Genomic DNA, 227,799 nt, shown 5'->3' with positions numbered 1-227,799 from the left:
CCTCACTCATTGGGAGGGCTTGACAGTCATCCAGATCAAGATGACCATCGACACCCTTAACAGGAGGTTAAGCCAAAGAAGGTCACTGCGGAAAAGGCCGCCTGTTTTCAGAGTGCTATGTGGAAGCATACAAATTTTGTGTTGACTCACTGGGAAAAGTGTGGTAGGAAAAATTGCACAAACAAAATGCATCCTCACCCAAGACTTGAGAGGGTTATCAGGTGATATCAAGGCAGAAAATTAGATAGCTTAACAAGGAGTACCTACTGAAGCTGATGTGGGCTCATCGTCCATGGACACTCATTCCTTTCCTTTAATCAAGTGTGTTTTTAAACAAAGGCAATGTCTCGTCTGGTCATAGAACAGGATAGTTGCTTTGCAGACTTAAGACTTCTTTTTAAACTAGACTGAATTTTGCATTTTATTTTCAAATCAAGGTCCCAGAGTCTGGAGAACAGGTGGAGAGCCACAAAATCCAAGATTTTCTATATCCAGTGTGAAGTATCCACAATCTGTGATGGTTTCTGGTGCGATGCCATTTGCTGATGTTGGTTCACTGTGTTTTGTCATGTGCAAATTCAAAACAGCAGTCTACCAGGAGACATCATGCTTCCTTTAACTGACAAGTTTTAAAAAGATGCTCATTTTCTTTCTCACTTGGACCTCACAGTAGCCTAGAGTGGCAAAACACCTACTAAATGGTTTACTGTGCTTTACATGGCTAATCTGACTTGAGACCTGCAGGGAATCTAGGGGATATTTGTCAAGAAAGAGATAGGAAACACCTAACTCAAAGATACAGACTAACTGAAATACTGGGAAAACTGGGGAATAAAATACTTTTTACCAGTTGGACTTTTTCTCTTTTTTAAATATTTTAACTGATTAATCTTAGAAAATATACAAACAATTTGAAATGCTGAAATTCTGACTGAGGAGTTTCTAAGTGATCTTGAAAAAGTCTCAGTAGAATGATCTTAATCCACACTTTGAAATAATTTTACCCAAAAATACATCACATCTGCCGACAAAGTTGGTGGTGGGCACAGGAGCTGGAACTGGAAAAAAGAACAAGGACGAGCAGAGGAAAGCTAAACATCAGAATAACAGCGCACAGGCTAAAAGCTAAAACACGGGTTAAGCTGTTTGTGTTAATATTCGTTCCAACCTACAGTCAGCAGTTATTCTTCAGTGGTCTGTTCAAACTTGAGAGTCTATCCATAAAATGAAGAGTGAGGTTACGTTAGCTCTGATTGATGAGGGTGGAGTTGGTAGATGAGCACTGATGGGACACATAGGCTGTAAAAAAAATGGTCGTCCGCTTGCTCGGCTCCAGGTCGCCACAAAAACTGCTCCCCCTGGTGGCTGGCTGCAGTACAGGTTGGAAAATCCGGCTTTCCAGCCATTCCAGATGGGCTGTGGTCAAACTTAAAGAAATTAATATACCTCTCAGAAATGTTCCTCACATCTGACTGTTGTGATGATTTAAAGATATCATTTAGTTGCCTTGTATTTTAGTCCTCTTTTTTTCTGAAAAGTTTAGTTTTCATTAGTTATAAGGGGTTAAAAACGAGGTGTTACATTACGTTTAGTGATGATTGACAGCTGCCGTTTTTGTGCATTTTTTGGGGGGATTGTAAATTATGTCAGGTGGTAGAGTCAAGAAGTGATTAGACTCGTGAAAGAAAAAAAATAAATGTTTGTCACCTGACTCCACTCAGCTTCTCCCAGAATCCCTAACAGTCTCTACTGCGCGGGCTCCAGCTGCACAATGGCTGCGCCTGTGACGTGGGTATTTTGGCTTCAAAACTGTACAATAATAAATGGCGGAGCCACGCTGCCCTTTCTATATACAGTCAAAGGTGGGACATGATAAGGATTCATTCACATTACAGGTTACATACATGTATCAGAGCACCTGGCTATGAGTACACTACGCTACAAACTAAGTTCACAAAGTTTGCTCGTTGTCACATTTCAAGCATCATCACTAACTAACTATTAATAGATATGGTAGCTTGTCACATCGTATACAGTAAAAAGTTGTCTTGAACAAAGAAAATTATTGTTAAAAAGATTCGGTCTCCACTCATTTGCTTTAAAACAAACATGTCTAAGTAGGTTACGTCCTCACAACAGTAAGTACAATTGCTCATAGGTTATGGAGTCTTTTTCCTAGAAAACCAAGCTTTTCTAGATGGTACTCATAGGCCATTTTAAAAAGTGATATATTTAATCAAAAAAGGCTCAAAATGTTTCATGTCATACATGAATACAAAAGTTTATCTTTTTTACATTATTTCTTTGAAAAAAAGTAGGTTCCATGTCTTATCTTTTGAGCTACATTTTGCCTTTATATTGCTTGTCTGATACCATTGTAGGGGTTTGATACAGTTTTAAGATAAATCATGTACGCAAGCACAATTTTTATTATTCATAGCATAGTTTGCGCAGGGTTTACTCAGAAAGCAAAAAAAAGAAGTACAAAAGCAAAATGAAAATCTTTTTGGCCAACAACTGAAAAAAACAAAAAAAAAATTAGTTCGGTCACTGTAACACAACATCTGTTACAACGGCAGGCATTTTCACACTGTATAACTAATGTAGAGAGAGCGAATTAGGTTATAAATCTGTGAAATTCCTTTTCAACCATTTATCCCCACAGATATTTCCGGCATATTCGCAGGCCTTGACCTCTGTCACAGGCTGATAAGTGCGAGCCAGCACAATCCCACGCCTTTGTATTAAATGTGAAGCCTTTCTCTGTTGTAACAGGGTCATGTAATTTCATTTCATGCTGAGAAGAAACCGCAATGAGGACGCCTGATGAAATGACGACAGCCATGTCATCCTCTGAGTAATCCAGTTTAAAGGGTTTAATCACTTTTCTGCAGGGCCTCTGTCTTTGAACTCTCCTGCACCTGTCAGTCTCTTCTCTTTATCTTTACATCAAATGTTTCTTATGCCAATGAATACAGGAGATGTATAAGAAGCTTTAATCAAGACCAGAACCTCTCTAATAGTCAATGTTCTGAGGATTGTCTGCTGTCTAGCCTGTTGAGCTTACTATCTGTAGAACGTTGAAGCATAATGCAAAAAAATCTGTTTTAGGGGCTACGTATGACAGCCTTGCTCTTATGTAAGACAAAGTTTGCTTTTAAATGGCATGCAAAAAGTTTCTGAATCACCATAAAAATCCTGAGCACATTGAAAAATCTTAATAGCCTCAGTCTCGAAATGTGGAATCCATAATCCTCCATAAATTATAAATGTCATAGTGCATCTAGCAGGACTTTGCTCATTAATTCATTGGCTGTAGCGCTACGTTTACACAGCAGCACAGAGTAATGGGGCTGGTGAAAGTACTCAGTGAATCATTAAAATGATCAACCATGATCATTGAGGTCATTTGAAAGTCTCTTTTACTCTTTGTAAAATCACACAACTGACTATTGGCAGCAAACATTTTATTTTATTTATTTTTTTTACGCTAAAGTTTGGCATTCTCAGCAATTATTTCATGACGCTGGCCTTGCTGTGAACTTGACTCTAATAACATGCTGCTAGTTGCTATGATGATGACATGGTTTGTCCTCCTGTGCTGGCACAACATCAACATACTCCCACTCAGTGCCAGGTTCATCACTTAGCGGTATCTCTCTTTCTGGCAGTCAGACACACCAGACTGAGCAAAGCACTGTATAATATGAAAACAGAAATGTTTATCACATATCCACACCAACTGCTACTCACTACCACTTGACTTATTAATATTAACTAAATACTGATAAAAAAATAAATTAAAAAAACCTTAGATGTATAATGGGGCTGATTTGGCTGTTAAAGTCTAAGATAGTACAAAAGATAGTATTTTAGACTAATGCCCAAGTTGCACATTAAACTTCTGTCAGAAAGATAAACATAAACTTTAAACATTACATTTAGAACTTCACGTCACAATTTTCAACAATAATTTGAGCAATAAAACAAAATCTGACCTTTTAGGGCCTATGAACCAGCTGTACGTTTGTTTAAGGAAGAATAGAGCAGTGGCGATTGCTCTAAGACTGCAAGGGAAGCTCAGCTTCCCCTAAAATGTCTCCAAAAAAGTGGTGATATGTACTGCTGTGTGTACATTTTATTGACAAAATATGCACAAGAATTCCTTCATCTTTTGTTCAGAATCAGCTACCTATCACTGGTAACTGGCTTGACCTCCTTCTCATTCATTTCCGCAGCGTCTCAGCGATTTAACACAGACGCTGAGCATCTTCTGACTTCAGCAGAGAGGCGTAGAGTGGGTTGTTCCACTGTGAAAACTGGACGGTCATTGGATAAACGCTGGGCTTTGTCCCGCCCATCGGACGCTCAGCGTCTCTGGGGGTCTATGAGGCAGTGGGCTGGCCTGGACGCTGGGCTTCTGCATGATGATTAGATGATCTGTCTGAGGCAAAATCCCTTTTTGATTGACAGTGGAATGAGCCAGTCAGCGATCTTGAAGTATAACCCTCCACCGCAGCATCTTCTCAGTTTTACAGTCAGTTGTCATGGGCTGATATGGAGGCTTTATCGATCCCCAGCGAGTTTACCTTTCTTGAAAACGAGCGTTGTGTTTAAAGATTCTCTCTCTTTTTACCAATAAGCAGCTACAGCTACAGCTGTGGAGCTTCTCCCCCTGTCACTCACACTTACAGCCTGTCGTAGTCTCACGTAGCAGATCCAGCTGCTAGCAAGCTGGTACAGAGGGTAGAATTTATGTTTTAATAAATAAACAAATTAATGATGTAGGCCGGAAAAAAATGAGCTTCCCCTCCTTGACTGACCAGCAGCTGCCACAGGAATGGAGCATGTGTTGGAACCAACAGACTGCCTACAGTGAAGCATGGCGGTGATTCAGGAGAGCTTTGGGGCTGCTTTGCTGTAACATGTGGAGAGAAAGACGGATTGAATCAAGTATCAGGAAATCCTTGAAAAAATGCCATGCCATCTGTAAAGATGAAGTTTTGTAGGACCTTCCCATTGGGACAATAATCAAAAGCAGTGATTTTTAAAGTTTGAGGCATGCCTCCCCTGTGGGACGCAAAAGAGTTCCAGGGGAAGCACGCTAAAAGGCACAAAAACAGCACAACAACAACAAAAAAAAAAAAAAGGAAAATGTTTGATCTCAGCTGTAAGTGCATAAAGTATAGAGTGTGCTTGTCTCTCTGTGTGCAGACATGTGCCTCATTCATCTGCGTATTTCAAGACTTTCTCTTATGTATCTGGCATCTGTAGACCCACTTAAAAGGATTTTTTAAATACCACACTCAAACTCAACAAGGATTTGAAGAGTTTTATTCGTTCATCTTTTATCCACTTTTTATGGCAAACATTCTCCGTATTAAAGGTTGCTGCTTATAACATTCACCATATAGTGCAAGTGATGACCTGGGTAGCTTGAAGGTGCAGTAAGTTGGGTAAATAGCATTTATTGTTGCGCTATCTCCTTTTTCAGCCTTAGCATCTACTCTTAGCCAAGCAGTACATGCTTGTCTTGTACTAAGCTAAGATGGAGCTAGGATGCTACTGATGAATTTAAAGTGCAAATATTTAAGAGCCAGTGCAATATTAACTACTCGGCCTGCTAAGCTCTGATGACGAGGTTGCAAGGTCTGGGTAATGACTAAAATGACTCACGTTGTGCCAAAGGATCGCTAACCACAAACGAGACCCGGTCCGGATACAGGCTACTAAACTCAGTACAATCAAAGCTTACAAGGCTTCTTGGAGTTTCTGCACACAGTCAGGCTTTTCCTCCTGTCTAACCCAGTAATGACTGTTTTCACCCAGGAACTGGGAATCTGGCTCAGTCTCGAGCCAAATAATGATCTACAAACATGTAAACAAGAAGACTCATGGCAGACTCTCTGATTCAATGTGTGCATGAGCGAAGATGGAGCTTCTGTTTAACTTTGCTGTTTTTCAGTGGCAGATGTGCTAACATACTTACTTTGTAAGATGATTGACTGAGTGGAGACGATTGGAAAATCACCCTAATAAAGATGTCACCCTTAATTTTACACAGCCCTTCTCTCTGGCAAATGAGAACATCTTGTCTGTGAGCGTTTCTCTTTTGAAGTGATGAATGGAGACTTGCTGCTAGGCGACAGCTGTTGCAGTCAAATCTAAAATTGCTCTCAGTCTTTCCATTTTAAATCACCCTTGTAGCATTAATTGGGATTCTGTTACTGCTCTTTGTGCTTTTTAAACTACCAGTAGGGTTTTTTGTCTTTCCAGCATCGTCTGCTGAATCATCTTTGCTCTTGCGGAAACAGTAGACCCCATACAGGCGAAATTTTTTATCAGGGAAGCCCAGGTGTCGGACACCTGGCTGGGCCCCTCCGCAGCGAGAGCGAGGGTTGACAATGGGATAACGGATACTGCCATCCTCAAGCCAGCCGGCTTCACAGCGGTCCAGAAGCTGGAACTTCCATGCAGCATACAGCTGCCCCACTTTTGCCACCGTCGAGCCATCGCGGACACAGGCTTTCACCGACTCTGCATAGTTCACCTTCTTAAAGCGTTTGAGGAAGTAGACTTTACCTGGGGGAATGCAAGGTAGAGAAGAGAATATTTGTTGAGAGAACATGTGAAAGGATGAAGGAGAGCAGCATGAGTTCAGGCAGACTAAAGGAGAAATGGAAGAGGGAGGGAGCCCCAAAGAGATAGAGTCCCGAGGGTAGATATTCATAGTTTTCCTGGCATCTCTGTTTGGTTGTTTTCAGAAAATACAGCACTCAAACAACAATCTTGGCAACTGACAGAAATCCAAAGGCTATATTCAGTCACTGGATGGCACTTGAAATGGGTTTCAAACAGTTTGGCTTTCATCATCTCAACTCTTGGGAGTTATTTCCCTCAGCATTATTAAAGTAATTCCTCTCACATTGTGGCAGCAAAGTTTCAACTGTACTGAATCATGAAGCAGCTTCTCAGAAGAAAGAAGCAGAAGTTAAAAAAAATCTAACCAAGAATAATGAGGTTGGTGGGTTTTTGTCTCATGAAATTCATGTGGGTAGCCTCAGCTTTGCTCTTGGCATAGCTATTGATTTTATTCTTGTTTATGCGACTGCTGGCTATTAGAGGGGCAGAATATTGTTTCATATTTCCCCAGAGGACACTCAGTAAATCCCTTCCAGCTGGACTGAGAAACTGTAACGGTCAGGACCACAGCTGAAACCTCCTGCCCACAACAGACTGTCCACAATAATTAACACACAGGGGAAGCCATGGGCAATCGCCTCTAACATGCAACTTTTTACTCACTGGGGTAGAGCACTCTTTAAGACCAAGTATTCTTTGTTTGTTTGTTAGAAATTATTGAAATTGGAATATAAAGCGGTGAATGTTTTTTCACACTTCAGAGAGTAACACTAAGTTGTGTTTTCAGACCTTATCTATCAAAATTCCACAATGACCAACCATGTTTTTATAAAGGAGAGCTTCAAAGCATTAGCTATTGTAAGTAAAAATTTGTCACATCAGTGCCTTTGGACTTTTGGTAGTCAAACTATATCTGCATATTTCTTCATGTTGGAAATATGGGAAAAACTGATTATATTGTGTGGGCTTCCCCAAAATGTGACACTAACCTCTAATTTGATGGAATCAAGAGTAAACAAGAAGACTGTTTGAGAGGAAAATGAGTGAGGAGGTCAAATTGTCTGATAAAATGCGAAAACTTTTGTCTTTCACTTGGTATGAGTTATCTACGGTGGCCAGTAGGTGTCAGACGATTTCCAAACATGACTGCATAAATGCAAACAAAACAAATGCAAGAGCCATAACACAACATAGGTAAAGAGCAGGGGGCGGGCTAGCAATCGGGAAATTCGGGACTCTTCCCGAATGGCTGGTCTTTTCCAGACCCTAACCGGCTGGTGGTTGGAGCGTATTTCTTAAATCGGTGACGATAGGGGCAAACTGGTCATCTTGAATACCAGAACAGCCGATGCTGTGGGGGGTGGGCTGTTTTTCAGTCCCAGTCCGCCACTGGTAAGGAGGACAGTTATCCAAAAGGACAAAGAAAAGTTGAGAAAGTAAATTATTTTTTTCTTTTTCAACTTCATTAAAATCTTGTAGTGTACAGAGCATGGAGGTGCAACCACAACACAAAACTTTGTGCCACAGTCAAAAAATCCTCTAAACTAACCCCTCACAGCCAAGAGCATAAGGCGTGTAACAGAAAATAACACTCAATGGATAAATTAGTGTTTTTTTTAAATGCAGTGGGTATCTTATAAACAAAAACAAGTGAGACAGAAAGACTTTGATCACTTATTTTTCCCTCCAACAGCTGTTTCTTTTCCCTTAAGACCAAATATGATGCACAAACTTATCTTGCTCTTAACTTTTCCATGTTTATGTCAGCTTGTGAACCTGTGGGTGTCGGGCAGTGGCTCTATGGGAATGTGATGTAAATCAAAGACTTTGGATATGAAAGGCTGTGCTTGGCACCCGCTTGGACTGTGTGGCTCTAACAGGGCAGCATTGCACAGCCTGATCTAAATCCAACGGCCTTAGGCCTGTGAGATCACAGCCAGAGATCAGAGACATGGTCCAAAAATCCCTTGGCACAGCTATTGTTATATCTGCTCTTTCTCTACAGCGATACAACATTCCCCTCCACCTATGTCTTTTATTCCTCCAATCATTAACAACAGATGCTGGATAGCTGCTTAGATGTTGGTGTATAGGGCCTTCAAAGTTTTTGCAAACATGCATATAAGTACATACAACAACAACTGCCAGCCTACATCCCTGTGTCTCTCTGTCTGGGTCTATGTTTCTGTCACTTTCTCACCATTGAGCTTAGAAGTAAAGCAGAAAGCATCGTAATGCTCATCCTCCAAGTGCCTATAGCCATAGTTGCGAACACCAGCAGGGGTGTCTTTGCGACCGCACTGTTCTCTGGGGTGAGCGATGGGGTACTGGACTGAGCCGTCCTCGAGCCATCCAGCATTACACCAGTCTAGTCCTTCCAGCCAGGCCTGTGGAAGAGTAGATAATGCAGACCAGAGTCAGACTCAGGGATTTAACATATTATGAGGAGCAGAAAGACTTTGGTTTATCTTCTTTGACATAACTCCATTAACTCTAGGCTTTAATGTATGAGGCTTTTTAAAAAAAGAAGGGTGGATCTGCAGCAAAGTTTCTGCTCTGGTAATATGCACATTTTAATTCCAGTCTTACTGCTGCTCTAAAACAGTTTATGACTATAGGCAGTTTATTGTTACAGCTCAAAGAGTGGCTATAAATTGAAAAGCTGCAGAAGGAAGTCATAATTCTACTTTTAATATTAGCTCTGCGGCACCAAGGCTGTGTTATCAAATAATATTTTAGTCACAGTTCATCCGTCAGACTGTCGATTTCTCGGTACAACTGTTTGTTTCTTTGTCTCACTCTTTCTGTGTGGACATCACACTTGTGTAGACATAATGTAAATGGACTTACTGTTGTATTTTTCTGATCCTTTGTCCGTTTAACCCTTTACTGTCTGAATTAGTTCACAATTAAAGAAATAATATGTTTTTGCATTCTTACAGATGCTAAAATGAGTGGAAATTACACATTTGAATGTAGAACGTACAATAGGTGTAAACGAGTTATATGATACATATAGATATAATCATTTTGCCCACCAACCAATATTTATTTATTTATTTATTTATTTATTTATTTATTTATTGATTTATTTATTGATTTATTGATTTATATATTTATGTTATAGATAAAAATCAACACAAAGGAAAAAAAAAGATCCCCAAAACTGAATGAAAAGCAGCAGAAAGAAGGAAAACTCTTATTGAGAAAAAAAACTCTTATTGTAATTATTTACATAATGCAAAAAAATGCATTTCATGTGATCCTTGGTATGTGTAGAAAATCACTAGATGCAAGTGGGATACAAAGGTCATCTTACACCTGACAGGGTATGTCACAACAGCAGGCATCAAGGGGTTAATGCTCTAAAAGTAAAAGTCATTTTTCACAGAGGCATCAACAGAGCTGTTGTGTGACATGTTTGGTCTTATTAAAAGAAGTAGATGCAGATTTTTAAAAACCCACCTTGTCACTTTCATAAATATGGTGGGTGGTAAAAGTGTCAGACGATTTGCAAAAGCAACAACACAACAAAAGTACAGCCACAATGGAAGTTATGAGAACAGTTATCCTAATGGACACAGAAAAGTTGTGGAGGTAAGTAAACTTTTTTTTTTTATTACCTTCAGCTATGATTAATATAGCTATAATGTTAACGTTATGGCATGATTGATTTATAAAGCTTTATATATGATGACACTACTTGTAAATAAAAAAATAAGTACTGTGAAGGATATCACAAGGTGACACCTTGAAGCTATATTCATCATGGCCAAAGTTAAACAAGAAAACAATCATTTACTTACTTTTATAACTTTTCTGTGCCCGTTGGGAAGACTAACCTCTATAAATGTAACTATGTGGCTGTTCTTCCATTGTGTTGTGGCATTTGTAAATCGTCCGACACCCATCAGCCCCCGTGTGTGAAGTTGTGGTCAACAGAAAAACTGCTGCTGCAACTCAACAAATGGAAATCCCAATCAACTAAACTTCCATCCATCTCTTTTTCTGTCTTTTCCTCTGTGTTACTTGTAAACAAGGAGGTTGGGTGTCCACCAAGTTTTGTAATGCCACTGCAACCACATGCTTGTTTATGGTAGAGATCTCTGTAAATAATGTCTCGCAGAATATGGTCTAGATCTATTCAGAGAGTGAGTGTGTGCTACATTAATACAGTATGTTAAATAATGTTTTGAAGAGGTGGTTTATGTATTTCCCTTGATGTGTCACTGAGTTGTGCTCTCATCTCTCTTGATATGCCTCACACACACCTGTTGTTCAAGCCACAGTAGAGCCATTTACTTACTTTGTGCAGCTGAGAGTGAGAAGCCAGAATGGCATCCTGCTTCTTGCAGGCGTCCTCTGCCTGATGGTAGTTGAGCTTATAGCGCCCCTCTCGGGGGTAGTAGGGAAACACCACTCCTACACATAACAGATACAGAGTGAATTTTGAGTGTGGGTGTTTCTAATAGATATCACAACACCCAATGAGCATACAAATGTCACAGCTTCCAACAAAATCTCTTTTGGCATTTCTAATTCCTGACCTTCTAAATCCAGATTGACGAACCCTGTGTCGTCTTCCATGTCATTAGTGACTTCACATTCGTAGCGTCCATAGTCCTCCAGCGTGACATTTTGGATGATCACTGAAGCGTCACCTGGTCCAGCCTGCTCCAAAAACACACGGCCTTTGTACGATCCAAACACACGCTGCTGCCTGGAAAGATTTGACAGAAGATTTTTTTTTTTTTTGCCCTTTTAAACCTTTTTTTTATGAGCCGGATGAAGAAATGCTCTGAATGTGGTGTGCTTTATTTTACAACCTTCTCAAAAGAGGAATGTATTTTTTTATAAAAGGAGAAATCATTTGAGAGATTTCTGACAACTATACTACACTGTAAATGTGTGCAGAGGCAAACTTGTCATATACAGCAAGAAAAAAAAGTGGAATCAATCAATCATGTGGACATTTGTTGGATTGGATCCTATTACAGAGATTAATGGTGTGATAAAAAATGTAGACAGTAATGTATTGATTTAAAAATGCGGACTGAGAGTTTACCTCCCAAGAGCCACAAAGACATCCTCAAACTGCAGAGCATCTGTCACTTTGGTCCACTTAATGCGGATGCGAGCAGGATCTGTGTTCTCAGGCTCATGGTGGAATCTGCAGGGCAGAGTGATGGAGCCTCCACGATGTGTCACCACTTTGCCAGGAGCTGTCTGCACAATGACCGCGCCACTGTCATCCTCTGTGAAGAAGGGAGAAAAAGAAGACAAAAGGCTGGGTTTCCATAATACTTCATCTGAGAGTGAAAATGATCTGTTTTCTCTGATGTTGCTTTATTTTCGCCTTCCATTAAAAAAATCATTTTGCCTTTCAGTGAAATCATACTTTTGTTTTGTCCACAAGTCTAATAAATGCAAAGTTAGCTCAATTCAGCTTCACAATATTTTCAAGAATGATTCATTACAACTACTAAATGGGCAGTTAAGTCCATGCAATGCTTTTTGCAAAAGCCCCATAGCGTCAAAACAGTATAATAAATTATTTGCTGGTGCAGTCACATCAGGGTCCCAACAACCAACAAATCACTATAAAAGACCTCTTTCTGGTTTGTCAAGGTTGAGAAAATTGGCAGTTTACTGTCTCTGTCACCACGCCCTGTTGTCACCCATCCTGAATCCAGCCTCGCTCCTTCTCCAGAGACCAATTCACTGAAACCTTCCAGGGCTAATGCTAACCACAGGCTTCTTCCTCCAAACAGGCAACGACAACAATGTCATTCCTGGCAGATGTGTCTGTGTGTGTGTGTGTGTATGTGTGTGTGTGTGTGTGTGTGTGTGTGTGTGTGTGTAATGCAACCAAATCTACATGCACAAATCATGTGTTCAATTTTAAAAACATGTAATGAGCATCTGCACAACATCCTGCAATGCTGTGACCAGATAAATGCACCCACAATTATCCATGCCAGCAAGCTATTAGTCCTGTCACTATTTCTGTGCTCTGCCAAGTTGTTCACCACCAGAGGAAAAATTACAGGCAACAAGAGGTGTTTTATAACAACTCACTCCCACATGCTCCTTTTCTTAAATTGAAATTCTCAAAAAGTATTAATAAAGTTTGTGGTCTGCTCTATTCCATCTCAATAGTTAGTTACAGTGGGGAAAATAAGTATTGAACGCGCCAACTTTATTCTCATTACGTTTATTTCCAAAGATGCAACTCAAACCAAATTTCTACCAGACATTGGTTTTAACTCAAATACTCCACACATAAAAAGAAATCACAACGTTCAGGTCCATAAATAATGATTATGTAGAATTAAGTGCCATAACACAGGAAAAAAGTATTGAACAAACTAACTGAGACTCATCTAATACTTAGTGGAGAAGCCTTTGTTTGTAATGACAGCTTCCAGACGCTTCTTGTATGCTTCTAATCGCCCACACTGCTCAGGTGTGATTTTGGCCCATTCCTCTGCACAGATTGTCTTTAATTTAATATTCTTTGGCAACCTCTGGTAAACCCTTTTCTTTAGTTCTTTCCACAAATGTTCAATTGGATTTAAGTCAGGTGATTGACTTGGCCATTCTAACAGATTAATTTTGTTTTTTTCAAACCAATTGAGAGTCAACTTTGCTGTGTGCTTTGGATCGTTGTCCTGCTGGAAAGTCCAGCCACGTCTCATCTTCATCATCCTGGTGGATGGCAGCAGATACATATCAAGAATTTCCCCATACATGGCTCCATTCATTGCTCCGTCAATTATATGAAGGTTTGCCGATACCATGAGATGAGAAACAACCCCATGCCATGATGCTTCTAACTCCAAACTTCACTGTTGATATAGTGTTTTTTGGGTGATGTGTAGTGCCATTTCTCCTCCAAATATGGTATGTAGTCTGACAGCCGAAAAAGTTCAATTTTGGTCTCATCTGACCAGACAACATTCTCCCAGTATTCTACAGGCTTGTCAAGATGCTGTTTAACAAACGTTAAACCAGCTTCAACATGATTTTTTTTGAGGAATGGAGTCTTGCGGGCTGAGCGTCCATAGAGGCCATGGCGGTGGAGTGCATTGCCTATTGTTTTCTCTGTAACAATTGTACCTGCTGCCTTCAAGTCTTTTTGGAGCACTTTCAGGGTGGTCCTTGGCTCGTTGAGTACTCTTCTGACTATCTCTCTGACTCCCTGGTCAGAAATCTTGCAAGGAGCTCCTGTGCGTGGCCTGTTGATGGTAAGGCGGTGCTTCTTCCACTTGTGCTGACTGGAATATTCAGGTGCTTTGATATAAGTCTGTAACCAGTTCCATTCTGATGCTGAGCGACAATCAGGTTGTGAATGTCTTCAGAGAGCTCTTTGCCTTTACCCATCATGAGGTGTGTCGTATTGTAAATACATAAAAGCTTGGTGAAAAAACGACCTTAAATTCCACATAATCATTATTTATGGACATGAATTTCATGATTTATTTTTATGTGTGGATTATTGAGTTAATACCAATGTCTGGTAGAAATTTTGTTTGAATGAGATTTGAATTGAAATAAAATAAACATAATTAGAAAAAAGTTGACGCGTTCAATACTTATTTTGTAGATTTCTGTAGATGCAGGTCATCTGTGTAAATATGTCAGTTTAAAAGCAGCAAACTGCTCCTAATTTATGGGAACAAGTTTTTAAATGACAGGGGACAGTCAAGTAACTTAAGCAAATATTTAGAAATCTTTGCATCAGATTAAGAAATCTTGACTTAATATTTAGAAACTTTAGCAAATTTTCAGAAATCTTTGCAAAAGATTTATAAATCCTTGATAAATATTTAGTCTTGGCTAAATATTTAGAATGAAACTAAATGTTTAGAAATGTAGCTAAATATTTTGAATGAGGACATTCATCTATAACATTTATAAATAACATTCAACATTTAGATGTAACATTCAACATTTAGATATAATATTTGACAAATATATTTCACAAATATTTTTCTAAATCTGCTAAAAAAAAAAGGGGTGTTTTAGAGTTAAATGTGGAGAAATGCTGTTGTTATTTGCAGTGTTTGCAACTTTACAATCAGCACCCCATAGTGACCAAGCAAATTTAAGATGGACTGAGTGTGATCAACTGTCTGGTGCTCTGAGAAATTAAGAGTCAGCATTCTTTTTGGAAATCATGGAGCCACCATCCTCTGCTCTTACTCTTCTTGTTATCCATGCACAGTTCAAAAGCCAGAACCCCTGATTGTAAGGGGATGCATATATGCCGATTTGGGAGAGCATTGTTCTTTTCATACGACACATACAGGTTTTGGAGCAACATATGCTGCCATCCATAGAATGCTTTTTCCAGGAAAGACCCAACGTATTACAGCAGGAAGATGTCAAATTGACCTGCTGACTTGTCACCCACTGAAACATTTTGCACATCGTGGCATAAAACAATAGGACAAAGGAGCCCCCAAACTATTGAGCAGCTGAAATCCAATATGAGGGAAAACATTTCACTTTCAACCTTAACATCTGATAAGCTGTCTTTGGTTATCAAACTATCAAAATGTGTTTTTATCTTCATACTCATTTCAAACAGCACTTAAAAACATGCAAATTCTTAAGACCGTTTTCAAAAAACTTGGTGAGAGTTTTCATGTGACTTTTAAAAAAAAAAAAAAAAAAAGTTAAAAACTTGAGCACTTCCTTTCCTACTTGGTGATTGCCTTGGCTCAGTAAGCCCTGGATGAGATTTAATGCAATCTCCTTGGTTTCAAATGTGTCATCTCCTTAACCCTCCTTAAAAAATCTCCAAGCACACGCTGTCACAGCTATGCAGATCATTTCAGAATGAAGGGCTCCAGTCTGTGCTGCTTTGAGCTGTCAGAAACAGGAAAGTAGAAAATGTTCTCACCGAGCACATGCACCACCTTCCTCCTTCCCTTCTCAACGTCTGCAGGCAGGGAAGTCACGGAAAGGGCAAAAATCAGGGTGGATACCACAAAGAATGGCTTCCTAAAGGCCGAGGGCTGCAGGAAGGGATACAACAGAGGATCGAGGTTATTACAGGTTTACTGCAAATTGGATGACCAGACTGTAACCTCAGGAGGAGCACAATTAAGAGCAAAAAATACAACAGTGTGACCTCTTCATTGTCTTGGTATTAACACAAGGAGAAACAAACAAAAACTTTATTTCAGTTACACTTCAGAATTAAAAAATACACATCAATTATAATGCAACTCATGCTATTCCTACAAAATCTTACCCCTGTAATTTGCAACAGGTCATGCTAAAACCCCACCAAAGAGTCCATACCCAGGGTGTTAGTTAATTTAACAGGACGTAATGCAGCAGATAACTAATTGCTCCAACTTGGGAAAAAAAAGCAACAAGAAAATAAGGTTAGCTGCCTTGGCTGTGCTTGTGCTTGGTTTAAGAATTTTTGCACAGTCACAACTTTCCATACTAAGTGCCAGCTCTGGAGCTCAGAGTCACAGTGTGAAAAGAAGAGATAGTCCTCACAGGATACTCAAGACTTAAGCTTATTTTGCACTTTTTTATCTCCACTGCCAAATGTGTGCCGAAGGAAAAGAAAAATTTGGAAAGTTTGGGGGGTGAAATGATGGCTCGATGGACAAAAATAAACTGAGATAGAAGATTAAATTTCTGAAGAATAGCACAAATTATGTCCACTGTGTTTCCTTTACCAAATTTATTAACATGTAAGGCAGAAGGGATCGGGATTCACTTTGTTTTTTTTTATCTTAGTATGTTAACATTTTCATTTAAAGGATCACCATGCTATAAAACAAAGCCCTCAAGTCACTGTGGTTACTCCGGTTACAGACTTTCTTATCTCTATGTGTAATCTGGTTTATTCTAAATGATGAATGAGGGGCTGATCAGAACACTGCATTTGCACTTTTGTGTGTATTTCCAGCCAGCATGTGACATCACCCGTGGTGCTGACGTAATCCAAGATGGATTACAGAGAGGCTAGCCCTCTTAGAAATGCAATTACGTGCTCAGATACATAGGTTAGCTTCTCTATGGGTGCATTAAATATCAGCATTACAACAAAGAAGGGAGTGTCAAGTATGTTTCAGCTGTATGTGATGCTAGAGGTCTGCAACCAGACATGAGCCCCTCCTCTCACACACAGTAACATGACTGCTGCAGTACATGTCTTCTAAACAGGCCTCGGTGAAGCAGTCACATAAGCAGCCACTTTTCATGCACATTATGAACTAAAAACAGCCCTGCTGCATCATTTCTCTCAAGGTGAGTCCAATGAGCATCCCCTGCAGTTGCCATGCAGCACAGGGAGCTGCAGAGCACAGTCGTAATAATGGAGCACAGAAGTGAACTTACCATGGCTTTAACAACCAGGATTAAAGCCTGGATGAATCAGATGTGTCGCTGTGTGCCGTTTAACTTCTCAGCCAGGCTAAATGTCTCTCTGCAGCAGCAGCAGCAGCAGCACTCGCCTCTCTCCCTCCCTCCCTGCCTTCAGTCCCATCGCTGATCTCTCGCACTGCAGGGGAACCACCGGTGTTTGTGGGACCTGCAGTCCTCAGATGACGCAGCACACATAAGATTGTGCAGATGGTGTGGAGACGTCAGTCACTGCAATGGTTTTAATGGATGAAATGTTTGAATATGTGTCTCTGTGCATCACTTGGGGGTTTCCATGAAATGATAAACAATACAAGCAGGAAGCAAATGAATCAGGTAAGTGAGTATTTGAGATTTCAGGTATCACAAAGAAACTTCCAATTTCATCATCCCACCACTTTGCTTACTTCTATGAATACATGTTCAATCTTAAACTAAACTCCATTATCCAGCAGTTTCAGTTATGAGGTCATGGATGATGTTGATATGTTGCTGTACGCTCCCTTACATGAGTCATTTCTTTCCATTTCTGATCTTTGATGCACATTTTTCTCTGCTCACTGAAAACATAAACAAACACGGGTTAATATCTTATCATAAATTAATTCAAGTCACATACAACAATACTGCAGCTATACCACCAGACAGCTATCCAGATATGATTACACTGCAAATGAGCGGAATATTCACTGGTTTCATTATCCCAATTGGATTTGAGACTTGAGACTAAGCAGTTGTGATTTTGTGTCCGACATGGATCACAGATTTATGATTAAGAAAGGGCTTTGCTTGTGCATCCCATATATTGAATTTTGTGGCTGTTGAGTCTCTCCAAAGACAGTCTGTGTATTATTTCCTCTTTTACATGAACTGACAGAGCTCAGAGGCAGCACAGGTCTTGAGATGATGGCAGGGATCAATGAAAGGAGGAAGGAGGGATGGTGACATTATTCTACACACCGTGCTGCTGAGGCTCAAGTTGGCCAGCAGTGTCTTGTTGAACAAGGAGAGGGACTTGTCAACTGCAGTGCAGCTGCCGGAGTTACTGCAGTCCAGTGAAGCATCACTGAGCGAGCAGGAATCAGAGTTTTAAAGAATCTGCTCAGGTTGTCCCTGGAGCACTACAGACCTATCAGCATGACAGACAGCACCAAGAAAAATAAAGTCCACAGTAAGGAAATGTGGTGATGGAGTGAGAAACGCAAGCTTAACAACATTAACACTGACAGCTTCCAGGCTTTAGCCAGCAGCTGCTTGCTGTTATGGGATATTGGGTGTATTTGTTGAGGGAACATCAGCCCAGTACTGGCTTCACTCCACTGGCTGCCTGTGACTTTTAGAGTTGATTCTAAAAATCTTATATATTTTTTTAAATGTTTAAATGTCTTGCCCGTCTCACCTCTCTGAGCTTCTTTACCCCTACTCGCCCTCTCTGTCCCTAAGGTCGGCTGACCAGCAGCTCCTGCAGGTGCCGGGGTCCAGGAAGAAGCACGGAGAGGACAGGGCCTTCTCTAATGTTGCATCTTTATTGTGGAACCGTCTTCCCCTGCACATCAGAGAGGCCCCCTCACTGTCCACTTTTAAAAAGCATCTTAAAACCCATTTTTATTCTTTGGCTTTTAACCTCAGCAAGACTTAGTTTCTTTGACCAACCTTATTCCCTTTTATTTTCTTTTATTTGCTTTTAATTGTTTATAGTATGTTTTCTTTTATGTGTCTGTTCTTTCTAATCTGTTCTTTTCATTTTATTTCTAACTATCTGTACAGCACTTTGTTTACAGCTGTGGTTGTTTTTAAAAGTGCTTTACAAATAAAGTTTCTATGGTAGTTGGTATGGTATCTAAAATGATCAAAAAATATTAGAATATGGAATTCAATGAAAAGGAATCGCTCCAGTTCAGGTGGAGGTGATCCTATAATGGCTTGAGAAATACACTTCAGGCAACATTCTTTGGGCACTGGTTTACAGATGGTTTTTCAAAGATTACCTGCTACCTTTGGACAGAGTTTATCTTTTCAAATGAAATGCATACCAAGGAGCCAGGGATGTCAGTAGGGATTCATTGGAGCTGGAATTGAAAAATTTTAAGCCCATTTTGCCAGATTAGGAATAAAAACTATTCATTGTTGTGCACTGGTGCATGACAGAGTCCACTGCAGAGGCGTTTTGGTCCTCAGTTTCTCCCTTGAGATGCATGGATGAGCAGAAGCAGCTTTGCTGGCTAAAGGTTAATAAAGCAGGTGGTTCTCTGCTGATGTTTGCACCTGTGTAGCCAAAAAAAAGCTCAAAACACTGTTAACACTATTACACTGATCATTGAAAGCAACACCTTCATCACAACAGACAATCAAGTCATGTGACTAACCAGCAAAAATTCATGCACACACTTCATCTGGCACTCATTGCTGGACTCACAATCAAGGGGATTTAACAAGGTGAGAAGAAAAATAAATTTATTATGAGCTATGCATCTTCTAACCAATTTTAAACTCATAGAATTACAAAGACAGGCCTTCAAATTGTGATCACAAGCTACAACCTCGAGTAAGGAGGATCAAGAAATCCAGCTCCTATGGTCAAAAGGGGCCCCAAAAGCAGAGTGGTCCCTTTAGAAATGAAATAAGCAAACAACAATAATAAAGGGGTAATCTGTTATAAAAGCAAAGTAGAGAAAAAAAATGATTCACATAAGTTTCTGGATTTTCTGTTTTAAGATTCTTAAATTGTAAATTTTTCATTCGAAAATATATTTTATTTATTTATTTATTTTTATTAATTTTATTTATTTATTTATTTTTATTTGATTGTTTATTTTCAAAATTCCTACCCTAAAATTCCTATTCTTTTAGGTAAATGTTTTTCTGTCTGGAAATGTGATGTCAGATCCCCTAAATGAATCCTAAAATCTGACTCACGTGATGACCATGTATGGCTCCTGATATAGTCTGTAGACATCATCATCATTCAACTTTTTCACATGGTCTGGTGTCTAAGGAAGCAAATTAAGAGTCGCAAAAAATGAGAAATGTCAAAGAACTGCAACTTGAATTGAATCAGTACCTCAAAAAACTGTGAAGGAAAGGAATCGGGGGCAAAAGCCTATCATCACAGCCCTCCTACATACTTCCAGATCCTTAAATTGTCCCACAAAAGTTTATCATGTATGATAGTTTATGCTCTTAAAACATTACTTCAGAAGACTTTTCATCATCAATCAGAACCTCTTCCATCTCTACAGTTTGAGTGTTGAGCTGTATTCTTCAAAGTCTCCTTGGCTTTTTTAGCTTCAAATGCACAGCCAAGCACACGTCTGCAGCAAAGCTCCCCAGTGACTGCCACCATGGGATTATGGAGCTGTTTGCTGCAACCACATTTGGTTTAAAGCCCCTGTCACACACACACACACACACACACACACACACACACACACACACACACACACACACACACACACACACACACGCACACACACACACAGACGCACAGAATGCACCGTTAGCATGTGGAATCAGGGCTGATAACACACTTCAGCTTTAAAAAAGCTACTGAGGGAAAGTGATTCAAGGAGTTTGCCCCCTGTTTTATGCCTGGTGACCTATTGCAGAGTACATGTGATAAAGATTTATGGGCGGTCTGTTTTTTTCTCTGATTTAGAGACGGAGGGGAAAGTAATGCTATTGATACTACTGTCCGATTCAATTCTTTTAAGATAACCCCTTTATCTCTGAACAGAAAACAGCGTGCTTATTCACAGGACTGAATTGAATCCAAGAAAGGTTTGGCAGATGATTTAAGTTCTTGCTGTATCATTTGACAGTCGTTCTGAAAGCCCTCGCAATGCTGACAACGCTCTTCACTCTAATTAAATGAAAGGCAACCTCTTGCCCACTGCCTGCTGGTCATTTAGTTGTGTTTGTTTGTGCAAAAAAAAACTTCATTTGATGTCTCTGTGAGAGAAAAAATGCTGGGAGTAGAAACAGACTATTCAGTTGGCCGCCCCCACAGAGCAAGCATACAGCAGCTTCGCCTAGCAGTTAAAGCACAAAGAGAGGAGTGATGAAATGCTCACAATTTGGGCACTGAGGATCAGACAGAATGCAGGATGGCATGTTTTGTTTTTTAACTTTAAGCCCACAAAGGAAAGATGTCTTTGTACGACTGAGATAGGAGGCTGGCAGCAGACAGCGGCTGTGTGCGTGTTCATCAGAGTTAGAGAATGACAAGGGCTGCTGTTTAAGTATATATTACCCTCTGCATAACATGTCCCTTGCCACATCCTTGCCACTCAGCTCTGAGTTGAGATCAACTGCAGCCTTGGATGGTGTCAAAGCAGAATACTTTGGGCTTATCAAGTTCACTCCATGCCTTCAATTATTTTGCTCAAAACCTTGAGTTTAGGAAACTGCCAGACACTTTTCTGTTAAGTACAATGCACAGACGATACTCTGGCTCTGTCATAACAGACAGAAAAAGATAATGAATGACTACCTGTCTGTATACTTTGTGAGGTTTGTTCTGTAATATTCAGCTCTGTCTACCAAAATGTAAAACCAAAGAATCTGAACATGGTGCTTTTTCTTTTTACACGGAGCACAAGTATGAGAATGTGTTTTTTTAGAAAGATGTGCACACACTGTCTCCAAGTGTAAAACAATCATGAGTCAAAAGCAACTTTGAGGTTTTGAATATTTATTATGAAACAACTGTTGTACCTGCAAAGACTGAGTACCCTCTGATTTGTACAGGGACTGGTTGTGATGTGATCTTCAAACAGAATAAAGAGCTCTAATCCTGAAAACAAAAAGCCTTTTTTTTGCTTTTAGTGAAGCCTGCTCATATTACCAGTTCTGCTTCCTATGTAATTATGTTGACTGACACTGTGAGTGCTGCTAATATCTGGATATTCACCACAGAGACATTTTACTTAAGGCAGTATACTAAAATTTCTAAGCTTTAACTGTTTGATATTCCGAGTACATTTATGCGCGGTCTGATGATCAACTCCTGACTTCTTTGCACAGTAATGCTTCATCTTCATCCACGGGGTTGTTGACAAAAGGATGTCAGTGAAAAAGGTCTGTAGCACGCACTGTGCCTGATGAACTACTGACCCTGTTTTTTTTTTAATGATTTTTTTAAAGGGGCCATATCATGCTTGTTTCTCCTTTTCACTATGCCAGATTAGGATGCCTGTAAAGCATTTCTGCCCTCAGTACAAGTCATTTAGTTCCTTCATCGCCCCCACAATAGCGTTCTCAATATCCTCATTTTGGGCCATTCTGAAGATCTCGTTTCGAGAATGACCTCCAGTTACCTCGCAACGTCACAGCCCTTTGTGCTCTGATTGGTCAGTTCTATCAGAGGGGCGGAGGGGGTAGAGCCGGGGGGCGGTTTTTGCAGCATGGCAGTATTTACAAGATCGCCACATTGAATGGAGCAGACCGAGCGAGTTTGCTGTTTGCCAAAACTTCATTGTAAGGCATTGATAGCAGTAATAAAATGGCAGAATGTAGGATACGTCCTTTTGTGTCGGACCCCGAGTCAGACCCGGATGGTTCTGCAGCTCAGGGGGAAGAAAATCCACCTCGACACAGATCATCTCAGGACGCTTTAGTGTGGTGAGTCAACCCGGTACTGTAACATGTATAGTTAATACGTGGAAATAGTGGCAGACTTCACCAGTAAACTATTTCTATAACGGGGCTCCATCCTGCTCCTTCACTTTTCTCTGTCTGTTTTATCCATCATGCTGAAAGTGTAGTCTAAAGATCGCCTCCACTGTCAGTTCGTCACTTTGTTATTACCGCAGCATTATTGTGGTCCAGGTTCACAATGCATGTCAGAACAAGCATGCAAATATCATAGTCTCACAAGTATTACGACGTCTGCTAAAACTACAGTGTTTTAACTGCTAATTCACCATGTAAAGCTGAGCTGCTCAGCAGACTAGAGTCCCTGCATCCAGCACTCAGTCAGTCGGCTCTTGGTGGGTGTATCTCTCGGTGGCGGTTGTGTGACTAACTGACTTCACAGAGGAGGAGCTGCTTTATCAGATTACTCCAATAAAAAGAGAGGATCATCGTGTCGTCACGAAGGTCGAAATCTCGCGGCCAAATGGCAATGACCTATTTTCAGAGGCATAAAATCTCGTTCTAGGATATCAGAAAAAATACAATATCTCATTTTTTGAAAATTCAGGGGGTGAAAGGTCTTGTTTTCAAATTTATTATATTATATGTAAGTATTAAATCAGGGATCAGCATGATATGTCCCCTTTAATGACAGAGGGCTAAACAAATCTACGTCAAAGCTCGCTGCTAACTGAGCGAATGAGGAAATGAAATGGCGTGTGGCTCTGAAAGTGGGCGGAGACAGAGAAAAAGTCCAAGTTCATTGAGAAAAACCTGGTGTCGACCAGCTTAGATCCAGAGACTCAGTTGCCAGAGTAACAGAAACAGAGTTTTAGTTACACCTCTTTGTGAAACAGGTTTGAGTTTTCCCTCCTTCCCAGGTTTAATTTACCTCCCTTTCTGAAACTGAAAACCGAGAGTTTCCTTCATATCAGAGTTAATAGACTCAGAGTTTTCACCAAACCTACTTTGTGAAACGGACCCCTGATGATGGTGTTTTGGATAATTTCTGACTGTGATATTCTGAAGAATATGTTGAAATATTTTGTTACTTTTGGAAATATAAATGTCTTTTCCTACATTGATGAAAGGTCAAACATGTCTAAATTGCAGTGGGGCCTGAAGAATCCTGATATTTGTCTTCTTTATATTTTTAACTCTGGAAAAAAAAAACTTTGAATCAACAGACCAGCTCATTTGCCAATTCTGCCTTTTTTATTTGCCAGGCCATGATCATGGCTATGATCCAGTACAAACAGGTGTCAGCTTGTGTCATACTATACATGACATGAGGACTGAAATTTTAGAAACAAACTTTTTGATAACTGTTCAAACCAAAGACCTTGGAAGAGAAAAAATTTTGTTTGTGTATTATGAACTGAAATGAAGCAGTTTTTCATAACTCATCAGTCTCACTCTTGAAGTCACAGAGAAGATCATGAAAGACTACTTTTCTTTGAACTTGGTGTCTTTCTCCTCACTGTTTGGTAAACCTGTCTGCCCTGGGAAAGGGGCGATCTTCAGGAAGAAGTAGGGATTACTGTGAACACGCAAGGCCACGAGGATGGGAGTGGCTGCATAGAGCAGGTTGAACACGAGGACAGCCCAGAAAGCATCATTCGGGATGCGAAATGGAGCTGTGGTACGAGAGTGGAGGGTCCCGCCGATGTGGGCCCACTGACACTGAAAGATGAAACAGATAAAAAGAGGGAACTTCAACGTCATAGAGGCGTACTTGATTTCATATCAGCACTATTACTTCGAATGCTGTCAGTTTTGTCCTTGACTCACATATATAGCATATTATTTGACACTTTCAAGTTTGTTTTCACAGACACAAAGGGAATAAGATATCTTTAGTCTGTTTTCTCAGTCATTTATCTATATTCAGAGGAACATTTTAAAAGAAAAGATAAAACTCTGCAGGAGATACACATAGACTCCAGAAGCTGGCTGTTTTGAAAACTGGGAGTATTTGATCTTCAACATCTTCTAAACATTAAACATCAAATCAGCTTCTAAACAGCTTAAATAAAAATGTTTCCTCTGGGTTCTCTGCATCTATCTTTTCTTAAAATAAGTAAGGGAGAAATTCAGTACAAGGAGTTTAGTACAAGAACCTGATGAGAGACAGACCCTGTCCTGACAACATGTAATGAAAACTTGAATCAAACAGGTAAAAGATTATAAACCATGAATTAATTCAATGCAACAAACTGTGAGTCCTTCATGCAGAACCAGATTTTCTTTGATTGACTTGTTTGTCTGCATGGTGTTACCTGGACCATGGCTCCAGCGCAGAATACAGTCCAGTCTAACATCCATGTGCACCCGGGTTTAAGGAGACCATAAGCAAAGGCCCCCAACAGTGGCAGTCCATAGAAAAACAAGTGCAGCATCTATGGGAACAAATGCAACAGTGTTTTTGGTCCAAAACACTCTTTAATGGGTGGAATATTGATTGTAGAAGAGGTTGTGTTTTTCCCTATCGTTTAGAAGGAATCTATCTATATTCAACACACATACATCTGTTTTAATATACAGGTGGGGCATGGTGTTTATTGTAGTGTAGAGACAATTATAAAGGCATTCTGAATCTACTACAAGAAAGCTTCCTCTTTATCACTGTCAGTCCATGTTTTTGTTGGCTCCTGACCAACACTCCAGCAGATCATCAATACTCTACATCCATTTTCTACTCTGGCTTACACTGCAGGACAGGAGGCGCCTGCCTCAAATATGTAAATATAAACACCCTCAGTGCCTTTGCTGCCCCACATCTCATTATCAGTTCAGCTACATTGATGAAAAAAGCATCATATCAAATCTGTAACTTGGTAGGAAAGAAGAACAAAATAAAGGAGAGCATTGAAAAAAAATCCATTCAAGCTTTAACCTCCAAGAGTTCTGAATTGATTATAATGCAAGTATTGTTTTTATTTTTGTTGTTGTTGTTGTTGTTTTTTGTTTTTTGAGTGTTGGTTAAGTTTTATGTTTTTCCAAGTCACACTATGCCCTATGCTAAAAGTGCACCATTATATCTTTCTGAATTATCCAGTGTTGATATGTAAAGTTCTGCCTGAAACATATATTTTACACTGGATTATTTGGCTAGCTCTTGGTTTACACAACAAATTTAGGGCTGCACAATATTGGATTTTTGCTGATATCCGATATGCCGATATATCGAAACAACTTTTGGCCGATACGGATACCGATACCGATACCGATACCGATAATCACAAGTTTGTTTGTTTTTTTCACTGTAAAGAAGGCTAAGTCTATCCTGTACTGGAATTTATATGTTACTCTTATTGTGACGGTCTTATTTGTTTAAGAAACACACATAAAACAAGACAAAAAACATTTGATTTTACCATAAATAAGAAATGTATTATTTTTTCAAACTCAAGACATTCAGTATTGAAATACAGAAAAATAATTTCTTTAGATCACATGAACTTTAAATGTACAATGCATTTTTAAACATAACCAAGTTGCATTTGATTATTTTAGAGCTACTGTAACAACCTGGTGACAGACACAGAGCTCTGCAGTGCAAATAATTGAAGTGCTACATTTTATTTAAGGAGCTTATTTTTCAGATGGAAAATAATAATAATCCTAACTGAATAGCACCTTATCGGCTGTGCCTATCGGCAGAAATTTTCATATCTGCCGATACCGGTAAATGTGTATTTAAGCTTTTATCAGCCGATACCGATAATATTGTGCATTCCTAAACAAATTCATCGCATCAGCTATCCAGTAATGTGAAAATGAAAGTGAAGTTAATATCCTGTGATTGGCTTAAATGGCCTTCAGTGGATTTTATCGCTGGATATTCAAGTTATTCAAGAGGAAATCAATGTATGCTGTATTCTATCAGGGATTCTTAAACAAATTAGCCGTTTGTCGAATCTTATTGATTGATAAGCCATGCATTGAAATTTGTCAGATTCTTAATATTTTACGACTTTTAACTTGGGACACAGCTATTTGCTGGACGCATGGTGTAACAGGAAGATAGCTGCCCTTGAAATTTGGTCCATTGTCGCTGCAGCGCAGCTCTTGAATTTCTGCTTCAATTTGCACTCTCAGCCCAAATCACTGCTTCCATACCACAGTCATTACAGAGGCTGTCTTGACCTTCAACTTGAAAAATTTGGGGAATGAAAGCCCACTCTCCCACTTTATAAAACCCTCAAATTATAACACTGAACAGTTTCTTTTCATTCCTGCTTTGAGTTCTGGATGAATTCTAATGAGTTCAGCCCTGGGCCCAAGAGCCAATCATATATGCCCTTCAGTCTTTTGTTGAAATGTCTTTTAAGTACTGCTGCAGTAATCTGTCACATATCGTTCTTCAGCATCAATGAATAAAGAGGTCAGTCTCTGCAGAAACAGTGTGACCCTGTGCAGCAAACTAAACCTCAGTTCATTTCTTTACACACACACACACACACACACACACACACACACACACACACACACACACACACACACACACACACACACACACACACACACACACACACACACACAAACACACACACACACACACAAGAACCCATGACTCATTGCTATGCACACACATAGCAATGAGAGTGTCTTGGTATGTCTGCTTCACATGCTGCACACACACCTTCCACCCACCCAGTGAGTTGCTGATGGGGGTCTTTGAGAGAGGGATTAGCTTATCAAGTTCTCAGCATGCGGTGCGTCCGTCTGATCAATGACTTGCAATTGTGCCTGGACTGCAGCCCTGACAAGGTCTTTGGATAACCTATTGACAAAGCTGTGTTCTCTGGACAAAACCCTCAAACAGGTGGGGTCGGCAGAAGAAAACAAAATGATATCAGACTCACTGCCAGCCGCAGTAATAATCTCTTATCTATCTTGCATAAATGAAAAGGGGACACAAAGATGCTCTGGCTTCTCGTCTTTGCTCATTGTTGCTGTAATGATGAAAGATGCCTGTAATCAGCTGTGGGCTGAAAGAGTCAGAGCGAAGAGGGAAGCTTCGGGCTCACTCAGAGTGATTACCAGGAGAGCAGGGGTCCTTTCTATGCCCCATTGTTTAAAACAAGAAGGAAATGAGCTCCTCGATTGCTGCTGCTGCTTCTGCAGATACAGTGGCAAAGTTCAGAGACAAAGACCAGAAAAGCACTCACCATAACTCGAGGGTATCCCACGGGATCCTTCAGGTAGGGTTCATAGTTCTTCAAGTAGACAGAGCAGGCTTCCAATGGAGAGTCCAGAGCAATCTGAGCAAAGTAAGAGGATGGCCTCACAATATGATCACCACACACATCAACATTAACACTTCCTTTGACACTTTCTGAGTGCCACAAACACTTGTATAGCTACTCTGTTAAAGACAGATTCTGCTTTACTGTGTAATTTAGCTGATTTTTACAAACTCCAACCAAACATGTGCAAATAAACCTCCATTAGAAAACTTTTCAGAGAATAACATTTCCACCACGGAGCACATTCATTTTCAGCTATTATTTAGAGAGGGCACATAGCCTACATGTTACATATTATCAGTGATGTCAGTAACGCGCTACTAAGTAACGCGTTACTCTGATTTTACTGCTTTTTCCAGTAACGAGTAATCTAACGCGTTACAATTCCCAAACCAGTAATCAGATTAAAGTTACTTATCAGAAATCACTGTGCGTTTTTTTTTCTTGTAAAAAAAAGCTATAAGCTTATTTCTTGTGTCTCAAGGAGTGACACAATTCGCGTGTTCATCACGTTTTCAGCATGTGAACAACTCACGAGTGTTGGCACACAAAGGTAAACAGAAGGGGAGAGGGGAAATGCGCGTTTTCTAGCTGGAAACACAGTCACTGTTTTGAGTTTTTCAGCCAAAGATGACGGTTCAGTGTTCACTCTGTGCTGGCAGTTTGCTAAAGATCTTTGACTGAAACGTTTAGGAATCAATTAGAGAGGGATTAGCGCACTGCGGACATAAACGCCTGAGAAGTTGTTTGACTCTTACCTGAGGGAAAGGTGAGTCCCTTCTTTCACTACACCTCTCTCTTTAACCCCCTCTATTCCAAGAGCTGAACCCTCTGTCTAGCACAAATCCATCCGCTGAGGAGCAGAGCAACTTCACGTAGGCTACAACGATACACCTGGTGACAAGCAGGGGCGTGCCCAGACTTTTTAGACTGGGGTGCCCCAAGCAGGGTACTGAGGATTATGTGAGCCCACACTCCAGCAACATCTATTTTTGCTTATTGTACAGGATCAGCTTAAACAATAAATGAAACTAATGGAAACCAAACTAGACTGAAATAAAGGATTTGAAAAGAAAATAATTTAAATCTAAAATTTAACCGAAACAGTGCTGTAGTGTACCAAAAATAGTACTGTAAAAGCTTTCAGTTGTATTTGAAATTCAAAATGTATAAAATGAATATTTTTGTTTTAATTGCTAAGTACATGTTTTACAACTACCAATGTCTGCATGTTACTTTAAAACAAAACATATTGACTCATATTAATATTCATTTAATTGCTTGTGCAATTTTTGCCAAATTAAGCAGCTGGAAGTATTGTCAGCAGCTGCTGAAAGTAACTAATAAAGTAACTTGTAATCTAACTTAGTTACCTTTAAAATTAAGTAGTCAGTAAAGTAACTGAGTTATTGGGTTACTTTTTCATAGTTACTGTGACAACACTGCATATTATTCTGTCTACAGCGCTGACAAAACTACAACACTAGAAAGAAACCAAAGATTAGTGATTCTGGAGCACAGGTTTGGCCTAGTGGTGAAGTTGAAGGCCCTTTGCAACATGTTGCCCCTTGCTCTCCCTGTTTCTTAACAAGTGGATACCAGCAGCTCACCTACAGCTACAGTCTGCGTCACTTACCAATTAGAGTTCCCTGCTAAAAGCTACTGAAAGTCAGTGCTCAGCTTTGAAAACAAAAACGAGTTTCACAATGACAACCTATGGCTGGAAAAATTTTACTTCATCATAATACAGTTAAAATAGTTCATTTAAACACAGTGATAGCTGTTCTGGTGGAAGACTGGCCTGAAATAACAAATACAAGTTATCTTTAGCCCTTTCTTGTTAATATATTCCATTCCATCAAATTGGAATATGAAAATATTAAGAGTCACAGTATATCAGTGACTTGTGTATTTAAGGCTGTACACTGCAGGTGGAGGAATAAGTATGTTTCACATCCAAGGTATTGGAAATAATAAAAAAAAAACACTGGGCTGTCTGGCAGCTCAGTAAAGGGCAACCTTTTTTTCACGGCATACACAAACTCAGAGAATAGTGGTTTAACTGGACTTTGGCTGTAAATTTGTTAAATAAGGAAGTAGAGCCAGCCCAACCTCTGACTACCAATAGCGGTTACTGGTTGTTCTCCAGAGGCTGTCCCAGTTTAAGGGACTTGCTAACAGGCATACCCTGGTGCCATCACTCTAACTTCTGACATCACTTCAGAAAAAAACTGACCCAACCAAAAGCGCTTCTAAAACTTTGAAGCTAAATTAAAATCTGTCTTTTCTTGAACTTGAGCTTTTGTACCAATGTAACGTTTTGTGGACACATTGCTTTAGTGTTAGAATGTGACATGCAGAATAGTAGTTCTGTCAAATCCTGCTAACATGCTGTTTTGATGCTGATAACATAAAACATTCATTTGTGCTCAGCTAATTCTTTCTTCAGAGAAAACAACTTTTTTCAGTCTTGAGACACAACTCTTTCCACAGACAGGAACTGTGGGCTACACGTTTTAACAATTTTTCAGTCCATCTAGACTTTCTCTGTGGTCTGCTCCGTGCTTACGATGCTTTCTTACCAGGCCTCTGAGAATGGTGAAAGCCATGGCAGCTAAGAGGAGCACCAGCAGGATTATATCCTTTGGACGCCAGATCAGCTTCATGGTCTGAACTTGCATGGCCTGTGGAGAGATGTGGACAGAATACCAAGAATAAAGCTGGTTAGTGGTTATGGTTTCATAGCTCTAACTCTCAGAGTGATTGAACATGTAGTCACAAATGGCTGAAAGGAATTAGGTCTATGTCTTCAGGTTTTCTGATTCATTGATCCTTGGTTGGTCATTTAAAGGAAAAGGAGACATTACTAAAGGTTTAAAATGATTATCTTAAAGTAAAGTTTCTTTCAACACCAAGATTGAGACTGATTTGAGATTGCTAACTAAACAATATAGCTGTTGCTCATTTAACATAATTTTGTTGCTGACCATGTTTTATGCTTAGTAATAAAAAAAATCATGGAAAATATGATGAGGAATATCAATCACCATACTGATATTTTAGGATGTACTCCAGCTCTGCTTACTTTCAGGGTCTGTTTATCTTTCAGATTCAGTAAAGCATGCTACAAATTCCCTCCATCACTCTAACAACTGAAACAAGAGCAACCCATAAATATGAACAACCACACTGGCTGCCCTGTGTCTGCTTTCATGTCCTGGATCATATTCAGCTGGAACGCATCTGATTAAATTTATTCAGTAAACACTACGTCTCTAACCTCTCCACATTCATACCAAGGTCTAACCATTCATGCATCAGACTCACGTTGTATCCACCGATTCGCGGTCTGTCCTTGGGCCGAGTGAATATTGTAACTGCTCCATAGATTGGCATCAAAAGGAAGAGAAAGTTGAGCCAGAAGGCCGGACGGATCTCTGACCCATATTTACCTTAAAGAGGGAGACTGTTATTTGTTTGTGCACACTCTTTAAACTTTCTAATGTAAATCAATAATTAAACTTTGAAATAAAGCTCCCACAGGGAACTCCAGGCAGCACAGCGAGTCTGTGATAACACAACAGAGAAAACAACACATTGCCTACAGAGAAGTCTGATCTCTTGACACTAATGTATTCAGTTTGAAACGGCAACAACAGATGCTTTAAGTCTGTTTCCTTCTTTGTTCTCTGAGCTGTGACGACAGGCATGGCATGGGGTGTGTGTTTATTTTGTTGGCAGAATGAACCACAACACTGATGTTACACGGCTGTGCAGATGTTCACTTGATTAAAGCTTGTCATCACAAGCCGGTAGAGGAGGATTAAAAGATGAGACTTACCTGCCACTATCCCAGAAATGAACACGCTCATGTTGGCAGTCAATGAACCAGCCCAGAACAAGCCCACGGTGCGGTAAGCTTTCCTGGGAGAGTTCAAAGGAACCAAATGAATATTGTTATACAGTGAGCTGTGAGATGGCTGGTTTAGGTTACACATGACTCCAGTGGGACAACTTCCAACACATCCAACAGACATGTTATGTGTACTTTAAACACAGCACAGTTTCTCCCAGTGGTAGGCAGTTGTAGTTGAAAAAAGGATGCTATTTCCATTTTTTTACACCTGCCCCAGGGCAGAGCTTAGTTTGAACTCCTGAACTCACTAGCTGCACTTTATGACTCACTTACTCCAAAGGGACGTTCGCTTCTCTAAAAATACTGTTTTATTCAGGCTTTTGTATGGATTTTATGTGATAAATACAGCCCCTGAACCTGAGAGTTAAACCATGTGGTTTTCTCAACTGTATTCACTATCCTCTCTGAAATGAAATATATGGAAATAGCAGACTTGAAGCAGAGATGAAAACATTGATTTAGTACATCAGTAACATCAGTGTTACAACCTCCCACGTCACTGAACATTTAGTTTGAAAAGTGACTGTTGCTCTAGCTTTAGCCACAAATATAGAAATGAAAGAAATTAGTTTACATATTACTTGCAAGCTTTGTTTTTTTTTATGTTTGCAGCCTAACCTATCCTTTTCTGTGACTGGCTAGCATCTTTTTATACAAAAGAATAAGAAGTTATCTGTCCTGTTTGTTCCACAAGAAATGGGGCGAGCCTGCGAGGTAGTTCAGGCAGACAACTTAAGCTGCACTGCTATGCACATATCACATGTCCCACTCGTCATAACCATCATCCAATCACATCCTATGCCTCTTAATTGGGCGGTCTACTCAAACTGGGATTCTCCCGTCTCTCTCTGCCTGTCAATCCCTCTGCTGCCCTGCATTCCAGTAAGTTTCCCAAGGCTCCATGGGGAGTAAGTTTTGCTCATCATTCCTCAGTGTTGCCATGTAAACTTATCTGCAATGGTTGACGAGCCCGGAGCCTGGACCCCCATCATAAAAATATATTTGCAGAACTTCTGGTCTTTAACCAGCCCAAAACAGCACGTCATCCCGCTGTTCATCTCTCCTCACTGGCTTCCAGTGGCAGCTCCAATCAAATTCAGAGCTCTTCTTCTGGTTTACATAACATTGTCAAGCATGGCTCCTGCCTACCTGAGGTCCCTTATTCGGGTCTACACTCCCTCTCGTCCACTACGCTCTGCTTGTGAAAGACGCCTGGTGCTCCCAGCCTAGTGTAGCTCCAAATCTCGAGCCAGACTTTTCTCCTCTGTTGTGCCTGATTGGTGGAGTGAATTACCTGACTCTATACTACTTTTATGAGATGTCTGCAAACTCATTTGTTCAGGGAACACTTAAGCACTTAAGCTGACCCTTCTTCTCATCCTCAGGGGTAGAATGAATCAGAAGGTCTAAGAACTAGTTCTTACTGATTTTCAGCACTAATTAATGAATTTTGTTGAAGGTTGAAGTATACTGTTGCAGCAATTAATTGTGGTTAGTTGGCTAGACTATTCTAAATTATTAAAAAAATAAATAAATAAATAAACCTTGCTCTTAATAGCAGCACCTGCCGCCAAATAGCTTGTAGTACTGTTGTCGCACTAACTAGGTTTTCCCACTATCTAAATTCTTGCTTGTGTACGTCGCTTTGGACAAAAGCATCTGCTAAATGAAACTGTAAAACTGTAAACATATCCAACCCTAATATTGCCTTTTTCATGCAGTGTTGCGTTTGTGTTTTTCAATACAAAATAAATGGACTAACGTGACCATCCCTAACCTGTCAGTTATCCTGCTGATCATCACCAGGTACATTATAAAGTGTGCAATCCCGTCCCAGTAGCACATCATGATGGCATAGGGTGTTCCCAGGTAGGGCTCTCCCTATAAAAAGAAATGTAACAAACGCAGTGGGTTCAGATTAAACTTCCTGTGGTTGGATTTTGTATCTGTTCATTGCTACATTTTACTGGTGATGATGCGAAACCCACCGTCTTTTGGTAGAACTCCATAAAGCCAGAGATAAGGCCGTCATATTCCAGAGCGCTCACCAGGTCAATGATGCAAGTGAAGGAAAATTCAGCAAATACTGCAAGAAAGAGCAGAGAGAAAGGAAAAAATGAGGGCTTTACCAGGCATTACTTCCAAATCTAGACATAATTTTATTTTGGACATGTCTGTGTATGATCATGTGTAGGCAAGGAAAGCTGCTACTGCACAATATCAGCTTCACACTTAAAAAAATCTTGCAGGATCCAGAGACCCTGACACGCTAAGTAGCTTTTTCAGCCTCATACAGAAACACTTTAATTTTAAAAGTTTCACGTCATGACTCAATCTGCTTTTTCTTTTAACTCTGAAAACCACAAACATGCAGTGACTGAACAAAACAACAAGGACTATACTTGCCGATAAACGTCCACACTGTCTAAATGTCTGTTATATCTTTTACACCTTAAAGTCTTTATTTTTTCTTTCTGTCTTTCTTTGAATTTAAATCATTTTCCTCAGCTAGCTGTGCATTGATTTATAAGACAGTGTCAGGAGAAAATCAGGTCTGGTGCAGGTAGGCTGGAGGCATGTTTTTAGTGAGTCCATGGTGAACAGCTTTCCTCTATCCTCAGGTCAAAAGCTCTGCATCTGCACATGAAAGGCACATGGGTCTCACTAAAAACATTAATTATACATCACTGACCCTGCTAGCTATATAGCTCTTATTGACTCTTTTTTAACAGGGTTCCACTCCCTATGGGCTCATAAAAGAGAATCTGAGGGTTGAATTATTACTGTACGTTCATTCTTTGGTACAAAAACACTTGACAAGTGACTACATTATACAACAAAAAGGCTTTAAACATAATTCATTTTGGTGTTTCAATGTTTTGGACCTTTTGAATCCTTTGGTAAACTTTCTGAGACCCCACTGATGGACAAATAAAAGTATGATCATACCATTTGTCAGCCTATTAAAGCATCGGTGGCTGCACACTGGAGATTCAGTGTGTAATCATGGAAGATGTTGGTTGGCACGAGCTTTAACAAGCCATCATTAGTGTGCTGTTCAGTATGAATTTTTACATAACAGTATAATTGTGGAGTATCAATACCAGCTCAGACGCACACTGGGCACCTCGGCTGTCTGGGATTAGCAGTGAAAAGGTTTTATAATAAATAAGGTGCCAATTAATGACCAGAGAAATATCCAGCTGACTGAGCATGTGAGGTAAGCAATGCGAGGCATTGTACCCCTCATTTAATTTTGCAGCTGTGAGCACTAATTGGGGAGGTCTGACTGTTTCAGGACACTCAAAATGCATACATCGACTGGGTTGGCAACTTTTGATTGACATAGTAAGACACACAGAGCTGGAATGAGGAAAAAACATTAAAGAGCACCCATAGTATAAATGCTGGACAGAATCAGCTTAGAGGAAAAAGTTGCCAAAGCTGTTGCAATGATTTGCCGTCTGGACTTTGCAGAATGTCATTATAAAGTGAATCACAGTGTTGTGACACAGGCATCTCTCTGCAGATACCATGGATTAGAGCGCTGTATAACATCCTACCTATCTGTCCTTCACACACTCTTTGGACACACATACGCACACATACACAAACAAGTTTTGTCTCTCCTGTGTTTCTTTAATCCTCAGGGCATCCGGGTTTATCTCTCTGGTATCTAACAGGTGAGATAGCGAAGGGATTATGGGTGTCTATCATTGAGAGGAGCCTGCCACAACCTTGTCCTTATTGTTATAGTTCTCTTACAGCGCAGATTTATTTCTGTTTCGGTCCTACTAAAGCCCCCAGAATCAGCAGCAAGATGGACATTTTTTACCGACAGATAAAAGGAAGAATGTGACACAAGTGACTTTAAAACGTTAATTCAGTTTTCATACTGAAAAAAGTCCTTGTGCCTTAACAGCAATATAGTCATTGTAGAGTCTATTTGCCATTCCTTCAAAGCTGTAAATCTACCAGCAGAGTAATCAAGGTCCCAGATGAATACTTTGAGTACATGTGCTGTGAAGGTCCTTAGCATGCAGAGGTTTTGGGTCATGCTTCAGGGAAAGTCTGGTTAAGCCTCGTCCTGAGCCTGATCAGTCTAAGCCGCTTCTGACGTATCAGGTGAAATCACATAAAATACAATTCCTGATCTCTCTCCAACAGCGTGTCGCAAGTGAAACTTCTGGAAGCCTAATGCGGACGTTTTGAAAAAGGCTCCAGCACAATGCATAGTGGTTGTTATCCTCTGTATGTTAGTCTGTGCATATAGAAATGTGTGCCGCATGTTGAGAAATACACATGACTGTGCTAATTACCAAAGAATAAGACGTCTTTAGGTGGATTGCCACGAGTGATGAGGAAGTAAAACAGGAACACAACCACCAGCACAGCAACACCAACCTCCAAGATCACAAGTGGCCTGTGAAAGAAGGGACACCGAGCTGTTAAAAAGAAATAATGACACATTTTTCATGTTTTTACAGTCTCACTGCTGACAGCGCAGTTTCAAACATCTTGCTCTGATTTTCTGCCTCATTCCCTTCACTAATTAGTCTCTCCCATGGAGGTTGTGCCAGTCTTTTCCGCAGTGCTAAATTAGTTAATGATGATGAATGGGAAGTCAGCGAGAATGATAATTACCACCAGCCAAAGTTAGAACTCAGAGAAATAATGCAGAGGTGTGAGGGGAAATCTGTCTGATGGATGCACTGCACCCACACAGAGCTGCCGGTGTGGGAGAATGTGTGCTTGAAGATTCCTGGTTAGCTGGCAATGTCTCATTGAATTTATTCTTTTGATCTCCTGCCATCTTAGTTTGACTTAAAAAAAAATGTATATAAGCATATGCCTCAAATGGAATTTCAGAGCTTGGAAAATGTGTTTTGATTTTATCATATAAGTCTGTTTGATGTGAAAACTCTGATTCTGTGCAGCTGGTGTTTATCAGATGAAACTAAAGGACAGAAATATTTCTTTCAATATAGGGTCTTATTTTACGTTATTTAATGTCCATTGAAAAAGTTGCTTTTATGGGAAATACTTTACAGCTTTCTGCTTTGTTAGGAAGTCTAATCAAGTTGTCCAATTTTCCATTTTTTTCAAAGCAACAGAGTAATACTTTTATTCTTCGTTGTCCACTTTTAGTATAAATTGCTACAACTTTTCTCATTAAACTTTAAACTTGTGATGTTCTCCCTACGTGCTGCTCTGGTGGTATGAAAACCAGAGATTTTATAGCCTAACTTTACCAAGTGTAATCAATCATGGACAAAGATGTAGGAAGCAGCAAGCTAAAGCTGTGTTAGTTCAGCTCTGCCCTGCATGTTTACCGGTCAAAGGTACTGCAGCCTTGCACTGAAAAAGATTAATGTGCAGTAGGTATCTTGCAGTAAACAACATTACATCCTTGGAAAACTTACTGTGTGAGCCCAAGGAAAGAAAAACAAATGCTGTGAGAGCAAAGGGAAGCTCCCCAGCTACCTCTCCAATTCAACAGTGCAGGAAGATTTATGCACACAATTCCGTTTGTTTGCAGAGTGGAAAAGCACGAGACATATTGAATGTCGAGAGCAATTTATCAAACTCCTCTGTACAGTCTGTATTGATTGTTCATGTCCACACACTCAAAAAAGAGCTGCCAGAGTTATTCACACAGGGGGAGAATAAAGGTGTGTGGGAAATGAGAAATATATTGTGCTTGAACCAACATGTGGTTTACCATCAGCTCTGTTTATTCAGCCAGTAGTGGTGCAGTATACAGGCATTAGCTATTGACAAAACTATAAAGAAAGTATTATATGAAAGTATTATAAAACAACACATGATCTTGAGATAAGAAAGTATTCATGACAGCTAAAAATAAAAAAAAGATATTCCCAACATAACATCAGATTATCTCCACAAATAATCATTCACGTTGCTTTTAGCTTCCTATTTTGTGTTAGGAAAAAAAGGATCAAATTTTATAATTCTATTGTTTATACAACTGATGCCAAGATTGTTGGATAGAAGATGGAATCAGAGGGGCTCAACATGCTGAAGGATCAGTGAGATGCTCACAGTGGGTGCAGATAGAAACATATGTTGAGCTTTAAGCTTACAGTGTTCTCTAGTGGTGGTTTAGTATACCATTTTTATTATTGTATCCGGGAAGGATTACTCACTTTTTAATCATTCTATAGCCTTTTATAAATGTAACACTTTTGACTATAAATCAACATATGGACAAGTTTTATTTACAGAATTCCTCCCACAGCATGCAACTGGGGAACTCTACATTATCCAGACTGCCAGTAGGCTCTGAGAGATACACAATGTAAAGAAAAGTTCTGACTTACTCTTGTAGCGCTGGGTTGGTGTTCATGGCATAAAGGATGCCAAGGGCAGAAAACGAAAATATAAAGACTAAGGTCTCCATCTCTCCCAAAGCTGTTCAGCCTTCCTCCTAGTACAATCCACAGTAAAGCTGGAAATAGAATACAGACAGTAAAATCCACTCCAACAATAGACTCTATGGCTGATCCAATCAACTCCCAAGTTTTAGAAAGGCAAAAATGTATTAAAGAGAATAAGGAAAAATGAAATACATCATTTAAACAAAATTAAATGATAGGATTGTCATTAAAATAAAATCCCAAAAGAGATCTGCAATGTTGAATAGAATGAGAGAGAAATGGAGAAAGCTCTTACCGTCTGGCTACCCTTTCCGTGGATTAATCAAATTACAACTGGCCTGAAGCACACATGGCCTTTACAGGGGAAATAATGAAGTGGAGACAAAGAGCCTTTTGGGGGAACAAGTTATGCAATTTGGTTTTATCAGAGATTTACATAAGTCGTATTAGAGAATGGGCCCACATTCCACTTAAGCAACACACTCACAGGTTATTCTGATTCCTCCTCTATGGAGCACTTGATATTGTGTCATAAGAAATGTGTGTAGTGTGTGCTGTCTTTGATGTACTTACAAATACTTACTATGTGATGTGAGTAGTATTAAAGGGGCAACATTATATTTTCTATAGGAGACCATTACCATTAGTGAACAAGAAAGATGTTGTTCAATTCATGTTACTATGCCACAGGTCCCCTACCCTACCCTGCCCTGCCCCTTCCCTGTACATGAAAATGTTAAATAACAAAATACATGAACTTTAATTTAAGTGAGTTAAGATATCCCATCAAACACAAATGGGTTAACAAATTTACCACTGTTCACAAATTTAAACTTACCTTTGGTTTGAGTTTGACCATTTCTGTTTTTTTTTTCTATAATGTTAAGTGGGTCATCTGACAAAGTGTTCTTAATTGGCCATTTGGCTGGTCCCCCAGAATCAATTGCTTTGATTGTCCTCTAAGTTTTGACAGTTGAGGATGCACAATTGGAGAGAGAATAGCTGTAACTTTTCCTGTTGGACAGAAACACACTCATACTCACCCAGTTAAGCTGTGACATTTGTTTAAAAGTTATTAGAAAGAATTATTTTTTAGCTACTTTTTGAACGTGATCAAAACTATTCAGTGCAGACTGATCCCCGAAATAATTCTCCCTTATAAGGGTTTGCTTAGCCCCAGAAAAAAATGCTACTTAAAATTTTTGTTGTTTTTGTTTTTTCTCCCAGAGCCATGACTTCAAAATCTTTCACTTCAAACCAAGCAATTTCAGTTTGATTCCAGAAGGGTGCGCCATATCCAAGCAAAGAAGCACACCTCACATCAGCTGGAGCAGAAAATGATCATCAAATTTATACAGGTGTTGCTGCTTTTGTATGAACAAGTTTTGGTGCTTTGAAACAGCTTAAGGTCAGGACCAGTGTTCCTGTGAGGGGAAAACAATCCTTGGTGACAACCTTACATGCATTAGAAAAAAAAAAGTTTAAAAAAATGAAATGTGCCATGATGAATTTCTGCTGCTTTTACATTCAGCATCATCAACCAACACCTTGCTCTCAACAAACAATAGCGTAATATCAGACAGGGAAGACAAAGCACGACCCAGCCCGTATCTCACCGACAGCACCTTGAATTTGAACACACACACACCAGTACACATACACACACACCGCCCTCCTGTTTCCCACCACCCTCCTTTGTTGGGAAAAGGGGGACTGATATACCAGGAAGGCGGTGGCACTGTGTTTGCTGGAAACAACTGGAGCTATTCCAGCTCTGTCCGTCAGCAATGTAAAATGGACAGATGAATGCCAAAACGAAACCGAGACCTGCAGGAAGATGATGAACAGGTTCTCGATTTGCTGTCTCAAAGGGAAATCACTTTTGTACAATTGCTGCCTCTAGGGAAGAGGGCTAAGAGATTTGATGAAATGAAAATGCATTATTGAAAAAAATTAATGAAACCTTATATATATATATATATATATATATATATATATATATATATATATATATATATATATATATATATATAACAGAGGAGTGTGGGTATTTTATATCATACATATACACGTAACATGTCACCGTCTGTGATTGAAAAATTGCCTTCTTTTATTTTTGCTGGACTTTTTTGGCTTTAAAAACACAACACACTGGTTTTATGGGCAAGCTATTTGCTCTTGTGATGGGATATTGTTGGTAGGCATTTCAAATCAACTGCGTTCTTGAAATTTAGTCAAAGGGGCCTCTTCAATACAAATGCAAAATTAAGTCTGAATATGACTACACAAAAATACAGGTCTTGGCAGATTATTTCATGAAAAGTACTGTTTCAAATATGTGGTATTAAACAGTTCCCCTAATTTTGGATGATGGAACCAAGATAAATTGGTTTTGGTATATTTGTCTGACAGATGACAAAAGATTTCAACACAAAACATGACATAGGCTACATGATCATCTTTTAAATAGGCCAATAACAATGCTTTGGAATAATCTTGTTTTTTACTGTAAACTGCCCAACGTTGTTAATGTTACTTTACAGTTTATAACCACGCTGTAACGGTTCTCACCTGCCATAGGATGTTTGTCTCTATCATACCATGTGAAATGTTCCAACTGTAACTTTGTACATTATTACAGAAGCCAACTGAACTACCACGGCCTCACACACACTGGGCACCCAGCTTGCGATCACCAAGCAGAGCTGCGCGTGACGACAGCGGCGGAAATATTTTTTCGTTTTCAAAATGGCACCGTCTCAATCAGGAAGTCGAGAAAACAACTACGAAGAATAAGTTGGATAAAATTCCTTATTTCTGCGACTTTAAAGGGGGTCTGCGTCAGAAAACAGCCCGTGTCCCTGGGTTTTAATCTGAGAACAAGTTACACATTGACGGTAAGTGATATCTGACGTTATTGTGAAAAGGCAAGCGACACATCGGCAGTTGCCGTAGAACAAGATGCGTTTTGGGCTGACTCTCCTAGGCGCGCTTGTTTTGTGTGACCGGCTACCCCGGCGGTTAAGCTACAGTATTGGGTGAAACCTTTATTAGTACATGAAGATTTTCCTGCAGCCGTTTGAGAATTTAATTGCAAGTGATGTTGGTGTTATCATATCAAACGAAATGATACTATTAACTAAAGTAGTCGATTATGCCTATGTACTACGCAACCGTAATGCAAGGTCAGCTGCTATTCGAGCTAGCTAGCGCTGACGGTAGCCGTTGCTTTGATTGTCGCTGATTTATATGTGGCATTGTATATCTTGTAAGAATACCAACTTCTACATATTGATACACTGTGGTGAAATGTTTTACACATTTCTTTTCTTTAGTCAGCACATCAAATAATGACATTATTCCATCAAAATTTATCTTGGGTGTGTAAAACGAACATACCCTAAGCAAGAAAACGGCTATCATCCGAGCTAACATTACTAGCACAATTAGCTACCCGAAGTATGCTTGGTTAGATCCACTAAGCGTTCAATATCGCTCTCTTTTGTCGACTCTCGTCATTTAAAGATACATCTGATATTATCAACCTGTATAACATAATAGTAATAGTTAATTTGCCATGTCCCCAGACGTTTTGTGTATTGTATGTCGTCCGACTAGCTAGCAACAGTAGCAGTATGCATCGCTTCAGCCTCGACTGGTTTTCTTTGTGCTCTAAGGAGACCTATATGTTATCTGTATCTTACCACAGAAGAAGCATTTTAGTTTATCTCAACATTGAATGAACACTTGAAACAATTATTAAATGAAAATACACTACAATATAAAAGGACGTTCATCGATACATGTCTTTGTTAAACTTTAAACATTTCTGAGTACCCCGAGTTCTTCTTGGAAAACTCCAGTTTAACAAAGCATTTAGAGGTAATGCCGCTGTTTTCCGTCCATCATATAGTATTGTAACTCGACGTATATGGATTTGTTAAGTCAAAGTGGTTGTGAAAGTCGTGTTCAACTAAACTTTTGGTCTACTTCGTAGATGTTAGTGTAATGATCGCTTGATCTCTATAAGTATGAATTAGATGTGCCGTATGCTTTCCATATACTTCTCATAGAAGCTGAAAGAAACTGAATCCGTAAACATCGGCTCTAGAATGAAATAACTCGGACATACGGCAGTTATGCTGTTACCAGGTGTTACTACTTCATAACCAGAGGGATTGTTAGATGAATATTTGATTTTCATATTAACCCTTTAATAAGACATGTCATGGGGGCTATGTGACAGAAACTGAACACGCTGAAATAATGACTGAGTGACTCAGGGGTGACCAGGTGGAAATGAAAATAGCTTTCAGAAAGCTGATTTTTTTTCCCCCCCACTGTAAAGTTCACTCTGTTTTCCCTGAACTCGAGGCCAGTTAGGCTTTGTGGATGTCTTGCCATATCAAATGGCTATGCTAGTTGGCTATTTTCCAGTTCTGTGATGTCATTCTCTCCTTGTTGATGGAGACTATTTTTTGACTGTGGAGTGAATGACATGCTTGTGTCTTGGCAAGTCACTGGCCTCAATGCATTTTGCTGTTAAATCCCCCTTGCGGTCTTTTCTCCTCATTAGAGGATCATAGACACAGGCACACAGTGTTAAACCTATAGGTTGATGCACAACACAGGTAAAAATACAAAGACTACTGTCTTCTTAAAAAGTAAATAAAAACTGTAGCTTGTCAGATATTGTTTTCAAAGACAACCAACAGGAATGAATTGGTGCTTTTATTATCACACGTTTTGTTTGGAAAAAAAATAGTTGTTGAGAGAACAGATATCACATATTTCACCAGTTTTTTATGTTTTAGTTTTCATATGCAACTTTCTCCATCCAGAACACAGTAAAGGTAACTCCTGCACACTGCTTGTGTGTTCATGGTAGTGCTACACCCCCAACCCCCTTCCACCTAATTTGAGAGTGACAGACCATTGATAGCTTGTGCCCTGCAGGGACTCGGAGGGTCACAACACACAGGATCTGTTGATATTGTGTTTACAGCCTGCAGGAACTGAAGGATGAGCAGCTACAGCATGGAGGTACTTTACAAAGCAGGACATGAGCAATTGAAAAAGGGCTAAAACAACATCTGAATGTAAGAGTTTTATAAATGTAATGCCTGGTAAAATGCATTTAACAACAAAGAGATTCCCAGGAAATGGCATTTACCAGTTCTTTGGGATATTATCTGTGATACAGCAGTGGCCCAAGCCCCCCTGCTCCCTGTGACTCGGCCTTCAGTCTTCTTTTCCCTTCATCTTTCCTGGCTTCTTTTCCACCCCTCCCCAATTTGTGCCAGTGATAAATCTCATTTATGGCCCGTGGGCTGATTTGAGCGAGAGTGAAAAATGTGGAGTGGAGGAGGGGAATCGGGGCTAGGTAATACATTTGATTCAGTTCCTGCTTTCCCGGAATCTGGCCCTCATTAGATAATAGTTCATGTATTAAACATAACATGGATGTTTGCTTTGTCAGAAGAGAGTGAAAGAACAAGGGACAGTTGTTAGGAAAACATGGCCGTAGTGTTCGTCTTCTGTGTGACAAAAAAACAAACAGGTCTCCAACAAAGGGCTGTTGAGTATCCCTTGTCCCAACGAGGATTCAGATCTGGAGGGTGTGTGGATCTCTGAGGCTGCAGGGAGCTGTGTGAAAGATGACTGAAATGCAGGAGAGTATGCCACATGCTGGCATTCCTGACTCCACAGCCTTATGGGTTTCTGTGGAAAAAGTGTGTCAACATCCTTTTTTTTGTGGAGCAAACACGGATTTCAAAATGGGGCTCATCCAGGGAGGAAACATGAGAAAAATGGCAGGGACCCCATAGATGACTGACCTTTTCTTTTTTTTTTTAAGCTCTAGTTGTGGCTCATGACCGGCCCTTTGTGAAGAATGAGGATGAAGAGAGAGATTTGAGGCCTAACATACACACCTGGACTTTAAAATGATATTTGTTGCCACTGTGGCCCTGTAGCTGTATCCACATCAAAATTGTGTTTCACAAACAAAACAGCATGACTAAATATTTACCATTCCTGTTTTTTGAAAAACTGACAACTATTTGCTCCCCAGGATATTTGTGTCAAAGTGCCTGCTGGGCAAAGAGAACATTGTGTTTGTCTCAAAACAGACAGAAATCATTAAGCGAGTACATGTTTGACTATTCTGATAACAGGCTTTTCTTAGACACTTCAACTCCAACAAAACTTAAGGGAAAAATCTGTACCCCAGCTTTGTCCTGGCCCCAGTTATTTGTGAATTTGCAGGTGTCTATTTTTAGATCTATGTTTTAGATGAATAAATGTTTTTATTCATTTTAACTTTTTAGGAAAGTTTTAACTAGACTGCAATTATATGTTTGTATGGATTAATGTGTGTTTGTGTTTTGTTGTGCTTTTTAACTGAAGCAACAGTGGTAGCGATAGGATTTGTGAAAAGATTAAATGTGTTTTAGTCAAGGCAGAATTGGCGCTGGCAAGCAGTGCTACAATTATTTTCCATGTGTGGCATAATTTGGTGTTTAGATTTCTTAGGAAAGGTTCTGTTACTTGTTTAAGCAGGTCTAAAGGGATTTTAATGTGATACAGAAACTAATCTCTGTAAGTCTGAAAACAAGAAGTATTACACTCATGGGCATGCAGCATAGGTGTGCTCCAGTACTTAAGAATATAGTCCTGAACCCATGATTGAGTGTTATTTTTGGAGGGGAAAGAACTTTTACTTTTCTACGTTTGAAAGAAAAATTGCTAAATCACAATAAATGTTCTCATTCTTGTTGTCTTAGTTTGGCCCAGGCTGGGGGAGTGTTTTCTTGGAGCTCTGTTCCTAGGTATTCTCTTCCACTCAGATTAAAAGATAAAGATAACATCCAGCGCTGGACTCAAACACACTAAAACCCTTGATTCAACACAAGCTGCTTCTGTCGTTCTTAGCAAATGTAAGTCATGGAGCTCACACAAGTTAAAAAGTGTGATATATTCATGTAGCTCTTCCCTTATTATTCGCCTCCTCCCCAAATGTGGGTTAGGGAGAAGGAGAGATAGTGAGCTGCTGCTCAAGTGGTCCACAGTGATGCTGCTTCTGAGGCCAAAAAGGCAAATGTTTTCTATGTGACACATCAGAGACGCAGGACGCCTACCAAGCAACATGCCTGCTATTTACCACACCACGACTTGGAAAAGCTGTGGTGCTTCCTCATACTGCCGCCTCTCCTCACCACTCAATGTTTAACGGAAACTAATTCTAAACAGACTTACAAGGGAAAGTATCTTTTAAGGGTGAGAGAAAAAAATTGTTGTATCATAGTACTGGATTTTTTTGTTAATGATATTAACTCATGGTTTCTGTTCAAAGATCTTTTTTATTATTATTCTAAATCAAATTCTTCATTTTAGTCCTTGTTTATAAGCTGGATTGGGAAAAAGTTGAGGTGTCAGATCCCCTAAATAATCTCAAAAACTGACTCACATGTGATGTGCATTTTTTGGGGGAAAATATGGCTCCTGTTTGTAGACAAACTCATCATAACTCATCTTTTTCACATGATCTGGTGTCAAAAAAGCAAATTATAAATAAAAACTGTCACAATTTAAATAGAATTGGCACCCCAAAAAATTATAAAAGAATAAAATTGTGAGAAAATCATATTGTCCCAACCCTAGTATATTTATTCCAGACCATTAACTTACAGGCATCAACAAACGGAACCATTTAGGCAAAAAATAATGCATGGATGCTAATAACATGCAAAACCAAAAATACCACAAGTCACGAGTTTGTACTGGACTGTGGATGTTGTAACTTTTCAACATGATAAAGACCACTGCGGTGTTCATAATGGAAGCAAGTTCTCCATTACTGAAACTTAAAATAGTTTGACTAAGCAGCTTTACCCCATACTAGAGTAATATTTGACAGTCTATAGCTTTTGTTTTGCCTTTTTTTGTAAACATCTTTCACAGAATTGGTTCGTAAAACTAAGTTAATGCTAAACCTCTGCGATCTTATCCCCTCCTCACTGTTTTCACATCATTTTTTTAAAGAGACTGTGTGTGACAGATTTTCAGTTCATTGCAGACTCGCAGTGATGTTGTTATTCAAGCAGAGCACTTTTACCAGGCAGATAAAATGCATGTAGCATAGCAAAGTGGCACAGAAAGAAAGATAGACACAGACAGGCACCCCGACGCTCTGCATGTGGTGCAATGTTCTCACGCCTGCCAGAGCAGCGAGGTCAGTCTGAGTGGAGTGAAGTACTGTCTGGATTTGAGCAGAGGTAGGGCAGAGTTCAGCAAACTGAAGCTGAATTCACTCTCCTGTCAATTTCTACAGCACAGACAGAATTACATTAAAATTCCTAAACATAAAGACTAGAAGCTTTTGAAATTCTAAATTGCAGATGCCCCGGTTCCTATTTCAAGAGAAGCACGGTGATTAAAAATCCCTCCTTTTAGGCTGGGAAAAGAGAGTTCAAAGTACAGGGTTTTTTGTTGTTGTTTATTTATCACAGCAGCTATGATTGCTCTGGCAGCGTTTGCTAAAATCTGTCCTCTGTCATATGTTCCAGTTTAGCAGCCTAGATTTTGCTCCCCTGCTCTTGTGTTTGCCTGCGAAATGTGCATCTGATAGCTCATGTGTGGTGTTATGACTGACTCTCTGAATAACCAGGGCTGAGACGGGTGGGTAGGGGGAGGAGATTTAGAGTTGGGGAGCCAGCTGCCTCCAATCAGCAGCAGAATCCAACAGGGGGTTAGGCAGGGTGAGAGGCAACGGCCAACACCAGTGGCCTGCTCTGCCAGAGGAGATGGAGAAACAAAGAACACGAGGAAATTGGGGCCATGGAGAAACAGTGGGGAAGCATATAGAAGAATTGTAAACAAAACAGCTAAATGAGCTGTTATATAAAAGAAAGGATTGTTAATGGAACTAGGAAGTAGGCAATGTCTGAGGGAGAATATCGGGACTGTGAAGAAGTCTATATGTTGTATGAGGTTGACAGGAAAAGAGAAGGGAACAATCCTCATTGAAAGTAAAAACAGCAGCATGTTTATGAAATATATACACATCAAGTTGCTGCAAAGAGCAGTGCTTTTTTGAGTTGATATTTTTATGTTATCATTCTGCTGTCGACTATTCAAAGGTTCCAGGCTTTTAATTTTCAGTCTTTCTAAATGATCAAGGTTCCAAGTAATGTTATATACTTCAGCAACGATTTTAGACTTTTATCATATATAGAAAATATATGTTTTATACCAAACACTTTTATTTCCAAAACAGGACATACATCAATCTTAAATGCCTTTTTGACAGCTGTAGAAAAAAATGTTTCTGTTTTATTTTCTCGTTACTGTCGTGTGCAATGTGAAAAAGTATGGGAGATGAGTTTTGAAGTCAAAGTTTCAAATTGTGAAAATGATGTCATAAATTTCTTAGATTGTAGATTTGCAAATTTGTGGAAGTAAAAATGGCAATTTAGGCAATTAAAAAAATACATGTTTGCTTGAAAAAGTAATAAACTTAGAAACCACATTGCTTGACTTTAAAACATCCTGGATTTGTTTACAGACTGTATGTTTGAATGGAATGAATTTAACCAGAAAAATTACTGATTTTTGCTTTGATGCAAAAAAATGTAGAGCTCCCTCTGCTGACTGGCTGTTGTAAAGATCATAAATCTTGCCTCTGTGATGTTTAAAGAGGAGAGGATGCCAAACAGTACATTTTTAACTCTTCTTAAATATTTTTTTGTCAAACGTGGTTTTTGTAAGTTTAAGTTATTTTGCCGATTATTGTTCGTGTATTTAAATTTCTTCAGTTTATTTTGATTTTATTACCCTGGCCCGGATTACTAAAGTAGAGTAAGGCTAGCCAGACGAAACCTGAGCCCAGTATTCACCAAGTGGTTAATTTTGGTTTATCTTTTGGCGTTTCCATGGACTAATCCCAAGACAAATCCCCAAATAACTGAGATGAACTGTCCCACTTTTTGGGACCCTTAGGTTGGGGTGCCAGACAAACCAGTCCAACCCCAGAAGGTAGCGCTACAACACTGTAGTCCATTGATTGGTTGTAAGTGGCTGTATTTGTCCTTGCGGCAAACAGCCTTCTCTGAAACAAAGATCCAAATGGAAATCACAAAGAAGACACATTGCTGGATCTTGTCCATCATTGCTTTTTGTCTACTGTGTCCTATTTTTCTTCTTCTTTGGATTTATTAGTAATGTACACTGATGCCGTGACGCTATTATGTAACTAACAAAACTATCAGCTTCTGGCTTACATATCACTTACCAAGAGGGGGCACGGTTGTCTGTAAAAACACAAACAAGACCAGGCTTACCTGATCCAGCCGTACCAAACGGTACTGATCTAAACTGGACTGCTTGGTGGAAACGGGGCTTTAGTGAACTCTACCATGAGAGTCTACTCACTCTCCACAGCCATGACTGTCAGCTTCAAACCCACGCTTACTCTGCTTTAGACCTCACTGAAGGATCTCTGATGTTTTCTCAGTAAGGTTAATGTGTTTTGGGGAGAAACACAGGTGTGACGTCAGTCTATGACCCTGAAAGCCAGGTCCCCTCTGTGCATTCCGCTGTTTCACCATCTCGGTTTGTCACTGCCAGTGGAGCCAGTCTTTTGGCTTCAAAATTCCCAATGGGTGAGATGTGACCTGACCATTACGAATACAGTCCGTAGATTTGTCACAGACACAGCCGAGTGAAAAAGATGCTACACACAGTGAGGAGGTGTAACAATGAGAAAGATGGCTTTTTCAGGTATGTTTGCTTAAAATCAAATCAATGAAGATGTGAGATAATCATTAATTAACAATCAAAAGCTGAATCTGATCCAGAAAGAAAGAATAATGAGGTCGAGCACAGCAAGCAAAACGCAGGGCAGTAGGATCTGATGTGGGAAAGTGAGAGCAACAACTCAATTATCTCACAAACCTGTGATAATCTCAGAATGTTACACCCCCTTACACACACACACACGCACACAGAGGTAGTGCTGGTAGCAAGATGCTCAATGTAGAATCAATGCTCTGCACATTTTTAACAAACAAAACATCCCTGTTGTTGTCGTCTAGCTTTTTCCACTTGTTCAGCTCTAAGTTGGCCGCATACCTGACCAGTTAAACCAGAGCAGTCATCCTTTCTGAGGAACTAACAGCTAAGTGGATCCTTCTTCTCTCGAAGATCATCACTTTTTGATCTTTTTCTGGATTTCCTTCGATAATCAGAATCATCAAACCTCTGCAACGTTATTTTGATCTGTCTCTGCTTCACTCAGCATCACTGTGGTAAAGTCTGTAATCATTAAACTCTTCTGTGTCTATACCATCTTTCTTTTTTTACCCTGACCTTTGCTACCAACTTGTTCCTCTCTTTTCCACCACAACAAAGGCATCCTCTCTGCCATACAAGCTTGATTAAGTTCACATTTTACTGATATTTCCCCTTGATGTCTCATTCAGTGGGTTATTGTGGGCACAGAGATATTTATCAGTGCAGTAAGTTGGTGCTGAAGAGCCACTCGTAGGTTGATGATCATCTAATTAAGACAAACTGTTTTTTCTTTGTGGGTTGCTCAATCTTCTAAACACTGTTTTTCAGTCAGACCAAATTATTAAAATGACTACATGCTTGTTGGATGTGTTCTTGTGTCATGTCCCAGGACAGAGAAACTCTTTGATAAATATTTGAACAGGCGAAATGCAATAACAACAGGCTCTTAAAACCCAATTTGTTTCCATTTCCCGGCTTTTGATAAGACAGCAGATACGGTTACACAGTCATTCGATCATTACTCTCTATCCAGTGTCCTCCTCAGTCACTGAGCCGTTCACAGCCCCTCCATGTGTCTGTGATGCGGAGTGGAAATTCTGTTTGTGGGAAGAGGAGCAGGACCAGATTGGTAGCTGGTGTCGGTGCTCTGCGATGTATGTGCTTGATGGTGTGCGTCCTCTGTGTGTGTCGCTCACACAGGCAAGGAGAGGCCTTTTGTGCCAAAAAAGGTGCTCATTAATAATGTAGGCTGTTTTCAATGACGAAGCCACGTGCTTCCCTGGGAAGTAAGTTGTTCCTTTTATGAATATTTTATCACAGTCGCTAATGAATCCAGACATTCGAAGCAATCATAACCAGCTAACAGCCCCCCTGCTGCTCCGCGTGGGGCAGCAGAACCCTGATCACTTTTAACCTGATTACTGGTGATGCTGATGGATTCAGATTGGTAGTGGATTGTATGATCTCCATCAGATGGCACAGGGAACAGACACACAACAGTAAAGGGACTGATGCCAAAAAAAGGTAGTTACATGATGCTAAAGAGGACTTCTGTGCACTACACACAGACTGAGTATGTTGGTTCAAACTTAAAGAAGCTTTTGGGGGGGGGGGTTGTTTTAATTGGACTGCCTCGCCACCTTCTGGCCTGGAGTCTCACTGACACTGTTGTAATGACTGTGTTAATTAAAAGGAGATCGGGTGGGCACAAATTTTGTCTGTTCATGACAATTTTTTACCTGATACAACTTGGCCTGTCACAATAATCAATAAATCGATTAACCGAACGATAAATAAAAACGTCCTCGGTAAGTTTGCCAGCCTCGATAAACTGACATGTGCATGCATGTTTGTTTTCTCCTCTCTTTCAACCAAAGAGGCTGAATGAGAAGATGGCTCACTACGTCTATCTTTCCTAACATCGGGGTGCATAGGTTCTATAGCGGATTTTGCGAATTTATAGCGGAGTGAGCATCTGTCAAAAATGCGATCTTTGGGGTGAAGAGAGAGCTGAAGCGAGCGTCCTGAGGGGTAAGGAGGAAACACACGCTGATATGAGTGATGGCACGAAAGATACGGTTCTTAAGCAGCCTGCCACAGTCCTAGTGTGGGATATTTTGTTTTTTTATCAGAATGAACAAAGTGTGAGCTCATGAACACCAACGAGCTGATATGTTGCATTTGTTTGAAAATAGTGGCGACGAAGAAGAAGAAGGGGCTGTGTATCATACCCCACAGGTGCAGCGGAGCCTTGTTCTTTGACAATCTGCTCTTACTGAGGCTTTTGGTCGGCAAAGTAAAATGTTTAATTTATTTTATTTAAAAGATCCTGACCTTTTAATTACAGTCAAATACTCTTAAGAAATTAAAGTTTCTTGCTTTTGATATGGTGTACTCACTTTATTATCCCATTTATCATAATTACATCAATGAAAAAAATTGAAAAAAAAAAATCAAATAATATTGACAATAATATCGTTTATCGGCAATAATATTTTGGAAAATTATTGTCTAGCAAAATTTGTTATCGTGACAGGTCTAGATACAACGCACCACGGTAAGGTACTTATCAGTACAGTTTCATAGTGATACAGTTTGAAACGTGTCAACAAGCAATCGTAGTAGTAGCGGGCTTTATGTAGGGCTATCGGCAGTCCGGTGCTCCAACGTATTTGTAGGCTAATGTGACAAAAAGAAAACACTGTCAGTTTGTTAGTAGTTTATTAGCTGTCTATATTTAGCCCAGCTGGCAGCTCAGTGCTCTGAGACATGACGGTTAGGTGTAATGTTAGTAAATCCTGGTTAGCTGTGTCTTGCCAGTCATATATCAAGCAGAGCTAATGCAACTGCACTCCCCATTTTATTGATAGACTCTCAAGTTTGAACAGACCACTGCTGAATAACTGCTAACTGTGGGTTAGGGCATTATCACAAACAGTTTAGCCTTTAGCTTGTGTCTTAAGCTTTAGCTTAAACTTCATCAGCCAGCGTGGTGTTGTTACAGAGACTTGGACGTGCTGTAAATCAGTCCGATCCTGCTCAACCCAATCAGGAAGCTAAGAGGTAGCATTTCAGAATAACCTGTAATATTGGTGCTGATAATCTCATTTTAAAGTTTGGCTTACCATCAGGCATATAACTCAAAGGGAGACTTTTGTAAGATCACTTAGAAACTTCTAGCGGCTCCTTTAAATAATTTACTGTCACCTCTTTTCATGGTTCGTCTGACTTTTTTCTGACCTTTCCAATGAAGACCTCATTCGCAACAGCAGTAGCTGCCCTGAGGTCACGTTTGAGCATTTTCCCAGACACAAAGATGAAGAAAAATCAAGTTTCAGTCAGCGTCATGCACATTAGAGCAAAATGACACATGTCACGTTTTGATGGCTTCTTCACTTGAAATGGAATTGGAAAATATTCTTAGCTGTTTCTACTGAATGCCATGTGTGCCACCACTGATTTAAGATTGTGCCTGATGAAGATGAAGCAGAGCTTTGTGTTGGAGGATTTTCTCCGTACTCTAAGAAGGATTTAGTATACAGGCTCGATGAAAAGCAGTAAGACATGAATGGCTTGACGCAGAGACATTCCTGTGGAACGGTTGTGAAGCCACAGTTTTCAACGGGTCAGACGGACAAGTTTAAAGGAATGAATATGGATTTTTTTTTTCCCTTTCAAACCTACACCATTAAAGTAAATTCAGAAAGAACTGTGAAGAAGACTCTAAAATTAGTGTGAACTTTTCTGAGATGTTTCCATGCAACACTTGTATGAAACTGCTTGAAATTACACAAACACTAACTTTATTTTATATAACTGAAGCGTTGACAATGAAAGCAAACCCAGAAATAACTTGCAGAAGTTTGATCCACACTCCACATGTGCGCGTGAGTTTGTGAGTAAGGTGGCACATGCGCCAGGCGAGGATGGTGATTCTCCTCGTGAGCGCTTATCGTGACTTAGCAGCTTAAGGAAGTCACACATCCCTGGATGATCTCCATGTGCTCTGACCACCGCTGATATCCACCGAAGGCCACCAACATGTTCTCTTTCCTGCTGCTGGCTGTGCTCTGCTTCCTTCCTCCTGGAAACAAAATGTTGGGTGTTCAAACCAAAATCAGACACAGTGAATCCACAGCTTGTGTTTTTAAAGTAACAGGTGTGGGACTAGTAAACTTCTGTCTGACTGACAGGCAGGAAAAGTGTTTTACACAAACCTGAAGCTGAAAATAATTGTTCTATAATCACTAAATCTCCATATTTGCAGTGCTCCTGCTGGAACTGGTCTCCCTGTGTACTTTGGCTTGTTTCAGTTCTTAAAGGCTGAACCAGTACTACCCATGAAATGGTTTAATCCCTCCTACAGCAAGCGTAGAGTTGGGCTTGGCCACCCACTGAGAGAGATGGAAGGAGACACACATGGGAGGGGGTTGTACAAAAAGCAGCAGTAACCTTTGAAGTAATTAACAGATTTAACAGATTACACAGCAAGAGTCTCTCCCTCTCTACCTCCACCTCTATCTTTCTTTACCTCTTTTGATTTCTTCTCTTCTTATTTTTATTTTCTTGGCTTTATTTTACCTTATTTTCTTGTTTTCCTTTTTCCTCTCTCTTGGTCATTCTATCACCACTCCTTTAAATTCCTGGTTTGATGTTTCATTCTGCCCTCACCCTCCTGTCCTCAGTAAGACAGACTCATCACATTAAATAGTTTTTATAAAGACCTCAGATCCAGATTTTTTTCTGCTCAGTTGTACTTTTTTGACTCTCCAGTCACAGTTATACTCACGCTTTATGTGTGTGCTGCCTTTTGATGAATGAACCCATTGTGCCACTGTTTTGCAATGAGCACATTTTGTTCTTTATCTTTTTTCTTTCTTCCACCCTCCTCTCCTTACTCAAAGCTGTCTTCATCACCTTCCTCACTTGTCTCCCTCATGCAGTGGTGGGGGAGTATGTTGTTGTTCTCTGTAATGACAGGCCTTACAGGAAGGGGATCTCTTGGCCCACTCTTACAATGATCAGTATCGATTATCCTCAGGAGCTTGCTGTGAGGGTTGGGGGTTTGGGAACAGGGGACAGAGATAGACATTCTTCTGTTGCTAGGAGACAGTAACTGGCATGGCACAGGAGGGACAGGGGGACCTGGCTCTGGGTGATTAAGGCATTGGTGGAAAGGCATTCTGTCTGTGGTGGTAGGCTGAGGTTGAAGAAGGTGATGGATTAGCAGCACAGGGCTGTGAGGGCTTAACAGGAGAGCTCCAAGTATTTTCAGCTGTCACACTTATTGAGCCGTTTCTTCTGTTTTGGAATGTGCACTGGGTGATCACATTATCTGCTTATTCACACCAGTTTATTGTTGAACAAAGCTGTGTATCATACCCCTACACTACAGAATAATGACACATTAACACTTCACTGACCTTTGTCACACCCTGGATGTAATCTGAGGCCCCGTTTACACGACAACATTTCATCTGAAAAATGCTAAAACGTAGTGAAAAAAATCTGCGTTTACACTGAACCGCTGAGGGATTGTAAATGCTGTAGTAAGCATCCCAGGCCTGTAGTTGGCGCTATAACTGTCTTGTCCAAAAGCCGCTTTTTGGAGATCTCCACCAATGTAGAGCTGGGCCGATCATCTGGCGTATTGGCAAATACTAAGTGCAGAAGTGGTGCAACAAATGCACAAGACAGTTGGCAGATTGAGCAGCACATGCACAACATGGAAGGCCATGATGGTGGTATATACAGTACTGTTGTATGCACTTGTGCGAAGTGGAGCATGACGGCAGCGTTTCCACCAAAAACAATGGCTTACTGTTTAGAGAGCGTACTTTTGCGTTTCACCCTAAAACCATTGTGAAAACGGTCCCTGATAGATCTGTCACTATAACAAATTTTGCTAGGCGATAATTTTCCAAAATATTATTGCAGATAAACGATATTATTGTCAATATTATTATTATTTTTTTTTTTTTTTTACTTCATTGATGTAATTATGATAAATGGGATAATAACGTGAGTACGCCATATCAAAAGCAAGAAACTTTAATTTCTTAAGAGTATTTAACTGTAATCAAAAGGTCAGGATCTTTTAAATAAAATAAATTAAACAAAAAATATAATAAATTTAAGAAAGAGAAAAAAATACAATGAAAATGAAATGGACTCTTTAAGTAAAAAAATACATGTCGATGAAAATAATTAATACTAATCAAAAACAATAAAACATAGACCCTGTCTCTGAAGAAAAAACAGAACTCCAAAAAAGAAAAAAACAACACTTAATAAATAAAAGGGAGTTTATACAGTTCCTGAATTGTTTGTAACATGTACTTCTTCCCAGTCAAACATTTTTAACACTTCTGGCTTTCAACCATATTGAAGGGCTGCATTTCTTTGGCAATGTAGCTGTCTTTGAGCGCCCACCATTTGGCGCTTTTATTTCTATTTACTTTGCAGACCAAAAGCCTCAGTAGAATAGAATAGAATAGAATAGAAAATAAAATAAAATACTTTATTTATAATAAGTATATAAATATAGTAAGAGCGGATTGTCAAAGAACAAGGCTCCGCTGCACCTCCCCTTCTTCTTCTTCGTCGCCACTATTTTCAAACAAATGCGTCATATCAGCTCGTTGGTGTTCATGAGCTCACGCTTCGCAAAAGATGCCAAAAATTGCATTTTTGACGGATGCTCACTCCGCTTTAAATCCACTACATCCGCTATAAAACCTATCAACCCCGATGTTAGGGAAGATAGACGTAGTGAGCCATCTTCTCATTCAGCCTCTTTGGTTGAAAGAGAGGAGGAAAACAAATATGCATGCAGGTGTCAGTTTATCGAGGCTGGCAAACTTACCAAGGACGTTTTTATTTATCGTTGGGTTAATTGATTTATTGATTATCCTGACAGGCCTACACCCAACCCAATTTTAAACCAAGATCGCAATGTAACAGAATGCAATTTTCAAATCGCAAAGGCTGCAATTGGAAAAAAAAAGTTTCATGTACACAGACCTGGAGGGAATATAGTAACTTGTACTTGGTCTTCCTTTAAAACCAGCAAAAGTCAAAATGCTGTTTTTTTTCCTGGCAAAAAAACCCCTGTGAACTACAAAGATCCATCCAGTGGATTGTAGAGCCATACCCCTTTATCACCTTTTTCTGTATGGTTTGTCACCGTTACTGACAACTGGAGGTCAGTAAAATTTCACAGTTTTCCTTTTTCTTTTTCAATTAAGAAATGTAAAAAAGACTTGTTTAAATGCTAACAGTATCTTTTGTTGGTTAGTCGTACTATAAAATGACTTAAAACTTGTGTTAAGTGAACAATCGTATGCTAAATCGCAATATTGGTCTAAAAAAATTGCCGTTAAATTATTTTCCAAAATCGTTCAGCCCTACACCCAAGTAACTCCAGATTGAAGGCTGGTGTTGACCTGTGACAGATGCAGCACAAGCGCCCATTTTGTTGCCAAACTTGTAGTCTGCATGTTCAGCTAAAAAAAGATTGAATATGTTAATATTTTACCCAGCTAAGCTGAAAGTTCCTTTAGCTCTGCTATATTTACTGCTTTCTGCACTGAGTACGTATCTCCTGCGTCAAGGGGCCATCTCAAGGCTCTCAATACACACTCTCTCATTACCACCCCCCAGGCTACTTTGCTTCTCTCTGCCCTCGCATTCATCTGGATAACGGAAGCTCAGGCTAAAATATCTCATTTCCTTTTGCTGAAGTCTTACTACCTGCAAAGTTTGCCAGCTGGTTCTTTGCATCAAGCTTTCTCATATTTGCTTAACCCTTATCCGTCCGGTATCAGGCTGGCAGCTCGAGGGTAAGATAGCCTCCTGTTCTGTGTTAGCTTTGTGAGTATTGACTATGTTAAGTCACACACACATGCAGGTTCACATGCACACAGACCATGGCACACAAAGCCCTCTTTTTTGGGCCCTCATAAACTCTATTAGGATTTATTACCTCAGCTTTGTCCCAAGTGAACGAGTCTGGCCTGTTCCTGATTGAGAGCAACCCGAGGGGAGGGCCCGAGAGGGAAGGGAGGTAACAGTATGATTAGTTTGGGGCAAGGGAGTGTTACTGATGTTACACAGACATGCATTGTGAGGTCAAACTGATGGAGTTCACACTCTATTTGTTGAACACAAAATTCAGTTTTTTTTTCATTAAGAAGTTATATTTTGGTTCTCATGACCCTTAAAGAGGTGGATCAATGAATTGTTCAACTTAATGTAAACCAGTCTAGTCTAGCCAGCTGTCTCCAACCATATTATAATGAAATAAGCTTGAGTTGTCAAAAAAGAAACTAGCACTTCATTGTTATTACGTTGTTATCAAGACTTTAAGGAAATATAACACCAAAAACAAGACCATTTTAAAAAATGATACAGTTTTTAATATGTAGAGGTAACTGTGTCAAATAGCTTTCTAACTTGACAACCATTGGCTTATAAAACAGAAGCTGGCTCTGATTGGACCTCCTGCCGTGCATTTAATTGGTCCTTAGTGAACATTCAGTCACGTCAGATGACATCCAGCTAATGAGGGCTGTCAATCAATCAATACATATAAGCTTACACTGCATTATGAATAAGACTCAGTTTAGTTTGTGAGTGAGCAGGGCCTCCAAGTGTGATAACAGAAGATTAACAGAACACTTTAAAGCATTAAGTTTCATTTTATTCTTGTTTCCCAGTTCCTGTTTTTGGACGCTATGTCAAAATAAAATGTACAAGTATAGCCTTCTACACTCTCTCTATTTCTTTTTTTATATACTGTGAATTATTTGATATAACTGAGCTGTTTATTTTGTGTAGAAATAGTGGATCAACTTTTCTCAAAGTTAATGTCATTGTCAACAAGTGAAGGGTCAGTGGAGCTAAATTTTTTATGCCTAATCAATGGAAATTATGCTATCCCCCATAATTTAGCAGATGTGAAGAGGATTTCTGTGAATCCATGCTCGATTCCCCTCCTCGGTAACATAATGGTCGTACCACGCTGAACTGAAAGTGAAATTCAAAACTGAATCTAGATTTTGTGAATTGATACCCGATTTTGTATTTTTGTATTTAAAGAATGTCAAGCAAATAAATTGAATTTTAAAACATTGAATCTAATTTCATGTCATGCTTTTAAACTTTAATTAATAATTCAAATTCAGTTTCTAGTGGCACAAATCTTAGTCCATAGAATTGGTACCGTTGCCATATTGACTGTGTTTGTATTCACATCTATGTAACTTATCAAGCACCTTTTTTGTGAAAATGATCCAAAAATCAGCAAATTTTCTCACGACTCATTTTCTCTCTCTTTTCCGCTTTTGTATTTGTTATCCTCAGGTCATGGAGAGCATTTTCCTGTGATAGAAAAATAAGGAATTTCTCGCACACAGCCAGCACGTGGGCGACAGGTGGATGGTGTATCCTTTGTCAGCTGGTGGTCATGTGTGAAGCTGTGGTCTGATGCCCACCCTCCCCTCAGCGCTGGCCATGGACGGGGAGAATTACCTGCATCCAGAAGGCCCTCAGCTAGACAGCACCTTGTTCTCAATGGCCTCCTCTAACATGGAGGTATGAAAAAAATCGTCTAACCTGTTTTTATTTTACTGAAATATTCAAGAAGCTTGTGTCGTAACCATGTCTGTATTTGTCCCGTGTTAGAGTGAGATGAAATATATTCACACACACATACGGATCTTTTCTTTGTTTACTCATCTTTACAGAGCTCTGATACATTTTTAAAATAAATGTAAGATTTTTTTTAATAAACATGCAAGTATTTTGAAATTTATTAAAGATCATCATACTCCCTCTACAGGAAATATGTAACATTTTATTGAAATTATGTTTGTGTACAATTATTTCTTTATTTATCATCTTAGCTGTCTCATACGGTGGTACACAAACATGTGAGGTATATTAAAATCACTTCAGCTGTTACTTAACATGCAATTATCAGTGTCTACTGCGATGCATTTGAGAATTGGTGTGTGGGTGTGTGTGTCTGTGTGTCTGTGTGTGTGAGACTTCTCGCTTGCATTACAGTAATCTGAACAGGCAAGGAAGTGATACTACTTGTGGTATGGATTTCAATGCAGAGTTTCTTAGGAACGGAACAAACTCTGTGAAGATTAGGGCTTAATAATGGAGAAATTGTGAACTCACAATATCATCCTCATATCAATACCATTTTCATTAGCTTTATTTTTTAGCTGAGTCTAAAGTTTTTCGAAGTTGAAAGATCAAACATGTCTACCCCTTTATTCTCCTACTGCTGGGAGTCTACATTTTATTCCCTGCATTTTCAATTATGGTATTTGAATTGTCACTGTGATACAATTGATTGAGAAAATAAAATCTGTCTATCCAGGTTCCTCAAAGAATAAAAACTAGAGATGATAATTGTGATAGTACAATGAAATAAGGGTGTATTAAATCACAGTGAACACTTGGAATACTCTAAATGGGAAAAGGTAATGTGTGATATTGTATAAACATCCTATTCTATCTCTTAAACTACAGTAAATTGCAGAATGTGCTGGTATGATATTGATCATACTCTTTTCATCCTTTGTTACAATTTTTAAATAATCCACATGTTGTTGAAACATGTCAAATTTTGTTTTGTGTTTCATTTCAGAGTTCAATATTTGCCTCCTCTGACTCCTGGGGATCCTTCACCCAGCAGCCTGGATACAGCATACACTGCCCTATGCAATCTGGAAACCAGTAAGTAAACACAGCCCTCCCAAACACCTTTGAGAATGCTTATCAGGAGTTTAAAATCAGGTGCATCAGCTGTCAGTCCAAGACACCAAGCGCTTGTTTATATTCAGTGGCCGAGGAGTTGTGTACCAACACCCTGCTCAGGAGTCACAGATGGTACTGACCTTCAGAATGAAGGCTGTAAAATTAGAAATGGTTGAGAACAGCCCACATGGGTTCACACATGAATTCACAAAATGTCCCAACAGTCCCAGGACTGTCATGAGTTGTTCTGTGATAATTTTAGTTATTTTAAGTGGGTTGTAAGTGTTGTCTGTGATATATTTGAAATATTTGTTCATAGCTTTGTGTAATGGATTAATGCATTTCCCCCAGTCATCTACATTCACAAAGGAAACACACACTCAACAGCTTTATTTGTTGACCCCCTTAACAGAACACATAGTTTTGCTTGAAAACATATTCAAATCATGAGAAAAAAGTATTTAAAAAAAGCACAAAGCATAAACAGCTCATCATTAGACTATTTGATTATTAGGACTTTTCTCAGAGCTCAGTCCATCCTCAGAGTCATAAACAGCATGTCAACGTGTTATTTTACAGAGGCTTTTCTGCAAAGTGTCTTTACATTAAATAAGGACAGAGAACACTTATTATCATTTATTAGTGGACTTATTTTGTTGCTTTTATCCCACACAGCTCTGAATAGTGCGTCACAGTTATGTAACAAGTCTGTATGTCAGGGAGTGTCATCAGGGTCAGTGGTTATCAACATACATGAGTTGTTCAGCTTCCAATCCTGATACAGACAATTAGAGAGCAGGTGGGCTGTTTATAAAGCTACAATTGAATAATATGAGGTTTAGATACAATTCAAAATAAAAAATGCTTACCTTGAACATTTAATAAACCCGGGTAGAAAAATATTTGACTTTGTTAAATATGCTCACAAGGGACTGCAAATACAGTATAGCTTTGAGAGCATATCCAGGCTCTTTCTGGACCGTAGAAAAAAAATGAATAAAATGAACCCCTTCACTAGCAGTCCTATCACTAAGTATTAATGAATTGTTTGAGGTGCAGTCTAGTAAACAGTGGCACATGGCGTCCTTGTGTCTCATTGCGACCTCACTGAGCTCCTGCAGCATGCATGTGGTTATCCTGATACAAATATTAATCCAGTATATGACTGATATTTCACTGTGATCTACTTCCTAAGGAGAACAATGCTTACATGAAGTGCTTGAAGACAATTAATCTCAGACTCAGGATTTTGTTCAATCTATTTAATATTATTTACTGCACTGTTTCATTTAAAATGTTAAAGAAAGGCAATCTGTGTAGGCTTCTAAGCCCGACATGTTAATGCTGCACCTCAGACATTAAGTAAGTTCTTTGAGCTTGAGATAAAAGATAATTTGTTTTGTCTGTTGCCCTTCCACCTTGCCATACTGAAAACGTACAGAACTGAAACTTTAAATTTGTGTACCAAACCTTGGTGAGAACTTACCGAAATCGTTTTCATTCAGTCGTCATTTGACATGTTTCACTCAACACTGGCAAGGAGTTGTTTCTTAAGTCGATCTGTTCGCACGGCTGTTGCTGACTGAGCAGAGTTTCCTTTTCAGTTGGAGCAGATGACGTGAGAGCACACTGTGTGGCTTTCATGCTCACTCAAAGTAAAATTTTGTGACATCAAGCTGGTTTGTAAGACCCTTTTCTCACTTTCTGTCTTACTCTTTACACACATCACTATCTGAATCATGATGTGTCTGTGGTTGAGAAGAAAAGAGATCAATTGAATGTCATCCAAGAACATCATGGCTGAGTTGTCAAGGTCTTGTCCACTTTAAGACCTATGTTCTGTGGTTTAAGAAGTTGTTGGTTCAGCTTTATTTCTGATTTTTTTAACAAAAAACCAAGACTCAACCATGAGGTCACTGCATTTTGTTGCAACACCTCACAGGAAGTGAAACAGAGCAGCATCAGTTTTTTACATGTTGTCTTGATCCTTTTTTATGGTTGAAAGGAGTTTTTCTTGATAATGTCAGGCTCTTCTTCACATGATCTGTTATTCACCCCTCTTCTCCATCAGGCTGTGGGAAATGCAGTGTATAGTCAGATTGTAATTAAGTGAAACTAAAAGCCCTTATTAATCTGTTCACATGACCACTGACAACAGATTGAAGAGTAAATGGATAACACGATTGAGGAATGAATGGAACAGTTCTCTGTTTGCACCAAATAATTAACTGAATGATAAGTTCCCCCACAGAAACTTTTCTTACCACTATTACCATGCAGAGTTAGCAGTAATCAGTTAGCTAGCCCTGTTGAAAACTGTCTTCGGTTGTAAATTTAGCATTTAATTAGAAAAGAGATGTCCAATTTTGGTTGAGAGTGTCTCTGAGCAGTTTTGGCTCTGTATGGATCAGATGAGCTTTTTAGCTTGATGCAAAGCAGCTTGATGTGGTAAAACCTGATATTCACGTTAGACTGATGGCAACTTTCATGGCTATATTTAGACATCACAGCAATAAGGAGTGACAAGCTACAAAATGCCTTGAAATATTGAAGTGTTTGATTGCTAGAGAAAGACCAATTAATCATATTTTGGACTCATCAGCTCTGACCAGAACTCAAAGGGCAGATTGATCCCTGCAGACCATGGACTGTATAATAAATGGACACAGTCTATGTGACACCACCCATGTGTTTCTGACACAGAACTTTGGAGCTAACTGTTGGCAGGAGCCATATTGGAAAAGGGGCAGGTTTCCGGTACTTCTGGAGCCAGCCTCAAGTGGACACTTTGACAAATTGCAGTTTTAAGCACTTCTGTATTCCCTCATAAGCCCAGTTTCCACCAAGCAGTTCAGTTCAGTTCATCTCAGCTCTGCATTTTACAGCGTTTCCACTGACTAATCCCAGGACAGACCCCCAAATAACCGAAACGAGCCGTCCCACTTCTTGGGACCCTTCCGTAGGGGTGCCAAACTAAACTGATCCTCAATGAACCTTGGAAGATGGAGCTACAATGCTGCAGACCGTTGACTGGCTGAAATAACCGTCACTTACCACGCGATAGCGGCTGCATTTCTCCTGGCGGCACACAGTCTTCTCTGAAACAAAGCTTGATTCTCCGTATCAAAGAGTCACATGCAAATCACAAAGAGGACAAAATGCTGGAAGTCTTCCATCGTTGCTCTTTGTTTACTGTGTTGCGTTTTTTTTTTCATCTTTGGATTTATTAGCGGGGTACACTGTGTCATGCTGCCATAGCGTTGTACTATCATGTTAGTGATGCAGCTGTTGGCATCCAGCTCACAAGCCACCTACCATCAGGGGGCACGGTTGGCTGTGGAAACGCAAACAGTGCCAAGCCTAACTGAGCCACCCCTTACCAAACCGTGCTGATCTAAACCAAGCTGCTTGGCAGGAACTGGGCTATATCTCTAGACTGAACATTGCTGCTTGCTGTAGACACTGCAAGCGGCCTAGTCAGTGTGCTGACTGTGAGCACCGTTAGCCCTTCAATGTTTGTCCATTTCTCCATTCTGTAGTCCACATTGTAGGTTCTGCAGCAGATTTCTTTAATCATCATCATCATCATCTTTCTATCCAATATTTTGTCATTGTAAAAAAAAGCAGAAATATAACTGTTACTGGATACTGTTTTAAATTTTATAATGTATTGACTGTTGCAGTTTAATACTGCTTCTAGAGCCACACTCAGTAATGACTTTGAGACTTAAGGTCTTTGCACACCAGACGCGTAATTTTCGCAAAAATATTTCGCACGGTTTTAATTTTTTTTGAAGACAATGTTTTTCAATGCAAGCTTCCACACCGGAACGTTAATTAGCAAAGCGAAATTGCAGCTTTTATTTTTTCGGACCGTGGTCGATTTTTCCAAACTTCCGCTAAGTAAAGACACAAAAGCTACAAAGATAACGATTTTAAAGACAATGTTTGGAGGAGAATAGCTGCGCAGATGGAGTATGATGATGGTGTGTGTACAATCGAGCTCCTACCGAATTCAATTGTGTCTGTTTTAGCAATAGCCGACACAAGCTAAATTGTACTCGTAAAGCATTAATGCCGTTATTGCGTTTAATCGCATCGCCACTGGTGTGCAAAGGGCTTAAAACATATCAAGACATATCAAGACATAACATTCATTATTTCATCACTTCTCAGTTATTTGACAGAAGTTGTTTTTTGCTCAATCAGCTATAAGTTGACTTCTCTATCATTCTTCTGATTACATCAGAGTCTTGAGCCTGTGCTTGCCCTGATTGTGTGCTGTATGAAAGGCGTAGCTCTATTAAATAGGACCGCAGTATATAATTGATAACAGATAATACCCTTTGCCTAGCCCTAGGTTGTCAAATGATTTGCCAAAAAACGCCTTCTTTGTTTTGCTTCTTCCTTTGGGTAAGCTATAACAGGAAATCAAATGGATTTTCCTTTTCATCATTCCTTAGAAAAAGTTGGTTAGACATACAGCGTTACAGCGTGTGTTCTCACTGTCACTGTTTGCACTGCCTGCAGCTTTGCTGGAGTTTTTCCCAGTGCTGTGACGCAGAGTTCATTTATTAGACTCTGTTGATAGCATGAGAGTTACATTTCATGAGTATGCGGGCTAGAAGGAAAGCTGCTCCCAAGGAATTACAGTTTGTACTGTTTGGTGTCACTTTATGTTCTTAGAGCATCATGGTCAACTGTTAATTTCACTGTTATTTATCAGTCTGATGTGGTTTTATGTTCTCTTTGGAAAATTTTACTCAACCTTTGTTTCTCCAAGTAACAGAAAGACAAATGTGCACGGAAATGTTAATGACCTCAAAATCTGCCTCGACAGTTTCCTCTCCTCTTAAAAAGTGATCAGTTCTGCAGACTTTGTAATCAGGTAATAGAAAAAAAATATTAAAAATGGTTTTCAGCTAGACAACTATCTTATCTGTTTGTTCTTCTTGTGCCCTAAAAAGAGATTTGGAAGCCGTAATGTACTTGAAATGATGATCTAAACAAAGCTTCTCCGTAGCATGAGAAGGCTACTAGAGCTGCAACTATCGAGTATTTTTGGAATCGAGTACTCTGTAGATTATTTCTTCGAGTACTCGAGTACTCTAACGAGTTATACTATTTTGTTTTTTAAACAAATTAATCAATTATATAGAATAAAACATGTTAAGGCTTTTAAAATGAGCAACCAAATACTGTTTTTTCCTCAGAAAAGGTTTTTTTAATGAACAACTTTAAAAGTTTTAACCAGTTCTGGCCTAAAATCAAAGCCAATTCAATACTGCTTTACAAAACAGTAATATAATTCTGCAATCCAAAGCAGCCTAAAACACAAGGCATAAGAATGTAGTGTATTAGTATGAATTTTTCCAACATGTTTAAGGAAGGCTAGGAAGAGAGAGAGATTAACTCTCAAGTCCCTGTAGAAAAAGAAAAAATCACAACACTACATCAAAACATAGTTAAGATATGTGATATGAGAGAGGGGGGCTGCAAAGTGCTGCTCCTCCCCTACAAAAGCGCACCCTGTAAGGCAGGGGTGTCAAACTCAATTGCACATGGGTCCAAAACTCAAAACACACACTTTAGGTCAAGGGCAGAAAAAGAAAAGTAGATTGAACACATTAAATCTAAAATGTTTTGTTAATAAATATGAATAAATGGACACAAATACTATCATTATAGAAAAAAAGAAAAATATGAATAACTATGGATAACTTAAAAAGCTTTTGCTCTCCCTAAAAATGTCTCCTGTCAAAATAAAAAGTTGAAAATATGAACATGAAAAAAAAAACAAAAAAAAAAACTGAAAATATTATATAAAATTGTGCTTTTGTTTTCCATTTGTCTCTTGTTCAGAAAGGCAGCTGTTCCACTGCATTATGGGATCTGTATTTTGTGTGTTATCAGCACTTTATAGGGCTAGACTATTGGTAAAAACAAACAACAAAACCAAAACAAAAAACCAATATAAAACTATCGCGTGGGCCAGATATAATTGTCCCTCGTGCCCCCTGGTCTTGAGTTTAACACATAAACTGTGAGAAGTGGTTACATCTGTATTTACGTGAGTGAGTAAAACTTGTCATGCTTCGTACTATACAACAGAGTCCTGCGCGGGTCCAATTTTCAAGATCCGACCCGCCCCCCCCCCCCCCCCCCCCCCCCCCCCGACCTAGGGACGTACAAACCCGCACCGCAAACTCGCGCATCAGCCTGATTAGTACCGCAACCCGACCCGATCCGTGGAAACACGACCCGCAGCCCGACCCTTAACATTACTTAAAGTATTCATTTTGGGTCATATTGTCTGAAAATTGAACGGTATATCGCCATAGTTCAGATGTCAGTGAGTAAACAACGCACCTGAATGAAGCAACTCTTCCAATAAAAGCTTGACTTCAGCTCCATCATCAACCCTCTGTGATCTTCTCACATATAACTGTAAAATCACTCGTTTTTTAACGTTTAATGCTTTTAAGCTTTTAATCTCTTTAAAGGACCTTTACATGTGTAATAGTAGACTTACTTTCTGTCCAGACTTAAGCGACGCTCAGCAGGTACGAGCCGTGATCATGTCTCAACCATGGATGTAGTATAAGAACTGGATCGCGTGGCTATATGGTCACAGCCCTACAACCAGCTTACACCTTACGTTTTTATTTTATTGTATTTATTATTATTTTATATTAATTTTGATGTGTCAACGAAAATAAAACCCGCGACCCGACCCGCATGTTATTTTTTCCACCCAGATCCGAACCCCGAAAAATAAAAGTTTTTAAAAACCACCCGCAAATCAGCTGTTTCTGCGGGTACCCGACCCAGCGCAGGACTCTGCTATATATTGTGCAGGCGCTAGGGTTAGCAATTTTAGGTAAGTTACCCGGTAGAACCTCCTCCACTTGGAGTGGTGTAGTGAGGGTGTTTGCGTTTAAGGTGCTGCAGTATCGCCGACGTGGTGTGATGGTATGCAAGTTCGGCTTTGCAGTATACACACTGAACGATATTTTCGGCACTTCGAAGTGTGAAGTGGTCCCACACACCAGACGTTTTCGGTCTTTTTCGTCCACCTTCCGCCATTGTTTAAGTCCGGCATCGCTGTGATATGTCCGTCAATTAAGACAGTCCGGGTGACACACGTACACATACACACACACACACCTCCTCTCTCTCTTTCCCTCTCTGTCCGTCAATCACAACAGTCCGGTGACACACACACCTCATCTCTCTTTCTCTCTCTCCTTTTCTCACACCATCTCTCTCTCACGCACACATACATACACAAACGCGCGCGCACCTCATCGCCATGTGATGTTAATTAAACGAAGCCTCGAGGTAAAGAATTTGCCTCGATCATTTTTTGTACTCGAGGTACTCGAGTTACTCGAGTAATAGTTGCAGCCCTAAAGGCTACATGTACACAAACAGTAAGACAATCAGCTTCTTTGGCTCACAGCCTCTCCAAAGCTTTGTGTTGTTGGGAAGCAGCTGATGCTGGCCTGCCAAAGCTTCTGCTGTAATAATATCACTGCTGTCATATCACTGCTGGCTGAAGGGCCAGAAGGGGATTTCCAGTGTGGCTGATTGGTACTATTCACAGTGCAGTGATCCTTCTGAGAACTAAAAATGATTCTAAAACCATATCATCTCGTGAGTTTTTCTTTTTCTTCTATAATTTTGTTCATACTTATCTAAACGACCACAGTTAGTCCATCTTTTTTCCATTTTATTGACTTAGGGTTTATTCTCTCAATAAGCTCTGCTTGCCAGAGAATAAACCCATTGAAATGTTTGTGCTGTTTGATTTTCACAAAAATGCATAAACCTAAGTTTTCAAGGAAAGTAGTTTGACAAGATATTAAGTGTTTGATATTTTCCAGTGTTACTTGCAGTTTTCTTTTACATGTCAAAAAAGAGCTGCACCTGTAATAGAACTTTTGATCATGGGCATAAGCATCAGTCTTTCTTCTGGATATTTTGTTGTGCTGTATGGAAGAGTTGATAAGAAACTTTACAGCCTTGTTTTCATTCTACTTTACACCCACTCTTTAAGCTGCCCCTTTATCCTTTTGGTGTATTTTGAACTTAAATCAATCAGTCTCACTGATCTCCTGCCCGTGGCCGTGGACACACAGCCAAATCCTGTGAATAGCTTTGGCCAAGCACAATCCCTCTGAGCCTGAGCCCCGGCACGTGATTGGTTGAGAGGAACATGGGACACTGAGGTTTACCGTTCCACCTTAACAAACATTTACTTTTGCTTTCGTTTTGACTTTGTATCTACTGCCGTTAGCTGGCTTGTTTTATCAATGATGACATGATGGCTAGTATTCAAGTAGAAAGTGAAAATAAATTGGTATGCTGGGAAAGCAAAGAGTGTCGATGTGTTAAAATTGAAGGAAGGCTCAGGGAGAATGGTTGTTTCTAATGAAAGGCAGAGTTTGGACGCTCAGAGCAGGTAGGAATTGTTCTTGATCTGAAATTTTCTTTACTTCTCTTTCTTCCCTTTTCTGTTAATCTAATGTAGAATTTAAAAGAGTCTACCTATTTCAATACTAGTGTTAAGTGTGTTTGATTTAACTCTCTTGTATTAGTAACTGTTAAATTTAGTGAGTGATAATGGCTCCTGCTGACAGAGTATCTTCATCTTACAAGATTCTGTTCGTGATCCTTTTTTTAGTTCTTCCTCAATGAAACAAAACCAAAAGTAATGTAATTGAGAAAATAAAAGCTCTGGCCATCTTCAGAAAACGTCTTACTGCTCTCCAGTTTGAATACTTGAGTGCTTCATTGCATTTTGAGAAGGATACGTTCAGTGCCCCGTACATTTGTCTCCTGGGCTGCCTGTGACATGACAGTATAAGGCTTTGGTTGTGTCAGGCAGCAGCTGGGTGATAGTGTGTGACCTGTGTGAAGAAAAAAGGTACAGTAAATGTTAACTACACTTAGCTGACAAATCCTCCTATTTCTCCTGTAGGCAATACCACTTGAACAGCAGCACTACCACCACCACTCCGGATGTGCACATGGAGATGTACTCGGGATTCCCTGACATGGACTTTTCCAGCCTCAACCTTCCTAGGAATGGAGATTTCCCCCAGGTTTGTTTCATATATCTGTTTCAGTGCTTGTTGGCTGATATGTATTTATTTAACAAGTACAGCAACAGTGAAAAATCCAAGTGTCTGTAAGAGTTCACCCGAACAAAAAACCTCACACCCACTCAAACACAACTAGGTGCACTCTAGTTTCCATTTCTTCTTTTCTTCTGTTGCGTGCTTATCAGAGGGAAGCGCCGTGCCTCCCACCCACGTCTTTCATCTTTGTTTCTTGTGTGTTCAGTTAAGCTTAATTTACCAAAGAGCCGCCTGATTAAAGGCCGCTGTTGTCTAGACGACTTCAACTGTACCTGCCTCTGTCCTGTCAAGGCATGTCATTAATAATAAGACGCTGTAATTTAACGCTTCCAGTGTGCATCCAGAAGAATCACTGTGAGGTACACCCAGTACCCTCTTTTCTGATGCTTTAGGAATGTTTCAGTAGAGTGTTTTTGTCAATCATACTGAGATTCTATGTGATTACCTCCACCCAAAGAGATACAACTCAAGGACCAGGGCATTAACTGAGAACTAGAGAATAAAGGTGCAGGCGTCAACCTCCCCTTACATTTACCTCACAGGGCAGATGGTTACAATCCACCTATTTCATTTTTTGTTCCTGTGCAGTTCAGAGTCCATGAGGTTGGATCATTATGGTCAGAATCATATGAATAAGAACTAACCGTAATTACACAGCCCAGTGAGTTTCTAATCTGAATCCTATTTCTGGTTGAGCTGAAGAGAGCCATTATTGAACCACATTTAAAAAAATAAGCTATGATAATGAGATTTTTTATTCTTAAGTCAGTCATGGGTTACCAAGCATGTTAGTAGTACCCCCCTGCCATTAGTCGCCTCTTTCACTGTTAAGGAGCATAGCTTCATTACAGTTCTTAGTTCATCCCAAGGCCAAAGCTGTATGTAAACATAATGGAGATAAGAGGTGATGGCAGTACTTAAAGGAAGCTCAATCTTACAGAAATTGTAAACTTTCAAAGCTTTTTATAAGTAATTAAGTATCAGAATAATAAAGAGTAAGCTGGGTCTGTTGTTGACAAAGTGTTTCAAATCTCTTTTTGTGTATTTTGAAGACTAGCCTCAAATCTATGATTTTAGAAAAGGTCAAGTCCTTTGAGAAATTTCTGTTTAATTGACGTAATTGAATTAGATAACATACTACTGTTTCTAAAGTAAATACTTTTAACAGACTTCTAAATAAAATCCTTTGATAGACAGGAAGTGAAAACATGTATTTTAAAGGACTTGCAGGACTAAGTGTGTTTTTATATATTACACATTTCAATAGTTATCAGGCTTGTTTGTCAGAAGGATAAAGATGTCAGATTTGCTAAAAGTAAGCAACGCAAAATGAGTTATGTGACAAGGAAGGAGGTGGTTCCTTAATCTAATGTGTGTGTGTGTTTGCAAAGTGCTTATAAATATGTGGCTCAAACAAAAAAGACTGATTGCATTTTAACTTACTCTAAATCACTCGTCATTTATTTTTTCAATTTGTGAAAGTGCTTTCAGTTTCTGCTCCAGCATCTTTTGAGAAAAAAAACAAATTTCAGTTGATTCCTGTTGTTACATACTTTAACAAAGCACCAACACTAACTAAAACAAACGAACAACCAGAGGACAGTTTCATGCTACGCTTGTGCTTCAGGTGGGTGAACGAGTGATGTTGTGTGAAAGAACAAGAATACTTTTTACTAATATTTTAATCTGAGGTGTTTTTAAAAACAAAGCAACAACATGAAAGCACTATACACAAGAAAGTGATGTGTCATCCTCATCACGTGTTTTATTTTGTCAGCAAGGATTTTGTGATTCATGTGGGGTTTCCCGAGTTTTCCATCTGCCTTTAGTCCATCTGGCTCTGGCTTTCTTCCTCACAGAGAGCATGAATATGTTTAGAAAATACTTGATTACCTGTAGAGTGGAGAAGTGTGTGATTTCACACTTTATATTTTAACTACAGTCCTCATCACAGTGTGTTCACAAGAAGCATGTTGAGTTTTCAGGAGGGCTGTTTGGCTGCCTGTGTGAAAGAAAAGATGTTTTTTTGCTTGTGTTGTGCTTTCTCAGCTGTTCTCTCTGAATCTGAACACTCCCTGCCATGTGAGGCATGCTGAGAAAATGTAAGTCACAGGGTCATCATGACTAATCCTCCACCTCACAACAAGACCTCCCCCCACCACAACCATTTTCACCCTCCATGTTTCCCTCCTCCTCTGAGTAGGCACCTAAACCGTGCGCCTTTTTTTCCTCTCACCATCCACATTTAGAAAACAGGGTTTTATGTTTTCTTTGCGCTGTTGAACCATGACGGTAGAGAAAGCACTCAGGCATGTCCCTTGGTTTGTCAGGTGACTGCCTTGTTTATCTCAGCAATTCTCCTGTTTTGGTTACAGCTGTAGTCTTTAGGAAAATCTCTTTTGGTTTGCATGAATTCCCACAGTGTTTTTATGCAGTTAACCTCTGTTGGAAAGTCCATATTGTAAGTAAGCACACAGTTAAACATGTGGACAGAACAACAGGAGTAATATTTATTTGTATTGGAATTTATTGACCCCCCTTTGAGACTCAATTTTCGTCTTAGATTATCAGTCAACAATAATACACCCAAGACTAAGAACTGTGATGGGACACATAGGGATGGGTCCTGAATTAGGTACTCTTATAGGTACCGACTGAATTTTGTAAAAGTACCAGGTTCCAATTCATGTAAAATCAAAATGTACCATGTTTAGGTACCTAAATGCATCCTTGTGACTGTGAGGAAGTGGATCAGTAAGCAATTTTCCATGCAGGACATGGACACAGCATTTCAAGGTTAAATATTGAAGAATAAGATTGTTAAATGATAAAAAAAAATATTATTAAACAGATTGATATTTTTCACCACATAAACACAAAAAAGCACCAAATATTGTTACCGTTGAGTACTGGTACCGATTGCCAGATACCGGGCATTTGGTTACTTTATCGTTACAAATGTGAAAGGTACCCATCCCCAGGGACACATGCGCTCTGCAGCCAGTGGTTAAGGTGTATGGATGAAGTAGCTGTCGAATAGTTTGTCCTTTACAGCTAATGCACAAATTCATTTTGTCTCAATTGAATTCTAAAAACTTTAATTGTATGTTGGCAAAAAAAAAAACTAAAACCAACTTTCCCTCAAATATTTGTATTAGTGTAGTTCATTTGTCTGCACTGTCAGTAGTTGTGGGACAAACGTTTTATTGAAAATTGTATTAACATTTACGGGTCTGGACCTGTAAATGCTATATAAATAAAGATTGATTGATTGATTGAAACGTCAGCCTACTTTTTTTTTTACTTGACGTATAACTATATTTTACAGTTTATGCACATTTACACGTTGCTTATTAAGAACATGGAGCATGTTAGAAATAGTAAGTGTCAAACAAAGAGCCTGACAAACTGAAGCTTCAGTAAAACCCCACTTCAAGTACAATAAACTGTGCACGGTCTGACATCCATATTGAGACAAAATACAATTTTTTTAAATGAACCCTCTCCAAGAGCTGATGTCTGTACAGCACAGTCTGTGATAACATGCGAGGTGATTTAAAAAGGATGTGATTAGTTTGACAAGATATTTGTCCCATGTTTTTGGGCATCGCAGCCTAACAGCACATTGGATTGTCCTCTACTTTGAGGTTTCAGATGCTTGGCTTGTGGCAAAATTTTAATTCACATTTTAATTACAGGAGGACAAACAGGAGATAGTCACGTTAGTGTCTAATGCATACATTCATGGTCTCCAAACATCTTGTGAGAGCCTTAGGGTGTTGAATTGCATGCACAAAAGTTCAGGGGATACAGGAGAGCATGTAAAATAGATTGAATAACTAGCTGAAATAAGTTAAATGGAATTAATAAGCTCAACAAATTTTAGCTATCATTTTTTTACTTTTTCTTATGGTGAAAACACAAAGCAAAAAGTGCTCCCTTCTTACCCCTTTAGTAAAGTTGATCACTGCAAACCACAGAGTTAGATCTGGACTTGATAAGGGCAGGTATTAAAAAACTGTATTGATATCAGTGGCAAAAAATGCTGATTTGGACATCCATTGTGAAGTTTGGACCTGGGGCATGTAAACTTTGAGGAAGAGCACCAGAAAGAAAAACAGATTTACTGGAAGACATAGAGAAAAACAGAACTCATTCACTAACCACTCTGGCTTACCTCAATGACTGTAGTGCTGTTCTGCAGGCACACAGGTTTACACAGCTACTGTACATAACAACGTATACAGAAACGTACATGCAATACGGCACGTTTTCACAGTTAGTGTCTCGCTACATGCTTTCAGTGCGGTCCCTCTCACTATTACACACTTACTCTCGTGCACGTTGATGTTTCTAGGAAGACTCGGTGTGTGCTGAAGCTGAGGCAGCTACAGCTGTTTTCAGTTTTGTTTTAGTAGAACCTGAATCACTTTGGTACATCATACCAAAACCCTGAGTGTTTCTTCAGTGTTTAATACATATTAATCACATGGACCAACTATAAGCTGTTGCTCATTTTCTCTGAAAACCTCATAGCAGCCATGTGGGCACAAAGAGAACATGCATCTCCACATAGAAAGACCCCAGTTAGTGCTACTATTCTTCAATGGTCAACTGTGCGATTTAAAAAACAAAATAATTCAAAATGTAGGGTTGTTCTGATCACATTTGAACCTTAGTTTAAAGACTAGCAGTTTCAAAATAAACTGACTCTGTCTAGGCTATTGTAGTAAACAGGAAAGGTGCCCAGGTGGCTTTAGTTTACTGGCAATGAAGATCATCTTGTTTTTCTTGACTTTATTGCACCAGGCCAATCAAAAGATAAATCTGTGTGTTTTTCTCTGTCACTTCCTTGTAAGACACCCTCCCACCCACTTGAATGGCCTAGTTTGAACGAGGAAGTTGGAGGTTAGTTTGAAGACTTAGCCATAGCTGCGCAGCTTTCTTTTGTGGAGTGTGTGCTCCGGCCCGTCAAGTTCAGTTTGATATTGTTTCAAGGTAATTGACTGTGAATCAATTTTAGGTTCAGTAAGGGGTGAATGAGAGGAACTTGCTTTATAATTCACAAGTTTAGACACACTGCTCTATTGCTACGAATGCTTTTCACACTAAGTATGAACACAAGTGTGTTCATTTTATTTCAAAAAGGTCAGGCAATGCATGAATAACTTTACAGTGGAAGAACTCAACACATCTAAGTGTATTGCTGATTGGGCACTTCATCAAAAGTATACTCCAGAATGTATTCAGTTGGAGTGCTCACAGCCCAGAATAAGCTTTGACAAGAAGGAAATTTTAAACCAGGGATGAGTGGGAACTGGGCCTAAGGACTGAACCAAGAAATTCTGAAAAGACTGATAAATGTATGACAAGAGTTTCTCAGGTTTTTGCAGAACTATTAGAACCTGAATGAGAGAAGACTGCATGTTTGTGCAGACCACTGAGTGCATCTGTTGTCTGTATAGATTAGAATGGATCCTTGCTGGCTGTGATGCAATAAGGTGTGTCTGGTTTGTGTGTCTGTGTATTCAAAAGAACCTCATTAATGATTCATTCCTCTCAGTCACCCTCCATGCTCCCCTCCCTCTCTCCTCACACACACACACACACACACACAGATTCATAAGCACATACACATTTTCTTCCGAGGATTCCCACTCGTACAGGGATGACACCATGGACAGGCGCCACTCTGTCTCTTCGTCTGACTCCCCTCAAGTCCGGCAGAGATGGACATTACCGTACCTTGCCACACTGGCTTGATATCACATTCCTGGAAGTAGAGTGTGCAAAAAGAGACCCTTCTGCACCACAATGTCTTCATTCACCTCTGGCTCTTACACAGTCAGGACTCACACACTCCTGAGAAACTAATGTTCTCTTTGATCAACATCTTGGATCCATCATAATAACCAATTTTCCTTCAGATTCCCAGAATATATGTATATATATTTATTTTTCTACAATCATACTTGTTCCAGTAAGCAGGAATGAGTCTTAATGATGACGTTTTTGTTTGTAACTTTGCACAGACAGATGTAGCGTCCAACACCAGAGCAAATTGCCCAGCTTGCACAAATTGCACATTTGACCACACTTGCCACCTTCTCCTTTTTTTTTTAGCTGTGGAGGTTGTTTTCAGCATATCCTCTCGACAGAGATTTATTTTAAGAGTAAGCATTTAGTAGTCAAATTTCTTTAACAGTGATTAGTACGGCAGAGCTTTATTCAGCTATGTCAATTGTTTCAAGGGGCACAGCCTGACAGCAACTGGCCAATGAGACCACCTGTTTGCCGCTTTCATATCACACCTCTGAGCTATTGATCATTATGTTGATCAGCAGTCATTACCAGAACAGCAGTTAGGAAAATGAGTCTGGGCAGACAGATAAAAAGAAAAAGAGCAGGATATAAAGTCAGGCAGGCAACCAGGCAGGGATTCAGTCTCTAAATATAATAATCATTAAATAGCCGGCCAGGCCCATTAAATATAGCGGTAAGCAGCAGGGTGTGAGGAGCGGCCAGGTCCAGAGCGCAATACTGTTTACACTACAAATGCGGTTGAGTTACACCATGTACAGTAAAATGGGCCTGACTGCCAGTAACTCTAGTCACTTACCAACAAAAGCATCATTTCCTGAAAGCTCCTCCCTCCTCCCTCCCTCTTCTCCCCACCTCTCCCCTCCCCTCTGCTGCTCTTTCTCTCTCACTCCCCAACCACCTTTTTGAGCTCTGAGGAACTAGTCCACAATCACTATGACTAAGCCCTATATGCAAATACCTGACTGTCCTGCCGAAGCAGGAAGCATGTGTTAGACTTGCCCGAGTCTGTTTGTGAGAGAAACACAGTTTGTATGTGTGAGCTCACTGCCCAGAGCGTACCTGCGGTAGAGGCAGATGTGGTGTCACACCAGAGAGGAGCTGTGGAGGGGCAAGTGAGAGTCCACTGTTGGGTGGAAGTGCACCAGCTGTAGGCTGAATACCCACGCTTTGACCAACACATGGAAGAGGCTGTCGCATTCAGGGGCTCAAGGTGAAGCAGGAGTGTATGTGTGTGTGAGTTTTACACTTCCCACACTGCAGAGTTTGGACTCATGTCTCTCACGCAGTTCTGGACTAAATGGTGTTCACAGCTGGGACGACCGCTTCCCAAGGTACTGGTGCTGTTTGGTTTTTGTTTATACATCCTTGCCAAATCTAGTTTGTTGTTGTATGACTTGCTGTTATTTTGCTTAGAGCCGTTTTCTCTTTGTGTTGATGTGGTCAGCAAATTTAAAGAGACAAAGGGGATCTAACGGACTGAAAGTTGTTCCTGTTATATGTTTTTATTGCCTCTATAAAGAATTTGTCAACGACAACAATAAGCAGTTGGTTACTGAATTATAGTTTGTGTGTTGTAGTTTTCTCTCGAACTTTTCACATCCTTAAATAAAATGTGAAAGTACTTCCGTATAGTTAGGCCCGCCTGTAATTCTCTCCCGTTCTTAATTTTCCACCCAGAGCTCAGCCTCATCTGTTAATGAAATATGTTCAAATAAGTAGCACAAATGGGCTTTACATGTTAAAACACGCTTTTTTAAGTTCTCTCCATGTAGTTTTTTCAGTAGTGTTGATTTCCTGGATAGAGAATAAACCCCTGTTGGATTTTTTTTCTTTGTTCGTCTTTCTACTACAAGACAGGACTTGTAAGAGAAAATATTAATCAAGTGTTTTTCACCAGTTTATCAGCTGCTGGCAGTACCCTGTCTGCTGTTCAGTGAGAGATTAAGGGTAACCCAGAGTTAAGATATCGACTCACCGTTGACTACAGCGCTTTAAAACAGTATTAAAGTCAGGCTGTGAGTTTTCTTTGGCAGGCCACACTGTCATGCAGTTGCCCTCTGAGACTCACATTCCCAGCCAGGAAATATGACAAATGATTGTCTGCCTCACTCCTTGCTGTCTTCCAGTAAGTGTGAGAATCTGATATCTTGTCAGGCTAAACAGCACTACGGTGTGTTTTCTGAATGGCTCCTGAATGAGCCCTTTGTCGTACTGTGCTGTAAATGAAAAAGTGCTTCATCAGTTTATTATTCTTTAGACTGTGAGGAGGTTTTTAATGAAGTTCAAACCAGGTTTATAGGGAGTGCGGTTGAGGAGTTTCTCAAGTTCACTTCCACTGAATTTCTGATGAAGTTTATGAAAGAGTTTCACCCAGTTAGCATGACGTCCTCAAGGGGGAAAAGTCTGATTACAAAAATAATCTTCGTATTTTTTTCAAAGGACTCTTTGATGAAAGAATACATTGCAGAAGTTGAGTAGTTCATTTGAAGTCCTGTGTAACTCCACTGTGATAGAGACACACATCTTTTCTTTGTTCATTTTTTTTACATTAAGTATTGACATAGCGCTCTGCCAGTGATAAAGAGGGTCTCGGAAAAGCTCGTAATAAAAATTAGATTATAAACCTGCACCTGCATGCTCCTGTGTCTCTTGAACAATCTGGCTGTGGCCCCTCAGTCAGATCCATAGCATAAGCGTGTATTAACATTTTCATATCATCAAAAGAACATTCAGGAAAAAAACTCACTGGTGGGGCAAATTTACAGTCCTTACACCCCAGTAATTTTTTTTGCTTTTTTCATTTGTTTTTTTGTTTGTTTGTTTGTTTTGTGGAATTATTCTAAGATTCAAGCACAATCTCAGTCAGTGTGTATTCGCTAAAGCAAAAACCATTTTAATGCTATATATATATATATATATATATATATATATATATATATATATATATATATATATATATATATATATATATATATATATATATATTTTTTTTTTTTTTTTAAATAAAGCCTGAAAAAAGTTTAAACCCTGCCATATCAGCGGTGTGGCGTCTTGGTGCACATCAGGCAAATTTCCTTGTATTTAGTCAAACGCCATGCGTGACCTATAGGCGTGCAGCTTACGGTAAATGAGCGAACAGTGATGAGTAGGGATGAGTGGAAGAATCAGGGGGTGGACCGAGTATGGGCGGTGGGGAAACAGGAAGGTCAGGAGAGTTAACTACGGATTCAAAATGTGGTACTTTGTGCCATTTGGTTGTCACGGTACCAGGAGACTGAATTTTGCTTCAATTCGAAACATTGATACCTTTTGAAAATCAGCAACTAAAAAAAAACTCCTGGGCATCCTAAATGAGTAAATGATTTTTAAATCTTAATCTCAAAGCTGCGCACAGACCAGCATTTGACAATCTGTTGACATAGGTAAAATGTATCTAAGTATAGTTTAGTACCTGATAAAGATATTTCCTCCAAATTATCTTTCGTATTTTTCGTGCTCTTCCCATTTTCTGATTTAGTCAGTTTATAGGTGTTAGTCATTGTGCTGTGCTTCAAAGCTCCTTGTAAGAGGCCTGTTTGACTATCAGCTGTCCCTCTCCTTCGCTCTTTCTGCCTTCAGCAACACAAATACTTGAAACATTTCTGACCGCATTTCAAACAAACGTCATATTTCGCCAACTGCTGAATGAGGAGCGTTAGCTGTGTCGTGGCTGTGACGGGGAGTAGAGTGGAGACACGCAGACAGGAAGAAGCACAGCTTCAGCAGTGAGGACAGGTTAAAGGCGCGTAAAACAATCAGACAGTGACGTCATTTACAGTTTTGCTGCATTGTTAACTGTAACTACTCTCTCTTATCTGGTGATTGACCCCAACCACTGCTCATACTTATACTTTCATTCTCTAAGCAGCTTCTGGTTGAGAATAAAAGAGTGGATCTGTGTTTTGTTATGTGATTTATAAGCTTTCAAAATATAAAACTCATTTTATTATTTATTATTTTATCATGTCACGGCAGATGTCAAAATAAATCAAAGCTTTGAAAATTTTAGCATGCGCTGGGATGAATATAAGGTTGTCTAGCAGGCTTGTTTTTTGCACGTCCTCACTCAGATGCTAATAAAAAATCATTAGAAAAATAAATAAAACCTACTAATAGTTACCTGAACTGTCATATTTCAGATTAAAGTACTTCCATAGTTGAAAATCTTTTCATAAATACATACATATCATTCACATCTGTGAAAAGCGCTCTGCATATAAATTTTACTTACTTACATAAATCTGTACAAATGTATAGCTCTTTTTTTCCCCCACCTATTGTGAAGCACTTTGATTCACCTAAAGGGTTGGTGTAAAGGGCTGTATAAATAAAGAACATTTACATTTTTGTACAACATTTACATAAAAAGACAGTTTGTACAACATTTTTAAAGATTTTAGTTCCAGTTTTTCTGCTCTTCAAAAATTCTGCAACTTTGTTTGACCTGCTATTAACCAATCACAGATTGACACAAAGTCTTATCAACTTGTTTTAACAGCCAGAGTAACGTCTGTTCCCGCTGTTATAAAGCAGAAATGTTCCTTACCCAGTAAAGAGATGATTGTTGGCTCACAACCAAGTCAACTTACGGGCAATGAGCCCACCACCCTGAGTCACAGTGTTATAGTAGAGCGCTGACCACAGGTGTGTGAAAGCATGGGTGTGTGTCATGCTCAAGACAAAAGAGTGTAGGGTTATCTGAGGTGATTCAAAAGCTGTGAACATACTCTTCCGCTGTTTGTAGAGATACACAAACTCAGAATGAAGTGATCTCCCACAAACAGTAAGTAAGCACTGGACATAGTAAGATTTTTTTTCTGCAGAGTCTGATCTTTCGACTTTCTGTTCAGGCTGCGCTGTGTAAAACCAAGATTTACATGTAGTTGACTTGACGTGATGAACTCAAAGCGCATGCTGCCGCTAGAGCAGAGAGAGAAATGATATAGTGCACAAATTTCTTCTTCTTCTTCTTCTTCTTCTTCTTCTTCTTCTTCTTCTTCTTCTTCTTCTTCTTCTTCTTTGATGTTTTGTTTCACTCAGAAGTCATAAGTGTTATCATTTATTCCCTGAGCTCTGTTGTGTGTGACTGTTTCCAATATCACTGTTGCAAGTTTACTGTGGTATGTTGAAATTTCTGCATAGAGACGTCATCTTGCGTCAACATTCCCCTCACATCCACTTTTTCTCACTACTAGGGCGCAGACTGACACATGAAATGAATTCGTCATGAATGAACTGAAATGTGACATTTCTGTGTGGCTCTACAAACTTTTGTGAACTCACACTCATAGCCCCCTACTGTTGGCAACATTCCTTTGGCATTTACCCAGACACATAGAGAGCAGATAAGAATCTCTTCTGTTTCTCTGCTTCTCTCTCTCGCACATGTCAGAGTCTCCTCATCCGACTTGGCAAGAAAAGGATTTGAGTTTGCCAGGTGTTTTCTGTTTGCTGGCTGCGTCTTGTACATCATCTTGTCCTATTGTTAGTGCCTAGTAGTCGGCTCGGTGCAGCCTTCAGGTCTTCTCCCACACACAGAGAGCAGAGGAGTTCTTTGAAGCAGCTCCTGCTTTCTGCTACGCGCTGAGACACTTGACATGGGATCCTTTTATTTCACAGAACATACAAAAACACTGGAAAATTCCAGGAAGCTTGTAAGCAGTGAGCTTTCCCCTCAGACTTGGCATGACATAAAAAGCTTGCCTGTCAGGAGGTTGCCTGACTGGCCTTTCCACTTTGATTGGCCTGAGATAAATGGCTGGGGATGGGCTACACTCAGCTGTCTGCGGGCCAATACAAAATTCTTTCTATGACCCAAACAGAAGAACTCCAGTCCTTTGAAAACTGATCACCTCCTAATATTTGCCTAAACATCCTCTCAGTATTACATTTGCAAATTGAATTTCAGAGCAGTAGTGAGGAAGTTTGGACATGACTCTTTGGAACACATTTCTAGACTTTAAGCAGAAAACCCAGATGAAATATTATTGCCTTTTAACGTCAGGTTTGCTGTGGCAGGGATCCTAAGTAGAGCTCTTGTGGTCACTGGAACAACACTTTTCTCTGGCGAGAGGCTTTATGTTTCTGTGAAGGGATTTAAATGTGTTTAAATATAGTTTTTGGCTCATGGTTGTATGACTCAAGGATCTTGTAGACTGAAACATAAGATTAAAATTTCCATTTGTTATCATAAAAATACAATGTGTGCAAAACAAATGCTCCCTGATAGATGGTTTCCAAATGTACATGAGCAGGCTTTTGACAACATATATAAGTGAAACATGCAGACAGCTCAAAGCGAGCAGTCACAACCCCCAACAAACACACACACACACACACACACACACACACTCGTCATCAATCAGGTTAAGTTGACTGCATGGACAAGGTCACGTGCCGGCCCCAGATGTGAAGGCCAAGTCAGCTGATCCTTGTGTGCTCACAAATGAACACATTAATCCATAGCATAGTACTACTTCTTGGCGCCATGACAGGGTTATTTTAGGTCACACTCTAATTTAGCTTAGCTCAACCTGAATTACAAACAGAAGCTATGGCATGTAATAATCCCAAAGATTTGTTGATCAGGGACAACTCCCTCCAGTGCTTCAAACTCTACAGATACTCTTTGGGCTCAGGCTGGATTTACAGCCAGTGAAAATAAAGTGTCATATTTGTAAATTCTTCTTTTCTTTTTAACCCCCCGTGTCAGCAGCAGTGGTAATTCTCTGTCATTCTTCTATTTAGATTCTATTCAGTCTGGGTGAGAAAGCACATTCGGTTAAACAGATCCTCTTCCTGCTAAAGATCACTGAAAGACAACGAGTGTCTCAAAGTTTGGGTGGAGTTTCTAAGAGAGGGAAGAACCATTCAAGAGATGACTGACAAATGTGTGTGTGTGTGTGTGTGTGTGTGTGTGTGTGTGTGTGTGTGTGTGTGTGTGTGTGTGTGTGTGTGTGTGTGTGTGTGTGTGTGTGTGTGTGTGTGTGTGTGTGTGTGTGTGTGTGTGTGTGTGTGTGTATTGGTGAGGTCATTTAAGGTGTGTGTTTGTGTATGCACAGGCCTGTGTAGGGTAAGTGGAAGCTCAGGCTGGCTTGTTTCCTGGCCTTGGAAAAGCAGCCAAGCTGTCAGTGTGTGGGAGGGGGAAGCCCAGGCTGGGGCCCGGCCTGCCGGCTTGACTGACTGAGGCCTCAGCAGGGCCCCATGCTGAGGGTCATCAAGTTCACTAGGACTATATCCAGCAGGTATTCTTTCTTAGAGGGTGTGTAACACCTCTTTAATAAGCAGTAACACAAAGTGTCATTGGTCCACCTGTGTCTTTATCATCATTTGTTATCAAGGGGATTTCAAAGATGCCGCTCAGTAAAGAAATGTACCTTTTTGTTTCAGACAACAAGAAAGTTCTGACATAATAATTCTGAGATATTTAAAAGCACTTTATCTGTCAAAACTTTCCTCAAAAGTAAGAAGAAATTAAATGAAATCAAAGATTTAAGAAGTGGTTGTTCAGCATACTGAAACAGAGCTGTGGAGCTGCCTTGTATGGTCATTAGAGGGACTGTGTCATAGCTATTCAGTCTTTTCCAGGGAAAGCTTCTGTGATACAAAAACAGCAGATAAATGCTGACCAATGTAAAGTTGATCATAAAACTTCTTTCCAGCTAGTTATAGAATGGATTCAGGAGAGCTGATCAAGAAGTCATTTTTAAAGAGTGGAATATTGTGTGGTAGATTAGTTATCACACTGTAAACACATCAGCTACTACAGACGATGAGGCTGAGCTGTCTGTGGGCGGTGTGTGAGTGGGAGTGTGTTTTTTTTTTCAGTCCTGAAACCTTGAACTGATAACCACCAACTTCCACCAAAACCATCAAGTCACTGCAGCTCAGCAGGTGTCCTCCCGTTTACACTGAGAGCACGTTGCATTTTACACTACAGTGTGTCTTTATTAATCATTACCAAGAAAACAGCTTTTATCCAGAGAAATAAGAGCAATTTACCTCTGAGATAGACACATGATGTCATGTACAAAACATGACCATGTGTGTTTACATAAGGTACTGAACCCACTGAGTGTTTTAATTCACCATGCTAGCGTTAAGTGGTCATTCGAATGTGGTTTTATAATTTCTGTGCTTAAAGAGAAAAGTGCTGGTGTCAGCATTCAAAACTGAGAAGAGGAACATGTGATAGTCAAACACACCAAAGAGTGAACAAATAGGCCATAACATGTTCCTCTGTGTACATGTATACATACAGAGTACAAATACATGTTTTTAATTCCTGGAACTAACTGAACATTAAGCCACATTTTGTCCCCTGAGAGCTATTTATAAAGAAAAAAACAACTCCTGAATTCAGAGAAACACACATTCAGATTGTTTGATTGCACAGCAGAGAAAAAGAGCAAAAGAGAGCAAGGCAGGATTAGTGGTTATACGGCTGTGCACAGATTGCCATCAGAGCAGTTGGAATTCAAGCTTATCTCTGTTTGGCAGGGCCCAGTCCTAGGAACAGTGGATGAACCAGTCTTGGGTAAAGGCCTGCTGGGGGAAAAACACTGCTGCCTCTGTTAGGCTTCGCTTAACAACTCGATTAGCATGGTGCTGAGGCTGGCTATATCCGGGTTAGCACTGACCAACCTGCTGCAGAGTTTGACTTCAGTGATGCGGAAACATCGAAGTGATATTGAGAAATGAACAACACATCAATGATGTACTGATACTTTCAGCATTGATTAATTTGAAGCTACTCTAATCTACGGTTTCAATCAGTCTATATAAGATCCAGCTTTTATTTAAAATTAACAACGCTCTAATTACAATAACCTAGTTATTGGCATTCTTTTTATAAGAACTATCCTTACAAGCAGCGCTAATATAATAGCCTACAACTTTTTAGTTACAGAAGTTAAGCTGTAGTTAATTCAAACTCTATAGTGAATATTCTGTTTTATAAGTTTGATCAAAGCTAGAATTGCGTGACAAAACTTTTCTGACTCATATCAAAAGTCTGGGATTTTTCAAGGAAAGAAAAAAACATAGTGAAATACATGTGCTGATATGTGCTCATCTGCCTTTTTCCACAATTATGCTTCTGTGGAATGACGCCTCTGGTGACACAATGTCCCTGTTCCGAGCCTTGTTGTTTACCCGTCTACCCTCAGCTAGAAGGGCCAAGAAAGGAGGGGAGGGGAACAAGGGGTGAGCCAGAGTAAAAATGAGATAGCACGATACAGAGCTGACAGGATAAACAAAACAAAAAAGAAGAGTGAGATAGAGAGAAAGGAAATTCGGCAGAAAGTTGCAGGTCATTTGTCGGGGAGTGGTAGAAATTCTTTTACAGGGGTCTTCTCTGCATTTAGCGCTCTGTCGCCCCAGGAAAAGCAGTTGTTCCACTCAGCTGTCTGCAAGGCGCATTAACTGCGGAGAGGCTGCTTTTAGAGCTCATGCCTGATCTTGCCCTTTAGGAAGCACACGCACACGCACAAACACAGAAAGAGGGAGAGGAGTGGAGGAAGAGAAAGGTAAAGAAAGAGGCATTATCATATAACTTCAGGCAAACTGCTCAGTGCTGCACCCTTCAAAAAGTCTCTCTCTGCTGCACAAACATTCACACGTTCCGGTCAGTGAGTTGTTTCCCCTCACGTCAGAAGGCAAAAATATACACATGTATCTGTGTCTCTGTGCTGTTTACCACCCTGACTAGGCCCCATTCCCACATGATGTAGTCATGTTAACACTGAGAGCTCTCCGTTTGTCTTCTCACGCCTTTGAAAGATTTTCAGCTAAACTGTGAGTAATGGCAAACATGCAGCTCTGACAGAGGTCAGCGCAGATTCTCAGCATTAATCAAGAGCAGGATGTTGTTGAGGCTCAGGCAAAATCAAAATGAATCATTTTTTCTTTTATAAGGCAAATACAACTTTGGGTTCTCACGGAACAGATTTATCTTCCTGCAGCATCATGCTGCATCATAACAACAGATTGCATTTTGACTTATTACTCACAGCTTCCTAGAGATGTGTGCACCAGTGTTTAGGATATTTATTTTACCTGTAAAGATCACAGACCTACAGGGAAGGCTAAACATTTTCAGATTTTTCACTTTGGTTTGTGTCAAAAGACTGATATGACCTGAATCATGTAAGCTCGATAAAAATCAAACAGGACCAATTGCATCAAGAAAAACTAGCCTGGCTGTGTCCTCATGTACTAAAATATCACAACATGCACTTCTTTAGCCTGTTCCAAAAAAAGCATCATATTTTGATTACGTAATGATAAATACAACATGTTTTAAAGCTTTTTACAGATTTTTTTTGCCCAGGTGCAGTACCTGTCTAGTTTCTTGTTGAGTAGCTAAGCTAAATTAGCCAGTCACTGCTGTTTAATTCATATAATGCACATGACTTTTTTTGTTAGTTTTGCTCTGACACTTTCCTTTCAGAGAGAGATACCCACTTAAATTACACTTGAGTATTTGTAAGTAATATCAGCAGGTAGTGTATGTGGCTGCTATCCACACATGATCCAAGGGGTAAAAATATACACACCCACAACAACATACACTGAGGCTTTAAAAAAAAAAAACTGTACAATAAAATGAACGGAGCAGTTTTTCCCTCAGCTGGTTGTGTGTGATTTCTCCCTGCCTCCATCACTCAATCCCTATCTCCCCACATCCATGTTTATAAATCTCAGGGGGCCCAGGGGTGCCTGTGAGAGGCTAGCTAAAGAGCATGGCATGCTAATGGCTTGGAAAGGATATGAATAGAGGAGCGACTGGAAGGCAGCCATGGTTTAAATGACACACACATACACATGCACATTGACTCGAGCACTCTCATTATGAATGCCCCTTGCTTTTTTATTACTTGGTCTCTCACACATCTGTGTGTGATTAGATTTTTTTATTTGGGCTTCTGTTGTAATTACAAAAAAGTGCATTGGCTGAAATCCAGAATAAATATGACACATTTTGTTCATATTTGACATCTCATGAGGAATAGCTTTTGCTGCGCAAAGCTAATGAGGATCCAAATAAATAAACTTTCATCTCTACCTTTTCATAAACCATGTTCTGTACACTGATTATATTACTGCACAACCTTTGTGCTGTGTTTCAGTTTAAATACCAGGGATTGATGCAGATGGAGTCAATCAAAAGCGTGTGATCCTGAATCATGTCTAAACCTAACACTTCCTGTCTTTCTTTGTCTCCAGGACCTGTCCTGCATTGATGACCTCTCCACAAACTCTCTGTTCTCCTCTCCGAGTGACTCACTGTCAGAGTATGCTGATGCCCAGTCCTTCATCAGCACAGACAACCTGGACACAGTACCCACCCTGTGGGACGTCAACACTAGTACCACCACCACACCAGCACAAAGCCAGCTAGAGGTCAGTAATTCACCTCCAGGCCTATATAATCATCATCAAACACATGGAGTACTTCTGTGATCAAGTTTTTTTGTAAATGTTAATTAATACAAACTCGTTGAAATCAGTACACACACATCTGCACTTTCTGGGATTAAGGATGCAGTCACACTGTCAAACTGTATGCTTAAGCACACTTCAACCCTCAAATCCAGATAGTTTGGCCAGTGTGACCGCAAGGGTGTCATGCTTGAACACGATTCACTTCTTTGGTTTGGCACCTTTCAGAGAAGTGGGCTTCAGCACGGTTTATTTCATACACAAGCATGCAGACAGTGTGTATGATCCATAGCGGGGGTGTTAGAGGGCTGCGTCAGACCAAAATGACTTACCATCAGTCAAAAAGTCACTGAAGTTGTAGCAGCGCTCTCTGTCATTGTGCTGACTCTGATTTAATTGTGCCTCGTGTAGACAGACACTTCACGATGACATAGAGCCTTGCATGTGTGTGATACCCACTTAAGCCTGGTTCATATTGGAGTAGTGTGACCACTGGCGTACTCTCCAGCAGGGGAACTGCGCTGTGGGAGGGCAATCATGCTTGAGTACAGCTCGGTTTGGATGGCCAGTGTGACTGCACCCTTAGACTAGCCATAGGCAGGTAAAAGTCTGCTTGTCCCTCTTGCTGTTCTGGCCCCAGTTCTGCTGTGGCTCACCAGCAGTTTCACTCACAGCTGGGACTTTGGATGGCAGAGCAGAGTGTGTGTCCAATCTTGTAAATACAGAAACGGAAAATATTATTTAGACTGAACATTTGTTTTAACACGTCAGTGAAATCCAAACAAATAAAAAAAAAATCACACAAATATTTAATTTGTAAGTCAACTCTTCATTGTGTAAAGTGTTAGAGAGATTTGTATCATTTGGCCAATAAAAAGCAACAGTTTGAAATAGATTAGGCTTTGGAGGTTCTGAACATGTCTTTCACTTTGTATTTTCTAGCTGTTGTTATATTTTTTCAACCTTCAGCCACACTATGACCCATGGACACTTAGTACAGGTTGTTACTTGGTACAAATTATATTCTTGTTGAGTAAATCTGACCAGTGCCACCATTTTTCTTTTCAAAACTTTCCCTCTTGGAGGTTTTTAAACAGCTCGAGAGCAGGACCGGGTAGTATCATCACCATAGACTGTATAAAACATGGACATAGTCTAGCCGACATCACCCGTTTGTTTCTGAAACAGGAAAATGAAGCACATCGGTAATAGCGGCTATATTGGTAGTGGCAAGGGCTTCGCCTACAGCCATAGGGTGCCTGTCGGTCACGTGACCCTCAGCCGTGCCTCTTATTGGGGGAGCTCGGGATCTTAATATCCTCTGAACGGCCGAGTTAGAAAAAAATTCATCCCCGTACTGTGTGTGCTGGTAGTAAAATTAGCAACTCAGACAGGAGACGTTTTTTGAACCAGGCTGTAAACAGGTTAATTTCTGCTTTGAAAATTGCTTTTTTTGGCTTGGTGTGTATGTGACTTACGGTACTTCCGGTGCCAGCCTCAAGCCAACACTCAAGAAACAGCAGATTTTAGCACTTCCACAGTGTCTCATATTCTTAGACCGGAGGTTGCCGCTTGATCATCACCCTGTGGTGACCATGGCCAAAACATACATCTGAAATATACTCTAACATCTTCTCTGCTCAGTCCAGCTCATTTTGAAAATACTCTCTGGATATGTTTTATCTTTAAACGTTTTTAGTACTTCCAGATGCATATTACACAGCAGACCATGTTTCATCAAAGAAACTCAGTGACCTGTACCATATTAAGGTCTCCAAGTCTATAATCTGAGATGAACACAGCCTCTGAATAGTGTTCCTCCATCCTCCCTGTTTGTGTTGCTGCTAAGTCTTCTGTGAATGAGGCGAGACGGGGATATCTTTATGATATGAATCAGAGTACATTTATACCTCCCGCCTTCTGAAAGCCTTTTATGTTTTCCTTTTCATTCTGTCCTCATTTCAACCATTATGTCTTCCAGATACACAGCTTTATCTGCCCTTTGTTGTTGTTTTTGTTGTTGGCTTTTCAGCACCAGGCGACAAATTGAATTCTTGTTGAGAGCTGGTCGGTCAGACTTTATGCCCAGAGCCCACACACACACTTGCACATTTAAAAACATCAAACACATGCTTTGATTGCTCATGTTTTTTAAGTTTGTATTGTTTTGTTTCTCTTCCGCATTTGGCAGTGTCTTCATTTTTGTTTGTTTTCTTTATTTGATGTTTTGTCGACAGCTGAATGGCACCGGCAGGTTTCATGGCTTGGCCAGTTTGGATGATATAACTGCTATTATCAGCACACCACCTTTAGGAGGATTCCAGGTAGCCACACCTACTTCTCTAACCTGATGCTTGATTGAAAACAACCTCTCTAACACAATGTGTCGACACATTGGCAGCAGTTAAGATTACCCTTTATGCAGCTGTCACTGTTTGTGTTTGTAGCACAAGATGAGTCATACTGTCAGTTGTTTCTTTAAAAAAATGATGTGACACTAATCTCAGATTGAGGGTTTTAATTTGAAAACGCAGTATAGGAACATGTAGAATATAATGTGTGAAACTACATTGCTTAAGCCTTGTTTGGCAAGTCAGTGTTACCACTGATGAAGAAAGCATTACATCATACTGCGTGTATTGAAATTCTGCTGATAAGTTACATAAAAGCATATTTTTGCATGCACAGCATTGTCTTTTTGAATAAAATTACAATAATAAAGACAGGTCGACGTTCATGTGAAATTAAAATTTCTCTCTTTGCTTTCCAAGTAACTCAGGATGCAATTATATGACATTACCTAAAAAATTAAAGGACTATTTTTTCAACAATTAAACAAAGATCTAAAAGTCTTTCCCTCATCTTAAGCCAGTAACAGCCTCTTTCATCCCATTTGTCATCTAACTTTTACTCTGATTAACATCTCATTACGATAAGCTCTTCTGTGTTAACTTGTCGCTACCCGCTCATATGCCTCTGACTTACTCCTCCTTTCTCTTTTACCAGCTGAAAATGTTCTTACTATTAATCTGGATGATTTAATAAAGCTTGTTTGATGTTCCCAGGTTCAGAGTACCCAGCCACCCCCAGAGGAAGAAGAGGATGCTGAAGAAGAGGAGACAGAAGAACTGGGACATGTAGACACATACGCTGAGTACAAACCCTCCAAATGTAGGTCACTAGACTGATGTCAGCATCCAGTAACCCATTAATGCATCTACATTTTCTCTCCGAATATGAAGTGACACTCCAGCAGTTTCCTTTTAACACATTTGTTGGAAAGTTCCACTTTTTAAAACTGCTGTTCTGTTTTTTTCCTCTCCTTAGCCACTATAGGAATTTCTCATCCTGACATAGTGGTGGAGACCAACACGCTATCCAGTGTCCCTCCTCCAGACATCACGTACACTCTGTCTATCCCTGAATCAACAATTAACAGCGGCTTGCTTTCTGCACTGCAATTAGAGGCTATCATCTACGCCTGCCAGGTACTCAACACAAGCCGTGCACTCAATTTGGAAATATGTTTGATCCTGCATCTGTGTTTGTTCATGCATTTGCTCTGTTCACCTTCAGCAACACGAGGTTATCCTCCAGAATAACCAGAGGGCAGGCTTCCTGATCGGAGATGGGGCAGGGGTCGGAAAGGGACGCACTGTGGCAGGAATCATCCTGGAGAACTACCTTAAGGGAAGGAAGAAATCGCTATGGTAAGAGAGATTTACTGCTCAGGTAGATAACAACCAGACATCAACCCAGCTCACAGTGGTTTCAATAATTTATATCTTTTGTTTTGTGTTCTCTTGCATGCCATGATATATTGAGCTTGTGCAGGCTTGTTTGTGCAGAAGCCGTTTGTATAACTCTCTTTCCTGTTTCTGCCCTCAGGTTCAGCATATCCAATGACCTGAAATTTGATGCAGAGAGAGATCTCAAAGACATAGATGCACCAAATATCCCGGTGCATGCCTTAAACAAGGTGAGTCTGGATAGAAGAGCGTGACACCCTGAGATAAAAAGCTCGGTTTTGGGTTCCTGATTTATCTAGTTGTAGATTGGCCCGAGCTATATTTGGCCATGCTGTAAACGTTCAAACATACTTCCTGAATAACACCGTCCTCTTTTCTGTTTCATTATAACTGAAGATTAAGTATGGAGACACAGCTACCTCAGAAGGAGTCCTGTTTGCAACTTACTCTGCGCTGATTGGAGAGAGCCAGGCAGGAGGGCAGCACCGGACGAGAATTAAACAGATCCTCGACTGGTGCAAGCCAGACTTTGATGGAGTTGTATCCTTTTATCTTTGACCTCTCCCTCTGTGGAAAGATTTTCTAAAACTCAGATTGTGGCTGTCCATGTCTGCCGTATTTGCCCTTGACCTTCCTCCACTACAGATTATTTTCGATGAATGCCACAAAGCCAAGAATGCTACTTCTACAAAGATGGGCAAGGCAGTTCTTGACCTGCAAAGCAAGCTGCCACTGGCCAGAGTTGTATACGCCAGTGCCACAGGTAGGCTGATACATGAAATACACACACACAAACACGTACAAGTAATGCTACACAACTGAGGACTTTAAAATATTTATCTTTGACGTCTCTCCCCAGGTGCCTCTGAGCCAAAGAACATGATCTATATGAGCCGCCTGGGAATCTGGGGTGAGGGCACACCCTTCAAAATCTTTGAAGACTTCCTGCACGCCATCGAGAAAAGGTTGGTAGGACAACATGCAGCAGAATCTCACGAAGGAACATTATGTTAAAGGGATAGTTCATGTTTTTTTAAGTGGAGTTGTATGAGCTCTATGTGACCACTAAGGACATTAGATACAGTAGAAAGTTGTCTCCTCTCCCTCAGTAAGACACAAACTGTTATCAATGGTGATGAGGAAATAGATGCTAACAGGGACAGACGGTACCAAATTCAAAGGCTATTTTCTCTGCCTACAAGAACTAAAATCAAAAAGTAATACCACAGTTTAAGAGTACGATGCATAAAATATTTTTTAAGTGCAATAAGTCTTCGGAAATATAAACATTTATCTGGACTTAACTAACTGGTCATGTGTCCTTCCACGCAGCACTAGTGCGCTCCGTCCCCCCTCCTCCTTTCAGCTGTAGGGAATGTAAACAAGCTGTGCTTCGGACGCCGGTTGTAGCCTCGTGTAAGTTTAATTCGGAGCACACTAGCGCTGCGCGGAAGGACACATGACCAGTTAGTTAGGTCCGGATAAATGTTTATATTTCCGAAAACTTAATGCACTAAAAAAATATTTTATGTAGCGTACTCTTTAACTGTGGTATTACTTTTTGATTTGAGTTCTTGTAGGCAGAGAAAATAGCCATTGGATTTGGTACGGTCTCTCCCTGTCAGCGTCTATTTCCTCGTCACCATCGATTAAAGTTTGTGTCTTACTGAGGGAGAGGAGACAACTTTCTACTGTATCTAATGTCCTTAGTGGTCACATAGAGCTCATACAACTCCACTTCAAAAAAACTGAACTATCCCTTTAACTTCAGCTTGAAGGAAAATGTCTTCTGATCACTTTGTGGTAATGTCTTGTTGGACTGTGACTGACTTAGGTTGAATAATTTATACACTGTTCATATACAGAGGTGTTGGTGCCATGGAGATCGTTGCCATGGACATGAAAGTGAGCGGGATGTACATTGCCAGGCAGCTGAGCTTCTCAGGGGTATCTTTTCGGATTGAGGAGATTGGACTGGATAGTGAATTCAAAGTGGTCTATAACAAAGCTGCCAAACTGGTGAGTGTCGTACACCTCACAACTCAAGATAAAACATATTTCTTACCATGAATGTGTTTTCTGACGTGAGAATATCTTCAAGAGTAGCATACTTATCACATTGTGAAATGTGTTTCCAGTGGGCCGAAGCGTTGCAGGTCTTTATGCGTGCAGCTGATGAGCTTGGCCTGGTCAGCAGGAAGTCTCTGTGGGGGCAGTTCTGGTCATCTCACCAGCGCTTCTTCAAATACCTCTGTATTGCTGCCAAGGTCCGCTGCCTGGTGGAGCTGGCCAAAAGAGAGCTGGAGGCCGGAAAGGTCAGCACAGCAGCTTGAACTCTTAGTAATATGTTATGTATGATCTTATGACACTGTTCATGACTGAGAGAGAAGAATATCCAAGAAGGAACTAAAATATTATACAGTTGATGTTTTGTATTGAGACCAAGCGTCAAAGGACTGAGGATGTAGTACCCTTTTGATTAAGCTCAACATTTTAAGTGGTTGGTTGTTATGTGTTGGAGCAGCTTTAAATCTTACCTCAGCCTCACACTTTAAATATGTTAAACTTGCCACAAAACCTTTTAAGGATGTTCCTATTGTTCGAGTACGATGTCAAGTGTGAGTCCATGATACCGTTTTCTCCATTCTTGTTCATTGACATGTATTTAAATTCCTCCACCACAGTGCATTGTCATCGGCCTGCAGTCCACAGGAGAGTCTCGTACCAGAGAAGTCCTGGATGAGAATGATGGCCATCTTGACAGATTTGTTTCTGCTGCAGAGTGAGTTCAAAAGAAGTTGTACTTTGTTAGTTTATAATGATCTGAGCTAATTTAACAACATTTCTTTCCAAGGCTACTTACAATCGAAACAGCTAAATGCATCACAAGCAGCAAGTCATTTTCCCTTTTGCTTAGGGCCAAAGCAGTCTACTTCTGTTTCATTCTGCTTCTTCAAAAACAAAACCATGATTCTCCTATTTCACAGCAAAATGAAATTCATCTTAAATAAAAAGTGTTCAGTACGTGCAGATTAAGCCGTCGCTGTATGATCAGTGAATTAAATTGTGTGCCGCTACTTTATTAAACAGAGAAGCTTTATGAAACAAGAAGTAAAAGAAAGGTGAAGATAATGAGTGTTTTGAACCTATCTGACCTTAAATGTCAGCAGACATGCCTGAATGTCTGAGTAAAGCAGATCACACATGTTCATCTACCTGTCAGCACTTGACGGTTACAATGAGGCCAGATCAGGAATGTATGGTTTGTGTTACAGCCACAACTGTCCTGTGTCATCCTCATTGTTTGCTTTTTTTCTGTCTCACCTCTGCAGGGGAGTTTTTCAATCTCTTGTTACAAAACATTTCCCGTCTGAGAAACAGAGGAGAGAGAAGGCGCCAAGTAACAAGAGAAAACGTGAGTTTTTTAAATGATGCGGTTACTACAACATGCAAGTGTATCTCTACCTTAGAAGCAGTAGTTCTGGTTGTTTGTCTGCTATGTAGCTGTCTTCATTCATTTTATAACTCATGGTTTTCTCGCGGTCTGCATTTATATCTTAAAATGTTGAAATCTTTTCAGTGTTTGTTAAACAAATACCATGTTTTCACAATCAGGGAAGCCAAAAGGTCGCCAGCCAAAGGTACCCAAGCACACTGTGGACAGCGGTGGCGTGATTAACATCAGCGACGACAGCAGTACTGACTCTGATGGCATGGACACAGACTCAAACTCCTCCCCAGATTCCCTGCTAGACAACGATGACGTCATCTTTGTGAACCACACTAGCATCCAGACAGGTAGGAAGAAGCCTGTCTTTTTTGTGTTTTTGGTGTGTGAGAAGATCAACCAATGGGAAGTAATTCAGGCTTCCAGCTGTGCTCAGTCTCATTTAAAAGGGACAAGAAAATCTATACCATCAGTGCCCTCGATGCCTTGGAACTTTTAGTGCTGTTTCCTATAAAAGTTACCTTTTTAATGTTCCCTCTGCCTCCTACTCACAGCCAGGATAGAGGAAATGAAGCAGGGCCTCCTCAACAAAATAGCTGTGCTGGGAAAAGAACTACCTCTCAATACCTTGGATGAGCTCATCGATAAGTTTGGAGGACCAGATAAAGTGTCAGAGGTATGAACCAAAGAAGAAACCATCCGTCCCGATACGTTTATATGAGTTCAGATGAAACAGTGGAATGTCAATTAGGTTAATTTGAACATTTCACAACACAATGTTGATTTTAAGCAGAGATATTTCAAGACACTAAAAGGTGACGCCACTTTTTCCTTTTTTCTGCAGATGACTGGTCGTAAGGGTCGTGTGGTGCGACGTCCTGACGGCAGCGTGCGTTATGAGTCACGGGCCGAGCAGGGTCTGACCATTGACCACATTAACATCAAGGAGAAAGATCGCTTCATGAGTGGAGAAAAGGTTAGTTACGCCTGAAAGATAAATTACATAAAACAGTTTTCTCTCTGCAGCCTGTACAGCCTAGTGAACCTCCCTCGTGTGTGTCTCCGCTGACTGAATCTTTTTGCTCCAGTTTGTGGCCATCATCTCAGAAGCAGCCAGCTCTGGGATTTCCCTGCAGGCAGACAAACGAGTGAAAAACCAGAGACGACGAGTCCACATGACCTTGGAGCTGCCTTGGAGTGCAGACAGAGCCATTCAGCAATTTGGTAAGTCAGGAAATGTGCTGTTACAATGATCCATTCAAAGGTAGAGCCGAGTCAGTTCTTGAAAACGAAATCTTAAATGTCATGAGTACTTCAGTTCTCTAGTATTTGCTACTTCTGCGTTTATGCCCCGGACAGGCAACAATGCTGGGTCAAAAGGTAACGGATGTTAAAAAGGGAATCTGTTGAGGAGTAGGGCCTAAAAGGACAGGATAGGTTTACACCACAGAGTTTTATCCCTCATTCATGCTTTTAAGCCAAGAACTACCAAGTAAGGACAAATGTTTCCTTTTCTCACTGAAGGCATAGTGGGGAGATGTGGTTGTGGTTGGTATAAATTACTTGTCACGCCTGCTCTAAATATTGGACCTTCCCCTCTGATCAGTTGTTTTTTATTTACTACAGTAACCACTGGAAAAGATTACCTAATTTTTCAAGGCTATTTATGTATTTGCTCTCATCTGGCTTCTTGTGTCTTCTTCACAAAAACATCACAAACACAACTCTCATTTCCTGGAAACAGCGTGTCAAACTATGAATTTTACTGTGAAGAAAATATCCAACCAGTTACAATGAGTTCTGTATTACTTCTGAGAGTTTTAGTTGCATAAACACATATTAAGATCTCTTTCTTGTCTTGCAGGTCGTACCCACAGGTCCAATCAGGTGACAGCTCCAGAGTACATCTTCCTCATTTCTGAGCTGGCTGGGGAGAGACGCTTTGCCTCAATTGTAGCGAAAAGGCTCGAGAGCTTGGTAAATATCCACTTTAATACTTGTTGAAGTTGATGTGAGTTTTGGCTTTGCTCTTTTATTTTTCTTTTTTCCCTCTCACATGCTTCATTTTCCCATAAAATAAGTGAAATTTGTCTTGTTGGGAAAAAAAACACTTGTCATCTTGTTTAATGGGGAGTGAGCAGAATTGTTCCACTGTCAACAGAGGGAATCTGTAGTTTTTGTTTATTGATCATTGTGCTTCAGCTTGCCAACAGCTCTGTTATTTGCTTCGTCATCCTGCCCTCACCTTTTGTCCTTCCTGTTTCCCGGGGTATTCCCTAGTACAGAAGATCTCTTTTCTGCTTGGAGCTACATCAATTTGTTTCCACAAATCTCAAGGGATTTTGGGTCTTTCCCTTCGCTAGCTCAAAAATGGAAAACTGAATAAAGCCGGAAAAGCAACAGAGCTTGTCTGGATAATTTATGAGACTTGGTTTATTTTCCATGATTATCAATGCATTTCAGAACTGGGGGCTATTTATTTCCAGAGTGACATAGCATGACAGTTCTTTTCGGAAAAGGGCAAGTGTGCAGTAAGACAGCAGTTCCAGGAAGTCATTCCTGTGTTTGCCAGCTGTGTTCGGTAAATCGGTATCGAGAATAGGTCACATCTCATTTGGTCTCCGGCTTCAACCCAAGACAACACAAAAACCACTGAGACAGCTGAATACCTTGGCGTCTGGCTGCCTCCAGATCAGCTGTGAAGTCATATTTGGCTAAGACATTTCTTTGTTTGGTTACACATTTGTCTTTGTGGGCAGAGCAAACAGCTGTCTCAAGACTTCTCTGTTGACTTTCCTGTGTTATGAAGTTTTCTTTACTGCTCTGAAGTTTACCACAGATATCAAAAGAATGGAAAACTTTGAAATACAAGTATGAAAATTTGTTCATGTCATATTTCCAAAGTAGTTATTCTCCTGAATTAGTCACTGTAAGGTTGAAGCAACTCCATTATAACTGTTTTGAAACAACTAGCGATCTCTGAGTTTAAAGTTAGTGAAGTAGTAAACATACTTGTTCAAGGGGCATAATGATGATGCATAATGATAAACAGAAAACACAAACTAATCTTGTTTTGTGTTTTTTTTTGAGTGTAATGATGGTCTAGGAGCTGTAGACAATAACACTCAGAGCTAATAATAACACTGTGACCAATTCACTTTGCAGGGCGCATTAACACACGGCGACAGAAGAGCCACAGAATCCAGGGACCTGAGCAAGTACAACTTTGAGAATAAGGTAAGAAAATTATCTGACTCCTTTTTTAATAATTCCTTCAAGGATTTCTTCACAAAGACATAGTCAATGACAGTTTTGTCCCCTTTTTTTCAGTACGGTACTAAGGCTCTGGATAAGATCACCAAAGCAATCCTGGGACACATAGAAAACAAGGTGCCCCCTCCCAAAGGCTACCCAGGGGGTGATGCCCTGTTCTTCAGAGGTTTGTTTACGCTTGTAGCTGTCTCGTTAACCGTCCTGTAATTGTTTTTTTTTGTTTTGTTTTTTTTGTTTTTTTTTTCATTTTACTACCTGCCTGTAATTGCCTCTGTAATTTGGCTGTTGAGTTTATTCTGGCAGCTTGCTTTGATGCCTACCACTCACGTTAATTAATATGCATTGTTTTAATAGAATATGCTCAATTACCAAAATAGAAACTTCCACATTTTACCATGAATGAGATATTATTAAACAAGATTGTTGTCTCAATTTCAGACATGAAATTTGGAATGATGGATGTGGGCATCTTCTGCAAGGAGTCTCGTTTTGGGATCAGCATTGAGAAAGGTAGAGTTTCCAAAAAGTAGAGTTAACTTTTATAAAAGAAGAATATTTTCCCCCATGGCTTTATTAACTGCTCTGTGTTTGTCTCTCCAGACTGCAGCATCACAAAGTTTCTGAACCGCATCCTGGGCCTGGAAGTACACAAGCAGAACTATCTGTTCCAGTACTTCACTGACAACTTTGACTACCTGATTGAGAAGGACAAGAAGGAGGGCAAATACGATATGGGCATCCTTGGTATGGAAGTTTTACCCCATGCATGATGAACTTTAAGAATTCACATTTTGAGAGCACACTGTGATAAAAAGGGCAAAGACTTCTTATAAACAAAGTTGTAAATAGTCTTTTTCTTTCTTTCTTTCTTTCTTTCTTTCTTTCTTTCTTTCTTTCTTTCTTTCTTTCTTTCTTTCTTTCTTTCTTTCTTTCTTTGACTGGTAACTGGTCCTCTTCTGTTTTTTTTCTTTTTTGATCACTTGTGTTTCTGGCAGACCTGGCCCCAGGTAATGATGAGATCTATGAGGAGAAACAGGAAACCTTCTTGACAGTTGGAAACCCTCAGGATGGACAGGTGGTTCTCTACAAGGTAAGAACTGCATGACCTTAGCTCAGCTGCATTTGTATGAGAAAATGTCCCCACACATTACCCATCACTAGCATGAGACACTTATTATTTTCTAACACAGGAACACTGGGTTTTTCTGCCTGCTAAGATATGTTGATAACTACAAAACATTTATTGTGATTTTTATTTCAACAAGCCTAGTGGGGTTTGTAGACACCCAGCAGACTAGTTTAGCAAACCTCACAGGTAAAGCAGCAAATACTACTGTCTCTAAACTCATTAAGGATTTCATGACAAGCCTATCGCTGTGCGTGGCTCTGAATACCCTCTGTAGCTGAGGAATTTGTGTAACACAAGCTGCACTCCCATAGGTAACTCCACTAGCTTCCTCTGTGCTTGGTTTTGATTGATGTCACTTTGCCAGAGGTAAGACTGTGATCATACAGCCTTTGCTCGGGGCTGAGGAGCCTCTGCAGACAGTTGCAGGAGGTGGGAGCAGGATAATTATTGGTATCTTCTGCTTTTAGCTGTTGGCTGCAAGCTAACCTACATTTGACATTTTAAACTTGGCAACAGGGCAGAATGGAGCACAGCTACGACCAGTTTAACAAGTATCAAAAGAGAGGCTGTCTGTTGCGTGCATGACTCTGATACATAATGAGTTCAATTGACTTTAGCTGTACATGGTGTGACTGAGCTGCTCATATGAATATATCATTACACATTCTGTACTATCTTATCCTGTGTGTCCTTGTAGATCAGTGTGGACCGAGGTATGCCTTGGGATGAGGCTTACAACAGGTCACTGAAGCTAAGCGGTCCTGACGAGGGATTCTACCTGTCTCTGAAGGTGAGTCCTTTGTAAAGGACGCTTAGTCTGAAGTCTGCTCGAAGTGTGGCTGTATTTACAGCATGTGTGACTGAAAACAGACCTCACAGGAGCAATCAATCAGATGGATCTCAGTAAATAAGAAGTCCCTTAAACTGAATATATCATTCACATTCCATGTCACCTCTCTACAGCTGAGAGGTAATCGCCCGTGCGTGCTGCTAGCGGAGCAGGGTCGGGGAAAGAACCTCATCGTCTACAAGCCAAACATTGGCAAACAGACCCATCCTGAGAGCTTGGACAACCTGCAGCAACGTTACCGCAAGGTAATTGTCTAGCTTGATTAATTAGATTGACCAATAGTTTTCAGCATCAGTGTGTGTATACCAAAAATTGACAAATGAAAGGAAACAGATTGCTTAGTGTGAAGTTGTTTTTAATTTCTGATCATGATAAAGGATTGCTGGGGGAAAAAGCTTGACAACTTTGAACCTCCCTTAACTGCACTTGCGGATATAAATGATATGGGTATGGGATTCCCCCTTGTGGCCAGTAAGAAGTACTGCGCTAGTATTACAGCCTAAAACATTTATACAAACATGGCGTGTTTGGATGAAAAGCATTTGTCAGTGAGGATGTGGAAGTTCCTCCATATTTTCATAGTTTTCAGAATCTTTTCTAACCAGCACTGTGCTCCACATCTTCTGAGTGATACAAAAAGAAATGAAATTAACTACATATCAGTGCGATGTTTGGTCAACGCAAACTTCTCCTCTATGGTGTGATGTTTTCAAAGGTGTGTAAAACTACAGGTTTATTTAACTCCAAGATGATTTATTATTCCAGGTGACTCCGGAGGAAGCCAAGGACAGCTGGGAGAACCAGTTCATATTCTCCTTCAAGAAGTGTAGCCATGCCAACTGGTAAGTACGAATCCACAACGTCCCTCAGGATTAATGGCTAAATGCATCCAGTCAGGCTGGTACTTATTAGGGTGGTTTTAAGGTCAGATGCCATTCCCAAGGATTTGCAGATCACCTGAGAACTAGTCATGGAGTAATAACCCACAAGTCTCACATGTGCCTTCGTCACTAAAAGACCAGTGTGGAAAACCCTTGAAAGGAAAAGTCTTTCAACAGTCCCTCCACTGACCAAACCGTTTCTCTGTGAGGGCATTAGCAAGCAACTTCACGGCTCATTTTATGTGTGTATGAAATATATAAAAAACAATGCTCTGTCCCTTTTTCAGGACCGGAAAGTGTAAGAAAATCGAGGAAGGCCAGGAGTGTCTGCAGGGCATGCGCCTCCGTCAATACCACATGCTGTGCGGCGCTCTGTTGCGTGTGTGGAAGCGCGTGTCTGACGTGGTGTCTGACATCACCAGCTCCAGCATCCTGCAGATTGTGCGCTTAAAAACCAAACAGCATAACAAGCAAGTCGGTCAGTACACCCAGCTGGCAGAAGTGACAGTGCACTAAGCACAATGAGCTTCTATTCTGTTCATTTGTTTTCTGTTGATGGCACATTTAAACTGAGTGATAACTGTAGAAAACCTGCAACTAAATTGAAAAAGTGTTGACTGACTATTTGGCTCACTATCTCATAACTGTTTTTCCTTGTTCTACTCAGGTATTAAGATCCCAGAGAACTGTGTGGCCCGTGTGCGTGAGGAGCTGATGCTGATGGACGAGGAGGTGAAGAAGAGACGAAAGGAGAGGGAGCAGCAGGCTGTGGAGCAGCGGCTGGCGGAGGAGCGTAGGCGCAAAATGGAGCAGGAAAACAAACACCTCCTTGCAAATCTGTTTAGCCAGAAACCCATGCATAACCAGTCCCTGGCTCAGTCTCTGGCTCAGAAACTGAACCAAAATGTTCTACAAAGGACGCAAGCTGGGAGCCTGGCTCAGCAGCTGCAAAGAATACAAGCCCAGTCCGGACTCCAGCAGCCCTCGCAGAACTCAGCCCTGTTGTCTTTACAAAGAAACCCTAACCAGAGCCTGCAGAGAACCCATAACAGCTGGCCCAAAAACTCCTCCACGGCCACCTCCAACCAGGGGCCTCTGCCCAACCTGCCCAGCCTCAGCTCACACTTTTACCCCCAGAGCTTTTTACCTTCCTTCTCACAGCTGAAGACCCCATCTCTTCCACTCCTTAAGAACACGCTGCCTCCAAGGGTGTCTTCCAAGAATCCCCTTGAGGAGATCTTGGACCTGACTGTGGGTTCGCCCTCCCCTTCCCCAGACACCACGGAGGGTGGGCTGAATCTTGACAGTCTGACGAGGCATTCTGCTGGATTTGAAGATGACTATCTAGAGTCTCTGATTTCTCAGAGTTCATCGAACACCCAGCACGCTGCACAAATACAGGCGCCTCTACTGCTGCAACAACAGCCACAGCAGCAGCAACATTTACAAGCACCACAACAGCAGAGCCACAGCTTGCAGGCTAACAACCAAGACTTGTTAGATTTACTAGATTTGCCCTTGTCTCCCCAGATGCCCACACAGAAAGCCAGCCCTTCATCCTCTACCTCCTCTTGCTCCTCTTCCACTTCCTCCACCTCAGCTGTGTCCAATAACCAGGTTTCTCACACCTCAACCGGCCTCCTGCCCACATCCACGCTCCTCCCCACATCCCCTTCCTCGTCCCTCTTCTCCAGCCCGTCCTCATCCTCGTCTTTGTTTTCTAACTCGTCTTGCTTCTCCTCCCCGTATCTCCTCCCTCAGTCAGACTCGATTTCTTTACCGAACGGTCACTGCAGCTCAGCCGCTCTTGACGTCCGCGAGGCCCTGAACAGCATGCTACAGGCCGGGCCGGACCGCAAGTCTGTCATCCAGTACCGGCAGCAGGACTGAAACCACCACCACCTGTTTGGACTTCCTCCAGTAGTTTTTACTTTGTCTTACTAAGCAGATTGTCTCGTTTGCTGCTGTCTACGATCGCACCCTCGGACCTACTCCCTCTCCCCTCAGGGCCTATAGTCACGTCACTGCCTGTCCTGCACTCGGCTCACCCCTCTCTTTCTCTCTCTGTCCACCTGTAGTGTTCGCCTGCTCGAGGACGTAGAGGTGATAGCAGGCTTGATCAGTGTCAGATTTCTGCACCAAAGCGTGTCCTCCACAGTGTAAGGCAGCTGTTTGAAAATTCATAGTTAAAAAAAAAAAGATATAAGTGTACTTTGTTGAACACTCGAGCTGTCAAAACAAAAGCTCATTCATCGAGGAAATCTTTAACTAACCTCCCGCTGCTGAGTAGACGAGGTATGACTGGTGAAGTTGCTGGAAGTTCTTAATGCCTTTTACTCTCTAAAACCACATCTTTGGACTTTGCTTTACTGTTACTTCACTTCATGGCTGTCTGTCTTGACTCAAACAAGGCATGGGTTTGAGAGTGGTAGTGTTGAACTGGAAGGAGAGATAAACCAGATGAAACTTTTAGCTGATTAGCCATGAAATGCCTCAGTTGTCATTCTTTCTTCTTCATGCTCCCTCTTGTATGCTTGTTTGAACACTAGTGTAAGGAAAAAGGGAGAGGAAGAGAAGTCTGCTGTTGCAAACAGTGCCTTTGGAGAATTCTATAAATGCAGTCTTTAAAAATCCATGTAGCCTAATGTATAGATTTGTACTCTTGAGCATTGGTTTTAATTTAAATATGGTATATTTGTATTTAACTTTTCGCCCCCTCAGTGTGAGTGTGTTGTTGTTGCACTGTGCTGTCGGAGCCTTTCAGGAAGAAGCCTCCGTTCGGCCTGTGTGCGTTTGTGTGATTGTCCCAGCCGCTGCTTTAAAAACAAAAGCAGAGGATGTTGCGTGTGTCCCTCTTTTCCTGTCGATGCAAAGTGATGATGGCATGGTTCATTGATCCGCATGGATAAAAAGTTGTGTCCAAAAATGTTATCTCTCATGTTTTTTTTAATATAAAGCTGAAAATTACTCGTTTTGATGCGACTCCTGGTTTGATTTGATTTTAAATTTCTCAGGAAAGTCTCTGTCATCTGTATGTGTGATCCGACCAACATAGATATGAAAATTTGTTAATAGTCTTTAATCACAGTGGAAAACAAAGAATCTCAAGTTTTTTTTGTCTCTAAGTCTGAAAAAAAAATCCCAGTTTTCTCACTTTGGTTGTAGCCGTGAGTCTGAGACAAACTTGTCGTCTAATGCGTTTCTATTTCAGGCATCAAGGCTTCACAACCTTTGAAGTGTGTCGACTTTTAGTGTTCACTGTGTAAAATAGTCCACTCTTAAAACCCTTCGAGGTCTGGCCATCTGTGTGAAAAAGATGCACTGGTGTTAGTTGAGGACAAAATGCCGGGACACGTTCGAGTGATTTCAAAGCAATAAAAGCAGATTTGTTCTGATACGTCAATGCATATGTACTGTTTACGCTCAACAGGCGAAACTGTGTGGTTCCCTCTGCATGGTATGAACCTTCTTGTTTCTGTTGTGCTTCATAGTCCTTTAGTTATTTCTCCAAACATACATTGTAAAGTAAGTTTCACAGGATGAACACAATGCATTCTTGATGTTTTAGTCATTGTTATTATAAGAATTATTGTTATTTATATTTAAGGGATATTTAGATTTAAGATATGTTATCCTGCTTATTAGAATAGTTAACAAAATGTTTGGTCAGGGAAGTTTCTAGTTTTCAAGATGATTATAAGACAAATTCTATTATAACCTGCCACCAGATAAGATTGCACTGTTCTGTACTGCTGTACAGTGTCTGGATTTCTTTCTGCTCACTTCGGTTTAGCATTTTCTCAAGTAGAAAAATCTTTTCTCTAACTCGTAGATCTTTGTCAGGCCCCCTGGTTTGCAGAGAGATACCAAAGTGTTTCACAGACACCCCAAAAGTTATGACTCTGAAACTATCAGAACTTTTATCAATCTCAGGAAGAAATAAACAAGAGGTGTAACGGTGGGGCGTAGGCGTGATATATGATTTCCCCCTTCTATCGGTGGTGAAACTAACCAATACATGTGCTATTTTTTCTTATCTCTGTGCTGTGACTCTTGCTGTATTTATGTTTTCGACTAAATGTGATGGGTTCGTTGTTTGTCCTTGTGAAACTGTCAGTGATTTTAAATGTTTATGCCTTCTTAGGGCAAAGATCAAAGGCTGTGTCTCTTAAAGGAACATCGTTTTTCTGTGGGCAGTTTTATTTTGATTTTAGTTGCAGTCGTGCAACATTAAACTCATTTTAAAGCTGACACATATCTGGATCAGATTTCCCCTGTGCGACTGTCCACACCTTTAGATTAACTCTGACCCTCTAACCGTTCATTCAGATTCTTGTCGTCGCTTCTTTTCTGAATTGCGTCTCTTCTGTAGTTTTTCTCATACCCTCATTAATGATGCTTTAATATTCCACATCAGGCACATTCCAACACATCAATCTGCAACAGATTTGCCTTTGATTTTGTGTTTTATAGTCCCACATATAAAGCTTTATGTATTTGAGGTGTATGGACTGCATTTCTAGAAGAAAACAAAAGCTTTTTTTATCCTTTATTAGTGTAGTTTGGCCTTTCATCGTTTTATTATTATTTTGCACTAAGAATGGCATAATCAAGTTACTGTTCTCGTGTTGGTTATGATTGAGCAAGCGTGTTGTGTTTCTGATCTTTGATGAAAAGTTCTGTGTATACTGTAACCATTTCTCTTGTTTCTCCACCATTTGCATATTATATGTTATCAATGTTATCACTCTCAAATAATTTATTGAAAACAAAAAATGAAACAAAAAACATGCTACTGATTGTATGTATTTTTAAACAAAGCCTATTTTTTCTGTAAAAAAAGAAAAAAAAAGAAACTGTGTTCGGCACTTTTATTCTGGGTTGTGCTTTTGTTTTCTATATATTTATAATTTAGATCCAAATGTATATATTGTAAAATTTGTGCCTTCGACTAATTCTTTAAAAAGGTTTTCTACTCATTTAAGGAAGGACTATATGAAAATGCAATCTTAACTTTGTAAACAAATAAAAACTTGAGGATTGCTGAAAGTGAGTCTTTCATTCATTCATTCTGGGAACAGACATTCTCCGTTAGGTCAGTGTATAACGAGTGATCATCTGTAACATCTCTGTTTTATCTTAAACTATTTGGTTAAAGAAAATAACTTGAGAGGGAATAACACAGAAACATCTTCTGAAGTTTTTGAATAAGGTAAATATGACTTTATTCTCCTATTTCACAGCTGTAGTTTATATATTACATAAAACACTACTGAAGAAATAAAAAAACTGTGCTCCCACATACAAACATATAGTCTCATAGAAAATTGGGTTTGGTTCTAAGGCTCCTTTTTCTTCACCAAGGAACCATCATCAACAAACTGCAATAAACCAGAGGTAATTCAGAACACTTTTATGGTTGCGCTACCTGCACAGTGCCCTGGTAATTGTGTAAGGACCTGGTGACTAAAACTGTCTATAGAATAAAAACTTTTACTGTGTTTATCAAATCAAGATGAGAGAAAGATACAAACATACACTTTGCTGTGGAGGATTAGTTAAACGAAAGACAGTCTAACTACCTACAGCTCAAATCTCTGGAGAGTAATTCATCTGGAAGAACATTTTAAGGTTTTTATAACTTCAAAGATGAAAGAGTTTCGGAGCAGAGAAACAACCCCGAGCATGCTCAGTGCTGGAGGATGTGTGGTTGTTTATCAGCTGGTCATTTTCAATTACTTTGGAAGGTTCAGAACCCGACTTTAGTTTTTTTGCACAATATACCTGGGGAACTTGCCAACCAGGCCAAAACAAAAACAAAAAAAAACAAACAAAAAAGACAGATATTAATCATAAATACTATTAGTTTGTGGTATAAAAAAAAAAACACAAGAAAGAGGCTAAACAAAGAATCCTGAACCCTTATGAAATGAAAAGAAATTCTCCAAGAAATTTAATGTACCAAACAACTGACTCTCCCTCCAAGACGAGTTACCACAAAAGGTTAATAGAATAGAACAGAATAGAACTTTATTGTCATTGTAACAAGTACAACGAAATTGAAGTCACAGCAGCAATCAAGAAAACAAAAGTAAGAAAGTGTATAGAAAGTGCAAAAAGGTCCATAAGAAAATAGATGGTGACAGCTTGTTCATCATTCTCCAGTTCAGCCAGCCTCCACCTCCACAGGGTCCAGGACTGAGCTTCTTCAGTCATGCTCCATCTCTGTCTCCTGGATCCTGTCTGCTCACAGCAGGTGAAGCTCTTCCAATGTGGCGTTGGTGTCTGATGTTAGCTCTGTTAGCCATGTCTGTGAATAGCATGATGCTACTCTGCCCTCTGGTATTCCCTCTGTTGCTGGGTTAGCACAGCTAGCTCATCCATCTTATTGGAGATAGATCTTATGTTCCCAATAACGATGGATGGAAGGACAGGTCCATGTCGTCACTTCTTAGCTCACACCTGAGAACCAGCACGTCGTCCTCACCTCCTTCTCCTCACCTTGTGGGAAGACATCAAGCCTTACACCAGTTAGCATTGACATGCTGCTAACAGCTGAGTTCACATGTAAACAATGCAGCCATGGTAACATGTAGGATCTCCAGACAAACACAGAAGAAAAAGAAGTAAAAAATATCACTGAAGCCACAAAAAGTTTGATGTCCATGACCAACAAATGAGCCAAACAAAGTAATGATCAACTCCAAATACAAAGATTACGAAAAAGAGACAAAAAAAATTACAAGAAACAGACTAAGAAGAGAGAGCTGCTGCAAAACGCAGTTATAACCAACAGGGCGGCGCCTAGCCTACCTAACCCTATCCCTATTCATACTGAAAGAGGAGGAAAACTTTTGTAAACCTGTAATAATGTCATTACCTTCATGTATTTTGCTCTAATAAAAATGTTTCTTCATACCATAGAAACGCTCGGACTAACAAGTCACTCTTGGACACAGAAGAACTAGAAATCTATTGAGTAACACAAATACCCCCTACCCTCCCTGTTTTCTGTGTTTTATTTATTTATTCATTTATTTTATCATTTAATGAGCTTTTTGTTGGTTCATTTTTTATTTTTTATTTTAATTTACGGTATGATTTATTATGTCAAAAGACTTTATCTCACTCATGATAACCCTGTCTGTTAGAAGTTGTTTCATTTGTCTTATATTTGTTATAAAAATAAAATTAAGAGAAATACACAAGCTACATGAAAAAGAGGCACGACAACGTCGTTTTTTTCCGCTTAGTGTTGAATTTAGTTTTGAAACTGAAAGCATTACAGCTTTTTTTATGGTCGGACTTATTCTCGCGATAGGCAGGATGAACTTCCTGTCGTTTGCTGTACTCGCGTGATGACGTCGTGATACTCACCTGTACGTCGATCCGTCCACACCCCCAACGTCGCTGTACCTGTTCCAGAAAGATTGGGAGAAAGTTTTCAAACCGCAGGAGTAGCCAAAGCAAGCCTGTGGAAGAGGAGGAGAAGACTAAGAGGAAGATTTGGAGCGAGAATCTTCAGACCTGAAGGAATCTTTTCAGAGAGACTGACGAACACGAGGAGCCCACAGATTGGCCCTTTACAGGTGCGTTACCTCCGCCGCTGTCAGATAGCCTACCTCTTGGCACACAGGTGAGGCATGGCTGTCGGGAAGATGGCTGGAAATAGGAAGTAGAGAGTGAAAGAAAGAATTTAACAAACGAGTTTTTAATCTGTAGCTATAATTCAAACGTTTATTGTTGAGAGAGAGTTGGTCTAAGCCAAGAAGATTCAGTCACACACCGTGGAGTTAGCTTTAGCTTATAACTTGATATTTACAAGCCTAGAGCTGCATTTATTATCTCGCCTGTGAGCATTTAGAGGCTTTAATGAGGGACTTAGGAGTCATTGTGGTGTATGGTGCTTTTTAATTATTTCTCCCCTGTATTTGGGAGCCTATGAGTGAGTGTTTGTAGGCTGGTTGTTGGCTGTCAGCTGTTAAGCCCTACTCTCCTCATCCTCACCTTACTGGTTCTGCCACACATGCAGGTTTCTACCTGCCTGACAGAGGGTTTCACAAGAGTTTCGAGTCTGCATTCCCAAACAGCTGCGTCTTCCTGCCCCTCTCCTCCAACCACTGTGTTTTACCCAGAAACTGTTTGATAAAGAGTGGTCTTCTCCAGTCACAGCAGGGGGTTGTCATGGAAACCCAGCTGATGTAGTTTGTGATTTAGTCACAAGATTTTGACAGTATGATTTTTTTTTAACCTATTGAGACACTGCGCCAACATTACATTTCTGCCTCTCAGACCCATAAAACTTAATTTTGAAGTTTGATCTATTAGCCACATTTAGAGAGATGACACCTTTTGGTGGTATCACAACAATGCACCCATTCCAATTTAAAAAAAACAATGTATTTGAGAGTAAAAACACTGATAACGGATAAATAAGAGCAAACTCATAACACAAATAACCAAATTCCCTGTACAGAGTTTAGTTATTACTCCCTAGATTTTACTCATCCCAAATAGCAAGGAGAATTATTTATAAAAACACACCAAAAAAAGCTTGGGTTTCAGGAGGTTTGATCTAAATTTTTAATCAATAAACAAGAACTTTCTGCTTAATTAATTAATCTTTTTTTTTTTACTTTATTTTATCAGACATGAACATGTATGAAATGTTGCTTCACAAAAATGACAAAGTAGATGCCATATACGTGTCTTGCCTCTGTAATCCCTGTCCCTGGTTAGGCTTTCAAGATCAAAACAGAAATCCCAGTGTTGGGTTTAATATGCCACAACTGTTAGAAAAATGTACAACAGAATCAAAGTCTGAAATAAAATCAAAGATTTTTTTAGATTTACAGATTTTAAACTGTACAGTTTGTGTTCATAGACAGCTTCAGTTTCAGACATTTCTTTACCCATGTGTTCAAAACCTTACTAGAGGTGTCCCAGTCTGATTTTGATATCGGATATCGGTCCGATATCAGCATAAAAACAAATATCGGTATCGTATCGGAACACATCTAAAATCTCCGATATAAGCACTCCGATATAAGCAGTCCATTCCAGACTCCGCTCCTGCTATTTTTATTCGATATATTTAGGTTATTTTCTGTGTCCTCTAATTTATTCTTTATTTTATTCAGTTACTAGTATATTCTTATGTTTAATGTTGAAATTTCTGTTACCCAATCGTTAATAATAAATGGGTCAGTTTTTACTCATACTGTTGCTGACAACTGTTCTTTGTTTGAATAATATCACTTTATCAAGCCTTTTTTTAACATGACATACATACTACAAAATAAGTAAAAAAAGTATGCATGTTTGATGCTGATATCGTATCGGATTAATATCGGTATCGGCCAATACTCAATGCTGCAGTATCGGTATCGTATCAGAAGTGAAAAAGTGATATCGGGACATCCCTAAACCTTACATCATGTCAGTGTCTTATAGTCTCAGATGGTTATGAGTTACACCCTGCAATTAAATGTTCTGTGTTAATTCTGATTATACTGATATTTTTTCTTGAAAATTTAAAAAAGAAAATCACATGACCTTTTTGCAATCCACTATTTTACAGTAGTAGAGAGATTGTGGTTAACAAGATCATTTCTGTTCATAAGGCTTCATGTTACCCATGATGCACTTACATAGTCTTTTGTAAATATTCAGATCAAGACGTTTTTCACTTTTGTTTCTCACGAAATCTGTCTTCTTATCAGTTTAATTTGTCAGTGTTTTCTGACGTCTCTCTGTGAGTCCAGGTGACTGTGAAGTGGGTGTTTGCTGTATTTAACCACTGTTGACAGTACATGCCAGGAGTGTTCAGTGAGTGGAGGGTACACATCCCTGACCTGTGTAATCACAGCCACTGAGGGCTCTGAAAAACCTCTGGAGTGTTTGTCTTTCAAATCACTTCCGCTCAGTTATTATTTATTAATGATTAATAATAATTTTGTGCTGAAGTTCATTCAGGGCTCTTTATCTTTATCTGTCATAGTCGTATCACTGGAGCTGATTTTTTCCTGCAATGTTTGGAATTCCAGTAATGTGCCACCTGAAAAGTAGGCCACTGTACTTGTAGTGTAACTCAAACTTGACGCTTTGCTTACCTGTGCTGCTGTAAAGAGTGCTCTGAAGTTGGTAGTTTGCATGAAGATAAGCCAACTGGAGAGGCTTTCGATGAAAATGAAGGGAACAGAGATCCATCCTGTTCTCTACAGACTCCTGACGCATGAATGACTGATTATTTACCTTTAAGAGGAGGCGCGCCTCAGTTTGATGTTTGTTTTAGTAACAGTAATGGTTGCTGACGCTCTCTGTTTTTTTGTCGGGCCTATTAATAATTCAGCTCTGGTGATCTGGTTGACTGGAAGCCAGCTGTTACACCTTTCTGAGCCCAGGCCGAAGAAGCTTTTTGTTGTGAAGCGACTGCAGAATCAGTAAAGTTTGGTTGAGAGTTTGATGACATTGTGATCACCCTTTGTATGAACTTAGAGGTATACTGGATCTACTCTTTGTGCTTGAGAGAAGTCACAGACAGGTCACAGCTGCTGCAGCCCTGACCGGGAAGAGTCAAACACAAACCACAGCTTAAACTGTAAACCATGAACCAGAGATACAATCGCAGCTCTGTGTACCATCACCTGATCTGAAACTCTGCCCAACCTGTAGAGGAGCTCCGAAAACTTTCCTCAGGGCCAGCAGACCCACTGTGTCACAAACAGCCTGTCAATTATTAACAGCCCAGTGCTCTCATTCCTTTGAGGTAACCATAGCAGCCAGCTCACTGAAACCCAGCCAGCAGCCTGGGATCTGCTGCTCCTGCTTTGTGGGAAAGACTACAAGTTAACAGGACACACACATACCAGTGACAGTGGGAGCAAGTGGACCTGTCTGACTTCATGAACCCGTCAGAAAAGGAATAATGGAGGATACAGATCAGTGCAGGGGAATTCTGGACATGTGGTGTATCTGATGTATGCAGAGGAATGTGAACACGTCACCTTTTCCATTTTTCTACACTTAAGGTTGATTTTTTTTAAGTGTTTGGACATGCGTCAGTGAAATGGACAGCCAAGTCTTTTATTGTCTGTACTGACCTTTCTGGAGTTATTGCACCCGTGTCCGTCTCAGCAAAGTGACCTGAGGTAGTGAGCAGGTGCTTTCACAGAGGACCACAGCTCTGTCCTCATCATGAATTTGACTCAGAGAAGGAAACTGCTGAAGCACTTTGGCGCCGTGCCTCCGGAGCCTCCTCCACCACTGCTGGTGGTTCCTGTAAGTGGACAGATGAGACGGTTGTTATAACCTCTGGTTGGTAGATGGGGCTGAGTGTGTTTAACCTCATGTGTGTGCATCTTGATTCTTACTTTAACCAGTTCACAGTCACAGCAATCCCAGTGAAGCTGTGTTTTGGACTGTCCTTCATAAAGTTGTCACTCCACATGTAGTGATCTAGCTTCAGCAAAGTCAGTATTACTTTTTCAAATCAAACACTAAAGAAAACTAGGCAGAAATTCAAAAAATCACCACATTGTTGTGGGAAAACATACAATCTTACACCAAAAAAGAAATGCTAATATTTCAACATTTTAAGCTATAATTAATGCTTATAGGCAAAAAATATAGTGAAAATGATTAACTTTACTTATTTCAGGATGTCTTCTAATTTTGCAGAATATTTTCTGCAGATTAGACAGAGGAGTTTGTTAACTTGTTAATATTTCTCTTTTGTCATATTAGTTTAAAAGGTTGTCAGAGCAGGGGTGGCCAACCTGTGTCTCGCAAGCCAGATGTGGCTCTTTGGTTTTCAGTGAGCGGCTCTTCGATCCACTCATAAAACTGATAAATTGTTGCAAACGTTGGGATCAATATTGTTTAATACTTGGGTGACGAGATTGATACTTAATTTTCAGTTTCTTTTCTCCACATGTGCTCCTCTCAATTGTTCATCTGCTCGTAGATAGATAGATAGATAGATAGATAGATAGATAGATAGATAGATAGATAGATAGATAGATAGATAGATAGATAGATAGATAGATAGATAGATAGATAGAACTTTGTCTCTTCTGCGGTAAAATCAGACATTTGTCTTTTACAGGGCTTTGAGTACAAACTTAAACGCACTTACAAACACAATAAATCTTGCTTTGAAAAATTGGAAATGAATTGATTTTCATTTTATGTCATTTCGTTTATGTGTGAGAAGACGGCCACGTTTTTTGTGGCTCTTTGCAGTACAATGATAATTTTTGTGGCTCTTGGTTTCTGATTGGTTGGCCACCCCTGTGCTAGAGCTTATATAAACACAACATGAGGGGTTGTACATTTTTCCATGCACAAGTTTTGTAAATTGATTTCAAGCTTCTCTTTGTTTTAATTTGAGGACTGGGATTAGGACTTGCAGTTTATGGAATTAATCCTGTGGTTGGACTTCATTCACCTGACAAAGAGGCGGCTTTGTAGCTTCAGCTTCACAGGTGGAGGGATTATCTCAGGTGCTTTCTCAAAGCCAGGGCTTTAACATTGTTAAATGACTAACAGAGCTCACCGTGGGCTGATACGAGATTCTGTGTGTCTCTCTGTGACGTTTGAGCTCCTCGGTTGTTCTGATGTCTGAGGTAGCTCCTCCTTGAATCCAGTTTATTGTAGGCCACTTGAGACTGTGAGACTGTGGGCAAAGGCTGGGTGGGTGGGGGAGGAGCGCCCCAGGTGAGCTCTCTCCTGGATGTTTTTCTCTTCCCTCCTTTCCAAGAGAGAAACACCACAGCTGGTCATAAGCCAGTTATATTAGCAGTGGATCATGGTATTCTCTGGATGGCATCTGGAGCTGTGATTGTTTAGTTTTTGTTGTTGGCGTTTGGAACATAAAGATCTGGCTGTTCAGTGAGGAGAGGAGGCCGCAGGTGTTTTGTTCAGCTCAGGGATCCCAGAGGAAATGGAAGTACGGTTCAAAGACCAGGCGGTAAGTGGAGAGCAAGGAATACAAACCATTAATAGGCTGACGCTACACTGATGCCTGAGTCCACTTAAATTATTAAAAATAAAAAAAGGCATTAACTGTTTCTGATACAAACAGCTGCGTGTTTCTTTAAGCTAACAGGATGTTAAGATAAAGGGAAGTATCAGAGTTACAGCAGTGGACAGAAAACAAGCAGATTTGTTTCTTTGCTTCACTCTTTGAACATGTCATTTCTGACAGATGGTTTCTGAACGTGCAGATATACTCTGCTTTGTTTAAAGGATGACACATTTTTTCCAAAGGTGTGTGTTAATAAGGGAAAAGGTCATTGGTGGTGTTTTAAATTGACTCATTGAAGTTAGCATAGACCGTCACTACTATGATGACCCACATCCAGAGTTAATATTTAACAGAGGATCATCAGTGGGCTGTGATCGAGGACTTTTTGTGTTATTTTCGTTCTGATTAGCTAAGGGAAGACACTTGTTGAAATTGTTCTTGATTTTGTCTGAGCTAAGTCGATCTTTGACAGAGCTGAAATGTGTCCACTCTTAGTTTTAACATCTGACTTTTGCTCGCCATGGTCTGTACATGTAACAGCTCTAATAAAATCAGGAGTCCAAGCTCATACACTTAAAGAATTCATTCTCCTTTTAGAGTAAAAAAAAAAGATGCTTAACATGAAGTCTGTGTGGAGTAATCTACAGCACATTTTATTAGCGTAACCAGGCCAAGTGCTGTTTTCCTTCTTCCACCTTCAGGTTTATCATTAACCTGTTCAGACAAATAGCCTACTGTTCACAGGTCACACGTTGTGCACCTGAACTCAGCGTAAAAGATCTGTTCAGTGATAGTTTGTGACATTTTTATGAAGCAACGAGAGGCTTTGTTTCAGTCATAAGTGTCTTTACAGGATCCGTGTTATCATATTTTAATCTGATAGTTGGTGTCGGTACGGATGTCTGACGTCTCAGTAGATGCTAAGATGGTGTTTGTGCTCCTTATAGTTGTAAAAGTTATGTTGCACAACTACAAGTCACTTCCTCGTAGTCATGTGACTTGAATACTAGAGTATTTTCTTGTTATTTGGTTTAAGTTGCACTGCAAAAAAACTGAAATCTTGAGAAGTGTTTTTGTCTAATTTTCAGTAAAATGTCTTTTTAGACTTAATATGAGCAACATTTACCTGACCAGTCCAGAAAAATGTCTTATATCAAGTTATTTAAAGGAAAAAATGAGGTATGAATTGCTTGTAACAAGTAAAACATCTGTCAGTGGGGTGAGAGAAATGTGCTTGTGTTAAGACATTATTCTAAACTTGACAAGCACATTTCTCTTTCCCCACTGGCAGATTTTTTTGTACCTGTCACAGGCAATTTACACATCATTTTTGTCTTTAAATAACTTGAAATAAGACATTTTTCTCGACTGGTCAGGTCAAAGAAGCTCATATCAAGTCTACAAAGACAAAAAAAACACTTGATACAGATTCAGTTTTTAGCAGTGTGCTGTGTTAGTTGTACTTTATGTGAGAGGACTTCCTGAGATTTGTTCAAACCACACAAGTAGAGAGACTTCTCAGGGACACAAATGCTTTTTGTTTTTCTCCTTTTGTTCCCTTTTTGCCCTCTGAATGTGAGAAGACCTTCATAAAGGCTCTTCACAAACTGCTTCTTTCATTAGTTTCCCTGCCTTTGAAACCCGGTCTCTTTTAAATGTTTACTGTCTTGATTAAAGCTTAACACCTTCATGTCTCTGACAGGAGGAGCCGACTGTTCCTGGAGCATACATACAATAATGATGCTACAGGTTTCTTCCTTTCTTTGTGGAATATAGGTCATTGTCAGTTGGCACTTTGTTTTGGTTTTGACACAAGTGCCTTAATGTTAAAAAAAAAAGTAAAATATGAGAAGGTGTCATGATGTCAGAGCAGCTCGTACACCTCTCTGCTTTTACGCCTCAATTTGTGGAAGAGCTTACAGGAAGGTATTAAATTATACACAACCATCTAATTGGTAAAAAAATAAGTCTTGAGAGAAATAACCTGTACGTTTTCAGATGTGTTAAAACTTTCCAAGAAGTATACAACAGAGAACTTTCCGGCCCACTGGCTACAAATGCTCTACAATTTCACCCGCCTCCAGGCCTGAGAGGTTTGACTGTTTACAGAGAGACACACACAGAAGTGTGCTGGGCAGGGCAGATGTCATGAGTCTTACAGAGGTCCTGCCTCTTGCGCTGCAGTAATATCTTAAACAACTAGTATAAGTCAGGAAATATAACAAGCAAGTGATGTTTTTTGTAAGCAAATTCAGTGTCTGATGCTTATCTTTGTCAAATTTGTAAATGTTTTAAAGAATTTGAGCTTTTAAATGTTAAAGAAGACAGTTAGATAAGTCACCCTCAGCTGATCGGTTGATTAACTGATCAAAAAGTAGACATTTCAAATAACAATAATGAGCTTATAGCCTTGTTTGTCTGTGTACATTGTTTTAACTGTGTACGCTCGCTGAACCTCCCCGGGTGTAGCTCGGTGTCAACACCACAGGGACCCAAGAACGTAGCCCCTCCTCCAGACCGGTCAGGCAGGATCGAGGCAGGTGAGAGCATGCCGAGATCAGGTTGAGTTGTACACACTCTTCCTTCTTGGCAGAAGCTCTCAGCTGTCCTCACTGTAATAACCCAGATTATACACACAGAGCCTCATCTTAAAGAGATATTTTACTCTTTGCTGTAAAACCCTTTCTTTAATCTCTTCTCTCCTTCACAGAGACCAGGTATGGAGGACCTGACAATATGGGAGCAACATACAATAACACTGAGCAAAGTAAGTGATTGTTTAATAGGCCAACTGTCAGAAAATACAAGCATACGCAGGGTTTGGATGAAGACTTCTGTATCTGTGTCAAAGAAACTTGCATCAAACTGCTTTAGTGGATTTAGTTTTGCAAGTAGGAGCCCTGAAAAGAGAGTTTCAGTGCTGTTTCTGTGGGTGTTGTTGAGGTCTTACAGGGGCTGTGCTGGACCGTGCTTCAGACCTCTCAGTTTCACAGCTCAGACTCTGTCAGGAATTCGCAGCGACACACCCTGCTGCACCTCTGCTGCCTCTTCGCTCTCCCTCCTCAGAGCGAGCGCAGCTGGAATGTGCTCTATCTGTCTCCTCTATCTCCCACTCACGCTCTGCCCACCTACTCTCCTGCATTCTTTCTTTTCATTCATGCTCCTTCTTCATCACACTCTCTGTCATCTTCACCCCATCAGGAAGAATCTTTTTCTTTTATTGATTTAAGTCTCACTTTCCCCTCATGGCAGGATTCAAAGGTGGGATTTGGCTTTGCCATATCAGGAGGCCGGGACAAGCCTCACCCAGACAGCGGGGATACGACAGTGGTGGTGTCAGACGTGCTGCCCAATGGACCGGCCATGGGGCGGCTGTTGTAAGTTAACGACCATCTCTCTGATCTTTATTCAAAAACTTAAAAATGTGGCATTTAAACATGTTGTGCTTACTTCGTCTAAAATTTAATGGAAAGAAGGCTTGTTGACCAGCACACAGTCTTATTCACATGCATGGTTCATCTGCTCTGCAGCACCAAAGACCAAATCGTGATGGTCAATGGAGTATCGATGGAAAACGTCCACTCTCACTTCACCATCCAGACCCTCAAGTCATGTGGCAAGACTGCAAACATTGTGAGCACCTGTTATAAAAATCTGAGTGACTTTTGATGATGAAAGAATCTGTCCTCACTTGTGTCTAAATCTTTGGACCTCATCATCTGTCTCACTCCAGACAGTGAAACGTCCCCGCATGATCCAGATCCCAGCAACATCCAGACCGTCCCGGGCTGCCTCCCATTCCAACCTGCTGGAGCAGGACCCCCCGAGACGAACACGACGCTACTCTGATGGCAGCGACAACAGAGATGGAGGCCGTTACCGCGCCCGCAGCTCCTCGCCGAACCGTAACGGTTATGGAAACACATTACCGCTGGTGTCATCAGGATACAAGAGGCTCCCACATCATGATGTCCCAGAAAAACCCATCAAAACTACACTCATTAAAAAGAGAAATACAGATGGTAAGACTTCAGGAAAGAAACTCATCAGAGTGCTTTCAAACATATCGCTGGTTTCTGACTTCTTCTCTGTTTCAGAGTACGGATTGAAGCTGGGCAGTCAGATCTTCATCAAGCACATGACAGACTCAGGCCTGGCTGCCAAGGAAGGCACACTGCAGGAAGGAGACCTTATTCTAAAGGTGAAAATTAATATTCAAAAATTCATCTCAGAAGTGCCGATATGCAGCACCCGCAGAATGAAATACTTTCTCTTCACAAAATCTCATTTCCTGTTTTATCATTTCTTTCCTGCGATCAGATCAACGGCATGACGACGGAGAACCTGTCACTGCTGGAGACCAAGCACCTCGTAGAGAAGAGCAGAGGCAAACTGACCATGACAGTCCTCAGGGATGACCGTAAGTTCCTGGTCACCATCCCAGAGGTGGAGGACAGTCCCCCTAACAGTGAAGACGACCGCCGCCGAGATAGCAGCTCTGAACTAGAAGGTAAAAACTTTGTGATCAAATGAAGGCTGTGGCAAGGAAACGTTTTAACACTCAAACCAGTCAACTGAAGTTTTTGTTTCCCCACAGACATTTCAGACATCGATGTCCCCATTCACAGGACGTCCCGTCAGCCCAACAGAGAAAAAAGGACACGCAGGTATGGCACTCCTGACAAGTCGAGTCAAGTCATTTCAATAACTACACCACGTCCTGTGACTTGTGTTTTTGTGTTCAATCATAATGTCATATCAAAAAAAGAAAAGGGAGAGCTTGTTAGTGTACAAAACTCATAATACGGAGTGAAAGCCTCCGTTGTTGTTGCGTGGTGAATTTTCTTTCACTGGTATTTCTGGGGTGGAGTAATCTCTCTCTGTGCCAAACTTCAAAACTTGTCTCACCACTGACATGCCAGCTCCATCATCTGTCCACACCACCTTCAAATTTCTCCTCAGTCAGGGTGATTTTCTTTAATTAGTTGTTTTCATATTATAAGTTTGTTAATTTCACTCTGTATTTGACACAGAAAGACAGTAGTCTTTGTGATGTTTGTTTTGAGCAAACAAACTGATGTTGAAAACCCTGACAGCAAGATTATTCAGCGTTTAGGCTGCAGCATATGGGATACATTTATTGTACATTCAACATGTAACAGATCCGTGACAAAAGACCTGTTTGACGAAGAAAGGCAACTTTGTGTTTTTTTCATACAGGACGAGAGCTGAACCTCCTCTACCAAAGTCTCGGGATGCATCACCGGTACGCTCCACCCTGCCTCGTCCTCCTGCGAGGACCTTCGCCTCCCGCAGAGGTCAGCTTTACCCAGGATATAGTCCTCACAGTTTGGTTTTTGATCAACCTCTTTAAGAACCAGCACATGACAATGATAACATTAACATGTTAATTGTTGTGAATGCAGGTCCATCTGAGTCAGACTCAGACCACAGCGCCTCTCCCCCCATCAGGAGGGCCAGTCCAGACGTGAGGGATCACTCCAGCAAATACAAGTCAGTTTATTTCCATGGCTGTGTAACTAACCAGTTGTTCCTGTGTGCATTCTGAAACCAAACTATGGTATTTTTTCTTATCTTGCAAACCTGTAAAAGCTTCTTAACGACCATTCTGTCTTAGATTAGACGAGTCAACACACACAACTTCAAGCTCCTCTCATATTTCCAGGAAAAGGCGCCGTGCATACAGCCTATATTTACATCTTGCTATCAGCCTGATTTTGCGTAGTTTTGTAAACATGATCAGAAAATCATACACAGTGGTCCCTATTTGTGTGTGTATGAAGCTCCTACTGTGTGATTACTGCTCTTGCTTCCTCAGCGTCAGAGTGCAGTGTGACAGGGTGCAGTGGGACACCACTATTACACTGGAGGGTGAAGGCGTGATTATGGTGGTGCTGCTGCAGAGTCAATGTGAAAGAACACATAAGTCTGTTTACATCATGTGACAGACCGCCTGGTCCACAGTTAAATCTTGTGTTATTTTGTTCATTTCTTGAACTCTTAAGATTTATTTATTTCCACTTTAATTCAAACTGATAACTTCAGTGTTTTTAAATTGATGTTTTTAAATAAACACAAGGTATTGGTGCTCTTAAAAGAAGGATGAGCTCTTTGTGAAGATCAACCTTTTTTTTTTCTTGTTTTCAGTAGGAAATGTCTTTTAAGACTTACAACGAGCCACATTCACCTGACCAGTCCAGAAAAATGTTATTTTTTTAAAGTTACTTAGAGACAAAAATGAGGTCTGAATTTCTTGTAACAAGAGAAAGGTTACTCGTATTAAGACATTATTCTCGTTTCAAGCAAATTTTTGAGCAAACTTTTCTTGTTCCATTGGACAATTATTTGTTTCCTCATTACAAGCAATTCAGACATAACTTTTGTCCTTAAATTACTTGAAACAAAACATTTTTCTGGACTGATCTGGTAAATGTTGCTCATATCAAGTGTGATAAGACAATTTGTACCTAAAATAAGACAAAAACACTCGACAAGATTCCATTTTGGAGTTGTGAGATCATCTTTCTGCTTTCTTTTTCTTCAGAAGTCTCCCTGGTATGTCCACCCTCCCAAACCCCCGCTCATCTCCCGTGGCCCCGAAGTGGAACGCCTCCCGCCCGTCCTCTAATGCCTCACGTCCTCGCAAACCAGTCTCAGAGTCAGACTCTGACCGCAGCCCTTCCCCTCCACCACCACCACGCAGAGAGAGCCCTCTCCTAGACGGCAGATACAAGTAAGGGCAGATCTCAATCCAGCGTCTTAATCAAAGTAAAGAAAAGATAACTTGATTTCCTTGAAGGATTTTCTAACTGTTTTTTTTTTCACATTTGCACCTGCCAGAAGTCTTTCTGAACTACCACCTGCACTGCTGAGTGCCTCCCCCATCACTGTTCGCCAGGAGCCACCGAGGAGGGTCAACTCTCCTGTGAGAGCCCCAATGCCAGGTCAGTTCACCACACACATCATGTCAGACACCATCACATGAAAAACAAACAACAACAATAAACAACAACATGAGGATAATCCTGCTTCTTTGTGACAGTCTGGTCCTGGCACTTTGTCTGACACCTCTGGGACAATATTTGCTTAATGTTTTAATGTTTGTTTCTGAACACGTGTCAGCTGGCAAACAAAGCCAAAGAGCAAACATAAAAGATGTTTTGAGCAACAGTTAAAGCTGGAGTGGAAGTTACTTCTACTTGTGGCGATATTTCTCCATTATGAACTTGATCTTTTCTTCTCTTACAACACAAAAAATGCAAACATATGAAAGGGATACTTCATCGGAGTCATGAAAACATGGGTGATAAAGATTAAAGATACTCCTTTTGTGCTGATTTCATCTGCAGTGTGTCTCACCTGTTTTTCTCCTTGTGTTTTAGACTCTGATTCGGACCCAGAGATCAACATGGCGCCTCCTCAGAGGCAGAGCACCACATACAGTCAAGACTCCCTCAGCAGATACAGGTACAGATGAAGGTCCGCCCAACCCCCAAACCACCCCCAACCCCCTCCCTGAAATCCATCCAGATGTCACGGACTGGGACACTAAGCAGACTGTGCACGCCTCCCCCTCTTTTTCAAACATGAGCTGATCACTTTTTTATTTTTCTTCTTAGACTTAAATTAGTCTGTGTCTGCTGATTTCTCCTTCCTGATTTGCTCATTTTTATTCCTGAAGTTTTGTAGCCTCTGATTTTGCTTCATTTTTTGTTTTTGACTGTGTATGAAGTGTTTGTGTTTGTGGTGGCATATGTTTAACCAATGAAATAAAAGTGACTTTCACTGAACATGTCCCTCTCCTGTATGTGGCAAAAATGTTGATTCAACAGAGGATGAGAAAGATATTACAATCAAACGTGTGCATTAGAGCAAGTTGTTGATCAGTTCTCTGAAATCTGCATGTTTCATTCTGCATGTGCTAAATTGATAGAGGATGTAGCCTCACATGATCAGTTAAGACAGCTAATGCTACTGAATGGTTAATTTTGATCAGTTACAAAGCCGTTAACCATCAAAGAGAGAGCTTCCCCCAGAGACACTAAGGTGAATATTCAACATTTCAGTCTCATGCTCTCATCAATAATCATATTAGCCACAGGTCCCCCCTCTTCAAACGTGACTGAGATTTGTTGTCTTCCTCCTCCCTCACTCCCGCCTCCCTTTCTTTTCTTGCAGAGTCCTGCCCAGTGTCTCGCTGCAACCACAGGTGGAGTCGCAAGGTGAGCCACCTCGATGGAGCACCCCCAGCGATCCTCCACGGAGAGGTGTGTATGCACAGCGGTGAGGTTGAGCTGTGAGTTTTGTTTGCTCTGGGACTGTGAGTGTTGTTTTTGGGAAGCATTTGTGTTTTGTTTTCAACCTGCACAGTTTCATGTCCTGTCGTAGACATGACGCTTTTACCATGGTGGTTAAATTTATGAATGGATTTAACATAACTCAAAAAGTAACAAGCAGATCTTGATGAAATTGTCAGGAAATGTTCAAAATGGGATAAGAAAGAAGTGATTCCATTTTGGAGGTGATCTGGATCACCGTCTGGATGCAGGATTTTTTTTTAAGGATTCTTTATCATTTTGAGATAGGGCTGTTTTCACTTTATGTGTATATAACTCCACGTTAAATGGTCGGGTCGCTTTGCAAAAGAATACAAGACAAGTTCACCATAATTTCTAACAGATGTAAAAGTACGATCCAGATCCTGGAAATATTCTGGATACTAAGGTCAGGAATATGAAATATGTACTGGTTCATCATAATTTTCAACACTGTCAGGTAACAAATTATGGTACAAAGCTGCAACTAACACCAAATTGTAGCAGACAGTCTGCTGAAAGGGAGGATAACATTAAAGTAGGGCAACCACAATATGCTTGGAGGAGGTCTGCGCTCTCTAAGTGCTTTTCTTGTTTTAACAACTTGCCCATCAGTGGCTCAACAAATACTTAAAAAATGTGTTGATGTATTAAAAATCCATCATTCCAACTTGTATCCACTCCTCTTTACAGCTCATTCAGAGTCTGAATCGGAGGCCAGTTACGCCTCTGTTCCTCGAAGGGAATCTACAGACAGCGCAAACTCCAACCCAGCTGCTAAAACCGGAGTAAGGTAAGATACACCATCAGATCGTGTCAGATCTCATTACAGTGAGTCAGCAGCCTGGTGCCAGTTTGAGTGTGATTCATGTGATTAACACGCCTGCTGCTCATGTGAAAACATTTGGTCTAATGAGAAACTTGAATCTACAAACTTGGGACTCTTCACACAGATGCTTGTTGAATTTCTTGTTGTATACTACACAACGACAGATTGAATCGCTCAAACACAATCACTCTCTCTTTCAGGGTCCTGCCTGTAATGAAACCTGCACCTGTGGCTGTGAAGCAAGACCCCCCTCGGCGGGCCCCATCACCCACCAGACCACCACCTGATGGTCAGTTTACTCCTCAGCATCACTCTCTCATCCTTTCCTCTTCCTCTACATTCAGAGTTTTTTCTCACCACAATCTCTGCTGGCTTTCCTTCAGATTCCTCCGAGTCCGACCAGCTTTCACATCTCAGAAGGTCTGGGAGCTCTGAGCGAGGGGACAGCCACCGCAGGTGTGTCTGAGGATCAAAACAGAAGCATCCTCTCAGAACCATAATTGATGTGCTATTTAAACCATGTGTTTTGGTTTATTTACTGCTTTTAGTGTAATCTAATATCACACTCACATTGCTGACTGATGTTTTATTTTCCCCCTTCACAGAGCTCATCCTGCTGCAAATGGCACCCTTAGGTCTGGGATTTCAGTGAACAGCAACCCAGTGCTCTACAGTAAGGTTCAACTACCAAAACTACTGAGGGGAGATGTTTCAGTGTTATGTCTGTTTTAATCTTGAAGTTAAACTCTACCTGCTCGCAGCTCTGCACATAAGGAGAGCAGCGTTTTTATGTGTAATGGGACTTTATTCAAAACACATATGTGTTTCACAATAAGGGGTCTCACTGTTTCTGTATCTCTTCCAGCCAAGCCTGCTGAAGAGCCCATCTACTCACTGCCTCCAGATTCTTACCCCTCACCCAACCCAGGGTGAGTCATGTTTGTCACCCTATTTAAGGTTTTCTTTAAACTTCGCTATTTTTCTGGACTACATTTAATTCAATACTAACTTCTTCTCTAATTGTCATTTTCAGGTACAGTTCAGATGTTCGTACGGTGTCGTTTGTGAAGGAGGGCAGCATCGGGTTGAGGCTTGTGGGGGGAAACGATGTCGGTATATTTGTGGGTGGAGTTCAACCAAACAGCCCGGCGTATGAGGAGGGAATGAAAGAGGGAGATCAAATCATGCAGGTGAGATGAAAATGCTCTGCTTTACCTGCTGAAAGACTTATTAGCTTTAAAGTCATAACAGTAGAAAGGAGGTCTCTAGTATTTACTGTAACTTAAGGAGATATGACTTAAATTCTCCATGACAGCGGTTGTCTCTTTCACTGGTTTTTAAAATGTAAAAGCCAAGCTTGTTTTCCTTTCCTTTTCCTTTAATCTTTCTCAGGTAAATAATGTTGACTTTGGTCACTTTACGCGAGAAGAGGCAGCAAACTTCCTCCTGAACATCAAGAAAAGGGAGCAGGTTGAAATCTGCACGCAGAACAAAATGGACCGTAAGTTCATCACGAGGATCATCTTGTGATTCCTGGAGGCAGAGTCACTGAATAAATATAATAACCATAATTCTGTCTTTTATTAGTTTATAAGAAGATCATTAAGTCCAACCTGGCGGATAATTTCTACATCCGCACCCACTTTGACCACGAGGCAGACAGCTCCATTGGACTGAACTTCACCAGAGGGGAGGTGTTCAGGGTGGTGGACACGATGCACCGTGGGAAGCTCGGCAACTGGTTGGCAGTCCGCATGGGGAACGACCTGCACGAGATGGATAAAGGCACCATCCCAAACCAGGCCAGGTCAGAACCAGCCCAGAAACAGACTTTCAGATGTCCCCTTTAACCAAACAACATGACTCAGTCTTCATATATGTAATCATCTCCTGCAGGGCGGAGACGTTCGCCAGCATAGAGCAGGCACAGCGCGCCAGCGGAGAGAGGCAGGCGTCAGGGCCCAGAGCTGAGTTCTGGAAACTACGGGGGCTCAGAGGGAACAAAAAGAATGAAAAGAACAACCGTCGTAGTCGGGATGACCTGCTGCAGCTCACAATCCAGGGGAAATTCCCGGCCTATGAGAGAGTCCTGCTCCGAGAAGGTTGTCCTTGACCTCCACACACAAAAACATATAAAACCACAAGCTAACACATGATGAGCTTGTTTTAATACTCCTGATTTGTTTCTCTCTACAGCAAACTTCAAACGACCAATCGTCATCATGGGTCCTCTTAATGATATCGCCATGGAGAAGCTGGTCAGAGAGATGCCTGATGATTATGAGATAGCAGGTTAGTTTCTGTTTTATAAAACTATCTTAACTGACAAGAGTTATGTTTAAATTGAGACTTTTTTTGTTGTTCCCTTCATTCCTTTATGCTTTGGTTGCTCTCCTGATCAATTGCGCCCTTCTTTCCTGTGTGACAGACATGGTTCCTCGCAGTGGAAGTGGAGACAGCGCCTCCACAGTCATCAAACTGGACACTGTGAGGAAAATTGCAGAGAAGGTGAGCCATGGATGTAAAGTCATAGCCAGAGAGTGAATAAAATTCACAGTAAAACAGTTCTCCAGAAGTGAAAACAAATATTTAGAGCTCCCCCTAGTGACTGGTTTCAGTATAGGTCGTAAAGCCTTTCTCTCTCACGTGGGTCAAACTAAAATCAGAAGGTTAAATACATTTTCTCTGACATGATTTTTCCTCATTACAGTTAGTTCTTATCATTCTTATTTATCTGCAAGTTTTCATTACTGCTAAGAAGTTAAATTGTGTTATTTTGATTCCAAGAAGAAGGAATTAAAAGTCGAAATTGACCCTTGATTAGTGCTTCACCACTGAGCAGGACTGCAAACACTGAGGGATTTTTGCTCCATTCACAAAGAGAGGTCGTAGCAATAACAGTCCTTATCATTAATGATAATGTTTACCTCTCTAACCTCTATTTTTCTTATCTTAGGACAAGCACCCTCTCCTGGACATTACACCCACTGCAGTGGAAAGACTGAACTACATCCAGTACCACCCAATGGTTCTCTTTTTGGACCCTCATAGCCGTAAAGACGTCAAAGCCATGAGGCAGAGGTACAACCCAAACTCCAACAAGAGCTCGAGACGTCTTTACTCACAGGCTCTCAAGCTGAGGAAAGACTGCAGCCACCTTTTCTCAGGTAAACAAAGTTAGCTAGTAATTTGCTTCTCTTGATTTTTGACTACAATAAAGCTAATAACTGGTGTTGTGTCTGAAATAACTCCTTATTCCCTGATCTTGCTCCAGCCCGTATCGACCTGCAGCCCGGCTCCAGTGCTTGGTATGAGAGCCTCAAAGATAAGATCCGTCACCAGCAGTCGAAACCAGTCTGGGTGTCTGAAGTCACGGTATGACATTCAAACAAACTCTACACACACACACACACACACACACACACACACACACACACACACACACACACACACACACACACACACACACACACCTCTTTTTTTTACATGTGACACATTCTCTGTTTGGACAATTAAAATGAAACTTTGTAGCGACAGTGTCATTGGAAGTCCTCTGGGAGTTTTTTTTCTACTATGATTTAAAACATTACAGATGCTTATGCAACCTTTTGAAATCTGTTTTAAAATTTTGGAAATACTCTCCCAAGTTTTCTATTTACTGTCCTAACAAGTTAGAGACATGAGTTGCCAACATTTTCTAAAGTCAACCTTAAAAATATCATTGTCATTTAGTTAGAGCAAAATGTGTGACAAAATTTAATGAAATTCTGTCACAGTGGTTTAACGCCACATGTGCTGAGGCTTATAAAGACATATAAGCCCAAACATTTAATGTAAAAAAGGAAAATGTTCAACATGTAACAGGATGTTTAATGGTATTAAGGACAAAAGAACTCTTTCTCTGTGTCCTCTTTCTTTAAATGTCTTGTGTTGCCCGTTGAAAATAAAGTGAATTTCTTTTTCTGTGATCAACTTTTTATTGAAATTTAACAATTTGACAAAAACAGAAAAAAGGAGGACAAGCAGCAAAAGATACAAAAAAAATAGAAGTCACAGAGCTTGGGTGCATAGATGTCCGTGTATCAAAACACATATGTAAAAGTCCATCATCAGATCCATTGGAACCAGGAATGAATAGGAAGGCACCCAGCATTAGTAACCTCATGCCCTACAGTGTCCATTACACAATATACATACTTGAAAGGAACAAAAATAAAAAAAGAAACCAAAACAATCAAACAAATAAAAAAAAACAGGTCCAGGCTACACTGAATAACCTTTAAAAGATAATTATTTATTCAAACGTTTTTGAAGGTCGTTTATAACTTAAGGCCATGTTTTCATGACAGAATCTTTCGCTCCATGAATACGGGCAATGTTATTCTCCAAATAAGCAATGTCTAAATAAATAAAGTTAATTTCTTATTGTTATTTTTATTCCAGCTGGAGAGTGGTGGAGAGCAGGACTTGGATGCTTTGGACCAAACCCAGTCGGACTACCTCAGTGCTGCCAGTGACCTGGAGGACACAGATGGAGAAGCTTTCACTGATGGAGAGGCCTACACCGACAATGAGGACCTGGAGGAGGCTTACCCTGGTCAAAATGTGTCGAGGGCTTCCAGAGATTCCAGGCAGGCTGGAGCTGCTTTGGCCCGATCTTCTGAACCAGCTTATGGGCACTATAGCCCCACCCTGGACCCTGAGCCTCAAGCAGACACATACTCCCTCAGAGAAATCCCACCCTTGCTGCACGTACCTGAGCCCCGATCGCTCCGCCGGGACAACTCAAGCCCGCCCTGTAGCCCTGCTGAGGAAGAAGACCCAACTCTGCGAAGTTTCACAGACTCTGACTTCAGCGCTCTGGATACGATTCAACCAACCACTCCGTCAGATGGACCCCCAGATTTTATAGCCCCTGACCCCACCACACGGTACTCTGTGAATGACCGGTCATATGCTGCTGAGGTCCAGCCTGAGAGCCCACAACAAGCCAGCCTGTCTGCTATCGAGGAGAAATTACAAGAGGTGAATGAGGTTTGTTCTTTTTTAGATTTATAGTTATGTTCATTTGTGTTTACTTGATTTCAGCTTCTCACATGTAATTGTGCTCCTTTATCTCACTCTTCTATGGCAGTAAAAAAAATAATGCATCGTTGTTGGTTGGACAAATCAAGATCTATGTTTGACAACTTGGGCTGAGGAAAAATTACATTTACAATTTTTGCATCTGTTTCTGAATTCTGTGTTATACAAATGAAAAGTCAACATAATGATAAGTGGGAGGACAGCTGCACTTACTCTTGTCCTTAATACAAAAGCTTCATGTTTTTCGCTACTTTTCATCTTGCTCCTAGTTTGACAGTATTCACATCAACTCTTTGCTGTCATAATTTAACCACTAACAATTTAACGCACAAGCAGCAGAATGGAGCAATAAATGCAGAACTATGGCTTCACAACAGAAAATAAAGTTGAGAAGAATAAATAAAATGTTTACTGTTCAGCCAAGTTTTAAGATCTGCATGTTCCGTCTTTTCTGAGAAAGCCTCAAAAGATCTATAAGTATCCAAACCACTACTTTCAGACATGGCAGTCTACATAAAAAAGTAATGATATCCATAGTTAACACATTTAATACCAGTAGAAACAGAATTAGAAAAACCAGTGCCAAAATTATCTCTGAATTGTAAATTTGTATTGTAATACTGAATTTGCATAAAGATAATGACAAATATAAAACTCACTGCTCTCTTGTTCTCTCCCGTAGGCTCGCTCTGCAGAACAGAAGCCACAGGCACAACCTGAGGAGAAGAAGGGTCAGCATTTTCTCGTGTAAGTGTCCCTGTGATGATTTTAGGTGTTTGAATTCTTAAGTAAATTCCAAACTGAAGCTCTGACCTACTTTATAAACCTCTTTTTCTCTTACTTTGAACAGGCTTGCACATCATCACCAGGCAGTCCAGTTCAGACGCACACAGATCCGAGGCAGCGACAGCTCTGACGATGAGGACGAGGCCGAGGACTTTGAATGGGGACCTGCGACAGAACTTTAGTTAGCAAGGAGGATGAAAGCTGGAGTGTGTTGCTTTACAAAGGACATGAAATTATTACACTCCGCTTAGGAACTGTTGAATCGAGATCATTTTGTACGTGTTTCGCTGCAGAAGAAAACTTTTGTGCTCACCTCGCCAAGCTGAGGACTTACAAGGATTCTTGTGTCAAGATTTCTACTACCTTTTATAGATGATTAAACATTTTGACATCAAAGGAAAAACATATGGATGCTAAGATCAAAGTGCCTGATTTCTTTTTATATTTTCATTAATTTTATTGCTTGTCAAATAAGCCTGCTTCATGTCATTTCTACCAAATGCAGCCGACAAAATATGTAGTTTTATTGGAAATATCAGTCAATGATCAATCTCAGACATATGTCAGAATGTCAATAAATATGTGGATACTTCTAACTTTTTTATTAAACAGTATTTCTGATTAAAGGGTGTTTTTCTTTAATCATATGAATAAATTATAATTCAAAAGGTTCATAACCAACATTTACAAAATAAACTCGAAGGCTTCAATATTTTTATGCAACTTTAAACTGATGAACTGTTGAAGTAAAAATGATACTTGTCAACTGATTGCACAATGGATTTTGATACAAAAAGAGATGTTAAAGGAAGTTGTGCTCAAAATGTGTCAGATATAACCACTAAAATGGCAAAGAAAGGAAAATAATGAACCTTGTGACCAAGGTGTCAAAAGACTGCAGGGGTTTTTTCATGGTATAAAGAGAGATGTAAGGTGGCTTCTGCATGTCAACTTTGTTTTATGGGTTTTCTTGTACAAAACCATTTTAATAAGGCTTGGTGATAACAGTTGTTCATAAATCCATACAGTGCTTATCAGATTTATTAGACCACCACCCTGTTTAAAATGTTTGCAATCACTGCCCTAAATTCATTGTGCAAAATTGACTACGAGAATTTTTTTTAATGTTTCTGGTTAATATGGTTAACTCACTGAAATGTGCAAGCACTTTCATCAGAATATATATTTAATGCCAAAATAAAAGTATTGTTTTTATCCATGAACTCTAAAAAGTAATGCTTTGTTTTCGAACAAAAAAAACTAAATTATTTACTTGTGTTTCCTGAATAGCAAATGTATTTAAGAGGTTATTTGTTATTTTTGATAGATTTCTGACTTCTTAGAGGATTAAAGTTTTCTGTCTCAAATTTGGGAATAAAAGATAAAATCAGTATGAGAAAGACAAAGGCAAAGGCAAAGAAAAACTAAAAAAAAAAAAAAAAGAGTCAGAGTTAAAGCAGCCCATGATGCTGGGTGGTTTTCTCATTTTTATAACAGGTGGTTGAATAAATTTATCACGCTTTGCACATTACAAACTTAAAACGGTGTGGGCTAATTTGAGCCAAAACCCACCAGCTAATACTGGTCCTGGACCCCTTTTACAGCAATACATCAAAAAGCATTCTCTAAGGAGTTCTTCATTGCTGGGCTCCCCCTGGTGGTCACAGCCTTTTAAGAAAAAAGGCCTAAACTGGCAACAGTTAAACGTTTAATAACCTTAATGATTACTGTCAGTATTGGTACTAATCAAATATTGGCCAAAAGTTTTAAATAGCTGGACGGTTGTTGAATAAATTTTGAAAATCTTCACAGTACTTTAAATGTATCTAAGCTGAAAGTATGGCATGAATGCATTCCCTTAATATTCTTTATTGTAAAAAAAAAAAAAAAAAAAAAAAAAAAAAAGATAATAAAAACAGCAGTTTTATTAAATTTTTAAAGTAATGGATTAATAAAGCAACTAATGAATTAATAAATGGGATTAATAAATAAATTGTCAAGGATTTTCTTGTCACATGCTATCGGAACTTTTCTGGTACTGATTAATACCTGAATTTAACAGACCGAATCTTAGTAAATGTAGTGCCTTTCGATTTTTTTTATTTTTTTATTTTTTTTTTTTTTTTCTAAGTATGCTTACAGTGATACAAGTGGCTCGCAAGTTGATTTTCAAAAAAAAAACAAAGGCATTTTTTTCACCCACAAAAAATGAATATAAGAAACTGTTTGTTGGACTTGTCCCGTATCCATGACTGGAGGAGGTGCCCGAGGAGGCGGAAGGTTACAGAGGAAAGCGTCAGGTCACTTCTGGGAGACACACGCACGTGTCAGGGTGAACTAATTAAGCCCACCGTGAATGTGAAGAGGACAACAGGTGCTTGTGTCTGTAACCGGCTGAGTTAAACATCACGGGAAATTCAGATAGGAAAGAAGTTTTGTTGAAGAAATTTTGATTTGTTATATGTTTATGAGTGTGTTTAGGACAAAATAGTTCAACTGAAACCGTTAAAAACCATCATTCACACAGCTGTCCCCCTCCCCCCCGTGAGGAAACTGGAGTTACTCACAGAGCGGATGCAGGAGAGTACAGACACTTTGCAGTGAGCTGTCTGTCTCTCTGTCAGTGAGCCTGCGCGGCTCGATGTGTGACAGCAGGAGGAGGAAGACAGACAGACAGTTATCGTGGCTGAAGGTAGGCCTGGATGGCATCGAGGTTCCGCTGAGCGAGAGCGGCAAAACACACAAGTGGCGAGTCGGGGGGTGGGTGGGGGGACTGTACGTCAAACTTAAAGAAGTCGGGATGGACGGAAAAGGCACTCTGAAGATGTTCAGGAAGAAACGGGAACTGATAAAGACGCCATCCATCTCAAAGAAGAGCCGAGCAGGAAGCCCGGGGCCACAGAGCAGTGCGCCGTCTTCAGTGAGTAGAGCATCACTTCTGGTTTCTGCCAGCGCTTTTCACTGCGTGTGTGTGTGTGTGTGTGTGTTTGAGAGCGTGTGTGTGGTGTCAGATGAGCTGCAGCTGGAAGGGACAGGCTGCACAAAGGGTTTCGGACAGGGGATGCTTGAGTGCGTGTGTGTACGTGTGAGTTAGACTTCTATAAACTGATGTCACCTTTGTAGGGTGTATTTTAATGCTCTGTGACTGACACTGCGGGCTTTGACTTCTTCATGAGGTGTCACAGAGCTTCATGTTCAGGTCTGTCTGCTTTCTGACTCAGGTCTGGCTCACAGGAGGTGCATCATTCTATGTCTTCACTTGTTAAGCAGAAGGAGGCTCCAGTGTGTCTGTGTGTGCGTCAAAGCTCTTTCAAAATTAGTTTCAAGAAGGTACATTAGTCAGGATGGTAACGAAGCTGTAGGTTAAAGGAGCATGCTGAAACGTGGGGCCAAAAGTAGCTACAACCCGTACTCTACGAGTCAGAGAGTCAAGAAAGGGGATTCAAAAGGCAAGGACAGACTGGACATACTGCCCAACAAGCACAATGTTTGGCTGAAACAGGTATGTTTGATCACATGTATGCTCTGTGGTGTATCTTTGGCTAAAGGCATGTGTCTTTAATGTTCTTTGAAAGTATGTGAATCAGTAACAAGTGCTCATGAGTCTTGACAAAGATCCACTTTAAGGCCTATAAATGTAAAGGCGCCTACAGAACTGTGAGACCAAAGAAACAAGTTGTATGACTTTTTCTCTACTTCTGTACTTTAAGTAGTTCATGACTTATCTCAAAGCTTCAGTTCTGTTTCAAACAGAAATTGACATTTCTGTCTTTCTACACCCTGTTCTGTTTGCCACACCCAACAACAGCATGGAGTCAGGAAGTATTGCCTAACACGACACAGGATCTTATGAAAGTCTTCATACGTGTGTTTACCAACATCGGCACAGCCAGGCTGAAGCTGCAGTTGCACAGACAGTCACGTTGGCTTAATCTGAGGTGGTAGGATGCATCACATGACGTTCTGAACTTTGTCTTCATCTCTCTTCTCTCAGCTCTCCATCCTCCAGGAGCAGCCTCGTAAAGATGCAGGCGACACCACCCTCTCCTCCTCACCCTCCTTTGCTTCCCCATGTTCAACTCTCACCCAGTCCTCTGCAGGGGTCCAAGACCCTTCCTTCTCCTGCCCAGGTACCCCCAGCGCCCAGCACGGTAAAATATCAATGCAAGGGATGGGCTGTCCATCACCTGTGGCCACCCTGAAGAGACCAACTGCACTGAGCAGACACGCCAGCGCTGCAGGTCTGTTGAATAAACTTCTTTTTCTTTTATTATACTTCATTCATCATCTTATGAAGCCAATGAGAAATGCCCATTTGGAGTTTAAATTCCCCAAATCTGTGCACAAAATGTGCACCTAGCATCACTTAACAGATCCTACTCAAGTCCCCGTCTGTTTCCTCTGAAGCATAAGCTAGGTATAGCGCCAGATCACAAAAGAAGTGATTTAGAGTTACCTCTCTTATAAATCAGGTCTATACTTTTTTGTTTAATCTAACAGACTAAATAGTTTTATGTTATTCATCTAATTTTCATAATGGGATGTCCTTTGTGCATCATTGGGGTCACCATGCGCGAAAGAGCACGTTATCTTTAGCGCACAGTGAAGTTCTGCTCAAAAATGTTCACAGACACACAAACATGTGTGCGCATTTACACACACAGACAAGCTCATTCCGTATAGTGGACAGAGATCTGAGAAAACCACCACAATTAAACATCCCCTAACACCTTCTCTGTGAAGATGCAACGCTCACTCTCCTTTGCCCCACCCCACACCCCCCACACCCCCACCTCCTGCTGCTAATCACCTCCAAGGTTGTAAACCTAAGGTTAACGCTGAAAGCTGTACGTTTTGGCTTGTTTTTTGGGGGGGGGTTTTACCAGATAAAAACACCTTCCATACGTACAGGACAAGATCACACAATACATCAGATATACCACTTTGTCCTCAGGGAGTGCTAAAGTCAACACAACCTGAAAGTTCCCTACAGGAGCTTTAATTTGCTTAGAAGCTAGTTTGGGAGATTGTTTCACAGGAGTCATGTGACAATTTCTTTCATGGCTACAATCACTTGTCACACAGTCAATACAGACAGGCACTTCTCTGCCTGTCAGTCAGCAACAGTCTGGCACCTCAACGCCCATAGAACTACATTATTTGTATATGACACTGGAGTATTGGCCAGACAGTTTTGTTTATAGACAGAGCAAGGCTTGCTTTTCCACCTGTGCCCAGTTGAGCTAGAGCTAAAGCCCAACAGTAGGTCACTGGCTGCCTTGAGACCTGCAGTGATCCTCTCTTCATTGATCTTCTCTTCATTGATCTTCTCATTCTCACTGAACTGCTCCCTGGATGATTTGATGAGGACAGAGTCTGTTAAATGACCTGATAAATGACTGATGAATGTGTCTTTTCAGGGTTCCCCCTGCAGTCGTGGGTTTTCACCAGAGGCCAGGGGAAAGGAGCTACGACACCTACGGGTATGTCTGAAAATCCAGAGAGCACAGCCATTGAAGTGGAGGACATCCCAGCCCTGCTGAGGGATGTGGCTCGTTTTGCCGAGGCTGTGGAGAAGCTGAAAGATGTCGTGTTGGCTGAAGGTAAGAGCAGTGACAGAATATATTTTATACAGCTTTGCCTGTGGTCCTCACTGGTCAATATTTAGTTCCAGCTCTTCTTAGTTTGCAGACTGTAGTGCTGTTCATTCAGTATTGACAGTAATGGTGAATAACATTTTGAACTTAAATCCTGTTTTCCAGAATATGTGTTCAGCTGATGGTCACTAACTAAAAACTTTTTCCCACCTTGCACTTAGCAGAAAAATAAACAATTACTGCATTGGCGAAATAAACAATGTAAAGGGGAAATACCCAGCAGCAAAAAGTGCTTTTATTTTGCCACTGAGTACATCATCTGCTCCCTTGATAATGGGGGTTTAGTGATTTTGTGAAGCCTTTGTCCAGCAGGTAGACACATAATCACATTAAATATGTCTCCTGTATGCATGTTATGTTAACTGATATCCTGGAAAAAAACATTTAATAGATTAACCATATGTTCATAGCTGATGCATGGAAACTTTCCGTTGTTTTAGAGACAGTGTTTCATGGTTTCTTTTTGGTGTTCAGCCTTTAGTTGTAATGGTTCATTTGCACACAGAACAACACTGTTTACTTTTTCTGTCTTCCCGTTTGTGTTACACACAAGAGCTCTCACAAAGCAGACACGAAACGCCTACTCAACGTTTTTGTTAATCTTCGATCGGTCCTCTTCTCCAACACGTGTCTGTTCTGCGTAGGGGGAGGTGATTATGAGGCTCTGCCCCTTTCACCGTTGTCGTCGTTACAAATGTCCTCCCTTCAGATGCAAGGCTGTGTTTCCGCTGCACCCGCAGAGTTCACCACACTCTTGTTTCCAGCAGGAAACTAGCTTTTTGTTTACTGCATTTTCATACCTTCTTCCTCTCCTGCAAAGTGCAAGGAGGCTTAAAATGGCAGAACACCCGTACGCTCAGTCTGGAATTAACCACCAACTAACGCATTTCTATAAAAAGAGGTTTTTTGTAAGTTTTATAGCTTTTTTTTCAGAGCTGCTGTCTGTGGTTCAAATGAGACAAAAGGAGCTTCACTTGTGTGTATTTCTGTGATCTGGATCTGTCCTGTCATGTCCTCCACCCAGTCCAAGCTTTCTAAACAGGAAGCCATGATGGATAGCCTCTGACACAAGGCCCTCGTCCACATTTCCTCCTCTGATAGGCTGGCTGCATCACCAGAACATGGCGACACCTCTTCTCATTCAGGAAAATAATCAGTCGTAGCCTCTTCATCTCTTTCCTCCTAAGATCGAAATCCTCTCATCATTTGTTTAGCCATCACTCTTTCTGTTTTTGAAACCATCTTCATGAAGTTTGGAGAGGGGCCATATATTTCCTCCTGGGCCACAGAAAGCAGATGTAGCACTGCCCCAGAATTAGTTTCTAATCTTGCAAAACAATAGCACAGACCACATCCTCTTTGGCACAGTGTTCAGGTCACTCTGTTCTTATTGGCTGCTGCTGCTGCTCAGACACTTTGGCACACATCTTCAGACAGACTGTGGAGGGACAGATGATCGGCTGCCCTCTGGCCTCCTCTCAGAGGGCTGTCTGATTATTCCAATGATACACACAGAAGTCTGAGGTTGCAAAGTGATGAGAAGAAGTGATCAGCAAACGAACAAGGGAAGGGAGGACGCAAACTGAAAAATGTGTCACTGTTGACCTCAATGCAGCGCAGCAGTTGACCCAATGTACTTTGACCCTACCTGTCTGTCACTGATGCATTTGTCCTTTATCACTTTCTGTGTTCAGACTCTTCCTCTGTCTCTTTTGTCTTTATCTGCTGTGACGCTGCTCGGTTGATAGACACTCCAAAGGAATACTTTAGAGGAAAGCTGCCTGTGAGCTAAGCTTTGCATAAAGACAGAGGGAGGCATGGATAAACTACTTTCTTGGGCGCTTCTGAGCTCAACATAATCTCTAGATTACCGTCCCTAAAGCTCACTTCTAAAAAATGCTTTAAAAGAAATAAAAAAACAAACACAAGATACCTGGGATCACAGATTTTTTAGTCCTGTATAACCAGAAACTTGCTTTTATTTTATGGCGTTTGAACTCTTAATCTCTGAGATGCTGCTGCATTCAAAGTCAGTACAAAAAAAACTACAGGTTGACAAATGGAAGCAAATAATAATGTTTTATTCCTTATACCTTCATATATAAAATGTTTGCTGCGATGGTCGCCTGTCTGAAAGAAGTCTCAAATGTTTTTCTTTGTGAATTTTTAAGTTGGTGATGTGATGATACTTTAATCTCTTCTAGCCTGTTGAGTTATCATAGTTTCCATAGCGCTCAGCCTTTCTTCTTTTTTTCCTCCTCTGTCCACTTATAACATCCTTTGTCCTTCTCGTTCAGGTAAGAAGGAGAATCAGCGGCCCATGGCTCACGAGTGTTTGGGTGAGGTCTTACGGGTGCTGCGCCAGGTCATCAACACTTACCCTCTGCTCAACACCGTGGAGATCCTCACTGCTGCTGGCAAGCTCATATCAAAGGTCAAAGGTCAGTGAGGGATGGAGCAAAAGCTCATCCAAGGATTGAGGCAAAAAATGTACATTTTGCTGAAGTGCAGGTGTATGGGTGGGGGGGCAGAAGAGTCTTTAATAAATCACGACTGAAACCTGTATTGTTTTGATTTCTCAGGTTTCCACTACGAGGCTTGTAACGAGACGGATAAAATGGACTTTGAAAAGGCCATTGAAACCATTGCAGTTGCTTTTAGTAGCAAGTGAGTATTTATTGTAACAACAATCTGTCTCATTATCAAAAACAAACTTCTAAAACTGAAATTACTGTTTGTTTTAGTTATAACCTCAACAGCAGTATCTAAATAGAAATGTAGCTGCTGTTTGGTTTATGATTTTGTCTGACTGTCGCCTGTTTAACCGCGTGTGTGAATGTGAACAAAGAGGTCTGTTGTTGGGAACAGGAGAGAGAAGTGCAGCGATGGTGACACATTTGCATGAGGCAGAGCTGAAAACAGGAAGTGGGTTTTTTGTGCTCCCCATGACAGAAAACCAAAACTTGTAAAAGCTGTTGACTTCTCAACAGCTAAGTGAAGAGATTACGACAAAAGCAGGGATCAGAAACTGTGAGATTGTTCCACTGATTTCTGATCACAAGATGGACTCACATCCGACAAATTACAAAAAGTGATCCACAGACAACTTCTGTCTCAACATAGACCTGAATGTTTTTTGTTTTGTTGTTTTTTTGTTTTAACATCAAAGTTAGCGTGACAGCTTAAGTTAACCTGGTGTGAAGAAATGTGTGAGTTTCAAGTGCAACTGTAGCACATTGCACCAACATGTATCACATGCTCGTCTGAGCCATTTCAGAGTTTAGACATCCGTCACAGAGCCTCAGGAGGAAGTGAGTTGACAGAGTTCAGTTGAGCTCTGTCTGACATGTCTGTTTCCTCATTCAGTGCTCATTCTTCTTCTGATTGACTCCTTTTCTGCCAAGAGCTGAAAAACATCAAGATGGAAGCCAATAGGGCCGTATTCTGGCTAAAAATTCAATAACATGGACCATGAGTTGTTTTGTCTGAGTGATTTTTTTTCCTGTTTGAGTGCTCATAGCTTGTACTAAATTTCATTTTATCACTTCATGCTGTACTTGGTCTTTCAATTTTCTTTGATATGTTCATGTGACTGCTTGGCCTTTTACCTATAACCCTTGACCTACTGAGAAGGCCTTTGTACTATATTTACCTTGGTTTGAGTTTCATTATTGTGACTATGACTGGGTACCATTTAGATTTGAAATGATACAGTACCAATGCCTGGTACCTGGCAATCTGCATTGGTACTCGACTGTACCAAATTTCTGTACTTTTGTGGGCTTATGTGTAAATATTGATTTACTGCCTTCGCCAAGAACGTTGTGTTTTTGGGAGAGCTTGTCTGTTTGTCTGTGAACAACATAACTCAAAAACTAAAGAACAGATCTTGATGAAATTTTCAGGAAATGTTCAAAATGGGATAAGAAAGAAGTGGTTACATTTTGGAGGTGATCTGGATCACCGTCTGGATCCAGGATCTTTTAAAAGGATTCTTAATCATTGTGAGATAGGGCTGTTTTCATCATATGTGTATATAACTTTCACAATAAATGGTCGGATTGCTTTGCAGAACAATACAAGACAAGGTCACCATAATTTCTGACAGATATTCAAGTATGATCCAGATCCTGCCAATATTCTGGATACTAAGATCCAGAATATGAAATATGTACTGGGTCATCATAATTTTCAATACTGTCAGGTAACAAATTATTTTACAAACCTACAACTAACACCAGATAGTAGCAGACAGTCTGCTGAAAGGGAGTGTAACATTAAAGTAGGACTAAAGTGTTACGTGACAATCACAATATGCTTAGCAGAGGTCTGCACTCTCCTTTGTTTGTTGATTCTGAAAAATTAAAACAGCATTGGAATCACAAGGGTTTGCACTTTCCAGTGACATAGCACTGAAAATAAAAACTGGAGTTGCTGTGAAAATGCTAAGCGGCCTCTGATAACCGTAATACCTCGTTTTTACCTAATCCAAAAAATTCCCGCTCTGACAGAAAGCCAAGGATCTGTGCTTTCTGTCAATTACAGTGTCTCTCTTCTTTTTAACTTCCATACCATGTGCAATAATAATTTTTCAGATGTTTAAAATCCAAGTTTAGGACTACTGAAAAATGGGCTTATGTATTTCAGAAAAAGCCTTTCCAGGCAATTTTACAGCCATATTAACAAAATGTGCCCAGACCATTTTTAGCCGAAGATGGTAAAGAAAGAATCACTACTGCTACATTCCTCATAATGTTGTTACAGCCAATGTTGAAGTGCGTTTGTTGTGTTTCAGTGTGTCTGAACTTCTGATGGGAGAGGTTGATAGTAACACGTTGCTCTCCCTGCTGCCCACTGAGAAGAGCAGGGTGAGTGAATAAAATGAAATATAAAATATTGTTGTAAATTATGATTTCCTCCTATAATTTTCTAATGAATGAGGAAAACGTTGCCTTCCCCTGTCTGTTGGTAACTAGTCATCTCTGTGCCTCACAGTCAATGGAGAACTTGTACACTGCCACAGGCCATGGAGCAGATGGAGGAGCGTTCAGGAGCGACCTACAGGATATGGGTAGGCCTGCTTTCTCTATAATTACATCATGAAATTGTTCATTTTCTGTGATTTTTATGGCCGCGGTCACATTTCAAAAATTATGATCTGGTAAAGTATGTTTCATAGCAAGAGTGAGAGCTGCAGAAAGTTTATCACAAAATTTATAAGAAAAGATTTAACACTGTTGAGATGCAAGTTTCCTCCACATGGATTGTGAAGTTAACCAAACACGGTCACGACAAGCAACGACAAATCTAGTTGAAAGGCAGGATGTCGGCGTTTATCACAGCAACGTTAAATCTTCACACTTCAGCCTTCTGGATGTATCTAATCAACTTTAATATTTTGTTACCATAGCAATTCTGATGACTCTTTGTTTTGAGGAACTTGTGTTTCTGTTTGGACTTGTAGGCAGGGTGGAGGAGGTGGATGTGATCCTCCAGCGCAGTGAAGGAGGGGTGGACTCTGCTCTCCTCTATGCCAAAACCATTTCCAAGTACATGAAAGACTTGATCAGCTACGTGGAGAAACGAACTTCACTAGGTCAGCAGATATGTTGAAATGTTTTCCTGTCATTTGATTGATTGTTGATAAACAGAGAGTATTTTCATTGGTAGACTTACAAAGACGTGATAAATGATTTGAAATGTGAACACTTGTTTGTGATACCTGTTCAAAGAGCGTATCATGATTTTATGTCTTTTCTTGATGAATCATGGTGCTGATTTGATGTTTATTTTTACAGAGACTGAGTTCTCCAAAGGCCTACAGAGACTGTACCAGTCCTGCAAACACAGCATAACACATGTAAATATCATTTATTTCACCTCTGTGTCTGTTTACACGTGGTGCTTGATGTTAGAAAAAGGGGTGTGAGGTGTATACCTAACCTTGTGTGTTTTATGTTCCTCCTTCCAGCCCCACATGCCCCTTTTCTCCATCTACTCTCTGGCTCTGGAGCAGGACCAGGAGCAGAGTGTGGGGCTGCAGCAGGCCAACAACACCCTGCACACCCAGACCTTTGTGCAGGTAAACTTTATGGAAACTTCCTGCACACAAACACCTCTCTACTTTATCATTCTTGGCTCTCTCATGCTGTTAAAACTCAAAAGTTTGCTCCTGTTCACATTTTGTTCATCTACCTGTTTGTTTACAGCCTCTGATGCAGCGTAAACAGGAGCATGAAAAACGGCGAAAGGAGATCAAGGAACACTGGATTCGAGCCAAAAGAAAACTGGTACTTTTTTGTATTTTGTAAACGATCACACACATAGCTCTTGACGGTGTTGAAAAATGATTTGTCTTTGCTCAGATGGAATGTGAGGTGAATCTTCGCAAAGCCAAGCAAGTTTACATGGTCCGCTGTGAGGAGTACGACAAGGCCAAAACTGCAGCCTGCAAAGCTGAAGAGGAAGGAGGCGGGTCGACAGCAAAGTCTCTGGAGAAAAAGAAACGAGTGGAGGAAGAAGCTCGCAATAAGGTCCTCAACAGTTCCTTTATTTTCATTCTTTATCTTTCCTCATTCAACATGGAACAAAACATTTCTTGTGTCATGTGTAACGATTGAACTTGGAAGTTGTTTTGAAGCGACTCACGGATCGGTGGCTCTAAAGTTACCTGTTTCTGGCACCACAGAGTCTGCCATCTGTTGGTATCTGGTGCTCATGTACCAGTCTAGTAACAAAACAAAAAAACAGAACAGGAAGTAAACTGAAGATGATGCATTGTGTCGATGTGTGTGTGTGTGTGTGTGTGCAGGCAGATGAGGCCGAGGCCACTTACAGGACATGTATAGCAGATGCAACCGCTCAGCAGCTGGAGCTGGAGCACACAAAGGTCACAGTGCTGAGACAACTGCAGGACGTCGTCAAACAGAGTGACCAGACTCTGCGCTCGGTCAGAACAAACACACGCTGACTTGATTTTAACAAATTTATTCCACAAACTTCAGCATGAGTTATGATTTTAAAAAAGGACTAAAAACCTTTCCTAATTGTTTCGTTTTCACTTTTCCTCCACTAGGCAACCATTTCATACTACCAGCTCATGCACATGCAGACTGTCGCCTTGCCCGTCCACTACCAGACTCTGTGTGAGAGCAGTAAGCTGTACGATCCAGGCCAGCAGTATGCCGCTCATGTGCGAGACTTGCAGCTGCCAGAGCAGCCTCAAGTCCAGTACTTGTTTGAAAATTACTCTCCCTCCAGTTCATCACAGTAAGAGCTTCACTTATAACCAAAATGACAAAGTTTTATTTACTTTTTTCTTTTTTTGGATTAACAGAATGATACAACACTCTGTACATTAAATTTCAGGTTGCTAACATTAATGTCGCAACAGTCTGGAGAGAGTGGAGTATAACTTTGTCAAGTAGTGATTAATATTTGATGTCAAAGGTCATTGACTAATTATAGTTTCAGTATCTTTGGGGATGATGTAATAATAATAAGAATAATTATGATAATTAGAATAATAAGTGGTTGTTCTTTGCAAACTAGTGAATTGTACTTAATGTTTACACAGTTTAGCCTCAGGCCTGAACCAAGCAAGTTTCCCTTTCCTGGCATTGATGCTAAGCTAAAAGCTTGCTGTATTTTCAACCCCTCCCCCAAAAGTTAAAATGCTGTTTTAAATGTTGATAAAAATGCATTTTGATAGTTTGCACTACCTTTGATATAAATTTGCAAAGATTACTGATTAAATGTTGAATCTGAAAAATTGAATTGTATGGAAAATATATGACAGTGGGATTGGAGATTCATTTATTACTGCTACATTTATATGCTTACACGTTATTTAATCCATATTTATAATTATGTATCTCATTATTTTCCCGTTGTTGCAGTCATGGCCACAGACCAAGAAATGACAGTTTTAACACAGAGCAGTCGAGTCAAACGGACAGTCCTGCCACCGGTGCGAGCATAGCAGCTGGCGACCACAGAGACGCAGAGGCTCAACGCAAGAGTAAGTGATGCCCACTACTGACGGGGATGTCTGTGAGCTGTAGAGGTTATGAATACGATTACCAATGGCACACAAAGATCATTGCCGCAATCTTTTTTCCTTGTAATTTTCGATTCTAAAGATAATTAGAATTCATGCTGATGAAGTGTTGGGGCTTGATTGTAAATAATCCCAACCAGTAGCGACTGTCTGACTCTCTTTGTGACCCACAGGGCAGGGCCACAAGTCATGGGGCTCAACAGTAAGCGATGACAGTGTTGGAGGAGGAGGAGGACTAGATTCTCCTACAGCCAGCACGAGTAAGAACAACCTCACTGTCTAGCCAATGACCAACCTCAGGAGGGGATTTTTTTATTTTCATGATTAAACCACATGTATGTGCTCTGCATAGGTGAACATATCCCAATTGTATATTTATTTTAGGTGACATCAGTAAGATGGCTCGGACATCATCCACTGGAACGATGTCGTCCAATGAGGATCCCGATGAGACAGACGGGAACGTTGCTTCTTTTGCCTCTCCAAGTAAGATTTATTTGTTCCCGTTTGTTGAAGAGACGACAGGATAACCTATGATGTCTAATACTATCTAGGTCAAAAGATCACAAATGAATGACGAAAAATATTTCAGTTGGATTGAGTTTGTATGCTGTAACCGTTTGCTCTCAGGTATCAACGGCATGGATCCTGATGTGGTGGTTTCCACCAGACCTTTCCGTAATCTGGGCCTGTCTAAAGCAGCCCAGACCCACAGACTGAGAAAGTTACGCACTCCCGCCAAGTGTCGGGAGTGTGACAGCTACGTTTATTTCCAGGGGGCCGAGTGTGAGGAGGTCAGTCCCATAATTTGTCTCCTATCATCCCGCCTGACAAAAGAGACTCCTGTCCCAGAAAGCAGTGAGTGCAGCTCTATAAGGATGTTAGTGATGATTAAACACACCGTCTCCCCTGTTCTCACAGTGCTTCCTGGCATGTCACAAGCGCTGTTTGGAGACTCTGACCATTCAGTGTGGCCATAAGAAACTACAGGGCCGTCTGCTGCTGTTTGGCAGGGAGTTTTCTCAAGTAGCCAGCAGTGATGGTGTCCCCTTCATCATCACAAAGTGTATCACTGAGATAGAAAGACGGGCACTTAAGATGAAGGTGACAACGTTTGTTTGTTTTAAATGAGATGAAGACTGGCTGTCTGACATCTCCTCCAAAGGCTCACATATGGTCTTATTTCTCCTTGTAGGGCATATACAGGGTGAACGGGGTGAAGACTCGGGTGGAGAAGTTGTGTCAGGCCTTTGAGAACGGCAAGGAGCTGGTGGAGCTGTCGCAGTGTTCACCACACGACATCAGCAACGTGCTCAAGCTGTACCTCAGACAGGTATGCACAAGCCAGAGTGTACAAATAAATTAACTGGTTTAACTGAGCCTCTTCATAGATCTCCTTACAAATACTCGAAAGTACAATATTTATAGTTGTTTGCGAGACTCTGATCCTTTTTGTATCCGTCACCTCCAGCTTCCAGAGCCCATCATGCTGTTCTGCCTGTACCACCGTCTAATGGGTTTGGCCAAGGAGAGTCTGCAGAGTGAAGGAGACACAACGGTTGGAGAGGAGGCTGAGTCGAGCAGTAATATTCCAGCCGTAGGCAGAGGGCCGGAGCTGGTGGATCTGGGTCCTGACACTGATCCAGAGGTTCTGGTTCTAGTGGACAAGCTAAAGGAGCTTCTGAAAGAGCTGCCCAAAGCAAACATTTCTACCCTGCGCTACATCATTCGCCACCTACGAAGGTCAGTTATGGATATAGCAAACCCATGAGAAACCTCTCTGCAGAGTTGCGATTCACCTAATTCACCCGATTTCTCCTTCAAGGATTGCGGAGCTGGAGGAGGATAACAAGATGAGTCCCAGCAACTTGGGTATCGTGTTTGGTCCCTCTTTGATGCGTCCCCGTCCAACCGGGGCCACGATATCTCTCTCCTCCCTGGTCGATTACCCACACCAGGCCCGCATTGTGGAAGCCATGATCGTCTTCTATTCATCGATCTTCCAGTCTAAAACGTCTCAGTCCCACAAATCCAATCGCCCCACGTCTTCCTCCACTCAACAGGTGGGTTCTTCTTAGTGGTGCTTTTGCCTAATTATCTCTGTAATTATGACACTCTAATTTGATCCAGAGTTGCCTTTATTTTGCAGGAGCTGCAGCTCATTGAACTGTAGTTTTATACCTCTACTGAGCCTCTTTGGGTTGTTGTTATCCCTCTGTCATTAAAAACATCAAAGTTACAGTCAAAAAATGAGAGGGTGATGAAGGTTACCACCTTTTTATGTAGACGAAGCTTTGCAGCTTGTTGTTCAGTTGAGCTGAACCATGTAGTTCCCTCTGTGAGGTTGCACAGGCTTTTGTATGTCCATTAATTTGCTAAAAGTTGATTCTGACATCTTTTTTTGTTTAAACTTTTTTATTCATGACTAAATTTATGCAAAACCAATTAGCTTTGCTGTGTTTGAAGAGCTTGTTAGCCTTATTTAGCATCTTATTTACTAGTCTTAGGAGGGGGACATGTTAGCATAACTCTTGACTCTTAATTTAAATGCAGTTACATAATTCTGTATATAAACTTACTTCTTATTCAAAATATGTTTCCTTTTCTATTGATCACTTAATGTCAACAGGATTTTCCTATCTGAAAAATATCTTCATAGATACTTGAGCGTGTTACACTCAGGGTTAAATATGGGTATTCATGCAGAAAACAAACAAATAGTTTTTGCATATGAAAAAACCATATGTGCCTCCAAAAACAGAAGCTATAAAGTGCTGATGCATCCCTTTTCTCTGAGATGTGACCAACTGTTGTTTGTCTTGAATATTACACCCTTCCTTATTTGGATTTTCACAATGTCCATAACCTGATTTTTTTTCTTCTTTTTTTACATAAATCTCCTCATCCTCTGTCCCTCTCTCCTGGTACAGGATCATGTGGCAGATGACAAGGTGGAGAGATCTGTGGATGGAGAGGAGAGTGGGGACAGAGAGGAGCAGAACAAACCAGATTTTGATAAGACTGAGGAGGGATGTGGTGAGTTTTACAAGCTAGGTTGGAAACTGTGTGGTTTCTGTGCTAAGTTCATTTGCACTTTGTCAAAGCAAATGTCTCAGAAAAGGCTGCTACAGGGCTTTTGTAATTTAACCAACTTTCCTAATGAGTGTAAATCAAAGTTATTTTTTTTACTTTTGTTGTCTTCGTGTTATATTTAACAGGGAAAATACACAGTTATAGCTACCAAAATTAATTCATTGACATATTTTAGTGGAACCAGGCATCACCACTGCCTCTTTTCTCTGCCTTTAGAAAGCTCTTTAGGTTCCCTGGGGTCGAGTGAGCAGATCCCAGACTCTGACTCCGAGCTGGATGAGAGCGGACAGAGGACCACACAGTCCAGCATGCTTTCGAAGCAGGAGAGTCAGTTTAGCACGGATGACGATCAGCTGAGCTACAGGGACAGTTTGGACCTGTCAAGTCAGTCTGCAACCCTCACTGACCTGGAACAAGACACGGAAAATGACCATGACGTTCCAGACGGATCAGAGCCCCCAGCACTGCCAGACAGCAGCCCCCCAGACAACGACACAGGAGCAGAGGAGGGCCTGAGTGCCTCTCTGGCAGAGCTCAATGTTAACCAGTCTAACAACAATTTTTCCTACTCCTCCATTGTGAGCCTTTCAGGTCTTCCACTGTCGAGTCTGTATGGAAAGAAATTACCCCTGACTAGAAACAGGGACAACGAGCCGGAGTTTGTCTGATTTGACTCAGTGTGAAGTCTGACAGCATGAATTTAGAGAGATGAATATTTTATATATGTATCTATATAAAAACCCAGTGAAGGTTTGCAAAGTTGTTTTATATGCAGCTGTATTATTCTCTCCTACCAGTGAATCATCTGCTTACTGTCGTTTAAAGCCAACAGACGAATGATTTTATGAACAGTGTTTGGCTCAAATTGTTGAGATACTGTGTAAATTTTTCTACTTGGCAATTTCACTTATTTCTCTGAAAAGTAAGTGGGTAGCAGCTTGCAGAGTGTTTGGGTAATTTTTTTGGGGAAATATCTGTCTGCTGTACTTCAGCACCAAAATTTAATGATAAATTTAAGGTTTTTATAATTGTTGCCTGTTCTGCCTTTTTGTGACTGTTTTTGTGCATTTTAATAAACATTTTAAACCAATCCAGTGATTTCCACCTTAGAGGATTTAAATTTAAAAATAAAGACTGTGTGACAGATTAACAGGATGCAAACGACTGCAGGTACTGTTGACAGTTTCTCGGCGGCAGGTGCATTCACTTCCCTGTTTCAGGGGTTTGTTTATAGTGGGTTGGTGTGTACTTGTGACATGTGAGTTAGAATAAGCAAACCAGTCCTGAAAGCTTCAGTCCACAGCAGCATCAGCATGCCGCTCAAGAGGAAAAAGAAGGTAGGCACCTCAAACTTTTTTTTTAGCATAATGTAGATTAAGATACAAGTTGAGCACTTTTGGAGTTAAAAACAAATATTTCTGTAAAGATATTTGTCACATGAGAACAGAACACAGATTGTCTTCTGGAATGGTTTATTTTACAAAATCAATTACAAGATGATCAAGAAACTACAGGCAAACAAATGAAAAGAAGAATCCATGGTTGGGCCAAGCAGGATGTAGCATCTTCTGTCCCACTCTCTGCTCCACCTAAATGTTGAGGTAGAAGAATACATGGGTGAACTATAACATTAAAAGTCCTTTTTTTAACCCAAAGCAGTGACTTATTGTGGCTTATAAGAACAGACATTCACTGTTGTGTTAGGTTTTTGAAACTGTGTGTGGCACAACTTGTGAATCTGACAATAAAGTGTATTTATGAAGAGAGGTGAGCATAGTTTGTTTGGGTTTGTGGGAGAGTTCCCACTTTAACCACCTGAGAGGTTCTGACCACAGTGAGTGACAAAAATGTATAAGGGCTTTAAAATAATGTATGACAAAATAAAAAATGCAGAAATATCAACAAATGTCTCACCAAACTAGTTTCTAGCATCAAAACCACCTAGTTCCTGAAAAAACAACCTGTGTATTTCTCTATATCAGTTTCATTCTTACCTGTCAGTCACTGCACTAGTCTGTATGTGATGTACCTTCCAGCTGTTTCACTAGGCCTGATAATCTTCACCACCTGGAAAGGTTCAAAACAAATGTAAAAATTAACTGAACACTGGTACAGATCCACACGGATAAAGTGTCCTGACTCCCTATCAGACATGTTGGTTGAGTCCACACAGATACAATGTTTGCATGCAAGCACAGGTTTATTCAAATTACAGATGCTGTCAGTCAAAAATGTAAAATCTAACTTCTGTGTGTGCAAAGTCCAGTTTTAGTTAATAAGTTTGAGTATGAAGTCAGGGAAACACTTCCAGATGATTGATACTAACAGCTCATTGACAAGATCAGGATATGGTCTAGAAACAAGTATTGCAACAGTTACGTCTTGTAGGGACAACAATACTACAAAGTCTGTTCAAAGAATAAAGTCAGTATTTCAAAAAAAATGAATGATCAATCGAAATATCCCTGAACAACCAATGTGCCTTATAGAGTGTTTGGGTGATCAGCCTTCCTTACGCCTAACAAATTTATTTAAAAAAAAAACAACCAGTGATCAAATACACAGTGTCACAGAGCGATGTGGTAAAACTAATGTTTTTTTTTTTAAATATCAAAATTAAAAGTGTCTTTTATGTGTGTTACCTGCCCTCTTTTCAACCCAAAGTAGCGAGCCACAGGGTCTCCAGCCTGGATCCTTGGTAACTGACTTTCCTTTAACTTACTGAGGTTAAACCGATGAGGAAGCATAACATTCAAAGTTCCAAAAGAGATGACTCTGATAGAGTTTGTTTACTCTGTTTGGGTAAATAAAATGAGTGCACTTCATTGCAAAAACTGAAAGGATACTATCTTGCTAGAAGTTCAGTCACTTCCTCTTTTGTCATAACAATGTGCTCTGGAACAAGCTGAAAAGCAAAGCAAAGCTACATCAGAACATGCTTCTACAATTAAGACAATGTCTTGTGGGTCATTTCCATATAAAGTAGAATTTTCAGTGGTGTTTACCTCGTGCTCTGTAATATTAATCAGCAGCTCCTGTTGTAGAAACTGTTCCAATATGTACTTGGGTGCCATGTCAACAAGAGACTGCCAGAAGACAAATTCAAATTTTAAGTAATTTAATAAAAAGTCTGAACGTTATCAAAAGCAATATCTTCTGGAGGAACAAATTTAATCACATTCTCACTTGACATCATTTATTTCTCCGTTTCAGATTGTGAAGCATGAATTATGCTGGTTGTGGGTTTCACCTGTTTTGCTGATGGTGTCATGCCCATCTGAACAACAATGATGGCTCGTGTGATGTTCTCCTCTTGCATCCTCTGACAGTACATTTTAATAGTCTTGATTCCCACTTTAGGCTCCTCTGAAGAGTAAAGACAAAATCAACTTAACACTGTACATCACTGAAAAACAGGAACCTCTATAAACTCAAGACACAACGCTTTGACTTGTGACTAGATTCTGTGCTCAGCCCATGCAAAGTCTGTATGTATTTACAGACAAATTTCTTGCCCCCCTCATATCTTTCCTTATGTATTGACTTACCGGGAAAGAAAACAAACATCTGGTCTGTGGGGTCATCATTGTGGGCCACCAACACAGTGAGGTCTGTGCGTCTGGGGCGACCCTCACTGGGCTTGTCTCCAAACTGACTTTTGAACTCATCCAGGGTCTGATCCAACTCATCCTGAGTCACCAGGTAGCCTCTGTCGTGGCACAACTAATAACAAAAGACAAGAGTTAGTTTTTTTTTTTTTTTTTTGGGGGGGGGGGGGGGGGGGGGGGGGGGGGGACTAAACAAAACAATGTTAAAAGCACTGATGTATGATACAGAGCTCACTACCAGCAAAGACAGTCTGGTAAGAATGCAGAGTAAGTCCTTGTTTACCAGCACTGTTTGTCAAGGACATGTGTGAATGTCCAGGATTTTATTTATTTGCACACATATAAAATTACAAAAAGATATGATTTAAAAGGAATACAAGGGATGTGCCAGAAGATGTCATGAGCAACAATAAACACAGATAATCCAAGCTTAAAAAATTACTAAATTCAAAATGGACCAATGACAGGGAATACAAGAATTAATTACAATCAAGTAAACAAAATAATGATTATAACAAAGATTGAAAAACTTGAACGTACAAAGAGACTCCAATTCAGAACTTAAGCGTAATGACAGTGTCTTTTTTGAATTTCCTGAAGGTGATGAGTTCTTAAGATCCTTAATCTTTTGTTGTTTTAGTCTTTTATCTTTTATGGGTTTTTTCTAATGTTTTGATGCGCCGTATGGATAATGTTGTTTTTATTGTGATCAACATTCATTTTAACATTGGTTTTTGACCTGACAGAAATCTGACCGTGTTTGGATTTAGAATAAGAAAGATGGGGATGATTAACCTGTCTGGTAAAATAGGAATGAATATGTAAATTTGATTTTCTAAAACATCAAAATGATGAAGGTTAAGGAAGAGACGGTAACATTTATTCCTTAATAACGCAGATATCTGATGAGCGTTTGTGTTGTAGACTGGAAGAATATTTAGGGTTTTCTTAAGTGAGACAGAGGCTGTATCAAAGAGTAAAATGTTATTATTTGTGCTTATTGGACTCACAGCTTCTCAAAATGTACAAGTGTTTTGATTAGAGGAAGCAAAAGAGCTTACAGCTCTCATTTCCCATTAGCAACATATGCTTACCAGCGACATGACTGGATAGTACGGACAAAAGTCTTACATTTACAAAACAATCTTTAAAGAAGTCAGCCCACAAACATCTTTACTAACAAACTCGTTGATAAATCGACCGCAGGCAGAAAATAGTCTGCTTGAGCTAGGCTACATGCTAGGTTGAGTCTGATTGAATAATCCACATTAAACTCACCTGCATGATGGTTTTACGAATCTTCCATAGCCTATAAGTTTCTTCTTCATCATCCATGTTGTCTCAAATGTTTTACTGATCGAGATTCAGTTAAATTATTACTCCAAAGTTTAATTTTGCATGTAGTACACAACATACACAGCGCACGTTTCCGTTAACAGACGCAGGAAGATGACGTCGTCAATACGCAGTGGGTGGAGTAAAAGAAAATCTTCACATGCTTCAAAATAGTAATTAAAGCATGATTTTAAACAATAAAAAAAGCACTATCACAGAAAGAAAGTCATTTTTTCAAAAAGAATAATTCCGTTAATTATCACCTGAAGCCATTTTGGACCCATTGTCTGTCAGAACCGTGCGGTGCCTGATCATACTCGCCTCTCTTTCACAACAAACTGCAGGGTGGAGCCAGCAGCTACAATGAAACTATTGATTTTAATAAATGTGTCCTCCTTTTAAAATCAAAATGAGGCCATTATATGTCATTTTGACATTGGTTGCTGTGGCTGGCTGTGGAGTGCTGTCGATGGTATTGTACTTTGTATTATCCTCAACGGTAACGTAATCTTCGATGGTAGCTATTTGGAGTAGCTTATGTGGTGTGGGTGATTCACTCTTTGTGTCATTTCTTATTTGCTTTACACTGATGCAATATAAGTATTTATTTGACGTAACAATTTCTTACACATGACCCACTCACTTTTATGTTTATCTTCCCTAATCTCTTCGCTGTATTTGCAAAATCATTGTTCTTCTAGCCTACATGTGAAAATAGCAGCTTATGTTTTCGCTTTGCACCGTTCGTCATTACATAAAGCTCACATATTTACGAGCCTTGTTGGATTGAAAACCACATGACAGTGCTCTTTTGTTTCATACCTGCCAGTAAATTAATGTGTTAAATAATAGTACAAAGTTGCGTTACGTTACGTCTGGTGTTTCTGTGGTAGCCCTCCCCTCATCTGAAATCCAACCGTTATCAGCTGATAGGCTTATCACCCTGAGACAAACAGCAACAGACGCACACAGTTTTGTAACTTTAACATGTATTAGCTTGTTGTCCTAAACTTCTGAAATGTGCTCTGGAAAGATTATTATGTGAGCAGCAGGTAGATTTGCAGGTTAATTACCAATAAAAAGGGTCTTTTTTTCCCCACAACCGCTGTACATTTGTCTTTTTGTGTGTGAGGTAGATTTCCCAGTAATATATTCTTAATTATACTGAGAAGCCATTGCAATCCAGACTTTCTCCATGAAGAGCCTCTTTTTTTAGACTGTGTGTCAGAGCCAAGCCACAAAATCTAGGTGTAGTCCTCCAGGAGTTGGCCAGGAATTCACCTTAAAAACAAATGCAGTGTTTGAATGACTCACATTAAGTACAGCACTTTGTTTGGTGGTTCCACTGGTGTATCCTGATTTAAGTTCACACTGGATGGGTACATGCAGTTTCAGAAACTGTAGGAGTAAAGAAAACAGATTAGGATTATTATTTTTCAGTTGTAAGAAACAACAGCTCTCTTGTTGTCCAGGACTGTGATTATTTGGGGGTTTGCGGCTCAGACTCTGACTTATACGTCATGGTGAGTTAAGAAGGTTATGTGTGCTGCTCATAATGCTGATGCACTGATGTAAGATTTCATTCCAATGTTTAGTTTCTTACATAATAAGCATATTTCTTAGGACTGTTGCCCTTTCCCCTGCCACATGGCGCTAACCCCATATGATCTGATTCTTTGCTTTTATAATACATCAAATTTCTTCATAAGTGAATGATCATGTTGTGGACTGTGGACTGCAGTTTGGGTGCATCTCAGATGTGGATTTGTTAGTCAGCAGAAGAGATGGACCTATTGGAGGACTAGGGCCTATCTTATGGGTTAATGATCACCTGCCCCCTTTATATGAGAGTGCTGGAACAAGGGAGCAGCTCTCAGTACAGAGACTGTGGTCAGACAGAGTAGGTGGAGCTGAAACCAAGCAGGGTTTACTGATTTGATTGCTTTCTGGCTTCAGAGGACCCCACTGAAGCGCAGTCATGCGTCTGATAGGGTCCGCTGTCCTTTTCTCTGTTCTCCTGCAGGCTATGGTAAGAAAAAATTAGATATGGATTGAAAAACTGGTTTATGTTACAAGGCTGGAACAGTGTCAGAGTTTATTTGACTGAGCAGATTTTAGGAAACTTGATGTTTTCTTATTTTGTAAATTCATTCATTTTTAAGTGTGAACTTACTGTCATATTACATGTTTTTCACATTTTATTGATTTTCACGCAGCAGAGATTTAAATGGACCAACTGTCTGATTTAGAGGAGATTACATTATCTTGATTGAATCTGCACAATCATGATCTCTGCTACTTATTTCTTACAATAAGGATAAATGTGCATCCTGTAAGTAAACTCCAGTTACTTAAGTCTTTATTTCCACACCTCCTCTTTCCCCACAGTCTGCTCCAGTAGAGGACTGGCAGCTGGCCACTTCTATTTATGACTTCTCAGCGACAGATATTGATGGCAATGTGGTTTCCCTAGAAAAATACAGGTAGATCCACTGACTTCACAGTTTCTTCATTGATTTGCTGCAGTGTCTCATTCCCAGACTGAAGGACAGTCACTGATGCCGTCTGTTACTGTCTCTGTTTTTTCAGGGGCAATGTTGTCATCATCACCAACGTCGCCTCTAAATGAGGTAAAACCCCAGTAAACTACTCTCAGTTTGCGGAAATGCACGCCCAGTACGCTGAGAGAGGTTTACGCATCCTTGCCTTCCCTTCTAACCAGTTTGGGAACCAGGTATGTAAAGGCTGTAACACTGGAGTGAGCCAGAGATTGTGTAAAAAAGACTAAACCTAAAAAGATCAGAAAAGACCTTTCATAATGTTGTTGTTTTGTTGTTGTTGTTGTTTTTAAATATGTGTATTATTATAACAAGGTACTTAAGGATATTCAGTGCATTAATACAGCAAACAAACTACATGACTTTTACCCCCACCCTTCTGTTTTACTGTGAAGGAGCCTGGCACTGAAGCTCAGATCAAGCAGTTTGCCGGTTCCTACAATGCTCAGTTTGACATGTTCAGTAAGATCGATGTGAACGGGGAAAGTGCTCATCCTTTGTGGAAATGGCTCAAAAGCCAGCCTAACGGGAAAGGCTTCATGGGAAAGTAAGGAGAGAACAAATCAATGACATTTATCTTGGTTTAATAAAATATAACAATATATTTTTAGTAAATGAAATACATTTTATCAATATGCCCGGCGATTGATTTGCTAACATGAAATTTGTTTTCATTCCTGCAGTAGCATCAAGTGGAATTTCACAAAGGTAAATATGTTTTATGGGTGATTTTTGTTTGTATATGAAGACATCAGAGATTTTAGAGTTGACATTATATCATCTTCTTATTTATTCTTTTGCATTAAGGCTTAGAGCTCTCTCCTCTTATAGTGTGTTTAATTTGATCAATGTCAAACCCTTTACTTATTGTAGGACTCAACTTGGTAAATGAAGAATTATGTATTTTTAAATTAAATATATTTTTTAAAGTGTATAACTTCAAGAGTGAAACTACCAAACAGAAAGTTCTTTGGCCATAAGTTTCGTATATATTTTTTTCATTCTTCCCCCTCTAGTTTCTGATCAACAGAGAGGGTCAGGTGGTGAAAAGATATGGACCCCTGGATGATCCAAGTGTAAGTAAAGACACATCTACTTGCCACAGTGAAACACTTTTGTGCTTGACTTCTGTAAAACTTTAATGTCTTTTTTTCTTTTCCTCCTATTACGCACTATGTGCACACAGCTATTGAGCCATAAACACAAATGACTTAAAATAGAATAGACTATTTGTATCAAGTGACCATATCTCTGACCTATAGTTCACAAAAAGGCAACATATTGATATCAATGAGGCTGTAACTGCACACTGCACTGTGTGTATTCTTGAATAGAAACCAATCTCAACTTTGTTTTTATCAATTTGCAGGTGGTTGAAAAGGATCTTCCCCAGTACTTAGACGCGGAATAAATGACTGCTGCCTTGCTTACTGATAGCCTTCTACATCCTCCATCTCATCACCTTAACTCCTCTCTCTGCCTCTCTGAGTACCAGTGGATATAGTTTGTTTTCAGCCCAGATCAATGATGGTCGGCTCATAAACCCGCACAGCGGACAGAGCAGACCTGATGAAAATGGCGTGCAAACCTCCTGGGAGACTTACTAAGCTAAATTCATTTGGTTCTCTGGAGAGAAGAGAGGGTGATCTATTAAAACATCTTTGAAAATTTGTGTTGGATGTAGTTTTCTAAATAAAATGCACTGAGATTTAACTCTACTGACGCTTTTGTCTGTGATCTTTAAAGTCTATCAAACATACATTACTACGTTTTTCATGGTCTTAATATTAAATTAGAGTGCTCAAAGAATATGTGTATGTTGATATTTTTTCCAAAACAAATGATCATTCCCCATTTCCTGGAAAGTGACAGCAATGCCATTCATGTGTATCTGAAAATGAGTGTTTGGGCTAGAAAACCATTTAGAGGGAGAGTCTGCAGGATTTTTCTACAAAAAATGAAATGTCAACTTTTACAGAAATAATCCTGTGTAATAATCTCATATGAGGCCTTAATGCATGTGTGTCAGTGTCTGTCTACCTTAAACCTCTCCTCAGCCTGAATGTTGAAGTTTTGGTTGTGTTGGGACATTTCTGGGTGGAGCTACAACAGTGGACTTAACACAGAGCAAGAAAAAAACAACCAAAGTGAAACAAAACGGCCAAAAAAGATAAAGCTTTTTCCTTAATTAGGGTGAAGCTTGGCTTGGCTCCCACTAGCTTTTAGGCACTTGGAGAGCAGCATGGGACATAGAGCAACATGAGGTGGCTTTCTGCTAGCCAGGTACTGTATGTGTCAATTACCAGTGGTTAGCTTGTGCTAACATGCCAAGTCAGGTGCACAGCTCTTGAGTCTCCCCTATGTAGAAACGCAATGCTACAGGTGGTTGCTTGGCTAGTGAATGTGTACATAGCTCAGGTGGAGGCAGTGGGTGTGTGCTGCCACTGACACTGATCCAAGGGGGGGACCCCAGTTGAATGTTGTGTTTATTAACAAGTGACCAAAAAATCCTGCAGACCCTACCTTTTGGATTAGGGTTTGGCATTAAACTGTGGATGGATGCTCTTCCAGATTGAAAAAAAAAAAAATCTGCACAACGTTATCTTGATAACCACACATCTCGAGATTAACCACTCAAAACCTAGATGACAGCAAGACTACTTATTTTAACCTCTTAAGACCCAGCGTCCAAATAAGTGGACATTACATCACTGCCTCTCAGACTCATGATGCTTGATTTCTGAAAACTATGACCTATTAGCCACATTTAGGGACTTTGTCCACATCATCTTTTACACCCATTTTAGCAGAAAAAAAGCAATGTATTTCAGTATAATAACACTGCTAACAAACAATTAATAGAGATCTCATAACAAAAATAATCAAATTCTCTGTACAATAACCAAGTTTAGAAATTATACTTGTTAGGTCTTACTTGTCCCAAATAGCAAGGTGAATTAAAAATTTCACACCAGACAAAAGCTTGGGTCTTAAGAGATTAAAAACAGTATTTGGATTTTAAAAATTATGATTACATTTTGCACAGTTATAATCTTTTAGGTGCCTGAAGAGGACATGGTTCAGGGCACAGATAAAGCCTGAAGTAATTTGCAGACTTATTTTCTCAGCTGAATGCCCAATGAAAAATAGTTTGAGATTCAGTAATGTCAAAGTTCAAATATATGGCCATGGGATACACTACTACTACTACTACACTTATAATTAATAAAGTGTATCTTTTTCTTCTTCACTACTCTGTGTCAGTAAAAAGAGCAGCATTGGATTGCTGATGGTTGAACTTTGCAGATTACTTTACTTGCATAGAGAAATGTATTAAGATCCAGTTTTGAAAAATTGCTTTGCTGAGATCCTAAAAATAATCAAGTTATGTTTGTAACTAATAAAAGGGACTAACCTTCTTAAAAACAAAACAGAAAAATCAGTTTCCCAAGAAGTGTATTAAGACAGGCCTTGGAGCTGAATATGATACAATATTATTATTATTATTAATATTATAATAATTATTATTATTGTTGTTATTATTATTATTATTATTATTATTATTATTATTATTATTATTATTATTATTATTATTACTGGATAATAATGGAAATAAAACCTCTTGGTCTGTTTCATTAACATTTAATTGAAAATTTTACACAGCAGTGTTTTAGAATATTTTATAAGATAATTGGTTCATAGTTTCCTTGGCTGCCAACTTCTTATCTGCTCATGGAGATGTAAATGGGGCAAAAAAAAGTTAAAGGTGTTAAAAAGTGGTGTTGTTTTATTGGACTGACCACCAGCCAATGCAAAAGTAGCACAACTACCCAGACTCCATGAATTCCTCTCATATTATTCAGCTCCACAGCACTTAACAGAGCTGCTGCCTGCTGTTCCCTCAGTGTCCTGCAGAGGGAGCCACATTGTGCAGCACATAAACGGGCAGCAGCAGCAAGTGCGGTGCAGTCGACCTGACAGGAGCGGACTGTACGTTGCCGTCGTGAGGAACCACCGCACAGATGAAGGGACCTTTGCGGATAACGATCATATATTCCTCCGTTTGAATATTGTTACATATCAAACAACACACAGTATCTCCACCACCGGGGTCGCACCTTTGCTGTGGGTCTTTCATTCGGAGGACTTCCCTGTTTTTCCTCCAGGAGACTGAATGGAAGCAGCAGCCGAGGGAGCGGTCGGGCTGTCGGAGGCCAGGGACGGGAGCCCGCTATCCGTGGCCGCAGCATCCGATGATGGGGACACGGTCGTTGGAGTCAGCTATGGGATGGACGCCGCAGACATGGGTACTTCATCAGCGTTTTTTATGCATCATGGCAGATCTGTAATTTTATGTCATTCGCTTTATTTACATCCATTTGCATCCAAGTGTATGACAAGAAAGTCCCGACTCATCTATGCTAGCAGGAGATCGGTGAGCTAGGCTAGAGGCTAATGTAGCCGTTGAAGAACAGGTGAAGTTGGGTGATAAATGTGGCAGTGTTTCGCCTTTATTCCATATTCATTCAGGAACAGTCGTGACAAGTCAACAACACAAAAACAACAAACCATGGCCAGCAAATCAGCCTGAGTTTGAAAGGGCAGTATGTCATCAATATCTTAACGATATTTCCATTAATACTTCCAAAGACTTGATCTGACATTTAAACAGAGCTGAGATGTAAGAAGGACACACTTTCTCAGTGGAAAAATAAGCCTCCTCCCAGCTGCATTAACGAGCTGTAGGCAAGTGAGGAGCTATGACTGCCACTCGGAAGACTGACTATAGAAACACATGAATGTCACCATTCAAATGCTGCAAAAGATTCAAAAACAGCCTTAATTTGTGTTTACCTGAGCCTTCATCCTGTTAAGACAGTACATATTGAAGCTTAATCTTCATGTGTGCATAGTAGAGATGGTGGATTAAAGCACATCTACCTTGGCTGAATAGAAGGACTGAGATATTTAAAAGTTACATTTTAGTTTTTTGAGTTAAAAAATCTAAATTTTTTGGTTTTATATTTATTATTAAACTTATATTTTCTCAGCATTTACAGAGGTGGACAAAATTATTTTACTTATCATATTGAAGAGGTTTCAGTTAGTTTGGTTGAAATATGAAAACACCAATAAAATGGATGACAAGTCTTCATTATGCTCTATATACTACAAAACAGAGCCATCATTAGGAAATGTAGGTAGCGTTACCATTATCTGAAAACCCCCAAAAAGGACACCCTACCCGGCCTTTTGGAGATACCAGAGAAACACCCAAAGATACTAAAAGACAACAAAGTAGTTATAAACCATACATTTATTTTAAACATTATTTTTCTGTACGACATGAATATTTTTGCAACATAAACATAAATGATGTCTCACAGCGTTGTAAAAGAAAAAGAGAGGTAACCCATCACTCAAAAATAAATTGCTCTCATGCAAAAATAGTTAACTAAGATTTTGAAGCATTTAAATTAATAAACGTTCAGTGAGAACCCTTATTAACATCTGACAAATAGATGCCAGCTTTGTAGACGGTACACAGAGCTTCCTACCATTATCACGACCACTCCAAAAAGAGGGGTAACTTTCATACAGTTTGTTTCGTTTGAAAAGTGCATTTGCACGTCGAGTTTTTTTTGTCTGAGAGAACAGCGCAGTCAGTCAGTGCATGTTTTCTGTTTTGCTCTGAGAGGAGTGGCCTGGGTCTTTCATTTCATGACGCATGCTCAACATCTTGAGATGTAGATACATCAGTAATAATGCCAGTGGCCCAGTCAAGTGTTTCGTTATAAATATTAATGGTCTGACTGAACAAGCTGAGCAAAACCCAAATATTTTAGGATATTTAACTCCCCCCCCGACATAATTTTACGACCAAAAAGGAGGACATGTCAGGGCAAAAAAAGGACCTATAGCAAACCTAGATTTAGGTCATTCTTCTTTTAAAAACGTACATTAAAAATGATGGACCTCAACTCCATTCAGCAAATTTGGGCAGGTTGGAAAGTAAGCTGGATAGATCTATAGATCTAATGTGAATTCAAGGAAAACCTTTGGCTTAAGTTGGAGAAGGCATGTGACAACATGAGTGTTGAAGTTGACATTACGCCAGAGACGTGCTGCTAATTGCTGCAAAAGGTGGAAAAACCAATTGAGTTCAGAGAAACCATCTCAAATATTTTCAGGTCTATCAAGCCACTTTGAAGATGGCTGTACTGTGTGGTTGTCAGTATGAGGGAAAGTACTCCTCTTTGGTTCTGTTTTTGTCCCTCAAATGATTATCCTTAGAAACATGTTGGAGATATTTTACTACTATACTATTATTATTTCATAGACGTTCTTGTGAGATGCTATGTTTTATTGAAAAGAGCCTTCATGAATTAAAAAAAGCCAATGATGCTCTGTACATTTGGCTCAGTCAGCCATGTTGACAGCGACACAATCACCTGGCTGTTGGCAGAAAATTTAAAGATGATATTACCGTATGCTTATGCAAACAATAGAATCACTATAATCAATTAATTGTATCAATATTGTAGAATATTTGACAGTTTTTGTGGGTAAAAAGGGGCACACTGTATTCATAATAACATGACAATATTCTAGTCTGTGTATAAGTCTGTTCAGTTAAATTGACAACAGAAGTGTTGACACTGAACTCTAATATACCATAGGATGAAAACAGTATTGTCAGTTGAAGTACAGTCATATCCATAAAGGAAATTTACTGCTTCATCACCACGGAGATAGTTGCTGTAAATAAGCTGACACATTATCATTATCATTATTAGAACAGTCATAATGTAGTGATAAGATGTACTTGTACAAATGTGTCTGTAAATACATGCGTGGGTGTCTGTAGCTAAATGTTGGCTTTTGTCCCAGAACAGTCAGTCGTGCTGCGTTCACTCTTCATGTTCACTGTACATCACTGTTGTCCCTGCTTAGAAAACTGCTGACTTTGACTAGAAATCTGTGCAGCCACACCAAACAAGTGAATGAATCAAAGGCCTGTGTGGTGAGTGCGACTCGACAAGCTTAGCTGTGACAGAGGGTGAAAATGCACATGGGGTGCCTTTGGCTGCAATTTTTTTTTTTTTTTTCTGGCATGCCCCTGGCACGTTTCCTAATGTATCTGGGGTATTTTCACAAGTGTGAGCCTGCTCAGTCAATGCACCCTCACATGCATGACGAGCTTAACCTTGGAGTAGAAAGAGCAGGTATCATAAATGAAATGCCAGTCGCTTGGAGACTACCAAAATGCTTAGCTTTAGAAGCTAGAGAGCACAGTTCTTCTCAGTGTGATGTGTTTTCCAGTGTGATACCATCAAGTAAAGTGAAGAACAGGAAACACTGTCAAATGTTTGAGCTTCTCTTGGTTAGCCCTTGGACATCTGTAACCCTGCAACCTCATTTAACCTCTAATCAACTAATCCCAGCACTGCCTGGTGCTGTACGTTGAGCTGGTTTTAAACATTAGTTAGATGTGGTGTATTTCCATTACGGTCATCATTCATGCTGCACTGCCCTGATATGATTGTGCCAGCATTTTATGAGTGCTTAAGAAGTTAATTAGGAAAAAGCCAGCTAAGTCGATAACTCCCAAGAAGACGTCCTTTGACATGAGCAAGGACTTATTCTGCTTCTGAAGCTACTTGCTAAGACACCAGTATGATATATAAAAGACCTTACATACAAGCCCCTCTATGCTCCTTTACGTGATGTTTAACTTAAATCCATTATTCTTTGAAGTTATAGGTCCAAGTGCTTTATCATATTGCCTGTCACTGTTTGAATTTATTAGTCTCATGTAGGCCTGTCACGATAATCATAAATCAATTAACCGAACGATAAATAAAAACATCCTTGGTAAGTTTGCCAGCCTCGATAAACTGACACGTGCATGCATGTTTGTTTTCCTCCTCTCTTTCGATCAAAGAGGCTGAATGAGAAGATGGCTCACTACGTCTATCTTTCCTAACATTGTGGTGCATAGGTTCTATAGTGGATTTAGCGGATTTATAGCGGAGTGAGCATCTGTCAAAACTGCGATCTTTAGCATCTTTTGCGACTGGGCTGCTCACGCATATACATGGAGAGAGCTGAAGCGAGCGTCCTGAGGGGTAAGGAGGAAACACACGCTAATATGATTGATGGCACAGAAGATACGAATGAACAAAGTGTGAGCTCATGAACACCAACGAGCTGATATGTCGCATTTGTTTGAAAATATTGGCGACGAAGAAGAAGGGGCGGCGCAGCAGAGCCTTGTTCTTTGACAATCCGCTCTTACTGAGGCTTTTGGTCGGCAAAGTAAATAGAAATAAAAGTGCCTGCCAAAGAAATGCAGCCCTTCAATAAGGTTGAAAGCCAGAAATGTTAAAAATGTTTGACAGACAGTACGGATTGACTGGGAAAAAGTTCATGTTACAAACAATTTAGGAACTGTATAAACTCACTTTTATTTAGGCTATAGTTTTTATTGTTTTTTTTTTTTTTTTTTTTTTTGGAGTTCTGTTTTTTCTTTAGAGACAGGGTCTATGTTTTATTGTTTTTGATTAGTATTATTTATTTTCAGTGACATGTATTTTTTTTCTAAAAGAGAGTCCATTTCATTTTCATTGTATTTTTTTTCTCTTTCTTGTTTGTTAAATTTATTATATTTTTTGTTTAATTTATTTTACTTAGAAGATCCTGACCTTTTAATTACAGTTAAATACTCTTAATAAATTAAAGTTTCTTGCTTTTGATATGGTGTACTCACTTTATTATCCCATTTATCATAATTACATCAACGAAAAAAAAAGGAAAAAAAATCAAAATAATATTGACAATAATATCATTTATCGGGAATAATATTTTGGAAAATTATCGTCTAGCAAAATTTGTTATCGTGACAGGCCTAGTCTCATGGATTGTGAAACTCCCATACATCTTCAGTGAAGGGTCTTAAAGAGGTTGAATCTGTAATGATGGTCTATCATAGTAGATTGGAATCAGTCAGTCATCAATAGATATAAAGAGAAGTGACAGATGAAATAGTCTTGGTTGATTCTCTTTGGAGCCAGAGGGGTGCAGATGTTAATTTAAGATGTCACAGTGTTTGGTTTAGGAGGTTGGTTAACATCAGATGTGCATTTGTAATTGGAGTGTGTTGTGAGTAGCTCGGCTGCTGGGAATGTGTGAATACAGCGTTGTGTGGGTGTCACAGCTGGCTGTTAAATAGCTGCCTGAGCATTTAGTCCCATTCAGAGCCCCTTGTCTGCAGTCAGTCGTAATTTGTCTGTATGGACTTCTGTCAGTATGACAGCATTAATCTCACTTATCCTCTCCCCACATACGTACTCAGCTCCTCTCACCTTCAACCTTGGCTGTACTCTCTCCTCTTCTCCTGAGTGAACTACAACTCATCTCACCTCCTCCTCTCTCAGTGATTCCCCGGGCTCAGCCACTCATTTGTCACCATCCATCAGAGTCCTGCTCCCCTGTGTTTTTCTCTCTTCTACGCTTTCGGCAGCAACTGACAGAAGCGCTGACAGAGGCACAAAAGGTGGTTGCCTCCTGTGAAATTTATCATCTGCCTCCTCCTTATATAACCTGCGAGGTCTTTCCCTCCTTCTCTCTCTCCCTTTTTTGGCGGTGTGTGAACGTATCTTTTTTATCCGGCTGGCCTGTTTGTGGTGCATATAGGATTTTGACCTTCTGCCAAGTTATTTGATGTCATACTACGATGACGCAGTTTAGTTGCGTCTTACGTGCTGCTGATTTTCTGTGTGAGAGGGGGATGTGTGCTACGGCAGCTATTTTAAACAGGCACCACCACAGCAACGCAGGAGCGCTGGGTTTGCTGCTGACTGTCGAGGGTTTCTCTTTTTCTAACTGATTGCTGCTGGCAATATGAGAGCGAGTAAATAAAGGAGATGGAGATGTTGACAGGGAGGAGAGGCTCATTTTCCAGGCTGTGTTTCCTTCTGTAGTGGTGACTTTGCAGCTGCAAAAGGTGAAATGTGTCACGTGACTGCAGTGTCACACTGTCCTGGCTTCCCTCAGAGGGGAAGTAAGGCAAAGACCTGCTGTTTTCAATTAAGAGAGTAACTGTGCCCACTGTGCAGCCTATTATTATTTCATAATGAGCACCTGGAGTATTAAGCAGTCAGAAAGGAGCACTTAGCTGTCATACCTATCAGAAACACCCACATAGAATTACTGCTGATTATTTTCTACCAAGGAGGCATTCATGTGGGGTCTGCCTGAGGCTGCAGTATAAGCATCTATTCTGGTGTCTGTGATGCTTTTCTCTATGTTCACTGACACATTACATTACATTTATTTAGCTGAGGCTTAACAATACTGACTGACAATAGCCATAATCAACCAAACCAATAAAACATGTAATTTTATCCTCTGCAGTGAAACATTTCTCACTTTTTATGCTCCAGGAGTATGACCAATATAATACTGGATATACTTTAAATTTAATTACAGATTATGGAAGCTTTGGAACTTTTACATCAGTAGACCTATCCCCTTTATATGGAATATGGAGGCATACGTTAGGGGAAGAACTGGCAGCATTTGTGTACATGTGACTGGACAGTGGGCTAAATGTACACTTAATTCCCAGTATATTCATATGCCTGTCAAATTCAAGGAGTTTCTTGATTTTTTCAGTCACACGTCAGTATTTCACCTCAGACTTGACTTACAATAGGATGGAGGCAGTCTGTAGTGCTGCTTTAGTCAACGAAAATTATGACTAAATATCAACGTCAACGAACCTTTATCACATGACGGAAACGGGAGGAGACGGGACGTGAATGGTGGTCATGTGACTAAAACTATAATTAAATATATAATGTAATATTGTTGACGAATAAAAACGGGACTAAATGTGGTTTACAAGATGAAATCTCTGCTAATATACGTCTTCATTTTCGTTAACCAAAACGAGATGGGACGTAATGTCATTGCGTTATTTAGTATCACTTTTATCTTGTATCATTTCCATTTCCTGGGTCGCAGTTCAGCGGCTGCATCAGGTCGTACTGCGCAGACGCATGCAACGTCACTTCCTGTATCCCCCCACTCGCGTGGCATTATGTGGAAGACGGAGCTACGGATAGTGAAGTATAACGACAACTGAAGAAACAAAGTTAAGTCTGACATAAAGTACAATCTTCATTGACTAAAACTCGACTAAAATGTCATCAGTTTTCATTGACTAAAACTATACAAAATAATCATGGATAATTCTGACTACAATAAGACTAAAATGCTCAGATTTTTAATCAACTGAAACTTGACTTGACTAAAAGGAGTATAAATGTGACTAAAACTAATAAAAACTAAAATAATAGTTTGACACAAAGACTGGACTAAAACTAAAATTAAAACAGGTCGCCAAAAACAACACTATCTGGAACCATAACCAGTTATGTTATGTGGAGTAATACTGTTAAAGGTAGGCTCTGCAGGAATTTTCTGTCACTTGTTTGTAAACACGACACTCAAACTGGGCTCCTCCTCCCTGGCTCAGTGCCAGCGGCAGCACACACCCACAGCCTCCAGCCATGACTACGTGAACACACTCACGAGCCCAGCAACCACCGTTAGCATCGCAATTGTATGTGAGAGAGAGTGTGACAGTATGGAAACTCTCCGACCTCAAGGATCTTGAAACATTTGCAAAAGAGGAATGGTCCAAAATTCCTGCAGATACTTCGAAAAAGCTTGTGAATAATTACAAAAATCATTCGGAGATCGTGGAAAAAACTAAGGGGTTTTCAACATGGGTTTGAATAATTGTGGACAGTAGGGGTGGGTGATATAGCGTCAAATGTATATCACAATATTTTGCAATACAATATTTATGACGATATGGGGAAAAAAAAGAACAACTAATTATTAGTGGTTGCTTCTGAATAACAGCATTTTTATTGCACACACAGTATGGAAGCCACTTTTTCAATCATTTACTACAACTACACAAGCTTGAAATGAAAACATAGTAAGTAGGTCAGATCCAGAGGGAATCTGAGGTTTTGGAGGAGGAAAAGTTAATCTTGCAGGTGAAAAACTTCATAACTCTACACACGACACAACATATTCCTTCTATAAGGACACCAACAGAAAGGAGAAGGCATGGACTGAAGGTGCTGACGTTTGGGGAGGGCCAGATGAGCTTAACATACTAATTAATTTCCATGAAAGTACGTTTTCATAGGTGGGATTCCTGTAGGAACATGTGGATCCCCTGTGATCTTGTAATCTCGGGTATCCAGATGCTGTGGGCGCTGCCCTGCGCTGTGCTGCACGGCGTTCCAAAGACCCATCCAGTATGAATTGGCACATCCCCAATATCCCTGGGACGGCGCTGCGCAGCGCTCACACTTTATGTGTGAATTACGGGTAATGCTGATATCGGGTTCGGGCGTTTGGCTAGACCACATGTCGGTTGTAGAGGCAAAAAACTCCACTGATAATATTGTTGCTTTCACGTCCTCCTTACGAGTCTTCATAGCAAGTATTCGACCGTGTGTTTCAGCTTTAAGAGGCGGAACATGTTTGTGGTGTTGCCACCTTTCGCGGTAATAGTTCTCCTGCACATTTTGCATTTAATGTGTTTTGCTGTGTGTCTGAACTTTGTTCGGTCAAACCACCTTCACATCGCTGAGGTAGCTCCTCTTTTAGGCACTAAATCTTCATATGAAGACAAAGCTGATGCTGCCGTGCCACTTTTACTCTCGGCCATTATTGTTTTGTACACAGCAGGGAGCCTCTGCACTGTAAATATCGCAGAATGACAAATTTATAATGTCAAAAGAATTACACTGGTATAACTGTAGACGGTATGATATGGCACACTCCTAGTGGACAGTGTGATTTTTTTGTATTCACCTTTTAATCTGTAACTGAAAACATTAAGAAATTTCTTGTATTTGACTGAGGTATCAATCATTTTGGGCTTAAGCATGTGTGTCTTAAAACAGCGAACACGATGATGTGCTAATCACTGCTCCTTTGCTTCGTGCAGACCGATTACAGAAGCAACCTTGACAAAAGGGGCAGTATTTCTTCCGTGATAATGTCTGTATTTGTGGCCCTTTAATGTTTTTAGTATGTAGTACAGTTATAATGTTCTGTGTTCCTTTAAAATGTGACTCGTCTTGCTCCATAATCACCTGAGTGTATGAGTAATAGTTTTTGTTCCCTGCATGGAAAACACATTTTTCAGTCTTTTCCGTTGACTCTATGGAGACAGATTTCTGTCACCTCCATGTTTCCAAAAGGCTTCTTTTTCAGTACATTTCTGAGCTGGATCAGGAGCTACAGCTGCATTGTACTTTACAAAGTACCAAGGCTGCTGTCCGTCTATCAGCTGTCTGTGTGCATTCACCGAGGCATACAGTAGCTGTCAAAAGCATGTCTCATTGAAACCACAAACAGTGCAGCCTCATCAAAGAAAAAGGCAGCTTTTGTTTGCAAAGATGGAGACCAGCCTGCAGAGTTATAGAAATACTTACCTAAGGTTCTCAAGATAATCTGTGCTCTGCGTATTGGTGTAGATGGTGGTGGCTTGCAAAGATGGTCGACATATCTGAGAGGCGAGCTGGAATAAATTCAAGGCCACACTGAGTTTGAGGGGACATTTATTTCACCACTTTATGATTTAAGTCAAAGTTTGGCTGCTAGTGCGTTCAAGTAGCAGCTCTTTTTGACCATCATTTTTCTCAGTGGCACAAAAGTTTTATTATTACACCTGAAATACACATACGTCTGCACTAAGACTCCATCTTGACTGCGTTTGTCAACTTAAACTATCTGGGTGTTCAGTCCAACAAGCAGCGTGACTGACAGACAGCTGGAGTCATAAAAGTTTCATAAGTCTCTCTTTATTGTTGTTGGGCTCTAAAACCCCAAACCTGTTGACTCCTGGTCTGGCTCCACTCATTATGTCAGTTTATAATCATAGTCAAGCTAAATACAAAATGATTTTGACACGGTCTGTTTTATTTTGAAAGTCACTGTATGTTTTAGATCGTCTCCGGTCAAAACTTCCTGTCCCGCTCGATCTTCTCTATGCTTAATTTATGCGTCCCTCAAAAGTAGGATGGCTGCACATTACCTGCAACACGATGGACCAGTGATGAACAAATCCAGTGAGAGTTGATACATTGACTGAAATTTGAAATGAAACCTATTTGTTTGCCATAAAGGAATGCAGACGCATCCAGTTTATTTTAGCCGTTATTTTGTGAGTTCCAGCTCAGCACAGAGGCACAGATGAGAAGTGTTGGTATGAAATCGATAAATGCTTAAAGATATCTAAAAATATCTCAAAATTAGTTTTAAGAAATCTTAGAATCTAAGAAATTAGACCACCTGTGATTCCTATAGTCCAAGGTGTTTAATTTATCTTGATGGCGATGATTATCACAATCAGTAAAATTGAAATAGTTGGTAACCCCAGAGGTTCAGTCGCTGTTTCCTTTATTTTGGTTTGAGTGGATTACCCTCCTCTGAGTCACTAGTGGCTGCTCTCAGCAACAGCAGCAGCACAGGAGTCAGCACAGTCACAACCATGTTTATCAGTTTTCACTACAGTTCCCTGAATCCAATCCTCTCCTCTCCTCTCCTCTCCTCTCCTCTCCTCTCCTCTCCCCTCCTCTCCTCTCCTCTCCTCTCCTCTCCTCTCCTCTCCTCTTTTCCCTTCCTCCCTCCTCTCCTTTCCGTAAAAGGTCCTTTTTCTCCCGCCTGAAAGCTCTGTCTGTATTTTGAGGATCAGCAGAGATCACTAAGCTTGGTTCTGATCTGAGAGCTCAGTAATGAAAAACATACTGAAATTGCATAAGAGTTTGAACATGTGTGTGTGTGTTTCATTTTGCCACAAGGACCGAGCTGTTTTTAGCTTTGCCCAGAGAACAGGGTGCCGCTCCTCAAGCCTGCCAGTCTCTTCAGCAGCAACAGGACCTCCCTGTGGGACTTTGGGACAAACACACTCTTGACATGTTATTCCAGCGGTCAAATATATCATCCCCACAAGCAGCTGTCCAGAAATGAATGTTAAAATATTTTGAATATAGAAACAAAATTACAACATCTCTCCTGATGTGAATTTGTACTGACTCAGTCGACATGCTGACTCACACTGTGGGCAGGCATCATGTTCCCACAGTCTGGAGTTGCAGTTGTATTGACTTCTAAAGATGTACGCATGTGTGTGTGTGTGTGTGTTTGTGTGTGTGGTGTGTGTAAAATCCTTCTACTATCACCATGCTGTTGATTGTGTTCTGTCAGGACTTGGTCCAAGCAGCTAGATGCCTCTTCAATAACGGTGCCTCATACTAAATCTCCTTCCTTTAAATTTCCATTTCAAAGTCCGCTGAGCTTTCAGGCTTCTTCAAAAATAAAAAAGACTTTCACCTGGCCCATTAGTTTGATCCTCAGTGTGAAATAAAGATGTAAATGTCTCAGCTTTTACTCAGCGGCAGTGAGATTCAGACTGTTGCCATTGGCTGCTGTCTGAAAATGCCAAGACAGTGATTTGAGCAACTCCTCCTGTCAGTTTGAATGTTGAATAGATGGCTTTGGATGATGAAGGAAGATGGTAGACTTGTGTTTAAGTTAAGGATGTTTTGAGATTTGTCAGAAGATTCATCATCCGAAAAAGACTGGAAAACTTTACATTAAGTAACAAAAGCACTCTTGGCTTCAGTCCCTAAAACCTTTCTCTTAAAATTTAAAAGACACATTTTCTCTGAGCAGATGAATTTTTAGACGAGCACAGACACCCAGTAACCCAGAAAAACAGGCACACAGACAGTCTCGTGACTTCCACCTGTCCTTGAATTGGGGCCATCTTATCCCGATAATCCAGACAGTTAGTCTAGTGACCTGCAGAGAATGGGATTGGGATTACAGATAGTGAAGTAACAGTGACCGTAATTTGGCTGTTTTTGTATCTAGGCTTCTGTCTGCATTTGTTTTACAGTATTAACAGAACTTTAAAACACTGTACATCTTTTGAGTAAAGTGAAGGAGTAGAAGTGAGTGAAATTGGGTGTTACATTTCAGCTCTGTGGAAATCAAGAGTTTTTAATTGAAAATGGATTTAACTTACTTTGTTAAACATAACAGGCGAGCATAAAAATACAAGAGACAGTTTTTGGACGTAAACCTCAGTTTACAAATTTCCTTTTGTTATTCAACATTATGATACTTGCTCGGCTGTGACTCAGTTTTAGAGTTGAGGTTGAGGGTTCAATCCCAGGTCCTGCTGTCCATGTCCTGAATGAGATTAGTCAGTACTGATGGGCTTCTTACACAGCAACATCTGCTGTCAGTTTTATTTTACGTTAGTTTATTATCTATTTCCTATGAATGGTAGAAGTGCTTTGAGTGGTCAGAAGTGCTATAACCCAGTGCGGTTACCATGTACCTGAATTTCTTTGGTAAAGGATACAATTCATTACCCCCAACAACCAGCTTATTGAAAAAAACAACAGTTTCAATGATCATTGAATTCCTTCAGCTGTCTGGATTACTAAAAAGTTTCAAGCCAAAATATGTTGTAGCTCATTAGATAAACAGATTTGCCTGTTCTCTTAATCTACAATATCAGTAGATAATAAATGTACCATTTTTCTCTAAGCTTTTAAAACACAACCATGGGGCAACATCCATTAAGTAAAAATGAAGTCAATGCTGAAGTGCTAAAAGTTAATGTTCATTGAGAATCTGCTTTAGGCTGGCTGCAGAAAGACCAGAAGCCATGAACACACCCAGCCATAAACATGGACTTTCACGGCATTAAAAAACATATTTACAGCCTGGTTCAAAAACAGCTTGGGTATAACACTGCTTTCACTATCGGCACACACTGTACGGTGAGTGAATTTTTTTCTATCACTGTGGTTTAGAAGTTATTAGGATCATGTGATTTTACAATCGGAGGCACAGCTCAGGTCATGTGACCGGCAGGCGCCCTGGAGCAGACAGTAGCAGAGGCTACGTCCATGTTTTACACAGTCTATGAACACAACCCTGGTTTGCCTTTAATTTATAGATTAATGTGTTGCTCATGAAAAAAATTTACTGGTCCACTATCCAGTAGGGCTGGAACGATGTGGTTTTCATAATTCCTCTTATGATGTTTGGGGTGCCGATTCAATTTAAAGTGCAATTCTTCAATATTTCAAATTTTTTGATTTTTGGTTTACTTTTTTAACACTAGACTGAAAAAGTTGAATGATGATGATGTTGGTGTCTACAGACTATCAGGAGCCATATTTTCCCAGGTGTATGGGCTATCCTGGGATGAGACTGCGTGCTGCTCTGAATGGCTCATTCAAAATGTCACATGAGAACAAAGATCAGAACAAGACTTGCTCCAATCATCACCAGTTTGTGAATCATCTCAAAAGGACAGAACAATGTAAAGCTTATTTTTCATTTTTGTTGCTGGTAATTTTCCAGAAGGTGGACAAACCTTCTGGGTCAGATTTAGGGTTCAAAATGTATCATATTTGGTCAAATGTCAATGGAAACAGAGAAACGCTGGTTAACTGAGTAACTATGTAACATGGGGACAGTAGAGGAGGGTGTCTGGTTCCACAGAGCTAGTGTGTCTTGAAGAGATAGTAGGTGAAATTAAGCATGTCAAACAGAGGCTGAACTGAGTGTTTTTAAAGATCCCACATGGATATAGAAAAAGAGCCTCAATTGTATAATCTACCAACAAAGCTCAGATTAGACAGACAATATTATGGCAGAAAATTAGCAAAATTACCTTCAATTTAAATTGATTGATTAATCAAGCCTAAGAACTGAAATGATCTGATCTATTCACCATTTTCTCTGCTCTGTTTGACTGATCAATATCTTTGTTGTTAAACAAAATACATAACTTCAAAATGTTGTGGTCTTGCCACAGGAAATTGTGATTTGTGTTTTTCTCTACTTTCTGACATTTGGGAGACCAAATGATAGATGATTTCATTAAAGAAGAGAAGCAACAGACAATCCCTAATGAGAAGAATTACTGGCAGCCCTGGAGTAATTCACAGAGTCTCCCTTAGTTAACAAACAGTCTTATCTTTGGAGGCAGCAGTATTTTGCCTGGATGCCGGCTGTGTTGTGTGTTGCTTATCATCTAGCTCCGAGCTAAATGTCTCTCAGGGATGCTTTTTGGAGCCAGCAGTAGGCAGGAAGCTTTTTATTAAGCTTGCTTGCTTGCCTGATGCCATTGATCATAATGGATGACTTGGCTTTGTGAAAAGCTGTCCTCTACGGCCTCTGCTTCCCCCGCACATAGAAAGTGTATGATGTGCTCTGACAGCAGAGGACGGAGCAGCTTTTCCCCCTCTGAGTATGCTGCCTTGTTCAGTAAATTAGAGGAACACTGAGAGGGGATGACTTAAAGGATGAGGTAGTGGATATGTGCCATAGAGCTTAGTCAGTCAGACAAGTGTTTACATTTCTAAGTCAGGTTTAGCCATACTTTCTACTGCAGTCTGTGAGTGGCTGGGATGGGCGTGTTTACATGCAGGAGCAGTAATAATAGTTTTCTTTCTTTTCACTGGGCATTGTTTTTTCTCTTTCCTGCAGGTAAGCAGCAAACCCTGCCTTCAAAAGAAAAACTCAAATTTGGTTAGCACCGTCAACACAAGAAACAGAAAAATCAAACCAGGCATTAAAGAAATAACAGATGAAAGGAAACCTTAAAAGAGAGAATTTCTGTCTTATATCAGGGGGTGTGAGTGCACAGCCCTTTGCTCACAGCTCATTCCAGTCCCAATAAAACCCTTACCTTGAGCTAGGTCTGGGTGATAAAAAGATAAAGATGCATATCATGAAATAACTTTTCCTCAATAGAAATCTGAGACACAGTTGATAGAATTTCGATAGAATTCATTCATTGATGTGTTGACGTTTGATTAGTTGATCATATCTGGGAGGAAGAGATGCAAATATGATCATTCAATGCTCGCAGAGTGATTTATCAAACCTGAAACAGTTAGAGGAGAGACAGATTATTCCGTGTGTGTATCAACACAGTTGGACTGTCAATAATAAAAATAGTGGAGACATATCATTCACCTGCCCAACAACATCATTTCTGAGCTTTGATTTTTTTAACTGGGGCTTTGTGTTTTCGCCGGTTGCTCTGGTCTCCACCCGTGTTTAAAGAACGTTCATCTCAGCAATCTCCGGAGAGCACAGGAGATGAACCTCTTCCTCCATGAAGAATGATCTCTGGACTGTTGCCAGAGCATTAATGATCAATGTCAGCCCAGACACAGCACTGACTAGCTGATTTATGTACGCAGTGATAGCCCGAGTGTCACGGCAGAGGTTGCACCACATCGGGCACCGCTGTCACCTCCGGTACAGTAGCCTGTGACCCGTACGTCCAAGTTCTCCAACTTCATGACTTCAAGCTTCATTTTTCGTTTACAGCCACTCTGCTCTCACAAACTCTCCATGGTGACAGCAGGTAGCACACTCTAACTCCTCATTTAAAGAGGGCGGTTTGCTCCTGTTATCAAATGCACACGCAGTCTTAGCAGATCACCCACAACATACCTACTAATACCAAAAGTAAAATAAATGTACCTGTTTTATTTAGAAAATAAGTTGTATAATGTTCTTCAGTACATCTGTCACAGTCAACCTCTGAAAAAACAGTAAACAAAGTTAAAAAAAAACTTCTGACATTTTCACAACTCACTTTTGAATAATTGAGCATTTAAGCTTGACTAAATAGTTACTTGTATCATGATAAATATTGTTATCGACTGATCAGATTTTTCCCCATATCGCCCAGCCCTACCTGGCGCAAACTGAAAAATTTAAGCTAGAAAGGCATAGTGAGTTAAACCTTGGGGTGGTGAAGATATCAGGTGCAAATTTGTGAGCAGTTGTTGATGTAATTAGCAGTAACAACCGACTCTTAGTGAATTATCCCCCCAGAAGTGTTCATTCTCTGCTGTTGGGTACCAAAATGAGAGGGCTGAAAGTGTGAGAAAACAACACCTGCAGCCACAACAGGGAGAAGGAGATGTTTATATGTGGTTGTTATGTGAACATCATATCCCAATGATTGACTCATAAACTGAGTGTCCACTCAAACGGACCCAATAAGGTCTTTTTATTACCTCCACTTTCCATTCTCGGCTGTGGCCAGGAACAGGGGGAGGAGGACCACACTGCCTGGCTGCCTGGCTGGTATGCTCCTGGAAAAATAAACAGCCTGGTTCTGCTCAGATTAAGAGCTCAGGGCTGGAATGGTCTGATGACACTGATTTAGGATCAGTTTTTCTTCTTTTTACTTGGAACAGCAGCATTCAGCGTTGCACAACCTTCCTGTGTGAGGTTAACTTTGGCTGAGGTTAAGAATAAATGAACATGTTCCATAAAAGGAGATCCTCAGGGTGGGTTTTGTGTATATGTGTGAACTTCAGCATCCTGAACTGTAGGGAACAAATGCCCTCCCTTCTTCAACACTCACCTCAGCCTCTCTCTCTCTGTGTCAGAGATCATTTTACAATCCCACAGCAGCCTTCACAGGGCACAGGTGATGTTTGTAGTTCATCTCACTGCATACTGAGTACACCGCCGTCTTGATTTTCCACCTGTTTAGAATGTGATGGACTATCTGTAGATAGTTCAGATGCACTTTAATAGGATGAGCAAGCACAGTTTTGTTTTGGCATTAAAAATCAACGATCGATCCCTGGAGCACCATCACTTAGCCTCTGCCAAGATAACAAACAGTCATTTCAAAGACTGCCTCTTACCTAGCTTATCCTCTGGGAGTCCTGGTATTGATTACATCTGGGTCTGACACAGCGGTCAATATTTCTCAGCATTGCTGAATACAATTTGAGATTTTAACAAATTAAGATGCACTTTAGTCTGAGCCCACCTCATTGTTGGAGTCGTTTGATTGTTTTTGTGCTGTTTTTCTTGAGTCTTTTAGACAGTCACGATTAAGTAGATCCTTTTTGTTGTTTACTTGCACTGTACTCTGTTAAGTCCCACCCATCGCAGGTGAAGCAAACTCTCCCTTCAAACTTGAATGCACCATTCACTTTTCCCTTCGTCTCAAAGAAAAGCTGGAATGGCCTTTTCTGTCTTTCTTCTTTTTAGCTTTTGAGCTGCCGGAGCATCTCTTAACTTTTCTTCACCATCATTCTTCCTCCTCTTCTTACTTTTCTTCTGCTCTTTCTCTTTGGCCAATTAACTGATCACAAGACATGAAACAATGAGGCAGTGAATCATATCGGCAGGGAGATTTGTTTGGCACCACTTAAAATATCAATATTTGGCACCAATGAGAGTACAACACAGGCCAGGGCAGCAATACATGGCTGTATGGATAGCTTCCCACCCTTAATTAAAAATTGCCTCAGTAGTGGAGCATTGCATGTGTTTTTTGTTTACGTGGCACTGTACTTTATATTCCAGTTTGCTGTATTAAAGCCCTACTTATCAGCAACGTGAAAGGACATGTGGAAAGCAGCAGCTGTCTGTTGATTCCAGGCACGTGCGATGGTGATAAAAATGCTGGTTGACCTCAATTGAGGCACCATGGTAACAAGAGGGGGATAGAGTGTGTGTGTGAGTGTTCATGTGTGATTTCTGTGTGCTCTATGGAATATAAACATCAATTTTTTGACGTTTCATGTTCGAGGCTCGCACAATCCCAGACATAGAAGAGTTTTAATGTCTGTTTGAAGGTGTCCAGTTCATATATTGATGGAAACACGATTTGTATTTTGAATCAACGCTTTTTCCCATGAGCTGTCTCTAAACACTCAGTCCCAAAGAACTCTTTCAGATAAACCCATCCAGCTTTTCTCCCTTTTTATTTCCTGAGTGTTTGTTTCAGACTGTGTTGAGTAGCGCACTCAAGTATTCAGGTGAACAAAAGCCATCAGGGAGTCATCTGATCCACTGCTTGTTAAAAGCAATGCAGACAGAGTACGCTGCAGGATGCTGGGGATGCTGATCTGAAATATACAACTAAACACTAAGCCCTTGCAACATTGATCAAACACAACACTTTAATTCTATCTACCAAAAGGGATTTAAGTAGGAAGTTTCAAAACATGCCAAATAAGTACACAATGACGCACATTACATTATAAATATTTCTCTTTGATAAATTGGATTCGAATCCTCTGGGGTTTAGCTAGCTCACTTGGGGTAAATCCTAAAATGATTTATTAAGTTGGATAGCTGGAGGGCTTACATACAGCGACTCTTCCACTTTAAATACATAAAAACAGATTGAGCACCATAAACCGAGATTCAGACAAACTTAATTTAATCAAAAACATTGAATTTTCCAAGACATCATCCAAAAGTAAAAGTGTAAGCTGTGGTTTGATCTGTCACATGAGCAGGTCAAAAGTGGTTTGATCGTCATATGGGTCCCAGAGTCAAACATGTGGTTGTGTGTGTGTGTGAAAATGGCATAAATAAGCCTGTCTCCCTGCAGCCCCTGTGGCTATCACCAGCTGGTAATGGACCACTCTCTTAAGGGTGGTAAGAGTGGCTCATTAAACCAACAAATAGCAGCTCGGCTCGGCAACAGTCTGAGCTAGGAGCTATTTATTTGGATGGGTCTATTTGTTGTTCCATCCCCTGAAGAGCTCTGATGTCTGCTGCTGCTGCAGGATGTCAGTATAGATGCTATTTCCCTATTCTGAATTTTGATACAGGCAAGGGCGCATTCACCTGGTACTCAACTGGTACTCACCAGGAAAATGAAGGGATGGAAACACAGATGACATGTTATCATGTCACACCCCTCTTCCCCCATGTTGAGGGATGATTTTGCTTTGGTGTGTTTTTATGAATTCTGTGCCTTTGAGATGGATTCTAAGATTAACATAAAGTTAATTACATTTGTTAACGGCAATTTTATCTAGTATATTAAGAATTTTCTTTTTCTTTCTTTTTCATAAGATTCTGTCATGATCACTGCGGTGATTGCTCTTTGTCACACACTTTGTCTCCTCATTCTTATTTCATTGTTACTTCTGCCTAGGAGGTTATGTTTTTGGGAGAGTTTGTCTGTTTGTTGTTTGTCTTTGAACAGCATAACTCAAAAAGTAAGGGACAGATCTTAAAGAAATTTTCAGGAAATATTCAAAATGGGATAAGGAAGAAGTGATAAAATTTTGGAGATGATCTGGATCACCGTCTGGATCCAGGATTTTTTTTAAAGGATTCTTTATCATTGTGAGATAGGGCTGTTTTCACCCTATGTGTATATAACTCCACGATAAATGGTCGGATTGCTTTGCAAAATAATACAAGACAAGGTCACCATAATTTCTGACAGATGTTAAAGTACAATCCAGATCCTGGCAATGTTCTGGATACTAAGATCCAGAATATAAAATATATATTGGGTCATCACAATGTTCAACACTGTCGGGCAACAAATTATTGTACAAACTTGCAACTAACACCAAATTGTAGCAGACAGTCTGCTGAAAGGGAGTATAACATTAAAGTAGGACTAAAGTGTTGCATGAGAATCACAATATGCTTGGCTGAGGTCTGCGCTCTCTGAGTACTTTTCTAGTTACTCTTGCGACATTTAAATGGAGAAGGTAAATTGTAGTTCTGTGTGCCTCCTGTTTTAGCCTTTACACATATCTATTCTTTTTACAACGGCCCATGATGTAATTTATTTATAGTAGGGGTGACTGTGTTGGTTGTTTTATTTAAAACTGGTGTGGACAAGATTTTAGAATTCGTGGATTGAGAGAGTGACGGATGTGTTCATGATGCAGAAAGTCTTACATGGGATGTACTACCAGCTCCATCCTCACCAAGCAAACCTTACGTAACTTCACTCTTCATTTTACTGATAGACTGAGTTTGAACAGACCACTGCAGCATGTAGGTTCGAGTGCACGCTATCACAATCAGCTAAACCTGTGTTTAAGCCTTTAGCCTGTGCTCTGTCAGTCTTTTATTGAGCTTTAGTCTGCTCTTCTGTCCTTTATCTTTTTGACAGCTCAGCTCTAGTGTCCGCCATCACTTTGAAATAGATTTAAGAAATTCTTTGGGGTGTTCATCAAGACTTTTCAAAATCAATCAAGTGCTGGATGTTCCAACCATGGATACTGGAAATAGCATTGAGAAATAACCCAATGTAGTGCTGATAATCTCATATTAAATTGTGACGATCAGGCATATATCTAGAAGTGAGACTTTTTAGAGATCACTTAGAAAGTCCTCACAGGGACTTTAACTGTAAACCTTGGTGAGGAAGTGAGGAATTAAACTTGCATATGTTGAAAGTTGCCATCAGACTTATTAGGGAAACAGCCGTGAAATACCTCTAAATTGCTTCATGCTATTTTAGCTCTGCCTAGCAAAAAATGCACAAACTTACTTGTGTTTAAATGTAATGTAACGGTTCATGGTAGGGATAGACCGTTAATCGGCTGGGCCGATATTTGGAATTTTGGGGCATATCGGCATCGACCTTTTTTTTAATCCGACGGCCGATATGAAACCCATTCAAAACTGTGTTGTTTTGGCTCTGCTGCTTCTCTGCACAGAATTTCTCCCTGTCTACTCTATGGAGGCCCTTGGTGGTCATTTAAAATCAGTCATGTAAAACCAAACAGAGAATTAATTCAACTTTATAAAACATGCTGCTAAGCCTGGGAGCTGTTTAATAAACATATGCTTGAAGGCATTTGATTGCAGTTCAGTGTTGGAGTTTGTATTGTTCAATTTTTTATACGCCAATATTTTCACTTTGATGGCAAATGAACACAGGCTTCATATATTGGTTATCTGCCTCCTTGCCTACTAATAATCAGTATCAGTATCGGCCCCCAAAAATCCACATCGGTCTATCTCTAGTTCATGGTTGTAAACACAGAAAAGCAAAGGACCAAGATGATTAGATCTGCCCTATGGATCATCCCCTTGACAGTGTATCCCTACTGCAGAGAGTCTGTACACTGCTTTGAGTAAGATCTAAAGTGTTGTTTAGTTTGTTCAAGTAGCTATCAGACCAATTTCAACAACTTTATTCAAATTTTTTTTATGTTCACAAAAGTTTCTGATCTTCAATCATCTATTTGTAGAAAATTGGTAAAATACATAGGAAGCATCCATAAAGCCATCTACACAGCCTGCTTACTGTGTTGTGTGTCTAAAATGATAAATTGTTGTGGTTGTTGTTCACTTGAGTGGAGCAGGGAGAGCCATGCACATACTTGGATACAAACATTCTGACTCATTTACTGCACAGACAAATAAACACTGTGCCTTCAAACCTGTGGTCTCAGCAAGTAGTCACACACTCACACTGCCTCACACATACCTACACAGGCAGACACACTCTGAGGGCAGGTGCAGACATGCACAAAGATGAGACGTGGCTGTAAGCTGCAGTAAAATACATGACACACACTAACAAACAGAGAAACACACACACACAGAAATAAGAGGAATCTGGACATGGTAGAGTAGATTCCAGAAGAAGCATACTATTACCATGTCCCTGTATGCCTGTGCCCAGACACACCAATGAATAGACCAGCATGGCCAAAAGGAAGAGAGCGTCCTCTTTAATTATCTGCATTGCAAACATTCCTCCACCACCAGCAGATTTTTTTTCTCAGTTTTGATTCCCAGGATGTTCCAGCTTGTAGGGAGCGTTGCTGGGATTGCATTGGCACGCTTTGGCTTGCTCATCCTTGTGCAAATGTGTCTGTGTGTATGTGTGTGTGCGAAGGGGGAGAGACAGAGCAGGAGGAGGGGTGGCAAATGAGTTATTCTGTGGCTCAGTCACATGGGCATCCACGCGAGGCAGGCAGGCGGGCAGCACAGAGACAGAGAGGCTGGCTTTCAGTTCAGCTGCACATACAGAGTCAAGCTGTGGAGATGTTATCGCTCTCCTGTTATCGCTCCACGGGGTTATATAGGTTAGCTGTTTGCATCCCACATGGTCAGGCAGACTGATTCACTTTGGGCCACAACCTTGTCCGTCTTCCTCCCTGTTTGGCTTGCTGTAAATTTTTGAATAGTAAAGCATGCGGTGTACTTTTTACTATTAATGAAAATCTGTTATCTTTGTAAGAGCCAGGGCTCAGGTATTGTGCTTGCTGGCTCAGTCGCATGGTTTCCAAATCATATAATCAAGCTATAATTATCCTTATTAGGTTCTTTTGTGCTTTTCCTCCCTTAACAAGAAAGATTGTAACAGCATCAGACAAAGGTACCTTTTCACTGCACTCAATGTGGCATATAATAGCAGGAACAGTGCAGATGTGTTGAATAACATGAGTCATGTCTGTTATAGAAAAAAAATCTATTTCTGTCTGAAGCAGCAGCCTGCCTTTTGACATGACTGTGTGAAAGCAAACCCATTTCTTTTTTGTATGATTCATTAAAAAAAAAATTAGAGCGGCTTTCAGTATTTTAAAATAGAATGGTTCACTAATGATAAGTTTCTCAGAGGGTGTGTGACAGAGGTGGAGTGGGCTTCTTGGAAATAAGAGAAGAAATTTTGGAATTAAAGAATAAAAAAAGTCAAAAATAGAGGAAAAATGTCAGATTAATCTCTAAAGCATATGCAGAGTAAAGATTTTTTTTAAATCTCATCTCAGATGTTTGTCACTATTTATCCAAGCTTGTTTCTGCTGTTGTAAACATTTCTGACATCTTCCTATAGATTCTGCCATCTGGGCGGCTGAGAGTGATTTACTTCAGTTGTGGCGATAACAGAGATGGAATTAATCAGCCTCACTTTTGTTCCGTCTGAACTTTCTCTTTGGTCTCCTCTGCTCTTTTCATTTGCTCATTTTGTGTTCTCTCTCCTGCCCTCATGAGCCCTCTCTCCATTATTACACTCAGTGTTATACATCCATAATTATGCCTCTATTTCAGGCCTTCCTGGTGAAAACAGTCCACTGATTGCCTGTCTCTACTGCCTACATCCTGTTATTAGACTCAGATTATTATCGCAGTATAGTAGCTGTAACACTGCTGCACTCTGCCGTATGTTATGTTTACTGTTTACATTTGTTAAGACACTCTTCAGCTTTGTGTTTTTGTACAGCTGACTGAGGTGTTAGTGTGTTGTTTTCAACTCTTCAGCTAAAGCTCAGACATGTATGATCTTAATTTTTTTTAACAATGCAGTAGGGCTGGGCGATTAAGGTAAAAATAAGAATCCCGATTATTTTAAGTGATATTGAAATCACAATTAATATACACAATTATTCATTTATTCAAAAACTTCAGTACTGATTTAAACACAACTTTAAAGAACCAGCAAGTGGCACATACAGTATTATTGATACACATAAGTCACACACACTCGCTGTGGCTGCACATGGAACACAGAAGAGCTATAAAGCACAGGAACTTGCATACATCTACACAGTGTGGCATGAAATTGTTTTTCTTCGATTATATTGTTTTTATGATTGTCAGGTGGCAAAATTGAAATCACGATTAAAATCCAATTAATTGTCCAGCCCTACAATGCAGAGGACTCCACTGCTTTAATTCTGTGAGGCTGCAACTGGGCAGAGTGAGGCTCTGGGTAAATGCTCATGTAAGCACACTAAAATGCTTACAATAACAACACTAACATTTTCATGCTAAGCATTTTTATCATCCCCTATAATCTCATTTCCTCACATGGTACAACTTTCCCAGCCTGACACTGCTGCTTTTTCAGGTTTGTGTCAAAAAGACTTAAAGAAGAAATAAGATAAAGTGAAGTCAGCTGTGCTAAGATGGGTCATCTCTATGGAAGATCCTGAGTACAGCTGAAGGTGAAAGTTATGTTGTTTGAGCTGAGCCAGTGGATAAACTGATACGCAGGTCTTATGATGGCACTGCATCAAAACTGAAGGCTTTATGCACGTTTACAGTAATCCTCCACAGGGTTAGATAAACATGTTCTCTATATTTAATAGCATCCATAAACCAGGATCATAAACCTCATGGTGGTATCAGAGGAAATCTCAGGTCATCTTAAGCAGTATCCATCATGAGGGAATCATGAATCTCTTCATAAAACCATTTTCATGGATCCGTCTGGACCAAACTGTGAGAAAATCAGACCTTCAAACTGCCTGTTTCCATCCCTGGTATCGTGCTACGGCTTAAAAAGCCTCAAATACAAACACTACAGGGTCTCTCTGCCCTTGAAGCTGACATGAATATTTTCCCCGTGGCTCCTCTCGCTGACAGTCCCCCTGTTTGACACTGTTATTACATAATGGTAGACTGCTGGGTCCACCCTTTGGGATTCGTCTTTGTCACACAGAGCCCTAATGATGCTGAGTAATGGAGCCGCTCTGTCTCACAGTGACTAACAGCCATCTCTGTCTCTTTTCTCTGTTTGTCTCCTCTCAGATGCTGCTGCAAAGAAAGCCTTCATCACAGAGGTGAGCTGCCATCTGTCTATGTGATCATCTACTCTGCCGTCCTGCTCTTTGTTGTTTCGTTTGATCTCCCACATTAATATCTATCAGTTCTTTGGCTTCAAGCATAAAACCACTACAAAGGTTTGATCTGAGGGTGTTGTGCAATTAATATTTGGGTCAGCTCATATTTGATGACAATTTCCCTCCCTTGTTTTCGACTGTCACAACAGCTAGTAGAGTCAACACAGTAGCAGAAACTGTTACTGTACAGTTTGATATGAGCGTTTAAAGTGTTTTTAGATATCACTCAATTATCTTTGCCAGACCACCTTGTTCTAATGAACTTAATCCTCCTAATATGGTGAATCCCATCAGTCTGGCACAGCACTGTACTGTGTGGTGAATTGAACAATTAGAAGTAATTTACAATTAGTATTATCTGTTTCTACAAATGACTTTTAATTCCACTTAAATGACAAATTGAACCATGACAGGGCTTGAGACTGCGACCAAAATAGTCGCATATGCAACCTTTTTTTTTAGCCTGCGCAAGTAAAAATTTCATGCGGTCGCTTTCGTGCGAGTACATATGTCTTAATGCTTCCTCTTTTACAGGCACTGTACAAGACATTGTGGTTTTAATTCGCCCTCTCTTTCACTGGCTCTGTCAGTCTCCTCCACATGAACTCTCACACCGAAGACAGACAAAACTTCACAACCACAAGCGTTTCACTATTTTAGAGCCAGCCTTCTCACTATGAGATTCACGCTGCTCTTAACTCTCCTTATTGAAGAGGATGCTACGTTAGAGCATGTCAGAGCTTAGGTTAAAAAGAGAGATCTGGGCGAACCATAGGGTGAATCAACTTTTTAACAAGTTGAAGAGTTTAACTCATGACATGTCGTGTCAACACTTAAAACAAACAAAAAAAAAATAAAACAGCTAAGGCTCCGATAAACTATTCATCAACAGCTGCTGCACGGTTATCTGTCTCTGTCTCTGAGGTCTCCTGCAGCGTCTTTGGACCAAACCAACTAACAGAGAGAGGGGTGGATGGTTTTTAGGTTTTTGATATAGCGCCCAAGTACAGGACTTGATTTGACTTTAAAGATATTAGAGACCACAGGAGCATACTTAGGGTCAGGGGATAATCAGGAGAACAGAAAAGTTAAAAAATGGGAGACTCCCTCCATATTCAGGAGTGTTGGCAGCCTGCCAGCATTCGCGATTGGTAAAAGTAATGAGTTCGTATATGACACAGATTGACAAAGACAAAAACTAAAGACATTTTCTCTTTCATTTTAAATTATTTTTGTAAGTTTTGTAAACTCACTGAAGAATTTTAGTTACTGTTTTATGTAAGGCCTCGTTTTTATTTTTCATTTCAACGAAAAATGTTTTTGTTAACTATAATAACCCTGACATGGTAACACATACATGTCTGTTTTTATTCTTTGCTTTCAAGAAGCATTTTTGCTGTATTCCTCCTTTAAAGTTACATAAAAGAAATAACCTGTTTAGTTAGCCAGAGCTTGTTGCTTTTTGCAAACTTCATATTTACAATAAAATATTAAGCAAAATCATAGCTAGAGGTACTGCACTCTAGTTATTTTTATTTATATAAAATGAATAAATGGTGCAACCCAATCATGTACTGGTGCGACCAACTTCCTCAGTTTGTCACACCAGTGCCTCCAGTGAAAAAGTTAGTGTAGAGCCCTGCATGAAGCTCAATAAACCAGAAAGCACAGCTTTCGCATCTTAAGCATTCGTACTTTCAAACATTTGGAAGAATCCATTACCTTAGATTAAACTACAAACTGTGCCATAAGACTTGTTGTATGCACTTTGTGATGAAGCACTGCTTTCTCTTGGAAATGCTACCCTGACACTGTCTGTGTGATTTTAAATATGCAGTGTTACTGAGCAGGTGCACATCCTCCTCTCCCTGAGATTCAATTTTCTCTCAATCTCTTTCCCCAGATGCCCTCATCCTCAGGCCTGCCTGGTCAGGGGAAGAAAATTGGTCACAGAGGAGTGGATGCATCAGGGGAAACGACTTACAAGAAGGTATTGTAGACAGCAAGCACCTCCTCAAAAATGAGATGCATAAGATTCAGATGCACGCACTTAAAACAGACTAAATGCTAGAATAATGATAGATGTTGTTTTTAAAGATGGCCTTTTCCATCTCAGCCTTGGCACATTCATTATTTCTGCTGTGGTGTAAAGGGGGGAGAGTATCCTCCTCTCATTGTACCGTCCACTGTCCCTGGCCCTCACCCCTTTCTCTGCAGACCACATCCTCAGCCTTGAAAGGTGCCATTCAGCTGGGCATTGGTTACACAGTCGGCAACCTGAGCTCAAAACCTGAGAGAGATGTCTTAATGCAAGACTTCTACGTGGTGGAAAGCATCTTTTTCCCCAGGTCTGTACTTTGCTTGTGTTGTTAGTTTATACAGATGATAAAGTTCTCTATGTTGACTGATGGTTACTGTCTTCTCATCCTTTGTGCTCTTGATATTTTTCTATCTTACAGTGAAGGCAGCAACCTCACTCCAGCCCACCATTTCCCTGACTTCCGGTTTAAAACATACGCTCCTGTGGCCTTTCGCTACTTCAGAGAACTGTTCGGCATCAGACCAGATGACTACCTGGTAAGAATTTAGCTCAATTACTTCATTGTGTTTGGAAACCACTATAGTGTAGAAGCTCTACTTGTTGGTATTAAACACTCTGACAGGAATTTCTTTTTCTTTTTTTCAACTTAGTTTTTATCCATTTTTCTCCCCCCCCCCCAAAAAAAAAAAAAAAAATATATATATATATATATATATATATATATATATATATATATATATATATATATATATATATATATATATATATATATATATATATATAGTTGTTTTTCTGTTTTTTTGTTTTTTACTTTCTCTCCTTTTTCTTTCTACAGCTGTACATTTGGATGTTAAGTGAACATAAACCAGATTGACCACTCCAAAGAATATACATACACAAAAGAGTACACATGGACAAACAAGTACACAAATGGTCATAAAAGCAGGAAGGAAATGTGAAGTATAAAAATAAATATTTAAATAATTAAAATAGATAGATAAAAATGTATTCATAAAGAAATAAAGTCTAATTTACTCAGATATCATGTGTACAGATGCAAATTCAGTCCCTAGGAAAGAGGTGTATGATCTTGGACTGCCCCTAAATTAAACATCCCTCTCTACTGGAATCTACTGATTATGAAATTCTTTTTGAAGTCTTACTTGGTATGTAATTTGTTCAATTTGATAAATGTCGCAAACTTTCTGGATCCATATAGTGTACGTGGGAGGGTCTGGTTTAACAAGCGTATGGTGATGCACTTCAGGGGCCGCTGTAGGTAAGATATTGAACAAGTATTTTTTGGCCCCACCATCCAAGCCAGCGGGTGTTGCTCCAAGTATCGCCACCAAGTGTTCTTGTGGAATGTCCTTTTCTAGTGCATCAAATACATCTCTCCAGAACAAGTTTAATTTTGGACATGACCAGAAATGACAGGAATTTCTGATTAGAATGATCTTACACAAAGTGAAAATGTAGAAATGTAAAAAGAAAGGGAAGCTCAAACAGAAAACAAACCAAAGACACAGAAGAAGTGAGCATAGATATTTGAAGTTATAAACAAGAAACAAAGAAGAGACCTGTGCATAGGAATTATTGTGATGTTAGGGGGAAAGAAAAGACACAAGGAGTCATAAAACAGCACAAGACAGGGAAGAGAGGAGGAAAGAGGATGGTGGGAGAGAAGAAGAGAATGTCTGCAGCTTGTCGCTCCACATCAGCAAGAGGACCTAGAGGCTGCATGATTCACCGCTCTGCTCGGTGCAATCTTGCAGAATATACATACAGAGCTTAGTCAGTGATTCTCTGTGTTTCATGTGCACATATTTGTTGTGTGTCCATGATTTGACCGCATGGAAACATCACTCACAACCAGGCTTGTTTCTGCAATCTTTTACAGCCAGTCTGGTCAGCCATCATCTCATGTCAGCACGTGTTTTAATCACGTGTATCAATTGTATTTTTTCCATATCACAATCAGTGAACTTGCCTTGTTTACTTTTGTGGTCTCAAGAAAGATTTTGAAAAGGAACATTTCTTTAATAACACCGCAGTAGTGTATGAAACACCAAGCCTAAACTGTGACTCCGTGAGAGCTGCCGTGAACATCAAAAAGCAAACCAAATATGACAAATCTTTGAGTGACCCAGGAGTGAACCTTGTGGAGCAGCATCTCACATATCAGGGCTGGGTCTTTTTCACAGCAGCCCTGGATCAGACCCTTTGCTGTTTGTAATCCTCCTCTCTCTCTACCCTGTTTTCTCTATCACTCTTAAGCTGACTCTGTTCAACAAAGCAGGAATACCAATTTTATTTAAAACACCAGCTTTATCCAAAAAACAGTATAGCTGCTTGGAGCGACAGAGCACTTTTTGGGGGCTACTGGTTCATCCAGAAGTCAGTGAAATGAGACTTCCCAGGCTTTGTTTGATGTGTTCCCATTGTTTGCAGTCTGACTACTCATGAGAAAAGGTGCAGTTGAAAGAAAAACCTTGACATGCATTTTTTGCTGTACTATGCTGAAAATAAAAATCTGAGTAAACTAAAGGCAGATACTGAACACTTCCTATGCTTAAATCTGCTCACATGCACACAGATTTAAAGCAAATAAGAATTCAGTCAGAACCACTTATTTACAGGCAGTAAGTCATTTTTGATGGTATGGCTCTGTTTCGGAGCTCCCTGCCCTTCCATGTACCTATATGGTTAGTAAAAGCACGACATGGGGGAAGCACACCTCCTCTCTCTTTCGGGGACATAAATCAGAATCCAATGCAAGAGAGCAGCAGGAAAGAACCAGAAAAGATACAGAACAGATCTGAAATACAAGGAGCAGTTAGAGCAGTTTATTTAGAATATCTGTTTTTCTATTTGCCGATCTGATGTATAGATGTAATCAGCTGAGCTGTCAGATGATGGGACTGGTGTTACAGCTGATGAACAGCCCTGGACTGAGCTAGGGCTGGACACACAGTTTACAAACACAGTCAAGAAGCAGCGCAACGGAGTCGTACTGCAGACACATCTGGTGTATTTCAGGCGTAACACATTGTTCAATTAGAGGAAACCAGTTTTTTAAATATCATCTAGATTTAAAAAAATGGATATCAGGGGACTTCCTGTGACCTTTTAGTGGAAGGTTGTTTTTGTTCCACCGACTTAGCTGATGCTTTGACCTGGTACAAGCTGGTGTGAACGGTGTCAGACTGTTCTCGAGGCTTCTTTTCATTACACTTCTACCAGTCAGTTTGATTTATAATCACATGACAGCAGAGCAATTTCCTCCAGAATGACCAATCACTTAATGTATCTACAAATTTGTAGATATACTTTTGTGGCTGAATTGACCAAAAGTCTCCTTGTCAACAGTCCATCCTTGGATACCATAGTTAGAATTAGAGATGAATATAGAGAAAAGCAAACATTTGAGGCTGGTACACATTACAGGATTCTCCAAAACTTCACACACTTGATGACAACAAAAGACAGATCGCACAAGATTTCGCTCTCCTGATCTTACAGTGTGTGGTCTGCACTCTGAGGACACCACACACTAACAGACTCTTTAGCAGAGCTTCAGCTTCTTCACGCTCAACATTCCAAATCTTATGTAGTAAAACGTGACTTACGTGTAAATAACCATGATGAATGTACAGAAAAAAGCAAAGATGTTTGTTTTCAGACTCTAGAATTTCAAAAAAACACACGAAAGAAAAGTGCTTATGAAAAAGGTTGTGGAGATGGCGTGGATATGGTTTGAATGACAATACGAGTTGTTGGTGAGTTAAGTCGTTTTAAGTATTGTAGATAGATTTCTTACTTCCTCTACAGTCAGTCAGCTGAGTCAGCTTACGTCCTGATTGGCTTTACACTGGTACGTGTGACATTACACGCTGTACCTGCTCAGCTCCTCGCCAAGGGCCCCGCACACTACAGGATTTTTAGTCGCAAATATTAAACATGTTCATTTTCTACAATCACTGCATCTGAGGCCTTCCGAGCGGCTCCGACCAGAAGAAATCACTCTTAACACACCCGACACCACAGGAAAATCACACATGATGTCATCAGAAAATCGGGCCTTTGCTGACTTGATCATATGGGGGAAATTGGGACAAAAATCAGCCTGATCATCCTGTAGTGTGTACCCACCTTTAGCTATACTGAAGACTAAAAATAAGAAAAAGAGAATTCTTTCCTTGGCATTATGACCCTCATGGTCATTTCATCACATCTACAAAAAGATCCCTGTTGTCAAGAGAACCTTTTAAATGCCACTTTGTCAATGTTGCACTATTCAGTCAGCTCCACCTTTTTAACATTTGCAAGAATCCCTTCTTCTAAGAAGGTCTAAAATGAAATGTCAGGCTCCTCCGAGAGGCCTGAAAAGTGAACCATTATCAGAGGGTAGGTGGAGGCAGCTTCACAGTTTTCAACAGTGACGTCTGTCATCGCTTGCTTTTAAGCTGCCAAGATAAAGTCTAAAGGGCTAATGAGCAGAGGTATTCATCATACAAGCAGAAGTCAAATATGTGTATGAACAAAGCTGGGATTGCAAAGCGCTTGTTAATCGACAGCTTAATGAGTCTATTTTAGCTTCCCACGATGTGAACTGCAATCCTTCCTCTCGCTTTGTTTCTCTGTCACTCACCATTTTCAGCTTCTGCCTGCCATCGTGTTCCTCCATCTCCTCACAATCCTGCCCTTTTTTATTCATTTGTACAAGCCTTTTTCATCTGCAGTGTTTCGGAAATTACTGTCGGCACTGCAGTGAACAATCCATTCACCTTCTTTAATCAATTAGTGTTTGTGGTTTTAATAAAGAAAATGTCATCAATCATCACAGACTGTGTGATGGTTTTGGGAAGTAAAAAAAGAAAAACAGCTTTATGATATCAGTGTAACTGAGGGATTAAACTAAAAATCAAGTATTTTTTTCTGCACACTCTCAAGCTGCTTTCCAAAGACAGCAGCAGCTGCCTGCATTTGACTGTCGACAGAAAATCAGGCTGTGGAAATGTGGAAAAAATGTTATGGTGATGATAAACTCTCTTTTAATTACACACAATCACTCCCCCCTGACAGTCATTAAGCTGCTTTTCCTTTTTTTTCCTCATTAGTAAGGAGCTGTGTGAAAACATTCAGATAGCAGTGTTTGCATCTCAGTCAATGCTCAAAGTCACCTCTGCCTCTCAAAATACAAAAATGTAACTGGCATTAGAGCAGATCAAATGTTGTTCCACTTAAACAATGAAACACTTGATGGTTTTAAAACAAGGAGTTTCCAAAGTGGGGTGGGGATCCCTTAGGAGTTGAGGAACACTGAAAGGAGGATTGTTAAATGCTTTCCAAAAGCAATTATACCAATGATGGTATCAGTTTTTTTTGTTTGTTTGTTTTTTTCTTTTTGTCAGTTTTTGGAATGGCCAAGTGGAATCCCACAGCAGGGTGTCACCAGTCCCCTGGATTGTAGGCTGAAAGTTTGGGAACCCCTGGTTTAAATGAAAACCCTCTCTAATCACAGCCTTTGCCTTCCTACAGCTTATTGTCTGAAGTCACAATAACTGCAAATGAGGATTTTTCTACACTTTAGTGATATATGAATCTAAGTCTGAATCCTTAGGACTTGAAATCAATGCCTTTAAATGGATGAGCTCAGGTGTTAAATGAGTCTTATCAGGTATTTTGAGGGAAAAACTTTTGATAACACTTTATATTGGAAAACACATATTTACTATTAATTAGGTGCTAACTAATATGCATATCACATATTGACTGTGATGTTTTGGGGGTTTTTTTAAGTTTTTTTATTTTGATTATTTATAAATATGTTTATTTTTTGTGAATTTCAGAGTCCACAATTTTTGAGTAATAAAGAAAGGAAATGCTGTTCTTGTGGTGCTGGTCCTTTACAAGGCTCTAATAACCCACACCATTATTCACATTATTATTCAGAAACAACAATGCATTTGTTCACAGCCAATATGTGATATTTAGAAGTTAATCTAATGAAAAATCTTAATTCATATCCTAACAGAAATAGAATAAGGCTTTGTAGAATAAGGTGTTAATAAGTGCTTAATAAATACTTATTTAGGGCTAGTATGCTACTTATCTGCATATTAGTAAGCACCTAGTTAATAGTGAATATGTGTTCCCTAATATAAAGTGTTACCAAAGTTTTTTCTAGTTGACTTGTCATTAAATTTGAACACTCAAGCTTTGTCTAGGGGTAGACCTTAAGAATATCAAATCAAGAAATCCCTGATTAAAACTTCTGCGCATACAACTCAAGAGTACACTTAACAGATTAAAAAAATGACATGAAATTTTTAAACATGACTTTAATAGAAGTGTTACATTAAAGAAACAATAATCCAATCCGTAATCTAAAATATCAGATTGTTTTTTGAATGTGTCTTTGTCTGGGATCATTTCTCCACTGAACTTTGTGTATTTGTACTTTGCAGTATTCTCTTTGTAACGAGCCGCTGATCGAGCTTTCCAATCCTGGAGCCAGTGGCTCTGTCTTCTACCTAACAAAGGACGACGAGTTCATCATCAAGACTGTGATGCACAAGGAGGCCGAGTTCTTACAAAAACTGCTGCCTGGATACTACATGGTGAGTGTTCATGTTATAAAACTTCAACTAAGAACGATATGCAAGCAAAAGAAATGTCAATTCATTTTTATTCCTAATTTTTGGCTATAAATACAAGTAATGAGGATTCTGTACAAAGGGTGGAGAAGCCAGTCAGTGTTCATGTATCACTGCACACATGCATCACTCACACTTTCATTTAAATGCCAACCTCCCTGATGTTCTTATTAAAGTTATATTTTTAGATCTCATGTTTATGTAAGACCCTGGATATCTCTCCTCTTAGCGTGACAACCTTTTTATATAAAACAGACACAACAGCTCTGTGATCTCTGACTGAGACCTCAGGCCATGTGGTTTCATAAGAGACCGGCCAGTGTGTTTTACCAGTGCCCCCAACTCCAGGCTCATTGTGAATGAACTCAACCAGCAACAGCTCCATGTATGTACATGATACTGTTCTAGCCTCTGAGGGTTCACGGCCTCCAGCCTCGTGTTTATTCGTGTGGCGACAGCCGTGGCCAAAAGACCACTGCAGGAATTCATTTAATCATTTAGGGACGCTAAAGGCTCAGCACATTCACTGTGACCTTTTCTGATGTTTTGGTTGTGCTCTGAAGCATTTCTAAAGGTAGTTTAAAGGTGGATAAAAGAAAGGCGGAAAGGTTCATGTCAGAAGAATGTGGATAATAAAGGATGAGCCCACGAGATGAGATATAGTGGCATGTGGGGAAAAAAATGTTTGGAAGATGGATGCAGTTTTATGGACTAGACCATATGAGAAAAACATGATATTAATGATTGAATAAATTAACCTTTGAGTGGCTTTAAATATGAGGCACCTTCTTTGGTCCTTACAACTAACTATCTTACAACTAAGACTGCTGGAACAATCACCAGGGGCGTTAAGCATCTTGTACAAGGACACTTTCAAATGTGGACCACTGAAACTGGGATCAAAACCCCAACCTATTGGTACAGATATGGAAGACTTTACCACTTATCCACCTCTGCGTTGAAATAATGCAATCATGTAATGAATTGCTGTAAATATGCCAGCATCAAGTGTGGCAATTAGCTGAAGCTTCTTTTTGAGTGATGGTCTTAAACTTTTGATCAACTGATAAACAGCCTGTTTCAGTTTACTTGTTGTTTTCAATAAATTACTTTTTCAAAGTGCTTTTTGTCACACTCCCCCTTCTTGCTTTAGCATATTGTAGCGCTACTTAAAACCTTCTAAAGATCCAAATGTGCAAAAGGTAAATTCTAGCAATTTTTCAACTGGTCTTAGGATTTTGATCAGGTGTGTATACAAGAAGAAAGTTTTAAGCCTTTCATTAAAAGTAGAGAGTGTCTGTTTTGACACCTGGATTTCACAGGGCAGGTTTAACAACAGAGGACAAAAAAACAAGTCTTCTCTTTACCTCTGAAAAAAAGAACAGGATCAGCAGCAGAGAGAAGTTTCTACATCTGTCTAAACTGGCACCAGCTAATTTGACTAAAACTGATATCTAGTTTATCTGACTAAATCTTAATGGTATAAAAACAAGAGCATTAACCTCTAACTTCACATTAAAAATAAGACCTACGCATGCTAAATTAAAAAAAAGCTGTTCTTCTTTGGGTTTAATATTTTTTGTAGTATATATACTTTTGTTTACTGTGTGTGTCTGCTCTACCCTGTTTCACACACAATACCACTTATTGATACAAATCACAGTTTCGCAATAACTAAAGTTTTGTTTAGTCCTTTAACATTCTCATACATTTGTCTGACTGTACCGGTATTGTTTGAGCTCAAATTTTAAAATTCTGACCATAAACTGAATAAAACATGGACGTAGTCCCTGCGGTGTCACCTATTCGTTTCCCGAAACGGTGAAATAAAGCCAATCCGCAGACGCAGCCACATTGGTTACGACGCCAGCTGTGAGTTTCCTTTCGAACAGCTGCAGGGCGCCTGCCAGTCATGTGACCTGAGCTATGTCTGTGATTGGACAATCAAACGATCATAATAACTTCTAAACCACAGAGTAAGGAAAAAAATCACTCACCGTACAGTGTGTGGCGATAGGGAAATAAGTGTTTTAGACCCAAGCTGTTTTTGAACCAGGCTGTAAATATGCTTTTCAATGCCGTAAAAGTATTTTTTTATGGCTGGGTGTGTATGTGACTTCCGGTCTTTCTGCAGCCAGCCTTCTCGATAAACAGCAGCTTTTAGCAGTAAAAGCAGCACAGGCTTCATTTTTTTTAACTGGATGTTGCCCCTTGATTCTGACACCTTGAAACCTCTTTAATAAGATAAATAGAAAAAAAAACAGATTAAAAAAGATAAAAACCCAACGGGGCGCTAAATTCGTCTAAATGTATTGTGAGCAGTACGTCTGTATTTGTATCAGACAGCGTGCAGCGGTCATTGGTTCAGCTCTTCATGTCTTCCACAGCTGACTGGCTGATGCTTGTGGGCTTGCTGAGGAGTCTGGCTCTGGGCAGCATACAGATCATAGTGATGTAATCAACTCTACTGCTGCCTCTCCTCTCCTCTCTGTGTATTAGTAGCTCTAATATACACCAGTCTTTCCTCCTCTGTCACGTTTTCTAATGTCTTATCACTTCTCTCTGCCTCTATGACACCCTCACTGTAATTTATTTTTCTTTTATCTCTCACTCTGCTACGTGTTTTAATCCACTCTCTGTACAGCCTGTCTTCTGTGTTTTCATATTTGCTTTTCATCCCTCTCTCCTCTCACTCCCCTCCCCTCCCTCCCCTCCCTCCTCTCCCTCACGTGTCTGTGTTGTTGGCTTGTCAGAGCTCTGCCCTCTTAACATTGACAGAAGGGTTGTGTGTGGCTGAGGGCAGAGGATGCTCTCTTTCCCCCTTTCTCTTTCTTTCCTGCTCCCTCTGCCTCCTCTTTCTGAAGGTCATTACAAGAGTGTAGAGCCTTTTTCGTCTCTTTTCCTAAAGTCATTTGTTTTCCTGGATGTTTTGTTTTGTCTCTTTATTATCTCTATATGGATCACAGCTCTCCCTCTCTCTTCCTCTTTCATCGTCCATCTCATTTTTCTAATGGGGCTGAGCTGGCCCAGCTCCCAATGTCAAAGCAGGTCTTTAACTAAGCACCAACCCGACTAACCTCATTTGTGAGGATTGTGTTAAAATGTTCAGCACAGATTTGTGTTTGACAGCAGAATTAGTTAAGAAAAAAATGTTTTTTTAAAAAAAAAAACGACTGTGGAAGTGCAGGTCAGTTTTGTATCATGGATAGCAACTAAAGAATCAGCTCTGCTTTTGTCATTTTGCAGCACTTCATTCCTACAGCCTTTCAGTATTTTATATGATATACGGTGCATGTGTTGCTCGTTTCTTGTGCTGAATCAACACAGCAACATAGCCATGAATCAATCATAATTTCTTTATAGGTCTGTAAATATACTGCATCATGTGGCAGCATGCAGGGCTGAAAAGTAACACTGTTACAAACTCACTAAGACCTGCAGTTCCTTAAGTGTCCACTTGAGGTTGGCGCCATAAGACAAGGAAATATATGTAGAGCCTGTAATAAAATACCGGTTTTACAGCGCAATATGTTAACATATTGATCCAAAAATAGAGATGGTCACTGTTCCTTGTTTTTTTTATATAGCTATACACTCACCAGCCACTTTATTGGGTACACCTTGCTTGTACCGGGTTGGACCCCCTTTTGCCTCAGAGAGTTTGGTCCATATTGACATGACGGCATCACTCAGTTGCCACAAATTTGCTGGCTGCACATCCGTGATGAGAATCTCCCATTCCACCACATCCCAAAGGTGCTCTATTGGATTGAGATCTGGTGACCATCCGAATGTCACAGCAGAAATCCAGACTGATCAGACCAGGCAACGATTTTCCCATCTTCTGAGTCTGTGTGAATTGTAGCCTCTTAGCTGACAGGAGGGTCACCCGGTGTGGTCTTCTGCTGCTGTAGCCCATCTGCCTCAAGGTTGGACGTGTTGTGTGTTCAGAGATGCTCTTCTGCAGACCTCGGTTGTTAACCAGTGGTTATTTGAGTTATTGTTGCCTTTCTATCAGCTCCAACCAGTCTGTCCATTCTCCTCTGACCTCTGGCATCAACAAGGCATTTTGTCCCACAGAACTGACGCTCACTGGATATTCTCTCTTTTTGTGACCATTCTCTGTAAACCCTAGAGATGGTTGTTGGTTAAAATCCCAGTAGATCAGCAGTTTCTGAAATACTCAGACTAGCCCGTCTGGCACCAACAACCATGCCGCGCTCAAAGTCACTTAAATCACCTTTCTTCCCCATTCTGATGCTCGGTTAGAACTGAAGCAGATCGTCTTGACCATGTCAACATGCCTAGATGCATTGAGTTGCTGCCGTGTGATTGGCTGGTTAGAAATTTGCATTAACTAGCAGTTGGATAGGTGTCCCTAATAAAGTGGCCGGTGAGTGTAATTAGTGTGAAAGGTTGCAATGATGTCGGAATCTCAGGATATTATAATACCTTCATAACAAGCAAACGGTACGTTAAAAGACAAATGAAGACTTGGAGAAAATACACTATGGTTATTTGTCTATCAAATCAGCTGTATACAAGCTCTGGTGTTGTTCTGGGGATATACATGCTTCTTTTGGTATCTTAAGGCCTGGCTGACTTTTGTACTTATCTTCTCAAGTTTTTCAGTTTGGTGACTTGTGAAGTGGTGTCACATTTTATTTGGATTCCTACATGCAGGTCACCACAGGCTGGAGGTGTCTGCATATTGTTTGTTGTTTCATTCTCATTTCTTGACACAGAAAAGTTAAAAACTTCCATACATCAGATTTAAAGGAAGCCGAATAAACTGAGAGTTGGCTGGATTAAGAATCTCCATAATATTGATTGCCCTCTTTTTTCCTCACAACATCTTCTCAAAAACCAAGGAGCAACATCACTGGCACATTTTTTAGATATAAGGTTTCAGATAATTTCGAAATGTGTAATCTCTGCACATATGTGATGCTTCTGCGCAACTGTAAGCCAGTTTAGGGTTATTTAAGAATTGTGACTGGAGTTGACTATTTTTACAAACCTGTATCACATTCACTATTGCCTTATTTGAAACCCTATAAGGTCCCATGAAATGATTATATTTCTGGATGTGTCACATTTGGTTGCCTGATTTATTGAAAAGATTGATAAAAAACAAATGATACCAGCCGTTTCTCCTCCAGTGAAGAAAAGCTGTGCTATTTGGCACCCTCACTCCTGCTCATTTGAATGAATATGAATAAACATTTGGAAAAATCCTATCACATTGAATGTAAAACCATGCTGGAAATTAAGTGTGACTGATGAACCCATGATTCACAGTGGCTTATTTTTTCTCCATGTGTCATTTTTTCCTCTCCAGAACTTGAACCAGAACCCTCGCACTTTGCTGCCCAAGTTTTTTGGCCTATACTGTGTCCAGTCGGGTGGGAAGAACATCCGTGTGGTGGTGATGAACAATGTCCTCCCTCGTGTGGTTCGCATGCACCTCAAATACGACCTGAAGGGCTCCACCTACAAGAGGCGAGCATCCAAGAAAGAAAGAGAAAAAGCCAGGCCCACATTCAAAGACCTGGACTTCATGCAAGACCTCCAGGACGGCCTGATGCTGGACCAAGATACTTACAACGCTGTGGTCAAGACCCTACAGAGAGACTGCCTGGTGAGATAGATCTGTTACAGATGATTGATTTAACTTGGTGTTGATACGCTTTAGGTTAAACTAAACAATCCGAGAGTGGACTCATAAGGAGGGAAAACAAGCTTGGGAGGGTTCCCTGCTTCTGCTGGAGGATCCACATAAAACCCTGATCCAGAGTCTCTGGAGGGCTCCTAAGAGAGAGAAAGGCAGTAATAGCTGGAGGAAAGGCAGAAGAGAAGATAAAGCTCGTCCATATAAAAACTCTCTGAAGGAAGGAGTTGGATAAAGAGTCATAGAGATATAAAGTCCACATAAGGAAACGGAGGAGTGGGAAAAACTGCACGCTTATGGTGTCCTGATTAATAATAGAGGAACGGGGATTGGGGGAGGTGGGACTGAAGGAGGCACAGATAGAAAAGGCTATTTATGAGAGTGTTTGGCATTCCCAGGATCCCTCATAAATTAAAGATTTGTTACGAGCAGGAGGTTTAACAAGGTGTCTGGCCTGGTGGAAAGCCTATTCTTGGCTAATAAATCACCACCTCGCGTTAACTTTAATGTTGCATGTGCTTGGCAGGGAGTGTATGCATACACATGGACTGTCCCATACATTTTCACAAGTGTGTTCATGCTTGTGTATCACCATGTGGAGCTTGGTGTCTTCAAACAATAATTTAAATCAATTGCAGTATGTTTCTTGTTCCTTCTGGTGTTACGTTATTTAGACAAAGGCTTCACTGAGATTTCTTTCATTATATCCAATCTCTGCACATTCACATGAGTCTCTCACTGTAACCTTCACTCAGGTGCTGGAAAGCTTCAAGATCATGGACTACAGTCTCCTGCTTGGGGTCCACAACATGGACCAGGCAGAGAGGGAGAGGCAGATGGAGGGCGGCAGTGATGAGAAGAGGCCCATAGCCCAGCAGAAGGCCCTGTACTCCACAGCCATGGAGTCCATCCAGGGAGGAGCCGCCTGCGGAGGGTCCATCGATACTGAAGACACGTGAGTCTTGCCAGAGAAAGTCGAGGCTGGGTGATGGATGGGACTGCTGGCACATTAGGAAGGAGAGAGTGCATGGCTAGACTGCACTTAATGCCTTAGTTGGCTATAAATTAACTATGACAAACTTTTATTTAATAGCACGTCTGAAGTGTCTCCACCAGTCTCCTTCAAACTTTGCTTGTTGAGTAATGTTCACTCTTTGTCATATTTCCAGCATCAATCCGGTGTGAGAATTTATCACTTTTCTTACACTTCAAACCCTCGTACTGCTTTAGCTGACAACTAAGTTTAATCTTTAGCTTTTGTTTCATGAACTCCACACTGTACGTGACTCAAACATGATATCATTTTCATCTCTACAGAGTTTTAAGGTCTTCAATTTATTTGGGATTTAATTGCGAATACATTCCTGTCTGCAAATGGGGATTCCTTTTATTGTTAAGTCTGTCTTTTCATTTTAGGATGGGAGGTATCCCAGCTGTGAATGGAAGGGGAGAGAGACTTCTTCTCTTCGTCGGAATCATCGACATCTTGCAATCCTACAGGTGACTGTCACAGGGTTTATGTGACAGCATCAAACCCTTCAAAACACTTATATTACTTAGTGTTAGACCTCACTTTTCCAGAGAGCATGACCTCAGTTTAAAGACTTCAAACACACTTCCTGTTTTTCATTATAATCCTAACATATGAGACACATTTGACAGCAGTGTGTTAAACTTTTTTTTTCTCTTTCTTACAGGTTAATCAAGAAACTGGAGCACACGTGGAAGGCTTTGGTTCATGATGGGGTGAGCCTTAAATAGATTTTTACCAAGAGACACAGCCAAGAGATGTAGGACCCAAAATACACATTATATCTGCTGTGTGTAGCAGAAAAAACACAGAATGTTCTCTGATTAGATGATGAATAAATAAGCCTTCTTTTTAAAGCTTAATTTTACAATACACAGCCACATTATACTGACACTTGACCTGCTTCCTGGACTAGTAACAGCAGTTACAACCAGATCTGTAAATAACTACCTCTAATCTTTTGGCCCTGTTGTCTATGTCTATGAGCATTAGCTTGAAGGTGTTACTGTGCCAGTCATTTTGTCTCCTCTTCTATCTGTCAGTCTCACTCTTTTTCAACCTGTATGGATAAATCTGTTATTAGTAGCTTTACCTCCCTGTTTGGGAGAGTTATTCAAAGTGTTGATGAGTTTAGTCAAAAGTTTGCATTAAGGATCATTTAAAAGATGAGTAAATGCTTAATACAGGGCACAGAAGTCTTATTTGGAGCTTATACTGATTTAAAAAACACTGTACAGCCTTTTTCTTGTGTTTTTTTTCTGTTATTTATATGTAAGTCAATAGTTAATGAGCTGAATCTTCTTCATAAATAGCCAGCTTATCGTAAAGTGTGAGTAGTAGAGAGAAGAGATATAATGCTTTTGCTTATATAAAAAAAAACTTAAATTGATATAACTGTATGTCAGAGACACATTATTTGGAGTGTATAATTTAAATGAACACTCAAATAAAAGTAATTTTGTGTCCAAGAGGTGCAATTTTCAATAAAGTCAAATATAACAGAGAAATAATGGACACAAAGAATACCAATTACAATTGAGTGTTTTTGGTACAGTTCTGTGTCCTGAGGAAGGTCCCCTTTAGCCAGATAGAAACAACCTGAGCCCTTTTGACAGGGTGTAGCAGAAGCCAGCTTATCTGCATGACTTGATCTTTGAAGACTGACATCTCAAACCAACCCACGGATAAGATATGAACTGCGTGCTGCCATGTCTAAAATGATGTCACTCCAGTGTATGTTGCATTGATCTGACTAGCTTACGTTAAGATTTCCACATGGTAGTGGAAGCACGAGTAGATAAGAAAAACAGGCGTCTCGTTTTCTACAACTTCGTTTACATCAGAGTTCACTGCCTGAAGGATCTGACTTGTTACAGAGACAGTTTCATGTCGTGATTCAAAGGTCCTCAGCATGTCCACTCTTTCTCATCCATTTTCACAATGGCTTTCCGCTTTTCTTTATCAGCAGATAGTCCTGAAGATAAGATTAGCAGTCCTTAGTATTTTCCCCCTCTTCTCATTTGCTCCACTCTCCCAGACTCACGAACATGATGTGTGTGGGAGGGCAAGCAACCCCATAACAACCTCCTGTGCGTCACTGTTGCTGCTGATGATAGATACTGCTTACTCGCTTTGCATCAGTGGTACACACAGTTGTCTCAGATCGTTGGATGACTCCAAAGATGTTACTCATACTAGTGAAGCCCAGTGATGCTGAAGCACATGAGCCAAAAATAACCGAGCTGTCGTCCTCTTTCCCTGGCTCTTTCTTTTTGTCCAAACCAAACACCAAGTGTCACCTGTCAGTCTGTCGCAGCATTAATAACGAAGATCCCATCTGTAGCCTGGTGTGTCTGCCTGTCTATTTTTGTCCTTTTGTTTGTTTGTGTTTTTCTGCTTGGTGGTGTGACCCAGAGAATAAAAGTACAGAACTGGGACAAAGAGATAATCCATTATAAGCTTGCTGTTGATCATTTTACTCATGCACTGTTTGTCTCATTAATCTCTCCGTGTCTCCTCCCCTTAGGACACCGTGTCAGTTCACCGGCCAGGTTTTTATGCTGATAGGTTCTTCAAGTTCATGAGCAACACGGTTTTCAAGAAGAGCTCCTGTGAGTCCAATTTACAAGACACTGCCTTACATAGTCAGACAGGGCTGTGTGCGAAGTCTAACAGATGTGCATGTCAGATGCCAGGCTTTTGTCTCTGTAACTACTGAGCCTTGACACGAAAATCTGATATGGTGGCAAACTGCCTTATTAGGTGTTGTTTTAAATCATGTTAGAGTCAAACTTTCCACTTGGTTTTTTGAAAACACATCCGAGTGATTGTCAGACACAAACATCTACACATATATTTGTTTTAATTTACATTTTAGCCTTTGGTTTCAGTATGAATAGCCTTATTATGTTTCACTTTCGCACTCTTGAGATCCTTTTGCAGTGACTGTCAGCCAACATTCATCTACTTAAACACCACATTGTTATAAGTAAACTCTAACAGTTTATATTTGTTTGATATGTGAGACATGAATCTTTAAAAAATTTTGGAATTAAAGACACAAATAATAGTTGTGATCCTCTGACTCAAATTGAACGAAATCAGATGTCAATGTTTTCCATTGTGTTAATGTAAATTGTCCCTCAGCTTTGAAGTCATCCCCGTCCAAGAAGGGTCGTGTGTCGTTGACGGTGCCTAAGTTAACCGGTCCTGGTGCAGCCTGGTCAGCCAGCCAGCTTCCCTCTGAGAGAGACGAGAACATCTACGATCTGAGGGGAGCCCGCAGCTTCCCAACGCTGGAGGATGAGGGTAAGTATCACCTCAGCGAAGCACCTCAAGATATTGTGAGAAAAAGAATAGAAACAGGTGCAGATTAAACCAAAATGTACTCTCCACGTGCCGTCACGGAGGATCAGTGGCTCACGAGGTTTGACTGTGACTGCAGGTAGATGAGCTTAGCTGTAAGTCTCTCTTCGGGTCACTGGATCTCAGATTAAAATGTAGTTCAGGTCACTGATAAAATGGAGTGCAGCTTTTCTTACGTGACATGAAATTTTTTCAGGTCTTTTTTTCAACAATTACACGGCTGATTGTTCCAAGCTGAGTAAATAACAGGCTTTCTGTTGTTGCCATTGGAAACTAAAAGCACCAGCATTTCTGAAGTGAAATAAGTGCTACAAAATAATAACTGGAACTAGCTCCAAATTATTATCATTATTATTAGTGTTGTGAAAAAGTTTGTTCTCACCTGCTATCTCCCACTTTTCTCCCTCTCACTTTCTGGCTCTGTCTTTGTCTTTCCATCCCACAGGGCGACCAGATCTCCTCCCATGCACTCCTCCATCTTTTGAAGAGGCCACCACAGCCTCTATTGCCACAACCCTCTCTTCCACCACTTCTCTGTCCATACCGGAGAGATCCCCCTCTGACACAGCCGAACATCCCCGCTACAGGTGCTGACTCACAGGCACACACACCTTAACAAACACACAGACACAAAAACAGTGTAACTTACAAAAATTATCAGTTGCAATCAAGAGGGGCATGTATTTTTTCTCAACATGATGTCCAACACAGATTAATCATTCTCTGGGGATTTGTCTCACTGATATAAGTTCAATGTTTGGTATCGATTTCTCCTAAGTGTCACATAATATTTTAATTCAAGGCTTAATTTACCTAATATTTTTCCTTGTTGACGTCTTGAAAGTTGAGGTCTTTGCACACTCAGTCCGTTTTTTTTGGATGCGTATTTTGGATCTGTAATCTGACAAAATACAGCACACACAGACACCTTGCACACTGTCTTCAATACGTTTGTATTATTTGCGAAAATTGGCAGTAAGAGAAAAATGTGAAAATGCAATATTGCAAGTAGCCTACAGCATCTCTGAACAGTCAAAGTACCCTGGAAATGAGCGGTGCAGATGCGAAAAAACGCAAAAAATCGAAACCTGTTCCACAAAAAGTAATGACGAAGAAGTTTCTGATCAAGTGTGCAAACATGATTGACATAACATGGGATCAAATTTATTTTTTAAGGTGCGCAAGTTTCGGACTCAGTGTGCAAAGGCCGGTACACTTGTATTCTCCAACTCCTACAATTGTCCATTAATCTGTTGTTTAGAGGATGTGACTGAAATCCTTGAAATACAGCTCAGACAGAGAAAAACACACAGTAGCGTCAGTGGATGTGTGTATTTTAAAAGCAGTAACGTTCTCTGTGTGTGAACCAGCTGCTGCGGTTGTCACACAGAGCGTGTACTGACACTGTGTCCTCTGTCCTCAGGAGGCACACCCAGTCTCTCAGCCATGACGGGAGGTGAGTCAGACCCATGAATGCTTCTTTTACTTCATAAACCTTTTTTAAGCAGGAGAAACCAACTTGTTTACCATGCTTTGAGTGTGCCAGCTTTATGTTTTCACAGCATTTAGACATTTCAGGGTGTGGTGGGAGTGTGCAGGAGAAAACGTGAGGTCAGCCTGTTGGTCTGTGTGTATGAGTCCAGCCTTTCTTCCTGTTGCTTAGCGGTGGCTACGGCCGTGTTTGTTCCTCACATGTGTTTCCATTTCCTGTGCGCGTGTTGTTGTTTAATGGGCGTTTGTTTGTGTTCAGGACCCAGGAAGAGATGCGTGTGCGCGAGGAGGATCAGCAGACCATCACAGTGGAGGTGGAGTTAAAGCGACCTGACAGTGAGCCCACCATCTCTGTGCCACAACCTCCACCTGAAACCAGGTAAACAAACAACACTCAGGCACACTTTAGAAACAGTCATACACTATAAATAAACATTTGATGCACTTTCAGTTGATAAAACCAGTATGAAAAAAGTATTAATATATCACAGGGAATATTTGGATAACGTGCGAATTAAATATTTAAAAACGTTATCTCTGGCGTATGCTACATTTCAGTTTGACCAAATGTGACCTGTGGAGCTGCATCCTTGAGATGCTGCTGAAAGACTGAAAAGTGCAATAAATCCTATTGGTCAAGAGGTCAGGACAGTTAATCCTAATTGTATTATAAACATGATACAGTGATTTAAAACTGTAACCAAACGATTCAAATCAAGCTCATTAAGATGAAGTTAAGCTGAGGATAACTCAACCATCACCTCTGAGGTGTTGTTTGCTGCTCTGCAGGTTGTTTAGTGGGGGATTCTACAGCATAAAAGCTGGAAGGAGTGGCGCTGTAAAATATTCCAAAAAATTTAAGATTAGATTAAGCTCAAATGAGCTCTTCTCTGTTTGACTGTAGCAAATTGAGGCCACATCAGGAATCACAAGCTTTACCAACTTTATCTTTTCTTCTGTGCACAGACAGTCGACAATTTGGTAGAAGTTCAAAATATGAAGAACACTTTTGGTTTAAGATTGTTTCAGTCTCAGATAATTGTCTCTGAAGGTAAAGCATGTTTTGTAGTTAATGTTTTTTTTGTTTCTTTTTTAAGTAAAAGACTAGAAAAGAGTCATTTTTATTGAGAAAGTGGAATGGAGGAAGAGACAATTTTATTTACCCTAATCTGTTGGAAGATCCAGTTTGGACAAAAGGTGATGTTGCAATAAACACAAGGTCTGCTCTGCTCTGTGCAGTCCCACCCCCAGATGTTTTCTCTTATGAGCTCCATTCTTCCACACTTTAAAAAAAGGTGATGTCGGAAATATTCTTTACTCTTGTGATTTTACGGACATCATATCACACCATAAGTACTCACATTTTTGAAACTATCATTCAAAATAGAAAAGTATTCATTAGAAAATGATTGGCTCAGTCTTTAAAACTCCATGTCGGCGACTGTATATATTGTTAGATTAACTATTTACTAATAAGAAGGTCATTTCAGCCACACACTCTCATTCTCCTGACCCTGATTCTGGATAGATAAGCTGTGAAGCCAAAACGAGTCCCTCATGTCCCCAATCATTAATATTGCTCTGTTTGACACACTTCTAATGAACCTCATGCCACTGTCTCACCTGAGCTCAGCCAGCTGTTACCTCGGCTCACCTCACAGGTTCGTTAAGTCTGTAACCTGGCACACACTGGAACACAGACAGCAGCCTGACCCATTTGTTTACTGGACTCTGGGGTCCCCTGTAATAGTCTGATAACTACTACACTAAGCGGAGCAGGCTGCTGCCGTCAGGTTACGAGAGAGTGCACACATGCATAATGATCATGCTGTGTGTTTGTGTGTGTGTGTGAGTAGTGTGTTTTTAAATGGGGTGACACTGTAAGGGGCAGAGGGAGCTCTGACATGGGGGAACCAGCCTGGAGAAGTAGGGCAGTGGGGCAGAAAGGCTGGAGGCCCTGGGCTGCTCCCATTAAGCTGGAGTGACCTGACTCTTTTCATGTTATCACCTGGTTTTTAATTAAGGTAAATTAGTTTTGGGTTTTACCTTTATTTAAAAGTGAAAATGCTGCAGAGAAATAAAAGCAAAGAGGAAACATAAGTCAGAAGCACTACATCTCTAACGACGATGAGTTTCAGGAAGTAGTCTGAACCAAACAGAGCTGATGGGAACTTGACAGTTGAGCTCACATTTGTGCTGCTGGGGTAAGGTCAGTAAGGATCAGGCTGTGATTACTGAGGGAAACCAACTGAATAATTGGGTCTGATGCAGAGAGGGCGTTGGCTAGACATATGGCCTGAGGGTCTAGAAGGAGCTGGCGGGGGATGGTGAGAGGGGGCGAAACTGTAACAGATGACTGAATTCACCATCAGACTTATCTCAACATCTTAAGCTAACTCACCTGAGGAGGTGAAACATGTGAAATCTAAGAAATGGAGAGAAAATGAAATGTTGGAATAAATAGAGGAGAAAGTAAAGATGTAAGAAAGTCTTTGGAGAGGGGACAGAAACAGATGCAGGGGGAAAATAGAAAAGCCAAAGAAAGATGGAGTGCCTGATAAACAGAGACAGAGTGTACACAGTTTCAAATGTACATCTGAATTAAATAAAAGAGAGACATTCTGCATAGCAACCACTATCCTATCCCGTCCGTTTATTCAGCCAATCTCTCCTCTCTGGAATGCCAACTTTGCTTTTTTTTTTCTTTTTTTTTTGCTCGGCGGCCAACTGCTTTTCCTCTAGAGGAGTTAAGCCTGAACACAGAAGCTGAGAAAGCAGTGTGGATGGGTCTCAATCCGTCCTAATAGTTGGTGATCTGGCCAGGAACAATAAAGGATTGTGACAGCACACAGCCAGCTGGCCAATCTTAGAGCTTAAGCAGCTAAAGCTAAAAAAAAAAAAAGCACCCCCGCACACACACAGCTGTTGAATTTCAGTCTGAGCCTGTTTTCTCTAATAGCCTGGTCCCGATGCTCTGCCCGGCTGCAGAAAAGTGGCTTATGTGAAGAGACCCAATCAATGGCTCTTAATGTCAGCAGCTGCTGTGTTTGTTTATGACTGTGTGTGTGTGTTTGTGTGTGTGTGTGTGAGATAACTACATTGTTTTTTTTGTTAATGGAGCTAGAGTAGGCTCTCATCTTTAGTCTAACTGTAATCACATTTTATTGCCATTTGTTTTGCGCCCTTACAATGAAAAAAGGACAAAATAATAATAATAAAAGGAATAAACTCTTCCGTCTATATTGTGATTAGATGGCATTCGTGAAAAAAATGTCGAATATGAAAATGATGTCTGCACATTTCCTTATAACTCAGCTTACTATTCTTAGTCTAGTGAAGGTGTCATTACCGTCTTCATTGCTTGTTGTTCTCGTTTCTTCCACTCTTTGGCTGAAACAACACTAACTCTTTGTAATAGTGACTTGCATAATATTGTTCTTTTAATCACTTAGAGATCACACAGGATATAAATGTGTTGAAACAAAGATGAGGCAGGATTTCATTTTTAAGAGCTATCAAAGCAAGTTTTCAGTGTTTAAAGTTTAAAAAATTATGACGATAAATGCTCATTGACATGATGTGTCCATGATGAAGACAAGATGATGACAAGCAAACATCCTCTCTGGCAAGTTTCTGTTTCATTTTCATGAAGGATATGATGATGAGACAAAATGTTTGTGGTGGACTGCTCAACATTCAGAATTCATGAATTTAGCCCTGTACCAGACTTTGTCAGTTTAGAGGTGCAGTGGTAGTTTTATCACGTAACCTGCATCAGATGTGCTGTGGAAACAGGTTCCCACTGCCTTCAGGCATCTTTCTCCAATTTCACTGATGATTTTTTTGCCCATTTACCAGCTTCAGAGGTGTTTAATTTTTAATGTTTGCAAATTTTTATGCAGGTTTTTTTTTTACCGTAACTAGCTTTTTGTCTACAGAGTATTTCATTCTGACATTTGAGAACACATTCAGTAAGACACTTAAAAGTTTGCTTTCACTGTTAATCATTTAAAATTAAGATAGCTGCCTGTCAAAGAACTAAACATCCATCAAGCACCTCTGTCATCATCACAGTGGGTACATTTACAAACTGTGTTCCTTTTACTTTGTGGTTATGGCCCTTTCATTTTACGGCAGACAATTAAAATATATAGCCATAGTGGCTAAAGTAAGAGTGTTTTCTTTTTACTTGACCTGGATTAAGGATTATTCTTTATCTTTTATCTATACTATATCTAAAACCCTTCCTTACTCTGGTAAATCAGCAAACAAAGCGCAACAGCATTAGGTTAGTGTCAAGGCTAAGCGATTCAAACAAGATATTACACAAGCAAAAGTATAAAGAGTGAAATTTAAACAGATTTAAATACTTTGTGAGTTTGCAAGTAAAACATTTTGCATAAAAGTAGAGACTAAAATGTATATTGACCTGAACTGCGCAAAAAAGGACAAAGTTAGAATCTCAATTTTTCTTTTTTTTTTTTCCACATTAAATTTAAAGAGAGCATGAAGTTTTCTTCCTACTTGGTCAGAAAATCTAACTTTTATGCTAGTCTAGGAAACAAAAAGTCCCAAGTTGTTCTCCCTCGTGACAGAAAATTCACAGAAACATGGCACCTTCATCACACCCTATCACAGCGAGATCCACTTTTCTTGGTTTGTCTCAGGGGCCCCAAGAGGTAGACTTTGGAAAAAAGAAGTTAACACGAACTCTTCATACACTTCTCCTTACAGTGAGGTCAAAGAAGCAGCGGCGACAGAGGCTCCTGATGCAGCTGCAGCAGCAGCACCTTCCAGCTCTACATCAGCACCTGAAGCTGCCACTGCCCCTTCTCCTGCCATGCCCTCCTCCTCCTCCTCAACCACCCCACCCGCGCTCTCTTCACCAGAGGCAGCTAAGGAAGGCCCGACCAGTCCGACGGTGGTGGTGGAGGCAGACCGGGCGAGCCAGGTGTCCGGCTCCGGGTGCACCAGCCAGGCTTCAGTCGATGACGAGGATGACGTGCCAATCACAGACATCTACTTTGTGAGTAAACTCTCCACATACAAAAATAAACAGACATGAACATTTGGAAGTTATTCTGGATGATATATCTCTGAAGTCTGAAGTAAATACAGCTCAAACTGGGTCTAGTTCCTATAAATTACCCACTTGACTTTGCTTTTTTATGGAGAAATGGAACCTCTGTCAAAGTGTTGATCATTTTATTGAGGAATAGTTGCTAATATAAATATACTTTTTAGAAAATTACTGTCCTTTTCAAATAAGCCAAGGTCTTAGCATCTTGATGCTTCCCTACAGAGGAGAAAAAGGACTACAGAGAGGAAGTAGCACCTCAGGCTGGTATGGAAACAAGAGCGTGTGCAGTTATTGCTTGCCGTGTGGTGCATTCACTCCAAAGGGTACTTCAGCTTTTTTGGAAAATATGCATGTTTGCTTCTTTGCAAAGTTGTTTGACAAGATTGACATTGCTTTCATGTCTGATGGCAAAGTATGACGTGTAACCTAGCAGCTGGTTTGGAGACTTGTATGTCAGACTACTTTTTAGCTGGCTGCTGAATCCATCTCTACAATTAAGGCATAGGTACGAAAAAACTGTCAATCATCAACAACGCAAGCATGCATATTTATCAAAATGCTGAACACAGTGTGTTGCAGTGTGTACTCCAGTGTGGCGCGTTTGTGGAGTAACAATAACATATCAGGTATCAACCTGTCTAATATGACCATCACCAAGGCCACAGACACTCACACCTCAGCTCGTATGAACAACAACTACAGTTAAAAATATCAGGCTACAATAAAACTACCTATCAGCAAACAGTGTTGTGACTGCAGGTGTGGATACAGCCAAACGCACACCTCTGATGAACGTATGAATGTCAGGTGGAGATCACAGTTACAGATAGAAGTGATCCCACCTGGCTGCTCTCCTGCTGGGTGTCTCCTGTCAGGAATCAAACACCCTCTAATGCAGCATGAGAGATCCTAATGGCCAACAGGTTAGTCAATGAGCTCCTTCAGTTATTTAACAGCCCTATCATCTGACCAGCACTGGCTGCTGCCAGTTCATGCAAAAGAGGAGAAAAACACACTCCCACTACACCACAGCAGGGGCTCTATGGCACTGCATGAGTTAAGAGGGATCTGCAAGTGTGACACAACCATGCTGCAGGCAGTACAGTCACAAGTGACTTTCAGTAAGAGACTAACTGAAAAGCCTGATCAGCTGTCCGACAAACCACCACAGTGTCAGGCTTCAGCCTTACATACCATACCTTGAAGATTCTCAAATATTCCAATACTGTTTCAATAATATCTTTGAATCTTGCGTGCCCCCTGACGTGCCCTTGTATACCCCCAGGGGTACACGTACCCCCATTTGAGAGCCACTGCTCTACATCATGTAAATAGTGTCCTGTCATAATTTTTTTTTTTTAATCAGCACCTGGTTGTTATGTAACTTAACCTACAGGTGGTGTTAGGAGAGCATGTGAAAGCAATTATTTTAAAACTTAAATAATAACATAAAAACATGCCAAATCACTTAAAAAGCAAAACTGTAAGAGTCAAACTATCAAGAACCCATTAAACATTATTTTTTAACCCTTTCTGTTTCTACGACTTTCATCTAACATCTCCGATCTATGAGTTTGTTTGAAGCTCTTATATTTGAATATTTTCAACCACCATGTTCATAACAGAGTGGTGAGCAACAACACTATCCTCTGACCTGTAATTTTCATATTTGATTATTGTTATATTTTTTAGAGCCCGACCCATATGGGATTTTGGGGGCCGATGCCGAAACTGAGACCAAAAAAAAGCCGATATCCAATATATCGACCAATATCCGAAATTATCGGCTGATGTATAAAATAAATTCATTGATATACACAGGATATATACTGTATATAAAGACAAATTATTATAATATCCATATAATTCAAGACAGAGACAGAACACTATTAAATTAAATCAAGGAACTTTAATTATAAAACTATCAATATAAGAACTGTAGTGTAACCCAATGATGAATAAGAACAAGCTGTAAACACAATAATAAACAAAGAAGTCAAACTTTAAATACAGTAAGTGGAAAAAAAAAGTCAAACTGTAAACACACAATGAGCAACTTACACGACGTTAAAACACTGTATTATAGTCTTACATTAGATAATGGTGGACGTGTGAAATAACAGTTGCATTTATTTCTGTTTTACTCTCAAAAAAGCAACTAACACGATGGTAAAACGTCATTCTATAGTCTTACATTACATAATGGTGGACGGAGGGGGCGGGCACTTGGGCAGCGTGCAGCCCAACACACAGAAACACAGGAACAGGAGAAACAGAGTCTCCGTGGAGCAAAATTTTTTATAATCTGCTACATTTTGGCCGATGTTGATTAATCGGTGACAGGCATAAACGGCCTGATTAGAATTTTTCAAACTTAATAGTGACAATGTAAATAGATTTCATTAAGCCATGATTTACTTTTAGCCCTATTAATGAATGACACCCTTTCTGGAGCAGCTGAACAAGAACATGTGGTTGATATTGCCCTTTCACAAAATGTTTTTCTGCACTAATACATGTCATGAATCATTCAAGCCATGCAGCATTAGGAGAGAATTGTCATGTAGGTATAGAAAGAAAAAACAGCATTGGCTCGTAATTGAAATTGTTTTCAGAAATTTTGAGCTAAAGCAGGATGCATTTTTATAGTCTGAACATCAAGAATAATGATTGAAGCATCATTCTTCTTTTGTATGCTTATTGATATGGCCAATGGGGATTCTGGGTTAGCAAAACTCAAATGCAAAAATATTCAGCATCTGTTTGAGTTGAAACAAGAACCACTGGAGCTGGAGCTTGATGTTTTGCTCACAAGACAAAAAAGATGGTAACAGTCCTTTTCCTACACCCTCACTTGTTTCATTTCTTTAAGTCTTCCTTTTGATGCATCATCGTCTCTCTGCACACAGCTGATGTAACAGGACTGAGTATGTTTCTCAGTCCATTAAGTGACGTGAGATCTTATGTCTGAGTTTTGGTTTGAGAGTTGGCAGCATTTCATGAAGTAATTTCAGGATATCATGACACATGATTTAGCTGTGAGAGTGGGGTGATTGTTCACAACATAGAGGGACCCAGGTGTGTGCTGATGTAAGTCTGCCTGTGTGTGTGTGTGTGTGTGTGTGTGTGTGTGTGTGTGTGTGTGTGTGTGTGTGTGTGTGTGTGTGTGTGTGTGTGTGTGTGTGTGTGTGTGTGTCTTTGGTCACTTCACACGCTCCTCATAGCGGCTTATGACTGAATTATTCAGCCACTTTCATCAGTCCCCACATTCACTTTTCATGATTACCTCTCCCTCTCACTGGCATCTTTTCCTTCTTCACATGATTGTTCGGCTTTTTTCGTCTTCTCTGTCTCATCTTCACATTTTTACCTTCTCCTGCCTCTTTTTACCCTGGTTTTCCTCATCCCTTTGATCTATCTAGTCCTGAATCTTTCCTCTACTGCTTTCACTATTTCTCTTTATCTTCCCTACCCTTCTCCGCCTCCTCTCTTCTCCTTTGTCAGCCCTGTGACAACCCAAAGTGGGGAGATAGTAGTGTGGGGGGGAGCCTGGCAGACTTGTGAATCTATCTGACACCATCTCATGTATCTCTGCTGGGTTTTGCAAAGAATTGTGTTTTTTAATTTTCACCTCAGCATGCTTTTTGTTGACATCATGTTCTCCTCCATCCCTCTCTACGTTACTTCAACTTGAAGTATCTCTTTTTGTTCATCCCTGCACCCTTTGTTGTTGTCAGTTTCCTGATGGGAGGACCTGGGTGGTCTCTCCTTTCCCAGAGAGGAGGAATTGGGAGTCCAGTCAGCCAGTAAGTGAGAAGTGAGGTAGAGGAGTCATGTGAGTGTTCTCTGTGGTAGTATGAGACTAGAACAGAGCTCAGTACATTAGTGATGGTTTAATAAAGCAAGTGATGGATGAAAAGACTTTATTTTGCAGCTTTTTGTGATTTGTGTGACGCATTCACTGCAGTGTTGAAGACAGCGATATGTAGAGGGGAGTAAACAAAGGACTGTTAATGTGACAGCCCGTCTGTTACTCTTGTATCCATCCTTTAAATCTCCTATCCCTCTTTGCATCTGTGTAGAAAGTGAGTGTGTGAATACACAGTATGCACGTGAGAGTGAGTGTGAACATCCTACATCTCCATCACCTCAGCCAGAAACATTATGCTGCAGCTGCTTTCCTCTCTTAAAGGGCCAGTACGTTCAGTATCATGCGACCTACCCAGGCTTTTACAGGCACTGCGCGCTACGACCTCTTTTTGCTTCTGCTGCTGGAAAAGAAAAAAACATCCCCTTGCTGTGTTTTGCTTTGACTGAGGATGCTATCTGTCAGACTCTTCCAGCATCCTGGCTATCTTCCTGTTCCCATCTCCTCCTGCCTGCTCCTCATCTTCCCTGTTTGGCTGATGCAGCAACTCATCCCTCGCTTTGTGCACTCCACTCCTTGTCCCAGGATCAAGTCCAAATGGGGCTAAAACCAAGACATATACTGTAATCTAAAGTCTACAAGACCCATCATTATGTTTACATACTCAACAGCACTTCTTCGTACAGATCCAGCCTGTTCTTTACAATAATTCTCATCTCTGTGTTTAAGTCTCCTAACCGCCAAAAGGATTTACACATCCTTTTTAACGCTTTTAACATTTTAACACTTTTTTGATTCACACTCCGATGTCTCTCAGCAACATTTCCTCCTATATGCATCCCTAATTTTCATTTCCTGTCTTGTCTTTTCTTCTCCTGTGATCTCCTGTGTCGTTCTCCTGCCTGCCCCTGCTGCTTGTCTCTGTGCCTCTGGCCTTTCCTCTGTCCCCCTCTGCTGTGGTGGGTGTGTAAAAACAGCCTCCAGAGGACAGGACCTGGGTGTACTCTCCGCTACACTATGGCTCAGAGTCTAAGGCCCTGCCAGATGGGGATTGGGAAGGAGAGACAGTAAGTGAGAAGCATCGGACTAAAATTTAAAGTGCAGGAAAATTCTTAAAACAAAGATTAAAATTTGTTGTATTTGGTGTTAAATGCTCTTTTATTCAATCTAACTAGAGCGAACAATGTCACTTTAAGTGAGTTAGAAGCTGTGAGACGAAGCTACAAAGATTCAGAACTTCATGATCACTCAAGGAGAAAGCTTGCTAAGCATCCAGTGACTCACTCCTACATTTCTGCATTCATTCCTCATTTTAAAAATGGGTGGAAATGGTCACTTGCAGCTTGTGTGACCATTCAGTCCACGACCAGCCATCCTGTGTCCCTCCAACAACGAGCCGCTTAGTATTTTCCACACCACATTACTGCATAAGCCTGTCTGGAGCCATTACTCTGATGCATCTTCAGACCTCCTCAACTCCAGCTGCAAAGGTTACAACTGAGAAAATTACTTTATACTTAAAGTTTTCAGATGTTACAGAACACGGATGTTTTTTTTTTTTCACTGAAAGTAGAGTTGGTAGGTTTTCGATTCAAGAGCAATTGAATTTTTAGCCATTTTGGATGAGTAGAGACTCGAAAGTATGCACAACTCAGAAAAAGCTGTTGTTAGTCAGGTTAATTATAATAATAAGACAATTAAAACCAGATACTTGTGAATTTTGCCCTCTAAGTTTAGCTGTATTTTCCAATACTTCACTGTAGAGGTGGGCAATACTGGGAACTTTGGTATCGATCAGATACCAAGTAAATACAGGGCCAGTATCGCCGATACCCATGCTGTTACTGATACCGATACTTATTAATATTTAAGGTTGATGTTTTTGTGATTTTTTTTCTTTTGTTTATGTTGTAAAAACCTAGGACAGAATTTGGGCAAAGTTTAAAGGTGACTATAAAAATACTTTAGTGTCATGATAAACATTTATGTTCTGAAACAATACAGCAAACAATACAAAAAAAAAACATTTTGGTTGCCACTTTTATAAAACTGCAGCATTCAGTGCGTTGAGGAGAAAAAAACTAGTGTATCAATCTTTTTACACTGGTATCATAAGTTGTCATTACCAACGTTGGTATTGATATTATCGATATTTGGATCGATCGCCCACCTCGACTTCACTGTCATGCTCTGATAAGCTGCTGACTGGCTTCTTATACCTTCTCATTTTGGTTCCCTCTTCTGCAAAGATATTTCTACATTAGACATGTTCAAGCAGATTTCTTGCCCACATTCTGGTGATGTTTCAGTTTGGCTATGTACGTATACAAACCACTGACTGTATATTGAATGGACACCATGCATCTCCCATTGTGAGATATGAAGCCTAAAGACCATCTGATGGTGCTAACATGTTGTGTTGGCAAAGCACAGAATCACTGTGGGACTAATGTCACAGTAAGTCTGAAACCAACACACATGACTGTACAAAGTTTATGACTGTGAAACACCATACAACTGATTAAAACTAAATTCACAGAAAGAATGTTTGAAATGATGTGGACACAATGGCTTCACAGTCTATTACCAGTCATGGGGTCCAATTTAATATTCAGTCTGTTGAATAACTATCAGAGCTGTTGGCTTTCTTTCATCTCCAAGTTTTAAATATTTTTCCACTGTAGACTCTTCAAAATTACTAACAGACCTACTTCAATTCAGCCTGAGGGACAATGCCAAAACATTATTCCATTATAGATAATTCATAAATGAGTCATTACAACGTAGGAGTACGTGCTGAGATCATTATATTTTTGCTGGCTTCTATTTTCCAATTTTCACACCTTTCCATAAAGGCACCTTTATGAGCTGGCTCACTCTTTCACAGTTGTTAGTGAGAAAATGCATGTGTAAACACACATTTAACAACTTGGGAAATTGAAATGTATTTGCTGTCCACACCCTGTCTAATTCGTTTACTGTCCTGTCTTTTTTGTCTGTCTCCAACAGTAAACCTTGTTCTCTGGTAGAGAGGAGTCAACGTGTCAGTGAGGGGAGGACTCTGCGCTGTGAAGTCCAGAGTTCAGCGGTAGCAGCAGGATCTCTTTCTAAACCAGGATTTTAAACATGCATACAGAAACTGAACACAATGAGAGCAAAAGAGACTTGACTACCAGAGAAAGGAAAAAAAACCTGAAAGTGATGACTTCACTGATTTCCAACCATCCCTGCCTTTCACCCTTAACTAATTGAAATGATATCAGTCGAGTTACAGTGTGTATGGGTGAAACACAGTAGAGCAGATACACCTACCGTCTTATTTGTTTGAATAAAGAAGGCCATAATATCTCACTGTGCTGATGAACATATTCATCCCCTTTGAGGTTTTTTGTTTTGTCCTTCAACACTAAATCAAAGAAGGTTTAAAATGGCTTTTCAAATACACCATTAATTATTTTTAAAAAGATAAAACCTTGATGGAGAGGAACCCTCCAAGAGTATTTTTTAAAAAGATTATTTAAAGTGATATTGTTAGAGTAAAGTTTTTTTTTCACTCTGAGTAAATTCAACAACCTTGTTTGATTCAGTGTATAAAGACTATGTAACAAACCCTCCAAAAGATGAATACCTTCACTAGGCAGTGTACATTAAGATCTAGCTCATACAGCTCAGTCCTTCAGCATGTCCTGGAGCCCCGCTCCCTCCTGCAGAGCAGCACGCTTAAATTTGCTTGCAAGAGTAGGTGGGCAAGAGAGCGCTAGAACCAGACTGAGAATGACAACCATCACCCAGCCAATCAAAGTCATCCAGTCTTCTATCATCTTTAAGTTTCCAGGAAGTGAATATATGCAGTTAAGGTCAATGAGTGGAGGAGTGAAAACCTAGTTTACTGAGGAAAGAACTTAGCGCGGTCTGAACTTGTTTTTTTCATAGCATCATTATTTATAATTTATATTAAACACTTTTTTGCATTTTTTTTTAAAGAAATTTTCTTCAGCTGTTTTACCACTGTGAACTTTATTTATTGTGTTTCTTTGTATTTTGTTCTAATCTTCATTGTCAATGGTACTTTTTCACTCTGAAATGCTTAAATGTTTTTCATTTGCATCCAAAGACCTTTGTTTTGATAATCATTCATCACTGCAGCTTCTTACTACATTCTCAGTTTGTGTTTTACAATATGTTAACTGTGTAAACTCAGTGTTGTGTCTTTTATCACTATGTCACTTGTTGACATGTCTGAGGCTTATGACTTTAGCACCCTAGAAAATAAGGGATATTCATTGCAACAATAAGACAGCAGGCATTGTCAGCCATTATGGTAATACTCAAATCATCATAATGTCTTCCAGTGTTGCCCTATTTTTCAACAGATTGACTTGAACCATCTGTAATAAGTGTGTCATAATTTCATTTCCATGTAGCTAGAAAATAATCAGCATATCGGTAATAGTTTATACAGTATATCTGGTCCCCTTCTAGCCCCACAACAATAAAAATCAATTGACTGGACATTTCAAATGTTTGTAGATGTAGAGCATCAGTCGTAGAACTTGCAGTCAATATTGTTCCTGTTATCTGTATATTTGAATGAACACAGTACATTGCAGTGTTGACTTGGTGAGATACAGCAGTTTGTGAATTTGATTGAATGTTGTTTGCACTTATCAAGAGGACCTGAAGATGAACAAGTGATCGAGGCCAAATAATCATTCATCACGTCATCCTCGTTTCTGCTCACACAGACTGATCTTTGGACTGCATTTATGTTTGGATTATCAAGTGTGTGTATGTTGGTGAAGTCAATCACAGTCATTGTAGTGTTAACTGTAGTCTCTCTGTGGCTGACATCTTAGGACACTTAAGTTAAAGTTCAACTAACTGTTTTTTTAAATCTGTCTTTGGGAACAGTCCCTTCAGTTGGTTGATAAGTTTCTATGTGTGTTTGTATTTAGGGGAGGACACATCAATGCCAGACATTATTGAGTAGAAAAATCGGTTTATTATGATAATGTGCAGTGGCCAGTTGATATCAGTTTGCTATTGTTCATCAGATGGAGACCATAGCAGCAATATTTTGTACAGTCTAGCTTTTAAGTTCATTATTATTGCCTTATTGAGAAATTTTACATGTAGGCCTATGGTTCAGTTTTTTTTTTTCTTCACTTGTGCGGTTGTATTTATTTACTTTCTCATAGTTGTGCTCCTGAGAATGTGTACATAAAATTATAAATACATATATAAAGATATACAAATATATTTTCCATTTGAATCGGAGAATATTATTTTTATTTGGTTTTATTTTTGCTGCTGGGCAAGAAATGATCGCAATCAACATAATTTACTGTACCATATTCCTCAGTGTGTTAAATGAGATGCAGCTGCTGTATATTGATGGTCTATAAACCACAGCTGTTTCTTTGTAAGATATCCAAAATTCAAAGATTTGTGGGTTTTACTGTACATGCAAATCAATAAGGATTCTTCCAACTGTTCCAGCTGTGTTGTGTATGTGTTTTCAAATCGCTGTGTGCCCTCATCCGATAGGGAGAGTCCTTTACAGAGACAAAGCATGATTTCAAAATGAATATGCATATCAGAAATGTGTATTTATGTATATCTGTGTATATTCATCTATTTATACGTGAGGATAAATAGATGGCTGTATGTGTGTGTGTTTGGACTCAATCAGAATGAATATAAAATAAAGCAGTTCTATGAATTGCAGTCCATGGAGCGAGTGTCTTTTTTTAGTCATTGTTTTAATCTAAAATGGGCATTATGTCTGTGATGGTGCAAGATTTTTATAGCAGTCATAATTTGTCCATTTAGTTCCAGCTGTTTTAATGTGCCTTTTTCATTAAATATATCGTGTTATAGCAATTAGTTAGTTGTAAACAAAAAAAATGTGTGGCTAAACAAAACACATTCATTCCTAAGTTCGGAAATAGTGGGTACACTGTATGACAATTGACAGCATAGTTTTTTGTAGTATTAAAAAAAAAAAAAAAAGAATATTAAGTGCATCCCTGATATGTCGTAAATGACCTATCTTCTCCAGGTTAGCCCACAACTTATTTTACAAGGAGGAAACAAAATTGCTTAGTTGTACTGGCAGTAAGTTTCTCATGGAGTTGAGAAATATTTACTGCAAGCATAGTGTTTCCCAATCAACGGGAAGACTCAAGGGCGTTGAAGTTTGGAGAACAAAGGGTGTAATGTTAGCCGAGTCCTCCTTTGTACATTATGATTGGGCCTCAGCATCAGAGAACGGAGATGATTGGTTACTCTACTTATCATTCAATGGTATAACCAACCCAATTGGTCAAAATCAAAGGTCCCAAACTCACGTGCTACTCTTCCTTGAAGGCGGTGCTTCCTGGCTGCCGGTGAGAAGAGTTGTTGTTGTTTGTGGAGAGTAAAGTTCTGGCAAAGTAAAAAAAAATAATAAAACTGGTCCTCGAAAATGGGAACTCGAGATGACGAGTATGACTACTTATTCAAAGGTAATGTCTTTTGTATCGATGCTTGAACAACAGCATGCTCATATCGCCCTTTAATGAAGTTGGGCGACAGCGGTACTAAGAGAGGAAGTCGACTAAGCCAACGTTAATGCTAAAGTTAGCGCAACTAGTAGCTGAGTGGTAAACTATAACACGGCAGCCGTGGACTGTCAAATAAACCATGTCACGTCAGTTACTGGTTGACGCTTTTCTAGTGGTGTGTAATAACGTTACACCCGTCTTTATTGGTGTGGGCTGTCAAACAGGTAACACATCTGCGTGTCCAGCGGTAGCATTTTGCTAACGCTAGTGAATTAGCAGGCTAACGTTTGGTAAGTAAGTGGCTAGTTAAATAATTAAGCCAATATGGTATCTACTGCCCTCTTGAACACTATAACCTGACACGACTTTAACATTAGTTTAAACTACTGAACAACCGTCTATTGTCGCAACAAGTCTGCAGTTTTATGTTATTTGAAGGATCACTGGCTTGACAAGTGGATTATAGCTAAGGCTAATGGGCTACTGAACAGACTTGTTGACATATTTTTCTGTTGTGGTCATGGTCGCTTACTTGTTTCCCTCTGCAGTAAGACACACTTATTCGGATAGAAAAACATACAGTCATCTTGTTATCATTTGTGACAGACAGATTGGGTCTCATTACTAATATAAAACTGAAATTGATTTCCGTTATAAGACGTAGATGTTATACACATTATATGTAATGAACTATTCCTCAGCATGGTTTTCCTGCATTGCACTTTTATAAATTGCACAACAGATGTACAATATAAACCGATTAATCTTGTTTATTTGCTTTGTGTAATTCAATTTTAGTTGTACTAATTGGAGACTCTGGAGTAGGGAAGAGTAACCTGCTGTCCCGTTTCACAAGAAATGAGTTCAACCTGGAGAGCAAGAGTACTATTGGAGTGGAGTTTGCCACCCGCAGCATTCAGGTGGACGGCAAGACGATAAAGGCACAGATATGGGACACAGCAGGACAAGAACGCTACAGAGCCATCACCTCAGCGTCAGTTTGTTTTTGATAATGATCTATCGTAATTTCCAGTTTGTTTCAGTGTATTAGGTCCCTTGGGATGTCTAATTTCCTGACATTGAACATCTTGTTTGTAATTTCACCGCCAGAAAGTATATTCCTCAGTGCAACACAATATTTATACAAGAAATAAGAACAATGCAGCAATGTTTGGTTCATCACTCTCTCCCCCTCTCTATCTTTTTTTATATGGCTCCAGTTATTACCGAGGAGCAGTTGGGGCCCTCCTAGTTTACGACATCGCCAAGCACCTGACATATGAGAACGTTGAACGCTGGCTAAAAGAACTCAGGGACCACGCTGACAACAACATTGTCATCATGCTGGTTGGGAACAAGAGTGACCTCCGCCACCTCAGGGCAGTGCCCACTGATGAAGCTCGAGCTTTTTCAGGTAAAAGATTGAGTATTGCCTTTTGGGAATGGCATTGTATTTAATAGTTAAATAGTGTCATGTTTATTAACAGGTCCTCATTCATATCATAGACTCTCATCTAAAATGAAGCACAAGGTGTTAATCTATGACATGGTTCTCAAAGTTGCTATGATATGTGAATCTCTTTTTTTCCTTCTTCCTAACCCTAGAAAAGAACACACTCTCATTTATTGAAACCTCTGCCTTGGACTCCACTAATGTAGAAGAAGCCTTCAAGAACATCCTTACAGGTAGTGCAAGTGACAAAATCAATACATGCTTTCTGTACATCTTCCTGTTACCCCCAAAATGTAACTGAATTATCACTTTTCTTTCTCATAGAAATCTACCGTATTGTGTCTCAGAAGCAAATATCAGACAGATCTGCACATGATGAGTCTCCAGGAAACAATGTAGTGGACATAAGCCTCCCACCAACTACAGACGGGCAGAAGGGCAAACTCCCTTGCTGCCAGAGCCTGTGACGCTCCTATTTTCTTATCCTGTTTGACTTTCTGTCAGTCTTTCCTCTCCTTACCTCTGGTTAACTTCGGCTGTCATGCAGCTGTCAACATGATACCCTTGTGGGCTCTGAAGTCTCCAACAACAAGACTCTTGTATTTTCCATTCCTTTTTGCTGTTCTTTTCATAGTTTGTCTTGTTCATTTGTCTTTCTGTTTTTTTCAGAGGAACCCACGTTTAGAGATTTGAGACTAAAGGGCTTCATCAAGCATAAAGAGGGAGGAAGATTTTGCTATTATGAAGTTGATCTTAAAACTGTAGTAATCTTCACCGTCTTTTAATGAAACTAGATATTGTGGTTCTATTGACCCATTTCTGCTGAAGGAATGGTGAGGGATCAGTAGGGCGTGTGAATCAGTGCTTTAAGTAGTGTTTCTACCTTTCTTCCTTTCTGAGCTTCAGTGATATCAACTTTTGTCATGATCTGCTACGGCAGAACCCCAATTTCATGTCTGGTTGCCCTGATTCTGCCTATCATGCAGCACGGGTAGAGAGGAGGTAAGAAGTGGGCCCCATTTGGGTATTAAATATACTCATGTCTGGAGTTTCTATCTGCCTCTTTAATTTTAATTTTCCTCTTTGAGCCCTGCGCCCACTGTGGCATGAAATTAGCACAAGCCAGGGATCGGACTGGCTGTGACTGTCTGAATTAATATGGGCTAGTGAGAAACAAGTGAAGTGTTTTATTGGTGTTTGAGTGTGTGTGTGTGTGTGTGTGTGTGTGTGTGTGTGTCTGTATGAGTGTGTGTGCTCACCTTAGTGCGCAGAAATACCAAAGGAGACGGATGCAATCGTTATCAGTTTTTGGTTCTCTGACTGAAGCGCATTAATGGCTGCTAGAGTTGCATTTCATTGCTGTAATTGGAAAACCAATCCCAGCTGTTGAGAAATAACAATTTCAATGCTATATACGTATAAAAAAATGTGTTAAACTTTGTGGGAGGGGTTTGTTTGTTTGTTTGTTTTGCACTTGTGTCCAAATATTTCAGTGAAACAAATCAAGATATATTTTAAAAACACACTCATCACCTTGATCAAGTAACAAGTTTCCTGTTAGTTGTCAAGGCTGGTTTTTAAAAAGTACTTAATGTGGTTCCTTTTCTGGTCTTAAACATTTTCCTCATGTCCTCAAACCTTCAAACCTTTGCTGTTTGAACTGTTTGAATGTGATGTCTGCTAAAGGGAAATAGATAAAGATGTTTGCAATCAATCTGAATTGCTCTTCATTTATCAACTCCAGCAACACTGAAGCTCATCAACTGTTTTATTATTATTATTATTATTTTGACTGAACTTGTATGTCCTCTAATTCTCTGGTGGAAATACTATTGAGTGATTAAAGCAAAACATTCACTTGTGTATTTCACATGTATTTTAAAAATATGTAAATTTAAATTTTACTTTCACACAAAAAATACTCAAGCCTGAAAAGAATATATGACTATGTAGTCTAAAATACTCACCCACTCAAGCCTACTTCAGCCAGAGGCTTGTTAAGCTGCTTTGGTTTTAACTGATGGGTGATCTTAGCATCAATATAAATGTCTTAACAAAAGTGCTTTAGGTTATATTTTTATGGTCCATGTGACAAACAAGGCATAGACTCACTAAATTAGAAAAACATATGAAATCTTGTCATTAACATCTTGGGAGCAGGTTTCAAGAAATATTTAATTTTTCAATTTTGTTCAGAAATTAAAGTACAAGTGTTTTAAATGTATGTTTTTTATTTGTAGTAGTGTAAGTATTGTTTTTATTATTAATATTTGCGCGTAGTTTTATTATTATTATTAATGACTATTTATTTATTCATTTAAAAAGTAAAATGACAGCCGATATTGTATTTTGACATTTTTTTAAAACTTGAAATCTTGAAATGTCTATTATTTCTCTTCGTGTTGCGCATGTGATGTTTTCTGTGAACGCCCCTCCCTTTGGCAAGCTGTTCTTCACAATCACATTTTTAGTCTTCGGGCTTATTTTTTTTGCGCTTGTCCGCCCTGTCTGCTTGGAGGAGGCAGACAGCTGATGATGAGCCTCTGGGGTATATTTAAAGCCCTGGGAAAGAGGAAACCTGGCCTGCAGAGCGTTATCAGCTAAGGGTTGAGCTAACATAGCATATCATTTGCTCGCCAGTGGCACTGCGCCGTGTACAATGGCGCTAACTGTAACATAGCTAGCTGAATATGAGAGGAAATATGGGGCTGCTGTCAGGCCGGTAGTGGTTGCAGTTAACGCGAAACATCCTCTTAAAGAAGACAAGGTGAGTAACCTTCTTCCATTTTATTTTTACACTGAGCTAGCAGCTTACTGTAGCTAGTGACAGCTAGCAGGCGACACAGATGTAACGGGCACAGCTGATCGTTTCTGTACTGGACAGCAAGAAAACAGATTAATACTGGCAGACACAATAGAAGCGATAGCTTGTTGTTTATCCTAAATATGACACCACAACTCAACCATACACAGCTAATCGATGCTGTTACGCAGTTTTGGGGCTTATTACTTTACTATCTTCAATCTACGGAAGCCGAGACCATTTGTGTGTTAGGTTTCTTTTAGATGTCATTGTATTGAGACCACGAGAAAATTATTTTGTAGCAGCAGTCAAAACAAAGCTCGCTTTATCTGAGCATACCATCCAAAATTAATCATTTAGAAGAAGTCAAGAATGAGTTTCTGATTCGTGTGGTCACACTTGATTTCACTCTTTACAGACCACAGCAGATATCAGAGAATCAAAAACAGATCGGTCCAGCACTCACTGAATATCTTTGTGTACGTGATAGTTTGACCTAAAATTGACTGTGCATGCTGACAGTATCAATCATAAACTCTATCTTACATAAATGCAAAACAAGAAACTAGTTTCTGTTTGTGGCAATAACGGCATATATCTCGATTAAATAGCGTCGGTTTTGCCAAAATACACACATTTAACTCGCTTCTCGGCTTCCGTAGTTCACACCAGTCAAATCTGAGCAATATCAGATTGATTGCTTTACTGACATCAACCTCCTGTCCATTTAAAAATAAGTTTTGCTTACATTTCTAAACTTCGTTTCAAGGCACGTTTTCAGGAAGTTCATTACTATTCTAGGGTTAATGTACCACAGCCACATTCAGACATTCCTTCTAATTGAAGAGTTTTGTTTCTGTGTTATAAGATCTAAAAATTGGTCCGTTAGTGGCATTCTAGCGTATGGAAACACAGAAAACAGGAAATATTATTTTGTTGTTGTCTTTGTTTTGGGGCTATCCTCTGTGTATCTGGGTCAAGGAATGTGCCTCTTAAATAGGCCCCATTCCTTAATCGCTATGCTTAAACAACAATACCGAGCAGTTCTGCTGTACCAGTTAGCCATTTCCTTTGGATGCATAAAGAGGTCATCAGACATTTGTCTTGTAAAGAGTTACGCTCAGGACATCAAGCTTCAACAAATGTGTGCATCTTTGGGAAAAAACGGTTATTAAAAGATAGCTGTAAAGCAGCTGACATTGTTTCCCTTGTGTATAAAACTCAAAGATAGAAAAGAAGCAAAGCACAGGCTTAAAGTGATTCTACGGCTTGGTATTGATGATTATTTGTAAGGAGCTAGAACAAAGATGCAAAACCCTGTGTATTAGCACAAGCATTTCTGCTCCATCTGTCATGTTAAAGCCCCTGTTTGAAAACAACAAAACAAAAACAGTCTTTAGCACATGAGATTATGAAAAGCGTTTACTGTACAGGTTTGGGTGTATACTGTGCTTCAACAGTGACGTGTAAGCAGTTACAGGGCCAGGTTTTCTACAAACAGCAATGTCCCAGCGCTTACACATGACCACTAATCAGGTACAGGTGATTCATGGGTGACTCAATGTGAAGTCAGTGTCTTGTGTCATAATATTATACATGTTGTAGTGTACAAATTATTTTCTTAGAATGAAGTCAGCCCTTGCAAAAATCAAGATTAAACAGTCATTTCTTAAAAAAGAAAAGAGTGAAAGACATGGTAAGTTGTTGTTGCCATAAATGTCAGTTGGTGTAAGCAATACTATTCATTAAGTCTGAAATTGTCCAAAAAAGTTTCTATGAATATGACTCCGGCAGTCTACTAAACTGCAGAAATTAAATTTAAAATGATTTGAACCAGCTGATCCAAAAATAGAGAGAAACCACTGATGTCTATGTCACACTTGGTTGCTCACTACAGCAAAAACATATGATCAAGTTAAGAGATAAAATAATTTAAATATACTTGGTAATGATATTTCATAACAAATAACTTGTTCCATCAGTACACTTACATAACTTCAAGGAGGGTAAATTATGTAATACTTGTCATGCCTTTTTTGTTACAACATTTGACAATTTAACCCTTAAAAGCCTGAACCATCGAAAAATGAATATTAATCTTTTGGAACTTAGATATTTATTGACCCTTTTAACAAAATTCACAAAAAAATGATCTATCATTTTTTAATGATATATTTTCTTTGTCACATCTGACACATTGGGCAGTTTTGTCCACTTTTTTAATAGAGCTTTTAGAAAATGTGCATTCATTGGGTGCAGAGAATGCTTATTTTGAAAAATGAGTAATAATTTTTTTTGTAATTCTTATACCAACTACTTGAAAATTAGCAATGAATTTCCTGAAAAAAGTGTGTGGATGATTCCTCAAACAGCCATAAAAGGGCCATAATACAACTTCAGCTGTCTGTAGTGGTATGATAACCTTCAAGGAGGTAGAATACACAAAAACAAACAAACAAAAAGATCTTTTTTAAGGAAACTTTTTTCATGTTGAAGAGATTGAGGTCTTTGAAACGCATGTATCAAATATGATACCTTTGGCAATATAAGGTTAATAGGACTGATTCTTGAATTGGTTAAAAATGGTGGAAATGTCATATGAAATATTATGAAACCAACAGAAATGCAAACTACACATTCAAACGAACATCTAACATGTTTAAGTTTAAACATCATGGACATCATACCAACACTTATTGGTCATCGCCCCAAATAACTTTTACCTACATGGGTATTCTATACGCAAAAGTCTTAATGAGAGTTATTTCATGTTGTACTATTTACTGTACATAATAACTTACAGCAAAGGGAGAAATGTCCTTAAGACTGAGCTGATATCTTTAGTGAGGCATTATCTGAGGAGGGACAGCTGTTTATCAGTCTGCTGCACGTCACATAGGCTGCCACTGACGATCACTTTTGCTTTTAAAACAGATCAGCAGCTTTTGGCAGCACTGGCTGGCCCCCAAAAGAACAGCTTTCTATGACAAAATGTGTTAGTAGTTATTCTCACATAAGGGGGAGGATTGGGACATGAGGCACACTTGGAGATGAGAACCATCACAACATATAATAAGAACTAAACATTAACTCTGTGTAAAAGCTGGTAAGAGAGAGTTAATTTTAACAGCACAAATTAATATGACCATCACTGATTGTATCATTATTTTTTAGAATAAGAATGGCTGCTGAAAATATCATTTCTTAATTTAAAGGGACCTTTGAATACCACCTAAACTCAGTACTGAAGTCATGCATATGGCCCATCACTGATATTCATGTAATTAACATTCTTAATCCGTCTCTGTCTTTGTTTATAGAATCAAACCACTGCCCTCACTGCTATCCAGCATTAGTGTTTCCAACTTCCAAAGTCAACCATCACCCTGACCCTTTGCATCCTTACCTCCACTTCTATGGTCAGTGTCTGGCCTCTGTAGCCATGACAACAGGGGGTTGTTGCCATCTGCCTGGCTCTCTGTGTGACTGTGCAAGCAGTACTGGCCTGTGGAAGAGCGTGGAGGAGGCAGGTGGTGAAGGTTGCCAAGCGCTCTATGTCACCCAGGTCACAGCCATAGATGGACAGCTGCTCTCGTCGGTGCTCAAACCTGTGGGGTCACAAACGTGAGAATTAACTCGTTTTCTTAGCAAGAATCAGAATTTTCAAAGCAAGAACCCAGGTTTCATCAGAACCATCAACACCTTTTTTTTCTCTGTTTCAGTGATGGCCCCATCTGTCGTATTTGCCATGAAGGAGGCAACAGTGAGACTCTTCTGTCTCCATGTGACTGCACAGGCACCCTGGGCACAGTGCACAAGAGCTGCTTGGAGAAGTGGCTGTCGTCTTCCAACACCAGCTACTGTGAGCTCTGCCACACAGAGTTCAGCATCGAGCGTCGTCCAAGGCCCCTTACAGAGGTAACAAAGGTCAATGCCCTTTTCATTGTCTGCATCAATCTTTGATCGTAGTTGAACTCATGCGTGAAGTAGCTTTTTACACCTCATCATTTCTGCTGGTTAGCTTTCTGATTCCTCTTCTCTGTTTGTTTTTCACTTCAGATCTCTCCTCCAGTCATTTATCTCTCCCTCTTTATAATGTTCCTGTACCTTTGCTTCTCCCACAGTGGCTGCGGGACCCGGGCCCTCGTAATGAGAAGAGCACACTTTTTTGTGATATGGTGTGCTTCCTGTTTATCACACCCCTTGCAGCTATTTCAGGCTGGCTCTGCCTGAGGGGGGCTCAGGACCACCTCCAGCTGGGGAGCTGGCTGCAGGCTGTCGGCCTCATAGCCCTCACCATCGCCCTCTTCACCATCTATGTCCTTTGGACCCTGGTAATCATCATTTACACAGAAATTAAACCTTGTTATTCACATTGTCAACTTTATAATGTTTTAAGTTTACATGCTGGTTTGTTGAAAAAGATTTGATAAATTGTTTTCAAATTTCTTTATCAACCTTTTGAAAAAAACAAAAATAAATGCCTTTGACTAAGCTCTTCTTTTATGGTCCTTGTCTGGTTGTCCACACAGGTGTCTTTCCGCTACCACTGTCAGCTGTACTCTGAGTGGAGAAGAACAAATCAAAAGGTACTTCTGCTCATTCCTGAAGCCAAGGAGTCTAACTCTTCCCAGCATTCCTTGCTCTCTACCAAGCTTATGAAGAAGTCTGCCAATGAGAGTATTGTATGAGATCAAACAGAGATGATTCATAAAGTGTCTATTATGCGAGGAGCCGATTTGTGATGAACCAGACCTGCCGACAAGCCTTTAAAGAAGAACTCCCAGACTATTTTTTCGCCAATTTTTGAGAATTTGCGCCTTTGGCCCATCAGTGTTAAATTCAGTTTGTATTTTTCCATTTTCATTGCCCCTGCTGTTGGTGCAGGAACGCTGGACATTAAAATGGGCTCTGTCTGTCGTCACATTTGGTGTTTGCCAACTTATGCAAAAAGGCACTGCAGAATGGAGCAGCACAAGAAGATGTGTAGAGACTTGGAGAGAGACATGGAAACAGCCTCACAGGCGTAAATGCAAAGATAAAAGTGACAGCAGGATAACTTGTGACCAAAATAACTTTTCAGAGGACCGTGAGAAGTTTTTAAGATTGTTCTGCTCAGTTGATGATCCTTAAATCATTGCGGAGATGAACCCAAACTGGCCATGGCCTTCCCAGCATACATCTTGACTTCTCAAAATCGCCTTTTGAGGAACTACGTGAAGCAGCTGGTTTGATCCTGTGAGAACCTGTGAAGGGTTTTACACTTCACAATACAAATGCCAATTCGCTGTCTGAAATGAAACTTTATTTTTAGCACAACCCCATTGGACTTCTTTCGAGATGTGTTTTGCCATGTCTGTTTTTACATCTGATGCAAGAATGGATGGCAGTATAGCACTAGTAAAGCCAGAGAATGTGCAATAAAACCACTGTGGACTTCGAGGTCTTCACACTACATGCAGAGACCTTTACCAACATGCACAGTCATGCATGCAAGCACTGTTATTATTATTTTTTTATGTTAGTGTTCTTTTAAATTCTTTCTTTACCACTAAAGAGTGAGAAGATGAACTGTTCCTACAAAAGTAGGGTTAACATTGTCCTCATAGAGGTTCTTGTATTATGAGCACTTAGCAAGCAGGTCTCCGAAAGATCTCTGCATCTCATTTTGTCAAACTGGCTTTTAGAGAAACGTTTTCACCAGAGTTGTTGGGAGGCTGATGCAGTGTAATGGAGCCTCCTTTTTGTGTGTATAAGTACTTCAATAAAGCTGTTTTGTTTCTGTTTTTATTTGAAGTAGTACAAACTTCTGTTTGCCCACCAATCCTGTCACACATTTTGCTGGCACCACTGAGGCTTCATGTGACTTCATTTTGACATCTTCCAAAGAAGCTTGAGGATGCTTACTCGCTCTTCTTCGAACATTTATCAACCAGAGTTTCAAAACCAAGCTTTGAATTTAGTTTATAATGTGTCATAGTATTCATATTTTACACAGCATGAAGAAACTTTTCTGCTCAATTCTTTTATAGTGACTGGAAGTCAACCACAAGGTCTATTTAGAAGAAGCCTCTTACATCGTCAAATTCTCAAAGTACAGTTTTCTGTGCATGGGTGGCAAATCATTGGATATTATGCACAGTTGTATCATTAATGCTTCTGATACTTGAAAAAACTCTAGATAAATACTTTGTAAGAACAAGGCTTGAAAAGTAATTTGCCTAAATTTATGTTTATCGGCTCAGCTTGGTCCCAAAGAGGTGCTTCTTTGTGCTGCAACCAAAGTGCAAAAATCAGAGCATATTTTGGAAAGTGGCTAACTGACCTCACTCAGACCTTTTCTCCTGCACAGATTTTACACCATAGAAACCTGTTTGGGTTATTGCAAATGTTCAGCAGCCATATTTTTGTCTTATGTTTCCAAAGCTACAAACCCTGTTTCCTTGCTGTGGCCTTTCGTCGGCACTAACATTCCTCTGTTACACTGAGCTCCCAGTGGGTTGCCCCACATACCAACCCAGTTAATCGTTTGTTTGTGTTTTGAACTAACCTCATAACAAAGGATTAAATCCTGCAGTACTACGATGCACCCAGGGCGCCATACGAGCTTATGAATCATTTGATCATCCCTGTGTTTACTGTTTTTCATTAACAAGGCTTTAGTTTAAGTGCTGGGTCTATTTGGGGACTGATTTGAACATGGGGTACAGTTACTCAGGCCCTCTTTCCTGTAAGAAACAACTTAATCCATCAGTGGAGAGGATTGTTTATGCAGCCACTGAACTCTATGATAGTTAATAATTTAGAAGTGGCAGTTAGCACAAAGTCTCCCACAACTTAAGAAACTGTGCTCTTCTGCTTCTGTGGGTCAGAGGTCAAATTTTAACTTTGAGCTTTCACAATAATGTCAGACATGATTCTTTTTTGTTTATCACACTGTTAAAAAGATAAATGTGATTCGTGTTTTGGTAAAGTGAAATGTAAAGCAATTTTTTAAATCTTTTAATTCCTCATCTTTTTAAAGACGTGATACTTTTAATTTCAATTACATTTCCATTGCACATTCATTTGTATTACATTCCAAATGTATTAATTAAGAATAAATGTCTTAATTAAAATAGTGGCACCTGCAATTAGTCAAGAAATGTTTCAATGCAAGTAAACTATTTGGATTATTTGTGAGATATTATCTTTTAGTATTTTTTTTTCTTGTAAATGAATGTAATAATAATACTAGTAATCCTTATTTTTGTCCGACACATATGATATGGCAGTTCACAGCTCATGTTTTTAGCCCAGCAGGATGAGATCTCATTACTGTAAGTCTGTTTGTCAC

At 40.1% G+C, this 227,799-nt stretch overlaps 10 protein-coding genes across 18 annotated transcripts; 7 read left to right on the top strand and 3 right to left on the bottom strand.

Moving 5' to 3' along the window:
* Positions 1-5,310: 5,310 nt before the first annotated feature.
* On the bottom strand, positions 5,311-17,202 carry hapln4 (hyaluronan and proteoglycan link protein 4). Its single transcript, XM_074669191.1, has 7 exons — positions 17,011-17,202; positions 15,551-15,665; positions 11,708-11,897; positions 11,190-11,362; positions 10,949-11,064; positions 8,843-9,029; positions 5,311-6,582 (listed from the first exon to the last, which is right to left on the bottom strand). The coding sequence occupies exons 1-7, from the start codon at positions 17,011-17,013 to the stop codon at positions 6,191-6,193; spliced, it is 1,176 nt and encodes a 391-aa protein (XP_074525292.1). The 5' UTR covers positions 17,014-17,202; the 3' UTR covers positions 5,311-6,190.
* Positions 17,203-23,951: 6,749 nt separating this feature from the next.
* On the bottom strand, positions 23,952-38,254 carry tm6sf2b (transmembrane 6 superfamily member 2b). The gene is made up of 10 exons (XM_074668808.1): positions 38,175-38,254; positions 36,153-36,256; positions 33,822-33,919; positions 33,611-33,714; positions 31,759-31,841; positions 31,245-31,369; positions 30,500-30,601; positions 27,840-27,932; positions 24,945-25,064; positions 23,952-24,348 (listed from the first exon to the last, which is right to left on the bottom strand). Exons 1-10 carry the CDS (start codon positions 38,252-38,254, stop codon positions 24,112-24,114), a joined length of 1,146 nt encoding a protein of 381 aa, XP_074524909.1. The 3' UTR covers positions 23,952-24,111.
* Positions 38,255-40,958: 2,704 nt separating this feature from the next.
* On the top strand, positions 40,959-104,521 carry sbno2b (strawberry notch homolog 2b). Of its 2 annotated transcripts, XM_074667947.1 has the most exons (32): positions 40,959-41,128; positions 58,386-58,616; positions 59,686-59,774; positions 68,779-68,902; positions 86,027-86,203; positions 88,480-88,566; positions 89,308-89,413; positions 89,570-89,730; positions 89,819-89,952; positions 90,131-90,221; positions 90,388-90,531; positions 90,637-90,754; positions 90,851-90,956; positions 91,857-92,010; positions 92,130-92,306; positions 92,676-92,773; positions 93,324-93,406; positions 93,607-93,789; positions 93,994-94,115; positions 94,284-94,415; positions 94,528-94,663; positions 95,304-95,416; positions 96,605-96,676; positions 96,770-96,878; positions 97,151-97,222; positions 97,313-97,456; positions 97,708-97,802; positions 98,539-98,631; positions 98,805-98,936; positions 99,457-99,533; positions 99,860-100,050; positions 100,240-104,521. In XM_074667947.1, the coding sequence occupies exons 2-32, from the start codon at positions 58,509-58,511 to the stop codon at positions 101,460-101,462; spliced, it is 4,851 nt and encodes a 1,616-aa protein (XP_074524048.1). In that variant the 5' UTR covers positions 40,959-41,128; positions 58,386-58,508; the 3' UTR covers positions 101,463-104,521. The 2 variants fall into 2 exon arrangements, with proteins under 2 accessions (XP_074524048.1, XP_074524049.1); XM_074667948.1 differs by lacking the exon at positions 88,480-88,566.
* Positions 104,522-106,956: 2,435 nt separating this feature from the next.
* tjp3 (tight junction protein 3) lies at positions 106,957-128,229 on the top strand. 3 transcript variants are annotated; one of them, XM_074668579.1, is made up of 30 exons: positions 106,957-107,161; positions 115,310-115,366; positions 115,852-115,976; positions 116,130-116,232; positions 116,333-116,621; positions 116,697-116,800; positions 116,920-117,109; positions 117,197-117,266; positions 117,820-117,917; positions 118,026-118,113; positions 119,165-119,353; positions 119,461-119,564; positions 120,003-120,087; positions 120,799-120,887; positions 121,629-121,728; positions 121,965-122,053; positions 122,148-122,220; positions 122,370-122,437; positions 122,630-122,693; positions 122,798-122,954; positions 123,157-123,265; positions 123,352-123,571; positions 123,661-123,866; positions 123,961-124,056; positions 124,193-124,272; positions 124,721-124,931; positions 125,039-125,139; positions 126,208-126,798; positions 127,532-127,596; positions 127,700-128,228. In XM_074668579.1, the coding sequence occupies exons 2-30, from the start codon at positions 115,319-115,321 to the stop codon at positions 127,815-127,817; spliced, it is 3,930 nt and encodes a 1,309-aa protein (XP_074524680.1). In that variant the 5' UTR covers positions 106,957-107,161; positions 115,310-115,318; the 3' UTR covers positions 127,818-128,228. The 3 variants fall into 3 exon arrangements, with proteins under 3 accessions (XP_074524680.1, XP_074524678.1, XP_074524679.1); XM_074668577.1 differs by lacking the exon at positions 106,957-107,161 and adding an exon at positions 110,485-110,852 and having other exon boundaries at positions 127,700-128,229; XM_074668578.1 differs by lacking the exon at positions 106,957-107,161 and adding an exon at positions 110,485-110,852 and having other exon boundaries at positions 126,208-126,789.
* A 1,665-nt stretch (positions 128,230-129,894) lies between these two features.
* Positions 129,895-145,534, top strand: arhgap45b (Rho GTPase activating protein 45b). Of its 2 annotated transcripts, none has more exons than XM_074667506.1 (24): positions 129,895-130,555; positions 131,630-131,876; positions 133,056-133,238; positions 135,590-135,733; positions 135,875-135,959; positions 138,088-138,160; positions 138,288-138,363; positions 138,757-138,888; positions 139,091-139,152; positions 139,264-139,374; positions 139,502-139,582; positions 139,658-139,825; positions 140,104-140,241; positions 140,368-140,561; positions 141,191-141,312; positions 141,525-141,611; positions 141,736-141,837; positions 141,982-142,145; positions 142,273-142,455; positions 142,547-142,684; positions 142,823-143,094; positions 143,177-143,414; positions 144,282-144,387; positions 144,661-145,534. In XM_074667506.1, the coding sequence occupies exons 1-24, from the start codon at positions 130,277-130,279 to the stop codon at positions 145,110-145,112; spliced, it is 3,837 nt and encodes a 1,278-aa protein (XP_074523607.1). In that variant the 5' UTR covers positions 129,895-130,276; the 3' UTR covers positions 145,113-145,534. The 2 variants fall into 2 exon arrangements, with proteins under 2 accessions (XP_074523607.1, XP_074523608.1); XM_074667507.1 differs by lacking the exon at positions 129,895-130,555 and adding an exon at positions 130,625-131,137.
* Positions 145,535-145,901: 367 nt separating this feature from the next.
* Positions 145,902-149,517, bottom strand: polr2eb (RNA polymerase II, I and III subunit E, b). Its single transcript, XM_074667508.1, has 8 exons — positions 149,331-149,517; positions 147,993-148,167; positions 147,695-147,810; positions 147,450-147,530; positions 147,291-147,349; positions 147,087-147,165; positions 146,439-146,511; positions 145,902-146,033 (listed from the first exon to the last, which is right to left on the bottom strand). Exons 1-7 carry the CDS (start codon positions 149,385-149,387, stop codon positions 146,446-146,448), a joined length of 633 nt encoding a protein of 210 aa, XP_074523609.1. The 5' UTR covers positions 149,388-149,517; the 3' UTR covers positions 145,902-146,033; positions 146,439-146,445.
* Positions 149,518-149,642: 125 nt separating this feature from the next.
* gpx4a (glutathione peroxidase 4a) lies at positions 149,643-153,663 on the top strand. 3 transcript variants are annotated; one of them, XM_074667509.1, is made up of 7 exons: positions 149,643-149,886; positions 151,776-151,870; positions 151,977-152,121; positions 152,341-152,492; positions 152,629-152,653; positions 152,962-153,021; positions 153,315-153,663. In XM_074667509.1, exons 1-7 carry the CDS (start codon positions 149,773-149,775, stop codon positions 153,354-153,356), a joined length of 633 nt encoding a protein of 210 aa, XP_074523610.1. In that variant the 5' UTR covers positions 149,643-149,772; the 3' UTR covers positions 153,357-153,663. The 3 variants fall into 3 exon arrangements, with proteins under 3 accessions (XP_074523610.1, XP_074523611.1, XP_074523612.1); XM_074667510.1 differs by having other exon boundaries at positions 149,644-149,859; XM_074667511.1 differs by lacking the exon at positions 149,643-149,886 and adding an exon at positions 149,924-151,416.
* Positions 153,664-155,895: 2,232 nt separating this feature from the next.
* Positions 155,896-215,369, top strand: pip5k1ca (phosphatidylinositol-4-phosphate 5-kinase, type I, gamma a). Of its 2 annotated transcripts, XM_074668029.1 has the most exons (18): positions 155,896-156,252; positions 180,365-180,396; positions 182,360-182,446; positions 182,674-182,804; positions 182,916-183,033; positions 188,968-189,120; positions 194,498-194,797; positions 195,583-195,782; positions 196,244-196,327; positions 196,525-196,573; positions 198,385-198,469; positions 199,005-199,166; positions 199,669-199,810; positions 200,647-200,679; positions 200,974-201,093; positions 205,449-205,740; positions 210,640-210,729; positions 212,672-215,369. In XM_074668029.1, exons 1-18 carry the CDS (start codon positions 156,120-156,122, stop codon positions 212,672-212,674), a joined length of 2,214 nt encoding a protein of 737 aa, XP_074524130.1. In that variant the 5' UTR covers positions 155,896-156,119; the 3' UTR covers positions 212,675-215,369. The 2 variants fall into 2 exon arrangements, with proteins under 2 accessions (XP_074524130.1, XP_074524131.1); XM_074668030.1 differs by lacking the exon at positions 210,640-210,729.
* Positions 215,370-216,015: 646 nt separating this feature from the next.
* LOC141789207 (ras-related protein Rab-11B-like) lies at positions 216,016-218,319 on the top strand. Its single transcript, XM_074668551.1, has 5 exons — positions 216,016-216,168; positions 217,006-217,201; positions 217,428-217,621; positions 217,813-217,893; positions 217,985-218,319. Exons 1-5 carry the CDS (start codon positions 216,129-216,131, stop codon positions 218,125-218,127), a joined length of 654 nt encoding a protein of 217 aa, XP_074524652.1. The 5' UTR covers positions 216,016-216,128; the 3' UTR covers positions 218,128-218,319.
* A 1,753-nt stretch (positions 218,320-220,072) lies between these two features.
* On the top strand, positions 220,073-227,523 carry marchf2 (membrane-associated ring finger (C3HC4) 2). 2 transcript variants are annotated; one of them, XM_074668547.1, is made up of 5 exons: positions 220,073-220,427; positions 223,784-224,087; positions 224,186-224,390; positions 224,588-224,797; positions 224,996-227,523. In XM_074668547.1, exons 2-5 carry the CDS (start codon positions 223,906-223,908, stop codon positions 225,152-225,154), a joined length of 756 nt encoding a protein of 251 aa, XP_074524648.1. In that variant the 5' UTR covers positions 220,073-220,427; positions 223,784-223,905; the 3' UTR covers positions 225,155-227,523. The 2 variants fall into 2 exon arrangements, with proteins under 2 accessions (XP_074524648.1, XP_074524649.1); XM_074668548.1 differs by having other exon boundaries at positions 224,186-224,381; positions 224,996-227,521.
* The last annotated feature ends 276 nt before the right edge of the window (positions 227,524-227,799 follow it).

The sequence above is a fragment of the Halichoeres trimaculatus genome, unplaced genomic scaffold (assembly GCF_033239565.1).
Source record: "Halichoeres trimaculatus isolate MK-OKI-2021-1 unplaced genomic scaffold, fHalTri1.1 fHalTri1_scaffold_4, whole genome shotgun sequence".
In the NCBI taxonomy this organism is placed as follows: Eukaryota; Metazoa; Chordata; class Actinopteri; order Labriformes; family Labridae; genus Halichoeres; species Halichoeres trimaculatus.
The sequence above is the reverse complement of the archived record's forward strand: the minus strand, read 5'-3'. Positions and strand labels throughout refer to the sequence as shown.

Coding starts and splice junctions, on each gene's coding strand:
- marchf2 (XM_074668547.1), top strand. CDS start 223,906: ATGACAACAGGGGGTTGTTGCCATCTGCCTGGCTCTCTGTGTGACTGT. Junction 224,088..224,185: donor AAACCTGTGGGGTCACAAAC/GTGAGAATTAAC, acceptor TCTCTGTTTCAG/TGATGGCCCCATCTGTCGTA. Junction 224,391..224,587: donor CCCTTACAGAGGTAACAAAG/GTCAATGCCCTT, acceptor CTTCTCCCACAG/TGGCTGCGGGACCCGGGCCC.
- hapln4 (XM_074669191.1), bottom strand. Junction 11,898..15,550: donor GAAGGTGGTGCATGTGCTCG/GTGAGAACATTT, acceptor CCTTCTTCACAG/AGGATGACAGTGGCGCGGTC. Junction 6,583..8,842: donor CTTTACTTCTAAGCTCAATG/GTGAGAAAGTGA, acceptor GCATTCCCCCAG/GTAAAGTCTACTTCCTCAAA.
- tm6sf2b (XM_074668808.1), bottom strand. CDS start 38,254: ATGGAGACCTTAGTCTTTATATTTTCGTTTTCTGCCCTTGGCATCCTT. Junction 31,842..33,610: donor ATCAGCAGGATAACTGACAG/GTTAGGGATGGT, acceptor GAACTCTCCCAG/GAAAGCTTACCGCACCGTGG. Junction 27,933..30,499: donor TCACCATTCTCAGAGGCCTG/GTAAGAAAGCAT, acceptor TACTTTGCTCAG/ATTGCTCTGGACTCTCCATT.
- sbno2b (XM_074667947.1), top strand. CDS start 58,509: ATGCCCACCCTCCCCTCAGCGCTGGCCATGGACGGGGAGAATTACCTG. Junction 90,532..90,636: donor AGCCAGACTTTGATGGAGTT/GTATCCTTTTAT, acceptor CCTCCACTACAG/ATTATTTTCGATGAATGCCA. Junction 94,116..94,283: donor GACCAGATAAAGTGTCAGAG/GTATGAACCAAA, acceptor TTTTTTCTGCAG/ATGACTGGTCGTAAGGGTCG.
- tjp3 (XM_074668577.1), top strand. CDS start 110,769: ATGAATTTGACTCAGAGAAGGAAACTGCTGAAGCACTTTGGCGCCGTG. Junction 117,267..117,819: donor AGAGAAAAAAGGACACGCAG/GTATGGCACTCC, acceptor TTTTTCATACAG/GACGAGAGCTGAACCTCCTC. Junction 119,354..119,460: donor CTCCTAGACGGCAGATACAA/GTAAGGGCAGAT, acceptor TGCACCTGCCAG/AAGTCTTTCTGAACTACCAC.
- polr2eb (XM_074667508.1), bottom strand. CDS start 149,387: ATGGATGATGAAGAAGAAACTTATAGGCTATGGAAGATTCGTAAAACC. Junction 147,811..147,992: donor GATGTTTGTTTTCTTTCCCG/GTAAGTCAATAC, acceptor TTTACTCTTCAG/AGGAGCCTAAAGTGGGAATC. Junction 147,350..147,449: donor TTAATATTACAGAGCACGAG/GTAAACACCACT, acceptor TTTGCTTTTCAG/CTTGTTCCAGAGCACATTGT.
- pip5k1ca (XM_074668029.1), top strand. CDS start 156,120: ATGGAAGCAGCAGCCGAGGGAGCGGTCGGGCTGTCGGAGGCCAGGGAC. Junction 189,121..194,497: donor TGCTGCCTGGATACTACATG/GTGAGTGTTCAT, acceptor TTTCCTCTCCAG/AACTTGAACCAGAACCCTCG. Junction 198,470..199,004: donor GGTTTTCAAGAAGAGCTCCT/GTGAGTCCAATT, acceptor ATTGTCCCTCAG/CTTTGAAGTCATCCCCGTCC.
- LOC141789207 (XM_074668551.1), top strand. CDS start 216,129: ATGGGAACTCGAGATGACGAGTATGACTACTTATTCAAAG. Junction 216,169..217,005: donor GTATGACTACTTATTCAAAG/GTAATGTCTTTT, acceptor ATTCAATTTTAG/TTGTACTAATTGGAGACTCT. Junction 217,202..217,427: donor TACAGAGCCATCACCTCAGC/GTCAGTTTGTTT, acceptor ATATGGCTCCAG/TTATTACCGAGGAGCAGTTG.
- arhgap45b (XM_074667506.1), top strand. CDS start 130,277: ATGTGTGACAGCAGGAGGAGGAAGACAGACAGACAGTTATCGTGGCTG. Junction 139,153..139,263: donor GCAAACACAGCATAACACAT/GTAAATATCATT, acceptor TCCTCCTTCCAG/CCCCACATGCCCCTTTTCTC. Junction 142,146..142,272: donor AGGGGGCCGAGTGTGAGGAG/GTCAGTCCCATA, acceptor CTGTTCTCACAG/TGCTTCCTGGCATGTCACAA.